The sequence below is a fragment of the Durio zibethinus genome, chromosome 12 (assembly GCF_047325235.1).
Source record: "Durio zibethinus cultivar Kanyao isolate XHJ-2024 chromosome 12, ASM4732523v1, whole genome shotgun sequence".
Taxonomy (NCBI): Eukaryota; Viridiplantae; Streptophyta; class Magnoliopsida; order Malvales; family Malvaceae; genus Durio; species Durio zibethinus.
This window is the reverse complement of record NC_143173.1, coordinates 12,864,768-13,153,125: the sequence shown is the minus strand read 5'-3', so window position 1 is coordinate 13,153,125 and position 288,358 is coordinate 12,864,768. Positions and strand designations below refer to the sequence as shown.

The 288,358-nt window shown below is 31.7% G+C and overlaps 9 protein-coding genes, 3 long non-coding RNA genes and 15 pseudogenes across 14 annotated transcripts; 18 read left to right on the top strand and 9 right to left on the bottom strand.

Moving 5' to 3' along the window:
• Nucleotides 1–4,859: 4,859 nt before the first annotated feature.
• LOC149515724 (S-adenosylmethionine decarboxylase proenzyme-like) lies at nucleotides 4,860–6,053 on the bottom strand (annotated as a pseudogene).
• A 4,039-nt stretch (nucleotides 6,054–10,092) lies between these two features.
• Nucleotides 10,093–13,575, top strand: LOC149515723 (putative disease resistance protein At1g50180). Its single transcript, XM_089741618.1, has 2 exons — nucleotides 10,093–13,140; nucleotides 13,267–13,575. Exon 1 carries the CDS (start codon nucleotides 10,336–10,338, stop codon nucleotides 13,117–13,119), a length of 2,784 nt encoding a protein of 927 aa, XP_089597744.1. The 5' UTR covers nucleotides 10,093–10,335; the 3' UTR covers nucleotides 13,120–13,140; nucleotides 13,267–13,575.
• Nucleotides 13,576–32,139: 18,564 nt separating this feature from the next.
• Nucleotides 32,140–34,322, top strand: LOC149515722 (putative disease resistance protein At1g50180 pseudogene; annotated as a pseudogene).
• A 669-nt stretch (nucleotides 34,323–34,991) lies between these two features.
• LOC111296938 (putative disease resistance protein At1g50180) lies at nucleotides 34,992–53,141 on the top strand (annotated as a pseudogene).
• Nucleotides 53,142–75,239: 22,098 nt separating this feature from the next.
• On the top strand, nucleotides 75,240–80,172 carry LOC149515721 (putative disease resistance RPP8-like protein 4; annotated as a pseudogene).
• Nucleotides 80,173–130,369: 50,197 nt separating this feature from the next.
• LOC149515720 (uncharacterized) lies at nucleotides 130,370–131,846 on the bottom strand. The gene is made up of 3 exons (XR_016325924.1): nucleotides 131,763–131,846; nucleotides 130,872–130,907; nucleotides 130,370–130,506 (listed from the first exon to the last, which is right to left on the bottom strand). It is a non-coding gene; the product is annotated as an uncharacterized LOC149515720 (long non-coding RNA).
• A 134-nt stretch (nucleotides 131,847–131,980) lies between these two features.
• LOC149515719 (uncharacterized) lies at nucleotides 131,981–132,965 on the top strand. Its single transcript, XR_016325923.1, has 2 exons — nucleotides 131,981–132,283; nucleotides 132,418–132,965. It is a non-coding gene; the product is annotated as an uncharacterized LOC149515719 (long non-coding RNA).
• A 4,114-nt stretch (nucleotides 132,966–137,079) lies between these two features.
• Nucleotides 137,080–140,447, top strand: LOC111297594 (putative disease resistance RPP8-like protein 2; annotated as a pseudogene). The gene is made up of 2 exons (XR_016325922.1): nucleotides 137,080–140,038; nucleotides 140,163–140,447. The product of XR_016325922.1 is annotated as a putative disease resistance RPP8-like protein 2 (transcript).
• Nucleotides 140,448–140,619: 172 nt separating this feature from the next.
• On the bottom strand, nucleotides 140,620–212,003 carry LOC111296758 (uncharacterized; annotated as a pseudogene).
• Nucleotides 151,056–155,953, top strand: LOC149515718 (putative disease resistance RPP8-like protein 2; annotated as a pseudogene). Its single transcript, XR_016325920.1, has 2 exons — nucleotides 151,056–153,932; nucleotides 154,058–155,953. The product of XR_016325920.1 is annotated as a putative disease resistance RPP8-like protein 2 (transcript).
• Nucleotides 157,345–160,571, top strand: LOC149515717 (disease resistance protein RPP8-like; annotated as a pseudogene).
• LOC111296779 (uncharacterized) lies at nucleotides 173,022–175,348 on the bottom strand. The gene is made up of 6 exons (XM_022891230.2): nucleotides 175,341–175,348; nucleotides 175,095–175,191; nucleotides 174,926–174,962; nucleotides 174,743–174,832; nucleotides 173,738–173,903; nucleotides 173,022–173,325 (listed from the first exon to the last, which is right to left on the bottom strand). The coding sequence occupies exons 1-6, from the start codon at nucleotides 175,346–175,348 to the stop codon at nucleotides 173,241–173,243; spliced, it is 483 nt and encodes a 160-aa protein (XP_022746965.2). The 3' UTR covers nucleotides 173,022–173,240.
• On the top strand, nucleotides 206,575–207,306 carry LOC149515716 (uncharacterized). The gene is made up of 2 exons (XR_016325921.1): nucleotides 206,575–206,904; nucleotides 207,037–207,306. It is a non-coding gene; the product is annotated as an uncharacterized LOC149515716 (long non-coding RNA).
• A 190-nt stretch (nucleotides 212,004–212,193) lies between the features above and the next one.
• Nucleotides 212,194–215,531, bottom strand: LOC111297588 (BEL1-like homeodomain protein 9; annotated as a pseudogene).
• Nucleotides 215,532–215,895: 364 nt separating this feature from the next.
• LOC111296577 (ras-related protein Rab2BV-like) lies at nucleotides 215,896–217,600 on the bottom strand. Its single transcript, XM_022890961.2, has 3 exons — nucleotides 217,487–217,600; nucleotides 216,920–217,113; nucleotides 215,896–216,573 (listed from the first exon to the last, which is right to left on the bottom strand). Exons 2-3 carry the CDS (start codon nucleotides 217,082–217,084, stop codon nucleotides 216,088–216,090), a joined length of 651 nt encoding a protein of 216 aa, XP_022746696.1. The 5' UTR covers nucleotides 217,085–217,113; nucleotides 217,487–217,600; the 3' UTR covers nucleotides 215,896–216,087.
• A 1,332-nt stretch (nucleotides 217,601–218,932) lies between these two features.
• Nucleotides 218,933–223,330, top strand: LOC111296832 (cucumisin-like). The gene is made up of 10 exons (XM_022891305.2): nucleotides 218,933–219,245; nucleotides 219,439–219,527; nucleotides 220,246–220,340; nucleotides 220,412–220,658; nucleotides 220,760–221,273; nucleotides 221,453–221,556; nucleotides 221,789–222,007; nucleotides 222,091–222,202; nucleotides 222,290–222,503; nucleotides 222,596–223,330. The coding sequence occupies exons 1-10, from the start codon at nucleotides 219,135–219,137 to the stop codon at nucleotides 223,123–223,125; spliced, it is 2,235 nt and encodes a 744-aa protein (XP_022747040.2). The 5' UTR covers nucleotides 218,933–219,134; the 3' UTR covers nucleotides 223,126–223,330.
• Nucleotides 223,331–224,004: 674 nt separating this feature from the next.
• LOC111297587 (NAC domain-containing protein 1-like) lies at nucleotides 224,005–225,510 on the bottom strand. Its single transcript, XM_089741783.1, has 5 exons — nucleotides 225,400–225,510; nucleotides 225,267–225,297; nucleotides 224,989–225,001; nucleotides 224,546–224,846; nucleotides 224,005–224,397 (listed from the first exon to the last, which is right to left on the bottom strand). The coding sequence occupies exons 1-5, from the start codon at nucleotides 225,508–225,510 to the stop codon at nucleotides 224,305–224,307; spliced, it is 549 nt and encodes a 182-aa protein (XP_089597909.1). The 3' UTR covers nucleotides 224,005–224,304.
• Nucleotides 225,511–226,649: 1,139 nt separating this feature from the next.
• Nucleotides 226,650–229,899, top strand: LOC111297579 (cucumisin-like; annotated as a pseudogene).
• A 2,164-nt stretch (nucleotides 229,900–232,063) lies between these two features.
• Nucleotides 232,064–233,930, top strand: LOC111297582 (cytochrome P450 81Q32-like; annotated as a pseudogene).
• Nucleotides 233,931–242,946: 9,016 nt separating this feature from the next.
• LOC111296834 (cucumisin-like) lies at nucleotides 242,947–247,173 on the top strand. The gene is made up of 10 exons (XM_022891306.2): nucleotides 242,947–243,111; nucleotides 243,299–243,387; nucleotides 244,098–244,192; nucleotides 244,264–244,510; nucleotides 244,603–245,116; nucleotides 245,296–245,399; nucleotides 245,632–245,850; nucleotides 245,934–246,045; nucleotides 246,133–246,346; nucleotides 246,439–247,173. The coding sequence occupies exons 1-10, from the start codon at nucleotides 243,001–243,003 to the stop codon at nucleotides 246,966–246,968; spliced, it is 2,235 nt and encodes a 744-aa protein (XP_022747041.2). The 5' UTR covers nucleotides 242,947–243,000; the 3' UTR covers nucleotides 246,969–247,173.
• A 375-nt stretch (nucleotides 247,174–247,548) lies between these two features.
• On the bottom strand, nucleotides 247,549–249,333 carry LOC111297583 (NAC transcription factor NAM-2-like). The gene is made up of 3 exons (XM_022892250.2): nucleotides 249,022–249,333; nucleotides 248,382–248,677; nucleotides 247,549–248,234 (listed from the first exon to the last, which is right to left on the bottom strand). The coding sequence occupies exons 1-3, from the start codon at nucleotides 249,260–249,262 to the stop codon at nucleotides 247,689–247,691; spliced, it is 1,083 nt and encodes a 360-aa protein (XP_022747985.2). The 5' UTR covers nucleotides 249,263–249,333; the 3' UTR covers nucleotides 247,549–247,688.
• A 1,943-nt stretch (nucleotides 249,334–251,276) lies between these two features.
• LOC111297591 (cucumisin-like) lies at nucleotides 251,277–254,593 on the top strand (annotated as a pseudogene).
• Nucleotides 254,594–256,747: 2,154 nt separating this feature from the next.
• Nucleotides 256,748–258,614, top strand: LOC111286966 (cytochrome P450 81Q32-like; annotated as a pseudogene).
• A 9,020-nt stretch (nucleotides 258,615–267,634) lies between these two features.
• Nucleotides 267,635–271,862, top strand: LOC111296824 (cucumisin-like). Its single transcript, XM_089740638.1, has 10 exons — nucleotides 267,635–267,799; nucleotides 267,987–268,075; nucleotides 268,786–268,880; nucleotides 268,952–269,198; nucleotides 269,291–269,804; nucleotides 269,984–270,087; nucleotides 270,319–270,537; nucleotides 270,621–270,732; nucleotides 270,820–271,033; nucleotides 271,128–271,862. The coding sequence occupies exons 1-10, from the start codon at nucleotides 267,689–267,691 to the stop codon at nucleotides 271,655–271,657; spliced, it is 2,235 nt and encodes a 744-aa protein (XP_089596764.1). The 5' UTR covers nucleotides 267,635–267,688; the 3' UTR covers nucleotides 271,658–271,862.
• Nucleotides 271,863–271,963: 101 nt separating this feature from the next.
• LOC111297580 (uncharacterized) lies at nucleotides 271,964–273,572 on the bottom strand. Its single transcript, XM_022892248.2, has 2 exons — nucleotides 273,077–273,572; nucleotides 271,964–272,929 (listed from the first exon to the last, which is right to left on the bottom strand). The coding sequence occupies exons 1-2, from the start codon at nucleotides 273,404–273,406 to the stop codon at nucleotides 272,378–272,380; spliced, it is 882 nt and encodes a 293-aa protein (XP_022747983.2). The 5' UTR covers nucleotides 273,407–273,572; the 3' UTR covers nucleotides 271,964–272,377.
• A 2,173-nt stretch (nucleotides 273,573–275,745) lies between these two features.
• On the top strand, nucleotides 275,746–279,291 carry LOC111286967 (cucumisin-like; annotated as a pseudogene).
• A 1,752-nt stretch (nucleotides 279,292–281,043) lies between these two features.
• On the top strand, nucleotides 281,044–282,857 carry LOC111297585 (cytochrome P450 81Q32-like; annotated as a pseudogene).
• The last annotated feature ends 5,501 nt before the right edge of the window (nucleotides 282,858–288,358 follow it).

The following is a 288,358-nucleotide window of genomic DNA, read 5'->3' as shown; positions in this document are numbered from 1 at the left end:
GTCTCCCTTTTGATAAAAGTCTTGGATTAAAAGAATATTTTCCTTTAGGCCATAATGAAGGCAAGTATTGGATAAAGAAATAGTTTTTTGATAAAAGGTATAAAATTTTGAAATTATAGATAGTCCATAAAAATTTAATTATTTCACTGTTATAATCGCTACTAAACATCAAGTTTTGTTAGTTGTTACCAATAATAATAACATGGTAATTAAATGTAATTGGGTGAAATCTTTTAATTATTTTTTTAATCTCATAATTTATCCCACTATTGAACTCTAAAATATGCTTCATTTAAGCTTCCTCTAAATTTTCACTAATTTCCTAATGATCGGTTTGGTAAGACAAATTCATGTCAACTTTAATGTCGGCCATGTATTATTGATTTTTCCATTTTTACGAAGTGGGAGTTTCCCACACTACTTGAAAAATATGTAGAGAAAGAAGTTAAGAGCTTTGAAAACCAAACGACAGTAAAGTCTGAGTCTATGACAAACAAGCACCTATACAAATATTAAATATATTTGTTTTTATTTTAAGAATTAAATTCATTTTCTTTAGTTTCAACAACAAAACATTCGAATTTCATTTTGAACGAGACAAGTTCACGTATTCTGTTTGTCATTATAGATACCCATTTATATTCGGGATCAGTTGAGATCATTTTTTTTAGTTTGTGTATTATTATTATATTATATGATATTATATTGTCTTACTATTATAGTATAGTATATTAATATATTATATTATTATTATTATCATTATTACTATTATTATTTTATTATATTATTATCATCATTATTATTATACTTTATTATTATTATTATATTGTTATTATTACTATTATTATTATTGTTGTTGTGTTTATTATTATTATTATTATTAATTGAAAAATGAAAGATTGAAACTAAAATCTGGAAATCAGTTTAGTCAAAGGCTTTAATTTGTAATCAAGAGATTTTCGGATCAATCTAGACAAACTAGCAAAAACTTGGCCAAGAATCATACTCGGATAGAACCAATCCAAGCTTAAATCCTGAGATTAGATTTTTTTCGATCCCTAAAATTGCTACTATGGACTACCTATAAATGGGTAGTGTTATGCATAATAGAACATGGAGGATTTTTGGGAAAACGATTGATTTTTAGGGAAAATTGGTGTTCTAGAATATTTCTAGCAGTGAAGAATTTATGGGATTTTGAATTTTTTGCCTAGGTTTAATTTGAAGTTTTTGGGTTTAGGTTTAAGTTTCTGGAGGTAGGATTAAGATTCTAGAGAATTTTGAGAGTAATTTAGGCAAATTTAAGGAAATTTGAAATTTTTTTTGAAAAAATCTAGGTTTGGATGAATTTTACAATGAGTTTTTGAATTTTTGGTTGAATTTTCCAGTGAGGTTGAATTTTTCGGTGAGATTCCAACTAGTTTTTCTAGAAACAGATGGATTTTTTAGTTTTCGATTGAATTTTTTAATGACTTTTCCAAAAATTGGTGGGATTTTAGTTTCCAATTAAAGTTTTTGGTGGGGCTTTTTGGAAATTCTAAAGAGAGGTCAAGGGATTCAGTTGTGTAGAGAGAGAGAGAGAGAGAATAAGGGTTTCTGAAGCCAAAACATTGAGGAGTGGCTTTTATAGCAACCTGAAATGATGTTGTTTTGGACAGCCCAAGATTCGCATGTTGACCCACTGACGCACGTCGACCTACACTCTGACTTAACCTAAATTGCAAGTTTCCTTTTTCCCATTTTCATTTTATTTTTTGATTTGATTTGATTTTGTTTTTATTTTCTTAAGTTTTTATTTTATTTTTAGTTTCTTATTTATTTTTACTGGTTTTCAAAAAATAAAAAAGATCTTTTCTAGAAAACAGAAAAAGCAAAAAAAAGAAAAAAATCTTTTCAAATAAAAAAAAGAAAAAATAAAAAAAACCTTTTCAAATAAGTTTGAAAAACCAAAAAAATATATATTTTCAAATAGGTTTTTGGAATTCACTAAACTATTGAGAAATTTCATAAATCAATTTTTTTAAAAAATATAATAAAAAATAATTTTTATCCTCTAAATTATTAGAGGATTGCTTCAAATTAAATCTTACCAAACTATTGGGAGACTTAATGAAATTCTCAAATTTGTTATAAACATTTTTGCAATAAAATCTCACCAAACTATTTGGATACTTTACTAATTTTTTTAAAATAAAATAAATTAATGAATCTAACAATTGAGCCTCTCTAGGGTGAGACACTAGTCTCTATGAATACTCCAGAGGTGAGAGAATTATCTTAAATTGCTACTAAACTATTGGGATAATTTTAAGACTAATTTTCAATATTAAAGATTTTGGTAAATCATAAATGTGTTTAAGGCTTGGGTAATTTGAAATCAAACAGGTACTATCTTTTGATAGGCATTGTTTCCTCACATGTAACCATACTCTTGAACTTAAAATTTGGTTTCGTAAATCAAAATCTACTATTTAAAAATATTTAAGTCAATTTTGAAACTTCTTTTTAAATAGGACAAATTTAGTCAGATGGCCAATCACACTTAAACAAAAAAGATTGGTGGTGACTCCCTTTAATCCATTTCTAATGATAAGTCTATGAATCTATTCATTATGCAACCATTTCATCCAATTATTATGTAGTAGGTGTGTTACAATGAAGTAATCCAAAAGACAATTCATCTAATTTTTTTATAGTGTTTGTTCATGTAAAAAAGTGAGTTGCTTAAACATTACATTAGATCAAAATTTTTTATTTTGCCCACATTTTTTTCTCTAGTGTGTGCTTCATCCCCTATGCAAACTATTCTTCGTCTTTTCACTAATTTTTGGGCTTTCATATCTCAACAATTAATGCTTACTTGGCAAAAGAAGTTTTGCTTGAAATTTTAACAAAAGTTGTAAAGACCAACTCAGAAGGGAAACGTTGGTTACAGAAGTAATACGGGGGATACATATAGCTAATTCTATTTTAAATCACTTTGTCTCTAATATTATATGTAAGTTCATGACTAATTAAATATTAAAAAATAATACTTTAATTTTACTTTGTAATTTTCAATCATATAAAATATTTTTATTTTTATTTTATTATAAAGTCACAAATTGTAAAAAAATAGATAGAGTAACGTAGGAATCCTCAAACAATTTTACTGAGTTTTTTCCCAAGATGGTGTCCTTCAAAACCTTTATTCTTTAATGAGAGTTATTTTAAACTTATTTCACTAAATAAGGTTGTCTAAGCCACATCATTTCCATGTCATTTTTTATAAAATAAAATAAAATAAATTTCCACGTCAATAAGAAAAATATGTCAAAAATAAACAAATTAAAACAAAACCTTAAATCCTAGACGCTTCATTCTTCTACCTCTCAAGAAGCTGATGCCAAAAATGAACCTTCTGTGTCTCCCTAATGGCCTTTTCCTTGGGGTTGAATCAGATAAAAATGTGCTATAGCCTTCTACTGCAAAAGAGTGTTTTCAATTTTTGAAAGGAGAAAAGTGCGACTTGTTCAAGTTTGGAGGTTCAAGTTGTAGTGGTGGCAATGGCGATAGTGGTCGAGTTCAAGAAAATTGAGTTATGAGAAGAAAGATGGGTGGCATTCAAGAGAGCATAGTCCTGGTGGACAAGGCAAATCTCGGCTACAAAATGGAGAATCATCCTCTATAACTGCTTTTACTTTAACTCTAACACATTACTATATCTTGTTTTTTCTAGTATATCTATTTTTGTTTCCATTGTGCCATTGAAAAAAATCAATTAATTTGCAAGAATTTCCATTGCATACTCAAGCATATGTTGTTTGAGGCTCGACTCTATTACTAGAACATAAGATTGAGGAGAAGCTACTTTAGGGGATGAGTTGATGGGGTAGCCTTTCTTTTTATCAAAAAAGGGTATTATAGTTCCTTTTATTTTAAATGTTGTTTGTGTGAACCGACCTTTCATTAATCGAAAGCAATGCACAACTTTGAATGTAGGTTCACATTCATGAAACTATGCACACATGCTAAAAGTTGAATGGGAATTTCAATTGATTTGCTTTATGACTATATGAAAATTTTGTGATTAAGTGGGTTATATTGGCATTATGTTAAGCAGTTTTAAGGTTTGGGGTTTTGAAGTTATTCTAAAAGAGTGACATTATTGTTGTAGATAGGTTGTTCAAGAGAACTTTAAAAACTTTATGATGAGATTGTTGAGTTAGCTGATGGCTGTTGGTTGGATGGCTATGCAGTTCTTGAGAAGACTGTTAGGTAGACGTTTTGCTTTATTACTCCTATGTTTGGAGCCTTGTTTTCAAATTTTGTTTATATATGGATAGATTACATTCATGTTGTTCATCTTAAATAAAACTTAGTTTCAACATTTTTTTATTGTATTATTTTATCAAATACTTTTTTAATATTCTGTACCCTTTTTTACTTTACAGTTTAACTCTAAAATATAACCCCATCAAAATTTGCAAAGCTTTTTTTAAGTTTATTTTCTAAATAAAAAATGAGTTTATTCTTAAAGAGTGAATTAACGTTGTTAAAAAAGATATGAGTTTTAAAGTTTTTTTTTAATTTCCATTTTTTATAAAAAGATTTTCATTTTTGTTATAGAGAGATATGAACAACAATGACAATGAAAAAGAAAAAATCAAAATGGTGATGTGTCATACAATACATTTATTAAAGAAATAAGATTAAAAGTGCTTTTATTAGGGAGTAAAGATTCTATTCTATCTTAGTGTAGGAAAAAACTCCATTGCCTTGTGCTTGGTGGGTAGGATAGTGTTGCTTCATGATTAACATTACTTTTGAAGTGATGATATCTGGTCAAAACCTCTCTGTTATATGTTGTTTTATATCTATCATTTACTATCTCTATTGAATCTATACAAAATACTATCTCTATTAACCAACTGCTTCAGATTCAAACTTTTTAGATCATAGCCCACAACTTCAAAGCTTGTAAGCAAACCCATATTCTAGTGTAACATGAATGGTAGAAATTAAAGCCCTTTCAATTGCATTCATTGAATAACCACAGGGATCAAACTCAAAATCACATATCTTAGAATCTGGAAGGATTTTCCTTATGCTAGATTTAATAGTCATCAGAACTGCTAAGCTTGATTGGTCTTTGTAGAAAATTGAAGCCATTTCCCTATCCAAACCAGTCAAGCACATCTTTATAATATAAATAGGGCTACTAATGATAATTGATTTTGCAGATTTAGAGTAAACATGCCATTTCTATTTATTGAGTCCACCAATTATATAAGCCTTGCTACCAACACCAAGCTTCCCAAAATAGTTATCAAGGATAGCAACTTCTTTAGAAAAGTTACGATGAGGATAGGGCTGAGCACCAGGGAAGATAAAACTCCCACAAGTATACTTTATGGAATTTATGGCACAATCAGTTCTAGAGATGCTACTACATCAAGATCAATTGCAAAGAATATTAGGCAGAGACTTGCAAATGTCATTGGGATTTCTTGTGAATTAGTCAATAGGGATCTATAAATGAGGACTTTGTGAAAGGCTATTCAAAATGTAATTTTTTTTCTTTTTTATATTCATTTGTTTGTTGATATTGCAAATGTTAACTTTGTATTAGAGCTTCCCTATTCTGTTTTGGGTAATACAAATGTTCAATTTTCTTTGAATTAAGCATATATTTACAGTTGAATAATAGGAAGTTGATAATTATTTAGGCTAAAAGATTTTAAATATTTTATGATCCTTGCTCTAAAAAAATTATGTTAAAACCAGTTAAATTACAAAGTAACCAACATTTTTGTAATATAATTAAAAGATAAAACTAGTAAATTGAATACAAAATCATAAAACCTTTATGAAACTATGAAATGAACAAGTTCATGTCTTAAAAATAAAAACAGTATGCTTGCTCAACAAAACTACTTTGATATGCCATTTTGCAATCACTCCCTTCATAATTCTTCTTAGAATTCTTGGTAACCCTGCATATACTTGAAAAAAATATGTATTAAATAATTTTTAACTTGAGAAGAAAAAGAATATTACTCATGAATATCCATTATTTCCCAGCATTAGGCAAATAACTTCCTTTTATCAATTTATGAAATTGGAGTCAAAAGTAAAAAGTCTAGTCTCAAAGATCTATTGCTGAAAATTTTAGCATTGAAAATGAAAAACAAATATAATATAGAGAAAATACAAGCATAGATAGAAGCAAAAATAGAAAAAATTGATAATTTATAAATGGGGTGTAAGAAATATAAGGTGCTGGTAGATTCCTTGGAGAAACAAGTTATCAAATTATGTCTTTGATAAACTAAAATGAAAACCAATAAGAAATACCTTATATTTCATATTATACTACAGCTGCATTTGAATCTTTATGTCTTTTCATTTGGCATGTCCTACGATTATGGCCCAATTGTTTACAAAGTTCGCAACAAATTGTTGTTCAACCTTCTTTAATATCCATCTCAATTCTAATTCGTGTAACTGTGAACAGTTCTAATTGCGGGATATTAGGCTCTGGCCAATAAGCTTCATAAGGAATGGATTAAATTGAGGTGCCCAAGTTTGAGAATATTGTTCAATGGAATAATACTTTTCTATATATTACCAATTATCAAGTGCCAACCTTCCACATACAGCAATCACATGTGAATAGGGAAACTTATAAATTTACCATCTTTCACATGTACATTTTTGTTATCAAGTTGAACAACTTGTTTGTTATGACCTCGTTGCATTCTTTCACCATAAGATGCAGTTATTACTTCAAACAATCTTTTTTGTATATCAAATGAACAAGATCATATGTGTTGGCTTTTGTCAAATAACCTTGAAGTTTAGCTATAACATGAGGAGTGTACAGGCATTTTTTTGCCAATACCTCCAATGCAAAGCCTTGCCTGATGCTAAAAAAAAATTAACCAATCGATAAAAGGTTAATTGTACACATGTTGTGATAGGTAAATTTCGAGCCCCTTTTAGCACACTATTAAACACCTTAGATAAATTAGTTGTCATTATTCCGTAACGTTGACCACCATCATGTGCCAGTGCCTATTGTTGCACTAGTATCTCATTTAACCATTTTTGGGCTTTGGGATTAATCTTTTCTATCTCTTTCATTATGGTATCAAACTTTCGTAACTGATGTGCATTTTTAGCTCTATACATAAGTCTTTCCAAGTTTTTATTATGAAACTTATCATTAAAATTACTGCATATATGTCGCAATCAAAATCAATGATAAGCCCATGGTTCTTGCCATCTAGAGCCAGGCTCATTCATTGTTGCAAGAATATCATAGTGATGATTAGATATCAAACAAATCCCTTTTCGTTAAATGACCTTCTCTCTAATGCAAGTAAGAAACCATCTCCAACTATCAAAAGATTCTTCTTCAACAATAGCAAATACAAGTGGCAAATGCTGGTTATTAGCATCAACTCCCATTGCAATAAGTATTTTATCTTTATATCTTTTATACAAATGAGTAGCATCAATACTTATAATTAGTCTGCAATACTTGAACCCTTCAATGGAAGGTGGAAAAGCCCAAAAAACATGGTGGAATAGTCAAAATACTCCGACAATAGAATTTCACAACTTTTCAAATTGCCATATAACAATTGTCCAGTTATACTTTTCAAGTGCAATAATAAATTTAGGTAATAACCTATAAGATGTATCCTAATCGCCAAAAACATTTGTAATGGCCTTTTGTTTTGCATGCCACATCTTATTGTATGAAACATCATAAGAAAATTTGTCTCTTACCTTGGCATTTGAAGTTGCACATGTAATCTAAGGTTCAGCTTTTGCTTGACTTTCAATTTCATGTGTTAACAAATTTGAGCCTAGTTGTGGGTGATCATGACTCAACCTTAGGTAGACACATGTATGAAGGTCATCATATTGAGTAATCTAAAAAAGTCCATGACTTTTACATTGATATGCACGAAGCTTCCATTTGCATCCACTTTCTCGCTATCTTTTACACCTTAACGACCATATCTTTTTTTTGTTTCCACCACTTCATACTTTTGGTGTCTCTTGTTGGAGTACAATTGTATGGCTCTTTTCAATTATGCCTTATCTTGGAAAATTAAACCTTTCCTTAACTTAAGATTAGGATTCTAAGCAAAACTTTGGCTTTGTGGTGTCAAATTACTAGTAATAACATCATCAACTTAATTAACATTTGTGAAGAATGGCATGTTTGGCTCATAAAGTGGCACCTCTATAATGGTGCTATCGGCTTTTAGGTTGACATCTTTAAAATCTTCTTGCTCTTCTTGTTCTTCATTTTCTTCTTCAAGTACTTCATTATTCACATTCATATCCCTAAATATATCATTAGATTTAGAATAAACCAATTGTTCCATTGTAGTTATATTTACACTTGTATCTTTGTCATATTGGCTAATACTTTCGTAATCCTAGAATCCAAAAATATTACCTATGGCTGATACTTACCTTTCCATGGTAGGTTCACTACTACTTGGCAAAAATGGATGATTAGCATGGTGGGCATTAGCATGATCCAATGAAATGTCATTATCTTGTGTTGGCAATTGAGCAAAAACTTATGGATTGACTCCTATATTCAATAGGTCTAATAAAAATTGATTCCACTTATAAATGCAATTCAACATTGCTAATAGAGGGATGAATAGATGAAATTTCCAACATAATATCTACGTTGGCATCATCCACAATAGTTAAGTGAATATATTTAATCATTGATGATTACACTATTGTTGGATAACAAAAAACCAAATTTAGTCATGCTCACTCTCTATCAAATCCTGTAATACAATACACTTGTCTATCAATGTGTCGAATTTCATTTTTCGCTTCAGTTTAATTGCTCTTAAAGGAGAACCATCATAACACAAGCCATTTGATCTTTCAATGAAGCTACCATTCCAATAACAAAAAATTGGAATTTCTCTTCCAAACATTACCAACTACATTGAAATAATAAAAAATAATTATTAGCGTAATATCATAAATAATAAGAATTCATAATATGTAAAATATGCCATACGCAAATGCTTTGGATACAAAAGTAAACAATTCAAGTAAAAAATCAAATCACAATTCAATGTCATAACTACGAGGCTTAGGATTCTTACAGAATTGAAAAATTTTTTAGGATCAAGAACAGTTTTGCCAAATATATTTCCCTTAGCAAACCTTTGTGCTCCAAAATTTTGTAAAGAGAATTGTATTTAATAAAAAAAAAAGTAAAATGTAGAGAGAAAATAATATTTATGGTTTATAAGAGATTATAATTTAGTAAAAAAAAAACCTTACACTTTTAATGTTTCAATTTTAAAAAATATATTTTTTATTTAAATTATTATTTAAAAAATATGAGTTGGAGCTGACATATTATTGACATGACATAAATACTTTTCTTAAGAAAATAAGTTTAAAGTACCCTTGTTAAAGAATAAAGATTTTAAAAAATCTTGTTGTTGGAAAAAACTCCAATTTTACTTGCTATCATCAGTTCATCGAAACTTTAATTACCTATATGAGATTGGATTTTTTTTATTGCATATATAACTCAAATTACGATAAAGACATTAACACCGTGAACTTATTAGAACCCGCAATTTCCGAATATCAATAACACATTAATTGATTTAAATATCAATTAGCATGATTGAACCTTCTTAAAACAGAGTAATACATTATAAAATATTCAATAATTGTCCTTTGTTACTATTATACAAAGGTTCACAACTTTTGACAGGAGAAACACATCCAGTGAATACATAGAAATAAAAAATATTGCGCAGATTTAGGCAGATCACGGTCTAGTCCTAGAGAAACAAAAGTAAGGTAGACTCAGTTTTGAAAACAATCGCATCTTCAAATTAGGTCTATGAATTATTTTATTATTTTTAAATATGTTAATTGAAATTGAATCTTTTTTAAAACAGAGTAATACAGAAAAAAATTCAATAATTGTCCCTTTCTACTAATAAATTTTCAGGGTTTGGTTGATCCACCCACAGCAGAAGACTAAGACAGTGATGATATAATTATACATGCTTCTTTTTCTTGTATTCAATTGATTTTGCAAGACAAAGTTCAGTGGAAATGAAAGTAAAGAATAAAGATTCTTTCTTCTCTCGGTTTCCCACCCAAAGCTAAATAGTCAGCAGGCCCACCACAAAGACAAAGGTTCACAACTTTTGATAAAACAGAAATACACCCAGCTTATACTTAGAAATTAAGAATATTGTGCCAGATAAAGCAATACAGTTTGAAGTCCTGGAGAAAGAAGAGTAATTTGGACTCTGTTTTCGATCAGCAGGAGAAATGAAAGAGGCTATCTTGTCCTTAGCCATTGAAAGGATCTCGGATTTACTCTTTCATGAAGCAGTTTATCTAGGTGGAGTAAGCGAGGAAGTGGAGCGCCTGAAGGCTGAACTACAGTGGATACATTGCTTCTTGAAAGACGCTGACCATAAGCAAGAAGAAAGCGCGCGGCTCCGCAATCTAGTGGCGGGAATTAGAGATCTTGCTTACGATGCTGAAGATGTTATTGACGCCTTCATTCTCAAAGTTGCACATCAAGGAGGCTTTCATGGAATCATTAAGAGATTCTCCTCCATTTTCACCAAGCCTTTTCATTTGCACAAAATAGGGGCGCAGCTCAAAGCAATCCAGACTAAGCTTGAAGATGTTTCCAAACGTCTTCCAGCATATCAGATAACTGGTGAACAAGAAGACGCTAGCCCTATTTCCAGAATGCAGCAGCAGCAGCGGTCAAGAAGAACTTATCCACATGTTGAGGAAGTGGATGTTGTTAGCTTGGAGGGCAGGACGAGGGATACTTTGGAACAGTTGATGAAAAAAGAAGCCGGTAGACCTCATGCGGTTGTTTCCATAGTCGGAGTGGGGGGTATAGGTAAAACCACTCTTGCAAAAGAAGTATACAATCACTTTGTTGTGAGACAACATTTTGATTGTTTTGCTTGGGCTTTTATTTCTCAAAGATGTAAGCCAAGAGAGGTTTTGCTTGGTGTCCTCATAGAAGTTCTTTCTCCTTCTGAAGAAGGAAGAGAGCTAATTGATAAAATGACCGAGCAAGAGTTGACGATTAGACTTTTTGAAGTCTTGAAAGAAAAACGGTATTTGGTAGTCCTTGATGATATTTGGAGCAGTGAAGATTGGAATCGTCTTAAACCTGCTTTTCCACCGGGGGATAACGGAAGCAAAATTTTATTCACAACGCGAGTAAAGAAAGTGGCGTTAGTTGCAGATCCTCACAACTCCCCAATAGAGCTTCAACGTCTTACAGATGATGAAAGTTGGAATCTTTTCAAGAGGAAAGCATTCCCAGAAAATACAACTGAGTCCGATGCTTGTTCAATAGAATTTGAGATGCTAGGAAGAAAGATGGTGAAAAAATGTTGTGGGCTACCTCTGGCAATTGTTACGTTGGGAGGCTTGCTAGCAACTAAACAATCATGGGCTCAATGGAAGATGGTTCAAAGAAACATGCAAGAACGCTTAAACAAGTTCCAAGAAGACCATCAGGATGGTGCAGTGAGTGGAATTTTGGTTTTAGGCTACAATGATTTGCCTTATTATTTAAAACCATGCTTCTTATATCTTGGTCATTATCGAGACGGTTGGGAGATCTCAAAGAAGGAGCTCATTCGATTATGGATTGCTGAAGGTTTCATTTCACCATCACTGGAAAGCGGAGGAATGTTGATGGAAGATGTTGCTGAACAATTCCTGGAAGAGCTGATAAATAGATGTTTGGTTCAAGTTGGCAAGAGGTATCATACAGGAATAGGTGTGAAAACATGTCAGATCCATGATCTCTTGAGGGATTTGTGCCTGTACAAAGCCAAGGAGGACAATTTCTTTGAAATTATTTTGCCGCCATCGATTGAAAACTATGATCATCCTCTTGATTTGATCTTGTCAGCATCTATGTCACGACGAATTTCTATTCATCCTAGCGAAAGGTATGTTTCTTTGACGGGAGAACATTCACAATTACGTTCTCTGTTGCTCTTTCAAAATGAGAATTTGATAGAATTGCACATTTCAAATTGCAAGAACTTAAAAAATTTAAGAGTCTTGAAAGTTGTGAAAAGGAATGAAGATAAGTGGCCTGTGTCAAGTGAAATTGGTAATCTACATCATTTGAGATATTTGGGGTTAAAATGTTTTGGAGAAATCATCTTGCCACGATCTATTGGGAAGTTGAAAAATTTACATACTTTGCACATCTGCAGTGGGCGACTAACAATATCTCCTAATGTTCTATTCGAGTTGAAACGTTTAAGGCATATTCTATTTCTTAATTATTTGGAACATTTTAGTTTGAGACGTGATTTGTGGATGCAGCTAAGGTTTATTTCAAAAAATATCGAAACTTTAAAGTACATTGGGGTTGAGAATTTAATTGAAAATCATGCAGTGTTCGGCTTGGCTAATATTCAGAGTTTAGGAATATATTTTAAGAGATCAAAAGATGTTGAGCCTATCCTAAGAGCACTGGTCGAATCACATCGCCTTCGGTCACTGGAAATGTGGTTTTTATGGGATTCAAGCCAATCATTTCCAGACTTGGAACCCCTTTCTCAGTGTCATCACCTCTCAAAACTATTCTTAGATGGGAAGATAGAAGAAGATCCGCAACCAAGGCATCATGTTTTGAAATTTGTTCCAGCAAACATTGCCAAGTTAACCTTGGTGGAATCTGGGGTGACGCGGGATCCAATGCCTGTATTGGAAAAGCTGCCTCATTTGAGGACTCTCCGCTTATTGGCGAGTTCATACAGGGGGACTAAAATGATTTGCTCTGCTAATGGGTTTCTTCAACTTGATTCTCTTGAAATTAACGGTTTACTAGAATTAGAGGAGTGGGAGATTAAAACAGGTGCAATGCCACGTCTCCGGAGTTTATCTTTGTTTGGTTTAAATAATTTGAGCAGGATTCCAGTAGGGTTAATGTATATTGCTGCTCTCCAAGAAATAAAATTAGTGGGGATGAACAGATCATTGGTAGAAAGGATAGAAGGGAGAGAAGGACAGGATTCCTTTATAGTCCGCCACGTATTCTCCATCCAAATATTTTGACTGAAAACTCTAATTTTGCAGGTGAGTTATTTGTTTTTTTCTAAAATAATAATCTCTTTTGTTTTTCATTTGGGGCTATAAATATTCATATATATCATTTCCTTTCCATAAGAGATGATGATTTATGCCACTTTCATCTTCGTGTAGGTATAATAAGATGGGCACTGATAGGAGGCGGAGTTGGATGCTTGGTTTGATCATGAAAAGAAATCGTGCCAATACGAGCAAGAAGAGGCTAGGCTCACTTCGATTTGCTTTTTGGTTGTTTGAAAGTGTGATTTGTTTCTTTTTTTCCTTGATGGTTGATTCTGATGATTAAGTGCTTCTAGGAAATGAATTGCTATGAGCTTTAGTGAACTGGTTGTTTATTGATTCTAAATTTGCAGTGCATGAAGATTATCCATGTGTTGATGGCGAGCTACTGATAATGTTATTTTTTGAATTTTATTTCTTTTTAAAAACCTTTTTTTTTGTTTTACATAACTTGTTTCACCGTTTATCTTCACTAATAAACATCATTGCTTGTAGATTGATAAGTTAGTACAAAAGGAGGGTTTAAGTAATTTTTGATTGGTTGAAAATTTTCTTCCTCGATAATAGAAAGATCTATGGAAAAAATGATTTTGAACTTCCTCGGCAAAGAAAATTGTCACGCCTGAAACATAACACAATTATATTACATTAAAGTAATACGAAGTTTTATTTTTTAATCATTTTAAAATTTTTCAATAAAAATAATTTGATCAAAAAAATCAATAATTTTAATTCAATTAATGAGAAATTTTCATATTTTCAAATGCAAACTAATAAAAATACTAAATCGTTTCATAAATCTCATTAGCCCACAATGTTTTCAATGTTCGAGTAATCTTTCGGATATGATCTTTTAACTTCTCACATAACTAAGCAAACTTATCACTTACTTATCTATAAAGAAAAAATAAATGAGGACTGAGCAAACTACAGCTTAGCAAATATAGGCTCACATACCTTACTGGATTAAGTATCGTTTTTATACATAATACATATCATATAGATCATTCAAAACATTCGTCAAATCAAAATGTCAAAATATTTTAAAACTCATCATTATTTCAAACATTTTGTAGATCATAAATCAATATCAAAACATATCAATTCATAAATCATTACAAAATATGCTACCATTCAAATATTGTAATCAAACTAAATTATGGATCAATCTTTAAAAATCATTACAAATCATCATTATCATTAGTTTATCATTAGCTATGGTCACTGCTATAACCCGTGATATTGGTTGTATCAACAATTTCATCATTATGATCATTACTAACTATTATAACTTGTTAGCTATGGCCTAATGCTAATTATTATAATCCACTAGTAGGACCATATGATCATGTCTATCCTAACTACTATAACCTATTAGCCAAGGTCATAAAACTAGTTCTGATGTCGATAATCCCACTTCTCAAGAATGTAAAAATGTAGCTATCATAAAATCATTCTTTAAACATAAATTATTTTTTCATTTTATTCATAAGCATGATCCATTATTTATATAGTAAAAATATAAAATAATCATATGCTTGGTCATATTTTCGTATATCGAAAATAATGAAATAAAATATTTACTCATTTAGAAACACACATATATACATAAGGTCAAAAACAAGTAAAGTGTGTGAGATTCTACTTACCTTTTTTTGATTTTATCATTTAGTTTTTTTTTTTCAAAATAATTAATGGCCTATTCAAGATCATTTCAATATAACAGAAACTAATCAATCTATTTTGAGACCATTAATACTAAAAATAACTAAATTATATAAGGGTTAACTCAACTAACTAATATTGATAGCCTGCACTACTTTCACTAGATTGATCATATCTCAAGATATCCAACTCAGAATTAAATCTTTATAGTGCATTAGAAACTAGACTTGATAAGCTTTCTAATCATCTATAGTCTATCTCTTAATTCCTTGTAGATTAATTGTAATAAATTTTGCAATCCAAGTCATATGATGCTGTTGCTAGACAACATACATACCTTCTAATAAAAATTATATATTTATTCATAGAAGACTCTAAATTCAATTTCGCTTATTTTGTTGAACAGTAGACTCAATAAATTTTTTAAAACATATAGCTCAATCCATAATTCTTTATATAAAATTTAAGACAATTTTCGTAATTCAATACTGATGCTGCTGCCATGTAGCCCACATATCCTTAAGTAAAAATAAGACAACTCTTCATAGAAAATTTAAAATGAACTTCCATTTATTTCGTTAAAAAGTAGACTCAATAAGCTTTCCAATGATATATAATACTTGCAGCAATAATCTATCCATTAATATAGAATGTCATTTTAATTTACTATTATAGATAATAGCAGCTCATCTAAAAACAAAATTTCTCCTTCAATCTTTAAAAATCAAATCTCTACTTTCAGCCTTTAAAATCCATTCAATAATCATCATTAAATCTTAATAATATGAAGTAAATAAAGCCCAATAATTTACCTAAATAGATCATGAAGATTAATGAAAGATTTCATAATTTTTCTTGATTTTTCTCTCATAACTTCAATTCCAAATAATAACAATCAATATGATATTTTTTCTTAAATAAAAAAAGGGTATATACTCACTTTTAGGAGATTAATCCAATTGTAGCCTTTGATTTTGAATCTCCAACTTATTTTTTCAGGCTCCTTAACCCTAAGCAAAGTGAGGAAGAAAAGCTTTACTTTTCTTTTCTATTTTATGATAATTAGGTTTTCTTTCATAAAATATATTTTTTTTAGTAATTAATCTTTTAATAAACTAATAGGCTTTGGTAATAATTTAGCCCATAGATAATTTAGGCTGAGGTATTGCATAATTTGTTGAGAAAGTGGCAATAACAGCAAAATCCAAGTTGTATTTAAGTTGCATACTTTGTTCGCAATTCTTCACGCAAAATAGTAAAAGATGTCGGAAGAATTTCAGGGTGTTTTGTTTGACTCCCAAATCCACCATAAATCACGATGTCTTTAGAAACAAAAGACTTGGACCATGCTTGCAATGAGATTTGTTAGAACATGGAAAAGAATATCATATTTACTGATGCAATTTTGATTTGTTAATACCATCAGCCCAAAGAGACTGAATGCTGCTTTTCTACAATTTGAGCATTAATAAGTAACTAAAAGAAATGAAAAGAAGAAAAAAGGAAGTCCCAGATGTCTTCCTAAGGAGGTTTATATATATATATAATTGTCAAGATTTAATTTATGATCATTGAAACTAAAAATTCAGCACTTTACCAAAATACCACTCAACCAAGTACCAACAGACCTCATAATTGTTGGCCTTCCTGATTAGTCTTCGAAATTAGGAAAGCCAGGTCAGACCAATCCCAAGTACAGAGAACCAAGCAGCAACTGCAATTTCAAAATCATTGATGATAAAATTGCAAAAGACAAGTACTCAATACTCATGAAAGTTCACTTCTGTATAAGATGGTAAAGTAATACAAAAATTTTAAGTTATAAAGTTATTGATACATGCCAGTGATTTACGTAATTACCTTAAGATAATCTTCTCATCTAAGAAGTATTCATAGAGACTAATGTCTCATTCTGAAGAAACTTTATTATCAAATTTATTAATTTATTTTATTTCAAAAAATTAGTAAAGTCTCTCAATAGTTTGGTAGGACTTAATTTGAATCAATCCTCCAATAAGTTAGAGGATAAAAATAATTTTTTTGTTTTTTATTTTCATTTTTATTATTATTATTTAAAAAAAATGATTTATTGAAATTTTTCAATAGTTTGGTGGATTCTATTTAAAATTAAATCCACAAAACTTCCCTAATAGTGTGGTAGACTTCATGAATTTATTTTGTAAAGTTTGTTTATTATTTTTTTTCAAACTTATTTGAAAAGATTTTTTTATTTTTATTTTTATATTTTTTGCTTCTTTTATTTTCTAGAAAGAAAAGATTTTTTTAAATAAAAAATAGTGAAATTAAATAAAAAGCTAAAAATAAAATAAAAAATTAAGATAATAGAATAAATAAATAAATCAAATCAAAAAATAAAATGAAAATGGAAAAGGAAAACCTTACGGTTGGGTCAGGTTAGAGCACGGGTCGACGAGTCAGACTGCAGATCCTAAGCTGTCGAAACGATGTTGTTTTGGAATTGTATAAAAGCCACTTCCCTTTGTTTTCATTCAGAATTACCCAGTTCCTCTCTCTAACCCCTAATTCTCTCTCTCTCTCTCTCTTTCTAAAAAAACCTAGAAATTTAATCGATAAATGAGTTTTTCATTGATTTTTGAAAATCTGGCTGGAAAATTCAAATTCTTGCTAGAAAATTCATCTGTAAATTTAAATATTCATCGAAAAATTCATATTTTCCAAAAAAAACCTAGATTTTCCTAAACTTTTCCAAATTTCTTTCAAATCTTTCTAGGCCTTCAATCCCAACTCCATAAACCTAAATCTAAATCCAGAATCTTTAGTATTCCCAAAAATTTTTTAGATCAAAATCCAAAACCCTACTGCCCAAAATTATCCCCAACTTTTCACCGTGTAATCGAAATCCACCCCTTTTTGTTCTATGATTTTCTATCCAATTTATAAGCCTCTTAGGATAAATTTTAGGAAATGGAAAAAATCAATCCTATGCTTAAATCCTGGAATTGGATTCTACCCTAACCTCAAATTGAGTCTAAGTTTTTGGCTGATTTCCTAGGTTGAATCTGTAACCCCGATTATGTAATAAAACCATTGACTATGTTGAATTCCTTCAATTGGATTTCAGTTTTCAAAATTCATGCCAAAATCAAAACAAGAAAGGAAAGAAAAAAATAAAATAATAATAATAATAATAATAATATAGTATAATAATAATTATTATAATAGCTATAATAACTATAATATAATAATATAATATAGTATAATATAACACCATAATAATAATATAATAATAGTGATATACTATGCTATAATACTAGTAATAATAATAGAAAAAATAAAATTGATCCAATTGACCCCGGACATAAATGGGTGTCTACAATTGTCTCTTTTTGCACATCTCTGTTAGATAGGGATGATACAAAGATCTAGACACTTATTCTATTACAATCTAAGAACAAGAATCATATTAGTTAAGAAGAAATGACTGAGATTGAGATTGAATAATTAGGACAAAATTGCAAGTTGACAAGATGAAATGACCAGGACCGAATTGTGGTTGAAAATGGCTAATCAGGACAAAATCACAAGTCAAAAAATGATCTGAATGGAAGTGAGATCGAATGACTGAGACGAAATCGTGAGTCAAAAATTAAAACAACTAGGATCGAGTCGAGGTCGAAAATGACGATCGGGATGGAATTACGAGTCAAAAAATGATATGGATGAAACCGAGATCGAATGATCAAGACGAAACAGTGAGTCTTAAAATAAAACAACTAGGATCGAGTCAAGGTTAAAAATGATTGACCGAGATGGAACCACAATCAAGAAATGATCTGGATGGAATTGAGATCAAATGACCCGGAAGAAACCGTAAGTCGAAAAATAAAACGACCAGGACTTAGTTGAGGTCAAAGATGATTGACCAGGATGGAACCATGAGTCAAAAAATGATCTGGACTGAACAAAGATTGGATGATTAGGATGGTGCCACGAGTCTGAAAGATGATCTAGACTGAGCCAAGATTAGTGACCAGGACAAAATCACGAGTCATAAAAAATGATCTAGATTGAGCCAAAATCAGGTGACTAGGATGAAATCACAAGTCAAAAAATGAAGCGACCAAGACAGAGTCAAAGTCGAAAATAAATGACCAAGATGAAACCACAAGTCATAGGAAATGATCAGGACTGAGCCAAGATCAGATGACTGGGATTAAACCACGAATCAAAAAATGAAGTCACCAAGACTGAGTCAAGGTCGAATATAAATGGTTGGGATGAAATCACATATCATAAGAAATGATCTAGACTAAGTTAAGATCGAGTGATCGAGACAAAACTATGAGCCAAAAAATGAAGCGACTAAGATCGAGTCAAGGTTGAAAATAAATAGTTGGGATGAAACCAAAGTCATAAGAAATGACCTAGACTAAGCTAAGATCTGATGATTGGGGTGAAACCATGAGTTAAAAAAAATAATTTCAACTGAGTCAAGATTAAGTGGTTAAGACGAAACCACAAGTTAAAAGAAATGATCTAAATTGAGCCAAGATTGAGTGACCAGGACAAAACTAAAAGTCAAGAAATGAAACGACTAGAATCGAGACGAGGTCAAAAATAAATTATCGAAACAAAACCATGAGTCATAAGAAATGACCTAGACTGAGCTAAGATCAAAATGAGTGGTAAGTGATAAAGCGACATTGCAAATGCATGTTTTATCTAGGATGCAAATGTAAACACAATGTATGTAGTGCAGATGTCATGAGATTTTAATTGTAGTGACAAGGTTCTCAAAACTCTACCAATCATTCTTAGTTTCTTGGTATTAATAGTCTCAGAGCAAATTTTGTCAACTGATTCATGTCATTCTTCTCATCTAATCATAATTCATAGGTTATGTCAACCAACCTATCATTGGATTCATCATAGGGTCACCTTGTTTGCCCCATTGTAAATCATTTTCTCATACTTCTTTCATTTATCTCATCTTAGATTTCTTTTAAAAGAATGGAAAACTCTTTATGAAACATGTCATTCATTTATTTTTTTCATTCAAATCAGTGACAGACATGATATATTTTTTTCGTTCATTCAAAGAATATTCATTTAGTAAAGGACAAGAAAAATCAGCCTTTATTATTGAAAGGACAAAAGGTAGGGTCAAGAACAACTCAAGAGTGAACAAAGGCAAAATGCTGAGATTTATTTAAATAGGACATTAAAATCCAAAATAATGATTGTTCAGACAATTTTGAACTTAAACTCAAGATCATTCTTAAAAAACACATTCCATTAATATTTTCAATCTTTGAGCTAATCATCATCCTCCTTCTAGAGACCTTCACATAAAGTTATTTTTTCAAGTTTTCATCTTCACTTAAACTTCTCTTTTTGGTTTTCAGTTTAAGTATTCCTTTTTTCTCCTTTGTTTTTTTTTTTTGCCTTTTTTTTTGCTTTTTTTGCACACTTTTTTCTCATTTCTCTTTCCCTTTTTCTTCATTAATGATACTTTGATCAAAGCTTCACATAATCCAATGGCAAACCTGCCTTAATTCAATTCATGATTCTCCAAATCAAGTATTCACATTTGTTCAAAATGGACTTTTAAGAGACATAGTGTAGGCTAGGGTAAAGGTAAAAAAAAAAGAGGATAAAACAGGCCCAAACTGTATTTGAAGGGTAATCAAACCAAGGATCATTTCTTCATGTGGAGCATTTTGACATTTTGCCATATCTATTTTTCCTTTTTCTTTTTTATTTTTTGGTTTTGCTATTTTTGTTTTTTTAGTTTTTTGTGGAGCACCTTGGCATTTTGCCCCATCAAAATTTTTTCTTTTTTTTTTTTTTTTATGGAAGTTGGCATTTTGCCCCTATTAATTTCTCCTTCATTTTTTTTCTTTTTGATTTGTCAAAAAACTTGAGCACAAAAGGGCTTTACCCTTAAAGTTATTAAAGATGAACAAGTTTCTCAAACTTTGCCCCCAAATGTGGGGGTGATCCTTGGTTAGGGTTTCTTGAAAGAAATTTTCAATAGGCTCAAATGGGGTAGCAAGGGATTATAATAAATTTTTTTGAAGGATAACAAAAAAAATAGCTATTTCTCAATTTGAACATGAATACTCTCAATGGAGAATCTTTATTGACTAAGAGTAGACCTGTGAATGAGCAAAGATCATCGTTGCATTACTTTTAAAATTCCCCTAGACTTGTCCTTTTATTTAGCAGTCCTTATGGATCGATAATTTTCATCTGTTAATTAGATCATTGAATGATGTTTTCAAAATCAAATCCCGAACTATCATCACAATTGTTTGAACATTCATTATTTAGAAATGAAGAATGAGTATAGGAAAAAGGTATAAGAAGGTAAAATAAATAATGGGTATTCACACAAAAGAAAAATATCATAAAAAGGCATCAAACATGTCACTTTATTAAAATGATGAAAAATAAGATGAAATCTAAGTACATAAAAAGGTCTACATTATAAAAAAAATCCTAAGATGGCGTGCAGTTCCAATCAATCTTCCCTAAAATTATGCCCCTGGATGATTGGGTGACAAGTTACCAATGACATTGGATGTCGTGTTTCCTTTGGTATCAAAATTTATCAACCTTCCTTTGATTAAACTTTGGACCATTCATTTTAAAGGGATGCAATTTTTGGTGGAATAACCCGCCACCCTAAAATGATAGTCACAGTGAGTACTGGAGTTATACCATTTGGGATAGAAAGGTTCAAATTGTTTTGTATGAATGGGGGCAATCAAGTGGTTTCTATAAAGTTTTTGGTACAAATCTGTGTAACTCATAGGGATAGGGTCAAATGTAGGCTTTTCCTAATTCCATGATTCCTGCATACCACTTGTTAGGATAGTTGGATGAACAGAAGGCCTAGGTGTAGACAAATAAAAAAGTCGTGGAGTTGATTGGTACACTACAGCAAAAGCATGACTTGCAGGTAAATGATACGTGGGATAGATTGGCTGAGGGTAATTTCTGAATTGCTGCATGTCGAAACTCACAGTTTAAGTTTCACTTTCTTTTTTCTTAGGTATCTTTTTAGCTGCAGATGATTCTCTTCCTTCCAATTTATCACTCTTGATTGCATTTTCAATAATTTCCCCTGAAATCACCATGCTGATAAAATTCTTAGTCACGTTCCCTATCATCTTCTCATAGTACGACTTGAAAGTACTTACAAATAATACTATCATCTTTTTTTTTGTTAAGGGGAGTTATACCTGAGCAACGACACCCTGTCACATTTGGGCATACTCATTGAAAGATTCAGGCGCTTTTTTCTCCATCCTTTGTAATAAGAAATGATCAAGAGCCATATTTATGATATGGCGATACTAATTAATAAAGGATCGAGTCAAATTCTTTCATGACTTTATGTAGGTTCTGTCTAGCTTAGTATACTACCTTGTAGCAGAACTAGTCAAACTATCTTGAAATACATGTACAAATAGCTTCTCGTTGCTAGCATGCGCTGCCATCTTGTAACAGTACATTGTGATATGTATAATGGGGCACTTAGTATCATCATACTTTTCAAATTTTAGTACTTTAAATTTGGGTGGCATCACCACGTCTGGTACTAAACAAAGCCTTGCTACATCCATGGATCCATAGAAATCAATTCTTTCTATAGCCCGTAATCTTTCTTCGATCATATTCATGGCTTAATCAATCTTAGAATTTTCTAAAAATGCAGCTGCCCGTAGCTTTTCTTTCTCTTTTATCTCATCCAAAGTAAGGAGTTGAATGGGTTCAACTACCTTTTCGGTGAAACAAGATTATTATAACTCTGGACATTCTTATGACCGGGTGCATAAGCCATTTCCCAAGTAGTTGTAATTTGGAATGGTTACCTATTATTGTTGAAAAATTAGGACAGTTTAAGTTTGATGTAGACCAAAACCTGAAAGATATATTGATTTAGTAGCTTCAAATGAGCTAACTTCTTTTATTGCCTTTCCTCTGTTTCCCTTTTCCAAGGTTTCTGAAATTTTGCTCAATTTTCCTTCAAGTATTTCTTATGCCTTTTTTATCCTTTCGAGATGACTTGCATTATCTTGCTCCATTTTTTTGGCTCTAGCCTGAGTGTAATACTGGTGTTAAGCTATCTTTGAATCTTGATTTCCCATAATTATGCTACAAATTTAGAATGATGTTTATGGAGCCATTAAATTATGCATCAGAATGAATGTAGGGATGCATGAATGCATGCATACATAATAAAAAAGGTTAGTAAGCATGATATGCAATCTTCATGTATGTTTATGAATATACACAAAAAGAAAAGAAATAAAAAAAGATAAAAAAATTAGTTAGTCACCTCAAATAAAAAAAATAAAGAATGAACAATAAAAAACAAGTAAAATAACAACATGACCCTAAATTTTAGGTTAACTAAAGGGTGGAAGGACATGGCTCTATCTATGGTTAGGCTCTTAAAGTTAACTCTATACAGTTTGGATTACTTCGAAAATGTTCCCAAATTGTTTCTTACATCATAGTCCATCACAAATTAGTAAGGCATCCCGATCCTCACCCATCATAGGCTAGAAGCAGAAAAAGTTCAATTTGAGTAGAAGTGTTTGCAGGCCCATACAGAGACATAAAATTTCGTAAGGGCATAAGTACTTCACTCTCTTTTAAAGGTAGAGCTCAGGTGGAGAGCTTATGTTATACACATGCAAATGAATGACAGATATATATACAATGAGTAATTAATTGAGTATGTATAAGCAAGGAAAAAAAAAACAAAAAAAGTAAATGAATAATTAAGTAGGTATAAACAATGAAAAGGAATAAAAAAATAATTAAGCAAGTATAAAAAATCTCAAATTTATTAAGCAAAGCCTAGATAATAGGAATTATTTACTGGCTTGACTTTCGAGGTCCCCAATGGAATTGCCAAACTGTCATAATATATAGATCCGTGGACCTATCACTAGACATGGATTAGAAGAGTCACCACCAATCTTTTTTTGTTTAGGTGTGATTAGCCATCCGATTGAATCTGTCCTATCTAAAGAGGGGTCCTAAGATTGACTTAGGTATCTTTAAATATTAGATTCAGATATACGAAACTAGAGTTTAAGTTCAAGAGTATGGTTATGCGTAAGGAAGGTTATAGTAGCCCCACAATGCCTATCCAAAGGATAGTACTAGTTTAATTTCAAATTATCCAAGCCTTGAAAATATTTATGATTTATCAAATTATTTAATACTCAAAATTAGTGTTAAAATTGTCCCAATAGTTTGACAGCAATTTAAGATAATCTTCTCACCTCATGAGTATTCATAGAGACTAGTGTCTCATTTTAAAAATGCTTCATTATCAAATTTATTAATTTATTTTATTTCAAAAAATTAGTAAAGTCTCCCAATAGTTTGGTAGGACTTAATTTGAATCAATCATCCAATAGTTTAGAGGATAAAATTAATATTTTTGTTTTTTGTTTTTTATTTTTATTATTATTATTATTTTAAGAAAAATGATTTATTAGAATTTTTCAATAGTTTGGTGGATTCCATTTAAAATTAATCCACAAAAATTTCTCAATAGTTTGATAGACTTCATGAATTTATTTTGTAAAATTTGTTTATTATTTTTTTTCAAACTTATTTGAGAAGATTTTTTTATATTTTGCTTCTTCTATTTTTTTTTTAAGTTTTTAAATAAAAAATAGGGAAATTAAATAAAAAGCTGAAAATTAAATAAAAAATTAAGACAATAAAATAAATCAAAAAATAAAATCAAAAAATAAAATGAAAATAGAAAAGGAAAACCTTACGATCGGGTCGAGTTAGAGCGCGAGTTGACGTGCAAGTTGATGGGTCAGAGCGTGGATCTTGAGCTATCGAAATGGTGTCATTTTGGCATTGTATAAAAGCCACTCCCCTATGTTTTCATTCAAAACTACCTAGCTTCTCTCTTTAATCCTTGATTCTCTTTCCCTTCTCTTTAAAAAAAATCCAAAAATTAATCGAAAACTAGGTTTTTCATCGATTTATAGAAATCTAGCTGGAATCTGACCAAAAAATTCAAATTCTTGCTAGAAAATTCATTGGCAAATTCAAATATTCATAAAAAAAATTCATAATTTCTAGAAGAAACCCAGATTTTCCTAAACTTTTCCATATTTCTTTCAAATCTTTCCAAACCTTCAATCCCAACTCCAAAAACTTAAAACTAAACCCTAAAAACCTAAATTTAAATCCAAAATCCTCAGTATTCCAAAAAATTTTTCAAATCAAAATCCAAAACCCTATTACCCACAATTTCCCCAACTTTTCATCGTGTAATCGAAATCCACCCCTTTTTGTTCTATGATTTCATGTCCAATTTATAAGCCTCTTAGGATAGATTTTAGGAAACGAACAGCATCAAACCCAGGTTTGAATCTTGGGATTGAATTCTGCTTGAATCTTAAATTGAGTCTAAGTTCTTAGCTGATTTCCTAGGTTGAATCTGTAATCCCAATTATGCAGTAAAACCATTGACTGTATTGAATTCCTTCGATTGGATTTCCGTTTTCAAAATTCACGCCAAAATCGAAACAAGCAAAAAAATAATAATAATAATAATTATTATTATTATAATAACTATAATAATATAATATAATATAGTATATAATAATAATTATTATAATAGCAATAACAACTATAATATAATAATAATATAATATAGTATAATATAGTACCATAATAATATTGATATACTATACTATAATACTAGTAATAATAATAGACAAAATAAAATTGATTCGATTGACCTCGGACATAAATGGGTGTCTACACTCATCATGAAGTGATAGGCAATATTGAGCTACCAATCCAAATTGGACTATGTACTTTTGATATAGTCTTCCAAGTCATGGATATCGTTTCTTCCTATAGCTATCTTTTAGGAAGATCATGGATTCACATGGCAAGAACTGTTCCTTCCACTCTACATTGAAGGTGAAATTCATAATTGATGAAAAAGTGGTCATTATTGTTGGTGAAAAAGATCTATTGGTAACTAAACCCTCTACTACATTATATGTTGAAGCAATTGAGGAAGCCCCAGAATGTTTTTTCAAATCTTTTGAATTCATTAATGCAACCTATATGGGTGAAAGATAAAAAATGCCTATTCTATATCTATCCAAAGCTTTCAAGATGGCTCTTAAAGAAGTGGTAAGAAAAGGACAACAAGTGTGGGCTAACTTGCAAGGGATGCAACGACCATGGATAATGCCTGAGAAAGATGATCAGTTTGGGCTAGGGTACAAGCCAACTCGAAAAGGAATAATGAAGTTCATAAAGGAAAAAAGAGAAAAAAAGTAAAAATCAAAGGCCTATCTTTTCCTCCCCTCTATGAGACTTTCATCTCAATTGGCTATATCTATATAGATATAGCAGGAAACATAAAGAAGGGGTTTACACCATCGTTGAAAGATATCTTCGCTAAATTTTCAATACAAATGGTGGGTGAAGAAAAAAAGAATGAAAATCCAAGGTGTTCATGGGTTTATCTTACTCTTCATGGTGCAAAACTGAAGAATTGGCATGTTGAAGAGCTACCTGTTGTTTTTAAATTTTCTCCAAAGTAATATGTTGAACCTAATCTGAATGCTTTTATTAAAAACATTAAATGTCTTATGTGTGTTTGTTTCCTCATTTTCAATTGAATAAATGACAAGCGTAACACATTTATCCATTTCTTTTGCCTCTTTCATTTCAATTCCTTACATTACTATACATCCTTCTACATTTCTTCTATTTCACTTATTTTTTGGTATTCGAATAATGAATGTAAAGATCATCATGATAATATTTTTGGATTTGATTTTGAAAATTCTATTTATATTGGTGAACTTGATAATGAAAAAAAATATGGAAGACCATGCAATATCCCCAAAATTATTGAGATTAATGGAACAAGAAAAGAAGTAAATTATGCCTCATCAAGAAGCCACTAAAGTTGTCAATTTGGGGGATGAAATCAATCCAATCGAGCCACTGGATTAGTTCTACCACCATTTTCTAATCAAGAAGAGGATGTTGAAAGCATTAGCACCAACCAACCCTTTACTACCCATTATCGAAATTCTTTCTTAGGATTTCAAAGTACAACCAGTACTCAATTATCAAATCATATTCTTATTTTTTCAGGAGATAATCAATCTCAACCCTCTTATTATTAGTTAGTAAATTCTGTTTTAAATTCATCAACTTCTTCTAGAAAACCTAGAATTGAATAAACTAAATCTTCTTTTCTTATAAACCAATATAGTCTGCAAGAAACAGATTATATACAGTTTTCAAATAAATCTTCATAAAGATTTTATACTTTTGTTGAAGGAAAATTTCATTTTCAAAAATACAAATCATATTCTCTACATATATTATTAGATACTGGAGCAACAATCTCTAATTGTAAAAGTAATGCTCTTCCATTAAACAAATGGGAACCTATGAAAACCCCTATTGCAATTATAGGTATTGATGAAAGAAACCATCATAGGTTTTAAAGCAAAAAATATTCCTATTTATTTTAATAATACAAAGTTTATAATTTCAAAAATCATGTGTTTTCCAAATATGCATGGAGATATGCTTTTAGAAAATAATTTTCTTTATAATTATTTACCATTTTCTATATATTCAGATGCTATTTGGTTAACAATAGACAACCAATCTATTAAAATTCCTCTTTTAAAAGATCACAAACACATTTGTGATAAAAACTTTCAACTCAAAGCTAATCAAGCTAAAGTCAAAATAATCAATGAAAAACATTGGTTATATACTATCCTTTAAGAAAATTTTAGTGAAGAACTACTAAAATTATGGTCTGAAGCCCTAGATTCTGTGAACTATAAGTAGTAATTCCTACAAAAATTGTTAGGGTTAAACCAATGATCTACACTAAACAAGATGTAGATGAATTTGAAATTCAAATCTCTGATCTTCTCTTTGAAAGATTAATAGAATCAACTACTAGTTCTCATTTCAGTCATCCATTTCTAGTAAGAAAGCATGCAAAACAAAAACGTGAAAAACCTTGAATGATAATCAACTATAAGAGGTTAAACTAAAATGTTGTCTTTGATGGATATTTTATTCCTAGAAAAGATGTTTTGATCAATTTAGCAAAAAATGCTAAATACTTTTCAAATTTTGATTGTAAATCAGGATTTTGGCAAACCATGCTTTCTAAAAAGTCAAAATCTATGACTGCTTTTAGTGCTGCTACAGGCCGTTATCAATGGACTGTAATGCCTTTTGGTTTATGTAATGCCTTTCAGATATTTCAAAGGTGGATGGATAAAATATTTTCTAAACATAAACAATATTGTTGTGTTTATATAAATGATATTTTATTCTTTTCTAAAAATTTTGAGGAACACAGGAAACACTTGATCACATCTCTCAAGAAATTATACAACATGATATTATACTCGGTCTAAAAAACATTAAGTTAGAAAAAACAAAAATAAAATTTTTAGGATTAAATGTTTCCAATAATGGTCTTACATTACAATATCATATTATTGTTAGAATAAAAAACTTTCTAGAACAATTGAAAAATAAAAAAAGTTTACAACAATTTTTTGGTCTACTTAAATATGGTAGATAGTATTTCAAAAACCTCTCAAAAAGAGAAAAATATTTACAAGAAAAACTCAAAAAAGATGTTGAATTTTCTTGGTCTTCTACAGATTCAGATATTATTAAACAATAAAATCTGATCTCATTAACATTCATAAAGTTTATCTATCTAAACAAGGTGAAACTTTAATTCTAGAAATAGATGCTCAGAAAAACACTATGGATATGTCTTAAAAGCCAAAAATCTTTATCAAAAAGATGAATTAATCTATGGATATAATTCTAGAAAATTCAAGCCAAATGAAATCAAATACATTATTTTTGAAAAAGAGTTACTGGCCATAAAAAATGCAATAACTAAATTTCATATTTTTTTTAACTTCTGAAAATCTATCAGAACAAATAACCAATCTATTAGAGATTTTCTTAAAAATAGAAAATTATTTGATAATATGAGAGAATAAGATGGTATAATTTATTATGCCAATATAATTTTATTATTGAATTCATTAATGGTGATAAAAATTTTTTTGCAGATTATTTCAGTCAATCCAATAGATAGAGGCAAAAAGCCTCTATAGTAGTAGGAAAGATGGAGAACTATTTAGAAGAAATAGACGAAAAAGGTCATTTCTTCTTTCTCTTCATCGCCGTCATCTTTTTCAAATACTAACCAAGGACTTACACCCCTTTTTATATCCTTCTTGTGGATATCTTCCACATTTACTTCCACAACGACCTATAAATATTTTCAAACCAAAAGCTTCTTTACAACCAGTATTGCAAGCTCTTTCCCAATTTGCACAAGATCCAAACCAATGGACTCTTGTTTTATTCTCAAATTTTAAAACAAACTAAAAAACTCAAACAAAGTTTTGAAGTTAAAGATTTCTATAATCCTGGTCTTAACCCAGAGAATTATGGATTGATTAATCACATATGGAAATCCCATCTTTAAGAAAATAAATCTACATTTAGAAAAAAAATGACGAAATTCACTGAATTTCTAGTTAATCAAACTAGAGAACATCAGTAATTTGATAAACTAGTTTTCAACAATCTCTGCTCTTTATATTTGCTAAAACAACAAGATGTTGACTTTTATGCAATAAAAGAAAATCAATATTTTGTTCAAGAAATAAACGATTTCTTAAAACTTTTTGAATATTTGAATCACAAAAACTCTTCTCAAATAATAAAACTAAAAAGAGTTTTATTATTTGAAAAGGCTGCAATTCTCTTACCTAAAGAAATATTTCAAAAAATCAATTGAAGTATTATTCTTGAAATAAAAAAATTGTTACAAGAAAAATTTTCAGAATATTACTTCTCTCTTTTCCTTGAAACCTCTATTTTAGAAGAAAAACTCCTTAAAATTAAGTTTAAACTAGATCATGATACATTTGATGTAAAAAGCATTGAAATGGGTCTTGTTGGAGAAATAATTGCTCAAAATTTTTCATTTAAGCATATCTCAAATTTCCCAACCTTTATAAAATTTTAGTTTCTTCGATACATAAAAAATGATCGATTTTTCTTTTATATATATATTTAAAACTTATAGTTTGATAAGATCTTTTATTAGAGAAAAATTCTATTAGCCATATCAAATCTGGGAAGTTAAAAAACTTGTTTCTGAGCCTCTTACTGAACAATCAGCAAAAGCCATTGAAAACCTAGACTTGCTTAATCAAGCGATCCATAAGTATTCCAATTCTTCACCATATAATTTCCAAACAGGGATAAATATGATGGAATACAACAAAAACATTCTTTAGAAAACACTTTGTTCTTCTTTCTCAAAATATTCCATTTAAATATATGGTCAAAAAATTTAGGCAATAAAGGTTTATTCTGAGATTGAATTACAAACAATTCCAATAGAACAAAATGCTGCAGATCTCCTCAGAAGACTTTCAGAAATGGAAGATATTGATCACCTATAGCACTTATTGTATCAATATCAAGAAGGGTGATAGATGTAGAATAAATCCAGGACAAATTCTCCATGGTCCTTTAATCCAAAAGATGAAGAAGGATTTAACTTGGATAACTTACAGGAAGGATAAGCGATTCCAAGCAAGAATAAGCTAACAATACATACCAACAAGTCAAAATGCTTGGTTTAGAGCCATAGATAGATAGTAGATAGATATCAATCAGCTACAATCAGCAACAGTAAAAAGATAAACAATCAGCTACTGTTCCAAACAGCTATCATTGTAGTTGGTTACTGTATAATATAATTTTATCTATAAATAGTCTTTAAGAAAGGAGAAATCAGAGTTCTTCCAGTAGCTTCACTCACTGTTTTCCTTTACTTTTCTAAACTACCTTATTCTCTTCCACAATATAAAGTTTTCTTATCTTATCTCTTTTGTTTGTTCCATAAATGGTATCAGAGCTTGTGTTTTAATAAAGTTTCATCAGTATAATTTTCAAATATATATCTCGAAGCTTACTATCTTTGTAAGTTCTCTTTACTCTACTTTGTTTTCTTTATTCTATTTCATGTTTGGAAGCTCATATCACCTTGTTTCTTGGTTTTTTAGTTGGTATTTATGGCTTTAGGTTGCCTTTGTTAACTGGCTTTTGTGAAACTATTAAAAAAAACTGACACTGGTTTTAAGCACCTAAAATATGAAACAAAAATGAAGAAGATAATTGTATCTGAAAAGAAAAAACTTATAATCATAGTTTGCATATAGATTTAGCATGCGAATCTCACAATATTGCTATAAGTATATCTGTAAATGATTTGATAGATCTTTCTTCTTTTTTTTTGTAAACTTTTTGTAAAAATTAATAATATAGAAGAAAAAATAGATAATATCTTTGCTAAAATAGGACAAAAATAAGACACTATTGATTTTGGACCGTTATATTATAGAAATATTATCTTAGCATTTGATGATAAACCATCATCTTCTAAAAAATCAAATCAAGACCTTATGGGCTTTAAATCTTATAAATATCTTATTGAGAATTTCAAACAAAAAATGAATCAGACTAATGACTCTAAACCAAGAGTCGAATATCTTTAAGAAATTGAAAAACTTTATGAAACTCATAAAGATATTTTCAAAAAATACAATTATTATTACATGCTCAACTACGATACAACCAGTGAAAGTAATGAAGATGAAGCAGTAGATGATAATTTTGACATTCTTGTAACCAATCCAGTTGTAAAAAATGAAGCACCATCTGAAAATGAAACAACATCTGAAGATGAAGAAAAGATTCCTCCTATGCAACTAGTAGATCAAGGTAAACAAAAAGTTGGCAAAGTCTGTAACCCAGAGGCTGATGATTTATTAAGATTCCCAGATTTTCAAAAAAACCTTGAATTTTATCAACCAACTAAAACACATCTAATTGCTCTTTCTTATAAATTAGATTCTTCTAAAAAAGAAAAAATCAAGAATATTACAAAAGTTAGTCAAACAAGTCAAACTTTTAATCAAAATAATATAGCCCTAATTATAGATTCTTTAAATAAAATATCTGTAGCATCTAGTGGTACGCATCTAGCTTTATCTAAAGTCCTTATTTCAAATTATGAAAAAACTATAGATGAATGGGCATAATTCATATCTATCGTAGTAACTCACTAGGACACTTGAAATAAAGCAAAATCTAGATACGTACAGAACAAACAAAAGAGATAAGAAAACTCTATATTGCGGAAAAGAGGAAGGTAGTTTAGAAAAGTGAGGGAGATAAGTGAGTGAAGCTGCTGGAAAAACGCTGATTTCTCCTTTCTTAAAGACTCTATAGACAAAATTATATTATACAGTAACTAACTACAGTAATAGCTATCTGGAACAGTAGCTGATTGTTTATCTTTTACTGTTGCTGATTGTAGCTTATTGATATCTGTCTGCTGTCTATCAATGGCTCTGAACCAATCTATTTTGACTTGTCGGCAGGTACTGTTAGCTTATTCCTGTTTGGAATAGCTTATCTTTCCTGTGTTATCCAGATTAAATCCTTCTTCATCTTTTGGATTGAAGGACTGAAGAATTTGTCCTGGATTTATTCCACATCTGTCACCCTTCTTGATACAATAAATGTAACTTGGACTTTGATACCACATCTGCCACCATTCACTTTGAAGTCCTAGAGAAAGAAGTGTAATTTGGACTCTGTTTTCGATCAGCAGGAGAAATGGCAGAGGCTATTGTTTCCTTAGCCATTGGAAGGATCTCGGATTTACTCATTCATGAAGCAGTTTACCTAGGTGGGTTTCGTGAGGAAGTGGAGTGCATCAAGGCAGAACTAAAGCGGATGCAGAGCCTTTTAAAAGACGCTGACCATAGGCAAGAACAAGACAAGCGTCTCCGCAACCGAGTGGGAGAAATTAAAGATCTTGCTTACGATGCTGAAGGTGTTATTGACTCCTACATTCTTGAAATTGCACATCAAGGAGGCTTTCATGGAATCATCAAGAGATTCACCTCCATTTTCACCAAGCCTTCTCATTTGCACAAAATAGGGGTTCAGGTCAAAGCAGTACAGACTAAGCTTGAAGCTATTTCCAAGAGTCTTCCAGCTTATGAGATATCTGGTGAAGGAGAGGAGTCTAGCTCTATTTCCGGAATGCAGCAGCAACAGCGGCTAAGAAGAACATATTCGCATGTTGATGAAGTAAATGTTGTTGGCTTGGAGGACATGACAAGGAATGTTTTGGATCGGTTGATGACAGAAGAAGAAGAAGAAGATAGACCTCATGTGGTTTTTTCCAGAGTCGGGATGGGGAGCATAGGTAAAAGCACTCTTGCAAAAACAGTATACAAGCACATTGATGTGAGACGACCTTTTGATTGTTTTGCTTGGGCTTTTATTTCTCAAAAATGTATGCCAAGAGAAGTTTTGCTTCATGTCCTCATAAAATTTCTTTCTCCTTCTAAAGAAGAAAGAGAGCAAATTGATAAACTGAGGGATAATGAATTGATAAAAAGACTTTTTGATGTCTTAGAAAAACGGTATTTGGTAGTCCTTGATGATATCTGGGGAAGTGAAGATTGGGATTATCTTAAACCTGCTTTTCCATGGGGAAAAAAGGGGAGCAAAATTTTATTCACAACTCGAAACAATGATGTGGCATTACGTGCAGATCCTCACAACTCCCCAATAGAGCTTCGACTTCTTACCGATGATGAAAGTTTGAAGCTTTTCAAGAGGAAAGTATTCTCTGGAAATACAACTGAGTCTGATGCTCGTTCAAAAGAATTTGAGATGCTAGGAAGAGGGATGGCGAAAAAATGTAGAGGGCTACCTCTGGCAATTGTTGTCTCGGGAGGCTTGCTAGCAACTAAAAAGTCGTGGGTTCAGTGGGAGACGGTTCAAAGAAACATCCATGCTCACTTAAACAAGGTCCAACAACATGACCATCATGGTGCAGTGAATGGAATTTTGGTTTTAAGCTACAATGATTTGCCTTATTGTTTAAAACCATGCTTCTTATATTTTGGCCATTATCCAGAAGATTGGGAGATCCCAAAGAACGAACTCATTCGATTATGGATTGCTGAAGGTTTCATTTCACCATTAGTGGAAAGCGGAGGAATGTTGATGGAAGATGTTGCTGAACAATTCCTGTAGAAGCTGATAAATAGATGTTTGGTTCAAGTTGGCAAGAGGGACTATACAGGAATTGGTGTGAAAACATGTCACATACATGATCTCTTGAGGGACTTGTGCGTGGAGAAAGCTCGAGAGGATAATTTCTTGGAAATTATTCAGCCAATTGCTGTGAACTTGTCATTTTCAAAACTTTTGAGTTTTTTTTTTTTTTTTCAATAAACCTAAGAAAAATTTTATAAACTCTGAGGCAGCTGCCCTCTCACTACTATGTACATCCATCCCTGCTAAGATTCTATATTCTTTATTGAATTTGTTGATGTGTGTTTCAGTTGGGTGATTGGAAGTATATTAAAAGGCTGCTTGGGTGATTGATTTGGTAATTAGAATGATATATCACAAAGAAATCGATTAAGAGAGTGTCAAAGGTAGAATTGGAAACATATTTTAACATTTAAATCAATAACATAAAAGAGAAAAAAAGCATGTAATGGTTAGAATGATTATCTATGACTAAATTTGGATAGATGTAATTAGTTGAGTTATATGATATTAATTAAGTGTTGAATCAATTAAAATAACTATCAACAAATTTTTAACTTAAAGGTCAAGATGTTGACTAATCGAGCAAAGTGTAATAGTAGAATCCTACGGGACCTTTTAAAAGCAAAGTAACACAGTTAAAATTCAATAACGATCTTTCTTTATTGGATCTTATCAGGTGTTCTTTGGTGGTTTAACATTTTAAATGACTTTTGGGTCTTCAATAATTGTTCTCTGGTGGTATAATATTTTAAGGGTTAGGTATTTAGCCACCGAAGAGTGGAAGACTGAAGTCTGTTATGATAATTTATTAAATTGATATAGTAACAAAAAGTAAGTGGAAATGAAAGAAAACAGATCGTCTTTGATTCTCCATTTGTTTCTTTCCTGTCCAAAGTTAAATGGTCGCCAGGCTCACCGCAGAGACAAATACTCACAACCTCTGATAAAGAGAAATACATACAAATTAAGAATATTTTGCAGATACAGATTGCAATCCTAGAAAAAGAAGAGCAATTTGGCCTCTCTTTTCAATCAGCGGGAGAAATGGAAGAGGCCATTGTGTCCTTAGCTATTAAAAGAATCTCGGATTTACTCATTCATGAAGCAGTTTACCTGAGTGGAGTTATCGAAGTAGAACGCCTAAGGGCTGAACTAGACCGGATGAATAGCGTCTTGAAGGATAGAGACTATGAGCAAGAGCAGACTGAGCTTGGCCGCACTTTGGTGAGACAAATCAGAGATCTTGCTTATGAAGCAGAAGATGTTATAGACTCCTTCATTCTCCAAGTTGCACGTCAAGGAGGCTTTCATGGACTCATCATGGGATTCGCCTCCATTTTTACCAAACCTTCTCGTCCGCACAAAACAGGGATACGGATCAAAGCAATCCAAACCAAGCTTGAAGACATTTCCAAAAGTCTTCCAGCTTATGATAAGATATCTAGAGGAGAGAGTTCTGGTTCTGCTACCACGATGCTGCAGCAGCGGTTAAGAAGAACTTACTCACATGTTGAGGAAGAGGATGTCGTCAGCTTGGAGGATATGAGAAGGGATGTTTTGGCCGAGTTGATGACAGAAGAAGACAGACCCCATGTTGTTGCTTCAATAGTCGGCATGGGGGGCATGGGTAAAACCACTCTTGCCAAAAAAGTATATAATCATATCAATGTGAAACGACATTTTGATTGTTTGGCTTGGGCGTTTATATCTCAACAATGTAAGCCAAGAGAGGTTTTGCATGATGTCCTGGTAAAAGTTGACCCTTCTAAAAACAGGGAGCTAATTGATAAACTGCAAGAGACTGAGTTGATGAAAAGTCTTTTTGATGTCTTGAAAGAAAAACGGTACGTAGTGGTTCTTGATGATATCTGGAGAAGCGAGGATTGGAATATTCTTAAACCTGCTTTTCCACATGGAAAAAGGGGAAGCAAAATTTTATTCACAACACGCAACAAAAATGTTGCATTACTTGCCGATCCTTGCAACTCCCCAATAGAGCTTCCACTTCTCACAGATGATGAAAGTTGGAAGCTTTTTAGCAGGAAAGCATTCCCAGGAAATGAGACAGAATCTCATGCCGGCTCCAAAGAATTTGAGACGCTGCGAAGAGAGATGGTAAGAAAATGTGGAGGTCTACCTCTAGCAATTGTTGTGTTGGGAGGCTTGCTAGCGACAAAAAAGTCACGGGCTCAGTGGGAGATGGTTCACAGAGACATCCATGTACACTTAGAGGGGTTCCAACAACAAGACTATCAGTATGGTGCGGTGAATGGAATTTTGGATTTAAGCTACAACGTTTTGCCTTATTGTCTAAAACCATGCTTGTTATATCTTGGCCATTATCCAGAAGATTGGGAGATCTCGAAGAAGGAATTCATTCGATTATGGATCGCTGAAGGTTTCATCTCACAGTCATTAGAAAGCGGGGCAATGTTGATGGAGGATGTGTGATAACCCAGCCCAAATAATAATTGGACTAGACTAATAACAAAGCCTATCAGTTTATTAAGAGACTAATTAGTAAAAGAAAAATGGCTGAGTTATTAAATGAAAAAAAACCTGGCTATCGAGAACCAAAAAGGAAATATGAGTTCTTCTTTCTCATCTTCCTTAGGGTCAGAAAATATGAAAAATCAAGTTGGTGATTCAAAATCAGAGGCTACAATCAAGTTAATCCCTTATAGGTGAGTATCTACCTTCTTTTATTAAAGAAAAACTATCAAGTTGATAGCTATTATTTGGAGTTGAAGTTTTGAGAGAAAAACTAAGAAAATTATGAAATCTTTCACTAATCTTCATGATCTATTTGGGTAAATTATTGGGCTTTGTTTATTTCATGTTCTTAAGATTTATTGATGATTATTGAATGGAGTTTAAGGGCTAAAAATGGAGATTTGAGTTTTAAAGATTGAAGAAGAAATTCTATTTTTGGATGAGATGCTACGATCTACAATAATGAATTAAAATAGAAATTTGTATTAATGACTAGATTATTGCTGCGATTATTATATATTGTTGGAAAGCATGTTGAATCTACTTTTCAATGAAACAAATGGAAGTTGAATATGAGTTTTCTATGAAGAGTTGTCTAATTTTTACTTAAGGATATGCAGACTGTAAGGTAGCAGCATCAGGATTGAATTACGAAAATTGTCTTAATTTTTATATAAGAAATTATGTATTGAGCTATACATGTTTGAAAAGATCATTGAGTCTACTTTCCAACAAAAGAAGTGGAATTAAATTTGGAGTTTCCTATGAATAAATACATAATTTTTATTAGAACGTATACAGGCTGTCTGGTAGTAGCATATGATTTGGATTGCAAAAATGGTTATAATTAATCCACGATGAATCACGAGATGGGCCATATATGGTTAGAAAGCTTATCAAGTCTAGTTTCTAACGTATTAAAAATATTTTAATTTCGAGTTCGATATCTTGAGATATAGTTGTTTTAGTGAAAGTAGCATAAGCTGTCAGAATTAGTTACTTGAGTTATTTCTTGTTTAACTTAGTTATTTTGGTATAAGTGACCTCAAATGGGTTGACTAATTGCTATCATGTTGAAATGATCTTGAATAGGCCATTAATTATTTTGGGGGAAAAACTAAGTGGTGGAATCGAAAGAAGGTAAGTAAAATCTCACATACTTTGCATGTTTTCAAATCTATGTATATATGTATGTTTCTACATGAATGAATATTTTATTTCATTATTTTCGATGTTTGAAAATAGGATCAAGCATATGATTATTTTGCATTTCTCTATAGAAATGATGGATCATGCTTATGAATGAAATGAGAAAATGATTTATGTTTAATGAATGATTTTATAATAGCTACCTTTTTACATCCTTGGAAAGTGGGATCATCGACACTAGAACTAGTTCTACGACCCTGGCTATCGAATAATAGTAGTTAGCAAAGACATGATCATACAACCCTGGCTAACGGGTAATAATAGTTAGCGTAAAGCCCTGGCTAGCAAGTTATAATAGTTAGCAATGATCATGAGAATGAAATTGTCGATACGACCAATGTCACGGGTTATAGTAGTGACCGTAGTTAATGATAAATGATTGATAATGATGATTTATGATGATGATGGTTTGCGATGATTTTTAATGATTGATTCATGATTGAACCACCTTGCGCTCCTAAGTTGGTCGAACAAGTTCGCAATGAGTGGGATAGGATACTTGTTCTTGATGGTCAACGCTTGTTCAAAGCCCTGTAGTGACCCATCATGCTTGTGCTGGAATAGAACTGGTGCACCAAGGAAGTTCTAGCCATTGGAGTAACGCGGGGAGTGGAGTTACAGCTTGGAGACTGGAAGGGTAAGGAAACCATTGAGGTAATACCCCTAGATGATTATGAGTTTGTGATTGGGTTGGATTTCCTTGTTCAGATTAACACCCTCTTTGTGCCTTTTGCCAATTGTATTTGCATCTTGGATGCACGGTGCCAATGCCTCGTACCATTGAGGTACGGGTCTGGAGTTTGGTTGAGGGTGGTGTCAACCATCCAATTTGCCAAGGCGGTGAGCAGAGATGAGGAGACCTTTTTGGTAGCCCTGAAGTATGATGAGCCAAGGGAAGAGGAGACTAAGACACCCTTGGAGGTGCTAAAGGTGTTGGAGTCCCTTAACAATGTGATGCTTGCAAAGCTACCTAGCCAGCTACCACCTAAGAGGGAGGTAGACCACAAGATCAAGCTGGTGCCCGAGGCCAAGCTACTAGCTAAAGCCCCTTACCGAATGTCCCCACCAGAGTTGAAAGAGTTAAGGAAATAGCTCAATGAGTTAATTGATACTAGCTTCATCAGGCCATCCAAGGCATCATATGGTGCACCAGTTCTATTCCAGCACAAGCATGATGGGTCGCTGCAGTTGTGTATAGATTACCAGGCTTTGAACAAGCTGACCATCAAGAATAAGTATCCTATCCCACTCATTGCAGACTTGTTTGACCAACTTGGGAGTGCAAGGTGGTTCATCTTGTCACATGCCAAGACTTAAGCTCCAGGCTCGTGTGGCTCTAAGACTCGAGCATCCATTCATCCATCATCCTAGATTAGTCTACCTACCACGATTCACACCCTTGTGAGGTATTATCTGCTCTGGCCCCTTTGGCCTCACGATTTTATCCCACAAAATATGCTTCACAAGAAAGAGATGGTGTGAACCCTTTTATACCCCAGTGACCCTTCTTTTATGTTCAATGTGGGATTTAAGACTCTTTCTTAGGTCTACGATATTTTTTCCCACCCAACCTTGTGATGCCCTCGTCATGGAAGCTGACCACCCTGCTTACTTTCATCGAAGCACTTAGCATGGGTTGAACGGTTTAGGGCTGGCTTGATACCACTTGTTATGGGCTGAGACTTAAACTCTGATCCATGAGACTCCAGGAGCCGAGCATACTCATCTGGCATCCTAGATCAGCCTAGTTGCCTCAGTTCATACTTTTGTGAGGTATTGTCCATTCAATCCCCTTAGCCTCACAATTTTATCTTATAAAAAATGCCTCATAAGAAAGAGATGGTATGAACCTTTTTATATCCCAGTGACCCTCTTTTTATGTTCGATGCGAGATTCAGGACTCTTATTTAGATCCATGACATTCTCTCCCACCTAACCTTGTGACGCCCTCATCACAAGGCTGGCCACTCTACCTACCTCCCTCAAGGTGCTTGGTATGGATAAAACGATTTAGGACTAGCTCTAACACCAACTGTCACGAGCTCTAACCTTAGACTCAGAATCCATATGGCCTTAGGCTTGGAATCACCTCATTCTAGCCTAAGTCAGCCTAAAACACAAGCGTGCGGGCACTAAAACAATGGGAATGGTAGAATGTGCAAGTTTGAAAAAAATAAAAAAACCAAGAGAATTGCTAAAAATATGCTCTGTATTACTGAAACAAAAATATGTATGATGATTTACAAATGAGGGTAGAACAACCCACTATTTATAGTTGAGGCTCCTAACTACACTTATGGCTAAATCCCTGACCTTCATTGAGAGTAGCTTATAACTCACTTTTCAACTTCTCATCTATGGAGTCTAGCACCTCAACGTGAGTCTCCACATCATTAAGCTTTTCTTTCATGTCACCCATGGTTACCTTAATCTTGGCTAGTCTCCTATCCATGATAGATCAAATATCTCTTGAATTGGCCTTTTTGCCTTTTTCATGCCCTTGCTCCTAGCCTCTGGCTATTGGTTAGCCACATCACTCTGGGATGCTATCTCTTCAATCGAGATGCAAACTACACACACACAAACAAGCAGAATCAAAACTGCTCTGATACCAATTTATCACGGGCTGAGACTTAAGCTCTAATTCGTGTAACTCCTAGAATCGGATAGACATCAACTGACATTTCATATTAGCCTACTTATCTCGGTTCACACTTTTATAAGGTATTGTCCACTTTGACCCCTTTGGCCTCACGATTTTATCTTACAAAAGGTGCTTCTACCACAATAAGGCTACATCAGTAAGATACATAGCAGTGGTGCTTACCTTGGTAGCATCATCTTATATGCCCGTGACCTGAAAATACTACTCCATGCCTCATAGGTAGTTGTTTACTTCTTTTGTTGCCCTAGTCCCCTTGAACTCTTTAGGCTTAGGGATGTCCATACGGGTCTTAGACACTCTAACAAATATGCCATTCCTAATGGTAATCTTGCACGCAGCGAGCTTGCTCCTGAGCTCCTCTATCTACTTACGTATGGCCTTCATCTAAGCTTTCAAGGTCTCATTTCTTTGGGTAATCATGTCCAGACCTTTATTGAGAGTAGCTTGCAACTTACCCTTCAGCTCCTTCTCTGTGAAGTCTAACGCCTTAACGTGAGTCTCCACATCATCAAGCTTCTTCTTTATGTCGCCTATGGTCATCTCCACCTTGGCTAGTTTCCCATCCATGGTAGATCAAATATCTCTCGAATTGGCCTTTTTGCCTCTTCCATACCTTTGCTCTTGGGCCTCTAGTTGTTGGCTAGCCACATCACTCTGAGATGCCATCTTTTCAACCAAGATTCAACCTGCACACACATAAATAAGCAAAACTGAAACTATTCTAATCCAACTTGTTAAGCGTCGAGACTTAATATTTAACTCGTGTGGCTCCAAAACTTGGGTATATACTCATCTGATGTCCCAGATCAGCTTACCTGTCTCGGTTCACACCCTTATGAGGTATTATTAGCTCAAGCCCCTTTGGCCTTACGATTTTATCCTACAAAAGGTGCCTCCACCACAATAAGGCTACATCAGTAAGATACATAGCAGTGGTGTTTACCTTGGTAGCATCATCTTAAATGCTCGTGGTCTAGAAATACTGCTCCATACCCCACAGGTAGTTGTCTACTTCCTTGGTTGCCCTAGTCCTATTAAACTTTTTGTGCTTAGGGATGTCCACATGGGTCTTAGACGCTCCAACAAACATGCCATTCCCAATGGCAATCTTGCACATAGTGAGCTCGCTTCTGAGCCACTTTATCTGCTTGTGCATGGCCTCTAAGCCATTGCATATGGCCTCTATCTGAGCCTCCAAGGTCTTATTTTTTTGGGTGATCACGTTCAAGCTTTCATTGAGAATAGCTTGCAACTCACCCTTTAGCCCCTTTTCCATGAAGTCTAGTACCTCGATGTGAGTCTCCACATCATTAACTTCTCTTTCATGTCACCTATGGTCACTTCTACCTTGGATAGTCTTCCATCCATGGTAGACCAAATATCTCTCAAACTAGTTTTCTTGCCTCTTCCACTCCCTTACTCTTAGGCCTCTGGTTGTTGGCTAGTCACATCATTTTAGGATGCCATCTCTTCAACAGAGATTCAACCTATACACACATAAATAAGCAAAACTAAAACTACTCTAATACCAACTTGTTATGGGTTGAGACTTAAGCTTTAACCCGCATGGCTCTAAGACTCGGGCATACACTCATTCGATGTCCCATATCAACCTACCTACCTCAATTCATACCCTTGTGAGATATTGTCTGCTCTGGCACCTTTGGCCTCACGATTTTATCCTACAAAGATGCCTCCACTGTAACAAGGCTATATCAATAAGATACATAGCAGCGGTGCTTATCTTAAAAGCATCATCTTACATGCCCATGGCCTAGAAGTACTACTCCATGCCCCATAGATAATTGTCTACTTTTTTTGTTGCTCTAGTCCCTTTGAACTCTTTGGGCTTAGGGATGTTCACATGGGTCTTAGACGCTCTAGCAAACATGCCATTCCCAATGGTAGTTTTTCATGTAACAAGCTCACTCCTAAACTTTTCCATCTGCTTATGCATGAACTCCACTTAAGCTTTCAAGGTCTTATTCCTTTGGGTGGTCACATCTATGCCTTTATTGAGAGTAGCTTACAACTCACCCTTCAGTTCCTCCTTCATAGAGTCGAGCACCTCAACGTGAATCTCCACATCATCAAGCTTCTCCTTCATGTCACCCATGGTCACCTTTACCTTAGCTAGTCTCTCATCCATGGTAGACTAAATATCTCTCAAACTGGCCTTTTTACCTCTTCTATGCTTTTGCTCCTAGCTCATTAGTTGTTGGCCAACCACATCACTCTGGGATGCCATCTCTTCAACCAACATTCAACCTACATATACAAAAACAAGCAAAATCAAAACTGCTCTGATAGTACTTGTCACAGGCTGAGCCTTAAGCTCTGACCTACGTGACTTCAAGACTCGGGCATATATTCATTTGGCATTCCAGATCAGCCTATCTGCCTCAGTTCACATCCTTGTGAGGTATTGTTCACTCTAGCCCTCTTGATCTTATGATTTTATCTTACAAAAAGTGCCTCTACCATAAAAAGGTTACATTAGTAAGATACATAGCAGTGGTGCTTACCTTGGTAGCATCATCCTATATGCCCGTGGCCTGGAAGTAGCAACTACCTATGGGGCATGATTTGTATATAAAGATGATTTATAATGATTTTTAATGATTGATGCATGATTTTGTTTGATTATAATATTTGAATGAAAGCATATTTTACAATGACTTATGAATTGACATGTTTTTATATTGATTAATGAATTATGAAATGTTCGATAGAAAGATGATCTTTGAAATGTTTTGACATTATGATTTAATGAATGTTTTGAATAATCTACATAACATTTATGAAAATGATGCTTGATTTGGTAAGGTGTGTGAGCCTATACTTGCTAAGCCGTGATTTGCTTATTCACCTTTTACTTTTTCTTTATAGATGAGTGAGTTAGTTTGCTTAGTTTTGTGAAAAGCTAAAAGGTCAAATGGGAAAGATTACTTAGTTGTCAGAGAAAATGTTGGCCAATGAGATCTTATGAGATAGTTTTATATTTTATATGATTTGTATTTGGATATATAAATATGAATCATTAGTTGGATTAAAGATATATATTTTACTTGGCAGACTATATCAATTTATTAAAGAATTTTAGAATGATTAAGAAAAAAGGCTTCGTATTACTTTAGGATTTACTTCAAGGTAATATAGCTGTGTTGCATCTTGGTTTCAAGGTATGACATAAAGTGGTATCAGAGCCAACCCTAAATCGTTTAACCCATGCCAAACACCTCGAGGAAGGTAGGCAGGGTGGCCAGCCTCCGTGACGAGGGCATCATAAGATTAGACGGAGGAGAATGTCACGAACCTAAGAAAGAGTCTTGAATCCTACATCGAACATAAAATGAGGGTCACTAGGGTATAAAAGAGTTCACACCATTTTTTCTTTGTGAGGTACCTTTTATAGGATAAAACCGTGAGGCCAAGAGGAGCCACTACAGACAATACCTTATAAATGTATGAACCATGACAAGAAAGTTTATCTAGGATGCCAGATGAGTGCAAGCCCGAGTTTTAGAGTTACACGAGCCTAGAGCTTAGGTCTTAGCCTATGATAAATGGTATCGAAGCCAACCCTAAACTGTTTAATCTATGCCAAGCACCTCGAGGGAAGTAGGCAGGGTGGCCAGCCTCCGTGACGAGGACGTCACGAGGTTGGATGGGAGAGAATATCACAAACCTAAAAAAGAGTCTTGAATCCCACATCAAACATAAAAGAAGGGTCATTGGGGAATAAAAGGGTTCACACCATTTTTTTCTTGTGAGGTACCTTTTGTGGGATAAAATTATAAGACCAAGGGGATCAAGTGGATAATACCTCACAAGGGTGTGCACTGTGGTAGGTAGGCTGATCTAGGATGCTAGATAAGTGAATACTCAGGTCCTAAAGCCACATGAGCTTGGAGCTCAAGTCTCAGCCTATAACAATTAGTATCAAAGCTAGCCCTAAACCATTTGACCCACTCCAAACGCCTTAAGGGAGGTAGGTAGGGTGGCCAACCTCCGTGACGAAGGCGTTATGAGGTTAGGTGGAGGAGAATGTCATGGACATAAGAAAGAGTCCTGAATCCCATATCAAACATAAAAGAAGGGTCATTAGGTATAAAAGTGTTCACACCATCTTTTTCTTATAAGGCACATTTTGTAAGACAAAACCGTGAGGCCAAGACAGGGCCAAAGCGGACAATACTTCACAAAGGTGTGAACCATGGTAAGACGATTGATCTGGGACATCAGATGAGTGCATGCTCGAGTCCTGGAGCTGCATGAGCTTAGAGCTTAAGTCTCAGCCCATGACAAGTGATCTATATGATACGTATGAAAATGATGTTTGATCCAATAATGTGTGTGAGCCTATACTTATTGAGCTGTGGTTTGCTTATTCCCTATTTTCTTTTCTTTTACAAATGATATGAATGATAAGTTTGCTTAGTTTTGTGAAAAGCTAAAAGATTAATTAAGAAAAATTACTTAGTCATCGGAGACAATGTTGGCCAATGAGATCTGTTGAAACAGTTTTTTATTTTAATATGGTTTGTATTTGGATATATAGAGATGTATCATTAGTTAGATTAAAGATATAGATTTTACTTGACAGACTATATTAGCTTATTGAAGAATTTTAGAATGATTAAGAAAGAAGGCTTCGTATTACTTTAAGGTTTACTTAAAGGTAATATGATCGTGTTGTGTCTTGGTCTCGAGGCATGACATAAAGTGGTATTAAAGTTTAAGTTGTGACCTTTGGAGAATTTTTAAAAGTTAGACTATGAGGAGATTTTCTTTAAAAGCCTAAGTTATGTTTCTTGAAGATTTTCTAAGAATTCAAGTTATGATCTTTAAACTTTGTGAGATGTTAAAGAGTTTATAGTATGATTTTGAAGATTTTCTAAGAACTACGATTATGCTCTTTGGAGATTTTCAAGAAGTTAAATTATGATAATTAGATTAATGGTGATTTTCAAAGAACGTAGCTTATGATCCTTAGATTGAAAGAGATACTATATGAGTATGGTTATGATCTATATATTATGTGAAGATTTTTAAGAATTTAGATGATGACCTTTGGATAATGTGATAATTTTTCAAGGACATAACTTTGATCCATAGACTAAAATGATGAGTATAAGTAAATGATTCGATGAATTTTGGAGTAGTTAAAGTTTCAATGAATTTTGAGGAATCAACGATTTAATAGATTCTTGGTGTAATTATTTTGGTTGATATTTACATATTGCTTTTGGATCTTATAGTTAAGAGAAAGTGTAATTACTTTGATATAGTGTGATTTTATAAGTTAAAGAGATTTTCGATGCGACTTATAATGAGACATATTTTATGAGTTAAAGGATTATTTAGGAGAACGATTTGATCATTGGAGATCTTATGGGTTAGAGAAAAATACCTTCGACTTAATGAGATTTTGAAATTATTTGATAAGTGTTAAGTGAATCCTTGATCATGGATTAAGATTGGAATAGGAGTGTATATTGTTGGAATTAAAAGTGTAGAATATTGGAGTTGGAATAAAATGATATGTTGAAATTTTGAAGTAATTATTTATGAATTATAGTGTTTGAGAATTTATTTTGATGGATTTAGTCCGAAATATTATAATTGTGGTAAATAGTTTTATATTCATAAAAAATGATATTCACTTGATTTGATTCTATATTTTTATTGAGAAAGTATTTAAGATTTGATCATGCAAGTTGGACATTTATATAATTAATTTGAAGTTTGATTATTAAATTCCTATTTGAGGTGTACTGAATTCCTTTTAATGGCTAAAGTGATTAATTTATGGTTATAGTTTCTAATTGAAGTATACTATTTGATTCCTTCAAATTTTATATTTATGGAGAACATTGCCTATTATAGTACAAAGCTATGTACTTAGCAAGGAATTAAATTTGTGGATAAAAATTAAAGTTGTTGTTATCTAGATGATTTAGTAAGGAAGTTGGTTTTGATGGAGTAACTGATTTACAAAAATATATATATGTTTTGGCTAAGAATGATTGTTTGAAATCGTACAAAGACAAAATATAGGTTGAAATCTTACAAGTGATGATTTTGTGTACTTGGTGATGTTGAGCATGTACTCGATTTTAGATAAATTTAAAAAAAAATTTATGAAATAATGTAATGCATTTGACTATTGTTCATAATTATATTTTTGGTGTGAATTCAAGTATTTGGAGTTTTTATTGTTTAAATTCTATAAGAGAATTTTTCTTATGGATTATGATGCATAGGTTTTGACTATGACTTGGAAATGATAGCAATAAATTTGGTAAAAAGAAAATTTTAGACACTATGATGTTTGTAGGGATTATGATGAATCATTTGTTATATGATAATTGGTCTATTAAATCAGAAAGAACAATATTCGAAACTGGAGACAACTTTGATATCTAGAGATTTATGTTTGAATTTACATTGTGTAAATTTATAGATATGATTTATTGAATCGATTTCATATGTTTTATAATGGTTAATTGATAGAAAATTTCATATTGTCGATGAAGAAAAAAAAAAGAAAATTAAAGTATTATGTGAAATCTTTTTGGTGACTAAAGGATTTGTTAATATTGTTATTCAAGGTTGTTATGGTTATGAATACCTGGCATAAAGCGAATTACATGGAAATTTGTGGACATATGTTTTTCTTATCATGAAACAATGTTATGAAAATTAATTTGTTTAAATTTTACTGGAAGAAAATATCAGAGTGTGCAGTGGAAGCCTGATTTGATTTAAGTTCTAAGTTTTTTATGCTATTATTAGTTGAGGAAGTGATGAATCTTTAATAAAAAAATACTAAGGGATTTTGGATAAGAATATTTTATGTTCTTTCTAATTTTTAAGGCTTCATCATTGATTGACATTCTTTTAAGAAGTGCTTATGTCATAACTTGAAAAGAAATATTTTATAACGATAGTCATATGACAAATATTCAATGATTCATTTTGACGTTTTGTATGAAAGTATATCTAAATCTCAAACTTATTGGGATAAAAATGAGTAAAAAGAAACTTTTGTTTCTTGAATTTATGAAACAAATGGCTAATAAATTTTGGTTGATTAAGTAATGGTTTAAAGTAGGCAAAAGAATTATATCAGAATTTGGAGATATGATTTATAGCTTTAAGTGGTTAATCATTTATACTCGTTATGAGGATTACAAAGTAAGAAAGGTTAAGTTTGCATTGTAAAGACATTTGAAGTTCTTGGAAAAGTGAAAGAAGATCAAAATAAAGAATACTATCACCTCTGATGTCTAGTGTACATGATGAATCTATGTTAAGAGAATATCTTAATAGAAGCTATGTGATTGGATATGAGTATTTAGAAATTCAAGATGATATGAATTTTAACATATTGAAAATATCTTTTTCAAATGGTTAATTGGAAAGAACAAGTTTTGAGGCAAAATGATTATTTTGTTAAAGTTTAATGAAACAATCATACAACAAGAGATGTGATTATAGAAATGGAGGAATAAGATGTAGATGTAAATCAAGTTTCGAGAATGAAACTTTTTATAAGGAGGGGAGAATGTGATGCCCCAGCCCAAATAATAATTGGGCTAGACTAATACCAAAGCCCATCAATTTTTTAAGAGACTAATTAGTAAAAGAAAAAGGGTTGGGTTATTAAATGAAAGAAAACTTGGCTGTCGAGAACTAGAAAAGAAATGAGAGTTCTTCTTTCTCATCTTCCTTAGGGTTAAAGAATATGAAAAATCAAGTTGGCGATTCAAAATCAGAGTCTACAATCCAGTTAATCCCTTAAAGGTGAGTATCTGCCCTCTTTTATTTAAGAAGAAATATCAAGTTGATTACTATTATTAGGAGTTGAAGTTTTGAGAGAAAAACTAAGAAAATTATGAAATCTTTCACTAATCTTTGTGATCTATTTGGGTAAATTATTGGGCTTTGTTTATTTCATGTTCTTAAGATTTATTGATGATTATTGAATGGAGTTTAAAGGCTGAAAGTAGGGATTTGAGTTTTTAAAGATTGAAGGAGAAATTCTGTTTTTGGATGAGATGCTATGATCTACAATAATGAATTAAAATATAATTTTGTATTAATGGATAGATTATTGCTGTGATTATTATATATTGTTGGAAAGCATGTTGAATCTACTTTCCAATGAAACAAATGGAAGTCAAATATGAGTTTTCTATAAAGAGTTGTCTAATTTTTACTTAAGGATATGCAGACTATAAGGTAGCAACATCAGAGTTGACTTACGAAAATTGTCTTAATTTTTATACAAGGAATTATGTATTGAGCCATACATGTTTGAAAAGATCATTGAGTCTACTTTCTAACAGAAAAGCGAAATTGAATTTGGAGTTTCCTATGAATAAACACATAATTTTTATTAGAAGATATACAGGCTGTCTGGCAGCAGCATATGACGTGGATTTCAAAAATGGTTGTAATAAATCCACAAGGAATCACGAGATGGGCCATATATGGTTAGAAAGCTTATCGAGTCTAGTTTCTAACGCATTAAAAAGATTTTAATTCCGAGTTGGATAACTTGAGATATGGTTGTTTTAGTAAAAGTAGTGCAGGCTGCCAGAATTAGTTACTTGAGTTATTTTTTATTTAACTTAGTTATTTTGGTATAAGTGGCCTCAAATGGATTGATTAATTGCTGTCATGTTGAATTGATCTTGAATAGGCCATTAATTATTTTGGAGGAAAAACTAAGTGGTGGAATCGAAAGGAGGTAAGTAGAATCTCACACACTTTACTTATTTTCGAATCTATGTATATACATATATTTCAAAATGAATGAATGTTTTATTTCATTATTTTCAATGTATGGAAATAGGATCAAGCATATGATTGTTTTGCTTTTCTCTATATAAATTATGGTCATGCTTATAAATGAAATGAGAAAGTGATTTATGTTTAAAAAATGATTTTATGATAGCTACGGTTTTATACTCGTAGGAAGTGGGATCATCGACATTAGAATTAGTTCTATGGCCATGGCTAATGGGTTATAGTAGTTAGCATAGACATGATCATACGACCCTGCGAATGGGTTATAATAGTTAACGTAAGGCCCTAGCTAGCAAATTATAATAGTTAGCAATGATCATGAGGATGAAATTGTCGATACGACCAATGTCATGGGTTATAGCAGTGACCGTAGCTAATGATAAACTAATAATAATGATGATTTATGATGATTTTAAAGATTGATCCATGATTTGTATATAAAGATGATTTACGGTGATTTTTAATGATTGATTCATGATTTGGTTTGATTATGATATTTGAATGGTAGCATATTTTGCAATGATTTATGAATTGACATGTTTTTATATTGATTTATGAATTTACGAAATGCTTGATAGAAAGAAGATCTTTGAAATGTTTTGACATTATGATTTGATGAATGTTTTGAATGATCTACATGACATGTATGAAAATGATGCTTGATCCGGGAGGGTGCATGAGCTTATACTTGCTGAGCTGTGGTTTGCTCATTCCTCTTTTACTTTTTCTTTACAGATGAGTGAGTGATAAGTTTGCTTAGTTTTGTTAAAAGCTAGAAGGTCAAATGGGAAAGATTACTTAGTTGTCAGAGAAAATGTTGGCCAATGAGATCTTATGAGATGGTTTTGTATTTTATATGGTTTGTATTTGGATTTATAAAGATGTATCATTAGTTGGATTAAAAATATGGATTTTACTTAGCAGACTATATCAATTTATTGAAGAATTTTAGAATGATTAAGAAAAAAAGCTTCGTATTACTTTGGAGTTTACTTCAAGGTAATATGGTCGTGTAGCGTCTTGGTCTCGGGACGTGACAGTATGTAGCTGAACAATTCCTAGAAGAACTAATAAATAGATGTTTGGTTCAAGTTGGCAGGATGGACTACATCAGAACAAGTGTAAAAACATGTCGTATACATGATCTCTTAAGGGACTTGTGCGTGGTCAAAGCTCAAGAGGAGAATTTCTTGGAAATTATGCATCCACCACCAATTGATGAAAACAATGATGATCCTCTTGATGTGAACTTGACAGCATTCATGTCACGAAGAATTGCTATTCATCCTAGCAAAAGGTATGTTTGTTTAAAGGGAAAACATCTAAATTTACGTTCCCTTTTACTCTTTCAAGACGAGAAACTGATAAAACTAAGCATCTCAAAATGCAATAACTTCAAAATTTTAAGGGTCTTGAATCTTGTTAAAAGGAGCGTCAAGTGGCATGTGTCAAGTGAAGTTGGTAACCTACATCATTTGAGGTATTTGGGGTTAAAATGTAATAAAGAAATCATCCTGCCACGATCTATTAGTAAGTTGAAGAGTCTACTCACTTTACACCTTCAAAGTGTTGGGTTGATGAGAATTCCTAATGTTCTATTCAAGTTGGAACGTTTAAGGCATATTTTATTGTATGATCGCAGACTTTTTTGGGATGGAGTAAAAATGTGTTTGCTGCCAAGGGACACTTTAAAAAATATTGAAACTTTGAAGTTTATACGGGTGAAGAATTTAACCGAAAATAATGCAGTGCTTAGCTTGACTAGTATTCAAAGCTTAGGAATAATTTTTGAGAGATCAAAAGATGTCGAGCTTATCCTGAAATCACTGAAAGAATTACACCGCCTTCGATCATTGCACATGAGGTTAACAAAGAGTACAATCCAATCATATCCAGACTTGGAACCCCTTTCTCAGTGCCATCACCTTTCCAAACTATTCTTAATCGGGAAGATGCAAGAAGATCCACTTTCGAGAAATCTTTTCCAGCAAACGTTGTCAAGTTAACTTTGCTTTTTTCTTATATGAACCTGGATCCAATGGCGGCACTGGAAAAGCTACCTCATTTGAGGATTCTCAAGCTAGGGCGTTCATCATATACTGGGAGTAAAATGATTTGCTCTGCCAATGGGTTTCTTCAACTTGATTCTCTTGAAATCATGGATTTATTAGAATTAGAAGATTGGCAGATTGAAGAAGGCGCAATGCCACGCCTCCGGAGTTTACAATTGTATGGTCTTTCAAAATTGAAGATGTTTCCAGAAGGGTTGAGGTACATTATGGCTCTCCAAGAAATGAAATTAGATTGGATGAAATTAGAGAGGATTCAAGTGATACAAGGAAGAGAAGGAGAGGATTTCTTTAAAGTACGCCACATACCCGCCATACAAGTAATTGGTCCACTGGAAGATTGAAGACTCCAATTTTGCAATGCCAAATCCTCACTCAAAGTAATTGCAGGTGAGTTAATTATTTCTTTGATAATCTCTTTTGTGTTCATTTGGAACTGTATCCTTTTCATAAAAGCTATAAAAGCCATTTTCATCTTGGTACAGGTAATCTAATCGGCACCGATTTGAAGCTGGGCTGGATGCTTTCTTTTAACCTTTACATGTTATTCTATAGGCTTTAATGCTTGCTTTAATTTGTATCTGTCATTTAATTGGTTTTATCATGACTTTCACGCTTGATGATAACATATGCCAGTCATGGTAATTGCTTGAGTTAGAAACATGTTTAGATATGTTTTCTTAGATTTATAAAATTTGATATCCATGTTTAGAAATCGCAAAATGAGCAGGAATGCAACGGCTATCACCTCCATTTGCCTTTTGATCTCTCTCTGATTCTCTTTTTTGTTTGTTTTCTTTATTAATTTCATACACTTTGTATCAAATTATGAGCGATGTCTTGAGATTAGTATGTGTTGGTGCTGCAATGAATTAGTAAATCCAAAACATGGTTCATTGAAGAATTTATTATTATTACTAATTCTTGTGTTGATATAGGAAAGACACTGTCACTTTCATTTTCATCTGTTTAATCAGCTATTTATAGTAAAACACAACATTAAAAATAAGAAAAATTATCAAATACATTAACACATGGAGCTTTTAAATTTTACAAGTTAGGTTAGAATAATGACACATTTTAATTTATTTTTGTTTTCTTTACCAAGTTTCTATATTTAAAAAAAAAATTAGGATGATAAATAGTTAAAAATCAAAATATTATAATTGATATGAATTTATTTGACAATTATTTAATTTATTAGTATTTTTAATTATACCTTAATATACATTCAACAACTACGTATTTGAATAATTTTCCTTTCTCAAATAGTAAAAAACCCCTAAAACTTTTCACGTTCAAGGCCTTTTCTTAACCATTTTACCATCAATGAAAAGAAAAATCACTTGAAAGTCTGATAAATACATTTTACGAAAAAATATATATATATTATAAATGCGTGTTGTGGAAAACAAACAAAATTATCTTACATTGCATGTGAAGCTTTTTAGCGGACTACATTTATTTATTGAAATTGAATTTTTTAAAAAATGACTGAATAATATATTCCATTCAAATAGTTGTTCTAAATTGTAAATTTTAAGTTATAAACTTATTTAATGAAAAAAAAAACAGATAGAAATAGAAAAAGATTTCTCCAACCAATCAAATGGAAAAGTTTGAACCACAAAACTACAAACCTACAAATTTTTGCCTTGCTTGGTAGCATCTTTGCTAAGTCATATTTTGATGTAAATAAAGGAAAGCTTCTATTGGACAAAAGACACCAGAAATCTAGCATTGGATCAAATCAAAAGAATGCAAAAACAAATATGTTTCTGACTCATTCAAAGGACGATCATCAACAAATTGAATCTATTCTGACCAAAACAAATCAATGATGCCGAAAACACTAGTTTAAAAAACATTAATGCATCTTTGCGCACTTGATTAATTTCTTAATTTATGTTTTCTCATTATTTGACAAGCCTAGGATAAACTTGGCTCAATTAGATTAATTTCTTAATCTATGTTTTCTCAGTATAGACTGTTGAGTTAGGTCTATTAGATTTTTCATCTTCATTTAATTTACTATAGCATTAAACTAAAAAAAAAAAGCTGCATATTTCCTTTAAAAAAAAAAGTATTAACATATGAGTAAAGAGAAACATATTTGGTTGAAATAGCTTTGTTAAGGATATCATTGGATCGGATCAAGTCGAGTCGATATAATAAGAAGTTGAAATTAAACTTAAAATTCGTTACTTGAAACTCGACTCGAACTTGATTGAATTTTAATTTTCAAGATTGAACTTAAATAAAGATAAAAATCAAATTATTCAAATTCATTCGATTATATTCATTTATTGAATAAAAAATTAGTTTGATTCTTATACTCGATTTTAAGCTCAATTATTTGTGTTTGAATTTAAGTTCGAACTCAAATTAATATATATATAAGAATAAATAGTAAATTTTAATTAAAATAATAAGAACATATGTTAAAATATAAAAATTCGATTAAACTTATAAATTATTTGAATTGGATATTAAAATGTTCAAATTCGATTCACTTAATAAATCGAATTATTTGAATTCAACTCGATAATAATTAAATTAAATTCAAATTTTATTCAAGTTGTACCAAGTAACTTGCAAAGCCTTGATATATCATTTAACCATTTTTTTCTTTAAATTTCTATAGTAACTTTATCATTTCTTAACGTTAAAATTTCAGATTTCTAATGGTCTTGAATCTCTTGAAAAAGGATGTTTTATCGATTATACCAATCGAAAAGCTACCTTATTTGAGGATGCTCTGTTTAAGGAATTCATCATTTACAAGGACTAAAATTGTCTTGCTCTGCCAATGGATTCTCCAACTTGATTCTCCTGAAATTAAAACATCAGAGTTAAAAGAGTGGCATATAGAAGAAGAGCAATGCCATGTCTGATGAATCGATGGCTGGAATCATATGAGCAATCAGCCCTGCAATGTATGTCCAAAGAAAAAATAATAATAAAAAGATTTATTATTATAAAACTCTATTTCAGCCCTCTTAAAATTAAACATCAATATTTGTCACTATTTTTTTCTTTTTTTTTTTTTTCAGTCTGAAGATGTTTCATAACCATTTCCTCCAAATTTCCTATAGTTTTCCGTTGATCGATTTTACAGTCAAAAGATGACAAATTCATGTTAGTTTCAATGCGGGCCATATATTATTGATTGATTTTTAAAGGAAAGGGAGTGGGAATTTCCCACACTATTTGAAAAATGTGGAAAAAGCAGGTACAAGGGAAGGAGCTTAGCTTTGAAAACTAAATTGCTGTGAAGTCCTGGTCTTTGTTAAACAAGTACCGCTATTTGATACTATTAAATATACTCGTTTTTTGTATTAAGAATTAAATTCAAATTTTGTTTCAATAACAAAAAATTGGAATTTTATTTTGAATAAGACAATTACATGTATTCTGTTTCCTATTTCACCAAATTATTATGTAGTTTAATGAAGTAATTCACAAAGATAGTTCATCTAATTTTTTATGGCGACTGTTCGGGTAAGAAATGGTCACCAGGCCCACCACAACGCCGAAGGTTCACAACTTTTAATAAAAGAGAAATACACCCAGCTAATGCATAGGAATTAAAAATATTGTGCAGATTCAGGCTGATCACTTTGTAGTCCTAGAGAAAGAAAAGTACTTTAGACTCTGTTTTGAAGAAAATCGCATCTGTTAAATTGGGGTAGGTCGAAACGAATTAAACATGAATTGCTTTATCTTTTTTAAACATTTCAATTGATTATTGTACTTTCTTGGAAAGCAGAGTAATACAGTAAAAAAATTCAATAATTGTCCTTTGCTATTAATAAATTTTCAGGGTTGAGTTAATGCACCTACAGAAGAAGACTAAAGACGATAATGATATAATTAAATATGCTTCTTTTTCTTGTATTCAATTGATTTTGCAGGACAAAGTTTAGCGGAAATGAAAGTAAATAATAAAGATTTTTTCTTTTTTTGCTTTCCCGCCCAAAGCTAAATAGTCAGCAGGCCCACCACAATGCCAAAAGTTCACAACTTTTGATCAAAGAGAAATGCACCCAGCTTATACATAGAAATTAAGAATATTGTGCCAGATAAAGCCATTCACTTTGCAGTCCTAGAGAAAGTGGAGTAATTTGGACTTTGTCTTCGAAGATGTTTCTTATCATCTTCCTCCAAATTTTTTGTAATTTTTTATCTATTCGTTTGACTAACGAAACTTAATTCCTTTGATCATCCATTTGTTGTCAGTAAATTACTTAGAAATTGCTTTATTAGTTTACTTGTTAACTATTCAACATTAAAATATTTTTTCTTTACTTTTCTATATATTGTCTGTAGTTAATGATGTCCAATGCAAATAAAACAAGAAAAAACGAGACAACTTCTCTATTGATTGAAATATCAATATTAGGTTGCCTGTTAACTACTATGCAACTTTAAAATGCTTTTTTTCTTAATTTTTCTATAGTCAGTGACCATGTAAATCGAATATGCAAAAGGGTTATAGCTAGGCTTCAAACATGTCAACTAAGATTTAATTACGTAAGTTCATGAGTAAATACTTAAAAAAATTAAAATTTTATCTGTAAAAACTAATCTAAATAATTATTTTTTTTACTTGTCAATTAAAGTTTGATATTCGTTGAAAATATTTTAAAATGAAATTTTAAATGCTTTTAATTGATGTAAAAAATACTTTTTAAATATTATTTAAGAAAAATGAAATTGGTGTAAATAAAAATTAAAATATCATTAATTGTATTATTTAAAAAAATTAATCATATCATATAATTATTAATTGAGGTTATATTTAATATATTATCATTATATAAGTTTTATATTCTGTTAGATATATTCTCTTTTTGCTTTTGCTTTTGTGTCCAAAGTTAAAATAGTCAGTAGGCCCACCAGAATGCCATAGGTTCACAACTTTTGATACAAGAGAAATACACCCAGCTAATACGTAGAAATTAAGAATATTGTGCCAGTTACAGCCATTCACATCGAAGTCCTGGAGAAAGAAGAGTAATTTATGTTGGCCTAGATCAATAAACATAATAATGTAAAAATAATATATCACAATAAATCCATAAAATAGATAATAATTAATAATCAACAAAGGAGAAAAAATAAAGCACACTAAGATTTATGTGAAAAATCTTTTAGTATAGAGAAAAAAATTACGGATCACCACCAAAAAAAAATTTTTACTATCAAATAATGGATATGCAAAGTTATTCTCTAGCTAAAACTAGAGTTAATTAACAATTAAAGAGACAATTGGAGAAATTTCACCAAATAGGTGACTCAACAAATACATTTTGAATTTATTCTTAGAGAGTTCAAACCCGATCTTCCCTGTTCAAAATGTAAAACTTTGAATCATAAACATACTGATAAAATTTCAGCTCAATCGGATTACAAATCAACTTCTGTTTAACCAACTCTCCTTTCTCCCTTTCTCTCTATTTTTCTAGCTTCTTTTTTCTCTTTTTTTTTCTTGGTTTGTGATACCACCTTATTTTCATCTTACAACAATCCCACTTCTTTTTATTAAGTAGCTAAGCTCTGTATAAAAAGAAAGATCAAGGTCTATGGCCTTTGATTAGTCCAAACCTAATTACATAGGGCTGACCCTATTTTCCTAACAATCTCCTCCTTCAGCCTTATTAGGAGGAGATTCATCACTATAGCAGTTTCATTTAGAATTTACCTTAGCCAAGGAATTTATTCCAGCTAAGTTAATGCAGAGTTCAAGCTTCTTTTTGGGAAGTGTCTTAATCAACATATCTGTTACATTATCATCAGTATGGACTTTTCTCAATAGTATCAGCTATTCCTCTATCACTAAACGTAACCAGTAATATCTAACATCAATGTGCTTCATTCTAACATGATACATAGCATTTTTACTCAAATTTAAAGCATTTTGGCTAACACAGAACATCTATACTCTTTCTAATTTAACTCCAATTCAAGAAGAAAACGTTTCATCCAAAGCATTTCTTTACTTACTTCAGTTACTGCAATATACTCAGCATTTTATAGTTAACAAAGCAACACACTTTTGCAACTTATACTGCCAAGACACAGCTTCTCTTATAAAAGTGAACAAATACCCTAAAGTAAAATTTTTACTATCAAGATCACCTGCCATATCAGCATTAGTAAACCTTTCTAGAACTGGTTGTGAAACATCATAACTCAAGTACATTTTTGAAGTGCCCCTCAAATATCTGAAAATTCATTTCACTACTTCTCAGCGAATTTTTTTCAAATTAGAAAGAAATCTACTCATTACACTAATTGCATGAGTAATGTCAAACCTTGTGCAAATCATAAGATACATCAAAAAACCGATTATAAAAGAATAAGGAATATTAGACATAGCTAGTTGCTCTTTTTTAATCACTGGATAAGATTTCTTACTTAGATGAAAATGATTAGCAAGTAGATTGCTAACCGATTTAGTATATTGCATGTTGAATCTACTAAGCACCCATTCAATATACTTTTCTTGTGACAACCACAGCTTTCCAGCTCTCCTATCCTAAATAATGTTCATACTTGTAGACATCAAATTTTGTCCAGGCCTTTTATATTAAAATTATTAATTATAATAGAAAATAAAAATAATAATAAATATATATTTTTAAAAAAATTAAACAAAAAAATACAAAAAAAAGAAAAAAAAAGTGGCAGAAAGCATGGCGGCTAATGCCTGGCACCAGCCACCCTGATGCCCCCTACAGCCTACCCTACAACTTATCTTACAGCCACCCCCTGTCCAACCCAACCAGCCACCTTCTACAACTTACCCGAGCCACTCCCTATAGCCACCCCTCTAAACACCACCTGTTTCCTCTTTGAAACTCTTTAAAAACCCCCAGCTTTTTGCCCTTTCAACCTCCTCTCGGACATATCCTAAAACACCCCAAAACCCCAGCTCATCTACTCCAAAAAAAAAATCCCTAAACTTCTACAACTAGAAGAACGTAAGCACCCCAAACATCCCATAAAACCCATACCCAAACACCCAAACAAAAAAACAGAAACAAAAATAAAAAACAAACAATCCTCCATGTAGGGAAGAACCTTAGCGCCAAGCTACCTACAAACACAAAAAAACACATTAGTCTCATTTCAAAAAAAAAAAAGAGAGAAGGCAGAAAACTTCAAGCCCTGATCTACGACGATTGGGGCTATTTCTAGAGAAAAAAAGTCAAATCTGGAAAGAGAACAAAAAAAAAAAGAACCTTTAGGGTATTTTTGAAGGTTTTTTGATCACCGGTGACCACCAACAGTGACCGTCGACGGTGACCCAGGAGGCGGTCGGTGTGGCAGTCCAACACAGGATTCTGGCTAAGCCAGAGAGTTTTCTAAAGAGCTGGGGAATTTTTTTTTGAAGAAGCTGAGAAATGAGCTAAAACAAAGAGCCTTTTATATAGGAAGCAAATAAGCAAAACAACGTCGTTTAAGTCAGGGAGGATCCGCGTGTCAACCAAGATCTGACTTAGGATCCGCGCGTCGACTTGTTGACCTGTTTCCCTCAACCAGCCTTGAATCGATTTAATTGAATTGTGTGCTGAACTGTCACTCAACTGATTCAACCAAACCGCTTACTGAACCGCCCATGTTTCCAGCCCAACCGAATCACCGTTGATCGAACTGTTGATCAGACCAATTCAGTTAAAAATTTTTTTAATTTTTTTATTGTTATTTTTATATATTAATTATTTATATCATTTTTAACATTATTATTATTGTTATTTATGCATGCTTTAAAAGTTTTAGAGTTTATTAAGATAAATACTTTTTGTTTTATAGTAATAATCAACAATAATAATGATTAAATGAGAATAACAATAATAATAATGTTTTAAAAACTTTTAATTCTTTTTCTAATAATCCAAATATTAAATGAATAATAATAAAATATGAATAAAATGGTAGAATAAAAAATAAAAACTTTCCCTACCTAGATGTTGGAGGGAATACAACCGTGCTTTAAATAATGATAATTTCGCCTAGATGTTTGAGAATTATTATTAAAAAATGTATTAAATAGATTAATATTAACTATTTATAATAAAAAATTTTATTTTCTTAAAATTCATAAAAATTGAACTTGCTCCGAAAGTCTGCCTAGATGTTGGGGATTTTTAAAGATATTTGCTTTTTTTGAAAAAAAAAATTTCAAAAAATCATAATTAAAAAATCTAAACCTTAAACCCTCCAAACCTAAAATTGAAAACCTTAAAAATCTAAAACCTTAAAATCCAAACTTTTAAATTCAAAACCTTAAAACTTTCGAAACCTAAACCCAAAATTTTAAAACCCTAAAAATCCAAAACCCCATAAAATCCAAACCCTAAAACTTTCAAAACCTAAACCCAAAATTTTAAAACCCTAAAAATCCAAAACCCCATAAAATTCAAACCCTTAAATCCAAATACTAAAATTCAAAACCTTAAAAATCCAAAACCCTAAAATCCAAACCTTTAAATTCAAAACCCTAAAATCCTAACCCCAAAACTTTTGAAACCTAAACCTAAAATTTTAAAACCCTAAAAATCCAAAACCCCATAAAATCCAAACCCTTAAATCCAAATCCTAAAATCGAAAACCTGAAAATCCAAAATACTAAAAACCCTAAATTTGGTACGTATTTTCGAATCGTTATTGAAAAATCATTCAAACTTTAAAACCTCGACCCGTACCCAGGTTCAAAACTATTCCAAAACTTTAAAAATATGTATGAAAATCTCAAGTGGAGTAATTTATTTTCGAATGCCGTCTAGATGATGGGGTATCCAAGAAATTTTATTCCATTAAGTTTTTTAGAGGGGCCTTTAATTCACTTTAACAACGGGATTAAATCAATAAATAAAAAGAAATATTAATAACATGGGATCTTAAATATAAATAGTCACACCTAAACTCTGCCTAGATGTTTGAAAGTCAAGGTGGTCTCATTATATTTAAGAATTCAACTTCAAATTTGCATTTCGTCATTATACATAACACATATTAGCTTAAAGGCATTTATTTGTTATTATTTGCACTCATTTCGCATACTTGTTTGCTACTTGATAGTATCATCATTTACTTTTTTTGTACAAAATGTTTTTTACTTACTTTTAAAATTTTGATATTAGAAAATAAAACAAAAATAATATTCCAAATGAAATAATTCTCGGTACTCTACCTAGATGTTGGAGAGTCACCGTTAATTATCTTTCACTAAGAATGTTATTTTCATTTTAAGGAATATTGTGTTAAGTCTTAAGTGAAAAGAGTTATTTTAAATTCTATCTAGATGTTGGAGAATTTTAAGATAATTCTTTAACTTAAAGATTTTCTCAATGTTTCTAAATAAAGAATTTTTGCAAAAAGAACTTTAAAAAAAACAAAGGAAATTAATGTTAAATTTCAAATTGAAACCATTTTTATCTAACACTGAAAATAGTGCATAATTAAATGATACCAATTTATTGGTATTGTGGGGGTGCTAATCATTTTCCACACATAACTAACTCCCGAACCCAACCTGATTTTCATAGATCAAATTTTATCTTTTTGATAAACTTTAAACCCACTTTTATAGTTTTATTAAAAATATAAACTTTTAGGTGGCCAATCACACCCTAACAAAGATTGGTGGTGACTCCTATTTTATTTTTTCTCGATTTTAAAATACTTTATGTTTGGCGATCCCAAAACCGTTATGACAACTTGGTGACTCCACTAGGGACTTTGAGAGTCAAGCCAAAACTTTAGTTATGTGCTATTGATAATTGTTGGATTTAATTAGTTTTATTTGATATTTAATGTAATTTCTTTTATTTTATAGAAGTTAATAAACAAAATAAATTGTATGTTATTTGATATTACTCTATTTTGATTCTATGTTTATGATTTATTTATTTTATTTTGACTAATACATTACTTTGCACATATTTCGCATATTCACTTACATGCATGAGCTCTAGACTTGGGCTCTATTCCTTTTAGGAGGAAGTGAAGTAGCTACGCTCTCATGAAGTGATAACCTTCGTATTTGATAGTAAAACACTTCCACTTAGATTGAACCATTTTCGTTAGTAGCCTATAATGGGTGAGGATCGGGGAGCCTTACTAGTCTATAATGGACAATGATGTGAGGAATAGTCTGGGAACCTTTAGACGTATATATCCTAACCCAACATATCGTGAGCCATAGAAAGCTTGCTCTATGGTAGAGCCTTGCTGACCTTTTTATAGAAATAACCCAAGTATGTATTAAAATTTGAAAAAATGGATAATAAAATAAAAGCATTTTCTTGAAAAAAATAAATTTTCTCTTAACATGTAGTTTATTCATTTGGTAATTGTCCAAATTCTACATTTTAATAAAATATTTTAGAATAAAATGATTTTTTTTAGCATTATCTAAAAAAAAAAAGGTTTTCAGAAAAAATTACAGATTTTTCTTAAATTTTTTGTTTATTGGCCAAATAAAAATTAATTTTCAAGTCTTATTTATTTCATTTTTCCTTCTTAAAACAAAAAATTTCATATTTTATTTCATCTTTCGCATTTTATACATCGTAATAAATAATACATGTATCCTATCCCATGCACATCACAATAAGATAATACATACATTGCATCTTATCTACATCAATATGATCCCATGTTTTGCATGTGTGGATAAATGATATATGCCTTCCATACGCATCTTAATAGGTAGTGTGTACACTCTATTTCATTACATATTTGAAAGTAGTGTTAGTTCATTAGGTTGACATAACACAAGTATTGCATTCCATGTAAAAATATAACATGCACTTGATAGGTTTACACATTCCATACAAGTATGCTGCATTAGTCATAGGAATACATCTCATCATTCATGTAAATATGTCATTGCATTTCATGCATATAGATTCATGAATAGTAGGGTCGTATGGAACATACGTTGCATTTCATATCCCACAATCCCTGCAACATAACATTACATTCCTTGCATATACATTCATGGTTGACAAATTTTCATTTGGGTCCTTGTACAAATAAAAATTCATTATCTTAAGCATATATGCATTTCATGACATTCTTTAGTCATCATATTCATGTATTCATAAACATGCTAGGGAATGCAATAGAACGTGAACAGACAATTGGCAAGATTAAAATAGATAATAGTAGAATTGACAAAAGGGAAAAGAATTGTAGAAATGCACAGGATAAGGGAGAAAACAGCTATTCAGACACCATTGTATCCATCAAGTTCACATATGTTCAAGATCCCTATGTGTCGCAAGCACCTCTAACAGCTCATCAACCTTATATTGACCCCTTCTACCAAGTTGCCATCAGATCAGATAAATGTCAATCTTAGGTGTACTCCTCATGACTTTACTGCTGTGGCTAATGTGGATGATCATAAAGAATTGAAAAAATTGAATAGGGTGCTAAATCCATCAAGAGATACGATGATGAAAGATAAATTTGATATGTTAGAAAGGAGATTGAAAGCCATGATGTGTACGGGAATGTTAACGCCAGTGAACTTAGTATAGTGTCTGATCTTATTATTCCATCAAAATTTAAAGCCCTAGATTTTGAGAAATATGATGGAACAAAATGGCCTTTAACACACATCGCCATGTACTATCGAAAAATGATAGGCCATACTCATGATGATAAATTGTTGATCCATTACTTTCAAGATAGTCTCACTGGGTCTATAGCAAGATAGTATGCTCAGCTGGATTGAAATAAGATTTGCTTTTGGAATGACTTAGCTAGGGCCTTTAAAAGCATGTTGAAGATATAACGCCAAATAAGATGTCCCTACAGAATGTGAAGAAAAAGTCAACTGGAATTTTTAAAGAATATGCACACGATGGAGAAACATAGTAGCCTAAGTACAACCACCCTTGTCAGAGAAAGAAATTGTTGTTTTGTTTGTCAATTCCTTGAATACTCCTTATTATGAAAGAATGATTAAGAATGTCTCCAAAAAATTTTTTAACATGGTGATTCCTGGTGAAATTATAAAAAATGCAATCAAGAGTGGCAGGATTAAGTTAAAAGATACAACAGATGTTAAAAAAAAATACATCAGAAAAGAATGAAAGAAAAGTGCAAGTAGTCATAATGGAAGGGCATCTACCCAATAGCTTTATCCCGTACAATCTTTATCCTTTTTATCAACCTTATCACCCTATCACAGGCAATATCTCTCATAACCCATATCTTTGCCAACCAAGCTAGCTCTTGGGCTTTCCAGTAAATTCACATCCTCAAATGGCCATTCATGATCTTGTCACTACTTTTGAACCTACCATTTGATCAATAAAAAATTGAAAGAGACCAAAGAATGATCAAGAGAAATTGCCCATCCCTATTTCTCACCTTTAACCTTTACTAATAAAAGGTCAGTATCTCACTCCTGTGCCTTTGAAAACAACATCAAACCCATCGACAATGAGTTTCGACCCTAGTGGCAAGTGTGATTATCATATAGGGGCAATTGGTCACTCAACTGAAAAATACAAGCAGCTCAAAAAAAGGTTGAAGATTTTATCAAAAGGGGTATTTTGACTCCAAAGGTGATAGAACAATGGAAGTTGACTCCATCCAATTGTCAAATGTGAGGTATTGAGATGAAGAGAGAGGTCTCGAGTTTTGAAAATCAAGATAAGATGATTTTTTTTGAATCTTTTTACTATGTATGTATGGCATGTGCATTGTGTCTTTAGGAGTTATCTAACTTATTTTGAAAGAATTGAATGCTTTGAATTTTTTTTATGAGATTTCTCTTTATGCATTTGTTTGAATAAAAAGTCCCACATGAGTAACTTTCAAGATTTAAAAAAAAAAGAAAAAAAAGAAAAAGAAGTTTTCTTCTACAATAAAGATGGAAGGATTCTTAAAGGAAATTGTGTTTACTATTAGAAAAAAGCTCATCAAATACCTTCACACCTTTTCAAATACTTTCATGCCCCTAACCACTCAATTGATTTAGCTTACCAACCATAATTTCTCAAGGAATGTGAGTTTGAATTCATACCTTAAATGGCCAATAATCTTTTCTTAGACAAAGAACAAAAAAGATTAATTTTAAAAATTCATTTTGAATTTTAAAAATCAGATACTCTTTCAAATTTTCAATTGGTAATTCAATGTGGTCAAAATTTTACCATGACCATAGACAAAAAAATGCTTGAATTTTTTTTCTCTTAAATAACCTTTGCTCCATGTCTTAAGGCACATTGAGAAAAAAAATCCATTTCTGCCTAAGACAATTTATTTCATACTTTTATACTTTTTCTCTTTCCTTTCAGCAAAGAATGCCAAAAAAAATTTTGGAGCCTAAAGAGTCTTTTTGAACTATGCGATTGATCCTATACGACTTGATTGTCATTAGAATCTTGAAAAAATAAAGATAGGGCATCACAAAAAAAAAACAAAAACAAAAAAAGCAAAAAAAAAGTAAAAAGATAAAAAAAAACAAAAAGGACATTTTCAATGATTTGCCATTCTAACCAAGTGATCACGTTTGAAATGATGAATGACTATCTTTCTCTATCCTTTTCATACATAAAAATTATCCATTTGCTACCCATTTGAGCTTATTAAATTTTTTATTCCAAAATAAACCCTAGCCAAGGATCATCATTTACATTGGGTGTAAAATACAAATATATTCAAGATCAACTTCAAGAAAAGTATCCAATATTGAAAACATCTAACATGCCCTTTAGAGATGAAAGTTTGGGGCAAAAAGTGAATAAAGATTCAATTGGAATCTCAAGAATTCAAGAGAGTGAACAGTTAGAGATAAAGTTAGGCATTTCCAAGGAAGAACAAAGAAACTTTAGAGATAAGAATCTGAAGTTTTAATTAGAATTCAAAAAAAATAGAAAAAAAAAAAAGAAAATGTGTACCTTGAAAATGAGAATTCAAGGCAAAAAAGAAGGAGGTGAATAAAGTTGCTGAAATTAAAGATAAATGTTTCAAAAAAAAAAAAAACAAAGGAAGAACGTCAGATAATGCTCCTTAAGATCATTGGCCTAATTACCCTGAATAATATATTTTGAGCTTATTTATCCATTCTTTCAAAACCTTTAATCTCGGCCTATATTACACACCTTGAAAAATCCATTTTGATCAAATGTGGACACTTGGATTAAAGAGCAATGTCCTTGAATTTGTATATACTTGTTAAATTCTTCATTGATAGAAAAATATAACTCTAAGGTGAAAACCCCAATAGAGTAGTTTAGAGCTAAAGTTATTTTTGAGGCCCCAAAATGAATTTCAGAGTTCTAAGGTTTTATTCAAAATAAAAAATCTTGATGCAAAGCCTTTTGAAAGACCAATACCTATTAAAAACCTTCCATTTAAAAAAAATACCAACCTTGTCCTCTTCCTAAATCTTGTTTGAAAAGTAATGGCTAGTTTTGACTCACATTGAAGTATCATGTTTTCAATAAAAGAAAAGTGTTTTAAAAAATTATCTCTTTTGTGAGCCCAAGAGAAATCCTTGCAACCCTCATCGAGCTTTCCATGAGATATGCCACCAGTGAAAAAAATTGAATTATCAATTACCTCACCTATAAGCCTTTCAAGTAGTAGTCATCAATTTCTAAGAGATTCAGAAGTCATGAGTTTTAACTTTTTCATTTGATTGCAAAGATACTTTATGTGGGGCAATTTTTTTAATCGCTTTTGAAATTTTAGAGATTATTTGAGTATTTTGTACATAATACTGAGATCATTTTTTTTTTCGTGAAAATGAAACATTGAAATTTGAATAGAGATTTTTCAAAAAAAAAAGGGCATCAAAAGTCTTTGTATTTACTTTGCTTGCATCGTGAGAAAGATGTCTGACTTGCAAATAAAAAATATAACAAGAGACATTCATAGTTACGTCATTTACTTATGCATCATAAAAGGGATATTTGCATTTGTATCACTCGCATCTGTATCATAAGAAAGATATTCGCATTTGCACTTGTATAAGATATTTGTATTCACACCAAAAGAAGAATTTGCATTTGCATCATGGCATCTGCATCCTAAGAAAAGATATTTGTAGGGGCATCTACATGGAAAGAACATTGTCATTTGCATTGTGAAAAAGTCAAATGTATTTGCATCAAGCATTTAGATTCTTACATTGGCATTGACATTTGCATCGATATTTCCATTAGCATCATTTGATGAGAATAGACATTTATATCATGATTGCATTTATCAACTTTGTAAGTACTAAAAACAAAAAAAAAAAGAAAAAAGAGCATGTTTTTAAAGTTTTAAAGTCCCTGTTTAAGAGGAACCGTTTTCAATCAAGACTTCAAAGCCTCTATTTAATAGGAACTAATTTCAATTAAGATTTCAAAGCCTTTGTTTAAGAGAAACCAATTTCAATCAAGATTTCAAAGCCTCTATTTAGAAGGAACCTCTTCAGATAAGACCTTTAGAGTCTCAAAAATCTCTAATCAAGCAAAAGCTATGTTTAAAAAGATTTTTAAATTTTCAAAGTTCCATTGCCTCTAATAAGGAGGAGCATTCAAAGATTTTGAGATTTGTAAGACCTCCAGGCACAACTTCCAAGACCTTCGGGCAAAAGATTTTCAAATTTTCAAAGTTTCATTGCCTCTTATTAGGAAGAGCATTCAAAGATTTCGAGATTTGTAAAACCTCCGGGCATAACTTTCAAGACCTTCGGGCAAAAGATTTTTAAATTTTCAAAGTTTCATTGCCTCTTATTAGAAAAAGCATTCAAAGATTTCGAGATTTGTAAGACCTCTGGGCATAATCTCTAAGACCTCCGGGCATAACTTCTAAGACTTTCGGGTAAAAAATTTTTAAATTTTCAAAGTTTTATTACCTCTGATTAGGAGGAGCATTCAAAGATTTTGAGATTTGTAAGAGCTCTAGGCAAAAGATTTTCAAATTTTCAAAGTTTCATTACCTCTAATTAGAGGAGCATTCAAAGATTTTGAGATTTGTAAGACCTCTAGACACGATTTCCAAGACCTCCAGGCAAAAGATTTTCAAATTTTTAAAGTTTTATTGCCTCTGATTAGAGGAGCATTCAAAAATTTTGAGATTTGTAAAACCTCCAGGCATAATCTTTAAGACTTTTGGGCATTACTTCCAAGACCTCCAGGCAAAAGATTTTCAAATTTTCAAAGTTTCATTGCCTCTGATTAGAGGACATTTAAAGATTTTGAGATTTGTAAGACCTCCGGGCATAATTTAATTGGCGGTGTCATCTCGATCAATTTTTTATTTTTTGACTTACGGTGTTATTCCAATTGATTCTGTAAAACCTCCGGGCATGATTTTTAAGACCTTTAGGCATAATCCTTAAGACCTCCAGACATAATTTTGATTCGTGGTGTTATCTCGATTTTTTATTTTTTGACTTATGGTGTTATCTCAGTCAATTCTGTAAGACCTCCAGCATTATTTTTAAGATCTCCGGGCATGATTTTTAAGACCTCCAGGCATAATTTCAATTTGCGGTGTTATCCCGATCGATTCTTTATTTTTTGACTTGCAGTGTTGTCCCAGTCGATTTTGTAAGATCTTTGACATTATTTTTAAGACCTTCAGACATAATTTCTAAGACCTTCGGGCATAATTTTGATTTACAGTGTTGTCTCGATTGATTTCTTATTTTTTGACTTACAGTGTTATCCTAGTCGATTCTATAAGACCTCCGGACATGATTTTTAAGACATTCAAGCATGATTTCTAAAATCTCCGAGCATAATCTTTAAGATTTCTGGGCGTTATTTCGATTCGCGGTATTATCCTAATCAATTTTTTTTACTTTTTGACTCGTAGTGTCATCCTAGTCATTTTCTTTATCACTTAACTGTGGTTAAAAAAAAGAAAAAAATTTAAAAAAATCTTTGATTTGCTTCCGGATAAAATTGGCATCTTTATCTTTGTCCTATTCCTGATTCTTAGTAATGGGCAAAGATGAACAGTTATAGACATCGAATTTTGTCTGAGCCTTTTATATTAAAATTACTAATTATAATATAAAATAATAATAATAATAAATATTTTTCTAAAAAAAAATTTAAACAAAAAAAATACAAAAAAAGAAAAAAAAAGTGGCAGAAAGCAAGGTGGTTGATGCCTGGCACTAGCCACCTACTGCCCCTTACAGCCTACCCTACAGCTTATCCTGTAGCCAACCCCTGTCCAGCCTGACCGGCCATCTATAACCGACCCCAGCCACTCTCTACAGCCACCCTTCCAAACACCACTTGTTCCCTCTTTGAAGCTCTTTAAAAACCCCCTAGCTTCTTCCCTTTTCAACCTCCTATCAGACACATCCTAAAACACCCCAAAACCTCAACTTATCTACTACAAAAAAAAAATCCCTAGGCCTCTACAACCATAAGAATGTAAGCACCCCAAACATCCCATAAAACCCATACCTAAACACCCAAACAGAAAAACAGAAACAAAAACAAAAAACAAACAATCCTCTCTGTAAAGAGGAACCTTAGGTCCGAGCTACCTGCAAACATAAAAAAACACATCAGTCTTGTTTCAAAAAAAAAAAGAGAGGGCAAAAAAATTCAAGCTTTGATCTATGATGATCGAGGCTATTTCGAGCAAAAAAAAGTCAAATCTAGAAAGAGGACAAAGAAGGGAAGCTTTAGGGTATTTTTGAAGGTTTTCTAGCCACCGATGACCACCGATGGTGACCTATGTGGTTACCGGCACAATGGTCCAGCACCAAATTCTCGCTAAGCCAAAGAGTTTTTTGGAGAGCTGGGGAATTTTTTTCTAAAAAATGAGAAAAATGAGCTAAAAAAAAAGAGCCTTTTATATAGGAAGCAAACAAGCAAAACGACGTCGTTTAAGCCAAAGAAGATCCATACGTTAACCCAGATCCGACCTGAGATCTGTATGTCTGACCTGCTAACCCGTTTCCCTCAACCAGCCATGAACCGGTTCAACTAAACCATGCATTGAACTACTACTCAATCAGTTTAACCAAACCACTTGTCGAACCGCCCCTGTTTCTGGTCCAGCCAAACTGCTGTTGATCGGATTGTTGACCAGTTAGGTTCAGTTAAAAAAATTTTTTTTTATTGTTATTTTTATATATTTTTATTTATATCATTTTTAACATTATTATTATTGTTATTTATGAATGCTTTAAAAGTTTTAGAGTTTATTAAGATAAATATTTTTTTATTTTATAGTAATAATCAACAATAACAATGATTAAATGACAATAACAATAATAATAATGTTTTAAAATTTTTAATTTTTTTTAATAATCCAAGTATTAAATAAATAATAATAAAATATGTATAAAATGGTAGAATAAAAAATAAAAACTTTTCCTTGCCTAGATGTTGGAGGGAATACAACCGTGCTTTAAATAATAATAATTCTACCTAAATGTTGAGAAATTATTATTAAAAAAATATGTATTAAATAGATTAATATTAACTATTTATAATAAAAAATTTTATTTTCTTGAAATTAACAAAAATTGAACTTGCTTCAAAAGTTTGCCTAAATGTTGGAGATTTTTAGAGATGTTTGCTTTTTAAAAAAAAAATTTCAAAAAATAAAAATTAAAAAATCTAAACCTTAAACCCTCCAAACCTAAAATTCAAAACCTTAAAAATCCAAAGCCCTAAAATCCAAACCTTTAAATTCAAAACCCTAAAATCCAAACCCCAAAACTTTCGAAACTTAAACCTAAAATTTTAAAACCCTAAAAATCCAAAACCCCATAAAATCTAAACCCTTAAATCCAAATCCTAAAATTCAAAGCCTTAAAAATCCAAAACCCTAAAATCCCAACCTTTAAATTCAAAACCCTAAAATCCAAACCCCAAAACTTTCAAAACCTAAACCCAAAATTTTAAAACCCTAAAAATCCAAAACCCCCTAAAATCCAAACCCTTAAATCCAAATCCTAAAATCTAAAACCTTAAAATCCAAAATACTAAAAACCCCAAATTTGGTACATATTTTTGAATCATTATCAAAAAATCATTCAAACTTTAAAACCTCGACCCATACCCAAATTCAAAACCATTCCAAAACTTTAAAGATATGTACAAAAATCTCAAGTGGAGTAATTTATTCTCGAATGTCGTCTAGACGATGAGGTATTTAAGAATCTCTATTCCATTAAGTTTTTCAGGGGGGCCTTTAATTCACTTTAACAATGGGATTAAAATCAATAAATAAAAAGAAATATTAATAAAATGGGATCTTAAATATAAACAGTCGCACATAAGCTCTGCCTAGATGTTTAAGAGTCAAGGTCGTCTCATTATATTAAGAATTCAACTTCAAATTTGCATTTCATCCTTATACATAACACAAATCAGCTTAAAGGCATTTATTTATTATTATTTGCACTCATTTCGCATATTTGTTTGCTACTTGATAGTATCATCATTTACTTTTTTTGCATAAAATGTTTTTTACTTACTTTTAAAATTTTGATATTATAAAATAAAATAAAAATAACATTCCGAATGAAATAAGTCTCAATACTCTACCTAGATGTTGGAGAGTCACCGTTAATTATCTTTCACTAAGAATGTTATTTTCATTTTAAGGAATATTGTGTTAAATCTTAAGCGAAAAGAGTTATCTTAAATTATACCTAGATGTTGGAGAATTTTAAGATAATTCTTTAACTTAAAGATTTCCTCAATGTTTCTAAATAAAGAATTTTTGCAAAAATTATTTTTAAAAAATAAAGGGAATTAATGTTAAATTTCAAGTTGAAATCATTTTTATCTAACATTGAAAATACCTCATAACTAAATGGTACCAATTTATGAGCGTTGTAGGGTGCTAATCCTTTCCCACACTTAACTGACTCCCGGACCCAACCTAGTTTTCCTAGATCAAAAATTTTTTTTTGATAAACTTTAAACCCGTTTTATAGTTTTATTAAAAAGATAAACTTTTGAGTGGCCAATCACACTCTAACAAAGATTGGTGGTGACTCCCCTTTTATTTTTTTCGATTTTAAAATACTTTACGTCTAGCCGTCCCAAAATCGTTGCGACAATACTGAGAATTTGCTTTGTTGGACCTAAATCCTTCATGTCAAGGGACTTAGATAATTATTCTTTCAACCTGTGAACTATACCAACATCTTGTCCTACAATCAACATATCATCAACATATAATAAGAGAATAATGAGTTACGATCAAAGAATTTTCTAACATATACACAAGGATCCGTTGCCATTCTTTTATAGTTGTAACTCACCATAAAAGAATCAAACTTTTTGTATCACTGTCGCAGAGCTTGTTTCAAGCCATACAAGTTTTTCTTCAGTTTGTAAACTAAGTGCTCTTTCCCTTTCATTTTAAAACCCTTAGGCTGATTCATATGGATGTCTTTTTGTAAGTCACCATGCAAGAATATAGTTTTAACATCAAGTTACTTAAGCTCACGATTTAAACTAGTTGCTAATCCTAGTACTACTCGAATGAAACTCATATTCACAACTGGAGAGAAGATCGCATCAAAATTGATGCCTGATTTTTGAGAAATACCTTTCACCACCAATCAAGCTTATACCTCACTGGCTTGTCACATCTTTTTTCAACTTGAACACTTATTTATTTTTTAATGGCCTCCCTCATTTCAAAAGTTTAACAAGTCATAAGTACATTTTTTTGCAATGACTCAATCTCTTTTTCATTATTTTTAACCAGTGCTCTCTATCTAGAGTAACCTACATATCTTAGAAGCTCTCTAGCTCCTCATCACTGATAACTAAAATAAAATATGAACTTGGAGATCTAGTAGATAGCTTGTGCTCTGTAGTAGATCTTTTAGGCTAAAACTCTTCACCACATAATACTAAAGGTAGCTTTCCTTACTCAACACTTTTAGATAGAAAAGATTGTTCTCCTTGCTCAAAATTGATTGCGTTTGGCTCATCACTAATTGTGGCTGTCTCATTTATATCCCTAAATTCTATTTTTTTCTCATTTTCACCATCTATGGCTCTTTTTTATGGAACTCCTATCGATGTTAAAACATTACACTCAATAGTAACCTGTGTAGTCTTCTTATTTTTTTTGAAGTTTGCTATGATTTTTTTCTTATGAAAGACCATATATATGTTTCTGACTGTCTTTTTCTTCACTGGATCCCATAACTTGTAGCTACATTCCTACAAACACATATTGTATGGCTTTACTATCAAGCTTTGACCTCTACTCTTTTGGTACATACATGAATGTTTTACATCCAAAAACTTTCAAGTGACAGTATGAAACATCTTTTTCTATCCACACTCTTTCTAGAATGTTAAAGCTCAATAGAACTGATGGTGATTTGTTAAGCAAATAACAAGCTATATTGACTGCTTCACCCTAAAATGGCTTTGGTAATTTTACCATCTTTAACATGCATCTGACTTTTTTCATAATGGTGCATTCATTCTTCCAGCTACACCATATGCTAAAGTGTTTCAGGTTCTATCATCTCATGCCTGATCCCATGTTTTAAACAATATTCTTCAAAGTTTTTAGATATGCAGTTCTCGCTATTATCAATTCGAATACACTTCAAAGGCAACTCTGTCATCTTTTTCATCATGGCATAAAACTTTTTAAAAATACTGTAATACTTGGCTTTTGTTTTTCAACATATACACCAAAGTCTTATGTAAAGCATCATCAATAAAAGTAACAAAATACTTGCTACTATCTAATGACTTAACCTTAATAGGTATACATACATCAAAACAAATCAATTTTAATCTATTTTCTTTTCTCTGAGAACTCTTACGAAAAGAAACTCTACGATGCTTACCAAATAAATAATCATCATATAAATCAAGAGACATACTTTTAGTCAAAGAAATAAGAGAATGCCTTACCAAAACCTGTAACCCTTTCTAGCTCATGTGTTCCAACCTCTTATGTCACAAGTTTGCTAAAGTATTATCTTCAATGGCATTTATCTGGTTGCCGTTTAATTGCATCCATGTCTTGTATATTATGCAACATAGTTTTCCTCTTGCAACTACCATAGATCCTTTCAAAAACTTTCACTACCTATTCTTTTGTCAATTCTTATATTTTTTCTTATCGAAAACATTAATAGCAAGTAAGTTCATTCTCATATCAGGAATGTGTCTGACAGCCTTCAAAGTTAACATGTAGCCTGTACTAGTTGTACTATAGTATCATTAATCTTAACAATCTGTAACACACTCTTATTTCTCATTTTGGTGCAACCAAAGTCTCCTACCTTGTAAATTGTAAACAACTCTTTTTTAGGAACATAATGATATGCTGCTCTTATGTCAACTATCCACTTAATGTCAAGATCACTAACATGATTACAATCACCATGTGTACAAATTAAAGTAACTGTTTCACTATCTGAATTCACTTCTACAACCTTACCATTATTTGAACTCTTGTCTTTCTCATCTTTTAGCTCTTACTTTTAGATTTTATAGTATCACTTTATATGACTTGCTTTACCATAATGGAAACACTTCATTTTATCTCTGGACTTGGATCTATGTTTGAACTTACTAAGGCCTTTTGAGTTCTAACCTCTGTCAATGTTTCTGCCCTTGTTTTTATGAGTAGAGCTTGATTTTCAATGTTTAAATCTTTTCACCTTGCTTTTTCATTAAGCATATTATCCTTTACCATCTTCAAAGTCACTTTGTAATCGAGAGCTGAATTAAAAATAGTCACAACTAGAGTATTTCAGTTGTCTAGCAATAAACTCAAAAGAAACAATGCCTTTACTTCATCATCCATCTTAAGCTCCATAGTAGTCATTTGATTAAATATATCTTGAAAATCACTCATGTGTTCTGTAATCGATCGTCCATCCTTGTATTGTAGAGTTGCAAGCTTTTAACAAGCATAACATAATTCATACCATTTTTCTCTCATACAATATTGCCAATCATTCCCAAAAAGTGTGGGCATTTATCTCCTATTCTACATGATGGAGCACATTGATATCAACTCATTTTCTTATTGTAATTAGTATCTTTTTGCCTAATTTCTTTCAGTTTTTATCTTTTATATCTATCAGTTTAGCTGAATCATCTAATATTGGTTTATGCAACTCTTTGCAGTATAAATGATCTTCCAACATAGGCTTCTAAATTGAGTAATTTGATACTATCAATTTTATCACGAAATCTATATCACCTTTTATGATCTCAAACAGAATTTACTTATGTCTTGGGCTACTTTTATATTGATATCTAAAAACCCTCATTCTAATACCACTTGTCAGGCTCAAAGCAATAAATACAACAACGTAGAAGCAATACATCGTAAAAAACTCATAGTAATAAACAATAATCAATAATCAACAACGTAAGAAAAATAAAGTACACCAAGATTTACATGAAAAACCTTTCAATGTAAAAGAAAAAACCATGAACCACCAGAAAAAAATCTTCACTATCAAATAATGGATAAACAAAGTTCTTCTCTAGTTAAAACTAAAGCTAATCAACAACAATTAGAGAAATTTCACTAAATAGGTGACTCAACAAATATACCCTGGGTTCGTTCCTAAAGAGTTTCAAACTCGATCTTTCCTGTTCAAAATGTAGAACTCTAAATTATAAACCTGCTAACAAAATTTCAGGTCAATTGGACTACGAATCGACTTCTATTCAACTAACTCTCCCTTATTCCTTTCTCTCTATTTTTTGGCTTTTTTTTTCCTTTTATTTCCTTGGCTTGCGGCACCACCTTCTTTTCACCTTAAAACAACCCTACCTCTTTTTATTAAGTAGTTAGGGCTCTGTGTAAAAAGAAAGATCAAAGCCTATGATCTTTGATTAGTCCAAACTCAGTTACATAGTGCGGGACCCATTTTTCTAATAATTTGAACTCTGTTTTCGATCAGCAAGAGAAATGGTAAGGTTATTATGTCCTTAACTATTGAAAAGATCTCAAATTTACTCATTCATGAAGCAATTTACCTATAGGGTGGAGCTCGTGAGGAAGTGGAGCACTTAAAGGCTGAACTAGAACGGATGAATAGTTTCTTAAAAGATGTAGACTATGAGCAAAAGCAAACCAAGCTTCATTACACTTTGGTGAGACAAATCAGAGATATTACTTATGAAGCAGAAGATGTTATAAACTTTTACATTCTTGAAGTTGCACATGAAAGAGGCTCTCAGGGAATCATGGAGAGATTCGCTGCCACTGTCACTAAGCCATTTCGTTTGCATAATAATGGGGTGTAGGTCAAAGGAATGCTGACTAAACTTGAAGACATTTCCAAGAGTCTTCCAGCTTACAATCATATCACTGAAGGAGAGAGATCTAGCTCTAATTTTAAAATGCTACAGTACTGCTCGAGAACAACTTATCCACATGTTAAGGAAGAGAATGTTGTTAGCTTGAAGGGCATGACAAGGGATGTTTTGGCTTAGTTGATGACAGAAGATGATAGGCCTCAAGTCATTGTTTCTTTTGTCGAAATGGGGGGCATACGTAAAAGCACTCTTGCAAAAAAAGTATACAAGCACATTGATGTGAGACGACATTTTGATTGTTTTGCTTAGGCTTTTATTTCTCAAAAATGTATGCCAAAAGAAGTTTTACATGGTGTCCTTATAAAAGTTCATTCTTCAAAAGAAGAAAGAAAGCTAATTGATAAACTAACAGAGGATGAGTTGAAAAAAAGACTTTATGATGTCTTGAGAGAAAAACGGTATTTAGTAGTCCTTGATGATATTTGGAGCAGTAAAGATTGGAATTGTCTTAAACCTACTTTTCCACGAGGGAAAAAAGGAAGCAAAATTTTATTCACAACACAAAAGAAGGAAGTGGCATTACTTGCAGATCCTTGCAACTCACCAATAGAGCTTTCACTTCTTACAAATGATGAAAGTTGGAAGCTTTTCAAGAGTAAAGCATTCCCTGGAAATACAACTGAGTCTGATGCTTGTTTAAGAGACTTTGAGATGCTAGGAAAAGAGATGGTGAAAAAATATAGAGGGTACCTCTGGCAATTATTGTCTTGGGAGGCTTGCTAGCAACTAAAAAGTCATGGGCTCAGTGGGAGATCATGGTTTAAAAAAACATCCATACCCACTTAAACAAGGTCTAACAATAAGACCATCAGTATGGTGCAGTGAATGGAATTTTGGTTTTAAGCTACAACGATTTGCCTTATTATTTAAAACCATGTTTCTTATATCTTAGCCATTATCCAGAAGATTAGGATATCCCAAAGAAGGAACTCATTTGATTATGGATTGCTGAAGGTTTCATTTCACTATATCCAAAAAACGAAAGAATGTTGATGAAGGATATTATTGAAGAATTCCTAGAAAAGCTAATAAATAGACGTTTGGTTCAAGTTGACGAGAGGGATTATACAGGAATAGGTGTGAAAACATGTCACATACATGATCTCTTGAGGGACTTGTGTGTGACCAAAGCTTGAGAGGAGAATTTCTTGGAAATTATTCAGCCTCCATCATTATCGGCAACTATGTTATGACAAATTGATTTTCATCCTAGCAAAAGGTATGTTTGTTTGGAGAGAGAAGAAGAACATCCAAAATTATGTTCTCTGTTGCTTTTTCAAGATGAAAAATCGATAGAATTTCACATTTCAAAATGCAAGAACTTCAAATTTTTAAGAGTCTTAAAAGTTGTGAAGAGAGATGTTAATAAATGGGAAGTAGCAAGCGAAATTGGTAATCTACATCATTTGAGATATTTGGGGTTAAAATGTGAGGGAAGAATCATCTTGCCATAATCTATTAGGAAGTTGAAGAGTTTGCACACTTTGCATGTCCAAAGTAATGCATTAACAATAAATCCTAAAGTTTTATTCAATATGGAACGTTTAAGGCATGTTTTATTACTTGGTTATGAGGGGAATCCTCGTTTGCAACTTGAATTATGGATGCCACCAAGGATTACTTCAAAAAATATTGAAACTTTAAAGTACATTGGGGTTGAGAATTTAATTGAAAATAATGGAGTGTTAGGTTTGGCTAATATTCAGCGTGTAGGAATATATTTGAGGAGATAAAAAAATGTTGAGCATATCCTAAAAGCACTGGTTGAATTAAACTGCCTTCGGTCATTGGGCATGAGCTTATTATGGGATCCAAGCAAATCATTTCCAAACTTGGAACCCCTTTCTCAGTTTCATCACCTCTCCAATCTGTTAGGCTAAAAGCCTCCAATCCAATCATACCAATGGAAGTAAAATCAAATAATAAATCAAACACACAAGAGATAACAATTTAACGTGGTTCGATCCAACTGACCTACATCCACGGGTGAGAAACAAGATCCACTAGTTGTAGAAAATTACAAACTTACATCAAATCATCAATCTCACTCAATAATCAATACTCATAAGACACTTTCAATCTCTTCTAGTCCTATGGAGTATTCTCAACCCAAACAAACATAAACCCAAACCCTTGTGCATCTTTTCAACATAACCAAATACATACCCATATACTCCCACACATCATACCTATGTGGACCCTCTCAATCTCCTCTAGTCCACTCACAAACAAACATACACACCCATAAGACGTAGAGCCCCAATACTCCTATGGGGTGTTTATCCCATAAAATCTTACAAATCTCTTACATCTTTTTCTCATACCAAACCTTGTAGAGACTTCACCTATTTATAACCATACAAACTTGCCCATTAAGAACCCCTTTCCGCTCAAAATTTTTCTCTTGTAAGTCAAACTTACCTATTAAGAATTCATTTCCCCTTAGAATTCTTCTCTTGCAAGTCAAACTTACCTATTAAGAATCTCTTTCTTTTAGAATTCTTCTTTTGCAAGTTTTCTTGTCCATTAAGCAATATCTAACAAATCTCAAACAAATCTTTTATGGGATTTGAGTCAATATTCCAAACAATCTCCACCTTGACTCAAATTCTATCAATCATTTATCTTCATGCTAGACATGTTTAGCTCCACGTATAATGGAAGTCTCACAATCATCTTCTCTTCTTTTGTGTCTTCACGCTTCATACAAACCAATCCTTAATCTTCAAAACTTAAACTCGAACTCTTCTCTTGAATCGAGCTCTTCTGGACTTGCTTTTTTCCATATCTCAAACCATACACTTTTCACATCTTAAACCTTTAGCTCTTCCCACATCTCGAACATTTGACTCTTTCCACATCTTGAATCTTTAACTTTTCTCACGTTTCGAACCTTCAACTCTGATACCACATATTGGAGAACACCACAGCTCTGATACCATTTGTTGGAAAACACCACAGCTCTGATACCATTTGTTGGGCTAAAAGCTTCTAATCCAATCACACCAGCGGAAACAAAATCAAATAATAAATCAAACACATGAGAGACAATAATTTAACAAAGTTTGATCCAATTGACCTACATCCACGGATGAGAAACAAGATCCACTAGTTGTATAGAATTACAAACTTACATCAAATCATCAATCTCACTCAACAATCAATACTCATAAGACAATCTCAATCTCTTCTAGTCCTATGAAGTATTATCAACCCAAACAAACACAAACCCAAACCCTTGTGCATCTTTTCAACATAACCAAATACATACCCAGATGCTCCCATACATTATACCTATGTAGACCCTCTCAGTCTTCTCTAGTCTACTCATAAACAAACATACACACATATAAGACGTAAAGCCCCAATACTCCTATAGGCTGTCTATCCCATAAAACCCTACAACTCTCTTACATCTTTTTCTCATATCAAACCTTGTAGAGACTTCACCTATTTATAACCATACAAACTTGCCTATTAAGAACCCCTTTCCTCTTAGAATTCTTCTCTTGTAAGTCAAACTTACCTATTAAGAATTCATTTCCCCTTAGAATTTTTCTCTTGCAAGTCAAACTTACCTATTAAAAATCTCTTTCTTTTAGTATTCCTTTTTTATAAGTCTTCTTGTCCATCAAGCAATATCTAACAAATCTCAAACAAATCTCTTATGGGATTTGAGTCAATATTCCTAACACAATCTACGCTTAGAAAGAAAAATAGAATAAGATCCCCAATCGAGGCATCATGTTTGAAATTGGTTCCAGTAAACATTATCAAGTTAACTTTGTGGGAATCTGAGGTGAAGCAAGATCCAATGGTTGTTTTGGAAAAGCTACCTCATTTGAGGACTTTCTGCTTACGGTGGGATGCATACATGGGGACCAAATTAATTTGCCCTGCCAATGGGTTTCTTCAACTTGATTTTCCTGAAATTCTAGGTTTATCAGAATTAGAAGAGTGTGAGATAGAAGAAGGCGCAATGCCATATCTCCGAAGTTTATCATTGTTTCATTTAGATAATTTGAGGATGATTCCAGAAGGGTTTAGGTATATTACTGCTCTCCAAGAAATGGTATTAATGGAGATGAATGGGTCTTTAGTAGAAAGGATTCAAGTGATAGACGGGAGAGAATGAGAGGATTTGTTTAAAGTCAGCCACATACCTTACATCAAGATATTTGACAAAGAGAAACAACTGAAAACTCCAATTTTGCAGGAGAGTTATCTGCTTTTTTATAAAATAAAACTTTTTCATTTTTTTATTTGGGAACATAAATATTCATATTTATCATTTCCTTTCCATAAGAGATGATGATATATGCCATTTTCATCTTAATGTAGGTATAATAAGATAGGCACTAACATGAGGCAAAGTTGGATGCTTTGTTTGATCATGAAAAGCAATCGTGCCAATAAAAGCAAGAAGAGGCTGGGGTCACTTCGATTTACATTTTTAATTGTTTCAAAGTGTGATATGTTTCTTTTTTCCTTGATAGTTGATTTTGATGGTCAAGTGCTTTTTGGAAATGAATTGCTATGAGCTTTAATGAACTGGCTGTTTATTGATTTTAAATGTGCAGTATATGAAGATTATCCATGTTAATGGCAAGCTACTGATGGTTTTATTTTTTGAATTTTATTTCTTTTTAAAGACCTTTTTCTTGTTTATTACTGACTTTGTTTGACTGTTTCTCTTCACTAATAAACATCACTGCTTGTAGACTGATAAGATGGAACAGCAGAAGGGTAAAAGTAATTCTTGATTGATGGAAATTTTCTTGCTCGATAACATAAAGATCAGTAGCAAAAATGCTTCTGAACTTTCTTGGAAAAGAAAATTGCAGAGTAACTGGTAATATTAGCAAAATCCACGCTGTATTTAAGTTGCATACTTATTTTCTTCAAAATTCTTCAAACAAAATAATAGAAGATGTCGGAAGAACTTTAGGGTGCTTTGTTTGACTCCCAAATCCACAATGAATCAAGATGTCTTCAGAAACAAAAAACTTGGACCATGCTTGCAATGAGATTTGTTAGAATATGGAAAGAAATAGGGATTTAAATAGCGGTCGCGATCACGTTTTCGGTCGCGATCACGTTTTCGGTCGCGTCACGTTTATCACGTTTTCAGATATAATGAAGATCATTGCGGTCACTACGATCATCGCGGTCGTGAATTTTTTTTTTTGCATAATTTATATAAAATGTAATAATTATAATTATAATTATAAAAACTCTTATTCAATGATTTTAAAAATAGTTTATGACACTATGTTTTTTATTTTTTAAAAAAATTATTCATAATTTTATTTAGATTATAAAAAGCATTCATATTTGGTTTATTCACAAAAAAATTTATTAAATTTCATATAAAAATTATAAATTAATATATAACACAATCAAAATATAATATTTAATTTTAATTAATTTTTGTCTAACTTATACAAAAAAATTTATCAAAAATTTTCATCTAAAATCTCTATATATATTATATTAAATTATTAATCCCTTAATATTTTTTAATTATAAACCTTCAATCTCTCTAATTAGATTTTATCTAAAAAAATTTCAAAAATTAAAAATTTTCAAACTTATATTTTAATAAAATTGACAACAATAAAATATCAAAACAACAAAAAAAAATTAAAATTCAAATACAAAATTATAAATTAATATATAACACAATCAAAATATAATATTTAATTTTAATTATTTTTCATCTAACTTATACAAAAAAATTTATCAAAATTTTTCACCTAAAATCTATATATATTATATTAAATTATTAATCTCTTATTTTTTTAATTATAAATTTTTAAAACCTCTAATTAAATTTTATCTAAAAAAATTCAAAAATTAATTACAAAATTAAATAAAAAATTAAACTCCCACACCCAATCCCTCCTCACGTTCTTGCCTTAATGCCCCTCAAATGTTTAATTGTAGCAGGACAGCAGAACCATTTAGAACCAGCTTCTGTTCATCTTTTTCGCGTGTCTAAAGCTTTATTTTTCAGAAATTTCTTCTTCTTTCTTTTTTTTTTTTTTTTATCTCTCATTTTCTCTCGCATCTTTTCATCATTATCACTTACCCAGTACACCTCGTTCGTCTCTCTCAAGTCTCAAACTCTCACAACAGATCATTTTACAAAAATTTTACAAAAAAAAAGGTAATTTAACTTTCTTTTCTTACCTTATTTGATCTTGAATGTTGATTGAAAATTTGATGCTGATTTGAATTTGGGTGTCGAAATGCTCATGGTTGAAACTTGAATTTTTTTTTTCTCGAACTATTAGATCCTTGTAGGAAAATGGAATAGCGGCAATAACGGCCCGTTATTGCCGCTATTCTCCGTTAAGCCGTTATTTGCGGCTATTACATTCCGTTTTTGTTGTGAATGAATTTCACAACCATGTTTTACCCAATAGCGGTGGCGGGTGATGACGCTACCGCTATTTTGCGGCCGCCATTCCGCTTTTAAACTGTTATTTGAATTCTTGAAAAAGAATATCACATTTACTGATGCAATTTTGATTTGTTAATACCATCAGCCCAAAAAGAATGAATGCTGCTTTACTACAATTTGTGCATCAACAAGTAACTAAAAGAAACGAAAATAAGAAAAAAGGAAGGCCTAGATGTCTTCCTAAAAAGGTTTATATATATATATATATATATATTATTTATTTATTTATTTATATATTTAAAATTGTCAAAATTTAATTTATAATAATTGAAACTAAAAATTTAACACTTTACCAAAAGACCACTCTACCAAGTACCGACAGACCTCACAATTGTTGGCCTTCCTGATCAGTCTTTCAAATCAGGAAAGCCAGCTCAAACCAATCCCAAGTACAGAGAACAAAGCAGCAACTGCAATTTCAAAAATCGGTGATGATAAAATTGCAAAAGACAAGTACTCAATACTCATGAAAAGTCACTTCTGTATAAGAAGGTAAAGTACTTAAAATTGATACATGCCAGTGATTAACGCAATTACCTAAAAGCTTGCACCTGGGAAAAGCATATTCAAAGATGATCACAGTTGGTATCAAATGTAAGTCACCCTCCATCTATTTACATGGAAATATATATTTCTCACTGCAGCATCACAAAATTTGCCACTGCAAGAAGAACTGTGAAAGTTAAATTTGTTGTGATGTGCTATCACATAACCAAAATTAGCTAACCCATCACTTCAGTTGCAGATCAAACATAACTATAATTTTGTGGTAATATCTGCTAAAAGCATCTTCAATGTTTAATAGGTCATGTGCCTAAATGTGCCGAAAAGCCCTCTATCCAAACCTCGAATGCCTTCAGTCTGGAAGATGTGCCGAAAAGCCCTGTTGTGTAAATGAGGGCTCCTCCGCCAGCTCGCTCCAACTGTTTGCATCGCCTAATCATATCCAAAGGAAATATTGCTGCATTTATACAAAACACAAATGGAAAGAGCCATGCATTGCTTTATCCAACACATTAGAGGGTAATTCATAGAAGAAAATATCACCAAGCCAAAACAAGAAAGAAATTAGTATCTGTACTAAGAAACACTCACCAACTAAACAACCTAATTGTCCAGAAATTGTCAAGTTTGACAAGAATCCAAATTTTCTTGATAAATTCTCAGAAAACTAGTTTCAACTGCTAAAGTAAACAATCCAAACTATCATTAAACAACATGTTATCACAAATTTGTTAATTAACTTTGAAGAAAGCCTTCAACAAGAACTTAACTCGAAGGCCATCAGCAATAATCAGTAATGATGCTGAATCTCTGTACTCTTTGAGAAAAGTTAGCACGGTGTGGCCAATCATGTCCAGGAGAAAGCAATTCTTAGTTGAGCTGCGACAGCACTCTAAGATTGAACTTTGCGACTCAACCAGCCATTGATTTAATGAGTCTTTTTAGTTTAAGAGAAACAAATTTTGGATGATTAAGGAACAGATAATATCACATTCAATCATAAAAATGAGATAGCAAAGAAATTGTGTTGTTGTCAATATGACTTATATTAGATTGGCAATTCAACCCCTCACGGACCTTCTATAGCAAGTGAAAGGTCCAAGGCTTGAAACAGGACCAACAAGATCACCCACACTATAAAGCTAGAAACCCAGTTAGTACCCCAAGGAACCTTAAGGGATGAGAGAAAAACTCTACAGCACAAAATGTGGCCTAAATGAAGTCCAGGTACATAATTTCATCTGCAATTACAAGATGTATAACTTATATGACATCTATTTCAGTGATGAGCACCAATTAGCTTCCGTGAATCACTACTTATTTTAGTAAAAACATTTGGCTTAAGCTATCTTCAGTGAATGGAAGGAAAGTAAAATTATTGAATTTACTCCACATCTCATACAAATTGATGGAGAGTTCCTGGTAAACTGCATCTGCAAGGTCTCACGGACTCTGATCCACTAAGAAATGGTAAGGAAGTCTAACTGAGAAGCATACCTCAAGGAGGATACGTCTCACAGTGATATCTTGAGGAACCAGTATTAGTTCACCAGAGAGTAGAGCCACCTTATTATGGAACAAACTGCAATCCATAAGGAGAAAAGTGGTTGAAGAAATGTTATAGAGCGAAGTTAATCCAAGAATTATTTTTACATTAGAATAAATAATGGTAGAAATGACAGATAAAATATAAATTTCTTGTTGACTTCCTTACTAAAGTTCTCAAATGCCAGACAAAAACAAATCCGGCTTGGGTCTCTGGTTCTAGGGTTCAATCTGGTTTAGATACTTAATGCAGAGCCTACACCACAGCCTGCTTCTCTGCACAGTTAGATATTGTAATTGTCAGATGAAGCAAATGTAAGTATATCAACCCAAAACATCTCTGCTAAAAAGAGCATTGTTAATTAATAATTGATAAAAATAGCTTAAGCTTTGGGCAGACTTACGCCAATTTTTAATCGATGGTTTACAGAAATATTAGGGGTGACATTTTAGGCAACATGATACAGCCATATCTCTGTTGCTACAATTGAAAATAGACAATATATTTACCAAAATGACAGCTATTCAGAAAAAATAGAACGATACAGTAAAGTGGATACCCAAAATTATACTATACTTTAATTGCAAGATCAAAATAAAGTTCTCCCGACATGATAAATAGCCAAATAAAAAACAGACAAAGAATGAAAATAAAACACATCAGATTTCTGAAATTTGCAATTAAGTTTTCCAAAACTGCTCATCTGAATATTTGTTGGTTGCATAGCAAAACATAAAATTTCATTCTAGCTTACTCTTCTAAATTATTTGTTTATTGAGAGGAAAAAGATGAGAAAAATGTGGCAATTTGTCTATGATATTCAAGGGCAGGACATATTCCATATTGTTTTTTGGTTATTGAAGCTTTGGGTTTATGCTTAATTTGTGCTACAAATAGAAAAAAAAGTCCAAAGACAACTGAAAAAGATGAAGAAACTGAGACTTAATTACATAAGTTCAAGACTAAATACTGAAAAAATTAAAGATTTATCTATAAGGGTTAATCTAAATGTTGATTTTTTTATTTGTCAATTAAAGCTTGATATTTGTAGAAAGTATTTCAAAAATAAAATTTTGAATACATTTAAATGATGTAAAAAAATATATTTTAAATATTATTTGAGAAATACAAAATTAGGTTTAGATAAAACTTAAAATACTATTAATCATATTATTTAAAAAAACTTAAATGTCATATCGTATAGTATAATTATTAATTGAGTTTACATTTAATACATTATCAATTTATAAATTTTATATACCATTAGTGAATTAAATGATATTACTATATTAAGGATCAAATATGAATTTTTATTGGCTCTTAAGACAAATACACAAAACTTAATTTTTTAAATAAAATTCTCAATAATAGATTAATATCATATAATTCATTGACAATATATAAAATTTATATAATGATAATATATCAAATATAAATTTTTTGTAATTTTATTACTTTATTTTTTTTAGCCTAGTCTTTATCACCAATGTTTGTCTAATGAACAAAAAAAAATTGTTATTATAAAATATTAATATGATCTTTTTGAAATTAAATGTCAATAATCGTCACTATAAGTAAGTTTTTTCTACATCTATGAAAAATGTATGAACCGATGATCAGACCTTTTTAAAATAGAGTAATACAGTAAAAAAATTCAATAATTGTCCCATTTTTTGTAAAAGGTCTAAGATTAAAAGAGTAACTTTCCTTTAGGCCATAACGAAGCATGTTTTGATAAACAAATAGATTTTAATTTGAAAAAAGGTATAAGATTTTGAAATTATCAGTTGGTTGATAAAATGTAATTAGACTAAAATAAATAAAAAATTCTTGAATTATTATACTTTTTTTTAAATAAGTCTATATTTTTATTGTATTCAAATAAGTTTTTATTCTTTAATTTGTATCAAAATAAGTTTTTATTTCAAACAAAAATTGATTTATATTAAAGGTTTATTTAAGTACAAATTAAAAAATTAAAAGTTTATTTTAATACAAATTAAAATTTAAGGGTTTATTTAGATGCAAAATAAATATTAAATTTTTATTTGGATAAAATAAAATGTAGAATAAAATTCATGGATTTTTTAATTAGTTTAACGTTAATTATTTGGCTGTTTATCTTCGCTACTAAACAACACAGCTTGGAACCAATAATAATAAGATGGTGACTAAAAAAATGATAATATGGGTGAAATCTTTAAATTTTTTTTATCTCATAATTTTGTATAGTTAGTGACCATGTTTAATGGAAAATGCAAGAGGATTATGGCTAGGCTTCAAATATTTCTTGTAGACACCTATTTTGTTCCAAAAAAATTAATAAAAAAAGAAAAAAAGTAAAAAAAATAAAAATTGATTTCAACTCTGATAGCTGAAATCAAGCTACTAGAGTGGTTGTGTTTTCTTTTCCCACAAACCTAATTTTGCAGCACGAATTAAGGGGGCATGAAAGTCTTCTTGAATCCTAGATTATTTGGGATTTGAAGGCTCAAAAAGCTTTATAAATGAAGCTAATTCCTGTAAGCAAAAGAGAAAAGGAACATAATTGTAGACATTAAATTTGTCCGACCTTGATCAAATTTACTATTTTTATTAAATAATAAATGAGATAATAATATTATTAAATATAATAATAAAAATTAAACAAAAATATAAAATATAAAAAAAAACCAAAATATAAAATACCAAAAAATACAAAATACCAAAAAAAATAGAACAGAAAAAAATAAAAAAAGAGAGAGGGGGATGGCAATGATGCCTTCCCCAGCACCACTACCACCATGCCTTCCACGGCACCACTGCCACCTTACCCTACCACCCATACTTTGATCACCCATCTCGTTGGCTCCTAGCCCTACCATTGTCGGATATCACCAAAAAAAAATAAAAGAGGCATAGGGCTCATGCTTGCACCCCCAAACCTAGCCCTTTGCCACTCCCTCAGGCACAGGGCACTGCTAGGGCTCTATAAATAGAGCTCCTGGCAGAACAAAGAATGAAAGACCCTACAAAAAAAAGAGCTTTCTGCCTAAAAAATAAAAAAATAAAAAAATTCAACACAGTCCTTCCCGCAAGAAGGAACCTAGCACTGAGAGTTTCCTGCACAAAGAAAAAAAATAAAGTCAGTTTAAAAAAAAGAGAATTAAAAAAAGAGTGTTTGACCAAAACTTCAAGAGTAGATATGGAGAATTTAAGACTTTTTTTGGTGAAAAGGAGGCTGGATTTGTGTTTAAGGGGTTGAGGAGAACATTTTAGGTGATTTTGGTTTTTTTCGATCACCAGCAACGGCGGCCAACGATCGGCAATGACAGTGATGGCAGCAGCAACGGCATCCAACTGACCACCCATGTTTGGTTGAACAAAAAGAAAATAGAGGTATTTTTTTCTGAAGAGAGGAGAGAAATGACTGAAACAAAAAAAAAATTAGGCTTTTATATAAGCTGTTAATAGCCAAAACAATGTCATTTTAAGCACTCAAGATCCGCGTATCAACCAGTAACCTAACCCGAGGTCTGTGCACCCAACCCGCGACCTGCTTCCTTCATCAGCCTCTAACATGTCTGACCAAACTGGAATCAAACTGTCGGACCGAACCACGCGTTGACTGGACCGTTAACCGGTCCAGTTCAGGTAAAAAAATTTTTTTTTTTGAATTTTTTTGAATTTTATACATATTATTTTTGTTATTTTAATTATTATTATTAATACTTATGCATGTAAAAATGTTTAAATTTACCAAAATAAATTTTTATTATTTTATAATATTAATTAATAAAAAATAAAAAATAAAATATATGATAAAAATTTTTATAATTATATTAACTTTAAAATAAATCTTTTAAAATAATAAAAAAAAGAAAAAAAATTTTTTATTCGACGATGAGATTCAAAGGTACTCGAGTAGTGATACCTACGAGATCTCTAGATGAGAAGATTTTCTTTTAAATACTACTAGTGTATTGGAGTATTTATAAAAAAAATGTTCAATATAATAAAACTTTTCTTCTTTTGTTATAAAATAATAAATAAAAATTAATTAATTAAAAATAAAGTAATAAAAATGAGAAAAAGGAAAATTTTATCCGATGATAGGATTCTAAAAGTATTCCGAGCATAGATGCTTTAAGAAATCCCTAGGTGAGAAGATTTTTTTTTAAATATTGCCAATGTATTGGAATATTTATAGAAAATCTTTAATATAATAAAAATTCAATTTTTCTTCAAAGTTTTAAATAAAATATTAATAAACCAATTAATAAAATTTTTAAAAAAAGAGAATAAAATGTGTGTATCAACATAGTAACATTTGACATTACATGCACGATATAGTTTTTTTTACGAAAAGTAAATTTGAGCCTTCGAGAATGAGATTCTAAGGTATTCTAAGAAGCGATGCCTAAGAAATCTCTAGGTGAGAAAAAAATTCTTTTAATGTTACCAACGTACTAGAACATTTTAAGAATTATTTCAATACAAATGCTTTAATTTATTTTTCTTGAGTTAAAAAAAATTCTAATAAATAAAAATTCAAGAAAATTATTTTTCAAACACCGAAAATGAGACTTTTTATCAAAATCAAAGGATAACACGTAATTAATTGGTATCATTATAAACAGACGTTGTGAGGGTGCTAATCCTTCCTCACGCGTAACAGACTCCCGAACCCAAACTGTTACACAAACCCTAGAATTATCTTTTTAATAAATTTTAATTAATTTTAAGATTTTGTTAAACGGATCTATTTTAATAGATGGCCAATCGCACCTAGCTAAAAAAAAGATTGGTGGTGACTCCATTATTTTTTATTTCATTTCCAAATTTGTCGAACAGATACAAAACTGTTACGATAGCTTGACGACTCCGCTGGGGACGTCTTTTATTTTCGAGAGTTAGGCCAAAATTAACTACGTGTTATCCTCAAATTTTGATTTAAATAGTCCTAATCGGTTCCTTATATTTTTATTTTTCCCTTTTAACGATAAAAGGTAAAAAAAAAAAAACAAATAAAACAAAGAGAAAAAAATTCACACACATTTATTTTACTATGTCTCTTATGCTTTATTTTTTATTTATTTATTTATTATTATTTTTACTCTCAATAAATTAAGATATATTTGCACATGATGACACGATGCATCCTATGCATAAGCTCTATACCCGAGCTCTGTCCCTTATAAGAGGAAGTAGAGTACCTATGCTCTCGTGAGGTGATAACCTCCGTAATGGCAAGCGAAATACTTCCACTCAAATTGAATCATTTTCGTTCGTAGCCTATAATGGATGAGGATCGGGGTGCCTCACTAGTCCAGTGTAGATGACAGTAAGGAACAATTTGGGAACCTTTAGACACATGTCAATCTAAACCCAGCATGTAATAAGCCTAAGAAACCAACCTTAGGTAGAACCTTGTCCACCTTCTTGTAAAAAATACTTGAGAAGAAAAATTGTGTGTAATACAAAACAAAACAAAATATCAAAACTAAAAAAAAACAAAAACGTTTTTTTCTCAAACCACACTAACTCAATTTTGTTTCGTTTTCTTTTTCTTTTTTACATTAATGATACCATACAATTCTGCATCGAGATATTTGCTCTATGACATATTTCTCCTAAGAAGTTTTCATGGATCCTATAGAATTACAGATTTGTTCATCCTCAATTAGTGTCTCATGTGAACCGTATAATGAAGTACATGTTTGGTCAAAAGAAGCCCAACAAAAGAGTAGAGATTGTTTGTCTACTAGTTATGTGCCTGAATTACCTAAAAAAGTGTATTTAGATCTCACACAAAATGATTTAAAAGAGTTAATTACTATCTGGAGTCAGTTAAGTGAAGAAAAAAAAGAAAGCTTTTGTAAGAAGTATGGGCATATTGCATCCCTCATTTCAGTAATGATTGATAAACAGCTAGTCAAGGTAGCTATACAGTTTTGGGATCCATCCTATAGATGCTTCACTTTTAATTAGGAAGATTTGGTGCTAACTATTGAAGAGTATTCAATTTTGCTTTGAATAAAACTACAATGTCCAGATAAAGTATTTACCCGAAAGTTGAAATCAGGTTATCGTAAAAAGTTAGCCAAGCTTATAAGGATTAAAGTAGAAACCATTTATTCCTTTGTGAAGCCTAAAGATGAACATCTCGGCGTCCATTGGGATTTTCTTCAAAACTTCATTTAAGGGTATTTAAATGATGATCAAGGTATAGCTGTGTTTGCTCTAGCATTATATGACATGTAATCTTTCCGAAAACTTTGGGTTACATTGAGATAACTATGGTAGATTTTTTTAAGCAAAATGAAACCCAAACAATTAATCTCGCTCCAGCAATCCTAGCTAAAACTATCAAATCATTGAATTTTTATCAACAAAATAAAAAGGGACGATTCATAGGATGTGCACTGCTATTGTATGTGTGAATCAGAAGTTATTTCAAGTGTGGGAAGAGTGCTTTTTCAAAGTCGTATCTTTGAAATAAGGCACCAATCGAAGAGTTCTATACAAGTCAATTGTCGACATTGAAGACCAAGGAAGAGTGGGTCTTTTTCTTGTGAAGGCTTGCTGGGGATGAAATCGAATGGATGGCACCTTGGATACCTCGTGTGCCTTTGTTATATCATGGAGGAAATGAGCCGTGGATGCCATTATTAGGACTATGGGGTGTTGTAAGTTACGCTCCATTAATGGTGCTAAGGCAATTTGGTGCAAAACAGTTTGTTCTTGCCACTCATGGCCTGGTCCAAGTAGAATTCATTTATGGGGAATCGAATCCATCAAAAATTGAAGAACATTTGATCTAAGCATAGAAGAGAACACGAAGAATGAGGTTAGGGCCTCTTATTGACAAAGTCACCCCTAATTATCAAAATTAGAAGGTAAAGCAGCTTAGAGTTGTAATACTCCCTTATAATGACAGCTCATATCAATTGGTTAATCTTTCGAAAGAAGTGCAATTATCAGAAGTTGAGCTTGTCAAGAAAAAATTAGAGGCTGAAAAAAAAATAAGAAGAGAAAATTTGAGACCTCGCGAGAAGGTAGGACAATTGAAATATGAAACAGAGATACAAATGAATAGATTAGAAAAAGTCATAAAAGACGGGATGTGACCAATAATGATTTGAAAGATCTGCACCAGGAAAACAAGAGGTTACAAGTCCAATTTAAGACTGAAAAGGTCATGAAGTCTTACCTTATTCAACAACGTGAAGTGGATAAGCTCTAAAAAGAAATAAACCAATGGAAAAGCAAAGCTCAAGAAAAATAAGAGGAAGCCACCAAAATTTCTCAAAAATGCCAGAATTGGAAGAGGTTATATACTAGAGCTTCAGTAAGATTGGTGGAATGCCAAAAAGAAAAGGAAAGATTGAAAGCTATGCTCGCAAAAGAGAGAAGAAAGCATTTTGAATTATTGAATGAAAAAAAATCACTTCACCAAGTGATCCAAGGGTTAGAAATGCAACTGCAAGACCATAAGAGCCATATTTCAACAATAATAGATGAGTGGCATAGAAAAAAAAAAGATTGGATCTTCACATATGATTCAGAAAAGGATGCTCACATGAGATGGAAAACAAAAAGCTTAGGGAGGCAAAAGTACATAAAGCACTTGACTAATCAAGTTTGAAAGACAGTGAAAAAAGTATGAGAGATGGTTGAAAAGGTAGAAACTTTAAGAAGAGAAGTCAATCCCATAGGAGAATATAGACAACGCCTAGTGAACTTTTTAGATGATGTGAAAGACCATTATGAACAAGTCAAACACTTTTATGGATATTATTCTAGGATGGTAAATCCTATGTAATAAAAGTTGTATGGAATCAATAAAAATTTCTAACGTTGAAATTCGTCTAAGAGCAAATATCTCCCACTTGCATTCGTGCATCATATACATCATTTTCATGAAATAAGTCAAAAAATAAAATTTTCAAAACATAGCATTCTGATTTTTTTTTCAAAAAAAAAATTTTGGTAATAAAGGTTTAAGAATAGCTCACCCATCGAAAATTTTGATCCAAACTACTAGTCGTTCATATAATACCAAGACTCAAACAAGAATCATGGAACAAGAACAGGCGAGTCGATTTGAGAAAATTGGAAAAGTTTAAGGGGAACTAAGAGGAGATCTCAGTACAATAATGGATATGCTCAGGAAACTTGACAAAGGAAAAATAGTGGAAGAAAATCCTAGCTTTCAAGAGTAATCGCCAGATATGGTAAATCTTGTTTACCTTCCAGGGTTTGAGCCACGACCAACCCAACCTTCTCAAGAAAGTAGAGTACAAATTCTTACTTTTGGTAGATATCCCAATCCTTATCCAAGAATGACATCCACACCTGCTCTAAGATAATTCTAAAATTTTGTTAATCCTGTTATGATGGAAAAACCACCCGAGTCAATCTTGGTTCCTGACTTGGATGATCCCAAAGAGAGAGAAAAGTTAGGGATAAAGATACTTGAAAAAGTGAAAGATACAAGTACCTAAGAAAAGATGAAGCTATTGGAAGAAAGGCTTAAAGCAATAAAGGGAATGAATTTTTATGGCTCCACGGATGTAGCTGACTTTTGTTTGGTCCCAGATGTGATTATTCCACCTAAATTCTAGGTTTCTGAATTTGAAAAATATAATGGCACGAAATACCCAATGACCCATATCAGGGTGTATTGTCGAAAGATGGCAATACATGCTCGTGATGAGAAGTTGTTAATGCATATATTTCAAGATAGCCTTACAGGTTCTACAGCTAGATGGTATGTTCAATTAGACAGGGTTCATATTCGTTCTTAGCAAGAGCTTACAAAGGTAGTTCTTACACAATATCAGCATGTCAATGATTTAGCTCTAGATCATTTATCTTTACAAGGTATGGAAAAGAAAACAACTGAGAGCTTCAAAGAGTATGCACAAAGATAGAGAGATGTGGTTGCACAAGTCCAACCTCCTTTCACTGAAAAAGAAACTACTGTCTTACTTGTGAATACTCTGAAGGCACAATATTATGAAAAGCTGATAAGCAATGCAACCAAAAACTTTATAGATATGGTGATATCGGGTGAAATTATTGAAAATACTATAAAAAATGGCAAGCTTGATACAGGAGAAACAAGTGGAGCAAGAAAAGGTAGAGTTCTCAAGAAGAAAAAAAATGAAGCTCAAGCGGTGAACTATATGGGGCAACAGTTTAGAGGTTTTATGTCGTACTCTATATTAGTCTACCAAACCCATTACCCTTCCGTAAATAACGTTACATCCATCCTTCATCCATATCAACCATACCAGCCACTACAACCACCAGCTTATTTACCCTATTTTCAACCGTTCTTTTAGATACCCACATACTAGGGCTGTAAACGAGTCGAGCCGAGCCGAGTAGTGAGAAGCTCGAGCTCGAGCTCGACTCATAACTCGGGGCTCGATACTCGGCTCGAGCTCGATCGAGTTTTATTTTTCAAGCTCGATTCGTGATCGAATTCGAGCTACTCGAGCTCGCTCGATTAAGCTCGATTAATATGTAAAAATAAGCTCGATTCGTATATTCGACAAGAGTTCGATTATTTATGCTCGAACTCGAACTCATACTCGAAATATTTTATTAATTAAAATAATAAAAATATATTTAAATATAAAAGCTTGATTAGGCTCGTGAGCTACTCAAGTCAGAGATAAGAATACTCGAATTCGACTCGATCGATAAGTCGAGCTACTCGAGCTCGAGCTCGACTCGATAATAATCGAACCGAATTCAAGTTTTCTTCGAATCGAACCTGAGTAGCTTATGAGTACTAATGTATCATTTACACCCCTACCACCTACAATCATCTTACTACATCCACCAGACTAGAATGGAGGCCTAATCCTAATAGTGGTCTGAGAACCCTGAGAACTACTAAAAAAAAACCACTTTCGATCCCATACCCAAGACATACACAGATCTGTACTCTCAACTTGTTGAGAAACATTTACTAGTCCTATTATTGTTGAGCCTTTGAAACCTCCATTTGCTAAATGGTATGTCTCTAATGCACATTGTGATTATCATTATGAAAACCCAGGCCATTCTACTGAGAACTGTACTACCTTAAAGCATAAAATGCAAGGATTAATCAATGAAGGGGTGTTAAATTTTGAAACTAGCCAACGAAGAACTCCAAATGTTAATGGGAACCCTTTATCAAACCATACTAGACCATTAATAAATGCTTTAATTGATGGGCAAGCAAGCTATATGAAGAAAAGGATAGAGAAAGTCAAGACTCCGATGGCTAAGGTGTTTGAAGCCTTAGTTATGGCTGATATGTTAAAGTCAATAGGACCTCAGCATTGCTTTAAATCGATTAACCCCACTGAGAGCTGTAATTTGTGCTTCGAGACATTCTATTGAGGGTTGTCACAAATTTCGTCAAAAGATGCAGAAGTTGATGGATATGGGTCGAATAGAGTTTTACGAAAAAAAGAAGAGTTGATGAAAGCTTAAGTGTCTATCATTGATTTAAAGAATAAGTTTATGCGTAGACCAATAACAATTTATTATGATAAGAAGTCAACACCAAGGCCAAAAAAACCCATCTCTCGACCAACAGTGACAATTAAAGTTTCTAGCCCTTTTTCATACTAGAATGATAAAGCAGTACCATGAAAGTATGATTGTGATGTTGTAATCAATCCAGATATTGCGAATATAATAGACGTAGGAGGTATAACTTGAAGTGGAATGTGTTATACTCCAGAAACTCTAGAGAAGCCAGGAAAGAGAAAGCAAAGGTCAAAGAAGAAGAGGAAAGTCAGAATCATCCTGTTATAGTCGCAAGAAAAGAATATCGATGTCAGTCTCTGAGAATGAAGCTTGTGAATTTTTAAAGTTGATAAAACAAAACGAGTATGGCATGGTAGAATAGTTAAATAATATGCCAACTAGAATTTTGCTATTGTCATTATTGCTCAACTCAGAGTCATACTGCAATGCTCTACTAAAAGTGCTCAATCAAGTATATGTATATCATAATGCTTTTATTGAATATGTGAAACAACTTGTTAGTAATCTGAAAATTTCAAATATTATATCTTTTAGTGATGAAGAGATTCCTCCTGAAGGTCAAGAAAGTACCGAAGCTTTTCACATTACTGTGAAATGTAAAAGTCATATAATGGCTAAGGTTTTGATTGATAATGGCTCATCTATCAATGTTATGCCTGTGACTACTCTGCAAAACTCCTTGTTGATGGATCTTATATGAAACCTAGTCATATGATAGTGAAAGCCTTTGATGGAACCCAAAGAGAGGTGCTGAAGGACATAAAATATCATTACAGATTGGCCAATGCACTTTTAACATGAAATTTCAAGTTATGGACATCTCTCCTTCATACAGTTGTTTATTAGATAGGTTATGGATCCATATGACAGGTGCTATTCCATCCTCATTACATTAGAAACTCAAATTCATTGTTGAAGAAAAGCTAACATCTGTGGCAGGAGAAAAAGATTTATTGGTAACTCAATCGATAAATACTCCTTATATGGAATCAGCAAATAAAGCTCTGAAATGCTCTTATAAATCCTTTGAGATTACCAATGCAACATATGTAGCTGAAGGATCTAAATTGTATTCGTCACACTTGTCTACGACAACTAAAATGGTAATCAAACAGCTTACCAAGATGAGATAGTAACCTAAAACCAGACTTGGAAAGAACCTACAAGGAATCACGAAGTCATCAACCATATATGGAAAGAGAGATAGATTTAGCTTGGGATATAAGCCAATAAGAGGGGACAGAATAAAAATGATGAATGAGAAAAAAGATAAGAGGATAGCTAATCTTAGGGGATATGAGTCGGAGTCAGAGCTTATGGTCATTCTATACCTCTATGATTTTTTTTACTTGAGAGGATATATTTACCCAAATTTGTCGAAAGCCCTAAATGCAGGATTCGTGGAAGAATTTTTAGAGCTAGCCATTCAAATGGTGGATGATAGAGAAAAAAAGAGTTGAAGTGAAGAGCTGTTCGTGTACCCTTGTCCTTCAAATTTTGAGTTGGATAATTGAAATGTTATAGAGCTGTATGTTGTCTTTAAAACTTTAAAAAAGTAATGTACTGTGAAACTTTAAATCCTTAATTACTTTTTACGAGCATTAGGAGATCTTTTGTGATGTGTTTATGTTTGTCATTTTAATAAAAGACTTAAAAGATGCATTTGTATTTCTTCTATTCTTTTCATCTTCATTTTGCTTTCCATTTTTCTTTTTCCATAATTTTCTTGCCATTTCATCTTTGTGTGCTAATATTCTCTTCTTCTTTCCCTTTACAGGGTCTCAAATAATGAACACGAAGATAATCATGGCAATAATCTTGAACTTGATTTTGAAAACTTAATTCATGTTGATGAACTTGATAATGAAAAAGATTCAGATAACTACACTCTATCTCTTGATTTGTTAAAATTAATAGAACATGAAGATAAGCTAATTGAACCCCACCAAAAAATTACTGAATTAGTGAATTTAGGAGATAATGAAAATAGAAAAAAGGTTAAAGTTGGTATATCTCTTTTACCAGCTAAAAGATAGAAGCTAAAAGAGCTACTTCGAGAATATATAGATGTGTTCGCATAGACTTACCAGGATATGCCAGGACTCAGCACTGATATTATAGAGCACAAGTTGCCTTTAAAACCAGAATGTAAGTCGGTGCAACAAAAACTAAGGCATATGAAGTCGAAGATGCTGCTAAAAATTAAAGAGAAAGTGAAGAAGCAATTTAATGCTGGATTTTTTGAGGCGGTAAAATATCTCGAATGGGTAGCCAATATAGTGCCAGCTCCCAAGAATGATGAAAAAGTAAGAATGTGTGTCGATTATCGAGATCTAAATAATGCAAGCCCTAAAGATAATTTTTCTCACCTCACATCAATACTCTAGTGGATAATACTGCTAGGCATTCCATATTTTCCTTTATGGATGGCTTCTCAGGCTACAATCAGATCAATATGACCCAAGATGATATGGAAAAAACTACATTTGTGACTATGTGAGAGACATTCTGTTACAAAGTCATGCCTTTTAGGTTAAAAAATGCTAGTGCCACTTATCAAAGAGCAATGCTGACTCTTTTTCATGACATGATGCATAAAGAGATAGAAATATATGTAAATGATATGATTACAAAACTCATGAAGAGAGGATTATGTAGTCAATCTTAAAAAGTTATTTGATAGGTTGAAAAGATTTCAACTGAAGTTGAATCCTACTAAATGTACATTTGGTGCCAAATCAAGAAAACTATTGGGCTTTGTGGTTAGCGAAAGAAGAATTAAGGTGGACCCGGATAAGATACAAGCCATCCAGAACTTATCTCCTCTTCGTATCCCAAAAAAAGTGTGAGGTTTCCTAGGGAGACTGAACTATGTTGCTCATTTCATCTCTCAACTCACCTACAAGTGCGATCTTATTTTTAAGCTTCTTAGAAAACATGATCTAGGAGAATGGAATGATGAGTGCCAAGAAGCTTTTGATAAAATTGAAGAATATTTTATCAAATCCACCTGTGTTGGTGCCTCCAATCCTAAGGAAACCTTTGATTTTGTACTTAATAGTGCATGAAAATTCAATGGGATGTATGCTGGGATAAAAAGATGAAACTGATAAGAAAGAACGAGTAATTTACTACTTGAGCAAGAAATTTACTGATTACAAATCCAAGTATTCACCATTAGAGAAGATGTGTTGTGCATTGGCCCGGATAGCTCGAATACTCTGATAATACATGCTTTATCATACCACTTGAATTATAGCGAAGTTGCATCCTATTAAGTATATCTTCGAGAAGCCTTCATTGACAAGAAGAATAGCACGGTGGCAAGTTATGCTTTCAGAATATGATATTATTTATGTAACTCAAAAAGCTATTAAAGGAAGTGCGATATCTGAGTTTCTTGTTGATCATGCAACCGAAGATTATGAGCCAATGAAACTAAATTTTTCTGATGAAGATGTGATGGCAATTGAAGAAAATAAACCTGTTGAGAAGTTTTGGAAGATGTATTTTGATGGAGCCATAAATGCTTTAGGCCATGGTATTGGGGCAATTTTAATATCTTTCGATGAACATTATTATCCAATCACAGCTATGTTGAATTTCAATTGCACAAACAATGTGGCTGAATATGAGGCCTGTGTTATAGGTCTACAAGCAACAATTGAAAAGAAAATCAAAGTGTTGGATGTGTTTGGAGATTCAGCTCTAGTCATCTATTAGTTACGAGGAGAATGGGAAACAAGAGATTCTAAGTTGATTTGATACCATAAATACATCTTTGAGTTGGTTGAACAATTTGAAGAAGTTCAGTTTGAGCATTTGCCTAGAGAGGATAACCAAATTGCTGATGTATTGGCTACTCTAGCTGCAATGATTAAAATAGATGCAAATGTTAAAATCCAACCCATCAAGCTAAATATGAAGGATGAACCAGCACATTATTCAGGTGTCAAAGAAAAAGCTTATGGGAAGCCATGGTATCATGATATTATGCAATACATTAAAAGCCAGCAATACCCAAAACATGTAACAAAAAATGATAAGAGGACTATCAGAAGGTTAGCTATGAGTTTCTTCTTGGATGAAGATATCCTCTATAAAAGGAGTCGAGATCAAGTTCTCTTAAGGTGTGCGAATGCAATTGAAGCAAAGAAGATTATCAAAGAAGTGCATGATGGGATTTGTGGGGCACGTGCGAATGGTCATATGATGGCTAGACAAATTATGAGGGTCGGTTACTATTGGTTGACAATGGAGAGTGACTGTATTAATTACATTAAAAGATGCCATAAGTGTCAGATCTATGCTGACAAAGTCCACGCTCCTCCAACAGCATTACATGTTTTGGTTCCTCCATGGCCATTCTTAATGTGGAGCATGGATGTCATTGGCCCCATCACCCCAAAAGCTTCAAATGGGCATAGATTCATATTTGTGATGATTGACTATTTCATGAAGTAGGTAAAAGCTGCATCGTATGCTAGTGTGACCTAATCTATGGTATGCAAGTTCATAAAAAAAGAAATAATCGTTTAATAAGAAATAATGGTATGCCAAAAAGTCGGGATAATATCAAAATATGTTTAATAAGTTTTGGGAACTCACCAAAGAATCGAGATATTCTTAAAATTATTTTTTAATAAATAAATAAAATATCTTAGATGAGATTTCAAGAATTTTATGAATGGTCAATTTTTTCATAATATTTTCTAAATAAAATTTTTTTATAAATTTCGTCAAAGCTTAAGAGAATTTATAGAATACGAAAATAATAATAATACTAATTGTAGACACCGGCTTTGTCTAGGTCTACTGTCTTCATTTCTAGTTTAATATTAATAATAATTTTAATAATAATATTAATAATAATATCAGTTTAATTAAAAATTAAAAAATCAAAATCAAAATTATTAAAATAATAATAATAAAAAAAAAGAGGGACAAAAAACAGAGGGCTGGCACGGCATCGTCGCGCCCTTATCCAGCCCTCTGCTTGACCCCATCTGATCCAGTCACCCTACCCAATCCCATCAGAGCATTGACCCTTGTGACCAGACCAAACAACCATAAGACCGAACAATCACTTTTATGGCCACTTGTACAGCCACTCCTACAACTACCCTCTACAGCCACCATTTGTTCTACTCTTCATCACCACCCAATCTCTTATAAAAAACCTAACTCCTTCCTCGAATACGTCTTTCTTGGACACCCAGATAGACATAGAGGCATCAAGCTCTCCCCTTACCCAAAGAAACACAAAACACCCCACGCCCAAATACTTCCCCATCCCGACCAATCAAAAAACACAAAATAGATCTACAAAAAAAAAAAAAACACTAGGGAGGAACCACACCGCCTATAGCTTTTTTGCAACAAAAAAGAAAGTAGTCAGTATGGGTTTTAAAGAAAAAAGGAAAATAGAAAACTCAAAAAACTTCAAACTCCGATCTACACCGATCGGGGTTTTTCTCCTGAAAAGGACAACGAATCTGAGCTCAGAATGTCAAGAGAAGTATTTCAGTGAATTTTGGCAACTTTTCGATCACCGATGATCACCGGTAATGACCACTACCGGTGACCAGACGACAATCGACGCGGCGGTCCAGTGACTAGACGATAAGAGCTTTGGAGCTCTCCCCAGAGCTTTAACCCTTTTTTTTTTAGAACAAAAGAAAAATGAACCAAAAAATTTTTTTTCGTTATATATAAAAGCCTAAAGCTCACAACTGACCCGAACCAGGAAGGATCCGAGCGTGGACCCGGACCAGACCTGAGGTCCGTGCAACTGATCTGCCAACTCAACTCCTCAGCAGCTCTGAATCGATTTAATCAGACTGGACCGAACCGCTCCCTAGATCGACCCAAACCACTCCTCAATCGGCTCAACTGAATCGCACGTCAAATCGAGTCTTTTTTAGGTCCAACCGAACCAGCATTGACCAGACCATTGACCAATCCGATTCAGGTAAAAAAATAGTTTTTTTGAATTTTCTAATTTTTTATATATTATTATTTTTGTTATTTTGAGTATTTTTTTATATTCATGCATGATAAATTTTTAAATTTGTTATGATAAATATTTAATTGTTTTAATAATAATAAAAAATGAAAACAAGTAAGATAATAATTAAAAATATATATTAAAAATGATTAAAAAATAATAATATCATTAAAAAAATAAAAAATAAGAATAAATAATTTTTATTATTTTCCCTGCCTAAATGTTGGAGGGAATAAAAACATAATCCTAAAAATAATTTTGCCTAGATGTTGGAGAATTATTATTAATAAATTTTCATAAAAAGAAATATATGAGAAATTTTTTATTAATTTTCAAAAATCACTAAAATCAAACTTGCTTCGAAAATTCGCCTGGATGTTGGGGATTTTTAGAGATATTTGTATTCTCCTAAAAACGAAACCTTAAACACTAAATCCTAAATTTCAAAACCCTATAATCCAAAATGCCAAACCCTAGGATTCTAAAACCCCTAAAATCCAAAATCCATTAAATCTAGACCCCCTAAAATCTGAAACCTTAAAACTTTTAAACCCTTAAATCCAAACCCCTAAAATCCAAAACCCTAAAATCTCAACCTTTAAATCTAAACCTCAAAATCCAAAACCCCTAAAGTCTAAACCTTAAAACCAAACTCTAAAACCCTCAAATTTTAAAACCAAAACCCCAAAATCCCCAAACTCTAAAATCAAAACCCTAAACCTTCAATACCCTAAAATTCAAGCCTTAAGACCCTCTAAACCTTAAAATCAAACCCTAAAACCCTCAAAAATCAAACCAAAACCCTAAAATCCAAATCTTAAAAATCTTGAAACCTTAACCTTTAAAACCTCTACTCAAGCCCTTACTCAAAACATTATGAAAATCTTAAAGACACGTGTGAAAATCTCATTTGAAGTAATTTGTTCTCGAATGCCTCCTAGATGATGGGGTATTTAAGAAACTTTACTTCGTTAAGTTTTTTCACATGAGTTCTTAATTTGCATTAATAATAAGATTAATAAATAAAAAGTATAATAGTAAATTAGGATTTTAAATATAAATAGTCGTACCTAAGCTCTGCCTAGATGTTGGAGAGTCATGATGGTCTCATTATACTTAAGAACTCAACTTTAAAATAACATCTCATCCTACATAACATTCATTGGCATACATACGTCAGCGTGTTATCATTGTAATTACTTGCATTATTCTTTAATTTTTATTTATTACTTGGTGATAAAAATTTTATAATAAAAAGAAATAATATAATAAAAAAGAATAATACATTTTTCAAAAAACTCTGTGATACTATAAAACAAAATAAAAATAACATTTCGAAAGAAGTGATTCTTGGTACTCTGCCTAGAAGTTAGAGAGTCACCAACGATTATCTTCTATAAAGAGTATTATTTTCATTTTAAAAGATATTGTATTAAATCTCAAGTAAAAAGAGTTATCCTACATTCTGCCTAGATATTGGAGAATTTTAAGATAATTCTTTAACTTAAGGATTTCCTCAAGATTTCTAAATAAAAAAAGTTTTAGCAAAAGCATTTTTAAACGAAGGGAATTAGCTTTAAACTTCAAGTCAAAACCATTTTATCTAACATCAAAAATAGCATATAATTAAATGGTACCAATTTATTGGCGTTGTGGGGGTGCTAATCCTTCCCCACACGTAACCGACTCTCGAACCCAACCTGATTTTCGTAGACCAACACTTATCTTTTTGATAAACTTTAAACCCGCTTTTATAGTTTTATTAAAAAGATAATCTTTTAGGTGGCCAATCACACCCTAACAAAGATTGGTGGCGACTCCCTTCATTTATTTTTATTTTAAAACTCATTTACGTCTGGCGATCCTAAAACCATTATGACAACTTGGCGACTCCGCTAGAGACTTTTGAGAGTCAGGCCAAAATTTTAATTATGCGCTGTTGACAATGGTTGGATTTAATTAGTTTATTTGATATTTAATTTAATTCCTTTTATTTTATTTTTCAAAAAATACAAGTTTATAAACAAAATAAATTGTATGCTATTTGATATTACTTTATTTTGATTCTATGTTTATGATTCATTTATGTTATTTTGATTAATACATTACTTTGCACATACTTCGTATAATCACTCGCATGCATGAGCTCTAGACCCGGGCTCTTTTCCTTTTAGGAGAAAGTGAAGTAGCTACATTCTCATGAGGTGATAACCTCTACATTTGCTAGCGAAACACTTTCACTTAGATTGAACCCTTTCCATTAGTAACCCATAATAAGTGAGGATCGGGGAACTTTACTAGTCTATAATAGACAATGATGTAAAGAATGGTCTGAAAACCTTAGATAAATAAATCCAAACTCAGCATATTGAGAGCCAAAAGAAGCCTGCCTAGGATAGAGCCATGCCACCTTTTTAGAAAATTACCAAAAATTAGGACATGATACGTTATATTATTTTGTTGTATGGTTGTTATATTATTTCTCTTACTTGTTTATTTTGAATTCTTAAGTCATTTTATTTTTTTATATATTCTTTGATTGTGTGCATTATATTTGAAGATGTATTTATTTTAGGTCAATCATTGGAAAAAAAAAAAGAAAAAAGAAAAAAAAGCAAAAAAAACATTTTCAAAGATTAAAGATTTTTCTTAAATTCTTTGTTTATTGGCCAAATAAAGATTACTTTTCAAGCTCTATTTATTTCGTTTTTCCTTCTCAAAACAAAAATTTTGTATTTTATTTCATCTTTCGCATTTCATTCATTGTAATAAATAATACATGTATCTCATCCTATGCACATCATAATAGGATAATACGTGCATTCCATCCCATCCATATCAATAGGTAGCACATGCATTTTACTTCATGCACATGCATGCACTTCTTGATAAGTAGTGCATGCATTCTATCTCATTACATATCTTAAGGCAGTGTTTACCTTAGTAAGTTAGCATAACACAAGTATTGCATTACATGTAAAAATATAACATGCACTTGATAGGTTCATGCATTCCATACAAGTATGTTGCGTTAGTCATAGGAATACATCTCATCATTCATGTAAATATGTCATTGCATTTCATGCATATAGATTTGTGAATAATAGGGTCATATGGAACATATCTTAAGGCAGTGTTTACCTTAGTAAGTTAGCATAACACAAGCATTGCATTACATGTAAAACTATAACATGCACTTGATAGGTTCATGCATTCCATACAAGTATGCTGCATTAGTCATAGGAATACATCTCATCATTCATGTAAATATGTCATTGCATTTCATGCATATAGATTTATTAATAATAGGGTCATATGGAACATATGTTGCATTTCACATCCCACCATCCCAGCAACATAACATTACATTCCTTGCATACACATTCATGGTTGATGAAAATTTTCATTTGGATCCTTGTACATAGAAAAATCCATTGTAATAGGCATATATGCATTTCATGACATTTTTTAGCCATCGTATTCATGTATTCATAAACATACTTTGTGTGTCATTGTTTTTGTGACATCCATTCAATAAGGGTAATAGTATAGAATTTTTTGTCTAAGTCTCAAAATAAAATGTTTATCTTGGTGGAAACTAGAGTGATGAAGATAGAAGATCAATTGGAAGCTAGGATTAGTCCTTTAGAGTCAAATCAAGAAGAATTATGGCTTGAGCTTCAAGAGATGAAACAATAGATGACTCAATTGATAGAAATGGTTAAAGGTAGTGGTGGAGTTGAGTTTGTTCCCCTTCAAAGATCATTGTCACTTTCGATTCCATCAAATCAAGATCAACTAGCTCCTATTAGTTCTAGTACTTTTCCAGAGCATGTTAAAGCATTGGGTGATTTGAACAGTGACCAAGATTTGGGCAAACTCAAGAGAGGAATGGGTAAACTAGCCAAGCAGATGACTAAGGTCAAAAGTTTGATTTCTAAACTAGAATCACCTGGCTTCAAACAACCATCACCAACTATCCTGAGTCCAAACTTGCACCCAAATCTTTCTTATGACTACTTCCAACCTCCTTTCCTAGCACCTAGGATTAGGCCCCCAAATGTCATGCAACCTTCAAAAATTTCACACTTGAATTCACATCCCCTATCTCACATTTCACAATTGCTTGTTTAGTATGCTATTCAATCACCACTTTATCAGCCCAATCTTTTACCTAGAGTTTCTCAATTCACCTCAAGACCAACTATACCACCATCTTTTCAGCAAAGCAAACCAACTATAGGATAGAAAAACTCTAGTAACACCAAAGAAAAAGCTTATATTGATCTAATACCTATGTCCTACATAAAGTTATACCCGTTGCTCCTAAAGAACTACCTTATTGCCCTTATCCCTGTTGAACCGCACAAACCACCTTTTTCTAAATGGTATAACCCTAATGCCTAATGTGAATATCATTTTGGTGTCGTGGGCCATTCTTTAAAAAACTGCACAGCTTTGAAACATAGGGTGCAAGGACTGATGAAAGTCAAATATCTGAGTTTTGATACCTAAATGAAGCCAGTTATTCATGAGAACCCTTCTTTGATCTATGCTAAAATAGCAGACAGTGCTACAGGCAAGAGTAAAGTTAGTCAAGATGATGAATAAAAAAACTTTTAAAGTAAAAAATTGTCTCCTTAGTAATCATAGTCAATTATTTTTTAGGTGAGACAAAAGAAAGTGGGAGTAGGTTTGGCACTTTTTGGCCCCAGTCCTAGAATGGTTTATGATGTGTAAACTTGATACTTTTGGGAATGAATGGAAACTTTTTTTGACCTGAATTTTTTATGAATTGATGCCTCTGTCCACTTTTGATAATTAGAGCCAATGAAAAAGAGTGATGGTTGTGAATATGTTTTCACCAAACTTTTAAGAAGGAATGAATGTCTTCAGATAACCCAACCAAAATATAGGATGGAACTCAAGTTTTTCTTTCTTAATAATAATAAAATTTGACTTGCATATCATGCATTATCTGTTTGAATTCATTGTTTTTCATGCTAGTTAAGGACGAAAGATGATGATTGTAAATATGCTTTTGTTAAACCTTCAAAGCCAAAAGATTTTTTATAGTAAAATTCATGTCATGCATTTCTGACTACTGATAATTAATAAAAGGTTCAAGGATAGCTATCCTAAGAAACAAGATCAGTTAAGTCTGGACACTTATAACATTTGAGTTAGTACCAAAATCATGGAAAATAAAGATGCAAGTCGAATGGATAGAATAGAAAAGGCTCAAGGAGAGATCAGTAAAACAGTCACAAGAATACAACAGAACATGAACAGACAACTGGCATAATTAAAATAGATGTTAGTAGAATTAACAAAAGGAAAAAGAGTTGTTAAGATGCACAGGACAAGGGAAGAAACAGCTATTGAAACACCATTATATCCATTTAGGTTCACATATGTTCAAGATCCTCATGTGTCGCAAGCACTTCCAACAACTCATCAACCTTATATTGGCCCTTCTGTCAAGTTACCATCAGTTCAAACAAATATCAACCCCAGGCATACTCCTCACGACTTCATTACTGTGCCTAATATGGATGATCATAAAGAATTAAAGAAATTGAAAAGGGTGCCAAATCCATCAAAAGATATAGTAATGAAATATAAGTATGATCTGTTGAAAGAGAGATTGAAAGTAATTGAAAGCCATGATGTGTACGAAAAATGTTAGCGCCAGTGAACTTAGTCTAGTGCCTAATCTTGTATTCCATTAAAATTCAAAGCCCCAGATTTCGAAAGTATGATGGAATGAAATGCCCTTTAACACACATCACCATGTACTATCGAAAGATGATAGGCTACACTCATGATGATAAATTATTGATCCATTACTTTTAAGATAGTCTCACTAGGTCTGTAAGAAGATAGTATGCTTAGTTAGATTGAAATAAAATTTGCTCTTGGAATAACTTGGCTAGGGCTTTTCTAGCATAATACAAGCATGTTAAACACATGGTGTCAGATAGGTTGTCCTTGCAGAACATGAAAAAAAAATCAACTAAAACTTTCAAAGAGTATGCACACAAATGGAGAAACATAGCAGCCCAAGTACAACACCTTTATTAAAGAAAAAAATTATTGTTCTATTTGTCAATTCTTTGAACACTCCCTATTATGAAAAAATGATTGGAAATGTTTCCAAAAACTTTTCGAACATGGTGATTTCTAGTGAAATTATAGAAAATGCAATCAAGAGTGGCAGGATTAAATTAAAAGATACAACAGATGTTGAAGAGGAAAGTACATTAGAAAATAATAAAAAAAAGGTGCAAGTAGTCATAATGGAGGGGCATCTACCTAATAGCTTGATCCCGTACAATCTTTATCCTGTTTATCAACCTCATCACCCTGTCATAGGCCATATCTCTCAAAACTCATATCTTTGCCAACCAAGCCAGCATTTGGGCTTTCTAATAAATTTTCATCTTCCAATGGTCATTCATGACCTTGTTCCTACATTTGAACCCACCATCAAATCAATAAAGAACCGAAAGAGGCTAAGAAATGATCAAGAAAAATTATCCATCCCTATTTTTTGCCTTTTGCCTTTACTAATAAAAGGTCAGTATCTCACTCATGTGCCTCTAAAAACAACACCAAATCCATAGGCAAGGAGCTATGACCCCAATGGCAAATGTGATTATCATATGGGGGCAATTGGTCACTCAATCGAAAAATACAGACAGCTGAAAGAAAAGGTTGAAGATCTTATCAATAGGGGTATTCTAACTTCAGAGATGATAGAACAATAGAAGTTGACTCTATTTAATTATCAAATGTAAGGAGTTGAGATGAAGAAGGAGGTCTCGAGTTTTGAAAATCATGATAGGATGATTTTTTTTTAATCATGTTATTGTGTACATATGACATGTGCATTGTGTCTTTAGGATTTATCTAACTTATTTTGACAGAATTGAATGCTGTGGATCTTTTTTTTATGAAATTTTCTCTTTGTGCATTTGTTTGAATAAAAAGTCCCACTTGATTAACTTTCAAAAAAAAATAAAAAAAAGAGCAAAAAGAGAAAAAGAAGTTTTCTTCTATAATAAAGATGAAGGATTCTTAAGGAAAATGGTGATTACTATTAGGAAAAAGCTCATCAAACACCTCCACACCTTTTCAAATACTTTCATGCCCTCAATCACTTAAATGATTGGACTCATAAACCATAACCCTTCAGGGAATGTGAGTTTGAATTCATACCTTAAAGGCCAATAATCTTTTCTTAGGTAAAGAACAAAATAGATTAATTTTGAAAGTTCATTTTGAGTTTCAAAAATCAGATACACTTTCAAATTTTCAATTGATAATTCAATGTTCAAAATTTTACTATGACCATAGACATAAAAATGTTTGAGCCCTTTTCTTAAACAACCTTTGTTCCATGTTTTAAGGCACATTTAGTGAAAAAAAAAGTCATTTTCTGCCTAAGACAATTTTATTTCATACCTTTATACCTTTTCTTTTCCTTTCACTAAGAAAATGCCAAAAAAAAATTTGGAGCCCAAAGAGCCTTTTTGAACTATGCGATCAATCCTATACGACTTGATCGTCATTAGAAGCTTGAGTAAAAAAAAAATGGGGCATCACAAAAAAAAAAAAACAAAAAGGGACATATTCAATGATTTGCTCTTCTAGCCAAGTAATCATGTTTGAAATGATGAATGGCCATCTTTCTTTATCCTTCTCATACATAAAAATTATCCATTTGCTACCCATTTGAGCCTATTAAATTTTTTATTCTAAAATAAACTTTAGCCAAGGATCATTTTCTACATTGGGGGGCAAAATTAGAATATATTCAAGATCAACTTCAAGAAAAATATCTGATATTGAAAGTGTCTAACATGCCCCTCGGAGGTGAAAGTCTAAGGTAAAAAGTGAACAAGGCTTCACTTGGAATCTCAAGATTCAGGAAAATGAACAGCCAAAGATGAAGTTAGGCATTTCTAAGGCAAAGCAAAGAAACCTTAGAGATAAGAATCTAAAGCTTCAGTTAGAATAAAAAAATAAAAATAAAAAGAAAAAAAGAAAATATGTACTTTGAAAATGAGAATTCAGAGCAAAAAAAAAAAGGAGAGGTGAATAAAGTTGCTAAAATTAAAGCCAAATATTTCAAAAAAAAAAAGAAAGTCAGAGGATGCTCCTTAGGATCCTTGGCCTAATTACCCTGAATAATATATTTTGAGCCTATTTATCCATTCTTTCAGAACCTTTAACCTCGGCCTACATTACATACCTTGAAAAGTCTATTTTGATCAAATGTGGATACTTGAATTGAATAGCAATGTCCTTGAATTTGTATATACTTGTCAAATTCTTCATTGATAAGCAATATAGCTCTAAGGTGAAAATCTTAAAAGGACAGTTTAGAGCTAAAGTCATTTTTGAGGCCCCAAAATGAATTCAGAGTTCCAAAGTTCTATCCGAAATAAAAGGTCTCGATACAAAGCCTTTTGAAAGACGAGTACCCATTAAAGACCTTTTTTTAAAAAAAAAAAAAAGAGAAAACCAGCTTTACCCTCTTTTTAAATCTTGTTTGAAAAGTAATGGCTAGTTTTGACTCATATTAAAGTATCATTTTTTCAATAAAAAAAAGTGTTTTAAAAAGAAATTATCTCTTTCGTGAGCCTAAGAGAAATCTTTGCAACCCTCGTCGAGCTTTCCATGAGATATGCCACCAGTAAAAAATTGAATTGTCAATTACCCCACCCATAAGCCTTCCAAATAGTAGTCATCAATTTTTAAGAGATTTAAAAGTCTTAAGTTTTAAATTTTTTCATTCGATTGCAAAAATACTTTATGTGGGGTAATTTTTTTGATCACTTTTAAAAATTTTAAAGATTATTTGAGTATTTTGTACATAATACTGAGATCATTTTTGTGAAAATGAAACATTAAAATTTGAATAGAGATTTTTCAAAAAAAGAGGGGGCATAAAGAGTCTTTGCATTTGCTTTGCTTGCACATGAAAAAGACATTTGATCTGTAAATAAAAAATATAAAAGAAACATCCATAGTTGCATCACTTGCTTATGCATCATAAAAGGGATATTTGCATTTGCATTATTTGTATCTACATCACAAGAAAGACATTCACATTTGCATCATTTGTATTTGTACTTGTATAAGACATTTGCATTCACACTATAAGAAGAATTTGCATTTGCATCATGGTATCTGCATCCTAAGACAAGGTATTTGTAGGGGCATCTACATGAAAAGAACATTATCATTTGCATTGTGAGAAAGTCAAATGTATTTGCATCAAGTATTCGCATTCTTATGTTGGCATTGACATTTGCATCGACATTTCCACTAGCATCATTTGATGAGAATAGACATTTGTACCATGATTGCATTTATCAACTTTGTAAGTACTAAAGACACGTTTTTAAAGTTTTGAAGCCTTTGTTTAAGAGGAACCGTTTTCAATCAAGATTTCAAAGCCTCTGTTTAAGAGAAACCAATTTCAATCAAGATATCAAAACCTCTGTTTAGAAGGAACCTTATTCAAATAAGACCTTTAGAGTCTCAAAAATCTCTGATCAGGAGAAAGCCATGTTTAAAAATATTTTCAAATTTTTAAAGTTTTATTACCTCTGATTAGGAGGAGCATTCAAAGATTTTGAGATTTATAAGACCTCCGGGCATAATCTCTAAGACCTCTGGGCACAACTTCCAAGACTTTCAAGCAAAAATTTTCAAATTTTCAAAGTTTTATTACCTTTGATTAGAGTAGCATTAAAAGCTTTTATGATTTCTAAGACCTCCGGGCATAATTTGATTCACGATGTTATCCCGATCGATTCCATATCTTTCAACTTGTAGTGTTATCTCAGTCGATTCTGTAAGACCTCCGGGCATTATTTTTAAGACCTCCAAGCATTATTTTGATTTGTGATTTAATCCTAATCCCTTTATTTTTTTAGTTGCGATTCAATCCAAGTTGACGTTATTCTGACTCAGTTTAATCCCAATTTTTTTAATTCAAAATCACAGTTTAATCTCGATTGTTTTTATTCTTTGACTTGCGGTTTAATCCGATCTCTTTATTCTCTGACTCACAGTTTAATCCCGATCTCTTTAATTCAAAATCCTAGTTTAATCTCGATTGTTGTTATTCTTTGACTTACGATTTGATCTTGGTCTCTTTATGTTCCGACTCGTTGTTTAATCTCAATCTCTTTAATTCAAAATTACAGTTTAATCTCGATTGTTATTATTCTTTGACTTGCAGTTTGATCTTGGTCTTTTTATATTCTGACTCGTGATTTAATCCTAATCTTTTTAATTCAAAATCACAGTTTAATCTCGATGTTGTTATTCTTTGACTTATTTGATCCCGGTCTTTTTATTTTTTGACTCACGGTTTAATCCAGATCTTTTTAATTCAAAATCGTAGTTTAATCTCAATTGTTGTTATTCTTTGACTTACGGTTTGATCCCAGTCTCTTTATATTTCAATTTATGATTTAATCCCAATCTCTTTAATTCAAAATCGTAGTTTAATCTCGATTGTTGCTATTCTTTGACTTACGATTTGATCCCGATCTCTTTATGTTCCAACTCGCGGTTTAATCCTGATCTCTTTAATTCAAAATCATAGTTTAGTCTCGATTGTTGTTATTCTTTAACTTGCGATTTAATCCCGATCTCTTTTTTCTCTGACTCGCGATTTAATCTCGATCTCTTTAATTTAAAATCATGATTTCATCTCGATTGTTGTTATTTTTTGACTTACAGTTTAATCCTGATCTCTTTATTCTCTGACTCATGGTTTAATCCCAATATCTTTAATTCAAAATCACAGTTTAATCTCGATTGTTGTTATTCTTTAACTTGCAATTTAATCCCGATCTCTTTATGTTCCGACTCGCTATTTAATCCCGTTCTCTTTAATTCAAAATTACGATTAAATCTTGTTTGTTGTTATCTTTTGACTTGTAGTTTAATCCTGATCTCTTTATTCTCTTATTTGAGATTTAATCCTGATCTCTAGTATTTCTCTGACTCACAATTTAATCTTGATCTCTTTAATCTAAAATCGTGGTTTAATCCCAATTATTGTTATCTTTTGACTCACGATTTAATCCTGGTCTCTTTATTTTTTAACTTGTAATTCAATCTGAGTTAACGTCATTTTTTGACTCGTGATTTAATCTCGATCTCTTTATTCTCTGATTCACGATTTAGTCCTGATCCTCAGTATCCTTTGACTCACGGTTTAATCCTGGTCTCCTTATTTTCTGACTTATGATTCAATCCGATTTAATGCCATTTTCTGTCGCCATCTCTGTCTAGCCCTCTACTTGACCCCATCTATTCAGCCACCCTACCCAGTCCCATCAGACCATTGATCTTTGTAACCAGACCAGACAGTCATAAGACAGGACAACCACCTCTATGGCCACCTCTACAATCGTTCCTATAGCCACCATCTGCTCTACCCTTCATCACCATTCGACCTCTTATAAAAAACCTAGCTCCCTCCTCGAATACCCACATCTCAGACACCCAGATAGACATAGAGGCATCAAGCTCTCCTTTTACCCAAAGAAACACAAAACACCCCACACCTAATTACTTCCCCATCCTGACCAATCAAAAAACACAAAATAGATCTATAAAAAAAAAAAACACAGTCCTCCCTGTAGGAAGGAACCCCAGCGCCTAGAGCTTTCCTGCAATAGAAAAGAGAGTGGTCAGTGCGAGTTTTCAAAAAAAAAAAAAAGGAAACAGAAAACTCAAAAAACTTCAAACCCTGATCTACGTTGATCGTGGCTTTTTCTCTTGAAAAGAACAACGAATTTGAGCTCATGAGGTCGAAAGGAGCATTTTGGTGAATTTCGATAATTTTTTTGTCACCGGCGATCACCAGCAACAACCACCACCGATGACTAGACAGAGGCCGACGCGATGATTCGACGATCAGATGACAAGAACTCTGGAGCTCTCCCTAAAGCTCTAACCCTTTTTTTTTTTTCTAGAATAGAAGAAAAATGAACCAAAATTTTTTTTTCATTATATATAGAAGCCTAAAGCTCAAAACGACACCGTTTAAGCCAGGAAAGATCCACGCATGGACCCGGACCTGACTCGGGGTCCGTGCAACCAACCCGCTAACCCGACTCCTTAGTAGTTCTGAATCGATTTGACTAGACCGGACCAAACCGCTCCCTAGACCGACCCTAACCGTTCCTCAGTCGGCTCAACCGAACTGTATGCCAAACCGAACCTTTTTTTGATTCAACCAAACTGCTGTTGACCGAACCGTTGATCGATCCGGTTCAGGTAAAAAAATTTTTTTAAAAAATTTTTGAATTTTTGAATTTTTTATATATTATTATTTTTATTATTTTAAGTATTTTTTTTATATTCATGCATGATAAATTTTTAAATTTGTTATGATAAATATTTAATTGTTTTAATAATAATAATAATAATAATAAATGAAAACAAGTAAGATAATAATTAAAAATATATATTAAAAATGATTAAAAAATAATAATATCTTTTAAAAAATAAGAATAAATAATTTTTATTATTTTTCCTGCCTAGATGTTGGAATGAATAAAAAAATATTCCTAAAAATAATTTCGCCTAGATATTGGAAAATTATTATTAATAAATTTTCATAAGAAAGAAATATATGAGAAATTTTTGATTAATTTTCAAAATTCACTAAAATCAAACTTACTCCGAAAATCTGCCTGGATGTTAAGGATTTTTAGAAATATTCACATTTTCTTAAAATCAAAACCTTAAACACTAAATCCTAAATATCAAAACCCTAAAATCCAAAATGCCAAACCCTTGGATTCTAAAACTCCTAAAATCCAAAATCCCTTAAATCCAAACCCCCTAAAATCCGAAACCCTAAAACCTTTAAACCTTTAAATCCAAACCCCTAAAATCCAAAACCCTAAATCTCAACCTTTAAATTCAAACCCCAAAATCCAAAACTCCTAAAATCTAAACCTTAAACGAAACCCTAAAACGCTTAAATTTTAAAACCAAAACCTTAAAATCTCCAAACTCTAAAATCAAAATCCTAAACCTTTAATACCCTAAAATTCAAGCCTTAAGACCCTCTAAACCTTAAAATCAAACCCTAAAACCCTCAAAACTCAAACCAAAACCCTAAAATTCAAATCTTAAAAATCTTAAAACCCTAACCTTTAAAACCTCTACTCAAGCCCTTACTCAAAACACTGAAAATCCTAAGGACACTTGTGAAAATCTCATTTGAAGTAATTTGTTCCCAAATGCTGCCTAGATGATGAGGTATTTAGGAAAGTTTACTTCATTAAGTTTTTTCACACGAGTTCTTAATTCGCATTAATAATAAGATTAATAAATAAAAAGTATAATAGTAAATATGGATCTTAAATATAAACAGTCGCACCTAAGCCTAGATGTTGGAGAGTCAGAGTGGTCTCATTATACTTAAGAACCCAACTTTAAAATAGCATCTCATCCTACATAACATTCATTGGCATACATACGTCAATGTGTTATCATTGGTAATTACTTGCATTATTTTGTCTTTAATTTTTATTTATTACTTGGTGATAAAATATTTTATAATAAAAAAGAATAATACATTTTTCAAAAAACTCTGTGATACTATAAAATAAAATAAAAATAACATTTCGAATGAAGTGATTCTTGGTACTCTACCTAGATATTGAGAGTCACCAACGATTATCTTCTATAAAGAGTATTATTTCATTTTAAGAGATATTGTATTAAATCTCAAGTAAAAAGAGTTATCATAAATTCTACCTAGATGTTGGAGAATTTTAAGATAGTTCTTTAACTTAAGGATTTCCTTAATATTTCTAAATAAAAAAAGTTTTAGTAAAAACATTTTTTAAATAAAGGGAATTAGCTTTAAACTTCAAGTCAAAACCATTTTATCCAAAATAAAAAATAGCGTATAATTAAATGGTACCAATTTATGGTCGTTGTGGGGGTGCTAATCCTTCCCCACATGTAACCGACTCCCGAACCCAACCTGATTTTTGTAGACCAACATTTGTCTTTTTGATAAACTTTAAACCCGCTTTTATAGTTTTATTAAAAAAATAATATTTTGGGTGGCCAATCATACCTTAACAAAGATTGGTGGTGACTCTCCTCATTTATTTCGATTTTAAAACTCCTTTACATTTGGTGGTCCCTAAACCGTTACGACACTAACTTCACAACAAAAAAATGTTTTTCATAAATAAATTTTAGGAAATTAAATTTAAATATAAACAAAAACCACATCATCAAAATTAAAAGGATTACACATGTTTAATTAGTACCGTTTTTTGAACAGGCGACATAAGGGTACTAATACCTTCATTACTTGTAACCGTACTCCCAAACCTAATCTTGATTTCACAGACCAAAACATCTTTTAGTAAATCTTAATTAATTTTAAGATTTTTATTAAAAGATAATATTTTTGGATAGCCAATTATACCCTACCAAAAATATTGGTAACGGCTTTAAAAATTTTTATCAAGTCTAGTTTTCCATGGATGAAAAATCATTATGACATTTCTTATTAATTTTGTAGTCTTTTAAATGATTATATATTTGTTGGTTGCATAGCAAAACATAAATATTTCATTCTAGCTTACCCTTTTAAATTATTTGCTTATTGAAAGAAAAAAAATAAAAAAGGCAATTTGTCTAGTATCAAGGGCCAGATTTATTCCACATTATTTTGGGTTATTGAAGCTTTAGATATATGCTTAATTTGTGCTGCAATTGAAAACAAATCCAAAGACAATTGAAAAAGATGGAAGAAATTGACACTTAAATTATATAAGTTTAGAAAAAAAAAAAGGATTTATATCTAAAAGAATTGAATTGGCAATTTTTTTATCTAAAGTTTGATATTTTAGGCCACTACTTCATAGAGTAAAATTTTAAATACACTTTATTGATGTAGAGAAATATGTTTTAAATATTATTTGAGATAAAATTTAGAGAAATTATTTGTTCTACTGTCAATGAAAATTTTTAATTTTATAAATGAAATTAATAAAATCACAATGGTCATTTTTTTTAAATTATTTTTTTATTTTTTTAAATATACACTAAAAGATATATGTTACTCAATCTCTTGTAATATTAAAAAAATTATGTATTAATTTATTTGATAACTAACTTGCGACTCGTGCAATGTATGGATTATTTTTATTTTATTTAAATTTAAATAAAAATATAAATTAATATTGTTAAATTATTAACATGTTTAAAATATATATAATATAAATATTATAATTAAAATATCAAATCATAATAAAAATAAAAATTTTAATTAACAAATTAATAAACTTTAAAATATATGATAAATAATATTGGAGGAAGAAAAAATATCCAAAAGATATTGTCAAGAAGATGGGAAAAGTATGCTTGTTTATGAGTTCATGCACAATGGAACTTTTAAAGAACATCTATATGGTAAGTTCAAATGTTTTTAGGTTAAAAGCAATATAAATTGAGTGCTCACCCTTGTGTAAATTACGGTAGGCCCTTTAATGCGAGAACATGGTAGTAGTTGGATAAAACGCCTTGAGATTGCTGAAGATGTGGCAAAAGGTATTTAAGCTAAGGAATAAATTTGTGATTTCTCTGTGTTGAGGTTTCTTGCTTCATTCAAGTACTGGAGGTTTGATTATTGTAGTTTTTAGGTCTTTTAGTGGTCATTTTTTCACAGCGAAGACATAGTCTCTATTTGTTACTCATTATAACGACAATGATTTTAAGATACTTAAAGTTACTTTGAATTTTAAGACTTAAGATTGATTTAAGGTTGATTATCAAATTTGATCTGATTTGTGTTTGGTTAAAATTTGATAAAAAATAAAATCAAGTAAAATCAGCCATGTTATCTATATTATATAGTTGAAATTTCAATTAAAATTTTGTTTCATAAGAAACATCTTTCAAAAGACATAATAGAATTTTAAACTCAGAGAAAAAGATGTACCGATGGTTTTTTTGTAACTTCTGTAGTTGTTGTCTCAAAATTGCAACCTCTCTTTGCTAGAACTGTCAAGCAAATAGTAAATATTAGTTTATTTAAAACATAAGAAATACAATAGTAATACGAAAGCTTGTGAGAAGAAAAACTAATTCACCTAGAATTGAAGAGCAATAAAAAAGTAATGCTAAAATCTGTGAGAAAATGGATTATTGTTTGAAAAATAAATTGAATGGAAAGGGGATAAAGAATCAAGCTATATAATAGATAGATTTTATTCAAATAATAAATATATCTATAAGTTATATTTAATCAGATAATAATATTTAAATTTTAATATTTTATATCTTTATCTGATAGTTTTCTTTTTTATGTTTTATATCTTGATACCTTTATGATATTGTGTTAGTCATTATCATATACAACCATTTAAAAATAATAAGTTAAAATACTCACACTTATCTTCTTTTCTTTAAGCATTTTTTTATGATAAACAAAAAATTCCTTACCTAATTTTGATAGCTTTTAAAAGTAATGCACTTACTTTACCATTGGCAAAGTGGTCCTGCCTTGACACAAGTTTCATACTTTGCCCACTATTTCCATTTTTTTTATCCAGCAAAGCATATATAATGCATACATACATATATATATGTATATATCTTTATACTTATCAAGCATATATACGTATCAAGGCTGGTCTATTTTTGAAATATTAATTTTTATTTTTATTTTTTTTGGCATAATGAAACATATAAAATATCTTTTGGTGGGTACATATATGAGAAAAACATATATAATACATATTTAGATTAATTGTCTCCAAATTTAGATACATTAATATTTCACAATTTAATTTAAGTTTGTTATGATAATTAAATATTTATGTTAATTGTAGATAAATTAGAAAAGATAAATTATTTTAAAATTAATTTTAAATTAAGATAAAGTGATATATAGGATAATAGAATTTCATTAGAATTTAAATTGATTTTTTATTAAAATTTAAAATTTTAGATAATTTAATAATATTTAAAATATATAAATATCTGATGTGTCATTAAAAAAAACATTTAAAGAATTTTCTTATGTGTCAAAGAACGGATATGTCCATGCAAACGTCCACATCAATAAATTTTATCTCGTAATTATGTATGTTGTAATATAATATATATATATATATATGATTCTAAAATTTTATATACAATTAATAATATTATTTTTAAAAAAATTAATTTCACATTGTATTGTTACTGATTTTATTTCCTTGTTTTTTTAATTTGTTGAGTGTTCGTCAGCAATGACTTTTGGGACTTAAGTAATTGTCCTTACTCCTTCGCAACCATTGCCTTTAAAAAATTTTCAGGGTTGGATTGATATTAATTCATACACAGCAGAAGACTACTTTTTTTCCGTATATGACAAAGTCAATGACTACATGTTATTATTTTGTGTTTTGAATAACTATAATTAACGAATCTTCCCACTCCAACATTTTTCCTTAAAGTTTTCTATACTCATTTTTTTTCTTAATGATTTTTTTTCACTTTTCTTATAAAATTGATTAAATTTTAATATTAAAGAATTTGTAAACATCAACAGCAAAGTAAAAAAAATGGGACAAATATAGTACCCAAGTAAAATTAAGGATTGAAATTAATGTTAAATATTATCTTTAATGTTAAGGGTTATTGTGCAGACTCTCAAATGAAGAAATAATTTTTTTAATTTTGGTCTACATACGGAGGAATTTAGAAAAATTTTTAAAAACTAAAGATATTTATTTTATTCTTAAAAGGAATTTTTAGAAATATCAAGAAATTAAAGAAATTATTCTTAAACATTAAATTAAGATCATTTTAATTAAGACAAAATGAATAACAAATAATTAATTGATACTCTTTTTTTAAAAAAATAAAATATTGTGAGGTTATTAATCTTTTCTTATGCATAATTATATTATATAATCTAATTTTGTTTTTGACAGATCTAAAAATTATCTTTTTAAATGATCGTAATTAATTTTAAATTTTTATTAAAAAGATAAATATTTTTAAATAATCAATTACACTTAACAAAAAATATTAATGATAATTTCTTTTATTTTTAAAATCGTCAAACAATATAGTTTGCGAATGTAATCATTATGTAGAAACAGTTAAAAAAGATGAAAGAAACTGAGACTTATCATGATTAAATACTAAAAAATAACTATTTATCTGTAAGGGTTAATTTAATTGATAATTTTTTGTACTGACACAAGACTAAAATCTTAAATGTATTTGACTGAGATAGAGAAATACATTTTAAATATTGTTCAAGAAAAAAAGTTAAAGTTAGATAAAACTGAGATACCGTTGGTCGTAATACTTAAGAAAAAAAAAAAACTTGGTTTCACATGGTACCTAATAATATATATATATTACAACATATAAGAGTATCTATTAAAAATTGCTTTTATGAACACTTAAGTAGATGGGTTTTTTTTTTTAACATGTAAGAAAACTTTTTAAATTTTTCTATAATGACATGTAAAATATTTCTTAATTTTAGATTATTTATAAACAAATTTATTTAAAATTTTATTTAATTATATCCAAAACTTTAAAATTTTAAATAAACGATCACTTCATATATATTATTTAGCTATCCAAATATATATTTATACGGATAATTTTTAAATTATTAATAACAAAATCTAATTTAGATATATTATTTTTTAAAAAATAGATTTTCTAATAATCTAAATATATATCTTTTTAAATTTAAAAATCTCATGGATATATTATCCTCTAAAATTGATTTATAAAATAATTATATTTAATAAATTATTTAAATTTAAAATGAAAATCTATCAAAGATTGAAATTTTTGTATAAATTTTGAATTCAAATATATCAAATTTAGAATTTATCTTTCTTTTTTAAATTTAGCCAAAATTTAAGAATATATATATGTACCATAAATTTTGAATGCATACCTCCACTAAAATTGATTAAATTTGTCTTTAATTATTCTGAATTTGAAAGACAAGTTTTACTTTTTAATTCCCTTGTCATTAGATTACTTTAAAAATTCAAAGCCAATCACACTTACCCATCATTTTATCGTTGACATTTTCCAACTTTGCATATGAAATAGCAATGAAAGGCGTTGATGAAAAAATTTTTGTTGTTTCACTCCCACTCACAGTCACCCATCATTTTTTTTGTTTGAGAAAATTTGTAATTTGTAACTATAACACTTATATATATGTTTGTGAAAAAATCAGCCAATTTTTATTTCGTTGGATGATTCGCAATAAGAGTTAGAGATTCAACCACCTAAAGTTAAGAAGTAAGGACTCATTTTAAAAAGGATAAAGCTCGGGCCTATAGCTCATCCATGTAAGTGTATATGCAAAAGTGTACAATGTAACATACTAATCAAAATATCATAAATAAATCATAAACATAAGATCAAAACCAACATAATAACTAACATACAATTCATTTTATTTATTAACTTTTATATATTTTTTTTGAAAAATTAAAATAAAGGAAATTAAATTAAATATCAAATAAAACCAATTAAATCCAACAATTATTAATAACATATAATTAAAATTTTGGCCTGACTTTCAGAGGTCCCCAACGGAGTCACCAAGCTATCATAACAGTTTTGAAACTACCAGATGTAAAGGATTTTAAAATAAAAAAAATTAAAATGAGTCGCCACCAATCTTTGTTAGGGTGTGATTGGCCACCTAAAAATTTATCCTTTTAATAAAACTACAAAAATGTATTTAAAGTTTATCAAAAGATAAATTTTGATCTACGAAAATCAAGTTGGGTCCGGGAGTCAGTTACGTGTGGGGAAGGATTAGCACCCCCACTATGCCCATAAATTGGTACCATTTAATCATGCACTATTTTTGGTGTTGGATGAAATGATTTCGATTTGAAATTTAATACTAATTTCCTTCATTTAAAAAATATTTTTCGCTAAAATTCTTTATTTAGAAATATTGAGAAAATCTTTAAGTTAATGAATTATCTTAAAATTCTCCAACATCTAGGCAGAACTTAAAATAACTTTTTTCGCTAAAGATTTAATGCAACATTCTTTAAAATAAAATTAACATTCTTAGTGAAAGATAATTATTGGTGACTCTCCAATATCTAGGTAGAGTACCAAAAATTATTTCTTTCGGAATGTTATTTTTGTTTTATTTTATAATATCAAAATTTTAAACGTAAGTAAAAAAAAAACCATTTTGTGTGAAAAAATAAATAATGGTATTTACCAGATAGCAAATAAAAATTAAAGACAGAGAAATGCTAGCGAGTGTAAACAATAACAAATAAATATATGTAAGTTAATAGGTGCTGTGTATGATGATGAAATGCAAATTTGAAAGTGGATTCTTAAATATAAGGAGATCACCTTGACTCTCCAATATTTAGGTAAAGCTCAGGTACAACTATTTATATTTAAGATCCTATATTATTATTATACTTTTTTTATCAAAACTTATCGATTTTAATCCCATCGTTAAAGCAAATTAAGGACTGGTATGAAAACTTAAAGAAATAAAGTTTCTTAAATACCCCATCGTCTAGGTGGCATTTGAGAACAAATTATTTCAAGTGAAATTTTCATACGTGTCCTTAAGATTTTGAGTTGGTTTTGGTTAAAGCTTAAGTCAAGGTTATTTCAAGTGAAATTTTCATACATGTCCTTAAGATTTTGAGATGGTTTTGGTTAAAGCTTAAGTTGAGGTTTTAGAGGTTAGGATCTCAAGACTTTGAAGATTTGAAAATGTGTATCAAATTTAGGTCTTTACCTTTGGATTCTTAGGTTTTGGATTTTAGGGTTTGGGATTTTGAATTTTAGGGTTTCATGTTTAGGGTTTAAAGTTTGGAGTTTTAGTTTTAGGGTTTAGAGGATTTAGGGTTTGATTTTAGGGTTTAGTGTTTAGAGACTGGAATTTAAGGTTTGAGATTTTGGATTTTTTGGTTTTGAATTTAGGGTTTGGATGTTTTAGGGATTTGATTTTAGGGTTTAAAAGGTTTAAGGTTTCATTTTTAAGGTTTTAAGGGTTTAGGGTTTCATTTTTAGGATTCAAAGAGTTTAGGGTTTAATTTAAGATTTAGAGTGTTAGGGTTTAATTTAGGGTTTAAATTGTTTATGGTTTGAAGGATTTAGGGTTTCGATTTTAGGGTTTGAGGTTTAGGGTTTTGATTTTGGGGTTCAAAGTTTTAGGATTTCAATTTTAGGGTTCAGAGGGTTTAGGGTTTAATTTTAAGGTTTGGAAGTTTGGGATTTTGATTTTAGGGTTTTAAGGTTTAGGGTTTTGGTTTTAGGGTTTAGAGGGTTTAAGGTTTAATTTTAAGGTTTAAAAAAACGCAAACATCTCTAAAAATTTCCAATATCTAGGCGGATTTTCGAAGCAAGTTCGGTTTCTATGACTTTTGAAAATTAATTTTTTATTATAAAAAGTTAATATTAATTTATTTAATTTTAATATATTATTTTTTTTAATTATAATTCCTTAACATCTAGACAAAATTATCATTATTTAAAGCACGGTTATATTCCCTCCAACATTTAGGTAGGAAAAAGTTTTTTTTTAATTATTACATATATTTTATATTTTATATTTAATTCTTGAATTATTAAAAAAAAAAGGAATTAAAAGTAAAAAAAAAACATTTGGATTTTTATTATTGTTATTGTCATTTAATTATTATTATTTTTAGTTATTACTATAAAACAAAAAGTATTTATTTTAATAAACTCTAAAAGTTTTAAAGCATGCATAATAACAATAATAATAATGTTAAAGATGATATAAATAAATAATATATAAAAATAAAAATAATAAAAAAATTGAAAAAAAAAATACCTTAACCGGACCGGTCAACGGTTCGGTCAACGACCGGTCTGGTCGATCCTATTTGCAGGGGTTCGGACCAGTTCAGACCGGTTCACTGCGGTTCATCCAAATCAACTGAAGGCTGGTTGAAGCAGGTTGATAGGTCGGTTTACACGGATCTTAGGTTGGGTTCGGTCCACGCACGGATCTTCCTTTACTAAAACGGCTTCATTTTGGTTTGTTAAATTTTCTATATAAGCTCCAAAAAAATATTTTTCCTCATTTCTTTTTCTGTTCCAAAAATAAAAATCTTCCCAGCCTAAAAATTCTCTCTGCTTTGCTAGAGTCCGATGCCGTGCTACTACATCAGCCGCCGTTTGGGTCACCGCTGGTGGTCGTCACCGGTGATCGTCGGTGACAAAAAAATTTCAAAATTCACCGAAATGTTCCTTCCAACCTCCTGTGCTTAGATTCACTGTCCTTTTCATGAGAAAAAGCCTCGATCGGCTAGATTGGGGCTAGAAGTTTTCTATGTTCTCCCATTTTATTTTTTATTTTATTTTATTTTTTTTGTTGAAGAAAAAACCTCCCATGCACAGCACCCACTGGCACCAACCCTTATGTTTTTGTTTTTTTCCGTTTTGGACTTTTCTGTTGGTCAATTTTTTCTTCTTTTTTTCTTCTCTTTTTTAATTAATTTTTAATTTTAATTAAATCAATATTATTACTATTATTAAAATTATTATTATTACTAAAGAAAAAATGTAGACCGGACAAAACCGGTGTCTACACTAATAACCATCACTGCCTGTAGATTGATAAGTTAGAGGAGAAGGAGGGTAAAAGTAATTCTTGATTGATTGAAAATTTTCATGCTCGATAACAGAAATATTAGTAGCAAAAATGCTTCTGAACTTCCCTGGAAAAGAAAATTGTTGAGAAACTGGCAATAACAGCAAAATCCAAACTGTATTTAAGTTGCATACTTATTTTGCTCATAATTCTTCAAGCAAAATAATGAAGGATGTCAGAAGAACTTCTTGGTGTTTTGTTTAAACTCCCAAATTCACCATAAATCAAGATGTCTTCAGAAACGAAACACTTGGACCAGGCTTGCAATGAGATTTGTTAGATCTTAGTCAGACATGCATATCCAAAAAAAAAAAAAAAGTAAGCATCAAATTCAAAGTCGAAGTTAAGAAAACATGTAAAGGAATATCACATTTACTGATGCAATTTTGATTTGTTAATGCCATCAGCCCAAAGAGATTGAATGCTGTTTTACTACAATTTGTGCATCCATAAGTAACTAAAAGAAACGAAAAGAAGAAAAAATATAAGGCCCAGATGTCTTCCTAAGGAGGTTTTTTCTTTTTTTTTTTTTAATACTTAAAGCTGTTAAGATTTGGTTTTTGATCATTGAAACTAAAAATTTAATACTCTATCAAAAGATCAAGCTACCAAGTACCAACAGACTATGCTACCAAGTACCTGTTGCGCCTGAAGCAATAATCACAACAATACAGAAGCAATAGACAACAATCAATAATCAAATGCGCAGGAAAAATAAAGCACACCAAGATTTACGTGGAAAACCCTCCAGTGTAGAGGGAAAAACCACGGGCCACCAGAAAAATCTTCACTATCAAATAATAGTTATACAAAGTTCTTCTCTAGCTAAAACTAGAGCTAATCAACAACTAGAGAAACAATTGGAGAAATCTCACCAAATAAGTGACTCAACAAATACACCCTGGATTTGTTCCTAGAGAGCTTCAAACCCGATCTTCACCGTTCAGAATGTATAACTCTGAATCATAAACCTCCTGACAAGGTTCCAACTCAATCGGACCACGGATCGACTTCCGTTTAACCAACTCTCCCTTCTCTTTTTTCTCTCTCTGCTTTTCCTGGCTTTTCTTCTTTCTCTGCTTGGTTGTCGACACACACCTTAAACAACCCCACCTCTTTTTTATTAAGTAGCTAGGGCTCTGTGTAAAATAAAAGATCAAGGCCTATGGCTTTTACTTGGTCCAAAACCACTTACATGGGACTGGACCCCATTTTCCTAACAATCTCCCCCTCCAGTCCCATTAGAAGGAGATTCATCACCATAGCAATTTCATTTGAAACTTACCTTGGCCAGGGAACTCATTCTGGCCAAGTTACTGCAAAGCTCAAGCTTTTCCCTGGGAAGTATCTTAGTCAACATATCTGCCACATTTTTATCAGTATGGACTTTCTTCAATAGCATCTGCTGTTCTTCAATCACTGAACGTAACCAATGATATCTAACATCAATGTGCTTTGTTCTAGCATGATACATGGTATTCTTACTCAAATCTAAAGCACTCTGGCTATCACAAAATACCACATACTCTTTCTGATTCAACCCCAATTCAAAAAGAAAATATTTCATCCAAAGCATTTCTTTACATGCTTTAGTTGCTGCAATATACTCAGCTTCTGTAGTTGACAAAGCAACACACTTCTGTAACTTAGACTGCCAAGATACAGCTCCTCCTGCAAAAGTGAACAAATACCCTGAAGTAGATTTCCTACCATCAAGATCGCCTACCATGTCAGCATCAATAAACCCTTCTAAAATTGGTTGTGAAACTCCATAAGTCAAACACATTTTTGAGGTACCCCTCAAATATCTAAAAATTCATTTTACTGCTTCCCAGTGAACCTTTCCTGGATTAGAAAGAAATCTGCTCACTACACCAACTGCATGAGCAATGTCAGGCCTTGTACAAACCATAAGATATATTAAAGAACCGACTGCAGAAGAATAAGGAATACTAGACATAGCTAGTTGCTCTTTCTTAGACACTGGACAAGATTTCTTACTTAGATGAAAATGGTTGGCAAGTGAACTGCTAACTGATTTAGCATGTTGCATGTTGAATCTACCAAGCACTCGTTCAACATACTTTTCCTGTGACAACCACAGCTTTCCAGCTCTCCTATCTCGGATAATGTCCATACCAAGAATCTGCTTTGCTGGACCTAAATCTTTCATATCAAAGGACTTAGACAATTGTTCTTTCAACCTGCAAACCATACTAGCATCTTGTCCTACAATCAACATATCATCAACATATAATAATAGGATAATGAAGTTACCATTAGGGAATTGTTTAATATACACACAAGAATCCGCTGCTATTCTTTTATAGCTATGACTCACCATAAAAGAATCAAACTTCTTGTACCACTATCGCGGAGCTTGTTTCAAGCCATACAAGCTTTTCTTCAATTTGCAAACTAAGTGCTCTTTCCCTTTCACTTTAAAACCCTCAGGCTGATTTATATAAATGTCCTCCTGCAAATCACCATGCAAAAATACAGTTTTAACATCAAGTTGCTCAAGCTCAAGATTCAAACTAGCTGCCAATCCCAGTACCACTCGAATAGAACTCATTTTTACAACTGGAGCAAAAATCTCATCAAAATCGATGCCTGGTTTCTGAGAAAAACCTTTTACTACCAATCGAGCTTTGTACCTCACTAGTTTGTCACCATCTTTTTTCAACTTGAACACCCATTTATTCTTTAATGGCCTCTTTCTTGTTGGAAGTTTAACAAGATCATAAGTACCATTTTTTCGTAATGACTCCATCTCTTCTTTCATTACTTTTAACCAGTGTTCTCTATCCGGAGTAGCCTGCACATCTTGAAAGCTTTCTGGCTCCCCTTCACTGGTAACTAAAATAAAATCTGAACTTGGATACCTGGTAGATGGCCTGCGCTCTCTAGTAGATCTCCTGGGCTGAGACTCTACATCACTTGATGCTGAAGGTAGCTCCCCCTGCTCAACACTCTCAGGTAGAGAGGATTGCTCCCTCTGCTCAAAACTAATAGCATCTGGCTCATCACCAACTATAGCTGGCTCATTCATATCCCCAAGTTCTGTTTCTGGCTCATTTTCACCATCTGTGGCTCTTTCTTGTGAAATCCCTGTCGGTGTTGAAACATCACACTCAACAGTAACTCGTGTAGTCTTCTCATTTTTCTCAAGGTCTGCTATGGTTTTTTTTCATGAAAGACCACATCTCTGCTTCTGACTGTCTTTCTCTTTACTGGATCCCATACCCTGTAGCCAAATTTCTCATCACCATATCCTACAAACACACACTGTGTAGCTTTACTATCAAGCTTTGACCTCTGCTCTTTTGGTACATGCATGAATGCTTTACACCCAAAAACTTTCAAGTGAGAGTATGAAGCATCTTTCCCTGTCCACACTCTTTCTGGAATGTCAAAGCCCAAAGGAACTGATGGTGACCTGTTAAGTAAATAACAAGCTGTGTTGACTGTTTCACTCCAGAATGGCTTTGGTAATTTTACCATCCTCAACATACATCTGACTTTTTTCACAATGATGCGATTCATTCTTTCAGCTATACCATTATGCTGCGGTGTTCCAGGTTATGTCCTCTCATGCCTGATCCCATGCTTTGAGCAATACTCTTCAAAGCTTTTAGATGTGTATTCTCCACCATTATCAGTTCGAATACACTTCAAGGGTAACCCTGTCATCCTTTCAACCATGGCATGAAATTTTTAAAAATACTGCAGTACCTGACTTTTGTATTTCAACATATACACCCAAGTCTTACGTGAAGCATCATTAATAAAAGTAACAAAATATCTGCTACCACCTAATGACTCAACCTCAATGGGACCACATACGTCAGAATAAATTAATTCCAATCTATTTTCTTTTCTCTGAGAACTTTTACGAAAAGAAACTCTATGATGCTCACCAAACAAACAATAATCACATGAATCGAGAGACATTCATTTGGTCAAGGGAATGAGAGAGTGCCTTGCCAAAACCTGTAACCCTTTTTCACTCATGTGTGCCAGCCTCCTGTGCCACAAGTTTGCTGAAGCATCATTTTCAACGGTATTTACCTGGTTACCGTTCAATTGCATCCATGTCTTATACATTGTGCAGCATAGTTTTCCCCTTGCAACTATCATAGATCCTTTGAGAAGCTTCCACTGTCCATTCTTTTGTCGGCTTTCATATCCCTTCTTATCAAAGACATTAATAGCAAGCAAGTTCATTCTCATATCTGAAATGTGTCTGACATCCCTCAAAGTCAACATGCAGCCTGTACTAGTTTGTACAACAATATCACCAATCCCAACAATCTGCGACACACTCTTGTTTCTCATCTTGGTACAACCAAAGTCTCCTGCTTTGTAAGTTGTAAACAACTCTCTCTTAGGAAAACAATGATATGTCGCTCCTATGTCAACTATCCACTCAATGCCGGGATCACTAACATGATTACAATCACCATGTGTACAAATCAAAGTAACTGAATCACTATCTGAATTCACTGCTGCAACATTGCCATCATCTGAACTCTTGCCTTTCTCATCTTTTCGCTCTTGCTTCAAGATTCTACAATTTCGTTTTATATGACCCGCCTTACCACAATGGAAACACTTCACTTTACCTCTAGACTTGGATCTATGTTTAGACTTACCACGGCCTTTTGAGTCTTGACCTCTGTCGATGTTTCTACCTCTGTTCTCTGTGACCAGAGCTTGATTCCCAGGGTCTACATCTTTTCGCCTCGCTTCTTCATTAAGCATACTGTCCTTTACCATCTCCAATGTCACCTTATAATCAGGAGCTGAATTAAGAACAGTCACAACTAGAGTATTCCAGCTGTCTGGCAATGAACCCAAAAGAAATAATGCCTTCATTTCATCATCCATCTTAAGTTCCATAGTAGTCATCCGATTAAATATATCTTGAAAATCACTCAAGTGCTCTGTAACAGATCGTTCATCCCTGTATTGTAAAGTTGTAATCTTTTTAACAAGCATAACTTAATTCATACCTGTTTTTCTCTCATACAATGCTGCCAATTTTTCCCAAACAATGTGAGCATCTGATTCCTGCGCTACATGATGGAACACGCTGATATCAACCCATTTTCTGATTGTAGCCAGCGTCTTTCTACCTAGCTTCTTCCAGCTTTCATCTTTCATATCTGCTGGTTTAGCCGAATCACCCAATACTGGCTCATACAAATCTTTGCAGTATAGATGATCCTCCATCATAGGCTTCCAAATTGAATAATTTGATGCTGTCAATTTTATCATGGAACCTGTATCACCCTCCATGATCTCAAACAGAATTTACTTCTATCCTGGGTTGCTTCTGTATCGATGTCTCAAAATAACTCTCGCTCTGATACCACTTGTTGTGCCTGAAGCAATAATCACAACAATACAGAAGCAATAGACAACAATCAATAATCAAATGCGCAGGAAAAATAAAGCACACCAAGATTTACGTGGAAAACCCTCCAGTGTAGAGGGAAAAACCACGGGCCACCAGAAAAATCTTCACTATCAAATAATAGTTATACAAAGTTCTTCTCTAGCTAAAACTAGAGCTAATCAACAACTAGAGAAACAATTGGAGAAATCTCACCAAATAAGTGACTCAACAAATACACCCTGGATTTGTTCCTAAAGAGCTTCAAACCTGATCTTCACCGTTCAGAATGTATAGCTCTGAATCATAAACCTCCTGACAAGGTTCCAACTCAATCGGACCACGGATCGACTTCCGTTTAACCAACTCTCCCTTCTCTTTTTTCTCTCTCTGCTTTTCCTGGCTTTTCTTCTTTCTCTGCTTGGTTGTCGACACACACCTTAAACAACCCCACCTATTTTTTATTAAGTAGCTAGGGCTCTGTGTAAAATAAAAGATCAAGGCCCATGACCTTTACTTGATCCAAAACCACTTACATGGGACTGGACCCTATTTTCCTAACAGTACCAACAGACTATGCTACCAAGTACCAGCAGACCTCACAATTGTTGGCTTTCCTGATTATTTTTTGAAATCAGGAAAGCCAGGTTTGCAAACCAATCGGGAATACAGAGAACAAAGCAGCAATAGAAATTTCAAAAATCATTGATGATAAAATTGCAATAAACAAGTACTCAAAATACTCATGAAACAAGTCACTTCTGTAAAAGAAGGTAAAGTATTATTAAAATTTTTAAGTTATAAATGTATTGACACCCGCCAGTTAAAAATTTTAAGTTATAAGTTATTTGATACATGCCAGCTTGCACCTTGGAAACGCATATTCAAAGATGATCACCGTTGGTATCAGAATGTAAGTCACCCTCCATCTATTTACATGGAAAAATATATTTCTCACTGCAGCATCACAAAATTGCCACTGCAAGAACTGTGGAAGCTAAATGTGTTGTGCTGTGCTATCACATAACCAAAATTAGCGAACCCATCATTTCAGTTGCAGATCATACATAACTATAACTTTGCGGTAATATCTACTAAAAGCATCTTCAATGTTTCATTGGTCGTGAAACATAGACCAACACGTGGCACCACTTTGTAATATTCGGGCAATATCCCCCTATACAAACCTCGAATGCCTTCAGTCTGGAATATGTCCTTAAATGTGCTGAAATACCCTGTTGCCTAAATGCGGACTCGTCCACCAGGGGAAAAACATAAATAAAATTTTTTAAGTAAAATTCATGAAATTCTCTACTAAAAATGAATACAAAAACTAAAATCAAAAGTCAAAATTGATAAATTGAAAGATTTCATTTTATAGATCAAGTGTGTAAAATTTAAAAAAATTTTAATAATTTTGATAAATATTTTTAGTAAAAATATTGATAAAAATTTTATCACTAAATAAGTATCGATCAAATTTAAATTATAAATAATATTTTTAAGAATTTTTTTTATATATTATTAATATTCACATCAAATTTTATCAATCTGCTAATTTGAATTTTTTTATTAAAATTTTTATTAAATCATTTTTAAAAAATTTCACAAATTTCATTTAAAAAACTTTACATAAGTTTTGTCCCGTCCACCAACCCCCTCCAACTGTTTGCGTCGCCTAATCAGATCCGAAGGAAATATTGCTGCATTTATACAAAACACAAATGAAAAGAGTCATGCATTGCCTTATCCATCGCATTAGAATGTAATTCATAGAAGAAAATATTACCCAGCCAAAAAATTTAAAGAAATTAGTAACTGCACTAAGAAACACAAACCAACTAAACAACCTAATTGTCCAGAAATAGTCAAGTTCGACAAGAATCCAAATTTTCATGATGAATTCGATGAAAAGTAGTTTCAATTGCTAAAGTAAACAATCCAAACTATTAATAAACAGCATGCTATCACAAATTTGCGATTTAACTTTGAAAAAAGCCTTCAACAAATTCACAATTACTATAAACAAACAAACATTTCGAAATACTGAAAATAAAAGGAATAATACCTCCATACGAGGCCTTCTTTTCTTCACGACAATAGTCTGAGATTCGAATGAAAGTTGAAATTAATTCACATGAAAAACATCGATCTCGATAAATTAATTCAATAAAAATAAAAATAAATGCTATAAATTAACAGAAAAAAATAAAAGGAAAAAAAAAATTAAGCAGCTTACGGGAACTTAGGTGAGTAAATGATTAGTTGTTATAACATATGGAGCAATATACTTATTGTTAGAGATAGCTTAAAGAGTTATCACTTTTTTTTTTTATTTAGGTATGATTGACCATCAATGAATTGTCCTATTTTAAAAATAAATTTTAAACTTAATTCAAGTATTTTTTAAAAAATAAATTCAATATCTACAAAACCATAATTAAGTTTAGGAATACGATTATATATGTTAATTAAATGATAGTATTAGCTTAATTTCATGTTATTTATTAAACCTTTAAAAAACTTATTAGATAATTAATTATTGAAAATTATTCTCAAATATTTAAGGAAAAATTTGATATTCTCAACTTTTTTTCAAAATATTTTTTAAAATATTTTTTATTTAAAAAAAATTGATAGTTTAATTTTTCCTTGAAATTTTTTTTGAATTATTTTATTTAAAAAAATTGATATTTCAACTTTTCTTCAAAAATATTTTTTGAAATATTATTTTAAGAAAATCGATCCTTCAACTTTTCTACAAAACTATTTTTTTTGAAAATTTTTATTTTCAAAAAAAATTGATATTTTAATTTTTTCAATTTTTTTGAAATTAATTTTTTGGTTTAAGAAAAATTGATAATTCAATTTTTTCTTCATTTTTTGAAATTATTTTTTAAAAAAACTCACTAAAAAAATATTAAATAAATAAACAGAGTAATAAAAAGAAACAAATTACCAAAAAGAAAATGTTTCGGCTCGGCTTGATTCAAGGTTCGGCTCAGCCGCTCACAAAAACGGCTCAACTTGGCTCACTATCGGCTGGTGGTATGGGTGCCACCGGGTCGGGTCTCCAAGCTGGGCGGCATGCGGGTCACAAACTGTTTTACCCCAATCAAAACGGCACCATTTCGATATTACTAGAAAACCTATTGTTAAGCATTTCCGCTCTATTTTCAAGTTGTGTTCTCTCTCTAAAAAAATTTCTTCTCTGCTTCTCTCACTAAAATCGGAAGAACACAGCCGGAGAGTTCAAAGGGTTTCCAGATTTCGGTTCGGCGCCGCCGGCCGCCGTCTGCCGCCGTCGGCAACCGCCATTGAGGCCCAAATTTCACCCAGAGGCTCGTTGAAATCTCCACTTTTGTGTGATCTGCTTGGTTCCTTCAGAAACTCACCAGAGCCGCACAGATCTGAGTTTGAATGTCGCGGGTTCAACCTCCAAGATCTCTTCCTCCGCCGCTCGTTCGCCGTCGCTTCAAGGTATATTCTTCCTCTTCTTCTTGGCTACTTCCTCACGGTAATTGAAGACCCGAAACCCAAGATGATTTTTACTTTGTTTTTCTCTCTTGGATTTTGTTGACGCGCTCTAATGGCAATGGGCGACTTTCTGGCAGGAGGTGAATGATGATGGCAGTACGGGAAAATTGTGCCTGTGTCTTGGTTGAAGCTGGGTTTCTCCGTTTGCTGGTTACTTGTGTTTATTGTGTAGTGTCTTCATTCTAGGACGATAGGTTTGCAAGTGTTGTTGAGTGGTTTTGGTCGAAGATCGGTTATTTGCAATGATGGTTGTGTCCACCACAGGTCGTGGCTTGTTTGTTTGTGAGAGGTTTAAGCTATTGATTCTGTGGTGACAATGGTGATGGGCAATTGCGTAGTTTGGTTATTGGCAGAGGTAACAGAGGAGGATTTATGGTGTCGAAATTGGTTGAGCTATGTTGGATTCAAGATGCGATGGTGCTCTGGTATAGATGATGAAATGGCAATGAGATAATTAGGTGGAGCTCCAGTTGAGATGGTAGTGGGATGAGGGGGTTTTCTGGTGATTTTTCTCTGTTTTCTTTTCTAATTTTCTATGTATTTTTCACTCTATTTTCTGGCCCTGAACAATAGTTTATAAAGGATTTTAATTTAAAAAATCAGGTATCCTGTTCTTCAATCTGAATTTTGATTTCATAAGGCAGATTTCAAAATTTTAATCCATCGTATTTTATCACTTGCTTTATTATTATTTTTTTAATTTTAAGAATAATAACAAAAACAAAATTAAATAAATAAAACAATAAATCAAATGGATTAAGTCTAACGTCCAAATAATCCGGGACGAATAGGTGTCTAAACTAGTAGCAAGATTTGAATACGATGATTCCTCTATTAAAGATAATAGATCGAACTGAGAATGCGTTTTCCCGTCATTTGGAAGCAACAGAGATGAGGAGGGAGGAAATACTTGAGTAACTTGACTGAACCGGTAACCTACTGTGAGGCTCGAAATTGGCGCGCGCCTTTTGGATAGCTGAGTTTCAAGCGGTTCAACCAATTCGATCGGTCCAGTTCAGTTTTTCAGCCACTTTCAATAATTTTAATTTTCTTATTTATAAGTGGGGAATATTTTGTTCCAAGTGCAATCCGAAAGAAATGATATCTTTGCAAGTAGTTTTATACAATATTTAATTTTGGGTTTAAGCAGTAAGAATTTTTTGGCAAAAAAATATTTATGAAATTTGTATTAAGATAATTAAAATCATACATTTTGCATGTATATTCCTAAAATTAAGATTTTCGGTTCGTTACTTTATTCAAATCGTTCATAAACTAGGATGAATTTATAATTACAATAGTATCTATAATTTTTGTTTAATTGATTGAATTCAAGAAAAACATTCGAACACTAATACAAAACAAATACAAGTCATAATAACAAAAATATAAATAATCATATATTTGTTCTAATGAAATAAAATGGAAAAGACGCAATAAATTTTAAGTTTACTTGAAATTTTGCACTTAAAATTTTAAGATTTTTATTGAAGAGAGCAAAATAATTAGAAAAAATAACGTAATATCCAAAGCATAAAACTTTATATAAATAAAATATTCTAAAATATAAGAAAATAAACAATGCAAAAAATTAAAGAATCTAAAATATCATATCAGAAGCCCATATATCTCCCAACGTTTAAGAGAAATGTTTAAAAAAATAAAGATATGCTTAAATGTTTAAATAATTAAAAATTTTAGCACAAGAAAATACAAAACAAAAATGAAATAAGAAAAAATCCAAATAAATTTCGATAAGAAAAAAGGACAATAATAAAAAAAAAAAAACAGCTTGCAAAAACCCCAATAAACAGAATAGACAAAAAAGTTCATAAACATTTTTAAAATCCCTCATAGCTCCTTGTACCTAGGATCCAATATACTTTATTGAATCCTAACCTGACAGGAACTTTTTAAAACAAAGTAGCACGATAAAAAGTTGTTTTTTTTTAAACCCTAATACTTGTCATTCTTTTTTGGACCTTATTATGTTATCAACAGTAACTTTTGGATCTACTTTGCTATTAGTTTTGATAATTCCTTTATTTGTATAGTATAAAATATTAAAATTTTTATATTTATATTATATTTTATATAAAAATTATATATCATAATTTATATTAATATAAAAATATGAAATATATTTTTTATTTTATTAACCTTAAATATATTTTTTTATTTTATTAAATCTAAATAAAATTATTACTAAAATTTAGAGGTGTAAATGAATAGAATTTTCGATAAACTATTTGTGAATATATTCGATTTCTATTCGTTTATATTTATTTATTTAGTTTAACGAATAATTTTAAATAATATTTTTATATTCATTTATTAAACAAATTGAATATGAATAGAGGTCTGTTTGGTTCGTTTATATTTGTGAATAAATTCATTTAAAATTTGTTTAAAATTTATTCATTTATTATTCGTTTATTATTTGTTTATTGTTTATTTATAATAATACTAACAAAATTATAATTTTATCCTTTACTCTAATCATATTTTAAGATTTATTTATATTTGTTTGGATTCGTTTATGTTTGTTTAGAATTTATTTATTTAAATTTATTTGGTTATGATTTATTTAATAATAATGAATATGTGCGTTGATATATGTTCGTTTAATAGTCACAAACGTGCTTGTTTAATTTAATTGAAAGAACACAAATTGAATGCAAATAATTTATTATTTAAACAAACGAACATGAACAAACAAAATTATTTTCTTGACAAAAACGAACTGTACACGAACATATCTAAAAATAAACGAATAAATCATATGCATACATTCATTCGTTCATATTTGATTCGTTTATTGTCCTATTAAAATTTTAAATTGTATTATATTTGTAACTTATATTCGTATCATACTTATATCATATTATTGTATCATATTTTAAATTACCATGAGTATTTGCTACTTACTAGTATTATATTTTCAGAGTTGCTATTAACCCACTGAAAGAAGAATATAGTGAGTGATAATAATTTATAATATTTCTTTTTCATTTATGAGATGTAATGTAAGACAAAGTATAGTGGAAAGGAAAGTAAAGAGATTCTGTATTCTCCCTTTGTTTTTCCTGTCTTGTCCAAAGTTAAATAGTCACCAGGCTCACCACAAAAGACAAATATTCAAAACTAAACACCCCAGAATACATACAAATTAAGAATAATTTGCAGATACAGGGTGATCGGATTGCAATCCTAGAAAAAGAATTACTTTCCATATTCTTAAGCAAAGAAGGTAGATAAAGAAGGAAGAATCATCTTTTTCTTTTTCATGTCCATTGTTAAAGCCACCAGAGCTAACCATAGAGACAATATCAATTTAGAACCTTTACATGTTATTCTATAGGCTTTAATGCTTGCTTTAATTTGTATCTATCATTTAATTGGTTTTATCGTGATTTTCACGCTTTATGAGAACATGTGCCAGTCATGGTAATTGCTTGAGTTAAAAGCATGTTTATATATGTTTTCTTAGACTTATAAAATTTAATATGCATGTGATGGAAAGCATCATAAATGCTTTTGAAATTGATGAAAAAATGGTGTAGTGAGGGATTGATTACAGTTCAAGTGCTTTAAACAAATTAATTATAGGAGGAATACATTGCTCTTTCAACGGCCTAATGACTTCAATGAAGGAATCACATTATTTGTGGACAGTCTACCATGAGTTGTTTCTTATGAATCGAGCCATGAAGCGACTATTGTTCCTTTGAAACATTATTTGTGGTTATGAAATTGAGTAAAGCATATCTAGCATGAGTTGTTTCTTATGGCAGTGAACCTTTTTTTTTTTAAGATTAATCAAGAAATGAGGTTGAATCTTCCTACGCGCTTATACTCCTACCTTCATTTATGTTTGTGCAATTGACAGCGGCATTGATTCATTGTCTTTTCCAAGTGAGGTAAAGTCTCACTGCCTTTCAATAGCCTGGTAATGGGCTTCCAAGCTTCTGGGGTTGTTGGTTTAGGTATACACTTTCCAGAACGCAGTTCGAAGTAGGCCTAACTTCAGATCCAAATGAAGTATTGTTTTTGTAACAAGCTGAGACAAATCCAACAAAAGCATTACATAAGATCAAAATTTTCAATTTTGCCCACATACTTCTTTCTCCAGTTTGTGCTTCATTCAATATGCAAACTACATTTTGGAACACTTTTACAGATTGGGCTACTAATTTCTTTGGCCTTTTTACATGAGTTGTGATCCTTATATGCTTGACTTCGCCTGGACACATATTGATTGTTGCAAGTATGTTGTCTTCATTAAATTCTACAAAAATGGAAAATGGAAATGGAGGGGTATTTTCTTTCACTCTAGCCCAGCATGCTTCTTTTTCAATTCTGTAACAAAACTAATCTGTTGGGAAGGGTATTGCTCTGATTCGAGGTAAACTGCTGTGCTGCAAACTTTTCAAGTAAAGATGCAAGCTTGCTTTTTGAGAATTTATTCGGGTATTGCAATGGTTAGCTAGAAATGCTTCTACCAGAGAAAGGAAGCATCGAATGCACAAAAAGCTATAAAAGGAATAAAAAAAAGTTAAGGCAAAGAAGGAAGAATCTCCATATTCTTGTGCAAACAAGGTAGATAAAGAAGGAAGAATCACCCCTGGCTTTTTCCTGTCCAAAGTTAAAAGCCACCAGGCCACTCCACAAAGAATATAAATTTAGAACTTTTGATAAAGAGGAATAAAAAAAAGAGATTATAGAACAATATTAATTTACGCAAAGTATAGTTTCTCAGCTAATACTTGGAAATTGAGATTGTGCAGACACAGGCGGATCATTTTGAAATCCTCGAAGAGGAAGAAAAGTAATTTGGACTCCGTTTTCGATTGGAAGGAGAAATGGAAGAAGCTATTGTGTCCTTCGCTATTGAAAGAATCTCGGATTTACTCATTCAGGAAGCAGTTTACCTGGGTGGAGTTCGTGACGAAGTGGAGCGCCTAGAGGCTGAACTAAAGCGGATGCAGAGCTTCTTGAAAGGGGCTGACCATAAGCAAGAACCAGACGAGCGTCTCCGCAATCGAGTGGCGGAAATTAGAGATCTTTCTTCTGATGCTGAAGATGTTATCGACGCCTTCATTCTCAAAGTCGCACATCAAGGAGGCTTTCATGGAATCATCAAGAGATTCACCTCCATTTTCACCAAGCCTTTTCACTTGTACAAAATAGGTGTGCAGGTCAAAGCAATCCAGACTAAGCTTGAAGATATTTCCAAGAGTCTTCCAGCTTATGAGATATCTAGTGAAGGAGAGGAGTCTAGTTCTATTTATAGAATGCAGCAGCAGCAGCGGTTAAGAAGAACATATTCGCACGTTGAGGAAGCGAATGGTGTTGGCTCTGAGGGCATGACAAGGAATGTTTTGGCTCAGTTGATGACAGAAGAAGAAGGAGATAGACCTCATGTCGTTGTTTCCCTAGTCGGAATGGGGGGCATAGGTAAAAGCACTCTTGCAAAAAAAGTATACAATCACATTGAATTGAGACGACATTTTGATTGTTTTGCTTGGGCTTTTATTTCTCAAAAATGTATGCCAAGAGAAGCTTTGCATGATGTCCTCATAAAAGTTCATTCTCCTTCTAAAGAAGAAAGAGAGCAAATTGATAAAATGCCCGAGCATGAGTTGATCAAAAGACTTTTTGAAGTCTTGAAAGAAAAAAAATATTTGGTAGTCCTCGATGATATCTGGAGAAGTGAAGATTGGAATAGTCTTGAACCTGCTTTTCCACGAGGTAAAAAAGGGAGCAAAATTTTATTCACAACACGAAATAAGGATGTGGCATTATGTGCAAATCCTTGCAGCTCCCCAATAGAGCTTCCACTTCTTACTGATGATGAAAGTTGGGAGCTTTTCAAGAGGAAAGCATTCCCCAGAAATACAACGGAGTCTGATGATGGCTCAGGAGAAATTTTCGAGACGCCAGGAAGACAGATGGTGAAAAAATGTGGAGGGCTACCTCTTGCAATTGTTGCGTTGGGAGGTTTGCTAGCAACTAAAATGTCACTGGATCAGTGGGAGAGGGTCCAAAGAAACATGCCTGCACACTTAAACAAGGTCCAACAACAAGATCATCAGTATGATGCAGTGAAGGGAATTTTGGATTTAAGCTACAACGAATTGCCTTATTATTTAAAACCATGCTTCTTATATCTTGGTCATTATCCAGAAGATTGGGAGATCTCAAAGAAGGAACTCATTCGATTATGGATTGCTGAAGGTTTCATTTCAGCATCACTTGGAAGAGGAGGAATGTTGATGGAAGATGTTGCTGAACAATGCCTGGAAGAGCTGATAAATAGATGTTTGGTTCAAGTTAGTAAGAGGGACCGTACAGGAGTAGGTGTGAAAACATGTCACATAAATGATCTCTTGAGGGAATTGTGCGTGAAGAAAGCTCAAGAGGAGAATTTCTTGGAAATTATTCAGCCAAATGATGTGACCTTGTCGGCATCTATGCCACGGAGAATTGCTATTCATCCTGCCCAAAGGTATGTTTCTTTGAAGGGAAAACATCCAAAATTACGTTCTCTGTTGCTCTTTCAAAATGAGAATTTAATAGAATTGCACATTTCAAATTGCCAAAACTTCAAAAATTTAAGAGTCTTGAAAGTTGTGGAAAGGAATGAAAAAGAGTGGCGTGTGTCAAGTGGAATTGGTAATCTACATCATTTGAGATATTTGGGGTTAAAATGTCTTGGAAAAATCATCTTGCCACGATCTTTTGGAAAGTTGAAAAGTTTATAAACTTTGCACATCCGCAGTTTCCTATTAACAATACCTCCTAATATTCTAATCGAGTTGGAAAGTTTAAGGCATTTTCAATTTCTTAATCATCCGATAGAATTTAATTTCAGATGTGATTGGATGATGCAGCTAAGATTTCTTTCAAAAAATATTCAAACTTTAAAGTACATTTGGGTTGAGAATTTAATTGAAAATAATGCAGTGTTAGGCTTGGCGAATATTCTGAGTTTAGGAATATTTTTTAGGAGAACAAAAGATGTTGAGCCTATCCTAAAAGCACTGGTCGAATCACATCGCCTTCGGTCATTGGACATGAGGTTTTTATGGGATTCAAGCCAATCATTTCCAGACTTGGAACCCCTTTCTCAGTGTCATCACCTCTCAAAACTATTCTTAGATGGGAAGATAGAAGAAGATCCGCAATCGAGTTGAAATTTGTTCCGGTAAACATTGCCAAGTTAACTTTGGTGGGATCTAGGGTGAAGCAGGATCCAATGCCTGTATTGGAAAAGCTGCCTCATCTGAGGACTCTCCGCTTATGGGGGATTTCATACAGGGGTACTAAAATGATTTGCTCTGCTAATGGGTTTCTTAAACTTGATTCTCTTGAAATTGGAGGTTTACTAGAATTAGAAGAGTGGAAGATTGAAATTGAAGGTTCACCAGAATTAGAAGAGTGGGAGATTGAAGAAGGCGCAATGCCCCGTCTCCGGACTTAAGTTTGGGTAAATTAAATAATTTGAGGATGATTCCAGAAGGGTTGAGGTATATTACTGCTCTCCAAGAAATGAAATTAGTGGGGATGAACAGGTCATTGGTAGAAAGGATTCAAGTGATAGACGGAAGAGAAGGAGAGGATTTCTCTAAAGTCAGCCACATACCCTCCATCCAAATATCTTACACGAAGGAATGACTGAAAACTCTAACTTTGCAGGTGAGTTATTTGATTTTTTATAAAATAATAATTTCTTTTGTTTTATTTGGGACTATAAATATTCATATATATCATTTCCTTTCCATAAGAGATGATGATATATGCCATTTTCATCTTGGTGTAGGTATAATAAGATGGGCACTGATACAAGGCGGAGTTGGATGCTTTGTTTGATCATGAAAAGCAATCGTGCCAATAGGAGCAAGAAGAGGCTGGGGACACCTTGATTTGCCTTTTGATTGTTTCAAAGTGTGATTTGTGTCTTTTTTCCTTGATAGTTGAATTTGATGATCAAGTGCTTTTAGGAAATGAATTGCTAAGAGCTTTAATGAACTGGCTGTTTATTGATTTTAAATGTGCAGTGTATGAAGATTATCCATGTGTTGTTAGCACGCTACTGATAGTTTTATTTTCTGAACCTTACTTCGTTTTAAAGACTTTTTTCTTGTTTATTACTGAATTTGTTTAACTGTTTATCTTCACTAATAAAAATCATTGCTTGCAGACTGATAAGTTAGAACAGAAGGAGGGCAAAAGTAATTCTTGATTGATTGAAATTTTCATGCTCGATGACAGAAAGATCAGTAGCAGAAATGCTTCTGAACTTTCCTGGAAAAGAAAATTGTTGAGAAACTGGCAATAACAGCAAAATCCAAGCTGTATTTAAGTTGCATACTTATTTTGTTCATAATTCTTCAAGCAAAATATTGAAGGATGTCAGAAACAAAAGACTTACCATGCTTGTAATGAGATTTGTAAAAAAGTAAGCATCAAATTCAATGCTGAAGTTAAGAAAATATGGTAAGGAATATCACATTTACTGATTCAATTTTAATTGGTTAATACAATCAGTCCAATGAGATTGAATGCTGCTATACTACAATTTTTTGTATCAATAAATAATTAAAATAAATAAATAAAAAAAAAAAGTAAGGCCAGCCCAGATGTATCCCTGAACAGTATGCAAACCAATCCTGACTGCAGAGAGCAAAGTAGCAACTGCAATTCAAAAATCAATGATAATAAAATCACAAAAGACAAGTACTCAAAATGAATCAAGTCTCTTTTGTAAGAGAAGGTAAACTTCTATTGAAATTTGAAGTTATAAATGTATTGATACATGCCAGTGATTTACGCAATTACGTAAAAACTTGCAACTGGGAAAAGGGTATTCAAAGATGGTCACAATTGGTATCAAAATGCAAGTCAACCTCCATCTATTTACATGGAAAAATATATTTCTCACAACAGCATCACAAAATTTGCAACCGCAAGAAGAACTGTGAAAGTTAAATGGGTTGTGCTGTGCTATCACATAACCAAATTAGTGAACCCATAATTTCAGTTGCAGATCAAACATCTGCGGAGATATGATCACGAACTATAATTTTGTGCTAATATCTACTAAAAGCATCTTCAATGTTTCATAGGTCATGAAACATATACCAACACCTGGCACCACTTTGTAATATTCAGGCAATATCCCTCTATATAAACCTCGAATGCTTTAAGTTCGGAATATGTGCTTAAATGTGCCGAAAAGCCCTGTTGTGTAAACGGGGGCTTGTCCACCAGCCCCCTTCAACTGTTTACATTGCCTAATCAGATTCGAAGGAAATATTGCTGCATTTATACAAAACACAAATGAAAAGAGCCATGCATTGCTTTATCCAACGCATTAGAAGGTAATTCATAGAAGAAAATATCACCAAGCCAAAAAAAAAAATAAAGAAATTAGTATCTGCACTAAGAAACGCAAACCAACTGAACAACCTAATTGTCCAGAAATAGTCAAGTTCGACATGAATCCAAATTTTTGTGATAAATGCTATGAAAAGTAGTTTCAACTGCTAAAGTAAACAATCTAAACTATCAACAAACAGCATGCTATCACAAATTTGTGATTTAACTTTGAAAAAAGCCTTGAACAAAAACTTTCCTGCCAACCAAGAAAACCTTAACTCGAAGGCCATCGGCAATAATCAGTAATGATGTTGAATCTCTGTACTCTTTGAGAAAAGTTAGTATGGTGTGGACGGTCATGTCCAGGAGAAAACAATTGATAGTTGAGCTGCTACAGCACTCTAGGATTGAAATTTGCAACTCAATAGGCCATTGATTTAATAAGCATATTAGTTTAAGAGAAACAAATTTTGGATGATTAAGGAACAGGTAATATCACATTCAATCATAAAAAAGAAAGGGACGAACTTGTGCTATTGTCAATATGACTTATTTTAGATTAGCAATCTAGGTAATATTAATGCAGGTTGACTGGCCCAAATAGGTATTGCATTCAACCCCTCACAGACCTTCTATAGCAAGTGAAAGGTCCAAGGCTAGAAACAGGACCAACAAGATCACCCTGCTATCAAGCTAGAGTGCTGTAGCATTTTACGCCTGCATAATTTCATCTGCAATTAACAATTGATAAAAGTAGCAGAAGCTTTGGACAAACTTACACCAATATTTAATCAATGGTTTACAGAAGTATTAAGGGTGACATTTACTCAACATGATACAGCCATATCTCTGTTGCTACAATTGAAAATAGACAATAAATTTACCAAAATGACAGCTATTCAGGAAAATAGAACAATACAGTAAAGTGGATACCCAAAATGATACTCTAATTGCAACATCAAAAATAAAGTTCTCCTTGACACGATAAGTAAATAACCAAATAAAAAGCAGATAAAGAATGAAAGTGTAACACAATAGATTTCTGAAAATTGCAGTTAAGTTTTCCAACACATCTCGTCTAAATATCACTCACCTATTGATGATGCAATCCCTGAAAGACTGCCGCAAGATAGACTGACTAGGGCACTGGAATCATAGGGCCTGATAGAAAGTTAATTATAAAAAAGAGAAAGGAGTTGTGTTTAGAAAAGGATGATCTATGAAACAATTATCACAACAAGGCACAGTTTATTGATCAGGAGGAGTAATCACCTTTGTGAGACTCCCAGAAAGACCTCATGCTCTCGTATACTGAAAAGCTACTTGCTATGCTAGGTCCAACACCAAAAAGTGTTGCTCCAAGGCCCTTATATAGTTCCAAAACTCCCTCCTCTTTGCATATAGCTTGTAAAGCATGCCAAATGCCATTTGTTTGTATTGGGGGTGTAAATGATCAAGTTTAAGCTAATACAATATTAAGCTCAAACTCGAATTTGACTCAAAATTTAATGCTCGAAACTTGGCTCGAATTCGATTTAGTTTTATTTTTTTAGCTCGAGTTCGATTTGAGATAGAAATCAAGCTATTCAAACTCGCTTGATTGGGCTCGATTAACATATAAAAATAAACTCAATTTTTATATTTAATAGAAGTTCAATTATTTATACTCGAGTTTGAGATATTTTATTAATTAAAATAATTAAAATATATTAAAATATAAAAGCTCAATTAGACTTGTGAGCTACTCGAGTTGGGCATAAAAATGCTCGAATTCAACTCGATCGATAAATCAAGCTACTTGAGTTTAAACTTGACTCGATAATAATCAAGTCAAATTCGAATTTTATTAAAGTCGAACCCAAATAATTTGTGAATACTAATATATCATTTACACCCTTAGTTTGTATATTTGTCGGATGCATAGCAAAACCTAAATATTTAACTCTAGCTTTACTCTTCTATATTATTTGTTTATTGAGAGGAAAAAGATTAAAAGAGGCAATTTGTCTATGATATTCAAAGATAGGAAATATTCCACATTGTTTTGTGTTATTGAAGCTGTGGCTTTATGCTTAATTTGTGCTACAAATTGAAAAAAAAAATCCAAAGACAGTTGAAAAGAATAAAGGGAATGGGAGTCATGACTAAATATTGAAAAAATAAAGATTTATATGTAAAGGCTAATCTAATTGATAATCTTTTTCATTTGAAGTTTGATATTTTTGGCAAGTACTTATTAGAGCAAAATTTTAAATACTTTTTATTGATATGGAAAAATATGTTTTAAATATTGTTGGAGATAAAGTTTGGAAAAATTATTTAATTTATTATCAGTGAAATTTTTTAATTTTACAAACAGAATTAACAAAATGATACTTATCTTATTTGTTAAATTTTTTTTTTATTTTTCAGTACACTAAAAAATATTTGTCACTCTACTCTTATGATCTCCCCTATTAATGTATTTAATAATTTCTTGAGATACAATTAATAATATTATTACTAAAAAAACTTAATTTCACATTGTATTGTTACTGATTTTATTGCCTTGTTTTTTTCTTTTTTTTTTTTTTAATTTTGTTGAGTTTTTGTCAGCGATGAATTTTGGGTCTTAAATAATTGTCCTTACTCCTTTGCAACTACTACCAGTAAAAAATTTCAGGGTTGGACTGCTATCAATTCATAAGACAGCAGAAGACTATTTCTTTTCACATCATTGCTTGTGGACTAGATAGTAAAAGGACCATATTGTTGATTTTTCATTTTGAGACTAATTCCAATTGAGAAAATTTATTGAAATGAGGTACAAAAGTGATTTTAGTTTCTATTAAATCTGAAAAGCACTAGAACCCTAATGTTAGAACATGCATTTGATTTAATAATAAATTCATATGCATTTTTATTGAAAGAATTAAGTTTGATTTTTTTTGTTTTAAATTAAAAAAGAAAAAATTATTTAATAAAAAAATTGCAATAGATTTTTATGATGCAATTTCATTTTTTGATGATATGACATCACGTAAATATCATTTAAAGATATGAAAAATAAACATAATGAAAGAAAACGTGTGTCTTTGCTCACCTGATTAATTTCTTAATTTATGCGTTGTTAATGTAATTATAATAATTACAATAATTGCGTTTAACTTTTGTTTTTTTCATTATTTGACAACTCTAGGGATAAGTAGGCTCAATTAGATTAATTTTTGAATCTATGTTTTCTAATTCTAGAGTTGGGTCTCTCAATTCTAGCATTCATGTGAACGGGAGTGTTTGGGATTTGGTTAAGTTTTAGGCTCTTTTAACAGTTTTTACTCATAAAAAAGAAATTTATTTGGTTTCATATTTTATTTGTTATTATAAGTAGGAAGGGTAACGGGTTAAGACAAGTTTTTGTTCGCCTCACTCAAACCCAATTTCATAAAATTTACATCTAATTCTAATTCGAATCAATAATAAAATATTTTTTTTTATATCCAACCTGATTTCTATATGTATAGAATTGTAATCTATCTGACTTGAACCTGAAATTAAGTAAATAATAAAAAATATTATATATAAATATATATCAGATCATATTGAAATCAGTTATCCAAAATCCAACTTTGATTAGATCATTTTTTAAAAAAACAATCCTGTTCAACCCGATTTTTAAAAACATTGACCTATAAAATAGGATAAGATCAAAACTCAACGATTCCGGATGTATTTACTATCCCCAGTTATAGGTATGAAAACCAATTGCTGCCTTATGTCAATTACTTGAGCAATGTAATCGAAATATCTATAATAAGCAGCCCCGTTAACTAATATTCAACTTTGAACTTTGAGTTTACTTTAAATGGTTTATCTGTCTTTTTTAGAAAGTGGTTTCAATAAGATTTGGATTTGGTTTTCAGTACTTATAAATTTCCTTTTCTCTAAACTTTTCTAAGCACTGACCTGACCTCTTATGATTAAAAAAAAAAAAAAAAAACTACGAAGTCAACTTTAAAATTATTTATCTTCTCTTTACTTTTATATAGTCAGTGACTATGTTTAATGCAAAATGCATAAGGGTAAATATTTCTTAATAATTTTGCATAGTATTGTTACTAATTTTATAGCCTTTTTTTTTTTTTTAGTTTTTTAAGAGTTTTTATCACCAATGATTTTTGGGTCTTCAATAATTGTGCTTTGCAATTACTACAATTAAATTTGGAGGGTTGGATATCAAGTCATCGACAGCAGCTGACTTCTTTTTTCCTGTATATGACAAAATCAAGGAAAAGTAGGGGTAAGAATTTTTTTTTCTTTCTCTTGTCCAAGGTTAAATAGCCACCACAAAAGAACATAGATATGTACTCAGCTAATATAATTCATAGAAATTCAGAATATTTTGCATACATTGATGCCGGAAATTGATACTTGTGATATGGAGATTAACTACAAACAGAAAAAAAACTCACAAAGAAAACAACTTACAAGAATTTGAATAATGGTAGAATATGATTATTGGATTAAAAAGGATAAAAGTTCATCACCAAGACTAGAAACTAAGGGATACAGAAATACCACTTAAGAATTTTAATCAATGATACAGAACAATAAAAGTTCACCACTCTAGAAAATTCACCTAAGAGATATAGAACTTGAAGAACAATCTAAAATATTGCTTGAGTATAAAAAAAACTCTAGTCTACCTTTTACCAAAGAATAACAGAAAATATATAGGCTAGGAATATCCCACTAAGCACGGAAACTTTCAAATTGCATTGCTAAAATTATGGCTAAAATCATGAGATTTGCATGTGAACATAAACTGCTCATTTACTCCTACAGATTACATGATAATGAATCTAACCACGATCCCATCCATATTCATGCTCTTCTTTTTCAGCTAGTGTGAACGCAATCTCCCTGCTCCAGCCCACCTTATTTCTTCATTTATTTAGTGGATTTGGCCTAAGGATAAGCCCATCTTATTTTTGAATAAGTCTGTCTTAGTTTCAGTCCAGGTTTTATGCTGTACAGACACTCCAGTGTCAATCTACTCTGGTTGAAAAAGACTTGTCCTCAAGTCTGAACTAGTATTCTCTCCGTGGGAGGGTAACAAATCAGCAACATTGAATGTGAAAGATACTTCATAAATGTCGGAAAGCTCTATTTGGTAGGCATTCTCCCCAATATGTTGGAGAACTTTAAAAGAACCATTTGCTTTAGGTTATAATTTGCCAAACTTTTCTGGAGGAAATCTCTCTTTCTGCAAGTTAATCCACACTAAATTACCTTTTTTTAACTTCACATGTCTTCAATGCATGATTATTGCCTTTTATATTTCTTATTTTTCTACAAAATTCCAATTCTGACTTATTCATGTGATCGTTTGATACCTTTAACCATTTCTTCATATACCACCTCAAAAGGATTGCAACCAGTGGTTTGGTTTGGCAAGCGGTTGTAGGCAAACTCTATTCGAGCTAAAATAAGATCCTACTACTTGATATTCTTTCTTATGGAAAAAGGAACCAAACACCTCTTGCTAACTTTGATTTCATTCTCTTTTTGCAGCCAAGATAGCTTATATAGTTTATGGTGATCCACTGCCTTGAAGCCTAATTTTTGCACCATAAAAATAGAAACAATGTTTTTAAAACTTTCACTATCAATCATAACATCACATACCTTATCATGCACAATGCTTTTAGCATGGAATTTATTCTTGTGCAACCAGTCTTCCTCTTTTACATGCACATCACTCATGTTGTATTGTATAACAAGTGAAGATTCAAGATCACCATAGGTATCCTTAACACCTTGTTCAAGATCCTAGGGTACTTCAATAGGTTTTACTTCAACATCTTCAAGATCTTCATCTTTAACCAGCGTATTTATCTTGAATTTAGATACTCAGAATATATATGCCTAACTTTTTAGCTCTTGAAGTCTCTTTGGGGTTTAAGTGTTGATAGTACTAGATTGTGGTTTAATGGAAATGGCTCCTTCCTTTTTTAAGGGTAGATTTGAAGAGGGTTTGGTAGAAACATTGGTCTTGAACATGCTTTACACCTTAATGTATTTTTTTCACCAAAAGATCTCTTTGCTTCAAGTTATGGAGCCTAAGAAAGATATCTTGTCGAAAGTTGTCTGAAAGATGCTTTCTTTTCAACTCTCTTTTCATCTTTTCGCAAGTTGTAATTTTTCTCCTGCCTTATCTTTCCCTTTGCTTCTTCAGATTTTTCCCACCAAAAGGATGCATGTTTTCTAAGTTTGATGCCACTAGCTTCACCTTGTAATGTTCAGGGACATCATGGTTTTCAAATATGCATTCCACTGTATGCAGCCAATCTAAAAATTCTTCAAGTTGCATCTTACCCTCAAACTTAGGAATTTCTATCTTCGGATTGAATATGCTAAGATGAAGTTAATTTCTGTGTAAATAGTCTCTAACTTGCCGTGAGTGAGATAAAGTGCTATCATCAGAATCACTATTGTTTCCATGGTATGGACTGGTTTATCTTTCACCTTATTCGTTCCTCTTTTGTTGCCTCCTTATCTCCTCTCTCTCTTCTTGTATATGCAGCCCATGTTGTAGTTGACGGATCTGTTGCCGCATCTCCTCTATGAGGGCATCCCTTGGATCAACATTGGTAGTTGCTGCAACATCAGTATTGGTTTCAACATCTTCTACTGGTGCTTGACAATGATGACTTGCTATAGCTCTGATACCAATTTGATGCTTGAATTGATACTTGTGATATGGAGATTAACTGCAAATAGAAAAAAAAAAACTCACAAAGAAGACAACTCACAATAATTTGAATAATGGCATAATATGATTATTAGATTAAAAAGGATAAAAGTTCACCACCAAGACTAAAAACTAAGAGATACAGAAATACAACCCTAAGAATTTTAATCAAGGATATAGAATAATAGAAGTTCACCACTTTAGGAAATCTACCTAAGATATACAGAACTTAAAGAACAATCTAAAATATTGCTTAAGTATAAAGAAAACTCTAGTCTGTCTTTTACCAAAGAATAACAGAAAATATATAGGCTAGGAACATCCCACTAAGCTCGGAAACTCTCAGATTGCATTGCTAGAATCATGCCTAAAATCATGTCTAAATCACGGAATTTGCATGTGAACATAATTTGTCCATTTACTCTTGCAGATTATATGATAATGAACTTAACCACAATCCAATCCATATTCATGCTCTTCTTTTCCAGCTAGTGTGAATGCAATCTTCCTGCTTCAGCCCACCTTATTTCTTCATTTTTTAGTAGATTTGGACTAAGGATAGGTCCATCTTATTTTTGAATAAGTCTACTCTAGTCTCAACTCAAGTTGTATGTAGTACAGATACTCCGGTGTCATACATACAGACGGATCTGTTTGCAATCCTAGAAAAAGAGAGTAATTTGGACCCCGTTTTCGACCAAAAGGAGAAGTGGCGGAGGCTGTTGTGTCCTTAATTAGCTATTGAAAGGATCTCGGATTTACTCATTCATGAAGCAATTTACTGGCAGGGTGGAGTCCGTGAGAAAGTGGAGCGCCAAAAGGCTGAACTAGAACGGATGAATAGCTTCTTCAAGGATGCAGACTACAAGCAAGAGCGTCTATCAAAAAATTATCTTGGTTGGATATGACAAAATCAATAAAAAAAAAAAAAGGAAAGAAAAGATATTATTTGGTTTTCATTGTTAAATATTTAAGATTTGATAGTTCAAATAAAAAATTTGTGGACAGATTTATTCGTTGTTGAACTCTGAAGATGTTTCGTGTAATTGCTTCCAAATTTCCTCTGATTCCCTATTGATTGGTCTGACAAACAAAAGATGACAAACTCATTTTATCTTCAATGTCGCCCAGATATTATCGTGTTTTTTTTGCACGAAAAATAGAAACATAATTGGTTTGGTCTTCTATTTGTTGTCAGTAAATTACTTGGAAGTTGCTCTATTAGTATGCATGGTTACTATTCAACATTAAAATGTTGTTTTTTTTTTTTAACTTTTATATAGTTTTTTTTTTTTTTTAACTTTTATATAGTCTGTCCATGACCGTGTCCAATGCAAATAAAACAAGAAAAGATAAGGCAAATTCTCCATGGAGCTAGAAGATCTATAGTAGTTAGCCTGTCAACTTCATTTCAACTTAAAATGTTTTTTCCCTTTACTTTTCTATAGTCAGTGATCATGTTTCATGGAAAATGCATAATAGTCATGGATTGGGGATTGGCCAGGCTGCAAATATCCATAAATATTAATTTCTTGGAGATTAAAAGAAAGCGAGATATTCTTACATTCACTTAGTTCTTCCTGATCGAATCTTCTTAAAACATAGTAACACAATAAAAAATATTTAATAATGGTTCGTCTCCTTTTTGATAAAAGGTCTATGATTAAAAGAGAATTTTTTTTCCTATTAGGCCATAATGAAGACAAGTTTTGGATAAAGAAATAGTATTTTGATAAAAAGGTTTAAAATTTTGAAATTATCAGATAGTCCATAAAAATTTAATTATTTGACCGATATAATCACTACTAAACATCAAGGCTTATTAGTTGTTACTAATGATAATAACATGGTAATTAAAAGGAATTGGCTGAAGGCTTTTATTTTTTTTTTAATTTTAATCTCATTTTTTACCTCTTTGTTGAACTCTGAAGAAGTTTCATATAACCTGCCTCCAAATTTCCACTAATTTCATAATGATCGGTTTGACAAACAAAAGATGACAAATTCATGTCAGCTTCGTCGGCCAAGTATTATTGATATTTTTAAAGAAGTGGGAGTTTCCCACACTACTTGAAAAATATGTGGAGAAAGAAGTTAACCAGGAAAAGAGCCTTTAAAACCAAATGACAGGAAAGTCTTAGTGTCACGGACCTAAAGGGGAGTCATGAATCCCACATCGAACATAATAGGAAGGTCACTAGAGTATATAAAGGTTCACACTATCTCTTCCTTGTGAGGCACCTTTTGTAGGACAAAACCGTTAGGCCAGGGGGCCAGAGCGGACAATACCTCACAAGGGTGTGAACCGTGGCAGGAAGGCTGATCTGGGACGCCGGAAGGGTGAATGCCCGGGTCCCGGAGCCGCGCGGATTCGGAGCTTAAGTCTCGACCCGTGACACTATCTTATGACAAACAAGCACCTATACAAATATTAAATATACTTGTTTTTATTTGAAGAATTAAATTAAAGTTTTTTTTTTTTTCAACACTAAAACATTGGAATTTCATTTTGAAAGAGACAATTAGATGTGTTTTGTTTCCCATTTCATCCGATTATTAAGTAGTTGGTGTGTTGTAATGAAATAATCCAAAAGACAGTTCATCTAATATTTTTATAGCGTCTGTTCGTGCAGGAAAATGAGTTGCTTAAACACTATATGAGACCAAAATTTTTTATTTTGCGCACACTATGGAACCGCCATTCACTTTGAAGTCCTAGAGAAAGAAGAATACTTTGGCCTCTGTTTTCGATCAGCAGGAGAAATGGAAGAGGCTGTTGTGTCCTTAGCCATTGGAAGGATCTCGGATTTACTCATTCAAGAAGCAGTTTACCTGGTTGGAATTCGTGAGGAAGTGGAGTGCCTGAAGGCGGAACTAAAGCGGATGCAGAGCTTTTTGAAAGTCGCTGACCATAGGCAAGAACAAGACGAGCGTCTCCGCAACCGAGTGGGGGAAATTAGAGATCTTGCTTACGATGCTGAAGATGTTATTGACTCCTACATTCTTGAAATTGCACATCAAGGAGGCTTTCATGGAATCATCAAGAGATTCACCTCCATTTTCACCAAGCCTTCTCATTTGCACAAAATAGGGGTGCAGGTCAAAGCAGTCCAGACAAAGCTTGAAGCTATTTCCAAGAGTCTTCCGGCTTATGAGATATCTGGTGAACGAGAGGAGGCTAGCTCTATTTCCAGAATGCAGCAGCAGCAGCGGTTAAGAAGAACGTATTCGCATGTTGAGGAAGTGATGGTTGTTGGCTTGGAGGGCATGACAAGGAATGTTTTGGCTCAGTTAATGACAGAAGAAGAAGAAGAAGATAGACTTCATGTCGTTGTTTCCATAGTCGGGATGGGGGGCATAGGTAAAAGCACTCTTGCAAAAAAAGTATACAATCACATCGATGTGAGACGACATTTTGATTGTTTTGCTTGGGCTTTTGTTTCTCCAAAATTTATGCCAAGAGAAGTTTTGCTTGATGTCCTCATAAAAGTTCTTTCTCCTTCTAAAGAAGAAAGAGAGCTAATTGATAAATTGAGGGAGAATGAATTGATAAAAAGACTTTTTGTTGTCTTGAGAGAAAAACGGTATTTGGTAGTCCTTGATGATATATGGAGAAGTGAAGATTGGGATTATCTTAAACATGCTTTTCCACGAGGAAAAAAGGGTAGTAAAATTTTATTCACATCACGGAAAAAGGATGTGGCATTACATACGGATCCTTGTAGCTGCCCGATGGAGCTTCCACTTCTTACTGATGATGAAAGTTGGGAGCTTTTCAAGAGGAAAGCATTTCCCGGAAATACAACTAAGTCCGATGCTCGTTCAAGAGAATTTGAGATGCTAGGAAGAGAAATGGTGAAAAAATGTGGAGGGCTACCTCTGGCAATTGTTGCGCTGGGAGGACTGCTAGCAACTAAAAAATCACGGGCTCAGTCGGAGATGGTTCAAAGAAACATGCGTGCACACTTAAACAAGGTCCAACATCAAGACCATCAGTATGGTGCTGTGAATGGAATTTTGGTTTTAAGCTACAATGATTTGCCTTATTGTTTAAAACCATGCTTCTTATATCTTGGTCATTATCCAGAAGATTTGGAGATTTCAAAAAAGGAACTCATTCGATTATGGATTGCTGAAGGTTTCATTTCACCATCAATGGAAAGCGGAGGAATGTTGATGGAAGATGTTGCTGAACAATTCCTGGAAGAGCTGATAAATAGATGTTTGGTTCAAGTTGGCAAGAGGGATCGTATAGGAGTAGGTGTGAAAACATGTCACATACATGATCTCTTGAGGGACTTGTGCGTGGAGAAAGCTCGAGAGGAGAATTTTCCTGAAAATTATTCAGCCAATTCAGCCAGTTGATGTGACCTTGTCGGCATCTATGCCACGAAGAATTGCTATTCATCCTTCCAAAAGGTATGTTTCTTTGAAGGGAGAACATCCAAAATTATGTTCATTGTTGCTCTTTAAAAATGAGAAATTGATAGAATTGAACATTTCAAATTGCAAAAACTTCAAAAATTTAAGAGTCTTGAAAGTTGTGGAAAGGAAGAAAATCCAGTGGTATGTATCAAGTGTAATTGGTAATCTACCTCATTTGAGATATTTGGGGTTAAAATGTGAGGGAAGAATCATCTTCCCACGATCTATTGAGAAGTTGAAAAGTTTGCACACTTTGTATGTCCAAAGTAATGGATTAACAATAAATCCTAAAGTTCTACTCAATATGGAACGTTTAAGGCATATTTTATTATCTAATTTGTGGATGCCGCTAAGGATTACTTCAGAAAATATTGAAACTTTAAAGTACATTTGGGTTGAGAATTTAATTGAAAATAATGCAGTGTTGGGCTTGGCTAATATTCAGAGTTTAGGAATATATTTTAGGAGATCAAAAGATGTTGAGCCTATCCTAAAAGCACTGGTCGAATCACACCGCCTTCGGTCATTGGACATGAGGTTTCCTAGGGCGGATTCAAGCCAATCACACCGCAATTGAGGTATCATGTTTTGAAATTTCTTCCAGCAAACATTGCCAAGTTAACTTTAGAGAGATCTGAGTTGAAGCAGGATCCAATGGCTGTATTGGAAAAGCTGCCTCATTTAAGGACTCTCCGCTTATGGTGGAATTCATACAGGGGGACTAAACTGATTTGCTCTGCCAATGGGTTTCTTCAGCTTGATTCTCTTGAAATTGAATTTTTATCAAAATTAGAAGAGTGGGAGATAGAAGAAGGCGTAATGCCGCGGCTCCGAAGTTTATCTTTGGTTGGTTTAAATAATTTGAGGATGTTTCCAGAAGGGTTGAGGTATATTACTGCTCTCCAGAAAATGAGATTAGATTTGATGAAAAGGTCATTGGTAGAAAGGATTCAAGTGATAGATGGGAGGGAAGGAGAGGATTTCTTTAAAGTCAACCACATACCCTCCATCCAAATATCTCACACAAAGGAATGACTTAAAATTCTAATTTTGCAGGTGAGTTATTTGCTTTTTATAAAATAATAATCTCTTTTGTTTTCTATTTGGGACTATAAATATTCAAATATATCATTTCCTTTCCATAAGATATGATGATATGCGCCATTTTCATCTTGGTGTAGGTATAATAAGATAGGCACTGATACAAGGCGGAGTTGGATGCTTTATTTGATCATGAAAAGCTATTGTGCCAATAAGAGCAAGAAGAGGCTGGGATCACTTCGGTTTGCTTTTTGATTGTTTCAAAGTGTGATTTGTTCCTTTTTTCCTTGATAGTTGATTCTGAGGATCAAGTGCTTTTAGGAAATGAATGGTTATGAGCTTTAATGAACTGGCTGTTTATTGATTTTAAATGTGGAGTGTACGAAGATTATCCATGTGTTGATGGCAAGCTACTGATAGTTTTATTTTCTAAATTTTATTTCTTTTTAAAGACTTTTTTCTTATTTTACTGAATTTGTTTGACGGTTTATCTTCACTAATAAACATCGCTGTTTGTAGACTGATAAGTTAGAACAGAAGGAGGGTAAAAGTAATTCTTGATTGATTGAAAATTTTCGTGCTCGATAACAGAAAGATCTGTAGCAGAAATTCTTCTGAACTTACCCGGAAAAGAAATTTGTTGAGAAACTAGCAATAATAGCAAAATCCAAGCTGTTTTTAAGTTGCATACTTATTTTGTTCACATTTCTTCAAGCAAAATAATGAAGGATGTCAGAAACAAAAAACTTACCAAGTTTGCAATGAGATTTGTCAGAAAGTAAGCATCAAATTCAATGCTGAAGTTAAGAAAACATGAAATATCGCATTTACCGATGCAATTTTAATTTGTTAATACAATCAGTCCAATGAGATTGAATGCTGCTATACTACAATTTTGTGCATCAATAAATAATTAAAAGAAACTAAAAAAAAAAAGTAAGGCCAGCCCAGATGTAATCCTGAACAGTTTGCAACCCAATCCTGAGTACAGAGAGCAAAGTAGCAACAGCATTTCAAAAATCACTGATAATAAAATTACAAAAGACAAGTACTCAAAATGAATCAAGTCTCTTCTGTAAGAGAAGGTAAACTTCTATTAAAATTTGAAGTTATAAATGCATCGATACATGCTAGTGATTTAAGCAGCAATTACGTAAAAACTTGTACCTGGGAAACGGGTATTCAAAGATGATCACAATTGGTATCAGAATGTAAGTCACCCTCCATCTATTTACATGGAAAAATATATTTCTCACAGCAGGATCACAAAATTTGCCACTGCAAGAACTATGAAAGTTCAATGTGTTGTGCTATCACATAACCAAATTAGCGAACCCATCATTTCACTTGCAGATCAAACATCTGCGGAGATAAGATCACGAACTATTATTTTGTGGTAATATCTAATAAAAGCATATTCAATATTTCATAGGTCACGAAACAAATACCAACACCTGGCACCACTTTGTAATATTCAGGCAATATCCCTCTATGCAAATCTCGAATGCCTTCAATCTGGAATATGTGCTTAAATGTGCTTAAACACAAATGAAAAAAGCCATGCATTGCTTTATCCAACGCATTAGAAGATAATTCATAGAAAAAAAATCATCAAGCCAAAAAATAGAAAGAAATTAGTATCTGTACTAAGAAACATAAACCAACTAAACAACCTAATTGTCCTGAAATAGTCAAGTTCGACAAGAATCCAAATTTTCGCGATAAATTCTATGAAAATTAGTTTCAATTGCTAAAGTAAAAAATCCAAACTATTAATAAACAGCATACTATCATAAATTTGTGATTTAACTTTGAAAAAAAGCCTTCAACAAATTCGCAATTACTGTAAACAAACAAACTTTTCGAAATGCTGAAAATAAAAGGAATAGTAGCTTCATACGAGGCCTTCTTTTCTTCATCAACAATAGCCTAAGATTGGAATCAAATTTGAAATTAATTCACATGAAAAACGTCGATCTTGATAATTTGATTCAATAAAAATGAAATAAAATGCTATAAATTAACTGAAAAAAAAATACAGGAAAAAGGATATTAAGCAGCTTACGGGAACTGAGCCGAGTAAATGACTGGTAGCAAGATTTGAATAAGATGATTCCTCCATTTTAAATAAGAGACCGAACTGAGAAATTAACAGAGTGATTTTTTAAAGAACAGGGAAGGAGCAAAACAATGCGTTTTTCCGTAATTTGGAAGCAACGGTGACGAGCGAAGGAAATGCATGACTGAACTGTACACTACCGGGAGCTTTCTCTCTATCCTGGCACGCGCCTTTTGAGAGGGCTGAGTTCCAGGAGTTGGTTGCCTTTTGTTTTTCCAGCGAGGTTCAGATGGTTTGGGCTAATAATGGGCCACTTGGTCCTTTTTTTTTGGTTTAATATAGAGTTTGACGGGCTGTTTATCAACAAAATGGGCCAGGAAAGTAGCTTTTAAGGAAAAATCAACCGATCCAATTAATCCATGCAGATCAGTTTTTTTAATCACCTTCAATAAAGTTTGTTTTTCTTATTTATAAAATATTTAAAAATATTTTGACAAACAATGTATAAGTCTATTAAAAATTTGAGATATTTACTGAAAAAAGCAACATAATTAAGAAAAAGATAATAAAATTCAAAGCATGAAACTTTAAATAAATGGAAATATTCTAAAATATTCTGGGGCAGCTGCCCCATCACTACTATGTACATCCATCCCTGCTAAGATTCTATATTCTTTATCGAATTTGTTGATGTGTGTTTCAGTTGGGTGTTGGAAGTATATTAAAAGGCTGCTTGGGTGATTGATTTGGTAATTAGAGTGATATATCACAAAGAAATCGATTAAGAGAGTGTCAAAGGTAGAATTGGAAACATATTTTAACATTTAAATCAATAACATAAAAGAGAAAAAAAGCATGTAATGGTTAGAATGATTATCTATGACTAAATTTGGATAGACGTAATTAGTTGAGTTGTATGATATTAATTAAGTGTTGAATCAATTAAAATAACTATCAACAAATTTTACTTAAAGATCAAGATGTTGACTAATCGAGCAAAGTGTAATGGTAGAATCCTACGGGACCTTTTAAAAGCAAAATAACACGGTTAAAATTCATTAACGGTCTTTCTTTTTTGGATCTTATCAGTTGTTCTTTGGTGGTTTAATATTTTAAATGACTTTTGGGTCTTCGATAATTGTTCTTTGGTGGTATAATATTTTAAGGGTTAGGTATTTAGCCACCGAAAAGTGGAAGACTAAAGTCTGTTATGATAATTTATTGAATTGATATAGTAACAAAAAGTATAGTGGAAATGAAAGAAAACAGATTTTCTTTGATTCTCCATCTGTTTTTTCCTGTCCAAAGTTAAATGGTCACCAGGCTCACTGGCTCACCGCAAAGACAAATACTCACAACATCTGACAAAGGGAAATACATACAAATTAAGAATATTTTGCAGATACAGATTGCAATCCTAGGAAAAGAAAAGCAATTTGGCCTCTGTTTTCAATCAGCGGGAGAAATGGAAGAGGCCACTGTGTCCTTAGCTATTAAAAGAATCTTGGATTTACTCATTCATGAAGCAGTTTACCTGGGTGGAGTTCGTGACGAAGTGGAGCGCCTAAGGGCTGAACTAGACCGGATGAATAGCGTCTTGAAGGATAGAGACTATAAGCAAGAGCAGACTGAGCTTGGCCGCACTTTGGTGAGACAAATCAGAGATCTTGCTTATGAAGCAGAAGATGTTATAGACTCCTTCATTCTTCAAGTTGCACATCAAGGAGGCTTTCACGGACTCATCATGGGATTCGCCTCCATTTTTACCAAACCTTCTCGTCGGCACAAAACAGGGATACAGATCAAAGCAATCCAAACCAAGCTTGAAGACATTTCCAAAAGTCTTCCAGCTTATGATAAGATATCTAGAGGAGAGAGTTCTGGTTCGGCTACCACGATGCTGCAGCAGCGGTTAAGAAGAACCTACTCACATGTTGAGGAAGAGGATATCGTCAGCTTGGAGGATATAAGAAGGGATGTTTTGGCCCAGTTGACGACAGAAGAAGACGGACCCCATGTTGTTGTTTCCATAATCGGCATGGGGGGCATAGGTAAAACCACTCTTGCCAAAAAAGTATACAATCATATCAATGTGAAACGACATTTTGATTGTTTGGCTTGGGCGTTTATATCTCAACAATGTAAGCCAAGAGAGGTTTTGCATGATGTCCTGGTAAAAGTTGACCCTTCTAAAAACAGGGAGCTAATTGATAAACTGCAAGAGAATGAGTTGATGAAAAGTCTTTTTGATGTATTGAAAGAAAAACGGTACTTTGTGGTTCTTGATGATATCTGGAGAAGCGAGGATTGGAATATTCTTAAACCTTCTTTTCCACGAGGAAAAAGGGGAAGCAAAATTTTATTCACAACACGCAACAAAAATGTTGCATTACTTGCCGATCCTTGCAACCTCCAATAGAGCTTCCACTTCTTACAGATGATGAAAGTTGGAAGCCTTTTAGCAGGAAAGCATTCCCAGGAAATGAGACAGAATCTCATGCTGGCTCCAAAGAATTTGAGATGCTGGGAAGAGAGATGGTGAGAAAATGTGGAAGTCTACCTCTGGCAATTGTTGTGTTGGGAGGCTTGCTAGCAACAAAAAGTCACGGGCTCAGTGGGAGATGGTTCACAAGACATCCATGCACACTTAAAAGGGTTCCAACAACAAGACTATCAGTATGGTGCAGTGAATGGAATTTTGGATTTAAGCTACAATGATTTGCCTTATTGTCTAAAACCATGCTTGTTATATCTTGGCCATTATCCAGAAGATTGGGAGATCTCGAAGAAGGAACTCATTCGATTATGGATAGCTGAAGGTTTCATTTCACAGTCATTAGAAAGCGGGGGAATGTTGATGGAGGATGTAGCTGAACAATTCCTAGAAGAACTGATAAATAGATGTTTGGTTCAAGTTGGCAGGATGGACTACACAGGAACAAGTGTAAAAACATGTCGTATACATGATCTCTTGAGGGACTTGTGCGTGGTCAAAGCTCAAGAGGAGAATTTCTTGGAAATTATGCATCCACCACCAATTGATGAAAACAATGATGATCCTCTTAATGTCAACTTGACAGCATTCATGTCACGAAGAATTGCTATTCATCCTAGCAAAAGGTATGTTTGTACAAAGGGAAAAAATCTAAACTTACGTTCCCTTTTACTCTTTCAAGACGAGAAACTGATAAAACTAAGCATCTCAAAATGCAATAATTTCAAATTTTTAAGGGTCTTGAATCTTGTTAAAAGGAGCGTCAAGTGGCATGTGTCAAGTGAAGTTGGTAACCTACATCATTTGAGTTATTTGGGGTTAAAATGTAATAAAGAAATCATCCTGCCACGATCTATTGGTAAGTTGAAGAGTTTACACACTTTACACCTTCAAAGTGTTGGGTTGATGAGAATTCCTAATATTCTATTCAAGTTGGAACGTTTAAGGCATATTTTATTGTATGATCGCAGACTTTTTTGGGATGGAGTAAAAATGTGTTTGCTGCCAAGGGACACTTTAAAAAATATTGAAACTTTGAAGTTCATACGTGTGAAGAATTTAACCGAAAATAATGCAGTGCTTAGCTTGACTAGTGTTCAAAGCTTAGGAATAACTTTTGAGAGATCAAAAGATGTCGAGCTTATCCTGAAATCACTGAAAGAATTACACCGCCTTCGATCATTGCACATGAGGTTAACAAAGAGTACAATACAATCGTATCCAGACTTGGAACCCCTTCTTCAGTGTCATCACCTTTCGAAACTATTCTTAATAGGGAAGATGCAAGAAGATTCACTTTCGAGGCATCATGTTTTGAAATCTCTTCCAGCAAACGTTGTCAAGTTAACTTTGCGTTTTTCTTATATGAACCTGGATCCGATGGCAGCACTGGAAAAGCTACCTCATTTGAGGATTCTCAAGCTAGGGCGTTCATCATATACTGGTAGTAAAATGATGTGCTCTGCCAATGGGTTTCTTCAACTTGATTCTCTTGAAATCATTGATTTATTAGAATTAGAAGATTGGCAAATTGAAGAAGGCGCAATGCCACGCCTCCGGAGTTTACAATTGGATGGTCTTCCAAAATTGCAGATGTTTCCAGAAGGGTTGAGGTACATTCGGGCTCTCCAAGAAATGAAATTAGATTGGATGAAAAGGTCATTGGTAGAGAGGATTCAAGTGATACAAGGAAGAGAAGGAGAGGATTTCTTTAAAGTACGCCACATACCCTCCATCCAAGTAATTGATCCACTGGAAGATTGAAGACGCCAATTTTGCAATGCCAAATCCTCACTCAAAGTAGTTGCAGGTGAATTAATTATTTCTTTGATAATCTCTTTTGTGTTCATTTGGAAATGTATCCTTTTCATAAAAGCTATAAAAGTCATTTTCATCTTGGTACGGGTAATCTAATCGGCACCGACTTGAAGCTGGGCTGGATGCTTTCTTTTAACCTTTACATGTTATTGTGTAGGCTTTAATGCTTGCTTTAATTTGTATCTGTCATTTAATTGGTTTTATCATGACTTTCACGCTTGATGAGAACATATGCCAGTCATGGTAATTGCTTGAGTTAGAAACATGTTTAGATATGTTTTCTTAGATGTATAAAATTTGATATCCATGTTTAGATATGGCAAAATGAGCAGGAATGCAACGGATATCACCTCCATTTGCCTTTTGATCTCTCTCTCTCTCTCTCTCTCTGATTCTCTTTTTTGTTTGTTTTCTTTATTAATTTCATACACTTTGTATCTAATAATGAGCGATGTCTTGAGATTAGTATGTGTTGGTGCTGTAATGAATTAGTAAATCCAAAGCATGGTTCATTGAAGAATTTATTGTTGTTATTAATTCTTGTGTTGATATAGGAAAGACTTGGTCTCTTTCATTTTCATCTGTTTAATCCGCTATTTACAGTAAAACACAACATTAAAAATAAAAAAAATTATCAAATACATTAACACATGGAGCTTTTAAATTTTACAAGTTAGGTTAGAATAATGACACATATTTTAATTTATTTTTGTTTTCCTTACCAAGTTTCTATATTTAAAAAAAAAAGATGATAAATAGTTAAAAATCAAAATATTATAATTGATACGAATTTATTTGATAATTATTTAATTTATTAGTATTTTTAATTATACCTTAATAAACATTCAGCAACCACGTATTTGAATAATTTTCCTTTCTTAAATAGTAAAAAACCACTCAAACTTACCACGTTCAAGGCCTTTCTTTAACCATTTTAAGGAAAATCACTTGAAAGTCTGATAAATACATTTCACGAAAAAAAATTAAGAAAATTAAATATTATAAATGCGTATTGTGGGAAAAAAACAAAATTATCTTACATTGCAGGTGAAGCTTTTTAGTGGACTACATTTATTTATTGATATTGAATTTTTTAAAAAATGACTGAATAATATATTCCATTCAAATAGTTGTTCTAAATTGTAAATTTTAAGTTATAAACTTATTTAATGAAAAAAAATAGAAAGATAATTCTCCAACCAATCAAATTGAAAAGTTTGAATTACAAAACCACGAAACTACAAATTTTTGTCTTGCTTGGTAACATCTTTGCTAAGTCATATTTTGATGTAAATAAAGGAAAGCTTCGATTGGACAAAAGACACCAGAATTCTAGCATTGGATTAAATCAAAAGAATGCAAAAACAATCTGTTTCTGACTCATTCAAAGGACGATCATCAACAAATTGAATCTGTTCCGACCAAAACAAATCAATGATGCCGAAAACACTAATTTAAAAAGCATTAATGCATCTTTGCTCACCTGATTAATTTATGTTTCTCATTATTTGACAAGCCTAGGGATAAACTTGGCACAATTAGATTAATTTCTTAATCTATGTTTTCTCAGTATAGACTATTGAGTTAGGTCTATTAGATTTTTCATCCTCATTTAATTTACTAGCATCAAACTCCAAAAAAAAAAAAAAAAAAACCACATATTTCCTAAAAAAAAGTATTAACATATGAGTAAAGAGAAACATATTTGGTTGAAATAACTTTTTTAAAAGTGTAATTGAATCGAACCGAATCAATACAATAAGAAGTTTGAACTTGACTCGAAATTTGTTGCTTGAAATTCGGCTCAAATTCAATTAAATTTTAATTTTCAAACTGAAACTTAATTAAAAATAAAAATTAAGTTATTAAAATTAGCTCAAATAGGCTTGTTTATTAAATAAAAAATTAGCTCGATTGCTGTGCTCAATTTTAAGCTTAATTATTTATGTTCGAAAACGAATTCGAACTCAAATTGATATATATAAGAATAAAATAGTTATTTTAAATAAAATAATAAAAATATATATTAAAATATAAAAATTTAATTAAATTTATGAATTATCTAAGGCATTAAATGTTTAAACTCAGCTCACTTGATAAATTAAATTACTCAAACTTAACTCGATAATAATCAAATCGAATTCAAATTTTATTCGAGTTATATCAAATAACTTACAAAGCTCTGGTGTATCACTTAACCATTCTTTTTTTACATTTCTATAGTGAGTTGATCATTTCTAATGTAAAAATTTCAGATTTCTAATGGTCTTGAATCTCTTGAAAAAGGATGTTTTATGGATTATACCAATCAAAAAGCTACCTCATTTGAGGATTCTCTGTTTAAGGAATTCATCATTTACAAGGATTAAAAATGTTTTATTCTGCCAATGGATTTCTCCAACTTGATTCTCTTGAAATTAAAACATCAGAATTAAAATAGTGGCATATAGAAGAAGAGGCAATGCCACTTCTGATGAATCGATGGCTGGAATCTTATGAGCAATTAGCACTGCAATGTCTGTCTAAGGAAAAAAATAATAATAAAAAGATTTATTATTTTAAAATACTATTTCAGCCCTCTTAAAATTAAACATCGATATTCGTCACTGTTTTTTTTTTTTTTTTTTTCAGTCTGAAGATGTTTCATATCCATTTCCTCCAAATTTCCTATAATTTTCTATTGATTGGTTTGACAAATAAAAAAAAAATGACAAATTCATTTCGGCTTCAATATCGGCTATATATTGTTGATTGATTTTTAAAGGAAAAGTGGGAATTTCCCACACTACTTGAAAAATGTGGAAAAAGAAGGTACAAGGAAAAGAGAATAGCTTTGAAAACTAAATAACCGTAAAGTCCTAGCCTTTGTTAAGCAAGTACCGATGTTTAATACTATTATATACCCAAAAGAAATTGAAATATTGTTACATCAAAAACAAAAGCTATGCAAAATGTTGTTGTCATAACGTCTAGATCCGGAGATCTATCGCTAGACATTGACTTAAGGGAGTCGCCACCAATCTTTTTTGTCTAGGTGCGATTGGCCACCCAAAGAATCTGCCCTTTTAGGGAACACCTAAGCTTAAGGGTCCCTAAAAGAATAGGTTCGGGTCTGCTTAACCAGAACAGAATTCGAGAGTTCGGTTACGTGTGAGGAAGGTTGTAGCACCCTCACAACGCCCATCAAAAGATGGTACCAGCTTAAATTTGTGTTATCCAAAAGCCTTAAAATTTTACCAAGTAATTAGTTGTTGGAAATGATTCTCAATTGACTCTAATACTTTTAGCAGAAAATTGAGAAAATTCCCTCACCTCAGGAGTATGCAAGAAAAACTACTGTTTCACTTGCAGGGGCTCCGTCGTCGGATTTATTAAAGAAAAAAACAAAATCATCCAATTAATTATTGGAAATTATTCTCAATTAACTCTAATACTTTTAGCAGAAAATTGAGAAAATTCCCTCACCTCAAGAGTATGCAAGAAAAACTACTGTTTCACTTGCAGAGGCTCCGTCGTCGGATTATTTAAAGAAAAATCAAGATCAACCAATTAATTAATTATCGAAAATTATTCTCAATTGACTCTAATACTTTTAGCAGAAAATTGAGAAAATTCCCTCACCTCAGGAGTATGCAAGAAAAACTACTGTTTCACTTGCAGAGGCTCCATCGTCGGATTTATTAAAGAAAAAACAAAATCATCCAATTAATTATTGGAAATTATTCTCAATTAACTCTAATACTTTTAGCAGAAAATTGAGAAAATTCCCTCACCTCAAGAGTATGCAAGAAAAACTACTGTTTCACTTGCAGAGGCTCCGTCGTCGGATTAATTAAAGAAAAAAAAAATCAAAATCAGCCAAGTAATTAATTATCGGAAATTATTCTCAATTGACTCTAATACTTTTAGCAGAAAATTGAGAAAATTCCCTCACCTCAGGAGTATGCAAGAAAAACTACTGTTTCACTTGCAGAGGCTCCGTCGTCGGATTAATTAAAGAAAAAAGAAAAAAAAATCAAGATCAAAATCAAAGTCAAATAAAAAAAATTCAAAAAAAAAAAAAAAAAAAAAAAACCTGGAGCGGCTCGGATCGCGGCTCGGCTTGGTTCGGCTCGGCTCGGCTCGGCTCGGCTCGGAGGGGCTGAAACGCGCGGGTCAGAAAGCGGGTCGACGCTTCGGGTCGGGTCGGGTTCGGCAAAACGCGCGGATCCTCTTATTAACTTAAAGCCAAAACGACGTCGTTTTGGGAGGGTATAAAAGGCACCTTCCTCCGTTTTTCAGCAGACCGTTCCTCCCCTCTCTCTCTCTTCTTCCCTTCTTCTCTGCCTTCTCTCTAGAATTTGAAGAACGCCGGTGCCGGATTCTGGAAATTTCGCCGGAATCTGGGAATTTCGCCGGAAATTGGCCGGAAGTTGGCCGGATGGTCGCCAGTTTCTGGGATTCTCCGCCGGAAACTGGGTCTGTCGCCGGAAACTTCAAAGTTCGCCGGAATTGTCGCCGGAAAATTCAAAAGTCGCCGGAATTTTCGTCGGAATCTGGAAATTTTCCAGAAATTTCCAAAAAATTTTTTCGCCAAATTTTTCTAAAAAATTTTTCTCACTGCCAGAACACTCCTAAACTTTTCCTTAGCTCTCTAAACACCCCTATTCTCTCAATCAGTAGCTTTTGCTTCTGTTTTCTGTGTGTTCTTCATCTGTTCCAAAGGGTCCTTTATATAGGGGTTGATCAGGAGTTTCTGATCAATCCCAACTCCTCCTTGGACGGGAATTCAGTCTTTGAATCCAATTGGACTCTCTTGATTGAATTCTCATTCCCAGTAGGATTCTCCAGCTTCAATCTTAGCCCTCCAAAATCAAAAATAAAAAAATACTAGATAATAATCAGATAAACGGGAAAAAGAAGAAGAAAAAAATATTAACAGATAATTTAAAATCCGAAAAAAAAAAATATTACCAAAAAAAAAAATAATAATAATAATAATACATAAATTATAATATAATAATAAATATATAACTATATAAATAAAATACATATAAATCTATTCTAAATAAAAAATAAATAAATACAGATATACATATATTAATAATAATAAATATAAAAATACAAAAGAAAAGAAAAAAAAAAGAAAAGGAAAAAAAAATAATAATAATAATACATGATTGAATTGGGCTTTACCCATTTGGGCCAGGCCCAATTGATCTGGGCCCGGACCCAATTGGGTGTCTACAGCTGCCCCTCTTTGCACATTTTCTGTGAAACAGAAATTGCGCAAAGACGTAGACACCCAATCAAGACTCAACTCAACATTTTTTGATTTTTTTTTATTTTTGATTTTTTTTTTTGTTTTTATTTTTTTGATTTTTTTGATTTTTTTTTTTGTTTTTTTTTGTTTTTTTGTTTTTTTTTTTTTTTTTTTTTTGTCGAAGCTCCTCTAAACAGAGACTCAACGACTTTTGAAAGTAAATTGCTCCTCTAAACAGAGGCAACGGACTTTGGAAAGTAAATTGCTCCTCTCAGCAGAAGCACCACGACTTTGAAAAGTAAATTGCTCCTCTCAACAGAGGCAACACCACTTTGAAAAGTAAATTGCTCCTCTAAACAGAGGCACCACGACTTTGGAAAGTAAATTGCTCCTCTCAACAGAGGCACCACGACTTTGGAAAAGTAAATTGCTCCTCTCAACAGAAGTACCACGACTTTGGAAAGATAAATTGCTCCTCTCAACAGAGGCACCACGACTTTGGAAAAATAAATTACTCCTCTAAACAGAGGCAACGGACTTTGGAAAGTAAATTGCTCCTCTCAACAGAGGCACCACGACTTTGGAAAAATAAATTACTCCTTGACAATCATGTCCAAAGGAGTTGAAAGTTGTGTTTGAAGGGATTTCAGGAGATTATGCCCAAAGGTCTTATAAATCAACCCTGATACCAAAAGACATCCTATTTCAAGGATTAGGAACTTACCTAACAAGCTTTTTCTTTTTTCAATTTTGCAAAATATCTTCATATCTGTCATGTGGAATGTTGAAACACTCCTGCTTCTTGAATTTATACACTATACTTTCCTGAAAGTAGTGTATGCTATGCAAATGCATATGAATTTCAATGCATGCTATGCAAATGTTGGTCAACTAATTCCTGTTCAATGTATGGTACTCAAGTTTCTCTAGCTCTTTTTTTCTTGGGTGTCAAGCCCTTTGATTCCTCAAGGATCCAATTGCACTGCTCTTCTAAGATCGAACCAGTGTAGCTCTCAATTTGTCTTTTCCACTCACATTCTCCCTTGTTCAGTTTCTCAATACTCTGGAATAAGCTTCATCAATCAATCATACTTGACCATCATTCAAATGAATTTTTCAGCACTAACAAATTTCAAAACCAGTTTCATCCACCATCACTAGGTCATTGTCTCAGCATTAACCATTCCGAAACAAACTTTCTCCACTGATTGTTCTCATCATTCAATCATAACTTGCAAGTCATATCGATCAATTCATCACTTTTCAAGATTTGCCCCATTATATCATCCATTTGATCACATCATATATCCTTTCAAATCATCTCTTTTAGATTTCTGTCATTTCTTCATCATCTTAGATTTCTTTTCAAATGAATGCAAGACTCTTTTAAGCACATATTCATTCATTTATTATCATTTCAAATCTTGACAAATACAATGTAACCAAACATTTTCTCAATTCATTCTAGGGGTGAAACAATAAGAGAACGCAAGGTGAATTATGGTAAAGATAATCAATGAAGATCTGTTTTGGTATAAAGCAAATGGGAAAGGAAATGAATTGGATACATGTCATTGGGATGGATGGTATGTCCAAATGATGAATATTTAGACAATTCTCAACATTAATCTAGGATTCTTTTTTCAAAAACTCATTCCATTTACAATTGAAGTCATATTGAGCTTGGCGAACTTTGCCCCAGTCTTTGAGGGATCTTCAGATGTTTTTGATCTTCCATTCATGTGAGCCATTTGACTTGATTTTCTACTAAAATCACCCTTTCAGGTTTTCAATTTGAATCTTTTTTTTTTTTCATTTTCTCATTTTTTCCTTTTTTTTTCTCATTTTTTTTCTTTTTTTTTTCTTTTTTTTTTTTCTCATTTTTCATCCATTGTTGATATCTTTCATACATCCAATTTTAGAGCACTGTAGCATGATTCCAGTGCTTCATCATGAGCATGTCTTTGCTCAACATATGACCATTCAAGTTGAGTATTCACACTTGATCCAAATGAACTTTTCAAGGTTGTAATGTAGGCCAAGGTGAAGGGTCATAAAAAAAATGGATATAATAGGCTCAAAACATGTATTACAAAGGTTCAAAACCAAAGGATCATTTGATACAACTTGGCATTTTGCCCCACATCATTTCACTGCTTTTTCTTTTCTCACACAAAGGATCTCATTACTTTGCCCCAAATCATGTGTGGCATTTATTTTTTTCTTTTGCTTTTCTCTTTTCATTTTTGAGACCTTTTGTGGTTTTTTTTTTTTTTTTTTTTTTTTTTCAAAAATTACCCTCCAGTGTAGAGGGTGATCCTTGGTTGGGGTTCTTCAAGGAAAAAAATCATGATTGGCTCAAAGGGGTAGCAATAAATGGTTTTTCCAATGGTAAAAGAAAGATGGCCATTTTTCATCTCAATTGTGAATACCTTTCTTGATCATCATCTGTTGAACAAAGCTCATGATCCTGTATAAAAGATTGCTCATCTTCAAGACATATCTCTTTCACTTCTGGTAATGGCTTACCCTCTTTTTTGCTCAAATCATCTCCTCATATTAATGTGGATGAGTTCTCAAAATTAAATCTCAGAATTATTGTTATCATTGTCTAAATATTCATCATCTGAAATTTAAGAATGGGAATGTGAAGTTATGAAGGGTAGCAGGGTATGGAATAATGGTCAAGTGAAAGAGAAAAATGTAATGAAATGCATTGACTTGCCTTTATTAAAATGATAACAAGTAAAGTCATATTGCAAAAAAAAAATCTAACATTATTTGAAAAGAGATCCTAAAATGACAGAAGAAACCTTCAACCCGCCTTATCTCCATTAAAAATTAGCCCCCTATATGATCAGGTGAAGAAATCCCCATTGACATCTTGCCCCTCAATTCATTGTGACTCTCCGGACCCTTTCTGTTCTTGACTTTCACTCAGGGCACTAACATTGGATGTTGTTGCTTTTCCCTGATCAAAACTTACCATTCCATCATTGATCAACCGTTGCACCTTATACTTTAAAGCAGTACAATTTTCAGTAGAATGGCCAGTAATTCCATAATGGTAGTCGCAGTGGGCTGTAGGATCATACCACTTTGGATAGGGTGGTTTAAGCGGCTCCACATGGCTGGGGGCAATCAAATGGCTATTATAAAGCTCTCGATATAACTCTGTATAAGTCATAGGGATTGGATCAAATACAGGTTTTTCTCGAGTAGTTCGTTGTTCTCGCGAGCCACTGGCTGGGTTAGTAGGGCGGATTTGGGTTCTTACAGGAGCTTGAATGTTAAGGCGGTAAGTGGATGAACAAGATGGTTGTGAAGCTAGCTGGTATGGGTAGGATGAGGCATTATTCACAGTAGGATAGTATGGAGAGTAGCCTTGGGATGGATAGGGTTGATAACCCCTGAATTGTTGTCTATCAAAGCTCACAGCTTGAGCTTCAGCTTCTTTCTTTTCTGATGCCTTCTTGGTTTCTCCTCCTTTCAACTTGCCATTTTTTATGGTACTTTCAATAATTTCTCCAGAGACCACCATGTCAGCAAAATTCTTTGTTGCATTCCCTATCATCTTTTCATAATAGGGATGTTTCAAAGTGCTAACAAATAGCACTGTGGTCTCTTTTTCTGTCAGAGGAGGTTGTACCTGTGAAGCTATATCTCTCCATCTCTGGGCGTACTCTTTAAAAGACTCGTTTGACTTTTTCTCCAGATTCTGCAAAGACAAACGATCAGGAGCCAAATCGATAATGTGTCGATATTGACTGATGAAGTCATGTGCCATATCACTCCAAGAGCGAATACGAGTCCTATCCAACTGAACATACCATCTGGCGGCAGAGCCAGTAAGACTGTCCTGGAAAACATGCATCAAGAGTTTTTCATCATGTGCATGAGCTGCCATCTTTCTGCAATACATGGTGATGTGGGTTTTGGGGCACTTGGTACCATCATATTTTTCAAATTTTGGTACTTTGAACTTATAGGGAATAACCACATCAGGGACTAGGCAGAGCCCAGCAGCATCTACTGACCCATAAAAGCTAAATCCTTCCACAGCCCGTAGCCTCTGCTCTAGCATGCTAATCTTGGAACTTTCCTCAGCTTCTACTCTCATCTTTTCCTTCTCTTTTTCTTTTAAATCATCTAGATCAGGAATTGGTTCTGCTGCCTTTTCGGTGAAGACAGGATTTATATAACTGTTATACTGCCCTGGGTTGAAGGATGATGGCATTCCAGGATATGCAAAGTGTTGTGGTGGGACCTCTTGAGCAGACTGGGCTTGAGGTGGGCCAAAACCTGGAGGGTACAGAGGGTCAGCCACTTCTTGCTGGCTTGTACTTCCTTCAACTCCTTTTCCTTTATTCATGTTGTTAAGAGCTTCCAGAATCTTGCTTAGCTCACTTTCAATCTTTTCTTGTGCTTTTTCTAGCTTTTCAAATCTATGGGAACTTTCTTCTTCCATTTGCCTTGCTCTGGATCTTGTGTTGTATGGATGAGCAGGGTTTTCGCTAGATGGAGCTATTCTGGGACCTTGAGTACCATACTTATGATTAGAAATGTCATGCTGTGCCTTATGTATGATGCTTTGATATACAAATGAAATGTACATTTTTTGAATGAAATCTAGTATGAAATGAATGCAAATGATTGTGTTAAAACATGATCATGAAAATAATACAGATGCATACAATCAGACAAACAACATAGTTAGTTCAATGGATGACATGAAAGTGATGCTGATGCATAGTGTTACATATGATAAAAATAATACACAAAGTTAATCAATCAAAATGATTAGATAAACACCCTTTTGTGTCCTAATTTCAGGGTATATCTATCATTGGGTAGAAAGGGCTCTATCCTAGGGTTAGGCACTCTTAAGGTTCACTACATGTGGTTTTAAAGTCAGAGTCTAAAGGTCCTCAAATTGTTCCTTACATCCTTGTCCATCACAGACTAGTAAGGCACCCTAATCCTCACCCATTACAGGCTACAAGCGGAAAAGGTTCAATTTGAGTGGGAGTATTTCGCTAGCCACTGCGGAGGCATTAGACCTCACGAAAGCAATAGGTACTTTACTCCCTCCTAGAGGGACGGAGCTCGGGTGTAGAGCTCATGTTATGCACATGCACATGAATGACATAATTAACAAAGCAAATAAACATGAATGAATAATAATACATATATACAAAAGGGTTCAATTTTATTAGGCTTTTGGATAACACAAATTATTTGATGGCCTGACTCTCAAAGTCCCCAGTGGAGTCGCCAAGCTGTCATAACGTCTAGATCCGGGGATCTATCGCTAGACATTGACTTAAGGGAGTCGCCACCAATCTTTTTTGTCTAGGTGCGATTGGCCACCTAAAGAATCTGCCCTTTTAGGGAACACCTAAGCTTAAGGGTCCCTAAAAGAATAGGTTCGGGTCTGCTTAACCAGAACAGAGTTCGGGAGTTCGGTTACGTGTGAGGAAGGTTGTAGCACCCTCACAACGCCCATCAAAAGATGGTACCAGCTTAAATTTGTGTTATCCAAAAGCCTTAAAATTTTACCAAGTAATTAGTTGTTGGAAATGATTCTCAATTGACTCTAATACTTTTAGCAGAAAATTGAGAAAATTCCCTCACCTCAGGAGTATGCAAGAAAAACTACTGTTTCACTTGCAGGGGCTCCGTCGTCGGATTTATTAAAGAAAAAAACAAAATCATCCAATTAATTATTGGAAATTATTCTCAATTAACTCTAATACTTTTAGCAGAAAATTGAGAAAATTTCCTCACCTCAAGAGTATGCAAGAAAAACTACTGTTTCACTTGCAGAGGCTCCGTCGTCGGATTATTTAAAGAAAAATCAAGATCAACCAATTAATTAATTATCGAAAATTATTCTCAATTGACTCTAATACTTTTAGCAGAAAATTGAGAAAATTCCCTCACCTCAGGAGTATGCAAGAAAAACTACTGTTTCACTTGCAGAGGCTCCATCGTCGAATTTATTAAAGAAAAAACAAAATCATCCAATTAATTATTGGAAATTATTCTCAATTAACTCTAATACTTTTAGCAGAAAATTGAGAAAATTCCCTCACCTCAAGAGTATGCAAGAAAAACTACTGTTTCACTTGCAGAGGCTCCGTCGTCGGATTAATTAAAGAAAAAAAAAATCAAAATCAGCCAAGTAATTAATTATCGGAAATTATTCTCAATTGACTCTAATACTTTTAGCAGAAAATTGAGAAAATTCCCTCACCTCAGGAGTATGCAAGAAAAACTACTGTTTCACTTGCAGAGGCTCCGTCGTCGGATTAATTAAAGAAAAAAGAAAAAAAAATCAAGATCAAAATCAAAGTCAAATAAAAAAAATTCAAAAAAAAAAAAAAAAAAAAAAAAAAAACCTGGAGCGGCTCGGATCGCGGCTCGGCTTGGTTCGGCTCGGCTCGGCTCAGCTCGGCTCGGAGGGGCTGAAACGCGCGGGTCAGAAAGCGGGTCGACGCTTCGGGTCGGGTCGGGTTCGGCAAAACGCGCGGATCCTCTTATTAACTTAAAGCCAAAACGACGTCGTTTTGGGAGGGTATAAAAGGCACCTTCCTCCGTTTTTCAGCAGACCGTTCCTCCCCTCTCTCTCTCTTCTTCCCTTCTTCTCTGCCTTCTCTCTAGAATTTGAAGAACGCCGGTGCCGGATTCTGAAAATTTCGCCGGAATCTGGGAATTTCGCCGGAAATTGGCCGGAAGTTGGCCGGATGGTCGCCAGTTTCTGGGATTCTCCGTCGGAAACTGGGTCTGTCGCCGGAAACTTCAAAGTTCGCCGGAATTGTCGCCGGAAAATTCAAAAGTCGCCGGAATTTTCGTCGGAATCTGGAAATTTCCCAGAAATTTCCAGAAAATTTTTTCGCCAAATTTTTCTAAAAAATTTTTCTCACTGCCAGAACACTCCTAAACTTTTCCTTAGCTCTCTAAACACCCCTATTCTCTCAATCAGTAGCTTTTGCTTCTGTTTTCTGTGTGTTCTTCATCTGTTCCAAAGGGTCCTTTATATAGGGGTTGATCAGGAGTTTCTGATCAATCCCAACTCCTCCTTGGACGAGAATTCAGTCTTTGAATCCAATTGGACTCTCTTGATTGAATTCCCATTCCCAGTAGGATTCTCCAGCTTCAATCTTAGCCCTCCAAAATCAAAAATAAAAAAATACTAGATAATAATCAGATAAACGGGAAAAAGAAGAAGAAAAAAATATTAACAGATAATTTAAAATCCGAAAAAAAAAATATTACCAAAAAAAAATAATAATAATAATAATAATACATAAATTATAATATAATAATAAATATATAACTATATAAATAAAATACATATAAATCTATTCTAAATAAAAAAATAAATAAATACAGATATACATATATTAATAATAATAAATATAAAAATACAAAAGAAAAGAAAAAAAAAAGAAAAGGAAAAAAAAATAATAATAATAATACATGATTGAATTTGGCTTTACCCATTTGGGCCAGGCCCAATTGATCTGAGCCCGGACCCAATTGGGTGTCTACAGTTGTTATTAACACAATTTGTGGTTAAATGAGGCAACCCTGTTGTTAACCTCAATCTGAGTACTTCTTTGAAATGACTAAGAACTTACACAAGAGAATCAGTAAATCAAATAAATCAGCACGCACCAGGTATGGGTTGAAATTATGACTTTCTGCTCAGGAAACAGACGCTCTATCTACTGTGCTACAGGTGCCTTGTTTCATGGTTAGTATGCTTCCTTTAATGCTTCTTGCCGTTTTCCTTCTTGTAACAATTCATGTCAAAATAAAGAACCAAATGACTAAACTTTCTAACTCAGTAAGTTTATGAATAAGACAAGTGAATTCAGGTCTTGACTTCCAAAAAGCTTGTTTCTTGCAAATGAAAGAATGCCTAGGTAAATGGCTGCTTTGAGTGCTTTCAATCCTACTTTTCATCTCAATTATATTGACTAGAGATAATATGCTTTTATTAGGTCTAAAACACAAGAAAATAAACTTTTCTCCTCTAAAGGGTAACTTCCATTCCAAAAATAGAATGATGAAGCTTTGACAAAAGCAGCTTTTTCATCCATATTATAGAATGTCTCGTTCTATGATACAATGGTGGCAGAAGAAGATTCTTTTTTTTTGGGTTTTGTTGGGGGGGGGGGGGGGGGGGGGGGCATACTCACAGATCAGGGTTAGCATCAATCTTGCTGAAAAAATCTCCACCAACAGGATAAAAGGAACTTATCAATCTGTTTATGACAACATCTATATCCACATTAAAATACTGTGTGTATGACGAGATACTAAACACTCCCTTCCAGTTGTTTGGTGGCTGTTGTTCGAATACTTCTGCATATGATAGACAAAGGGATCATTAAACATTAAGGTTACTTCAATAACACTAAATAAAAGCATCACAATATTACCATCATGAACTACATCTAACTGCGACACCAGTAACTCAGCCACAATATTCTTAGGCGTTTTAGAATGTGGATGCAAAATCATTAGTCTATAACTCTACATTCCTAAGAAGAGACACGCACAAACACACAATGAAATAAACAAGGAGAGAATGCTCAAGGAAAGATCAAAAATATATACAGAACCACCAAAAGGATATATGCATCAGGAGAGGGTTCATTTCATAACATCCTTTTAACAATATTCACCATGGACTTCATTCCACATAAAGAAATTAGTAACTATGAAAATAACAGGTAACTATTCCATAAAGGAAAACATAAGAGTAAATTGCAATCTACACTATTCATTCAAACTTAAAGTGCATAAAAAATAACAACCTTCCTCGCTAAATTTCCCTAGCATACCGGATGTCACTTCCAATAAGTAAAACCTTTCAGTTCAATGACCAAATCTCCATATCTTAACACTAGGTGTCATGATTTTGAAAGTTTCTCTCTCCTTCAGTTATTATCTATTTGCGAAGAACAAAGTTTCCTTACTAAACTATTCTTTAAGACCTTTTTTTATTAAGAATAACTCATTAAGCCATCAATCATTGCAAATATCGCAGAATTTTCAATTTTATCACATCAATAGCGAAAATAATTACTTTCTAATCATAAAAGTACAGAGTAAGAAAAAGAAAGACCGATAAATTTAACAAAGTTTTTCTTATATGGCAAGAAAATAAATTAAAAGAAATAAAAAAAAAAAGAACATACCAGTTGGAGCTCCAAGAGTTTGATAACCTCGGCCGCCACCTCCTCCACCACCATTATTTGGCGGGAAAATTTGCATATTCGCTCCAGGAACTGCACCATTTCAAAATGAATATATAAAAACAAATTCACAATTACTGTAAACAAACAAACTTTTCCAAACACTGAAAATAAAACGAATAGTACCTGCATACGAGGCCTTCTTTTCTTCATTGACATCAGCCTGAGATTCGAATGAAATTTGAAATTAATTCACATGAAAAACGTCGATCTTGATGATTTGATTCAATAAAAATGAAATAAAACGCTATAAATTAACTGAAAATATAAAGGAAAAAAATATTAAGCAGCTTACGGGAACTGAGCCGAGTAAATGAGTTGTAGCAAGATTTGAATACGTGATTCCTCCATTGAAAATAAGAGATCGAACTGAGAAATTAACAGGAAGAGTGCTTTTTTTAAGAAAGAACTAGGGAATTATTTTTCAATGGAGAAAACGGTGCGTTTTGACGTAATAATGGAGATGACAAGGGAAGGAAAGTACACTACTGGGAGCTCTCTCTCAATCTTGGCACGCGCGTTTGGGAGAGCTTAGTATCACGCGTCCATCTCTTTTTGTTTTTCCAGCAAGGTTGACATGGTTTGGGTTAATAATGGGCCTTCTTGGTTGATTTTTTTGGTTTAAAAAAATGTTTGATGGGCTTTTTATTGACAAATAGGGCTACAAAACTTTAATCAACAGATCCAATTGATCCACTATATCCGTTTTTTAATCACTATCAATAAAGTTTCTTTTTCTTATTTATGAAATTATTTTAAAATATTTTGACAAACAATGTTTAAGTTTAATGAAATTTTGAGATATTTACTGAAAAAATCAAAATAATTAAGAAAAATAAAATAAAATTAAAACCATAAAACTTTAAATAATAGAAATATTTTAAAATATAAGAAATAAAAAATGAACATAAAATATCATATTAGAAACCCACTTGTCTCCAAACCTTTAAAAAAATTTAAGAATTAAGATATTCGCATATGTCTAAATAATTAGAAAATTTAGCATAAAAAATAAAATAATTTTCATGATTATTTGTTAATTTAGTTTATTGGTCTTGATTTTTACCATATAATTTTTCAAAATTGAGGATGTTTCGAGAAGGTTTGAGGCATATTATGGCTTTCCAAGAAATGAAATTAGAATGGATGAAAAGAATTCAAGTGCTTTAAAACATGAATGCTTTCGGTTAACCTTTACATGTTATTCTATAGGCTTTAATGCTTGCTTTAATTTGTATCTATCATTTAATTGGCTTTATCATGACTTTGACGCTTGATGGAACATGTGCCAGTCATGGTAATTGCTTTGAGTTAGAAACATGCTTAGATATGTTTTCTTAGATTTATAAAATTTAATATCCATGTGATGGAAAACATCATAAATGCTTTTGAAGTTCATAAAAAAACAAGTGTGCTGGGGGATTGATTACAGTTCAAGTGCTTTAAACAACTTAATTATAGGAGGAACATATTGCTCTTTCAACGTCCTAATGACTTCAATGAAGGGATAATCTACCATGAGTTGTTTCTTATGAATCGAGCCATTAAGTGACTATTGTTCCTTTGAAACATTATTTGTGGTTATGAAATTGAGTCAGGCATACCTACCATGAGTTGTTTCTTATATGACAGTGAACATTTTTTTTTAGATTAATCAAGAAATGAGGTTGAATCTTCCTATGCGCTTATTCTTCTACCTACATTTATGTTTGTGCAATTGACAACAGCATCGGTTCACTGTCTTTTCCAAGTGAGGCAAACTCTCTATGCTTTTCGACAGCCTGCTAATGGGCTTCCAAGCTTCTGGGGACTTCAGATCCGAATGAAGTATTGTTTTTGTAACAAGCTGAGACAAATCCAACAAAAACATTACATCAGATCAGAATTTTGAATTTTGCCCACATTCTTTTTTCTCCAATGTGTGCTTCTTCCAATATGCCAAATACATTTTGGAACAATTTTGCAGATTGGATTAGTAATTTCTTTGGCTTTTTTTTTTTTTTTATGAGTTGTGATTCTATAATTGATTTTGCCTAAAGCTAACCTTTTGATGATGCAATCCCTGAAAGACTGCCACAAAATAGACTAACCAGGGCCGTGGAATCATGGGGCCTGATAAAAAGTTAATTATAAAAAGGATAAAGGAATTGTGCTTAGAAAAGGATGATCTATGAAACAATCATCACAAGATGAGTAATCACCTTTGTGACTGCCGGAAAGACATCACGCTCTCATATACTGAAAAGCTAATTGCTATGCTGGACCCAACACCTAAAAGTGTTGCTCCAAGTCCCTTGTATAGGCCCAAAACACCCTTCTCTTTGCATAATGTTTGTTAAGCGTGCCAAATACCTCTGTAGTACGTAACATTTGTTGGTTGCATAGCAAACATACAGTGTAAAATATTCAATAATTGTCCTCGCTACTATCAGGGTTGGGTTAATCCACCAACATCAGAAGACTAAAGACAGTGAAGAAATGATGGAATAAACACAGTAATAATAGTAAGCAGACCCACCACAAAAACAAAGGTACACAACTTTTGAATAAAGAGAAATGGCAGAGGCTTTTGTGTCCTTCGCCATTGAAAGGATCTAGGATTTACTCATTCATGAAGCAGGGGAAATGCAAATAAAACAAGAAAAGACGAGGCAACTTCTCTATGGAATTAAATTATTAATATTAGGTAGCCTGTTAACTACTATTCAATTTTAAAATGCCTTTTTTTTTCTTTAATTTTCTAGTGACCATGTTTAATGGAAAATGCAAGAGCATTATGGCTAGGCTGCAAATATTTCTTATTAATTTTGCAGTCTTTTAAATGATTATATATTTCATTATATATTTGTCGGTTGCATAGCAAAACAAAAATATTTCATTCTAGCTTTCTCTTCTAAGTTATTTGGTTATTGAGAGAAAAAAATTAAAAAAAAAAAATTTCTATGATATTCAAGAGCAAGACAAATTCCACATTGTTTTGTGTTATTGAAAGCTTTGGGTTTATGCTTAATTTGTGCTACAAATCGAAAAAAAAAAATCTAAAGACAATTGAAAAAGATGTAGAAATTGAGATTTAATAATGTAAAATCATGAGTAAATACTGAAAAAATTAAAGATTAATCTATATGATAATTTTTTTACTTGTTAATTAAAGTTTGATATTTATTGAAAGTATTTTAAAAATAAAATTTTGAATGTATTTAATTGAAGTCAAAAAATACATTTTATATATTATTTAAAAAAAAAGAAATTAGATTTAGATAAAACTTAAAATACCATTAATTGTGTTATTTAAAAAAAACTTAATTTCATCTCGTATTGTATAATTCTTAATTGAATTTATATTTAATATATTATTAATATATAAATTTTATATATTATCAACAAATTAAATAATATTATTTTATTAATAATTAAATATAACTTTTTATTAACCTTTAAAATAAATAAATTAAATTAAATTTTTAAAAAAATTATTAATAATTAATTGATATTATTTAATTTATTAATAATATATAAAATTTATATACTAATAATATATTCTATCAAATATAATCTCTACGTACGTTAACTGTTTTTAATCTTTATTACCGATGTTTTTTTTTTTAATGAAATCAATGACTTTTGGATCTTTAATAATTGTCCTTTCAATGATTCTTCTTTTAATGAAATCAATGACTTTGGGATTTTTAATTATTATCCTTTCTAACTAGTTCTACTAAAATTATCATGATTGGATATGATAAAATTAATAAAATATATATATATATATTATTTAGGATTTAGTAGCGATATATTTGTTCAAAAAAATTTGTGGATAGATTTACTGTGTTGAATTCTGAAGATGTTTCATGTCAGCTTTTCTCAAGTTTACGTCAAATTCTCTATTGATTGGTTTGACGAATAAAAAATGACAAATTCATGTCAACATCAATATCGGTCATGTATTATTGATTTTGTTTTTTGGTTGAGAGTTTCCCACACTACTTTAAAAATATGTCAGGAAACATAGGACAGAACAGTCCTAGTCTCTGACAGACAAGCACCTACACAAATATTAAATATATTTTTTTTTATTTTAAGAATTAAATATTTGTTTTTTGTGTCAACCACAAAACATTGGAATTTCATTATGAAAGAGATAATATTTACATGCATTCTATTTTCCATTTCACCAAATTATTATGTAATTAATGAAGTAATGCATAAGATAATTCATTTAATTTTTTATAGCATCTATTCATGTAAAAAAGTGAGTTATTTAAACAATATATCATATCAAAATTGTCGATTTTTCATTTAAATTTTTATAACATCTGGTTGTGTGAGAAAGTGAGTTGCTTAAACATTATATCATATCAAAATTTTCGATTTTGTCCACTTTTTTTCTCTTTAGCGTGTGCTTCATCCCATATGCAAATTTTTCTTCGACTATTCACTAAGCTTTGGACTTTCATATCTCAACAATTAATACTTGATATGAGAAGCCTTGCATGGAATTTTGACAAAAAATTGTAATGACCAATTCAAAGGGGATGAGTTGGTTGGAGAAGTAATGTGAGGGATAGCTAATTTTACTTCAAATCCCTTTATCTCAATATAAATATATATATATATATATGTAAGTTCATGATTAATTAAATATTCAAAAAAAATATTTTAATTTTATTTTGTAATTTTTATTACATAAAATATTTTTATTTAAATTCTTTTTAAAAAATCATAATTTGAGAATAAAAAATTTTGTAAATATTAAAATTTGCAAATTTATTTATTGAAATATCACTATAATTCTATAAACTAATTTAACTTCGAATTTAATATTTTAACAAAAATTTTATTATATTTTTTATGGGGAGTCACAAATTATAAAAGATATTTAGAAGTATAGTAGAAATGCTCAATCAATTTTGCTTGCCGTAGTCAGTTCATCAAAACTCCTATAATAACAGAAGATTACACCCACTAAAATAAAATAACACAGTAAATAATATTCAATAATTATTCCCTCTTTTTTTTTCTCTGTGGGTCTTCAATAATTGTCCTTCGTTACAATTAAAATTTCAGGGTTGGGTTAATCCACCGACATCAGAAGACTAAAGTCAGTGATGATATAATTACATATACTTCTCGTTCCTCTATTCAATTGGTTTTGCATGACAACGTTTAGTGAAAACGAAAGTATAGAATAGAGACTCCTTGTCCTTTTGCTTTCCTGTACAAAGTTAAATGGTCACCAGGCTCACCACAATGCCAAGTTTTACAATTTTTGATAAAAGAGAAACACTTCCGGCTAATACATAGGAATTAAAAATATTAAACAGATTCAGGCAGATCACTTGTAGTCCTATAGAAAGAAAAGTACTTTAGACTCTGTTTTGAAGAAAATCGCATCTGTTAAATTCGAAACGTATTAAATATGAATTGTTTTATCATTTTTAAACATGTCAATTGATCATTGTACTTTCTTAAAAAGCAGAGTAATACAGTAAAAAATTCAATAATTATCCTTTGCTATTAATAAATTTTCAGGGTTGGGTAAATCCACCAACAGCAGAAGATTAAAGAAAGTGATGATATAATTACATATGCTTCTTTTTCTTGTATTCAATTGATTTTTCAGGACAAAGTTAGTGGAAATGAAAGTAAATAATAAAGATTCTTTCTTGTTTTGCTTTCCCGTCCAATGTTTAATAGTCAGCAGGTCCACCAAAAAGACCAAGGTTGACAACTTTGATAATAGAGAAATGGCAGAGGCTTTTGTTTCCTTAGCCATTGAAAGGATCTAGGATTTACTCATTCGTGAAGCAGGAGAAATGCAAATAAAACAAGAAAAGACGAGGCAGCTTCTATATGGGATTGAAATATCAATTTTAGGTAGCCTGTTAACAATTATTGAACTTTAAAATGCTTTTTTTCTGTAATTTTCTATAGCCAATGGCCATGTTTAATGGGAAATACAAGAAGATTATGGTTAGGCTGCAAATATTTCTTATTAATTTTGTAGTCTTTTAAATGATTATATATTTGTTGGTTGCATAGCATAACATAAGTATTTCATTCTAGCTCACTCTTCTAAATTACTTGCTTATTGAGAGAAAAAAATTAAAAAAGAGCAATTTGTCTATGATATTCAAGGACAGGACATATTTCACATTGTTTAGTGTTATTGAAGCTTTAGGCTTATGCTTAATTTGTGCTGCAAATTAGAAAAAAAATCCAAAGATGAAAATATTGAAGAAATTGAAATTTGATTATGTAAGTTCATGATTAAATACTGAAAAAATTAAACATTTATCTGTACGGATTTATCTAAATGATAAATTTTTTTAATCTGTCACCAAAGTTTGATAATTGTTGAAAGTACTACAAAATGAAATTTGTGAATGTATTTAAATATTGTCTAAAAATACATTTTAAATATTATTTGAGAGAAACAAAATTAGGTTTAAATAAAACTTAAAATACTCATATCATATTATTTAAAAAATAATAATTTCATATTCTATTGTGTAATTATTAATTGAGTATATATTTAATATATTTTTAGTATATAATTTTATATATTATCAATAAATTAAATGATATTATTTTATTAATGATTAAATATGAATTTTTATTAATTTTTAAGATAAATAAATAAATTTTAATTTTTTAAAAAATTAAATAATAAATTAATATTATTTAATTATTAATAATATTAAAATTTTATATATTAATAATAAATCAAATATAATTTTTTACCTTACTTTTTTTTTAATCTTTATCACCAATAATTATTGGATCTTCAATAATTGTCCTTTCACGCTACGATTATTACAAAATTGTCTTGATTGGATATGACAGAATTAGCTTGTCAGCTTCAACATTTACATTGACAAGGAACGGACACTCATCGACCTAGTGAAACGTGTCATTAATTCTTCACGCCTCTTTTGCTAATAGTTGTGCTACCGTATTTGCTTCCCCTTTATTATGCATGCATTCCCATGACAGAAAAGATGCAAGCCCTAGCCTAACTTCAGTGATGAGATTGCCAGTTATGGACAGGTCCTCCTCGTGCTGTAGTATCTGTCGAACCACCCCCAGAGCATCTTCTTCTATTTCAATTCTACTAACCCCATTTCAGCTGCAAACTTCACAGCTTCAACCGCAGCCCGGGCCTCGATCGAGTCTGGATCCCTACAACCTGGAACTAACTTGTGCATGGCTCCCATTACTTGCCCCTAATGGTGTTCATTGTTAAATATTTAGGATTTGGAACTGACATAATGGTTCGAGTAAAAAATTTGTGAATAAATTTATCCATTGTTGAACTCTAACGATGTTTCACATTAATTTCTTCCCAATTTCATCGGATTCTCATTGATTGATTTGATAAACAAAAAATGACAAACTCATGTAAATTTCAATATCAGCCATGCATTATTGATTTTTTTTTTTAAGTGAGAGTTTCCAACACTACTTTAAAAACGTAGAAAGAAAAAAGTTACCTGAAAAAGAGCTTTGAAAACCAAAGGACAGTAAAGTCTTAATCTATGACAGACAAGCACCTGTACAAATATTAAATATATTTTTTTTTATTTTAAGAATTAAATTAAATTCTTTTTTGTTTCAAAAACAAAATATTAGAATTTCATTACGAATGAGACAATAATTACATGCATTCTATTTCTCATTTTATCAAATTATTATGTAGTTAATGAAGTCATTCATAAGACAGTTCATTTAATTTTTTATAGCTTTTTTTTTTCATGTAGGAAGGGGAGTTTCTTAAACATTACATCAGATCAAAATTTTCCACTTTGCCTACATTTTTTTCTCTAGAGGGTGTTTCATCCCATTTGCAAACTACATTATGAAACCACTGACGGAGCTCGATTGAGTCATTTCTTCGGCTTTTCACTAAGCTTTGGGCTTTCGTATCTCAACAATTAATGCATGGCAAGACAAATTTTGCTTGAAATTTTGACAAAAGTTGTAAAGGACCAAGTCAAAAGGGAGGAGTTGACAGCAGAAGTAATGCGTGTGATATATATATATATAGCTAATTCTACTTCAAATATCTTTATATCAAATATATATCTAAGTTCATGATTAATTAAAAATTTGGATAAATATTTTAATTTTACTTTATAATTTTCGTTTACATAAAATATTTTCACTTAATTTTTAAATCATAATTTAAAATTTAAAAAAATGTAAAAAATATCTATCAATTTTGCTTGTTATTATCATCTTATCAAAACCCAATTACAAGTGTGAACAGAAAATTACATCTTTTTAAAAACAAAATAATACAGTAAACGATTTTCAATAATTGTCCCTTTTTTTTTTTCTGTGGGTCTTGTCCTTTGCTACTGTAAAGGAGATTCTTTGTCCTTTTGCTTTCCTGCCCACCACAGAGCCAAAGGTTCACCACTTTTGATAAAAGAGAAATACCGTGCCGGATAGAGCCATTCTCTTTGAAGTCCTAGAGAAAGAAGAGTAATTTGAACTCTGTTTTCGATGAGCATGAGAAATGGCAGAGGCTATTGTGCCCTTAGCCATTGAAAGGATCTAGGATTTACTATTCATGAAGCAGGAGAAATGCAAATAAAACAAGAAAAGCGAGGCAACTTGTCTATGGAAATGATATATCAATATTAGGTTGCCTGTTAACTACTATTCAACTTTAAAATACATTTTTCTTTAATTTTGTATAGTCAGTGATCATGTTTAATGGAAAATGCAAGAGGGTTATGGCTAGGATGCAAATATTTCTTATTAATTTTGTACTCTTATTGTAACGATTTGGGAATCGTCAGACACAAAGAATTTTTTTAAAAATCAAAGTAAATTGGAAAGTTATCACCAATTTTATTTAGAGTGTGATTGATCACCCAAAAGTTTATCTTTTCAATAAAATTGTAAAAGTGAGTTTAAAGTTTATCGAAAAGATGAATTTTAGTTTACGAAAATTAGGTTAAGTTCAGGAGTCGGTTACATGTAGAAAAGGATTAGCACCCCCACAACGCCCATAAATTGGTACCATTTAATTACGTGCTATTTTCGATGTTGGATAAAACTGATTTTAATTTGAAATTTAACATTAATTCCCTTTATTTGCAAAAATAAAATTTTACTAAAGCTCTTTATTTAGGAATATCAAGAAAATCTTGAAGTTAAAGAATTATTTTAAAATTTTTCAACATCTAGGCAGAATTTAAAATAACTCTTTTAGCTTAAGATTTAACACGATAATCCTTAAAATGAAATAACAGTCTTTATAGAAGATAATTGTTAGTGACTCTCCAACATCTAGGCAGAGTATCAAGAATTATTTCCTTCGAAATGTTATTTTTATTTTATTTTATTTTATAATATCACAAAAAAATTTTTCTTTTTTAAAGTATTATTCTTTTTTATTATAAATATTTTATCATCGAATAATAAATTGAAGAGAGAATAATGCAAACAATTATCGATGATAACATGCTAATGTATATACACTAATGAATGTTATGTAGGATGAGATGCAATTTCAAAATTGGATTCTTAAGTATAATGAGACCACTTCGACTCTCCAACATCTAGGCAGAGCTTAGATGCGACTGTTTATATTTAAGATCTCAATTTACTATTATACTTTTAATTTATTAATCTTATTATTAATGTGAATTAATAACTCGTGTGAAAAACTTAATGAAATGGAGTTTCCTAAATACCCCATCATTTAGGCAGCATTCGGGAACAAACCATTTCATGTGAGATTTTCACACGTATCCTTAAAGTTTTGAAATAGATTTAGGGTAAAATTTTAGGGTTTAAGTTTAGGGTTTAGGGTTTAATTAAAACGCGAACATCTCTAAAAATCTTCATCATCTAGGCAGACTTTCGGAGCAAGTTCAATTTTTTATAATTTTTGAAAACTAATTAAAAATTTCTTATATATTTTTTTGTGAAAATTTATTAATAATAATTCTCCAACATCTAGGCGAAATTATTTGTTTGAAAAAATATTTTTTATTCTCTCCAACATCTAGGCAGGAAAAATAAAAAACTTATTCAATTATTATTACTATTTAAACATTTTTAATACATATATATTTTTTAGTTATTATCTAATATTATTTTCATTTTATTATTATTAATAACAATTAGATATTTATCCTAATAAATTTAAACATTTATCATGCATAAATATAAAATAACAAAAATAATAATATATAAAAAAGTTAAAAAAAAATTTTTTTACCTGAATCGGACCGGTCAACGGTCCAGTCAACGTTGGTCTGGGCCGGTCTGACCAATGGTACCCACTGGCACTAGCCATTTCTTGTTTGTTTCTTCTTTCATTTGGATTTTCTGTTTGTTTTCTTTCTTTTTTTTTTAATTTTTTGATTTAAAATTTTGATTATTTTTTTAATTAATTTTAATTTTTTTAGATTATAAAAATGTAGACCCGGACGAAATTCGGTGTCTATAGCTGCCCTTTTTTGTACATTACTGAAAATCAGTAATAGGGCAAAGATAAAGACAACAATTTTGTCCGAAGCTAACTAACTAAATAAAAGCGATTGAGATTAAAACCATGAGTTGAGAAACTATAGGAATAACTGGGATTAAACCGCAAGTCAGAAAAATGACGTTAACTTGGATTGAATCATAAGTCCGAAATAAGAAGACCGGGATTGAACCACGAGTTAGAGGATAACAACAATCAAGATTAAACTGTGATTTTAAATTTAAAAAATCGAGATTAAACCGTGAATCGGAGGATAAAAAGATCGAGATTAAATCGCAAGTCAAAAAATAACAACAATCGAGATTAAACTACGACTTTGAATTAAAGAGATCAGGATTGAACCGTGAATTGAAGGATAACAACAATCGAGATTAAACTGTGACTTTGGATTAAAAAGATCGAAATTGAACAGCGAATCGGAGAATAAAAAGATCGGGATTAAACCACAAGTCAAAGGATAACAACAATCGATATTAAACTGTGACTTTGAATTAAAGAGATTAGGATTGAACCGCGAATCAGAGAATAAAAGATCAAGATTAAACTGCGAGTCAAAGGATAACAACAATAGAGATTAAACTGTGATTTTAAATTAAAGAGATCGGGATTGAACATCGAATCGAAGGATAAAAAGATCGGGATTAAACTGTAAGTCAAAAAATGATAACAATCGAGATTAAACTGTAACTTTGAATTAAAGAGATCGGGATTGAACCACGAATCGAAGGATAACAACAATCGAGATTAAACTGTGACTTTGGATTAAAAAGATCAAGATTGAACTGCGAATCAAAGAATAAAAAGATCGAGATTAAACCGCGAGTCAAAGGATAACAACAATCGAAATTAAACTGTGACTTTGAATTAAAGAGATCAGGATTAAACCGTAAATCGAAAAGATAAAAGATCGAGATTAAACCTCGAGTCAAAAGATAACAATAATTGAGATTAAACTACGATTTTGAATTAAAGAGATCGAAATTGAACCGTAAATCGGAGGATAAAAAGATCGAGAATAAATCGTGAGTCAAAGATTAAAGATGATTGGGACTGAACCGTAAGTCAGGGAAATATATAAGAATGAGTTGTGAGTTAAGAAATAGGAGATTGGGTACTCCATAGACCAACAGTTTTGATTTTAAAATTATGCTGACATACCATCTTCAAGGTCATCATCTTTGTTTCGAGAAAGAAAAATGTTGATTCTTCTTGATGTCTCATAAAGAAACCTTCTACGTAATTTATTGAGAGGCATGTAATGCATGCAATGATTATGATGAATAAAAAGATAAAAATGCCATCAACGAATTATATCATGCGTTTTATCCAGTTAATTCAACTTTTGGTTCAATTCTTTCAAACTTTAAAAGTTGCTTCTAGTAATCTAGTCCTTTTAAATCTTTCAATTTTTGACCAGAAGTCTTTATCTCATGACGGACCCATTTGGGTTTTAGTCGCTAAAAAATCTCTCTTTTTTTTTTATATTCTTTATCCCATTTCTCTTATTTGTCTTCAGCAATCAATCAATTTCGTTTTATTCTTTCTGCCTTCATATTACTATTTTTGTCATCCTCATATTAAATTCTCTTTTCAAGTGATGCATTGGTCTATTATGAACTTATCAGTCAATATCTTAATTTCAAATGACAAATGCAATGATTTCAGGTTTAATGTTGGGTGTGCAATAGGATCAGTAATAAGGTATTTTGGGTTTAGAAAGATAAGCCTTTCGAGACATAAAGAACAGTTAACTCAAAAGTATTTCAAGAATCAAATATCAATTCTCTAAATAATGAACATTTGGATGACCTCGACCTACTCAGACCAGGTCTTTTTCAAAAACTCGTTACATTTACGATCTTGTCACCTGTGATTTCATATGATCAATCCTTGTCCCACATCTGTGACCAATGAAAACTTGCCCTCTAAAAATCATTTCTTTTCATTCTGGTGACAATTCATCCATTCTGTGCCACTCTTTCATTCTCTGAAGAACTTTCTCTGAGCTTCACTTTCATTCAAGCTACCTTTTCAAGTTTTCAGCTCAAATGACCCCCTTTTGATTCAAACCGTCTTTTTCGAATTTTCAATATGAATCTCTTTCTTTTTTTTATTTTTTTGTATATATTTTTTCTTTTTTTAAGCAAAATATTTCTTGACAATGTCTGAATTTACAGGATTTCGTAATTCATCTCCGTCCATTTCTGTTAGGGTCAGAGCTATACTAGAAAAAGCCTTTTTTACCACATATGGATCTTCCCAATTGGGGGTCCATTTTTCTCTATTGTCATGCTGATATGACAAAATTCTTTTTAAAACCAATTCGCCCTCACGAAAGCATCGAGGTCGTATCTTTTTGTTATGTGCTCGCATGACTCTTCTTTGATACATTTGTCCATAACTGAGTGCTGAGAGCCTTTTCTCTTCAATAAAATTTAGTTGTTCGAAATGATCCTGAACCCATTCTGTCTCATCCAATTTTGTTTTCATCAACACCCTCAGAGAAAGAATTTCTACCTCAATCGGTAATACAACTTTCATCCCATACACCAGTGAAAATGGGGTGGCCCCTGTGGAGGCTTGGATTGATGTTCTATAGGCAAGCAAAGCAAAAGGTAACTTTTCATGCCAATCCTTATATGTGTCAGTCATTTTCCCTAATATTCTCTTGATGTTCTTATTCACAACTTCCACTGCACCATTCATTTTTGGACGATACGGTGCTAAATGATGATGCTTAATCTTAAACTGTGCACACAACTCTTTCATCATTTTATTGTTCAAATTGCTAGCATTATCTGAGATGATCTTTTTTGAGAGCCCATACTGACATATTATCTCTTTTTTTATAAATTTACATACCACTGATCGTGTAATACTAGCGTACGAAGTGGCTTCTACCCATTTTATAAAGTAGTCAATTATCACAAAGATAAATCGATGCCTATTTGAAGCTTTTGGGGTTATGGGTCTGATCACATCCATTCCCCATATAAAGAAAGGCCATGGTGATGCCAAGACGTATAGCGAAACTGGAGAATTATGAATTTTATCTGTATAAATTTGGTATTTGTGGCACTTTCTAGTATAACTGATGCAATCATTTTTCATTATAGACTAGTAGTAATTAGCTCTCATGATCTGTTTGACCATCATATGCCCATTAGCATATGTTCAACAAATTTCTTAGTGTACTTCTTCAAGTATCCTTCTTGCATCCACAGCATCGATGCATCTTAGTAAAATTTGATCTCGACTCTTTTTATACAGGACTTCTCTATCAAGCATAAAATCTGCTGCTAATCTTTGAATGATCATCTTATCATTTTTTAAAGCTTGCTCTAGGTAGTTTTGACACTTGATATATTATACAATATCGTGGTACCACGATTGTCGATCTATCTCTTCTTCCATATTTGAATAGTGGACTAGTAAAATTTTTATTTGTACTTTAATGGGCTGAATTCTCGTACTATTATTGAATTTGAACATTGCTGCCAAAGTAGCCAAGGCATTAGCAATCTGATTTTCTTCTCGGGAAACATACTGAAATTGAATCTCTTTAAAATGTTTCCTCAAGCCAGCTATGTGCCTTTGATATAACACTAGTTTCAAGTCTCTGGTCTCTTATTCACCTTTTAGTTGATAAATTACCAAAGCTGAATTCTCATATACTTCTAGTGTTTTAATTTTCTTTTCAATAGCCATCTGTAACCTCATGACACATGCTTCATATTCAGCAACATTGTTTGTGCAGTTGTAATCTAACCTTGTGGTACAGAGGTAGTAATTTCCTTCTGGGGATATCAGCACTGCTCCAATGCCATGCCCCATTATATTGGATGCCCCATTATATTGGATGCCCCGTCAAAAAATATTTTTCATATTTCTCTTGCAGTCTCTTTATCTTCATCCTGTAAGATTGCCATCAAATTTTCATCTGAAAACTCAAACTTCATTAGTTCATAATCTTTCGTAGTTCGATCAACAAGAAAATCGATAATTACACTCCCTTTTATGGATTTTTGCATCACATACACAATATCATATTCTGAAAGCATGACCTGCCATCTCGCTATCCTATCTGACAAAGACGGTTTCTCAAAAATGTACTTGAGGGGATCCAATTTCGAGATTAGCCATGTTGTATGGTAAAGCATGTATTGTTTGAGTCTATGAGTAGTCCAAGCTATGACACAACATATTTTTTCTATTTGAGGGTACTTAGCCTTATACTCCGTAAACTTTTTACTCAAATAGTAGATAGCATGCTCTTTCTTGTCAGTTTTATCTCTCTGCCCCAATACATACCCCATCAATTTTTCTTGAACTATCAGATATAAAATCAATAGCCTTCCTGCAACTGGTGGAACCAACACCAGTGGGCTTATCAAATACTCTTTAATCTTTTCAAATGCATTTTGGCATTGTTCATCCCATTCATCAAGATTATTTTTATGAAGCAACCCGAAGATTGGATCATATCTCGAGGTAAGTTGAGATATGAAATGAGAAATATAATTCAATCACCTCAAAAAGCCTCTCACTTCCCTTTGCGTGCATGGTGTTGACAACTCTTGAATAGTTTAAATTTTATCAAAGTCTACTTTTATATCTCTTTCACTGACTATAAACCCTAACAATTTTCTAGATTTAACAGTAAATGTGCATTTGATTGGATTTAACTTGAGCTGATATCTTCATAATCTTTCAAAAAGCTTTCTGAGATTATTAACATGATCTTCACTTTCTTGAGACTTAGCTATCATATCATCAATATATGCATCTATCTCTTTATGCATCATATCATCAAAAAGAGTGACCATCGCCTTTTGATATGTGGCACCAGCATTCTTTAGCCCAAAAGGTATAACTTTATAGCAAAACGTGCCCCATATTGTCACAAATGTAGTTTTCTCCATATCTTCACAAGTCATTTTGATCGATTGTAGCCAAAGAACCCATCCATGAATAAAAAAGTGAAGTGTTTAGTAGTGTTATCCACAAGGGTATCAATATGTGGTAATGAAAAATTATATTTTGGGCTAGCCCTATTTAAATCTCGATAGTCCACACACATTCTAACTTTTTCATCTTTATTGGAAATTGGGACTATATTGGCTACCTATTCAGGGTACTTGGCTACTTCTAAAAAACCAGCGTCAAATTATTTTTTTACTTCTTCTTTTATCTTTAGCAATATTTCTGGCTTCATGCATCTCAACTTCTGTTGTATTGGTCGACATTCTGGTTTTAAGGGTAATCTATACTCAACCACCTCTGTGCTAAGTCCTGACATATCCTGGTAGGACCATGAAAATACATCCATGTACTCTTGCAGTAGATTCATCAACTTTTGCTTCTCAATCGATGATAGTGAAATATCGATCCTAACTTCTTTCTTATTGTCATAATTTCTTAAATTTAATGGGTCAGTCGATTCTTGGTAGGGTTTTATAATTTTCTTCTCTTGTTTCATCCATTTCAATAGATCATAAGGTAAATCATAGTCTTGTGAATCAACTTCATTATCAAGCTTGCTAATGTGAGTCAAATTTTTAAAATCAAACCCGGTGTTATTGCTTTGGTCATCCATAATATTCATTATTAAAAAACCTGAAAATGAGTATAATCACAAATAAATATATATTGATCTTGGCAAAGGCAAAGAGAATTGTAACGAAAGAAAAGAAAAATAAAAAATAGAGAACATGGTATAGGTGAAATGCATTGCATTTATCATTTTATTAAGACAATGAAAATAAGCCCATACACTAAACCTCCGTATGCTCTTGGGCAGAAGCAATTGGAATTTTCGAGTTAAAAGGTTCAAGGCAACAAAAATGGTACACCATTCTTTGAGGCTCCTAAAAAGGAAAAAAGATCTCTTCATCTTTCATGACTCTTTCATTTGCTTCAACTTGAAGTTGTGAGAAAGCTTCTTCTAATCCCATTATCTGTCCCCCTTGTTCAACTTCTGTTGACCCAGTATACACATGCTCGACTGAATGAAAGTTTTCATACAAATAAACGAACACCATTTTTCCATCAATCGAATTTTATCCTTTGAGGTATGCCATTCTCTTTTCTTTCTTTTCTAGCATTACATTTTTTTTATCAGCAGCTGTAGGCTTATAGCCTAACCCTCATCTTTTTTTATTTTCAATCAGGCATGGTGCTCTTACGATTTCTTGTAGAGCTTTTTCTAAGCCTTGCTCGACTCGTTAACTCTTACCAGCAGTCTACTTAATCACCATATTCGTAGCTTTTGACAATTGAAGGATCGACATCCTTGACTTTTCTCTTATATAAGCAGTGTTTGCTACTTCAAAAGCTCTGAAAGAACATTCAATTGCTTCTTCTGTTGTCTCAACGTAGAGAGTTGTTAAAGTCTTTGTTATGAATAAGTCATCTTCACCATTCATACAAACTTATTTTCCTTCCATGACAAATTTTACCTTTTGATGTAGAGATGAAGGTACAGCTCTGATCATGTGAATCTAAGGTCTTCCAAGTAGATAACTATATACAGAAGTTATGTTTATTACTTGAAATATGATGTTGAAGGTACAAGAATTGATCTGTAATGAGATCTCTATATCGCCAATTACCTCTCTTCGCGCCTCGTCGAATGCTCTTATAATTATATGGCTATTTCGCATGTGAGAGGGATCCATTGTAAGCTTTGACAATGTTGTTAGAGGTATAACATTAATAGATGATCCATTGTCAATCAGCACTTTAGCCATAGTGTGGGACTTACACTTGATAGTAACATGTAAAGCTTTAACATTATCACGTCCTTTCGGAGGAATTTCATCATCATTGACAGTGATGAAATTAGGGGCTGTAATATTCCCAACCATGTGATCAACCTTCTCAACAAAAATATTATACTCGACATAAGCTTGGTTGAACACTTTCAGCAAAGCATTCCTATGCGGCTCAGAATTCAATAATAATGACAGTAAAAAAATACAAGCTAATAGTTTATTCAACTGGTCAACTACACTGTACTCACTATGTTTGATGATCTTTAGAAACTCACAAGCTTCTTTTTTTGATACGGGTTTGTTAACTTGCACTTTCGAGCTTATCGTCGATTGAAAATCTTGGCTTTCCCTTGTGTCTTTTTCTCATATCTTGCCTTTTTCTTTCCTGGCCCTTTCTGACATTTCAAGAGTGTAAATTCGACCACTTCGGGTCATTCCTCCTATGCCCGTTATGTTGGCAGTATTTTCTGCACTTGAATTATTCGAGGTCATATCAGGCCTTCGCATCACTATATCATAATCGTATCTCTATGGACTGCTTTGTCGGTCTGATAAGGTAATGGACTAAAAACATAAATGGTCATTGATGTCCTAGAAGAAAAGATGGTTTTCTCAGTTAGGGGTTCTGGTTTCTCATCATAGTAAACAGTGAGAGGTTTAGGGATAAAAGACTTGCCAGGATGTTCGTCGCCCACTGTATTTACACTATTTTCATCACATTCATCATAGAACTCAATGATGGCCTCATCCATCAAGCTCTGCAATATTTGCTTAAAGACCTTATAACTTTGGATCGAATGTCTAATTGTTTTCCCATGATATTTACAAAAATGGTCAGGGTCTTCATGACTTTCGTTGTCATCCAAAAATAATGGTTGAATCATGCCCGTCTCATACAAACAATCGTACACCCATTCAAAAGGGGTTCTCACTTCATCCGTGCAAATTTTGATCTTCACATATTTTTTCTTACCCATCATATTGATTTTTTCTTCGGTGTGATCCGGTAAAGGGTTTCCACTGACACTTGCTTGAATTTAGTATCAAAAGACAAAAGTCCATTTATCAAACCTTACACCTTGTGTTTAAATACCGTGTAATTTTCAGTAGAGTGTCCTATAACTCCGTAATGATAATCGCACTTGACGTTAGGATCATACCAACTTGGGTAAGGTAGTTTTAATGGTTTCACATAAGTAGGAGCAACAATGTGACCTCTTATTAACTGGGGGTACAATTCGGTGTAAGACATGAGAATTGGGTCAAAATGAGGTCTTTCTCAATTGTTATTATTCTGTGAGTTTCTTTGATTGCTGTTTGGATAGGTTGATCAGGTAAATGGTTGAACTAGAGGTACAGAGGTGTAATTGGATGGTTGAGGGCTAAAACTTGATCTGAATAACGATTGTTGGGGTGCTCGGTAATGGTATGGTTGTTGAGAGATTTGATTTGTGGCAGGGTAGTAAGGGAGTATGGATTATACGGGATAAAAGAATGGTGTGAGGGATTTCTGTGAGTGACAGTATGTGTCTCCTGCTCTTTCTTTCTTAAAGTTATTGTCTTCTTTTCAGACCCTTCAATTTTACCACTTTTGATAGCATTTTCTATCATCTCTCCTGAGATTACCATGTCAAAAAATTTTTCGTGGCATTTCTCACCAATCTGTCATAATACGGGGCCTTAGTGTATTGACGAATATCACAGTTATCTCTTTTTCAGTCAGTGACGGTTAGACCTAGGCTACTGCATCTCTCCATCAATGTGCGTATTTTTTGAAAGTTTTCATTAATTTTTTCTTCATATTTTGTAATGACAGCCTATCAGGGGCTGCATCCAAGACGTGCTTATACTGGGTAAGAAAAACTTTGGCCAAGTCTTTTAATGAATGGATCTTACTTTAATCTAACTACATATACCATTTAGCTGCTAAACCAGTCAAACTATCTTAGAAATAGTGTATCAATAGTTTGTCGTTATGGGTATGACCCGTCATCTTTTTATAAAATACGGTGATATGAGCAGAAAAACACTTTGCCCCATCGTAGTTCTCCAAATCTGAGGTCTTGAATTTTGATAGGATAACCAAGTCAGGCACTAGACTGAGCTCATTAGCGTCAATAACCCCATAAATGTCATTACCTTCAACCGCTTTGAGCCTCTTTTTGAGTTGGTTATACTTGTCTCAAATTTTTAAATTTATAATAGGTTCTGACATTTTAAAAGACTTCTCTTGTTCAACAGGGTCATCAAGATTTGGTACTATGATGGGATCGACTGGGATGGGTCCCGAATTGGTATTCAAGTGGGTCGGTTGTTGACTTGCAAAATGATTGACATAAGGGTATGGTTGTGCACTTGGTGGTTGTATGTGTATACCCTGAGGAACTTGAACCTAAACCTGAGGTGGAGTGAATCCCGGAGGGTATAATGACTTTTTCATATTAACCTCATCTCCTATCCTTGATACGTCAATGACTTCTTTTCCTTTCATTGATCCAATTAATAGTTGCCTTAAGTCAACCATTTGTGCTTCAATGTTTTGTTATATTTTCATCACTCTTTCTTGTATCTCTTTCTGTACCCTTTCGATCCTTTCAAATCTAGCTGTATTTTTTTCTTTTATGGCTCGAGTCTGAGAACGAGTATTATATCTATGCGAAATTGATGGATTTTGGTTTCTTGGCTTTGCTATCCTTGAACCTTAGTTTATTAACCATGAATTAGATCGCATGATATAATGTCATTGATATTGTTGTTAATATGAAAATGCATGCATGAAATGAATGAAATGCAAATTAGGATACTGTCTTGGATCGATTGAAACAAAAAAAAACTTTTCTTAACCATGGGAGTCTTTATACATCATCCAATAATTCTTGCATTAAAGTATAAAAATATTTGATTTGAGCATATTACTATCTGGCTTCATGCAAAAAGCATAGTAATCTTTGACTGTGGCCTTAGGTTGGTACAATCTCTCGTTCTAGTGCTTCTGCCTTTTCAACCATGTTGCTTATTTTTTGAACAGCTTTGTAGATTTGAGCAGTCAGATGTTCGATGTATTGCTGCATTTCTAAACTTTTTGCTCTTCACATCTCTCGAGCATCTACCTCCATATTACAAGTGCGAGCCCAATAATCTTTTCTCTCTTACCACTCAGTCAAAATCTTGTCTATGTGAGTCTGATTGCTTGTCAATTAAAGCTTCAAGCTTATTAATTCATGCACTAAGGTTTTTTTCTCATTTTGCAAATCAGAGTTTTTGTTTTGTTCCCTCTTTAGTTCAGCTTTTAGCTTCTTACTTTCTCTTTAGTGCATTGCTACCTTTTCAGAAGCTCTTGAAAGTTTTTTTTTCTATTCATGCTTTTCTTTAATGAATGTAAAGATCATTTCTTTGTTCTCTCGAGCTCTGTTCTTCCAATATTCCATCATATCTCGTAGTTCTTCCACATTCTTTTTGGATCCCTTCAAAGGTTTACTATCCAACCTTAATTTCTTATTTTTTTGACGCAGATTTTACAAATCCTCTTTCAATACTTTTCATTCTTTAGTCAACTTTTGTACTGCATCATCTCTCATCATCAAATCATACCTTAGTTGATTAACCTGATCCATCATAGCCATTTTTTCTTTCTCTAACCTTTTTTTTTCAATCTCAAACTCTCGCTGAACGATTTTAAGAGCTGATAATATCGATACTAAAACAGAAGCTGGTAACTGCTCTGAAATATTGACTGGTAGAGGCCTAATTTCGTTAACCTTTTTCATCATCCATGTAAGGTAACCTTCAGCAACATTATCTACGAATCTAGCTGGGCTCATTCGGTTGACCTACTTTCATGCTTTGATGATTTCACGAACCTTTTTCACATAATCGGGTGTTCCATAATCAAACTCAAATGAATCGAGCCTATGAGTCATAGGGATGAACTGTCGTGAATCATATTGTTTTTGAACCATAAAGGGCACGTAACTCACTACCCCAATATTCCTAACAAAGGTACCTATGACTCATCTTCACAACTATATAAGATAGCCATCGAAAACATCCATAGTGCCCTTTATATTACATCATCGCTAGTGAGCTTAAGAAAGAATGCCAACCATTGACCTTTTGTTGATGGAATGGTCTCAACCCCATTCTTTTCTTTCTTGTACTTTTCTATCTCTTTAACCTCTACTTGTATGATCTTGGCTAACTTCTTTCTATATCCGATAGTCTTATGCTCCTTTCAATAGATCTTATCTTGATTGGTAGACTCTATTCGGAGTAAAGAAGATATTCTTCGATCGTGGAGGCCAAGTATTCTTGGTTGAATACAAAGCATCGATAAGATGGATCTTAGAACTGTATTACGACTCTCATTAGTTGTTCATCAACCTTCACTAGCATAAGCAGTGTCACATCCTTATATTTCTTGGAAAAAGATTCTTTTCTCTCTATTCTTCACTGTTTCCAAATGACTTCCAATTCTGATATATTATTCTGACTGAGATCCATATGCACTGACTGTGGTAGCACCGATATGTGACCATCTACTAAGTAATCTCTTTCTTTCTCCTGAGTACCTTCTGAATAACTCTTGACCTCTAAGTAGCTCTTACACATAGACGACATCCTTTAGATTTTCTGAAAGTTTTTCTTGCTAAAGATTGGTCCAAAACAACATCTTCTAGAAATATGGTACCTATATGATGCATGCAACAAAATCGAGGACAACAAAACAAATCAATAATGTAAATAAAATAAATAAATAAAATGAGTAAATGAATTAGCAAGTATAACATACGTCATAACAGAATATACATAGTGTCCTAATCCAGGTAATTTTTTTGTAAAAGAGACAGTATGGCTCTATCCTAAAGTTGGACCTTACGGCTCACTATATGTCGGGTTAAGATTTACGTGTCTAAAGGTTCCCAGACTATTCCTCACATCATCGTTCGTTATAGACTAGCAAGGCTCCCCGATCCTCACCCATTGTAAGCTACTAACGGAATGGGTTCAATCTGAGTGAAAGTGTTTCACTAGCAAATGCGGAGGTTATTACCTCACGAGAGCATAGCTACTTCACTTCCTCTTAAAAGGGATAGAGCCCGGGTTTAGAGCTCATGCATGAATATGCAACGTGTGTGCAAAATAATGTATTAATTAAAATACCATAAACACAAAGTTAAAATAAAATAACAACTAACATACAATTTAGCTTATTCCTTAACATATATATTTTTTGAAAAATCAAAATAAAGCAGATTAAATGAAATGTAAAATAAAACCAATTAAATCCAACGATTCTTAATGGCGTATAATTAAAAGTTTTGGCTTGACTCTATTATTTATTCCTCAGTGAAGTCGTCAAGCTGTCATAACGGTTTTGGGACCGTCAGATGCAAATGATTTTTTAAAAAATCAAAGTAAATGGGGGAGTCACCACCAATCTTTGTTAGGGTGTGATTGGCCACGCAAAAGTTTATCTTTTCAATAAAACTAAAAAAGCGGGTTTAAAGTTTATCAAAAAGATGAATTTTGGTCTACGAAAATCAGGTTGGGTTCAGGAGTCGGTTACGTGTAGGGAAGGATTAGCATCCTCACAACGCCCATAAATTGGTACCATTTAATTACGCGCTATTTTCAATGTTAGATAAAATGGTTTTAATTTGAAATTTAACATTAATTCCCTTTATTTGCAAAAATAAAATTTTTTTTATTTAGAAATATCGAGAAAATTTTGAAGTTAAAGAATTATTTTAAAATTCTTCAACATCTAGGCAGAATTTAAAATAACTCTTTTCACTTAAGATTTAACACGATAATCTTTAAAATGAAATAATAGTCTTTATAGAAGATAATTGTTAGTGACTCTCCAACATCTAGGTAGAATACCAAGAATTATTTTCTTCGAAATGTTATTTTTATTTTATTTTATAATATCACAAAAAAATTTTTTTTTAAAGTATTATTTTTTTATTATAAAATATTTTATCATCCAACAGTAAATTGAAGAGAGAATAATGCAGACAATTATCGATGATAACATGCTAACGTATGTACGCTAATGAATGTTATGTAGGATGAGATGCAATTTAAAAGTTGGACTCTTAAGTATAATGAGACCACCTCGACTTTCTAACATCTAGGTAGAGCTTAGGTGTGACTGTTTATATTTAAAATCCCAATTTACTATTATACTTTTTATTTATTAATCTTATTATTAATGTGAATTAAGAACTCATGTGAAAAACTTAATGAAATGGAGTTTCCTAAATACCCCATCATTTAGGTAGCATTCGGGAATAAACCATTTCATGTGAGATTTTCACACGTATCCTTAAAGTTTTGAAATAGATTTAGGGAAAAATTTTAGGGTTTAAGTTTAGGGTTTGGGGTTTAATTAAAACGCAAACATCTCTAAAAATCTCCATTATATAGGCGGACTTTCGGAGCAAGTTCAATTTTTTACAATTTTTGAAAACTAATTAAAAATTTCTTATATATTTTTTTATGAAAATTTATTAATAATAATTTCTTAACATCTAGGCGAAATTATTTGTTTGAAAAAATATTTTTTATTCCCTTCAATATCTAGGTAGGGAAAATAAAAAGCTTATTCTATTATTATTACTATTTAAACATTTTTAATACATATATATATTTTAGTTATTATCTTATATTATTTTCATTTTATTATTATTAATAACAATTTGATATTTATCCTAATAAATTTAAACATTTATCATGCATAAATATAAAATAACAAAAATAATAATATATAAAAAAAATTTTAAAAAAATATTTTTTACCTGAACCGAACCGGTCAACGATCCGATCAACACTGGTCTAGGTTGGTCTGACCGGTTCGACGGTTCGATCGATGGTTCGGGCGATCAGCGGTTCAGACCGGTTCATTGGTGGTTCGCTGGCGGCTCGTCTGAATCGATTCAAGGCTGGCTGAAGTGGGTCGTCGAATCGGGTCGCGCGAATCTCGGGTCGGGTTCGATCCATGCTCGGATCCTCTACGCTTGAAACGGCATCGTTTTGGTCTTATGCTCAAAACGACGTCGTTTTGCCCTTATGTTTTCTACAAAAGTCAGATTTTTTTTGCCTCAGCTTGTTTCATTCACAAAAAAAAAAAGGTTTTGGGGTTCTCTGGGTTCACCGAAATCCGACACCGGGTGCTACACTGGCCGTCGTACGGGTCATCGTCGGTGATGGTTGCTAGTGATCGAAAAATGATCAGAAAGTCACCAGAACTTCCTTTCGACGCCCTCTTTCCAGATTCGACCTTCGTTTGGCCTGAAAGTGCCTTAACTGTCACAAATCTGCCTTCGAAGTTTTTGATCTCTCTTCTTTTTCTCTTTTTTTTGGACAGCTTAAACTGGTGATTTCTCATTCTTGTTTCATGCGGCTGTGGTGCTGAGGTTCCTCCCTGCGGGGAAGACTGTGTTATTTTTTTTTGTTTCTGTTTTCTTTGGTTAGATCTGTTTGGGTATTTGGGGGGGTGAGTTTTTTTTTGTCTAAGAGATTTTTGGTAGGGGAGCATGTTTCTGCTGTTTTGGTGAGGGGATCTGAGAGTTTCAGCTAAATTCGAAATAAGGGAGAATCGAGTGTTTTATATGGTTGAAACGATGGTTGCGTGTGTTGATGGAGTGAAGAGACTAGACGATGGGGTGTTATGATAGCTGGGGTGGTGGCATGTGTGGGTGGCCAACGGTGTTGTACACGGCACCCGCTGGCACCAGCCATTTCCTGTTTGTTTCTTCTTCCGTTTGGATTTTCTGTTTGTCTTCTTTCTTTTTTTTTAATTTTTTGATTTAAAATTTTAATTAATTTTAATTTTTTTAGATTATAAAAATATAGACCTGGATAAAATTCGGTGTCTACAACTCTTTTAAATGATTATATATCTGTTGGTTGCATAGCAAAACATAAATATTTCGTTGTAGCTTTCTCTTATAAATTATTTATTTATTGAGAGAAAAAAAATTAGAAAAAAGGTAATTTATCTATGATAATCAAGGATAGGACATAATCCACATTGTTTTGTCTTATTGAAGTTTTGGGTTTATGCTTAATATGTGTACAAACGAAAAAAAAAATCTAAAGACAAATGAAAATGATGAAGAAACTGAGACTTAATTATATGAGTTCATGATTAAATATTGAAAAAATTAAAGATTTATTTATAAGGGAGCATTTAGTTTATCAAATCTTAGATTTTGAAAAAAAATGTGATATCTAAAAAAGTGCTATACCCAATTTTTTTTTATTTGCAAAGCATCTCGTATTTAGATTAACTCATTTGATTATGGAGAATCATATATATTAATTTTTGTATAATTATCATAATTTTCTTGACAAATTTATAGCAATCGCTCATTTTATTTTATTAATAATAAATATTCAAATGATAAATAATGCTTTCAGTAGCAAAATAAAACAAATATTTTAATTAATTGTTGTTTTAATTTATCAAATATCATCAATTAAGGCATTTGTAAACATGAATACCTTAATTAATGGGATAAATATTATTTAAAAAAAGATCAATTAAGGTGTTTGGTTCCTTGAATGTCTTAATTAATCTGTTTTAAAAATTATAAAATAGATTAATTAAGGTATTTGTATACAAAAACGTCTTAATTAATATGTTTTAAAAATTATAAATCAATAACAATTCTAAATGAAAGAGCTAAAACAAATAAACCACAAAACAAGTTTGATATATTAGAAACAGAAATTCAGATCTAAAAATATTTTTTATAAAAAAAGAAAAGTTTGGAATGCATCAAATAACGTAAATCAGATAAATAGGTATCAAAAAGTATATATATACCATTTTTTATTAAAAAACAAAGATAAACTTAATAGGACAAAGATTTAATGATGAATGTTGAAGCTAAAATTGGTTTAAAGAGAAAAGTATTTGCTTTGAGCTGAGATATGTTTAAATAAAAATAAAAAATATATTGGTCATTGAAACATAATAAAAACTCAAAAAAGGTGTTTCATATATAAAATCACCTTGTTTGATGTATAAATATAAGTTATTCTGCTTGACGATTAAATATTATAACGTTCATATTATCATAACACAATATTTGACTAGAAATACAAAACTTTAAAATGCAACAATTATGGCGTTTGTAAAAGGAAATGCCTTAACTGGTTTTTTCCATTAAAATGCCTTAATTAATGGCCACTTCAATTTTTATCAAACTGTGATTGAAAATCATTTATGTCATAACATGATTTTCATGGCAAAGAAAAAAAATTATCAATTAAGGTGTTTCTTGCAATGCCTTAATTGCAATACAAATAAAAAAATTATATTGTTTATAAAAAGCATATAACTAAATTTCAGTTACTTCTAGACTTTTTTTTTTTTTAAAAAAGGTAAGGTTATATGATCAATTTTTTATTTAGGTCAAATTTAGAAATAAGATAATTTTTTCTCTAAAATTTTAAAATACCACAAAAAAATGAATTTCTAATTCTGAGATTTTGAATATTGTTGGGACTCTAACATTTTTTTTGTAATCAAATTATTTTGAGCAAAACATAAAAAACAAATGCACACAATCAAAATTATGAGAGAAAATTTATGGATTCTCTCCAAATCAAATGTACTTTATGAATTAATCTAAATAATAAATTTTTTACTTGTCAACTAAAGTTTGATATTTGTTAAAAATATTTCAAAAGTAAAATTTTGAATGCATTTAAATGATGTAAGAAAAGATACATTTTAAATATTATTTGAGAAAAACAAATTTAGGTTTAGATAAAACTTAAAATACATATTATTTAAGAAAAAAAACTTAAATTTTGTATCATATAGTACAATTTTTAATTGAGTTTATATTTAATTCATTATTAATATATAAAATTGTATATTATCATGATATTATTTTATTAATAATAAAATAAAATTTTTTATTAACTTTAAAAATAAATACACAAAACTTAATTTTTTTTTAAAAAAAATAAAATAATATTATTTAATTAATTGATAATATAAAAAATTTATATATGGATAATATAATTAAATAATTTTATTACCTTACCTTTTTTTGTCCTTATCAATGACTTTTTCCTTTTTATGAAGCCAATAACTTTGGGGTCTTCTATAATTGTCCTTTTCAACCACGTGTATTAAACAATTATCATGGTGTTCATTGTTAAATATTTGGATAAAATTTAAATGAAAATTTTTAAGGTAAAATTGGTAAATTAAAAAAAAGATTTAACATAAATTTTAATAAAAAATTTAAATCAATAAATTGATAAAATTTAATGTAAAAATTTATAATATATAAAAATATTATTTATAATTTAAATTTAATAGATATTTATTTAATAATAAAAAATTTATCAATATTTTTATTAATAATATTTATTTAAAAATATATATCAAAATTTATTAAAATTTTTAAAATTTTATATATTTAATTTATATAACGAAATTTTTTAATTTTAATTAAAAATTCTATAAATTTTATTAAAAATTTCATCTAAAATTTTTTCTAAATATTTAAGATTTGATGCTCGATGTATTAGTTCAAATAAAATATTTGTGAATAGATTTATCCATTGTTGAACTCTGACGATATTTCATGTCAGCTCCTTTTAAAAATTAATTGAAGTCACAAACACAAGATGGCAAACTCATGTCAGCTTCAATGTCGGCAATGCATTATTGAATTTTTTTTTAAGTGAGAGTTTCCCACAATACTTTAATAAGGTGTTTGATTCGGAGAATTCATACTTTTTTTTTTAAATTTTATTATTAGATATTTAATTTTAATATTTAATTCAGAATAATTTGATTTAAAAAAACATTGATAAATTTTTAATAATATTTCAAGTCTTAAAATTAAAAATTTATCTTTTTTATGATATTTTAGAATTTCAAAATAAAAGTAGTGTTATTTTAAAATTTGACCTTATTAAAAAATTATGAAATAATTGTTACTAATTTGAAGAGCATGTATAAAAATCAATGCAAATCAATTATATGTTTCTATTTGTAAAAAAATTAGTTTATATATAACGTTTGGTATGAAAAATATCTTTAATAATCTTTATAAAAAATTGAATAAGGTTATTTAAAGTATTTCTGTCTAAAAATGTCTTGAATAATCTCTTTCAATTTTTATGAGAAGATTATTGAATGCGTTTTTTTGTCAGAAATATCTTGAATAATTTTAATTTAATTTTTTGTAAGAAATTATTCAAAATATTTTTGGTAAAAAATGTTTTAAATAATATCATTTTTTATTATTATTCAATACATTTTTAGTTAAAAACATCTTGAATAATCTCTTACAAAAAATTGAATGAGATTATTCAAGATGTTTCTTACTAAAAACACATTCAATAATCTTTTTTAATTTTTATGAAGTGATTATTCAACATATTTTTTATCTTTTAATTTTTTATTAAGGATTATTCAAAACATTTTTGTCTAAAAAAATCTTGAATAATTTCTTTAAAAAATTGAATAAGGTTATTCAAGATATTTTTGGCTAAAAACACATTCAATAATTCCCTTTAATTTTTATGAAATAATTATTTAAAACTCTTTTAACCAAAAACGTCTTGAATAATCATCTCTAATTTATGACAAGTGATTATTTAAGGCATTTTTACCAATAATCCTCAAAACAAGAAGAGATTATTCGTTTTTAGTAAAACAAGTCTTTAATAACCTTATTTAATTTTTTGTAAAAGATTATTTAAGATATTTTTCAAACAAAAATACTTTGAATAATTCTGTCATAAAAATTAAAAGAAATTATTAAAAACATTTTTTTTCTAAAAATGCTTTGAAATTGCACGTCAAAGAGGCTTTCATGAAATCATCAAGAGATTCACCTCCATTTTCACCAAGCCTTCTCATTTGCACAAAAGAAGAGTTCAGGTCACAGCATTCCAAACTAAGCTTGAAGCTATTTTCAAGAGTCTTCGAGCTTATGAGATATCTGGTGAAGGAGAGGAGTCTAGCTCTATTTCCAGAATGCAGTGGCAACAGCGGTTAAGAAGAACGTATTCGCATGTTGAGGAAGTGAATGTTGTTGGCTTGGAAGACATGACAAGGAATGTTTTGGATCAGTTGATGACAGAAGAAGAAGATAGACTTCATGTCGTTTCCATAGTCGGAATGGGAGTTCTTTGAACTTGTTGAATTGTGGATGCCGCCAAGGATTATTTTAAAAAATATTGAAACTTTAAAGTACATTGGGGTTGAGAATTTAATTGAAAATAATGAAGTGTTGGGCTTGGCTAATATTGAGAGTTTAGGAATATCTTTTAGGAGATCAAAAGATGTTGAGCCTATCCTAAAAGTACTGGTCGAAGCACACCGCCTGCGGTCATTGTACATGAGGTTATTCTCAAGCCAATCATTTCCAGACTTGGAACCCCTTTCTCAGTGTCATAACCTCTCCAAACTATTAGATGGGAAGATAGAAGAAGATCCGCAATCGAGGCATTATGTTTTGAAATTTGTTCCAGCAAACATTGTCAAGTTAACTTTGGTGGGATCTAGGCTGAAGCAGGATCCAATGACTGTATTGGAAAAGCTGCCTAATTTGAGGACTCTTCGCTTACGGTGGGGTGCATACTGTTAGGCTAAAAACTTTTAATCCAATCATATCAACGGAAATAAAATCAAACAATAAATTAAACACACAAAGAGACAACAATTTAACATGGTTCGGTCCAATTAATCTACATTCACGGATGAGAAACAAGATCCACTAGTTGTAGATAATTACAAACATACATCAAATCATCAACCTCACTCAACAATCAATACTCATAAGACACTCTTAATCTCCTCTAATCCTATGGAGTATTCTTAACCTAAACAAACACAAACCCAAACCCTTGTACACCATTTCAACATAACTAAACACATACCCATATGCTCCCATACACCATACCTATGTGGACCCTCTCAATCTCTTCTAATCCACTCATAAACAAACATACACACCTATAAGACGTAGAGCTCCAATACTCCTATTGGATGTCTATCTCATAAAATCCTACAACTCTCTTACATTTTTTTCTCATACCTAACCCTATAGAGACTTCACCTATTTATAACAATACAAACTTGCCTATTAAGAATCTCTCTCCTCTTAGAATTTTTCTCTTGTAAGTTAAACTTGCCTATTAAGAATCCCTTTCCTTTTAAAATTCTTTTCTTGTAAGTCAAACTTACCTATTAAGAATCCATTTTCTTTTAGAATTTTTCTTTTGCAAGTCTTCTCGTTCATCAAACAATATCTAACAAATCACAAATAAATCTCTAACAAATCTCAAACAAATCTCTTATGAGATTTGAGTCATTATTCTTAACAATCTCCACCTTGACTCAAATTTCATTAATCATCTGTCTTCATGCTAGACATGTTTGGCTCCACCTGCAATGGAAGTCTCATAATCATCTTCTCTTCTCTTGTGTCTTCATGCTTCATACAAACCAATCCTCAATCTTCAAAACTTAAACTCAAACTGTTCTCTTGAATCGAGCTCTTTTGGACTTGCTTCTTCCCATGTCTCAAACCATGCACTTCCTACATCTTAAACCTTTAGCTATTCCCACATCTCGAACTTTCAGCTCTTCCACGTCTCGAACCTTCGGCTCTTTCCACATCTTGAATCTTCAACTCTTTTCATGTTTCGAATCTTTAGCTTTGATACCACTTGTTAGGGAACACCACAGCTCTAATACTATTTATTGGAGAACACCATAGCTTTGATACCATTTGTTGGGCTAAAAGCCTCCAATCCAATCACACTAGCGGAAGCGAAATCAAACAATAAATCAAACACACAAAGAGACAACAATTTAACGTGGTTCGGTCCAACTAACCTACATCCACGTATGAGAAACAAGATCCACTAGTTGTAGAGAATTACAAACATACATCAAATCATCAACCTCACTCAACAATCAATACTCATAAGACACTCTCAATCTTCTCTAGTCCTATAGAGTATTCTTAACTCAAATAAACACAAACTCAAACTCTTGTGCACCCTTTCAACATAACCAAATATATGCCCATGTGCTCTCATACATCATACCTATGTGGACCCTCTCAGTCTCTTCTAGTCCACTCATAAACAAACATACACACCCATAAGACGTAGAACTCCAATACTCTTATGGGATGTCTATCCCACAAAACCCTACAACTCTCTTACATCTTTTTCTCATACCTAACCCTAGAGAGACTTCACCTATTTATAACCATACAAACTTGCCTATTAAAAATTCCTCTCCTCTTAGAATTATTCTCCTGTAAGTTAGAACTTGCCTATTAAGAATCTATTTCTTTTTAAAATTTTTTTCTTGGAAGTTAAACTTACTTATTATGAATATTTTTTTTTTAGAATTCTTTTTGTAAGTCTTCTCGTTCATCAAGCAATATCTAATAAATCACAAACAAATCTCTTATGAAATTTGAGTCATTAGAGGGACGAAACTGATTTGTTCTGCCAATGGGTTTCTTCAACTTAGATTCTCTTCAAATTATAAGTTTATCAGAATTAGAAGAGTGGGAGATCGAAGAAGGCGCAATGCCACATCTCCGGAGTTTGTCTTATTTAGATAATTTGAAGATGATTCCAGAAGGTTTGAGGTATATTACTACTCTCCAAGAAATGAAATTAGAGTATATGCAGAGGTCATTGGTAGAAAGGATACAAGTGATAGACGGGAGAGAAGGAGAGGATTTCTCTAAAGTCAGGCACATACCCTCCATCCAAATATTTGACACACTGGATAATTACTGAAACCTCTAAATTTGCAGGTGAGTTATTTGTTCTTTTATAAATTAATAATCTCTTTGTTTTATATTTGGGAATTGGGACTATAAATTTTCATATCTATCATTTTCTTTCCATAAGAGATGATAATATATGCCATTTTCATCTTGGCGTAGGTATAATAAGATGGGCACTGATACGAGGCGGAGTTGGATGCTTTGTTTGATCATGAAAAGCAGTCGTGCCAATAGAAGCAAGATGAGGCTGGGGATACTTCGATTTGCTTTTTGATTGTTTCAAAGTGTGATTTGTTTCTTTTTTCCCTTGATAGTTGATTCTGATGATCAAGTGCTTTTAGGAACTGAATTGCTATGAGCTTTAATGAACTGGCTGTTTATTGATTTTTAATTTGCAGTGCATGAAGATTATCCATGTGTTGATGGCAAGCTACTGATAGTTTTATTTTGTGAATTTTATTTCTTTTTAAAGACTTTTTTCCTGTTTATTACTGAATTTGTTTGATTGTTTATCTTCACTAATAATAGACCGATGAGATAGAACAGCAGGATGGGCAAAAGTAACTCTTGATTGATGGAATTTTTCTTGTTCGATAACAGAAACATCAGTAGCAAAAATGCTTCTGAACTTTCCTGGAAAAGAAAATTGTTGAGAAACTGGCAGTAACAGCAAAATCCAAGCTGTATTGAGGTTGCATACTTGTTTTGTTCATAATTCTTAAAGCAAAATAATGTAGGATGTCAGGAACTTGAGGGTGTTTTGTTTGACTCCCAAATCCACCATAAATCAAGATGTCTTCAGAACCAAAAGACTTGGACCATGCTTACAATGAGATTTGCTAAAGCTTATTAAGACATGCATATCCAAAAAAAAAGGAAGCATCAAATTCAAAGCTTAAGACACCATGGAAGGGAATATCACATTTACTGATGCAATTTTAATTTGTTAATACAATCAGTCCAATGAGATTGAATGCTGCTATACTAGAATTTTGTGCAGCAATAGATAATTAAAAGAAATTAAAAAAAGAAAAGTAAGGCCAGCCCAGATGTATTCCTGAACACTTTGCAAACAAATCTTGAGGACAGAGAGCAAAGTAGCAACTGTAATTCAAAAATCATTGATAATAAAATCACAAAAGACAAGTACTCAAAATGAATCAAGTCTCTTCTGTAAGAAAATGTAAAACTACTATTAAAATTTGAAGTTATAAATGTACTTATACATGCTAGTGATTTGCGCAATTATGTAAAAACTTGCACCCGGGAAAAGGGTATTCAAAGATGATCACAATTGGTATCAAAATGTAAGTCACCCTCCATCTATTTACATGAAAAATATATTTCTCACAGCAGCATCAAAAAATTTGCCACTGCAAGAATTGTGAAAGTTAAATGTGCTGTGCTATCACATAACCAAACAAATTAGCGTACCAATCATTTCAGTTGCAGATCAAACATCTGGGGAGATACGATCACAAACTATAATTTTGTGGTAATATTTGCTAAAAGCATCTTCAATGTTTCATAGATCATGAAACATATACCAATACCTGGCACCACTTTGTAATATTCAGACAATATTCCTTTATACAAACCTTGAATGCCTTCAGTCTGGAATATGTGCTTAAAAGTGCCGAAAAGCCCTGTTGTATAAATGGGGGCTTGTCCACCAGCCCACTCCAACTTTTTGCATTGACTAATCAGATCCAAAGGAAATATTGCTGCCTTTATACAAAACACAAATGAAAAGAGCCATGCATTGCTTTATTCAACACATTAGAAGGTAATTCATGGAAGAAAATATCACCAAGCCAATAAAGAAAGAAATTAGTCTATGTACTAAGAAACACAAACCAACCAAACAGCCTAATTGTTCAGAAATAGTCAAGTTCGACAAGAATCCAAATTTTCATGACAAATGCTATGAAAAGTAGTTTCAACTGCTAAAGTAAACAATCCAAACCATCAATGAACAGCGTGCTATCACAAATTTGTGATTCAACTTTGAAAAAAGCCTTCAACAAAAACTTTCCAGCTAACCAAGAACACCTTAACTCAAAGGCCATCAGTAAAAATCAGTAATGATGTTGAATCTCTGTACTTTTTGAGAAAAGTTAGTATGGTGTGGCCAATCATGTCCCGGAGAAAGCAATTCATAGTTGAGCTGCTACAGCACTCTAAGATCGAACTTTGCAACTCAACAAGCCATTGATTTAATAAGTCTTTTTAGTTTATGAGAAACAAATTTTGGATGATTAAGGAACAGGTAATATCACATTCAATCATAAAAAAGAGAAAGCAATGAAATTGTGCCATAGTCAATATGAATTATATTAGATTGGCAATCTAGGTAATATTAATGCAGGTTGACTGGCCCAAAAAGGTAGTGCATTCAACCACACAGACCTTCTATAGCAAGTGAAAGGTCCAAGGTTTGGAACAGGACCAACAAGATCACCCATGCTATAAAGCTAGAAACCCAGTTACTACCCCAAGGAACCCCAAGGGATGAGAGAAAAACTCGACAGCACTAAATGTGGCCTAAATGAAGGCCAGGTACATAATTTCATTTGCAATTACAAGATGTATAACTTATATGACATCTATTTCAGTGACGAGCACCCATTAGCTACTGTGAATCACTACTTTTTTTAGTAAAAACATCTGACTTAAGCTATCTTCAGTGAATGGAAGGAAAATAAAATTATTGAATTTACTCCACATCTCATACAAATTGATGGAGAGTTCCTGGTGAACTGTACCAGCAAGGTCTGAAGGACTCTGATCCACTAAGAAATGGCAAGGAAGCCTAACTGAGAAGCACACCTCAAGAAGTTGTGCTTAGAAAAGGATGATCTATGAAACAATCATCACAAGGCTCAGTTTATTGATGGAAAGGAGTAATCACCTTTGTGACTCCCAGAAAAACCTCAAGCTCTTATATAATGAAAAGCTAATTGCTATGCTGTGTCAAACACCTAAAAGTGTTGCTCCAAGTCCCTTGTATAGGCCCAAAACACCATCCTCTTTGCATATAGTTTGTAAAGTTTGCCAAATTCCTCTGTAGTACGTAACATTTGTCTGTATATAGAAGCAAAGCAGAGAGGTTTAAATATCACTCATTAGTTGTACCAGCAAACTAAGAACCAAAGTTATGTTTTCGAAAGTAAAAACACCAAAAACTATGTAAACAGCTCTGAGGATTAAGATTTAGATGTTGCAATTACTCAATGTCACAACTTCGACCAGTCAAAACCCAAATGGGAACACATACATGCATCTCTCTTCATGTAAACTAGCAGTTAAAGACAAAAGTTCAGTCAGATATAAGCAAACATAAACAAAGAAAAAGGAAAACACTATTTACCAACTTAAAGCAATGAAGCCTGCTCATAGTTGTGGCCAAGCAAGGAAAATATATTCTAATGCACAGAAAAATCCAATAATATTGCAGAAAGGCCATCCAAAACAATGCCATTGAGTACTTTTTGCAGCCTTACTTTGAACAATAATATAAAATTCTAATAACGAGAAAGCAAATAATTTGCTTGAGAATATTTTGTGAAGGGCATATGGATCTAACCTGCACTGCGAGACATGTTCTAACAAGATCTAGTGGATATGTAGCAGATGCAGCAGTAATTCCTGCCAAACCACCATACAAAATAAATGCAAAGGTCCGCAGTCATATTTTCACCATGTCTCTCCAGTCCTGGTATCATATATAGTACCAGACCAAAGCAAAATTCACCAAAATACAGATGGCATTTTATTGTAGAAGGTATTAATGTCAAGAATCTTAGAGCCAACCTTCTTATAGCGCTCATAAACATAGAAGTTTAAAGAAGAATATAGTAGACAATGTGCAATTGTAAACAGATTTCCCTTCCAGAAGGCTCTAAAACCTTATTCGCCAACAATACATGATGCTTCAAGCCATATACTAGCTTTCCTTAATGTTGCAGCATCAGAGTGCATACCTTGCACCTATGATATAAAATGACAAAAACAAGGTAGATGAAATATGGCAAAATATCAGAATGGTTGCCAACTCATGAAGGAATACTATTTCAAGACACAAAAAGAAAGATATATATATAGATAGATAAATAGATAGATAGATAGATAGAGAGAGAGAGAGAGACAAAAGATAAAAAAAAAATAAAAATTACTGGAACCATAATTAATGATGAAAAATTGAAAACTACACATGACAAGGTAATCATGATATCAAGCATATGCAACACAAATTGAACAAAATTAGTTCTGTAACCAAAACAAGGATTCAACAGATATTAAATGGAAAACAACAACATTTTACAGGGACACATGCATAAAGGCTCATTGCATAGACATCACCATATCACATCACATAGTTTACCCTGACTAATTTGAATTGAATAATTTTCCATATCAGATTATTGTTTCATACACAAAAGGTGAAGACAATGTTCTCAATCCGTGACAGCTTTCATTTCCAGAATTCATAGATATTCATACCAACCACGAGATATTTTGAACACAATATATTAAAAAACAGAACCAAGTCATTTCAGATTTTCTAATTGACCAATTTGGCTGTAAACAATTTGTGTCAATGACTTACAAATACATAACCAACATTTCACAAAGAAAAAGCACACTAAAGGGTGATCAGCTACTTCTCCCGTATAAACATTCATCAATTCACAAAAACATATATTAATTTATCAGAAAACTACCATCTTTAATGCAAAATTCCTCATGATATTAAAAAAAAGGAAGAACACCACCTACCTTTCCTAAAACCCACTTTTTTCAATATATAAAATCAACCCTTAATACCATGAAAGCAAAAAACCATCTAAAAAAACCCAAAAATATCCTTAAAAATCGAAAAAAAAAAAGCTTAAAAAAGGCAAAACCTGAAAGAGAATGATGAGACAAGCAAGAGGGGCAGTGCAAGTCTTACTTAAAGCACCAGCAAGCAACTGTGAGACAGTCTCAATCTGGTTTTTTTGTGCTTGCAATAACTTTTGCTGTTGCTGCTTAAATTTCAAGCTTGTTGTCTCCACCCCACTTTCTCCTTCTCCATGGCCTGGATTTACTACCCCAACTCTTCTGTTGGGATATCTAAATGTAACCCAAAATCAGAAAATTACAAAGTTTACCAAAGATTGAAACTTTACTACGGAAAATGAGAAGCTTTGGTTTTATAAAAAAAAAAAGGCTTGAATCTAAAGCTCAGGAATTTTTCTTGGTTTTTTATAAAGTTTCAATCTTTTTTTATTTTCTCTTGAAGGTTGAGTGAGACGATGTCGTTTCCCTTGGTTATCACGAGCATCTAACTCCACCGAACTGACTTTCTTTCTTGTCAGCAGCCGTTTATCTGTTTGACTGTTTAAAAGAAATCAAACTCTTTCCCATTTTTTGTACAAAAACTCCTTTAATAATATATTTAAAAAATGATAAAAAATTTTAAAAATATAGTTGTTTGAATTGATATATTTTTGCTCTTGAATTTTACATTATTTATTACATATTTTGTTATTAAATACTTATTTAATTAAGGGCTTTAGTTATAGTTTAATGGTTTTATATAAAATTAGATGAACCCACAATAAATTTATATAAAAATTTTTTATATTTGAAATAATTAGAGATTAAATCTTTCTTACTAAAATTAAAAATTTAATATTTCACAGATAAAATTTATATATAAACTTGTTTGTGAAAATTTTAACATTTCTTACCCTTAAATTATGCATCACATAAAAACACACTTTCCATCATATAATTCATTTTGTTCATCTTTTTAAATATTTGCAAATATGATATATAAAACAAATTGAGAAACAAAACTTTTACTCTTCAATTTGACATCATTTATACTTAATAACTATTCTTCTTACCCTTATTTTCTAATTGCATTTTTTTTTCAAATTACTTAACATTATCCAATGAAATCATTTAATTTTTTATTTAAAGAATAAAAAAATACAAATCTAATTCTTTAAATATAAAATACTCCAAAGCTGAAAATTCAAGTTTTACTTCATAATTAATTAGAATATTTAATTATTTTCAAGAGATTAATTAAAAATTTTAGAATTATGAATAAATTGTTATGCATAAATTAATTATGAATGGGCGGTAGCTTTTGGGAAAAGTTTTAGATCGAGTTTTTTTTGACTAAAATTAGTAGAATTTGTTATTAGAAATTATTAAATAAAAATTAAAATTAATATAATAAAAAATTTCGTTATAGAAATTAAATATGTAAAATTTGAACAAAATTTAATAAATTTTGATATATATTTTTATATAGACATTTTTAGTAAAAATATTAAAAAAATTTTTATTACAAAATAAGTATTGTTCAAATTTGAATTATAAACAATATTTTCAATAAATTTTTTATATATTATACATTAAACTTTATCAATATATCTGTTTATATTTTTTTATTAAAATTTTTATTAAATTATTTTTTAAAAAAAACTTCACAACTTTTATATAAAAAACTTCATGTATGTTTTGTCCAGGCTGTTGTGCCAAGTCAGTTCCATTGTTCTGGTTGAGAATCAACGCTAAACAGAAATTGCTGGTTCCACCAACTCCAAGATGTTGGTGATTGATAGGCAGCTGATTTCTTGGGGGTTTATAGTTTGGATGTCTGAACTTCTTGGCTTGCATTGAAATCTGGCGATTTGTCTAGAAGGAGCTCTGGCAGTTTAGCATCTTGATTTGTTGCTTCTGATGATGGTGTCTGAGCTTGCTTTAATTCAAACATGTGTATCTCTTCCATCATTGGCTTCCACTCTCTTACTCTTGCATTGACAAACCAATTGGAAACCTGTACAAAGGCTCATTTCATTGCTGCATTAGCCAATCCTGAAGTGCACAAAATTATGGCTCTCTGGAAAAGATGTTCACCTGGACAGACCTGTTTGTAGAGCTAACATTAGCTTTTCCGAATCAGTTGGATAACTGCCATGAATATAAAGTTTGTTCTCAACCATTAATGGACAGTACAATTAGGACAATATGATATTGAAAAGTTTCTAAAACAATCACTCACGGATGCAGGAAATGTTCGAACAGCCATGTCTTGAGCACAGCAACTGCATGATCCGGAAGTCCTCTTTGAGATCGCCAAAGAGGTTAGTAATCCCTTGATCAGATGTCCAAAGGCTTGGAACATTATCATGACACTGGCATTCTTCAAGCAGCTAAAATGCTTTGCAATGGCTTTGAAAGCAAAAACATACATAAGAAGCTGCATTCCCAAGTCCACAAACACATTTGAATAATGCAACAACTGATTGCATTTGCTGGCAGTACAACTTGTATTTCCTGTATACCTAATGGAGATGAAGGAAGAACAGGTTGGAATATTTTAATCTTCCTCACTACCAATAAGTTGCTGCCTGCATTAGCTTTCTAGCTATGAAAACATGTTAAACACTTTGCTGCCACATTTCATCTGATGCAAAGCAATATAGATTTCAGGCATGCATATAACTGAAAATACTCAAATTGGTGCAGCCCTACTAAAGTTTCCTACATAAGAACTGCATTTCCCCTTTTTGTGTGTTCCAATGTCACCCTTACAAGCTCAACAGGCCTCTCTAACAGGGAAAGCTTCAGGGTCATATGCAGGTTAAGAGAGCTTTTCCCCACTGTCAGTGCAGTGCACAGAACACACACAAACAGGGATGTTACCAAGAACACAGAAGGGGTGATGGAAAGGAAAGATTAAAAGGAAACAATATATAGAGAAAATGCAAAACCAAAACAAAACAAAAAAGGAACAGTAACATGATTTAATATGATAAGACAAGATATCTTTTTGCCATCTCTACTAGATAAATCAGATATCTTACCCTGAGGATACTGATACTGATTCTTTGACACAAACAATTAAATCATCAGCTACAATTTAATTGAAAGGAAGTGAATATATCACAATCAACATCTTTTCTTTTATCTTTTCAAACATGCATCCACCGGTCTCATTAGTCTCCACTTAAATGATCATATAGTATTTTCATTTCTACAGTATATTAACTGAAAATCGAACGCAGTTTTCCTACTGTCATTTGCACTGATGCCAACGATGCTAAATTCTGTCACTGCATGTAATTGCATCCTTACCAACCCCACCATCACATAAGCTCTCCAATGGAAAGTCTAAAACTCTATAATCCACACCACAAAAATTAATCATCTAGAATCTGCTATGCAGGCTTCAAAAACCTTGAACTTTTCAACACACATACATACCCAGTGAATGGACCAAGTGGAACAGAACTTCTCATTTGGCCATTCTGCTTCAAAAGACCTCCCAAGATTGAATTCCCAGAGCTTTTTTGAGCATCCGAGTTCAAAGGGAGATTCATGTTATCATGTTGTTGAAAAGATATAGACAAAGATAAACCCTGGCCATTAAAGAACTGGTAATTAATATCTCTTGGGTTTTGCATTGTGTTTGAGCACAAAGATTGTAGCAAAGTATGCATCAAAGTTGGTTGATGAGAAGAAGAAAGTAACGCTGGTTGGTTTGGTTGGAAAAGTGGAGCTTGCGAGGTTTGTTCTTCATCTTGGTTGGTTCCAATGGTGACTCTAAGCCTGTTTCTTCTGTTATGTTGTGGTATATTATATCCAGCCATGAAAAAAAATGTTTAGAAAATTCATGTTTGTTTTCAAGATTTGAATTGAAGATCACTCGTTTGAATTTAATTTTGCTAAATAAAAAAAATTACACAATTAACTCAGCTCCATCACTTTCAGGTCAAACAGTAATTTAACAACTTACAAGTTTATATCATGTACACTAATAACTGTCAAAAGTGAAAATTTTGTATTCATATCTTGGATCTAAATCTGGGAGTAACAGAGATTGGTTTACAACATGAATAATTATAAATTTATTGCAAGCTCAGGAAATCAACATAAGCAAGGCTTTCAAAAAAAATGAAAACAGAATCAAGTGCTACACCTCACAACACCTCATCTGCTTCTCCCATGCATTAAACCAACTGTGAATTCCAGATCGAAACATGAGACTGCTAAAATCCCCATTGTTTGGCTTAATCTATGGTTTTTATGAAGCAAAAACCTGTTTCCCATATTCAGAACAAAGTGTTTTCATGTCTGTCCCAAAGGAGGCACAAAATTGGCTGGCAATGCAACATTTTCTGTTACCTCTTGTACAAAAAATACCTTCTAGGTAGAACAGCAAGCTCTTTTATTTCCATTTTCTGACCGATTGGAAACATTAATGGTAGTGCCTTGAGGAAGGCCAGTGGTGGAAGCTGCTTCCTGTGTTGACAGTGCCTTTTTTCTTATTATGTGGTAAATATCCAATAAAATTGTTTGGAATGCTTTCTCAATATTGAAAGCTTCCAATGCTGAAGTTTCGAGGAAAGAGAGAGCTTCATTCTCGGCCAAGCTTTCTGCATCTCCCTGTGAGACTGCTCTAAGATGATTCAGATCAGACTTGTTCCCAGCCATCATAATGACAATGTTTGAATCTGCATGGTCTCTCAGTTCACGCAGCCATCTGAGGACATTGTCAAAGGTTTGCCTTTTAGTTATGTCATAAACCAAAAGAGCCCCAACTGCACCTCTATAGTAAGCACTGGTAATGGCGCGGTACCTCTCTTGACCAGCTGTGTCCCATATCTGTGCCTTAACTGTCTTCCCTTCTACCTGAAATGCGAGAAACAGCCCCTAAAGCTCAGGTAGAATATACTAATCCAAACACTGACTGCTCTTTTTTTTTTTTTTTCTCAGACCAAGATGGTTAATTTCTTGTGCTTTTGTCTGAAGCTGTAAGAAGTATCAATTAAATCATCAATGGCTAGTTGCCCTTTCCATGTAATTCAGATTTCATTAACATTGTTCAGCTGCTTGATTAACAAATTTAGTGTAAGAACATATAAATATCAGAATCACACAATGAATAAATGAAGCAGCAACGGTGAGTAGAAAAACATTGAGCAAATAAGCCATATATGGAAAAGATAATTAAATTTGATGTATATGAAAAGCCAACCTGAAGAGTCCTTGTTGCAAATTCAACACCAATGGTTGATTTGGACTCCAAGCAAAACTCATTTCTTGTAAATCTTGAAAGAATGTTAGATTTTCCCACGCCTGAATCTCCGATCAATACAATCTTGAATAAATAATCATATTCATGATCCACTTTATATGCCATTTACACTTATCTTTTAAGGTATTCAAAACCTGCTACGTTAAAAAAAAAACAATAAATTAACTTTCATTATATCAAATGATCCAAATTTGAAATTAAAAATTTAATTTAATTAATTCATATAATCAAGTGGCATCTAGTAAATTTAGGATTCGAGCATCAGCACTTACAATCTCATCCCCTATTCACTCAACCTCTTTTGTACAAAAAAAAAAATCCAAATTTGGCTTAACCACTATTACCAATACCCTGAATTTCTTCATATGTAAGAAAACGGAAAACCAAATCCTAAGAACCTATTTATTTCCAATGAAAATGAAGAGAAAAAGGAAATGCATCAGTTTTTTTTTCCTTTTTTCTTGTTCTTGAGAAACAAATAAGGTGTGAAGAAGAGAAGAAACTAACCATAAAATGATGAATGATTAATATTGATTATTGATAGCAAAGGGTGATTAGTGAAATTCTAGAACTTGCTGTTTGTTTTGCTGAAAGTTCTTGCTTGGAGAGAGAGAAAGGCTCCTCACGAGAAGGAGAGAAGACATTGCCTTCCATAGCCAAACAGAGCAACAGATTACCGGATTAAAAGGCACTTAAAACGGTCTTTCAATGGGATCTAACCAAGCTAAATTCGGCCACTTTAACAAAAAAGTGATCATGATAATTGCAAATAATTGAATTACGTCTTCATGGCCCTTTGGCCTGTCAAAATTTTCATTATTAATGTGTCTGGTTATTATTATCTACGTCAAGAAAAACTAGATTAAACCGGTTTCTTGCAAGCATGCATGAACCAACATTTAATACAAACCAAAAAATCATAGTCTATGACTATGCTTTGTCATTGTCATTTTTGGTTTTACGAAAGCTGGTATATTCATGCTATGACCAATAACATTGTTGATAGACCTTTTCAAGAATCGAATCATTCGTCTAAGTTTGAAAGTTTGTTCAAGTTTTGAAAATATTTGAATAAAAAATTATAATATATTGGATGAACTTGAATATAAATTTTAAGTTCGTTTAAATTTTGAGTTAAATTTTAAATAAAAATTTTGAAATTTAAATTTAATTCGATCTGATTCGAATTCACACATATATATATATTAAAATTTTTATTTACATATATATAAATTTTTTATTTTTATATATATGTAAATTATATATAAATAAATTTATATATAAATTAAAAATAAAAATTATATATAATTTATTTTTTATATAATTTTTAATATTAATTTATATATATATATTAATATAATTTCATTAAATTAAATTTAATTATTTTTTAAATTTTTTATTATATAAATTAAGTTTAATGAGTATGTTTGAAATTTATTTTTTTTAATTTGGATCTAATTTAAAAAATTTTAAAACTCAAAATTTTAGATTAAATTAAATTTAAATAAGTATCTAAATTATTAATATGAAAAATAATAATAAGATCAAAAAAACACCCAAGAAAATAGATCTTCGTCCAATGAAAATTTTGCAATAAATGAAAAGATAAATACATAATAAAACAATAGAATATGAATTTCTTAAAATATTGAAGTTCATCTCACGATACGATGAACAACTGTAACATCTGATAAATATTAATTATGACATGACAGGAGTCCAAAAAACAATCGATTTAAATTATATTTTATAATTTTATAATATTATTAATTATTTAAAAATATTAAATTCAATCTAATTCAATTCAATCTATTATCGCGATGAAAAAAGATTCCTTCCGCAAAAGTCTAAAGTCAAGTCAAGTGCTTACATCACCACTTGAACCAAAAGTTACGATTCCAAGTTCCTATTTCATATCTATAAAAAAAAATCCAAATCAATGGTGGTTAGGCTTTGGATATTTATAACCATAAAAAAAAAAAAGAAGAAAAAAAATTATCTACATATTGGAATAACATGTTCATGAATAATATACCAAAAAACGTGTTCATTAATTTGTTGAATCTATAAAGTATGCATAGCTCATACTGATACTTGGGCAAACACATTTTCCAACATAGAACTTGGAAAAGTTTTTTATCTGACCATTCTTTCAATGAAGGGCAGACGATATCTTCTTCAGAGCCTTCTCCTCCATGGCCTTCTCTTGGCTTTGCTTACTAACAGAGCAGCATCTGATCATTCTCCATCCAATACCAATAAAAAGGCAATATTTATTTATATGAATCGATTGGATTGTTCATATATATATATATATAGATATGCATATTTTTTAAGTAATTTTTTTATCATTCTTTCCTGGTTTGATGATCATGAAATATGTCTTAAGTTGTTTCACCTTATCTGGACAAACTTGTTCGTGGTTGATGCATTTCATTTTTGCGCTTTTGAACTTGCAGAGCTACATTGTCTACATGGGCGACCGGCCTAATGATGGAAGTTCCACATCCTTACTTCATAGCAGCATGCTACAAGATGCCTTTGGCAGGTATAAGGAAATACCAATTGCTTACATTTGCATTGAAAATAATTTGCACCATTTGTGGGAATAAAAATGAATAGAAATGCAGATCAATGTATAAGGCTGGTTTGATTGCTATCAGTGATCAAGTAGTAAGAATTTACTTGGAGTTCATAGGCAATTTCGTACAAACAATTGAAAAGAAAACTAGTAAATTTGGAGGCAGTTTGCTTTGGTGCATATAATTGTCTACTACTATTAATATAAAATTGAATAAGAAATCTAATAAGAAATAATACTAAGGCAAAGCTCTGTTATATTAGTCTTGGTTCAAGTCATGATACTCTCCTCTTGTATTTCATTTTCTAAATGAGAAAAAGTTGAAGATAAAGGCTACTTTCTAAATTCTAATTAGGATGTTCATGAGTTGGGCCGGATCGGGTTCAAATCGAACTCATGTTTAGTATTAATAACTTATATGTTTGTCTAAACCCAATTCGACCTAATCTGACCTAATATTTCAAGCTTCAAAATTTTTTTTGTTAAAGCTCTCTTAAAATTTGAGTGAGCCTTTGGGTTTAGACGAGTAGTCCAGCCATTGAATAGGTCTGATTCTAATGTAGCAATTTCAAATTTATTAGAAAGAAAGCATGAACAATAATATGTTGCAAGTAAGACCAGAAAGTATGAAATAAAGAATTGTTCAAGTATATTGCGGTTGACTATCCAAATGGAAATGATGCAGTCAATTTGTTACAAAGTCAGTGATCTATAGCTACAAAAAGAGTTTTAATGGGTTCGTGGTGGAGCTAACCGAGGAAGAAGCACAAAAAATTGCTGGTAAGTGAGCATGATTTCGCCATGATCATTTCTTTTCTTGAAACTGATTAATCCATCTTTGGACATTTTAGGAATGGAAGGCATAGTATCTGTGTTTCCAAATGAAAAAAGAAATCTTCATACAACAAAGTCATGGGACTTTATTGGCTTCTCCCAACAAGTTGAAAGAGCAGCTTTGGAAAGTGATATTATCATCGGAGTCTTTGACACCGGAATTTGGCCTGAATCTGAAAGTTTTAATGACAAAGGACTTGGTCCACCTCCCAGCAAATGGAAAGGCAGGTGCCAAGTAGCAGCAGGCAATTTCACTTGCAACAAGTACTATGCCTTACAGCATAAAAATTTGTTTGTAGCCTTGGATAATCAGTCACATTAGTGCTTGAATTGTCTAACTAACATTGCTGCATATTCAAATGCAGTAAGATCATAGGTGGACAATATTACCGCAGCTCTGGGTTTTTTGTCCTAAATGACATTAATTCTCCAAGAGACTCTGATGGTCATGGTACTCATACTGCATCAACCGCAGCCGGGAAGTTAGTTAATGGGGCAAACCTGTATGGCTTTGGTTCAGGAACAGCCCGAGGAGGGGTTCCATCTGCGCGTATTGCTGCGTACAAAATTTGTTGGTCAGATGGTTGTTTTGATGCTGACATTCTTGCAGCATTTGATGATGCAATTTCAGATGGGGTTGACATTATAACTATTTCAGTTGGAATATCATCAGGACAACCCTATTTCAAAGATTCTATTGCAATCGGAGCCTTTCATGCCATGAAAAATGGCGTATTGACTGTAACCTCTGCAGGTAATGATGGCCCCGACCGTTCAACCATCTCAAATTATTCACCATGGTCCCTTTCTGTGGCTGCTAGCACCATAGACCGCAAATTTTTCACCAAGGTGCAGCTTGGAAACAATAATATTTATGAGGTAATACCATTAATATCAGTTCAAGATGATAGGAAGTGAAACAAGAAGTATTACTATTGAGTAACCGATTAAGGTATAACCAACCACAATTGAATTTCCATTTAATGAAAAGTAGTTAGATATTGCAACTATAATTCCTTTGGTTTCAATACTTATTTGCTTATCTGGCATGTGTCCAGGGAATATCAATAAATACATTTGATCTCAAGAACGAAATGTACCCTATCATTTATGGCGGTGATGCACCCAACACTACTGCAAATTATACGGGGCGTTTGTCCAGGTTCGATCCAAACTGAGCCATTTTCTTAAGAAAAATTAATAATAAATTAGGCTTTAGAAGCTTCAAATTAATATGGGCATCATCACTAAATAAAAATACTACTAACATCCAAACTCAAATGAAAGGTGAGAAAAACAGATTTGGTTAGAAATTTCCTTTCCTAACTGGAAATAAAAGTATGAGAAACATCTAACTCATGATGTCTGATTACGGGTTGGTTCTTGAAGTACAGGTATTGCTATACGAATTCACTAGACCAGAATTTGGTGAAGGGCAAAATTGTTCTTTGTGATGCAGCACTCACTGGGAGAGGACCTCTTTTTGCTGGTGCAGTTGGTGCAGTGATGCGAGACCAGGGTCCATATGATTATGCTGACTTCTATCTTTTGCCTGCATCTTTCGTTGATCTAGTCGATGGTGAAAAGATTTTTCAATATGTAAACTTGACAAGGTAGCAACAAAGTTTTAACACCCCTTTCTATTGTAACTGAAGACATCTAACATTTGAGTATGTATTTTTAAAACAAATTACAGTACCCCAACTGCAACTATATATAAGAGTAACGAGGCTAATGACTCACTTGCTCCTTATATAGTCTCTTTCTCATCAAGAGGTCCGAATCCAATCACACCTGACATACTCAAGGTAACTTGATGAAAAATTAATCTTTCTGTACGTATACCATTCTATATACGACTGATTATTACATTATATTGTTGTTAATAATTGCAGCCAGATTTGTCTGCACCAGGGGTTCACATTCTAGCTGCATGGTCTTTAGTTTCCCCTGTTTCTCAACTTACAGGCGATAATAGATTCGTGCCATTCAACATAATCTCAGGAACATCAATGTCCTGCCCACATGTTGCTGCAGCAGCTGCCTATGTTAAATCATTTCATCCCACATGGTCCCCTGGTGCTATTAAATCTGCCCTCATGACCACAGGTAATGGCCATGACTTGTTACATTAATTCCCTGAACTACAATTTTTTTTTTGTGACTGTAGTTAATTTTTCTGATTGCAATGTTCTTTGCAGCGTACCCTATGAGTTCCAGCATTAACTTGGACGCTGAATTTGCATATGGCTCAGGCAATTTGAATCCTACCAAGGCTGTCAATCCTGGTCTACTATATGATTCTGAGGAAGTTGACTACATAAAATTTTTATGTGGACAAGGATATGGCACTCGGTTTCTACGATTAGTGACCGGCGATAATTCTACTTGTTCTGAAGCTACCAATGGTACAGTTTGGGATCTAAACTACCCTTCCTTTGCTCTTTTTAGGTCACCCTTGAAACCTATTCGCCATGCCTTCAACAGGACAGTCACAAATGTGGGATCACCAATGTCTATATATAGAGCAAAAGTGACTGTCCCAACAGGAGCACTTAAGATACAAGTTAATCCAAATGTTTTGTCATTCACATCTCTGGGGCAGAAGCTATCATTTGTATTAACAATTGAAGGAAAAACTGATAAATCTATAGTTTCTGCTTCTTTGGAATGGGATGATGGTGTGCACATAGTGAGGAGTCCCGTCGTTGTATTTATTTCAATATCATAATATCTTACAAATAGCTCTACTCTAATGACTCTGGGGACTCAAGTAAATAAGGAACTATGTAATTCTTGGGGTTTGAGTAAATCCCTGCTTATATAGTGGACAATCGTTTCCTTGTTGGCTTGTTGCTGCTTTCTGCAGCCTTGTTTGTTTTGTATCAGCTTTACTGCTTTCTATGGATACTAAAACTCTATAATTACTTCTCTTCTCTATAAAATCCATATACATAAAAAATTATTGTAGAAGAGACTGTTAAAATACTTCTGTTTATTGAACATTAAAACACTATTTTCAACCAACAATTTGCAAGAGTTGCTTTGGAAAAGAAATGTTATGATTGGAATTTTAGACTCCAAAATTTGGCCCAAATCTGAAAGTTTTAATAGCAAAGGCATTTGCCAAGCAGCACCCCACACGTTCACTTGCAACAAAGAATGCATCTTAAAAACATAAAAATTTGTTTAGTCTTGGACTTGGACTTGGAGAATTCAGTCAAATTACTGCTGGAATTGCCTAATATACATACCAAGTAGCTAAAATTAACAAGCTCTAAACCTAAAGTCTTAATAAGCCAGCCAAACCATACAATTTCATACCTAATAACCTAAATTGCTTAAAATGAAATGCCAATAGGGCAAAACTTCCATTGCCCAAAGTTCAAACCATATATATCAAGAAAATTAAAAAAAAAAAAATTCAAACCCTACCGTTTTGGCTACAGTGCTACAAATCTCTATATATATGTGGTAAGCCAAAGTCCTCATCCAAAAGGAATTTATCATCAGCTGTGAACTCAAAATTATTGGGGAAATCTGAAAATTGCTGCTGCTGCTGCTGCTGCTGTACGTTAAAATCATCTTGGCCCATGGAATGGAACTGATCAGAAGGAATTGGTGACATATCTACGGCTGTTGGTATAAAATTACCATATTCAGACACAGCAGCCTGCTGAGAAAATATGGTTGAGTCAGGTTCCAGCATAGTATCAAAAGATTCAGGCAACTTTGGGAGTCCTCCAGATGAAGAATTATGATATATATTGTGGTAAAAAGGCATTGGATAAGTTTGTTGTGGCAGCATATTGAAGTCTTCAACTTGAAAGTGTTGATCAGATGGAGGTAAAATACCATATTCTTGCTTCTTGGTTTCAGTGTAAGCTGGAATTGCAACTTCAGCTCCCTCCTATTTTTTATCAGTACCCTGCTGAGGGGTTTGAGGTTTTGGCTTTGCATCCTTCTGCTTCTTATACACTCTGCACAGTACCCAATCATCAAGCTGGAACAAAAAAAAAAACATTAATTAAGTGATAAGCAATAATAAATAAAGTTACAATCAACAAAGCTAGACTATGTCTATCACATATATGCTAGATACAAGTATAATTCAGAACTAAAGCAACATAAAAAGAAGAAAAAAAGGTTACCCTCATGTCATCATTGCTAGCTCTTTCTCTTGGTGGAGGATTACTTAATACATATTCATGCATAATCCAATTCGTCTTAACACCGTGAGGTTGCTTCCCCCTGCAGAAGACTAAAGTCTTCTTGAATCCAACTAAATTTCCTTTACACTTGACAAGCTTATCAGCTCCAGTTGCCTTCCAGAATCCATCGCCAGCTCCTCTCTCTGGTCTTGTGCCATTGCGGTATTTGCGGTCTCTTGGAGTGAAGAAATACCACTCATTCACAACTCCATTTGATGACTTATTATTACTGATCTCTATTCTCAAAGACAAAGACATAAATTATTAAATTTATAAAAGAAATTATTGAAAATGTTTTGTTATTTTAGTTAATTTTTTGGGCAATGTATAACTATAATTAGTTTATACAATTCTTGTTAACTTCAATCAGTTAGTTAACTTACCCAAATATATCATCTTTCAAAAAAAAAAAATCAAATATATCCAATTTGTACAACGACGTAACAATTCTAAGAGATTTTAAATTCTTATAAATATTATTACAGTTAATATTATTTTATTATTATATAATATTAAAAAATATTACAATATTTCTTATTTCATATTTGGATAAATAAAATGTTATTGATTATAATTTTCAGTTATAATTAATAATGAAATTTGATTATATTGCTTATGGTATTTGCAATTAGAGCTCTCGTTTTACATGGTTCATCCTAACCTGCAGTTTTACTTTGTCTCATGCTTCTTAGCTGCCATGGGACATCGAATGATTGAAAGGCTTAACTAATTTCTTCTGATTTTACTTCTTTTTTTTTTCCTTGTTTCTCCCGATGGAAAGAAAAAACACATACTACAAACTCGTACACCCAAAGTAGAGATCTATGTCTAGAAATTTCAATAAAAAAGCCTTTGCATTTCAATTCTGATCCGCTCCTTACCATGAATTTTGATCCTGATCCCATATTAAATCAGTTTAAGGTCGTGGAGTTTGAAACTATAACAAACTTTTGAATGTTCAAATTATCTCTAGAAAAAGTGGTTCATGTAGCCGGTAGACCGGTTCAGGATTAAACTATCCACTTAAATTCGAAGGTTCAATCAAATTTTGAAAAAATTTAAACAAAAAATTAAAATTTATTAAATTAGTTTGGATATAATTTTTAGATTTGTTTAAATTTTAAGTTGAATATTAAACAATTAAGCCTTAAACAAAAGAATTAAAATCTTAACCCGGCCCAACCCAGCTCAAATAAACATATATAATTAAAATATTATAATTGTATAAATATATATTTTTTTATTTTTATATTTTATTTTTAAAAAAATTTAAAAATTTTTTATTATATAAATTAAATTTAATGAGTAAATTTGATATTTATTTTTTTAATTTAAGTAAAATTAAAAAAAAAATTGAAGCTCGAAATATCAGGCCTAATCGGAACAAGCATATGAACTCTTAATATTAAGTATGAACTTAGCCTGACCCAACTATGAACACCTTTGACAATCGTTGATTTGAACAATTAATTTAAACTTTGGTCAATAGATTTATGTAATCCCTTATCTATTTCAAAACTATGACTCCATCCCTTATTCGAAAACTGTAGGCTCTCCCTACCCAAAAAATTCTCTAAGAAACAGTGGCGTATGGTAGTTTATATTTGATATGTAGTAATCAAATATTGAAATGGTTAATTGGTCAAAAATGCAAATAAAAAAATATAAAACTCCACCGTATTTACTATTTTTCACACATGAAGAGAGAAAATTAATCCCCAAGAGTTAAGAAACAGTGGAAATATGCACTTGAGAGAAAGTTTGATGCAAGAGCAAGAGTACATATCCAAATCCACCCATTCTCAATAATGCACTTACAGTACTTTGTTATAAGTTTCTTAATCCAAACAATATGTACTACATGTTTTGAACGGTTCGATTCAAATGCCAATTATATGCGACAAAAATGAACATTTGAATAATTTCTGTTGTAATCAGCACTTTTGGCAGAAATAACACTGTTTCATTAGTAAAAGCCAGCCATGGCCACCTTTCTTCCATTTGCGAGCTTAACAATGATTAGTTTGTTTCAGAAATTAAAGCCATGGAGCTCATTCCTAGTACAATTAATCAATGCTTATGTATAGCCCCTTCCAATGGAGCTTATTCATACTACGAAACTTGCCAATGGTGGTCCAGAGTCCAGACTTCTCCTTTGACATGGCTTATGCTCATCTGTTTCACTGTCAGCACGCTTGTTGGTTGCCATGGAGCCTCTGATGAGAGACAGGCAAACAGATTTTTCCATGAAACCTGAGTTTATTTGGTTGATTTAGGAATTAGAATTAGTTCTGATACGTCTAATTGTTTTGTTGAACAAGGTCTACATTGTTTACATGGATGACCTTCCAAAGGGTGAGGTCTCTGCTGCAAGCCTTCACATCAGCTTGCTTCAGGATATTGTTCCCAGGTTTGTCAATTGTCATTTATTTTCCTTGCATGTGAATGCAAGTTTTACTCAACTTTGATTCACCATTTCATATATAATTACTTCTATTTGTGAATTGAATTCAGAAGTGCTGCATCAGACATTTTGCTCTACAGCTACCATAGGAGCTTCAATGGATTTGCAGCCAAGTTGACCGAGGAGGAGGCAGAGAAACTGAGAGTTCTCTGACATTGAGATGCTTCTTTAATAGATTTAAATATTATTTTTTGGTGAAATTATGGAAAGAACTCCCTTTTTTTGTTATTTTTTTTAATAATTGAGGCTTTTGGAATTTCAACTGGGATGCAGTGGGAGTAAATATTCAACATTTTATCAATAGATCACGCGGCTATCCAAAAAGGTGACTGGAAATATTTTTCTTCAGGAAAGGAAGGGATTGCCTCTGTGTTCCAAAAGAAGCAGCTCTACATATCAAGGTCATGGGAATTCATAGGCTTCTCCAAAAAAGTGAAAAGATCAGTTATTGAGAATGATATTGTTGTTGGAATGCTTGACACAGGGATATGGCCAGAATCTGAAAGTTCTAACGACACAGGATTTGGTCCACTTCCTGAAAAATGGAAGGACTCTTGCCAAAAGTCATCCAATTTCACTTGCAACAAGTAAAAATAATTGTACAAAGCTTTATCATAACACACATAAGCAGATAAAAATAATTTATCAAATGTTGATTGGTCTTTTCATAATCCCTTTCAGGAAAATAATTGGAGCTAGATCCTAGATACTACCGGGCTGATGGAGAATTCGGTTCAGATGATTTCGAATCTCCAAGAGACTCAGATGGTAATGGGAGTCACACTGCATCAACAGCTGCAGGTGGCTTAGTTAGCCAGGCAAGTTTATATGCCCTTGCCGAAGGGATGGCTCGTGGAGGGGTTCCATCTGCCCGCATTGCAGAGTACAAGATATGTTGGTCTGATGGTTGCCATCATGCAGACATTCTTGCAGCATTTAATGATGCAATAGCCGATAGTGTTGACATTATCTCTCTTTCAGTTGGGGGTTCCTTTGCATCCGATTATTTTGAAAACTCCATTGCTATTGGAGCTTTCCATTCAATGAAGAATGGGATCCTGACGTCCAACTCTGCTGGTAACAATGGTCCTGATCCTGCATCAATTGTGAATCTTTCACCTTGGTCTCTATCTGTAGCTGCTAGTACCATAGATAGAAAGTTCGTGAGGAAGGTGAAACTCGGTAACGGTGAAATTTATGAAGTAATTAAGGGGAATCATTTATGCTACTCCTATGCCAACTCTTGAATTAACCAGTTTTATATATGATTAATGTAGGGAACATCTATAAATACATTTGATCTCGATGGAAAAATGTACCCTTTCATCTATGGTGGAGATGCCCCGGACATTTCACAAGGTTTTGTTTACCAGGATTCCATGTAGCATTGAGCATTGAGATTGCAAAATGCAGACCTTATGCTACATTAATGAATGTTATCTTGATGTCGAAAAATTCGTTATGGATTGCAGGTATTGCTTGCCAGGGTCATTGAACGAAACATTAGTGAAAGGAAATATTGTTTTTTGCGAAGATTACAGCAATGCTGAAGGTGCAATGGAGGGAGGAGCTGTTGGTGCTGTATTTCAATATGAAGGAAACAAAGATAATGAATTCAGTTACCCTCTACCTCTTTCCAACTTGAACATGGATGATGGAAGAACTGTTTTCAACTCTGTTAACTCAACAGAGTATATGCCAAGTTCTCTATATAATATTTATCCGTAAAAGTTTAATCAGAGGCTGAATATTATTAATTTAGTTGCATTACTTTGATTAGAAACCCAACTGCAACAATATACAAGAGCATCCAAGAATATAATCAGTTTGCCCCGTACTTTGCTTCATTTTCATCTCGAGGGCCTAACCCTATTACAGCAGATATCCTCAAGGTAAATGAAATAGTTTTCTCCATTTTCTGTTAAATTTCCTTCCTTTTAAGTTCTAATTTCTTGATTTGAGGCAGCCTGATCTTACAGCACCTGGGGTTGATATTTTGGCTGCATGGTCTGGAAATACCACTGTGACAGCAACCGAAGGTGATGCAAGAGTAGTTCCATACAATATTGTTTCTGGCACATCCATGTCTTGTCCACATGCAACTGGGGCAGGTGCTTATGTTAAGTCATTTCATCCGACATGGTCTCCTGCTGCCATTAAGTCTGCTCTAATGACAACAGGTATTAGTTTTATGCAAGATCAAAATTGCATTTTGAAAACGGCCATATGTAGACATGAAATGTTTATCAAAGAGCTTTTGAATTCTCACATCTAAGTAGAATCCATCTAATTTTTTGCAGCTTTTCCAGTGAGTGCTGAGAACAACATTGAAGGTGAGTTTGCGTTCGGGGCAGGTCACATAAATCCTGCACTAGCAGCCCAACCCGGATTGATATATGATGCCGGGAAGATTGATTATGTTAAATTTTTGTGTGGACGAGGATATAGCCCTGCATATCTACAGCTCATAACTGGAAATAATAGCAGTTGTTCTGAAGAAACAAATGGAACATTGTGGGATCTAAACTACCCTTCCTTTGCATTATCTGCTACTCCTGGAAAATCTATCACTAGACACTTTCATGGGACGGTAAAAAATGTTGGATCAGCTGTGTCAACTTACAAGGCAGTTGTTAAGGCTGCACCAGGACTTAAAATCCAAGTTCAACCAAGTGCACTTTCTTTCAATTCTCTTGGCCAAAAGGAATCCTTTGTTGTGACTATTAGAGCTGAAGTTGGCAACTCTATTATCTCTTGTTCTTTGACCTGGAATGATGGCCTGCATCAAGTGAGGTGCCCTATTGTTGCTTATGCTTCGATAATCGAATGAATATTGAAGAAGATCGAAGTTATTTTTATTATCAATCTGTTTGTTGTATGTATTTTACTCTTTTAGTTTCATCTACATAATGATTGAATCTTGCATGCAACTAATTCAATATTGTAAATACAATTGTTTTCATGCAGTTGAAAACTATGAAAGTGTCAATGTATGATGGAAAAATAAAATGAAAGTGTGCAGAATCTCATCCTAAATTTATGTCTTTGTTGTTGAAAAAAAAAATTAGAAAACTAGTATTATTATATTGATATTCATAATTAATTACGATGATTATATAAATGGATTATATAATATATATTATTCTAAAAAGAAAAAAATAAATTCAATTGATTTTACTTTAATTAAAAAACTTGATGCAATGAATATAAAATAAATTAATATGTACAATAATTTTATGCATATTTTCCCATCAATTTTGACTTATTTTCATTTTCCCTCTGTATTTTGAAATTTCTTGCTGTTACTTGGTTTTTATTTCTCTTCAGTATATAAATATATATAATCTAACACTAAAATAGATAAAGATATTAATCTTACCCAAATCTAAAAGAAAACATGATTTTTACTCTAATGGGGATAGGATGGGTATTAAATTTTAGGGATGAGAATGGGAGTTAATAAAGTTTTAAATTTTTTATAGAAAACAAGTATAGAAATAGGTAATATAGTATTTTCCTTGAACTTGCACCCAATATATTTACATATTTAATAAATTAATTTTTTTATTTAATAATATAAATTTTATTTTAGATTTATTAAAACTAATATATTTGTGTTTAAAAATATATATATATATATATATATATTTATAAAAAAATTACTTATATGTGAAAAATAAAATTTAAAAAAACTAAAAAATATTTTTTATTTTTTTAAAATACATGGAAACAAAGATTATTCATACCCATTAAATACAAAAAAAAAATGAAAATGTAGGTAAATTTGAAATACTCATTGAAAATAGGTAGAAGGATGAGTATAATATAAAAAAAAAAAATGAGAATAAAAATTGCTCCACCTATCCCACATCCTAACTATTGAAATTTCTAAAAACAAAAGGAATGTTGATTTAAGTTTACGATTGGAGACATTTCTGAAGTTGGAATATTGACATTTAAAATAAAATAAAATAAAATAAAAACTACACGTATAGGCTTTTAAAATTTTAAAAAAAATGGTAAAAGTGAATTTTAAAATATGAATTCTCACTTTATTTTTAAAGAAAAATATATTTCATTGTAAACTTATAAATACCTATATATATTTTTATAATTTATTTTTTTATCAATTTTTTAGTTAAAATTATGAAAATAAAATTTATAAGAATTAAAAATCGAACTTCAATCTTATATTAAAATGAATGAACCATCTAGAATAAACTTAAAGCTCGCCTTGATGCTTTGAGTTAAAAAGTGTTTTGTATGAAGACAATTGGCACAATAGATTGGGAAAGATCTTATATGAACATACCCAAAGGTAAACCTTTACTAAAGGCACCCAACTTGGCAGCTATACTATTACCAGTTGCCACAAAATAAGAGTAATTAAGAATTCATAACAAATCTCGAGAATTCCAAAGCAATCGTGCCAATCCATGAACAAAATCAATCAAATTTTCACCTTGGAGACAAGCTATATTATTGATTGCCATAAGCTTCATTTACGTGAAAACTAGCTCGAAATGGTAAGTTAATAAAACAAAAAAAAAAAAAATTTGTTAGAGATTTGAAAATGTGAGGTCAACTATATATATTCCAATCTTTTACATGAATTTTTTAAACAATAAAATCAAATTGAATCTCATAAAAAAAAATTTGTTAGAGATTTGAAAATGTGAGGTCAACTATATATATTCCAATCTTTTACTTGAATTTTTTAAACAATAAAATCAAATTGAATCTCATCAAACTCTCATTATATGCTCTATTTCTGCAAGTGTACTATTAATTAAAAGAAAAGGATAGGGTAGCTTCTTTTTTTTTGTTTTCATAAATTTTATATAAAAAAGATTACAATCTTGATATAGAATAAGAAATTACAAGTGTTGATATTTGAATTCTAAATATATTATATATCATTTTTTAATGATAGTTGCATAAACCAATTAAACTAAACTATAAATTTTTCATTTTATATTTAATTTTTGCATGAACCTTCTTTGTATAAAAGGATTGCAAGTGCTGCATATAGCAATTGCCAGAACCATTGCATTTTTAGCATGGAAGACAAAATTGCACTATATTCATGCCTTTTTCTTCTTTCCATCCTTATTATCAAGCTCTTGCTTGGAACAAGAACCAAACACAAGAACCTACCCCCAAGTCCTTTTGCACTTCCAATCCTAGGCCACCTCCATCTCCTCAAGGAACCCCTCCACCGATGCCTCTTCACCCTTTCACAAAAATACCGTCCAATCTTCTCCCTCCAGCTCGGCTCCCGCCTTTCCATTGTTGTGTCATCACCCTCCGCCGTGGAAGAATGCTTCACCAAAAACGATATCATTTTTGCAAGCCGCCCTCTCTTTTGGGCAGGCAAGTATGTTGGCTACAACTACACCAATGTAGGCTTAGCTCCATATGGTGACCATTGGCGCAACCTTCGTCGTATATTCAGACATGAAATACTCTCTCCAAATTGCTTGAAACTGTCTTCGGCAATTCGGATGGACGAAGCGAGGATTTTACTGAAAAATTTGTACAATTTTGTTTCTAGCCAGGATGATAGTTTCGTCAAGGTAAAGTTGAAACCAATGTTGTCAGAATTCACATTCAATATGATATCAGAATGGTTGCAGGAAAACAATACAATATTGGAGAAGAAGTGACAGGAAAACTAGAAGGAAAAAGACTACAGAAGCTTGTAGAAGATCTTTTTCAGATGGGAGTCTCAGGAAATATAGGAGATTTTTTCCCTTCATTGCAGTGGATTGATTTTCAAGGATTCAAGAAGAAAACAGTGAGACTTTTCAAAGAAACAGATGCATTCTTGCAAGATTTGATTGATGAGCATAGAATGAATAAAGGTGATTCTGGGAGGGAAAACACCATGATCAGCCATTTGCTTTCTTTGCAAGAATCACAGCCTGAGTATTACACTGATCAAAACATCAAAGCCCAGATGATGGTAATTAGTCACATTCCGTTTTTTTTATATTTATTATTTTTGTTCAAGTGACTACCACAATCTAGAGTAATATGCATCAATCATTCATGATTTTTGGTATAATTAAAATAACTCATTATCTTTAAATGCATCAATCATTCAAGACATGTAGGTTTTTTATTAAGCAACCATTAAAAATACTTTTAATGTGTTTGCTTTGATCATGCCCAGGACATGCCAAATGCATCCATGGATACAATAGTGTCAACGGTAGAATGGAGCATGTCAAATTTACTCAACAATCCAAATGCATTGGAAAAGACTATAGCTGAGATAGACTGCCTTGTTGGCCAAGACAAATTGCTAGATGAAGTTCATGATCTACGCAAACTAAATTATTTACAGAACGTAATCTCTGAGACCCTTCGACTAAACTCGATAGCACCACTCTTAATCCCCCATAGATCCTCGGATCATTGTACCCTAGGAGGGTATCACATTCCTAAGGACACTATGTTGTTAGTCAATGCATGGGCAATTCACAGGGACCCCAAGCTGTGGGATGAACCAACAAGTTTTAAGCCTGACAGGTTTGACAAATGGAGAAATTGATCATGAAACTAATTATAAGCTAATGCCATTTGGCCTGGGAAGGAGGTCTTGCCCTGGAATGGATCTAGCTCGCCGTGCTGTTGGCTTGGTTTTGGGGTCACTGATTCAGTGCTTCGAGTGGAAAAGAGTTGGTCAACAGGAAATTGACATGACTGAAGGCAAAGGTGTGACTATGCCTAAAGCTGAACCTTTAGAGGCTTTGTGCAAAGCACGCAACATGGCAAATAAACTGATGTCTTGACTGAAGTACCAGTGAACCAGTCTGAACTTATGAATAATAAAATTAATTCTATGTTTTATGCATTCTTTTTTGTTATACTTCTAAAGTCATATGCTTCCATTTACTAGATATCAAGGGATCGAGCTCGATTATCCAGTTCATATGAAAATTTTGATAATAATACTTTGTAGTTTTTTAGTATAAAAGAAATTATAGTCCGAAAATACAAGAGATTATAAAAATTGGGAATTGAAGCCTATACTTACAGGATATTATCTCTTAAAAATAGTTATATGATTCAACTGAATTAAGTTCAATATTCAAATTTTTAATTTTTTTTCTAGAAAGTGTTAAAAAAAATGAAAAAAAGATTGGCAATCATATATAAGATCCAGACTACCAGAGAAATGGATTTTGCTTTAATTTATTCATATATCAACTTTAATTGATAACATGAAACCAATCTCTTCTGTCAGATAAAACCAGAATGTGATGAACCTATTCATGGAAGTTTTCTGTCACCTTTTGTTTCTTTCTTCTTTTGCTTTTGTCAATTAATTATGTTTTTTTTTTTTTTTGGTTTCATTCCATGAATCCAAGATTAGTTCCCTAAATTTGATACCATTAAATTATTATTATTTCTTAAGTTTATATTTAATTTTTTATTTAAACGCTAATATTAAGTATTAACAATGTTAAAAAAAATCAAAAATAAAAATATTAAGTGGCAATGCACTGTTAAAATCCTTAATTTACTAGAAATTTCTAAATTCCTAGATTATGGTTATAATTAAAAAATATCTTTTTGTTAGAATGTAAAAATAAAACTTCACTGTGTTTTTTTTTTTTTTTTACAAACAATTTAGTGTATTTTAAGTCTGGAGAAATATTATATAGTAAGTAAATTACATGTTTTTTAATAAATTTCGTAAATTATTTTGAAAAATTCGAACTTAAGTCTTTGAATATGCAAAAATATACACACATATTATATTAAGACAAATACTCATGTACAACTTTCTCATTGAATCTTAAATTTGCATTTTTTTTCAGCTATGCATGATCCTTATTTTTAACCTTTTATGTGAGAATGGATATAGAATTTCATCTTTTATTGTATGTAACCTAAATAGTAAATTAAAAAAAAATTCGATAGATAGTATGATCAAATATGTCCATCCATCAGATCAAATCAGGTCTCATAGATCTTTAAAATTTTTTGTCCAAGACCTAATTTGATTTGTGAAATAAGCTTGATTATTGCTCAAAAAAATTAAAATATTAAAAAATTTTATATTAATATTTTATATATTTTAAAATTAAATTTAAATAAAAAATGATTTTTTATCCATTAAACTAGATTCCAGCTTCAAAACTCATGTCCCATCAGACGGGTTTAGACATAAGCCAGTTGGTTAAGAAACATGCAATCAAAGACACAAAAAGTCAATTTAATTCACCAGCTTGCAAGAATCAACTCTACAAATGTTGAAACATGAAAATTGCTTACAAATGTATGGCAAATTGTCTTCATATTCGGACAACCTAGGAATGTTCTTCACTTTGTTGCAATTTGACTAGTGGATCAAATTCCTTGGTGGGTGTTGAATTTCTAAACAGAATTTATATTAATTGGAATGTCAGATCACTACTTTTGAATCAAGTTGGAATTAATTACAGCCATGCATAGCTAATTATCTTCTTACATCAAAGTAATAATTACTAAAAATAATGAAACATTAGTGGAGAATATATAATTATAACTTAGTTGTTTAAACATTTTTGGTTAAAAAACCTATGCGTTCAAAAATTGTATCAAGTTTGCAATAAATAAGGGGAAAGTGCCATCAATGTCATCATATTTTGCTTGAATATCAAGGGAATCATTTCACTTTTTTTTTGTCTGCAAAAAGAAATTAATGTTTTTTTAGCCAATAGTTTTTCTATGTTTTCTAGCTAAGATGATAATAACAAATTAATTAGAGATGTAGCTAATTTTCAAATGTAAAAAAATCAAATTAAATTGATTTAAGGCAATTCACTCATGTAACAACCCTTAAAATAGGATATCTAATAGATTTCAAATCAGTAACTCTTTTCCTATTTCTAAATTGTAATCTCTTTTGTAAAATATATATAAACTTTTATTATTAATTGAAGATTAGCCGCTAAGAAAAATTATGAAGATAGGCAAAGCTACAACATGGTATAAGAAGTAAAAGACATGTCATTGATTAATGGGCAGATGTTGATGTAATTAATCAAGAGTTTATAGTTTTTTTATGAGATTTAAGTTGTAATGTTATGCTAACAAATTGATTCCTCGAATAAATTGCAGCCATAAATTATCCATTATCACTTTTTAATTACTTTCATTTTCAGTTATGATATATATTAATACTTTTATACTTGTTCCAATAAACTCAATTAAAATTTGAGTTTTTTAAATTAGAGGTGTCAATTCAAATCTTATAATGAAAAATACTAGATCAATAAAATGATTATCTCTTGTTATGTTACTTTAGTTATGCTATTTTTTCTATAACAATCAAATATTAACAGTTGACTATGAACAAATAAATATAATAAAATATACCTAAATATTTAGTTCAGTTGATACATAATTTCATCTTAAGCGATATCAAATGTTCACTTTTCTAGATTAAAAAGAAAAAAAAAGTAATGCATAATAATGTGACTCCTAACAAGCTTTTTTTTAATATGTAATTCAATAATTGATTTTTTTTGTGAATCATTTGAACCAAACCCTCTTCTATGATCCAAAATTCATGACAAAATTCCATTTTACTCTTTACATATTAAAGGAGTCTCTCCCTATCCATAAATTAAGAATATGAATCTTATGACTTCAACAAGTACAATTATTAGCTTTGATGTGGTTTGTGCAAAACCAATTGGGGGTTGAAATTAATAATTGAATTTCTAAGTATCATGTTCATGCATGCATGAAAAAGTAGAGAGTAGGCATATGCTTTCAAACAAAAATCCAATGTTGTAGCATGTGACAAAAGCTTAACTTCTTTTCACTTGAACTTGCACATTCATGGGAAAAAAAAAGTTTCATTCTTCAGCACTTATCCTTAGTTATCCAAAAGGAACCTAAAGGAAATGATATCAAAGAAAATTCCATAACTCATCACGGAATATATAAATTAGTTATGCCCTGCATATCTACTTTTTGTTTTTTAAATCATCAAAGGATTATGAAAATTAGATTATTAGTTTCCAATAAACCAAAAAGATTAATTACATATGTGATACCCCAATTATATTATATTAAACTTTGGATTTAGTACTTAAAATTAAAAAAAAACAAACAAACAAACAAACAAACAAATTACTGTGTAATCAATATGAAGGTATATATAAATTATTTATGTCTTGCATATCTTCTTTCTTATTTTTTAATTTTTTAATTTTTATTTAAAAAGGAACTACAATCTAAGATTAATATAAAACCCTTTCAAGCTATAGGCTTACACGTGTAAAACAGTTGTTTGGTAATTCAAAGTAATAAATTATTAGATCCCTCTAACTAAAACAATAAAAAAACAAATCCCAAATTTTATCATTTTACTAAGATAATTTTTTTATATTTTTATTATATTTAAATAAACCTTTAATCTTTAATTTGAACTTAAATAAATCATTGATTTTTAATTTATATCTAAATAAATTTTTAATTTTAATTTGTACCTAAACAAACTCTTTACATAAATTAATCTTTTGTTTGAAATAAGAGTTTATTTAATATAAATTCAAAGATAAGAGCTTATTTGGATGTAATAAAAATATAAGAATTTATTTAAGAAAAATAAAATAGTTTAAATGCTTTTTTAGTATGCTAGTGTTCCTTTTTCTTTCTTAATTTACCACCTTTTTTTGTCTTTAACTATGATTTGATTCCATTGCCGATTGATCATTGGATCAATTGATATGATATTAGAGTTAATGTTGGGAGAATGTGAGTTCAAAAAACTTATATACATAATGTCCTCATTAGCCAAATAAATATAAAAGTAAAAGGTTTAAAAGTAGATTAAAAAAAAAGTTATGATAATGTTTTGATTGTTTAAGAACCGTATCTTGAATTCTAATGTTTATCTAAATTCAATTATAAGTGTTGTTTTTATCAACTTTGAAATTAATGTCAAAGATATCTGTGCAACCCAACAATTTTTTAGCCTAAATTATTGGGCAAGATTAGGATATTTATTGATAAAGATATCTTCATTCCTCCAATTAGAAATTGTATGAATCCACCATTTCTTAGTTAGTTAGGTTGATGAGATTAACTAAAGGAGAAAATATTGTGGCAACTAATCATTGCTATTCCCTTCTTAATTAATGTCATTATCTAATCACAATCTCTCTATAATATAATTGTCTTAATGTTTTCTCCTTTTGGTATTATTAAAGTAAATTACAATTCTATGGCATTTTTTCTTTTTTTAGTTAAGAATTGTCCGACTTGAAAATAGTTATGCTAATTATTAAAGCATTTGAAAACTAACTATACAATAATTTAATTAATAAATCTAATTTGCTATTTGATATCACAAACTTTCACATTCTTAATTTTAAGCTAACGTAAAGAACAAATGTCAATCTTTTAAATGTGTTTATAAAATTTTTTTAAAAAAATTCAACAGATGTACCATATAATAATATTTGAGTCAATATGCTAATTTTAATATGAATAAATTAACTTTTTTATTTTAAAATCATTTAATATTATACATAAATCTCATAATTTAAAATACGATATAATAACTCGATACAAACACAACATGAATATAGGATATGAAAGTAATACGACTTAAAATTTTAACAATAATTATACATAAATTTAATAAAACTAAAAATATATATTATATATTTTTATATCGATACGAATTATAACACGTAATTTTCGTGTAAAATAATATATAACTATATGAATTTCAATATTATACATGACATGAATACAGGAACGATCAGATCTAATTATACATGTCCAAGTTGAAACAAATCAAAATCTAACACGTTCTCAATGGTTCTACATATATTCGGTCCTTAATTCTTCAAAGATTTGTGGAGAAGATGGATAGATTGCTGTGATATCTTCATCGCATGGCGTAAAGTATCTTCAATGATTCTGCTGGACATGTATTCTGTCTTTATTTCTGCAAAAGATTTGTTGAGAAGATTATAGTTAGATTGCTGTAATATCTTCACTGCATGGCATAAGGTATCTTAAATGATTCTGATGAGCTGAAAAAAAAAAAGTTCAAAAGAGTAACAAAGGCATATTTTATAGGATAATTTTTTTAAAATAATTTAATAAATAATTTAAATAATTAATTAATAAAGTTCAATATTAAGATTAATAATATATATAAATTATTAAAAATGTTATTTATAATTAAATTTTGATTGATATTTATTTGATCTATTGATTTTAATTTTCAATTTAAATTTTTGTTTGATTGTTTTTAATAAAAAAATTTCATAAATTTCACTTAAAAAACATCTTATAAATCTAATTTTTAATCAGTTTAATTATTTTTAAAAGTAGTATTCAGTAAATTTTGAATTCGAATTTTAATATTTAAAACTCATTTTTTTATTTCTAAGTTACAACTTTTCATATAAAAAATAAAAATAAAAATATATATTCTTTCAATATATATTTTTTAAATTAAATTTAAGTATTTTTTTATAAAATTGTATAACAAAATAATATTATAAATGAGATCCATGTTAAATTAATAGATTTAAATAGGCGACTTGATTTTACTAAAGAACAAAAGCAAATACACCCTTTTCTCTTTTTTTTTGTACTTTATTAATTTTAAATAAAAAATTAAATTAAATGAAAAAGTAAATTGTCAAACAATTGTGATTTATAGATAAAAATGTTAGGGTTTTAATAAGATTCAATTTTTTATAACTTTAAATATTATAAAAAAGGGAAAATATTGAATCGAGTAATGGAGATGTTCTGATATTCAAAAACTCAACTAGAGCAATATTTTCAATATATATATATATATATATATATATAACATAGAAAAACCTTTAAATTTTTTTTTCTTTGTCTCTTTCTCTTTATTCTCTGTCAAAATCCCAAAACAATCCAAAACACCAAAAGTCAAAGAAATACGCCAGGAAACACATGGCAAGCAAAGGTTGGATTTGAGGCAAAAGAAATATCCACTTGGGTGTTGACTGGTGCATCCTTGTGCCAAAAAACAGACACGAAAGGAATAGCTTCACATGGGTTTTTAGCCTTGGTTTTTCCTTGACTCCTGAAGACTTTCAACTCTTTCTTGGGCCTATAAATAGCTTAGACAGATTGCCAACAAACGATATCTCCTCAAATCAACATTCTTCACGTGCTCTCCTTCCCTGTAGCTTTCTCGTTCTGTTTTGCTTTGCTTTCCATTGCTGCTCTATCTGCCTTCTTTAGTCTATCTGTTTGTTTTTTTATCCACTGCAAGCATCCTTTTTGTTTGGTTTTTTTTTAGGGTCGTTTCTGTTAAGATCTATCAAAGTAGTTTTGTTCGTTGGTTGACAAAGAAAGCTTTTAAGAAAAACAAAACAGAAAAAAAGTTTTACTTTTTCTGGTATGGAAAACAAAAGGCAAGTGAGTAGTTCTTCTTCTTCATCATCATCATCATCATCTGTTTCTTTGGATCATCTCTTTGGTCCCAAGGACTCTTCTTCTTCTTCTTCATCCACAAGTGGGATTTTTGACACCATTTTCCCTCCTTCATCAACGGTAAAAAAAAAAAACACCTGGTTTTTAGACATTTTTCTCGTCAATTTGTATTCATAAATGATACAACCTTGTCAATTTGTCAATTTGTAAGAACATATAAATATCAGAATCACACAATGAATAAATGATGCAGCTATGGTGAGTAGAACAACATTGAGCAAATAAGCCGTATATGGAAAAGATAATTAAATTTAATGTATATGAAAAGCCAACCTGAAGAGTCCTTGTTGCAAATTCAACACCAATGGTTGACTTGGACTCCAAGCAAAACTCATTTCTTGTAAATCTTGAAAGAATGTTAGATTTTCCCACACCTGAATCTCCTATCAATACAATCTTGAATAGATAATCATATTCATGATCCACTCTATATGCCATTTACACTTGTCTTTTATGGTTTTCAAAACCTGCTACATCCAAAAAATAATAATAATAATTAATTTTTATTATATCAAACAATCCAAATTTAAAATTAAGAACTTAATTTAATCGATTGATATAGTCAGATGATATCTAATAAGTTTAAGATTCGAACATCAATACTTACAATCCTATTCCCTCGACCTCTTTTGTACAAAAAAAAAAATCCAAATTTGGCTTAACCACCATTACCCGGTATCCTGAATTTCTTCATGTAAGAAATCGGAAAACCAAATCCTAAGAACCTATTTATTTCCAATGAAATGAAGAGAAAAAGAAATGCTTCTGTTTCTTTCCTTTTTTCCTGTTCTTGAGAAACAAATAAGGTGTGAAAGAAGAGAAGAAACTAACCATAAAATGATGAATGATTAATATTAATTATTGATAGCAAAGGGTGATTAGTGAAATTCTAGAACTTGGTGTTTGTTTTGCTGAAAGTTCTTGCTCAGAGAGAGAGAAAGGCTCCTCAGGAGAAGGAGAGGAGACATTGCTTTCCATAGCCAAAGAAAGCAAACAGATTAGCGGATTAAAAGGCACTTAAAACGGTCTTTCAATGGGATCTAACCGGCTAAATTCGGCCACTCTAATAAAAAAGTGATCATGATAATTGCAAATGATTGAATTACACCTTCATGGCCCTTTGGCCTGTCAAAAATTTCATTATTAATTTGTCTCTGGATATTATTGTCTATGTCAAACAGTTGTTAGAACAAAGTAAAACTAGATCAAACCGGTTTCTTGCAAGCATGCATGAACCAACATTTAATACAAACCAAAAAATCAGAGTCTATGACTGCTTTGTCAATGTCATTTTTTGTTTTACGAAAGCTGCTATATTCATGCTACGACCAATAACATTGTAGATAGATTTGTTTAAGCATCAAATTATTCGTCTAAATCTAAAAATTTATTTAAATTTTTAAAAAATTTAAATAAAAAATTAAAATTTATTGAACAAATTTAAAGATAATTTTTAATCTGTTTAAATTTTAAATTAAATTTTGAATAAAAATTTTAAAATCTGAATTTGATTCGAATTCACGTATATATAAATTATTTATTTATATATATAAATTATATATAAATAAATTTATATATATAAATTAAAAATAAAAATTATATATATTATATTTATGTTTTTATATAATTTTTTTAATTTTTATATATATGTGAATTAAATATAATTTTATTAAATTAAATTTAATTATTTTTTTAATTTTTTATTAATTAAATTAAATTTAATATATAAATTTAAAATTTATTTTTTAATTTAAATAAAATTTTAAAATTTAAAATTTTATTTTAAATCAAATTTAAATAAATATATAAATTATTAATACCAATTATATAAATAAAGCGAGAAAAACACTCCCGCAAATAAACCTTCCTCCAATGAAAATTTTGCAATAAATGAAAAGATAGATACATCATAAAACAATAGAATAAAAATTTCTTAAAACATTAAAATTGATTTGACAAGACGATGAATTACTATCACACCTTATAATAGCAATTATGACATGATGGGAGTCCAAAATGATCGATTTAAATTAAATTTTAAAATTTTTTAATATTATTAATTATTAAAAAATATCAAATTAAATTTAATTCAATTCGAATTCACGATTAAAAAAATTCTTTGCTAAAAAGTCTTAAGTGAAGGTCAAGTGCTTACATCACCCACGTGAACCCAAAGTGACGATTCCAAGTTCCTATTTAATGTCTAAAAAAACAAAATCTAAATCAATGGTGGTGAGGCTTTGGATATTCATAACCACAAAAAAAAAAAAAAAAAAATTATAAGTGGAATAACGCGTTCATGAGCAATGTACCAAAAAACATGCTCATTAATTTGTTGAATGTATAAATGTGCATAGCTCATACTGATACTTGGACAAACACATTTTCCAACATAGAACTTGGAAATGTTTTTTATTTTATCATTATTTCAATGAAGGGCAGACGATATCTTCTTCAGTGCCTTCTCCTCCATGGCCTTCTCTTGGCTTTGCTTACTAGCAGAGCAGCATCCGATCATTCTCCATCCAATACCAATAAAAAGGCAATATTTATGTAAATGAATCAATTGGATTGTTCCTATATTTATATATATGCATATTTTTTAAGTCATTTTTTTATCATTCTTTCCTGGTTTGATGATCACGGAATATGTTTTAAGTTGTTTAACCTTATGTGGACAAATTTGTTCATGGCTGATGCATTTCATTTTTGTACTTTTGAACTTGCAGAGCTATATTGTCTACATGGGCGACCGCCCTAACGATGGAAGTTCCATATCCTTGCTTCATAGCAGAATGCTACAAGATGCCTTTGGCAGGTATAAGCAAATACCAATTGCTCACATTTGCATTGAAAATAATTTGCACCATTTGTGGGACTAAAAATGAATAGAAATGCAGATCAATGTATTAGGCTGGTTTGATTGCTATCAGTGATCAAGTAGTAAGAATTTTCTTGGAGTTCATAGGCAATTTCGTACAAACAATTGAAAAGAAAACTAGTAAATTTGGAGGCAGTTTGCTTTGATACATATAATTGTCTACTCCTATTAATATAAAGTTGAACAAGAAATCTAGTAAGAAATAATACCAAGGCAAAGCTCTGTTATATTATTCTTGGTTCAAGTCATGATACTCTCTTGTATTTCATTTTCTAAAGGAGAAAAAGTTGAAGATAAAGGCTACTTTCCAAATTCTAATTAGAGATGTTCATGAGTTAAGCCGAATCGGGTTTGAATCAGGCTCATGTTTAGTATTAATAACTTATATGTTTATTTAAACTCAACTTGATCTGGTTTGACTCGATATTTCAAGTTTCAAAATTTTTCTTATTAAAACCCTCTTAAAATTTGAGCGAGCTTTTGAGTTTGGACGAGTAGTCCAGCTATTGAATCAGTCTAATGTAGCAATTTCAAATTTATTAGAAAGAAAGCATGAACAATAATATATTGCAAGTAAGACCAGACAGTATGAAACAAAGAATTGTTCAAGTATATTGAGGTTGACTATGCAAATGGAAATGATGCAGTCAATTTTTTACAAAGTCAGTGATCTATAGCTACAAAAAGAGTTTTAATGGGTTCGTGGTGGAGCTAACCGAGGAAGAAGCACAAAAAATGGCTGGTAAGTGAGCATGATTTCGCCATGATCATTTCTTTTCTTGAAACTGATTAATCCATCTTTGGACATTTTAGGAATGGAAGGCATAGTATCTGTGTTTCCAAATGAAAAAAGAAATCTTCATACAACAAAGTCATGGGACTTTATTGGCTTCTCCCAACAAGTTGAAAGAGCAGCTTTGGAAAGTGATATTATCATTGGAGTTTTTGACACCGGAATTTGGCCTGAATCTGAAAGTTTTAATGACAAAGGACTTGGTCCACCTCCCAGCAAATGGAAAGGCAGGTGCCAAGTAGCAGCAGGCAATTTCACTTGCAACAAGTACTATGCATTACAAAAATTTGTTTGCTGTCTTGGAGAATCAATCAAATTAGTGCTTGAATTGTCTAACATTGCTGTATATTCAAATGCAGTAAGATCATAGGTGGACAATATTACCGCAGCTCTGGGTTTTTTGTCCCAAATGACATTAATTCTCCAAGAGATTCTGATGGTCATGGTACTCATACTGCATCAACGGCAGCTGGGAAGTTAGTTAATGGGGCAAACCTGTATGGCTTTGGTTCAGGAACAGCCCGAGGAGGGGTTCCATCTGCGCGTATTGCTGTGTACAAAATTTGTTGGTCAGATGGTTGTTTTGATGCTGACATTCTTGCAGCATTTGATGATGCAATTTCCGATGGGGTTGACATTATATCTATTTCAGTTGGAATATCATCAGGACAACCCTATTTCAAAGATTCTATTGCAATCGGAGCCTTTCATGCCATGAAAAATGGTGTATTGACTGTAACCTCTGCAGGTAATGATGGCCCCGACCGTTCAACCATCTCAAATTATTCACCATGGTCCCTTTCTGTGGCTGCTAGCACCATAGACCGCAAATTTTTCACCAAGGTGCAGCTTGGAAACAATAATATTTATGAGGTAATACCATTAATATCAGTTCAAGATGATAGGAAGTGAAACAAGAAGTATTACTATTGAGTAACCGATTAAGGTATAACCAACCACAATTGAATTTCCATTTAATGAAAAGTAGTTAGATATTGCAACTATAATTCCTTTGGTTTCAATACTTATTTGCTTATCTGGCATGTGTCCAGGGAATATCAATAAATACATTTGATCTCAAGAACGAAATGTACCCTATCATTTATGGCGGTGATGCACCCAACACTACTGCAAATTATACGGGGCGTTTGTCCAGGTTCGATCCAAACTGAGCCATTTTCTTAAGAAAAATTAATAATAAATTAGGCTTTAGAAGCTTCAAATTAATATGGGCATCATCACTAAATAAAAATACTACTAACATCCAAACTCAAATGAAAGGTGAGAAAAACAGATTTGGTTAGAAATTTCCTTTCCTAACTGGAAATAAAAGTATGAGAAACATCTAACTCATGATGTCTGATTACGGGTTGGTTCTTGAAGTACAGGTATTGCTATACGAATTCACTAGACCAGAATTTGGTGAAGGGCAAAATTGTTCTTTGTGATGCAGCACTCACTGGGAGAGGACCTCTTTTTGCTGGTGCAGTTGGTGCAGTGATGCGAGACCAGGGTCCATATGATTATGCTGACTTCTATCTTTTGCCTGCATCTTTCGTTGATCTAGTCGATGGTGAAAAGATTTTTCAATATGTAAACTTGACAAGGTAGCAACAAAGTTTTAACACCCCTTTCTATTGTAACTGAAGACATCTAACATTTGAGTTTGTATTTTTAAAACAAATTACAGTACCCCAACTGCAACTATATATAAGAGTAACGAGGCTAATGACTCACTTGCTCCTTATATAGTCTCTTTCTCATCAAGAGGTCCGAATCCAATCACACCTGACATACTCAAGGTAACTTGATGAAAAATTAATCTTTCTGTACGTATACCATTCTATATACGACTGATTATTACATTATATTGTTGTTAATAATTGCAGCCAGATTTGTCTGCACCAGGGGTTCACATTCTAGCTGCATGGTCTTTAGTTTCCCCTGTTTCTCAACTTACAGGCGATAATAGATTCGTGCCATTCAACATAATCTCAGGAACATCAATGTCCTGCCCACATGTTGCTGCAGCAGCTGCCTATGTTAAATCATTTCATCCCACATGGTCCCCTGGTGCTATTAAATCTGCCCTCATGACCACAGGTAATGGCCATGACTTGTTACATTAATTCCCTGAACTACAATTTTTTTTTTGTGACTGTAGTTAATTTTTCTGAATGCAATGTTCTTTGCAGCGTACCCTATGAGTTCCAGCATTAACTTGGACGCTGAATTTGCATATGGCTCAGGCAATTTGAATCCTACCAAGGCTGTCAATCCTGGTCTACTATATGATTCTGAGGAAGTTGACTACATAAAATTTTTATGTGGACAAGGATATGGCACTCGGTTTCTACGATTAGTGACCGGCGATAATTCTACTTGTTCTGAAGCTACCAATGGTACAGTTTGGGATCTAAACTACCCTTCCTTTGCTCTTTTTAGGTCACCCTTGAAACCTATTCGCCATGCCTTCAACAGGACAGTCACAAATGTGGGATCACCAATGTCTATATATAGAGCAAAAGTGACTGTCCCAACAGGAGCACTTAAGATACAAGTTAATCCAAATGTTTTGTCATTCACATCTCTGGGGCAGAAGCTATCATTTGTATTAACAATTGAAGGAAAAACTGATAAATCTATAGTTTCTGCTTCTTTGGAATGGGATGATGGTGTGCACATAGTGAGGAGTCCCGTCGTTGTATTTATTTCAATATCATAATATCTTACAAATAGCTCTACTCTAATGACTCTGGGGACTCAAGTAAATAAGGAACTATGTAATTCTTGGGGTTTGAGTAAATCCCTGCTTATATAGTGGACAATCGTTTCCTTGTTGGCTTGTTGCTGCTTTCTGCAGCCTTGTTTGTTTTGTATCAGCTTTACTGCTTTCTATGGATACTAAAACTCTATAATTACTTCTCTTCTCTATAAAATCCATATACATAAAAAATTATTGTAGAAGAGACTGTTAAAATACTTCTGTTTATTGAACATTAAAACACTATTTTCAACCAACAATTTGCAAGAGTTGCTTTGGAAAAGAAATGTTATGATTGGAATTTTAGACTCCAAAATTTGGCCCAAATCTGAAAGTTTTAATAGCAAAGGCATTTGCCAAGCAGCACCCCACACGTTCACTTGCAACAAAGAATGCATCTTAAAAACATAAAAATTTGTTTAGTCTTGGACTTGGACTTGGAGAATTCAGTCAAATTACTGCTGGAATTGCCTAATATACATACCAAGTAGCTAAAATTAACAAGCTCTAAACCTAAAGTCTTAATAAGCCAGCCAAACCATACAATTTCATACCTAATAACCTAAATTGCTTAAAATGAAATGCCAATAGGGCAAAACTTCCATTGCCCAAAGTTCAAACCATATCTATCAAGAAAATTAAAAAAAAAAAAATTCAAACCCTACTGTTTTGGCTACAGTGCTACAAATCTCTATATATATCTGGTAAGCCAAAGTCCTCATCCAAAAGGAATTTATCATCAGCTGTGAACTCAAAATTATTGGCGAAATCTGAAAATTGCTGCTGCTGCTGCTGTATGTTAAAATTATCTTGGCCCATGGAATGGAACTGATCAGAAGGAATTGGTGACATATCTACGGCTGTTGGTATAAAATTACCATATTCAGACACAGCAGCCTGCTGAGAAAATATGGTTGAGTCAGGTTCCAGCATAGTATCAAAAGATTCAGGCAACTTTGGGAGTCCTCCAGATGAAGAATTATGATATATATTGTGGTAAAAAGGCATTGGATAAGTTTGTTGTGGCAGCATATTGAAGTCTTCAACTTGAAACTGTTGATCAGATAGAGGTAAAATCCCATATTCTTGCTTCTTGGTTTCAGTGTAAGCTGGAATTGCAACTTCAGCTCCCTCCTGTTTTTTATCAGTACCCTGCTGAGGGGTTTGAGGTTTTGGCTTTGCATCCTTCTGCTTCTTATACACTCTGCACAGTACCCAATCATCAAGCTGGAACAAAAAAAAAACATTAATTAAGTGATAAGCAATAATAAATAAAGATACAATTAACAAAGCTAGACTATGTCTATCACATATATGCTAGATACAAGTATAATTCAGAACTAAAGCAACATAAAAAGAAGAAAAAAAGGTTACCCTCATGTCATCATTACTAGCTCTTTCTCTTGGTGGAGGATTACTTAATACATATTCATGCATAATCCAATTCGTCTTAACACCGTGAGGTTGCTTCCCCCTGCAGAAGACTAAAGTCTTCTTGAATCCAAGTAAATTTCCTTTACACTTGACAAGCTTATCAGCTCCAGTTGCCTTCCAGAATCCATCGCCAGCTCCTCTCTCTGGTCTTGTGCCATTGCGGTATTTGCGGTCTCTTGGAGTGAAGAAATACCACTCATTCACAACTCCATTTGATGACTTATTATTACTGATCTCTATTCTCAAAGACAAAGAAAAAAGACCCTTCATTATAAAAACTGCTATAGAATTGGAAACTATACATATATATACTATATCCTGCTTAGATTTTCTTCAATTTCCGTCAGGATTGTATCGAATATTTCATGTGATAAAACGAGTGAGACATGAAATATTAACATATCAATAGTTGAATGAAATTATCTCAACTTATCAGAATAAACAGCTCTCTACTAAAAAAAATCATGCAACAATCATCTAGAAAAGATAGTTTCTCTCTCGATTTTTTTTTTTTCTTCAACACCTGCAATCTTCTGATTTCAAGAAAACCCTAAAGAAAACGAGGGTATGAAATAGAAACCTGTAAGGGTATCAGGATCATAGTTATAGAGTTGAACCTCCCTGATTCTATTCTGTGGCAACGGTTGATTGTAAACTTTCCTCCTCAAATAAAAATCAACAAGCTCAAAATCAAGCGGCTTGAATCGATAACCCGACGGAAGCGACTTCAGGAATGCTTCTTCTTCTTCCTTGGACTTGGAGATCATCCGATGCACCCTAGGCATTGCTAATACAGAGCCACCATTAATACCTTCTTTCATCACACTAATCTCTCGGATAAAAGGTAAAAAGAAAATTCAGAAGAACATAAATTAATAGATTTTATTTACCAGTATAATAACAAATAATATTATACTTTTTTACGAAAAAGTAGAATAAGCATGACATGAGAGAGGAATTCAACACATAAAAATGAAAAAAACACGACTCAAAATTTTATAAAAAGTTATTAAAAAATATTTATTGTTTTACGTGTAAATATTATAATTTTTATATTTTACATATATTATATATTAAATAAACAAACATGAATACATAAGTTCAAAAAAATTTAAAATACATAAATTATCAAATTTATAAAAACAAATAACTGAAAACTTTTTGCTATTTTAATTAATTTTTTGGGCAATGTATAACTATAATTAGTTTATACAATTCTTGTTAACTTCAACCAGTTAGTTAACTTATCTAAATATATCATCTTTCAAAAAAAAAAAAAATCAAATACATCCAATTTGTACAACAACATAAGAATTCTAATAGATTTTAAATTCTTATAAATATTACTACAGCTAATATTATTTTATTATTATATAATATTAGAAAATATTACAATATTTCTTATTTCATAGTTAGATAAATAAAATGTTATTGATTATAATTTTCAGTTATAATTAATAATGAAATTTGATTATATTGCTTATGGTATTTGCAATTAGAGCTCTCGTTTTACATGGTTCATCCTAACCTGCAGTTTTACTTTGTCTCATGCTTGTTAGCTGCCATGGGACATCGAATGATTGAAAGGCTTAACTAATTTCTTCTGATTTTACTTCTTTTTTTTTCCTTGTTTCTCCCGATGGAAAGAAAAAACACATACTACAAACTCGTACACCCAAAGTAGAGATGTATGTCTAGAAATTTCAATCAAAAAGCCTTTGCATTTCAATTCTGATCTGCTCCTTACCATGAATTTTGATCCTGATCCCATATTAAATCAGCTTAAGGCCGTGGAGTTTGAAACTATAACAAACTTTTGAATGTTCAAATTATCTCCAAGAAAAGTGGTTCATGTAGCCGGTAGACCGTTAAACTATCCGCTTAAATTCGAAGGTTCAATGAAATTTTGAAAAAATTTAAACAAAAAATTAAAATTTATTAAATTAGTTTGGATATAATTTTTAGATTTTTTAAATTTTAAGTTGGATCTTGAACAATTAAGCCTTAAACAAAAGAATTAAAATCTTAACCCAGCCCAACCCAGCTCAAATAAATATATATAATTAAAATATTATAATTGTATAAATATATATATAAATTTTTATTTTTATATTTTATTTTTAAAAGAAATTTAAAAATTTTTATTATATAAATTAAATTTAATAAGTAAATTTGAGATTTAATTTTTTAATTTAAGCAAAATTAAAAAAAATTTGAAGCTCTTAATATTATGTCTAATCGGAACAAGCATATAAACTCTTAATATTAAATACGAACTCAGCCTGACCCAACTATGAACACCTTTGACAATCGTTGATTTGAACAATTAATCTAAACTTTGGTCAATAGATTTATGTAATCCCTTATCTATCTCAAAACTATGACTCCTTCCCTTATTCGAAAACTGTCGGCTCTCCCTACCCAAAAAATTCTCTAAGAAACAGTGGCGTATGGTAGTTTATATTTGATATGTAGTAATCAAATATTGAAATGGTTAATTGGTCAAAAATGCAAACAAAATAAAATAAAACTCCACCATATTTACTATTTTTCACACATGAAAGAGAGAAAATTAATCCCTAAGAGTTAAGAAACAGTGGAAATATGCACTTGAGAGAAAGTTTGATGCAAGAGCAAGAGTACATATCCAAATCCACCCATTCTCAATAATGCACTTACAGTACTTTGTTATAAGTTTCTTAATCCAAACAATATGTACTACATGTTTTAAACGGTTCAATTCAAATGCCAATTATATGCGACAAAAATGAACATTTGAATAATTTCTGTTGTAATCAGCACTTTTGGCAGGAATAACACTGTTTCATAAGTAGTAAAAGCCGGCCATGGCCACCTTTCTTCCATTTGCGAGCTTAACAATGATTAGTTTGTTTCAGAAATTAAAGCCATGGAGCTCATTCCTAGTACAATTAATCAATGCTTATGTATAGCCCCTTCCAATGGAGCTTATTCATACTACAAAACTTGCCAATGGTGGTCCAGACTTCTCCTTTGACATGGCTTATGCTCATCTGTTTCACTGTCAGCACGCTTGTTGGTTGCCATGGAGCCGCTGATGAGAGACAGGCAAACAGATTTTTCCATGAAACCTGAGTTTATTTGGTTGATTTAGGAATTAGAATTAGTTCTGATACGTCTAATTGTTTTGTTGAACAAGGTCTACATTGTTTACATGGATGACCTTCCAAAGGGTGAGGTCTCTGCTGCAAGCCTTCACACCAGCTTGCTTCAGGATATTGTTCCCAGGTTTGTCAATTGTCATTTATTTTCCTTGCATTTGAATGCAAGTTTTACTCAACTTTGATTCACCATTTCATATATAATTACTTCTATTTGTGAATTGCATTCAGAAGTGCTGCATCAGACATTTTGCTCTACAGTTACCATAGGAGCTTCAATGGATTTGGAGCCAAGTTGACCGAGGAGGAGGCAGAGAAACTGAGAGTTCTCTGACATTGAGATGCTTCTTTAATAGATTTAAATATTATTTTTTGGTGAAATTATGGAAAGAACTCCCTTTTTTTGTTTTTTTTTTTTTAATAATTGAGGCTTTTGGAATTTCAACTGGGATGCAGTGGGAGTAAATATTCAACATTTTATCAATAGATCACGCGGCTATCCAAAAAGGTGACTGGAAATATTTTTCTTCAGGAAAGGAAGGGATTGCCTCTGTGTTCCAAAAGAAGCAGCTCCACACATCAAGGTCATGGGAATTCATGGGCTTCTCCAAAAAAGTGAAAAGATCAGTTATTGAGAATGATATTGTTGTTGGAATGCTTGACACAGGGATATGGCCAGAATCTGAAAGTTCTAACGACACAGGATTTGGTCCACTTCCTGAAAAATGGAAGGACTCTTGCCAATAGTCATCCAATTTCACTTGCAACAAGTAAAAATAATTGTACAAAGCTTTATCATAACACACATAAGCAGATAAAAATCATTTATCAAATGTTGATTGGCCTTTCATAATCCCTTTCAGGAAAATAATTGGAGCTAGATCCTAGATACTACCGGGCTGATGGAGAATTCGGTTCAGATGATTTCGAATCTCCAAGAGACTCAGATGGTAATGGGAGTCACACTGCATCAACAGCTGCAGGTGGCTTAGTTAGCCAGGCAAGTTTATATGGCGTTGCCGAAGGGATGGCTCGTGGAGGGGTTCCATCTGCCCGCATTGCAGTGTACAAGATATGTTGGTCTGATGGTTGCCATCATGCAGACATTCTTGCAGCATTTAATGATGCAATAGCCGATAGTGTTGACATTATCTCTCTTTCAGTTGGGGGTTCCTTTGCATCCGAATATTTTGAAATCTCCATTGCTATTGGAGCTTTCCATTCAATGAAGAATGGGATCCTGACGTCCAACTCTGCTGGTAACAATGGTCCTGATCCTGCATCAATTGTGAATCTTTCACCTTGGTCTCTATCTGTAGCTGCTAGTACCATAGATAGAAAGTTCGTGAGGAAGGTGAAACTCGGTAATGGTGAAATTTATGAAGTAATTAAGGGGATTCATTTCTGCTACTCCTATGCCAACTCTTGAATTAACCAGTTTTATATATGATTAATGTAGGGAACATCTATAAATACATTTGATCTCGATGGAAAAATGTACCCTTTCATCTATGGTGGAGATGCCCCGGACATTTCACAAGGTTTTGTTTCCCAGGATTCCATGTAGCATTGAGCATTGAGATTGCAAAATGCAGACCTTATGCTACATTAATGAATGTTATCTTGATGTCGAAAAATTCGTTATGGATTGCAGGTATTGCTTGCCAGGGTCATTGAACGAAACATTAGTGAAAGGAAATATTGTTTTTTGCGAAGATTACAGCAATGCTGAAGGTGCAATGGAGGGAGGAGCTGTTGGTGCTGTATTTCAATATGAAGGAAACAAAGATAATGAATTCAGTTACCCTCCACCTCTTTCCAACTTGAACATGGATGATTGAAGAACTGTTTTCAACTATGTTTACTCAACAGAGTATATGCCAAGTTCTCTATATAATATTTATCCGTAAAAGTTTAATCAGAGGCTGAATATTATTAATTTAGTTGCGTTACTTTGATTAGAAACCCAACTGCAACAATATACAAGAGCATCCAAGAATATAATCAGTTTGCCCCGTACTTTGCTTCATTTTCATCTCGAGGGCCTAACCCTATTACAGCAGATATCCTCAAGGTAAATGAAATAGTTTTCTCCATTTTCTGTTAAATTTCCTTTCTTTTAAGTTCTAATTTCTTGATTTGAGGCAGCCTGATCTTACAGCACCTGGGGTTGATATTTTGGCTGCATGGTCTGGAAATACCACTGTGACAGCAACCGAAGGTAATGCAAGAGTAGTTCCATACAATATTGTTTCTGGCACATCCATGTCTTGTCCACATGCAACTGGGGCAGGTGCTTATGTTAAGTCATTTCATCCGACATGGTCTCCTGCTGCCATTAAGTCTGCTCTAATGACAACAGGTATTAGTTTTATGCAAGATCAAAATTGCATTTTGAAAACGGCCATATGTAGACATGAAATGTTTATCAAAGAGCTTTTGAATTCTCACATCTAAGTAGAATCCATCTAATTTTTTGCAGCTTTTCCAGTGAGTGCTGAGAACAACATTGAAGGTGAGTTTGCGTTCGGGGCAGGTCACATAAATCCTGCACTAGCAGCCCAACCCGGATTGATATATGATGCCGGGAAGATTGATTATGTTAAAATTTTGTGTGGACGAGGATATAGCCCTGCATATCTACAGCTCATAACTGGAAATAATAGCAGTTGTTCTGAAGAAACAAATGGAACAGTGTGGGATCTAAACTACCCTTCCTTTGCATTATCTGCTACTCCTGGAAAATCTATCACTAGACACTTTCATGGGACGGTAAAAAATGTTGGATCAGCTGTGTCAACTTACAAGGCAGTTGTTAAGGCTGCACCAGGACTTAAAATCCAAGTTCAACCAAGTGCACTTTCTTTCAATTCTCTTGGCCAAAAGGAATCCTTTGTTGTGACTATTAGAGCTGAAGCTGGCAACTCTATTATCTCTTGTTCTTTGACATGGAATGATGGCCTGCATCAAGTGAGGTGCCCTATTGTTGCTTATGCTTCGATAATCGAATGAATATTGAAGAAGATTGAAGTTATTTTTATTATCAATCTGTTTGTTGTATGTATTTTACTCTTTTAGTTTCATCTACATAATGATTGAATCTTGCATGCAACTAATTCAATATTGCAAATACAATTGTTTTCATGCAGTTGAAAACTATGAAAGTGTCAATGTATGACGGAAAAATAAAATGAAAGTGTGCAGAATCTCATCCTAAATTTATGTCTTTGTTGTTGAAAAAAAAAATTGGAAAACTAGTATTATTATATTGATATTCATAATTAATTACGATGATTATATAAATGGATTATATAATATATATTATTCTAAAAAGAAAAAAATAAATTCAATTGATTTTACTTTAATTAAAAAACTTGATGCAATGAATATAAAATAAATTAATATGTACAACAATTTTACGCATATTTTCCCATCAATTTTGACTTATTTTCATCTTCCCTCTGTATTTTGAAATTTCTTGCTGTTACTTGGTTTTTATTTCTCTTCAGTATATAAATATATATAATCTAACACTAAAATAGATAAAGATATTAATGTTACCCAAATCTAAAAGAAAACATGATTTTTACTCTAATGGGGACAGGATGGGTATTAAATTTTAGGGATGAAATGGGAGTTAATACAGTTTTAAATTTTTTATAGAAAACAAGTATAGAAATAGGTAATATAGTATTTTCCTTGAACTTGTACCCAATATATTTACATATTTAATAAATTAATTTTTTATTTAATAATATAAATTTTATTTTAGATTTATTAAAACTAATATATTTGTGTTTAAAAATATATATATTTATAAAAAAAATTATTTATATGTGAAAAATAAAATTTAAAAAAACTAAAAAATATTTTTTATTTTTTTAAAATACATGGAAACAAAGATTATCATACCCATTAAATACAAAAAAAAAATGAGAATGTAAGTAAATTTTAAATACTCATTGAAAATAGGCAGAAGGATGAGTATAATATAAAAAAAAAATGAGAATAAAAAATGCTCCACCTATCCCACATCCTAACTATTGAAATTTTTAAAAACGAAAGGAATGTTGATTTAAGTTTACGATTGGAGACATTTCTGAAGTTGGAATATTGACATTTAAAATAAAATAAAATAAAAACTACACGTATAGGCTTTTAAAATTAAAAAAAAAATGGAAAAAGTGAATTCTAAAATATGAATTCTCACTTTATTTTTAAAGAAAAATATATTTCATTGTAAACTTATTAATACCTATATATATATATATATATATATTTATCATTTATTTTTTTATCAATTTTTCAGTTAAAATTATGAAAATGAAATTTACAAGAATTAAAAATTGAACTTCAATCTTTTATTAAAATGAATGAACCATCTAGAATAAACTTAAAGTTCACCTTGATGCTTTGAGTTAAAAAGTGTTTTGTATGAAGACAATTGGCACAATAGATTGGGAAAGATCTTATATGAACATACCCAAAGGTAAACCTTTACTAAAGGCACCCAACTTGGCAGCTATACTATTACCAGTTGCCACAAAATAAGAGTAATTAAGAATTCATAACAAATCTCGAGAATTCCAAAGCAATCGTGCCAATCCATGAACAAAATCAATCAAATTTTCACCTTGGAGACAAGCTATATTATTGATTGCCATAAGCTTCATTTACGTGAAAACTAGCTCGAAATGGTAAGTTAATAAAACAAAAAAAAAAAAAAATTTGTTAGAGATTTGAAAATGTGAGGTCAACTATATATATTCCAATCTTTTACATGAATTTTTTAAACAATAAAATCAAATTGAATCTCATAAAAAAAAATTTGTTAGAGATTTGAAAATGTGAGGTCAACTATATATATTCCAATCTTTTACTTGAATTTTTTAAACAATAAAATCAAATTGAATCTCATCAAACTCTCATTATATGCTCTATTTCTGCAAGTGTACTATTAATTAAAAGAAAAGGATAGGGTAGCTTCTTTTTTTTTGTTTTCATAAATTTTATATAAAAAAGATTACAATCTTGATATAGAATAAGAAATTACAAGTGTTGATATTTGAATTCTAAATATATTATATATCATTTTTTAATGATAGTTGCATAAACCAATTAAACTAAACTATAAATTTTTCATTTTATATTTAATTTTTGCATGAACCTTCTTTGTATAAAAGGATTGCAAGTGCTGCATATAGCAATTGCCAGAACCATTGCATTTTTAGCATGGAAGACAAAATTGCACTATATTCATGCCTTTTTCTTCTTTCCATCCTTATTATCAAGCTCTTGCTTGGAACAAGAACCAAACACAAGAACCTACCCCCAAGTCCTTTTGCACTTCCAATCCTAGGCCACCTCCATCTCCTCAAGGAACCCCTCCACCGATGCCTCTTCACCCTTTCACAAAAATACCGTCCAATCTTCTCCCTCCAGCTCGGCTCCCGCCTTTCCATTGTTGTGTCATCACCCTCCGCCGTGGAAGAATGCTTCACCAAAAACGATATCATTTTTGCAAGCCGCCCTCTCTTTTGGGCAGGCAAGTATGTTGGCTACAACTACACCAATGTAGGCTTAGCTCCATATGGTGACCATTGGCGCAACCTTCGTCGTATATTCAGACATGAAATACTCTCTCCAAATTGCTTGAAACTGTCTTCGGCAATTCGGATGGACGAAGCGAGGATTTTACTGAAAAATTTGTACAATTTTGTTTCTAGCCAGGATGATAGTTTCGTCAAGGTAAAGTTGAAACCAATGTTGTCAGAATTCACATTCAATATGATATCAGAATGGTTGCAGGAAAACAATACAATATTGGAGAAGAAGTGACAGGAAAACTAGAAGGAAAAAGACTACAGAAGCTTGTAGAAGATCTTTTTCAGATGGGAGTCTCAGGAAATATAGGAGATTTTTTCCCTTCATTGCAGTGGATTGATTTTCAAGGATTCAAGAAGAAAACAGTGAGACTTTTCAAAGAAACAGATGCATTCTTGCAAGATTTGATTGATGAGCATAGAATGAATAAAGGTGATTCTGGGAGGGAAAACACCATGATCAGCCATTTGCTTTCTTTGCAAGAATCACAGCCTGAGTATTACACTGATCAAAACATCAAAGCCCAGATGATGGTAATTAGTCACATTCCGTTTTTTTTATATTTATTATTTTTGTTCAAGTGACTACCACAATCTAGAGTAATATGCATCAATCATTCATGATTTTTGGTATAATTAAAATAACTCATTATCTTTAAATGCATCAATCATTCAAGACATGTAGGTTTTTTATTAAGCAACCATTAAAAATACTTTTAATGTGTTTGCTTTGATCATGCCCAGGACATGCCAAATGCATCCATGGATACAATAGTGTCAACGGTAGAATGGAGCATGTCAAATTTACTCAACAATCCAAATGCATTGGAAAAGACTATAGCTGAGATAGACTGCCTTGTTGGCCAAGACAAATTGCTAGATGAAGTTCATGATCTACGCAAACTAAATTATTTACAGAACGTAATCTCTGAGACCCTTCGACTAAACTCGATAGCACCACTCTTAATCCCCCATAGATCCTCGGATCATTGTACCCTAGGAGGGTATCACATTCCTAAGGACACTATGTTGTTAGTCAATGCATGGGCAATTCACAGGGACCCCAAGCTGTGGGATGAACCAACAAGTTTTAAGCCTGACAGGTTTGACAAATGGAGAAATTGATCATGAAACTAATTATAAGCTAATGCCATTTGGCCTGGGAAGGAGGTCTTGCCCTGGAATGGATCTAGCTCGCCGTGCTGTTGGCTTGGTTTTGGGGTCACTGATTCAGTGCTTCGAGTGGAAAAGAGTTGGTCAACAGGAAATTGACATGACTGAAGGCAAAGGTGTGACTATGCCTAAAGCTGAACCTTTAGAGGCTTTGTGCAAAGCACGCAACATGGCAAATAAACTGATGTCTTGACTGAAGTACCAGTGAACCAGTCTGAACTTATGAATAATAAAATTAATTCTATGTTTTATGCATTCTTTTTTGTTATACTTCTAAAGTCATATGCTTCCATTTACTAGATATCAAGGGATCGAGCTCGATTATCCAGTTCATATGAAAATTTTGATAATAATACTTTGTAGTTTTTTAGTATAAAAGAAATTATAGTCCGAAAATACAAGAGATTATAAAAATTGGGAATTGAAGCCTATACTTACAGGATATTATCTCTTAAAAATAGTTATATGATTCAACTGAATTAAGTTCAATATTCAAATTTTTAATTTTTTTTCTAGAAAGTGTTAAAAAAAATGAAAAAAAGATTGGCAATCATATATAAGATCCAGACTACCAGAGAAATGGATTTTGCTTTAATTTATTCATATATCAACTTTAATTGATAACATGAAACCAATCTCTTCTGTCAGATAAAACCAGAATGTGATGAACCTATTCATGGAAGTTTTCTGTCACCTTTTGTTTCTTTCTTCTTTTGCTTTTGTCAATTAATTATGTTTTTTTTTTTTTTTGGTTTCATTCCATGAATCCAAGATTAGTTCCCTAAATTTGATACCATTAAATTATTATTATTTCTTAAGTTTATATTTAATTTTTTATTTAAACGCTAATATTAAGTATTAACAATGTTAAAAAAAATCAAAAATAAAAATATTAAGTGGCAATGCACTGTTAAAATCCTTAATTTACTAGAAATTTCTAAATTCCTAGATTATGGTTATAATTAAAAAATATCTTTTTGTTAGAATGTAAAAATAAAACTTCACTGTGTTTTTTTTTTTTTTTTACAAACAATTTAGTGTATTTTAAGTCTGGAGAAATATTATATAGTAAGTAAATTACATGTTTTTTAATAAATTTCGTAAATTATTTTGAAAAATTCGAACTTAAGTCTTTGAATATGCAAAAATATACACACATATTATATTAAGACAAATACTCATGTACAACTTTCTCATTGAATCTTAAATTTGCATTTTTTTTCAGCTATGCATGATCCTTATTTTTAACCTTTTATGTGAGAATGGATATAGAATTTCATCTTTTATTGTATGTAACCTAAATAGTAAATTAAAAAAAAATTCGATAGATAGTATGATCAAATATGTCCATCCATCAGATCAAATCAGGTCTCATAGATCTTTAAAATTTTTTGTCCAAGACCTAATTTGATTTGTGAAATAAGCTTGATTATTGCTCAAAAAAATTAAAATATTAAAAAATTTTATATTAATATTTTATATATTTTAAAATTAAATTTAAATAAAAAATGATTTTTTATCCATTAAACTAGATTCCAGCTTCAAAACTCATGTCCCATCAGACGGGTTTAGACATAAGCCAGTTGGTTAAGAAACATGCAATCAAAGACACAAAAAGTCAATTTAATTCACCAGCTTGCAAGAATCAACTCTACAAATGTTGAAACATGAAAATTGCTTACAAATGTATGGCAAATTGTCTTCATATTCGGACAACCTAGGAATGTTCTTCACTTTGTTGCAATTTGACTAGTGGATCAAATTCCTTGGTGGGTGTTGAATTTCTAAACAGAATTTATATTAATTGGAATGTCAGATCACTACTTTTGAATCAAGTTGGAATTAATTACAGCCATGCATAGCTAATTATCTTCTTACATCAAAGTAATAATTACTAAAAATAATGAAACATTAGTGGAGAATATATAATTATAACTTAGTTGTTTAAACATTTTTGGTTAAAAAACCTATGCGTTCAAAAATTGTATCAAGTTTGCAATAAATAAGGGGAAAGTGCCATCAATGTCATCATATTTTGCTTGAATATCAAGGGAATCATTTCACTTTTTTTTTGTCTGCAAAAAGAAATTAATGTTTTTTTAGCCAATAGTTTTTCTATGTTTTCTAGCTAAGATGATAATAACAAATTAATTAGAGATGTAGCTAATTTTCAAATGTAAAAAAATCAAATTAAATTGATTTAAGGCAATTCACTCATGTAACAACCCTTAAAATAGGATATCTAATAGATTTCAAATCAGTAACTCTTTTCCTATTTCTAAATTGTAATCTCTTTTGTAAAATATATATAAACTTTTATTATTAATTGAAGATTAGCCGCTAAGAAAAATTATGAAGATAGGCAAAGCTACAACATGGTATAAGAAGTAAAAGACATGTCATTGATTAATGGGCAGATGTTGATGTAATTAATCAAGAGTTTATAGTTTTTTTATGAGATTTAAGTTGTAATGTTATGCTAACAAATTGATTCCTCGAATAAATTGCAGCCATAAATTATCCATTATCACTTTTTAATTACTTTCATTTTCAGTTATGATATATATTAATACTTTTATACTTGTTCCAATAAACTCAATTAAAATTTGAGTTTTTTAAATTAGAGGTGTCAATTCAAATCTTATAATGAAAAATACTAGATCAATAAAATGATTATCTCTTGTTATGTTACTTTAGTTATGCTATTTTTTCTATAACAATCAAATATTAACAGTTGACTATGAACAAATAAATATAATAAAATATACCTAAATATTTAGTTCAGTTGATACATAATTTCATCTTAAGCGATATCAAATGTTCACTTTTCTAGATTAAAAAGAAAAAAAAAGTAATGCATAATAATGTGACTCCTAACAAGCTTTTTTTTAATATGTAATTCAATAATTGATTTTTTTTGTGAATCATTTGAACCAAACCCTCTTCTATGATCCAAAATTCATGACAAAATTCCATTTTACTCTTTACATATTAAAGGAGTCTCTCCCTATCCATAAATTAAGAATATGAATCTTATGACTTCAACAAGTACAATTATTAGCTTTGATGTGGTTTGTGCAAAACCAATTGGGGGTTGAAATTAATAATTGAATTTCTAAGTATCATGTTCATGCATGCATGAAAAAGTAGAGAGTAGGCATATGCTTTCAAACAAAAATCCAATGTTGTAGCATGTGACAAAAGCTTAACTTCTTTTCACTTGAACTTGCACATTCATGGGAAAAAAAAAGTTTCATTCTTCAGCACTTATCCTTAGTTATCCAAAAGGAACCTAAAGGAAATGATATCAAAGAAAATTCCATAACTCATCACGGAATATATAAATTAGTTATGCCCTGCATATCTACTTTTTGTTTTTTAAATCATCAAAGGATTATGAAAATTAGATTATTAGTTTCCAATAAACCAAAAAGATTAATTACATATGTGATACCCCAATTATATTATATTAAACTTTGGATTTAGTACTTAAAATTAAAAAAAAACAAACAAACAAACAAACAAACAAATTACTGTGTAATCAATATGAAGGTATATATAAATTATTTATGTCTTGCATATCTTCTTTCTTATTTTTTAATTTTTTAATTTTTATTTAAAAAGGAACTACAATCTAAGATTAATATAAAACCCTTTCAAGCTATAGGCTTACACGTGTAAAACAGTTGTTTGGTAATTCAAAGTAATAAATTATTAGATCCCTCTAACTAAAACAATAAAAAAACAAATCCCAAATTTTATCATTTTACTAAGATAATTTTTTTATATTTTTATTATATTTAAATAAACCTTTAATCTTTAATTTGAACTTAAATAAATCATTGATTTTTAATTTATATCTAAATAAATTTTTAATTTTAATTTGTACCTAAACAAACTCTTTACATAAATTAATCTTTTGTTTGAAATAAGAGTTTATTTAATATAAATTCAAAGATAAGAGCTTATTTGGATGTAATAAAAATATAAGAATTTATTTAAGAAAAATAAAATAGTTTAAATGCTTTTTTAGTATGCTAGTGTTCCTTTTTCTTTCTTAATTTACCACCTTTTTTTGTCTTTAACTATGATTTGATTCCATTGCCGATTGATCATTGGATCAATTGATATGATATTAGAGTTAATGTTGGGAGAATGTGAGTTCAAAAAACTTATATACATAATGTCCTCATTAGCCAAATAAATATAAAAGTAAAAGGTTTAAAAGTAGATTAAAAAAAAAGTTATGATAATGTTTTGATTGTTTAAGAACCGTATCTTGAATTCTAATGTTTATCTAAATTCAATTATAAGTGTTGTTTTTATCAACTTTGAAATTAATGTCAAAGATATCTGTGCAACCCAACAATTTTTTAGCCTAAATTATTGGGCAAGATTAGGATATTTATTGATAAAGATATCTTCATTCCTCCAATTAGAAATTGTATGAATCCACCATTTCTTAGTTAGTTAGGTTGATGAGATTAACTAAAGGAGAAAATATTGTGGCAACTAATCATTGCTATTCCCTTCTTAATTAATGTCATTATCTAATCACAATCTCTCTATAATATAATTGTCTTAATGTTTTCTCCTTTTGGTATTATTAAAGTAAATTACAATTCTATGGCATTTTTTCTTTTTTTAGTTAAGAATTGTCCGACTTGAAAATAGTTATGCTAATTATTAAAGCATTTGAAAACTAACTATACAATAATTTAATTAATAAATCTAATTTGCTATTTGATATCACAAACTTTCACATTCTTAATTTTAAGCTAACGTAAAGAACAAATGTCAATCTTTTAAATGTGTTTATAAAATTTTTTTAAAAAAATTCAACAGATGTACCATATAATAATATTTGAGTCAATATGCTAATTTTAATATGAATAAATTAACTTTTTTATTTTAAAATCATTTAATATTATACATAAATCTCATAATTTAAAATACGATATAATAACTCGATACAAACACAACATGAATATAGGATATGAAAGTAATACGACTTAAAATTTTAACAATAATTATACATAAATTTAATAAAACTAAAAATATATATTATATATTTTTATATCGATACGAATTATAACACGTAATTTTCGTGTAAAATAATATATAACTATATGAATTTCAATATTATACATGACATGAATACAGGAACGATCAGATCTAATTATACATGTCCAAGTTGAAACAAATCAAAATCTAACACGTTCTCAATGGTTCTACATATATTCGGTCCTTAATTCTTCAAAGATTTGTGGAGAAGATGGATAGATTGCTGTGATATCTTCATCGCATGGCGTAAAGTATCTTCAATGATTCTGCTGGACATGTATTCTGTCTTTATTTCTGCAAAAGATTTGTTGAGAAGATTATAGTTAGATTGCTGTAATATCTTCACTGCATGGCATAAGGTATCTTAAATGATTCTGATGAGCTGAAAAAAAAAAAGTTCAAAAGAGTAACAAAGGCATATTTTATAGGATAATTTTTTTAAAATAATTTAATAAATAATTTAAATAATTAATTAATAAAGTTCAATATTAAGATTAATAATATATATAAATTATTAAAAATGTTATTTATAATTAAATTTTGATTGATATTTATTTGATCTATTGATTTTAATTTTCAATTTAAATTTTTGTTTGATTGTTTTTAATAAAAAAATTTCATAAATTTCACTTAAAAAACATCTTATAAATCTAATTTTTAATCAGTTTAATTATTTTTAAAAGTAGTATTCAGTAAATTTTGAATTCGAATTTTAATATTTAAAACTCATTTTTTTATTTCTAAGTTACAACTTTTCATATAAAAAATAAAAATAAAAATATATATTCTTTCAATATATATTTTTTAAATTAAATTTAAGTATTTTTTTATAAAATTGTATAACAAAATAATATTATAAATGAGATCCATGTTAAATTAATAGATTTAAATAGGCGACTTGATTTTACTAAAGAACAAAAGCAAATACACCCTTTTCTCTTTTTTTTTGTACTTTATTAATTTTAAATAAAAAATTAAATTAAATGAAAAAGTAAATTGTCAAACAATTGTGATTTATAGATAAAAATGTTAGGGTTTTAATAAGATTCAATTTTTTATAACTTTAAATATTATAAAAAAGGGAAAATATTGAATCGAGTAATGGAGATGTTCTGATATTCAAAAACTCAACTAGAGCAATATTTTCAATATATATATATATATATATATATATATATAACATAGAAAAACCTTTAAATTTTTTTTTCTTTGTCTCTTTCTCTTTATTCTCTGTCAAAATCCCAAAACAATCCAAAACACCAAAAGTCAAAGAAATACGCCAGGAAACACATGGCAAGCAAAGGTTGGATTTGAGGCAAAAGAAATATCCACTTGGGTGTTGACTGGTGCATCCTTGTGCCAAAAAACAGACACGAAAGGAATAGCTTCACATGGGTTTTTAGCCTTGGTTTTTCCTTGACTCCTGAAGACTTTCAACTCTTTCTTGGGCCTATAAATAGCTTAGACAGATTGCCAACAAACGATATCTCCTCAAATCAACATTCTTCACGTGCTCTCCTTCCCTGTAGCTTTCTCGTTCTGTTTTGCTTTGCTTTCCATTGCTGCTCTATCTGCCTTCTTTAGTCTATCTGTTTGTTTTTTTATCCACTGCAAGCATCCTTTTTGTTTGGTTTTTTTTTAGGGTCGTTTCTGTTAAGATCTATCAAAGTAGTTTTGTTCGTTGGTTGACAAAGAAAGCTTTTAAGAAAAACAAAACAGAAAAAAAGTTTTACTTTTTCTGGTATGGAAAACAAAAGGCAAGTGAGTAGTTCTTCTTCTTCATCATCATCATCATCATCTGTTTCTTTGGATCATCTCTTTGGTCCCAAGGACTCTTCTTCTTCTTCTTCATCCACAAGTGGGATTTTTGACACCATTTTCCCTCCTTCATCAACGGTAAAAAAAAAAAACACCTGGTTTTTAGACATTTTTCTCGTCAATTTGTATTCATAAATGATACAACCTTGTCAATTTGTCAATTTGTAAGAACATATAAATATCAGAATCACACAATGAATAAATGATGCAGCAATGGTGAGTAGAACAACATTGAGCAAATAAGCCGTATATGGAAAAGATAATTAAATTTAATGTATATGAAAAGCCAACCTGAAGAGTCCTTGTTGCAAATTCAACACCAATGGTTGACTTGGACTCCAAGCAAAACTCATTTCTTGTAAATCTTGAAAGAATGTTAGATTTTCCCACACCTGAATCTCCTATCAATACAATCTTGAATAGATAATCATATTCATGATCCACTCTATATGCCATTTACACTTGTCTTTTATGGTTTTCAAAACCTGCTACATCCAAAAAATAATAATAATAATTAATTTTTATTATATCAAACAATCCAAATTTAAAATTAAGAACTTAATTTAATCGATTGATATAGTCAGATGATATCTAATAAGTTTAAGATTCGAACATCAATACTTACAATCCTATTCCCTCGACCTCTTTTGTACAAAAAAAAAAATCCAAATTTGGCTTAACCACCATTACCCGGTATCCTGAATTTCTTCATGTAAGAAATCGGAAAACCAAATCCTAAGAACCTATTTATTTCCAATGAAATGAAGAGAAAAAGAAATGCTTCTGTTTCTTTCCTTTTTTCCTGTTCTTGAGAAACAAATAAGGTGTGAAAGAAGAGAAGAAACTAACCATAAAATGATGAATGATTAATATTAATTATTGATAGCAAAGGGTGATTAGTGAAATTCTAGAACTTGGTGTTTGTTTTGCTGAAAGTTCTTGCTCAGAGAGAGAGAAAGGCTCCTCAGGAGAAGGAGAGGAGACATTGCTTTCCATAGCCAAAGAAAGCAAACAGATTAGCGGATTAAAAGGCACTTAAAACGGTCTTTCAATGGGATCTAACCGGCTAAATTCGGCCACTCTAATAAAAAAGTGATCATGATAATTGCAAATGATTGAATTACACCTTCATGGCCCTTTGGCCTGTCAAAAATTTCATTATTAATTTGTCTCTGGATATTATTGTCTATGTCAAACAGTTGTTAGAACAAAGTAAAACTAGATCAAACCGGTTTCTTGCAAGCATGCATGAACCAACATTTAATACAAACCAAAAAATCAGAGTCTATGACTGCTTTGTCAATGTCATTTTTTGTTTTACGAAAGCTGCTATATTCATGCTACGACCAATAACATTGTAGATAGATTTGTTTAAGCATCAAATTATTCGTCTAAATCTAAAAATTTATTTAAATTTTTAAAAAATTTAAATAAAAAATTAAAATTTATTGAACAAATTTAAAGATAATTTTTAATCTGTTTAAATTTTAAATTAAATTTTGAATAAAAATTTTAAAATCTGAATTTGATTCGAATTCACGTATATATAAATTATTTATTTATATATATAAATTATATATAAATAAATTTATATATATAAATTAAAAATAAAAATTATATATATTATATTTATGTTTTTATATAATTTTTTTAATTTTTATATATATGTGAATTAAATATAATTTTATTAAATTAAATTTAATTATTTTTTTAATTTTTTATTAATTAAATTAAATTTAATATATAAATTTAAAATTTATTTTTTAATTTAAATAAAATTTTAAAATTTAAAATTTTATTTTAAATCAAATTTAAATAAATATATAAATTATTAATACCAATTATATAAATAAAGCGAGAAAAACACTCCCGCAAATAAACCTTCCTCCAATGAAAATTTTGCAATAAATGAAAAGATAGATACATCATAAAACAATAGAATAAAAATTTCTTAAAACATTAAAATTGATTTGACAAGACGATGAATTACTATCACACCTTATAATAGCAATTATGACATGATGGGAGTCCAAAATGATCGATTTAAATTAAATTTTAAAATTTTTTAATATTATTAATTATTAAAAAATATCAAATTAAATTTAATTCAATTCGAATTCACGATTAAAAAAATTCTTTGCTAAAAAGTCTTAAGTGAAGGTCAAGTGCTTACATCACCCACGTGAACCCAAAGTGACGATTCCAAGTTCCTATTTAATGTCTAAAAAAACAAAATCTAAATCAATGGTGGTGAGGCTTTGGATATTCATAACCACAAAAAAAAAAAAAAAAAAATTATAAGTGGAATAACGCGTTCATGAGCAATGTACCAAAAAACATGCTCATTAATTTGTTGAATGTATAAATGTGCATAGCTCATACTGATACTTGGACAAACACATTTTCCAACATAGAACTTGGAAATGTTTTTTATTTTATCATTATTTCAATGAAGGGCAGACGATATCTTCTTCAGTGCCTTCTCCTCCATGGCCTTCTCTTGGCTTTGCTTACTAGCAGAGCAGCATCCGATCATTCTCCATCCAATACCAATAAAAAGGCAATATTTATGTAAATGAATCAATTGGATTGTTCCTATATTTATATATATGCATATTTTTTAAGTCATTTTTTTATCATTCTTTCCTGGTTTGATGATCACGGAATATGTTTTAAGTTGTTTAACCTTATCTGGACAAATTTGTTCATGGCTGATGCATTTCATTTTTGTACTTTTGAACTTGCAGAGCTATATTGTCTACATGGGCGACCGCCCTAACGATGGAAGTTCCATATCCTTGCTTCATAGCAGAATGCTACAAGATGCCTTTGGCAGGTATAAGCAAATACCAATTGCTCACATTTGCATTGAAAATAATTTGCACCATTTGTGGGACTAAAAATGAATAGAAATGCAGATCAATGTATTAGGCTGGTTTGATTGCTATCAGTGATCAAGTAGTAAGAATTTACTTGGAGTTCATAGGCAATTTCGCACAAACAATTGAAAAGAAAACTAGTAAATTTGGAGGCAGTTTGCTTTGATACAAATAATTGTCTACTCCCATTAATATAAAGTTGAACAAGAAATCTAATAAGAAATAATACCAAGGCAAAGCTCTGTTATATTATTCTTGGTTCAAGTCATGATACTCTCTTGTATTTCATTTTCTGAAGGAGAAAAAGTTAAAGATAACGGCTACTTTCCAAATTCTAATTAGAGATGTTCATGAGTTGAGTCGAATCGGGTTTGAGTCAGACTCATGTTTAGTATTAATAACTTATATGTTTATCTAAACTCAACTCGACCTGGTCTGACTCAATATTTCAAGTTTCAAAATTTTTCTTATTAAAGCCCTCTTAAAATTTGAGCGAGCTTTTGAGTTTGGACGAGTACTCCAGCTATTGAATCAGTCTAATGTAGCAATTTCAAATTTATTAGAAAGAAAGCATGAACAATAATATATTGCAAGTAAGACCAGACAGTATGAAACAAAGAATTGTTCAAGTATATTGAGGTTGACTATGCAAATGGAAATGATGCAGTCAATTTTTTACAAAGTCAGTGATCTATAGCTACAAAAAGAGTTTTAATGGGTTCGTGGTGGAGCTAACCGAGGAAGAAGCACAAAAAATGGCTGGTAAGTGAGCATGATTTCGCCATGATCATCTCTTTTCTTGAAACGGATTAATCCATCTTTGGACATTTTAGGAATGGAAGGCATAGTATCTGTGTTTCCAAATGAAAAAAGAAATCTTCATACAACAAAGTCATGGGACTTTATTGGCTTCTCCCAACAAGTTGAAAGAGCAGCTTTGGAAAGTGATATTATCATTGGAGTTTTTGACACCGGAATTTGGCCTGAATCTGAAAGTTTTAATGACAAAGGACTTGGTCCACCTCCCAGCAAATGGAAAGGCAGGTGCCAAGTAGCAGCAGGCAATTTCACTTGCAACAAGTACTATGCATTACAAAAATTTGTTTGCTGTCTTGGAGAATCAATCAAATTAGTGCTTGAATTGTCTAACATTGCTGTATATTCAAATGCAGTAAGATCATAGGTGGACAATATTACCGCAGCTCTGGGTTTTTTGTCCCAAATGACATTAATTCTCCAAGAGATTCTGATGGTCATGGTACTCATACTGCATCAACGGCAGCTGGGAAGTTAGTTAATGGGGCAAACCTGTATGGCTTTGGTTCAGGAACAGCCCGAGGAGGGGTTCCATCTGCGCGTATTGCTGTGTACAAAATTTGTTGGTCAGATGGTTGTTTTGATGCTGACATTCTTGCAGCATTTGATGATGCAATTTCCGATGGGGTTGACATTATATCTATTTCAGTTGGAATATCATCAGGACAACCCTATTTCAAAGATTCTATTGCAATCGGAGCCTTTCATGCCATGAAAAATGGTGTATTGACTGTAACCTCTGCAGGTAATGATGGCCCCGACCGTTCAACCATCTCAAATTATTCACCATGGTCCCTTTCTGTGGCTGCTAGCACCATAGACCGCAAATTTTTCACCAAGGTGCAGCTTGGAAACAATAATATTTATGAGGTAATACCATTAATATCAGTTCAAGATGATAGGAAGTGAAACAAGAAGTATAACTATTAAGTAACCGATTAAGCTATAAACAACCACAATTGAATTTCCATTTAATGAAAAGTAGTTAGATATTGCAACTATAATTCCTTTGGTTTCAATACTTATTTGCTTATCTGGCATGTGTCCAGGGAATATCAATAAATACATTTGATCTCAAGAACGAAATGTACCCTATCATTTATGGCGGTGATGCACCCAACACTACTGCAAATTATACGGGGCGTTCGTCCAGGTTCGATCCAAACTGAGCCATTTTCTTAAAAAAAATCAATAATAAATTAGGCTTTAGAAGCTTCAAATTAATATGGGCATCATCACTAAATAAAAATACTACTAATATCCAAACTCAAATGAAAGGTGAGAAAAACAGATTTGGTTAGAAATTTCCTTTCCTAACTGGAAATAAAAGTATGAGAAACATCTAACTTATGAGTCTGATTACGGGTTGGTTCTTGAAGTACAGGTATTGCTTTACGAATTCACTAGACCAGAATTTGGTGAAGGGCAAAATTGTTCTTTGTGATGCAGCACTCAATGGGAGAGGACCTCTTTTTGCTGGTGCAGTTGGTGCAGTGATGCGAGACCAGGGTCCATATGATTCTGCTGACTTCTATCTTTTGCCTGCATCTATCGTTGATCTAGTCGATGGTGAAAAGATTTTTCAATATGTAAACTTGACAAGGTAGCAACAAAGTTTTAACACCCCTTTCTATTGTAACTGAAGACATCTAACACTTGAGTATGTATTTTTAAAACAAATTACAGTACCCCAACTGCAACTATATATAAGAGTAATGAGGCTAATGACTCACTTGCTCCTTATATAGTCTCTTTCTCATCAAGAGGTCCGAATCCAATCACACCTGACATACTCAAGGTAACTTGATGAAAAATTAATCTTTCTGTACGTATACCATTCTATATACGACTGATTATTACATTATATTGTTGTTAATAATTGCAGCCAGATTTGTCTGCACCAGGGGTTCACATTCTAGCTGCATGGTCTTTAGTTTCCCCTGTTTCTCAATTTACAGGCGATAATAGATTCGTGCCATTCAACATAATCTCAGGAACATCAATGTCTTGCCCACATGTTGCTGCAGCAGCTGCCTATGTTAAATCATTTCATCCCACATGGTCCCCTGGTGCTATTAAATCTGCCCTCATGACCACAGGTAATGGCCATGACTTGTTACATTAATTCCCTGAACTACAATTTTTTTTTTTTGTGACTGTAGTTAATTTTTCTGATCGCAATGTTCTTTGCAGCCTACCCTATGAGTTCCAGCATTAACTTGGACGCTGAATTTGCGTATGGCTCAGGCAATTTGAATCCTACCAAGGCTGTCAATCCTGGTCTACTATATGATTCTGAGGAAGTTGACTACATAAAATTTTTATGTGGACAAGGATATGGCACTCGATTTCTACGATTAGTAACCGGCGATAATTCTACTTGTTCTGAAGCTACCAATGGAACAGTTTGGGATCTAAACTACCCTTCTTTTGCTCTTTTTAGCTCACCCTTGAAACCTATTCACCATGCCTTCAACAGGACAGTCACAAATGTGGGATCACCAATGTCTATATATAGAGCAAAAGTGACTGTCCCAACAGGAGCACTTAAGATACAAGTTAATCCAAATGTTTTGTCATTCACATCTCTGGGGCAGAAGCTATCATTTGTATTAACAATTGAAGGAAAAACTGATAAATCTATAGTTTCTGCTTCTTTGGAATGGGATGATGGTGTGCACATGGTGAGGAGTCCCGTCGTTGTATTTATTTCAATATCATAATATCTTACAAATAGCTGTACTCTAATGACTCTGGGGACTCAAGTAAATAAGGAACTATGTAATTCTTGGGGGTTGAGTAAATCCCTGCTTATATAGTGGACAATCGTTTCCTTGTTGGCTTGTTGCTGCTTTCTGCAGCCTTGTTTGTTTTGTATCAGCTTTACTGCTTTCTATGGATACTAAAACTCTATAATTACTTCTCTTCTCTATAAAATCCATATACATAAAAAATTATTGTAGAAGAGACTGTTAAAATACTTGTGTTTATTGAACATTAAAACACTATTTTCAACCAACAATTTGCCAGAGCGGCTTTGGAAAAGAAATGTTATGATTGGAATTTTAGACTCCAAAATTTGGCCCAAATCTGAAAGTTTTAATAGCAAAGGAATTTGCCAAGCAGCACCCCACACGTTCACTTGCAACAAAGAATGCATCCTAAAAATATAAAAATTTGTTTAGTCTTGGACTTGGACTTGGAGAATTCAGTCAAATTACTGCTGGAATTGCCTAATATACATACCAAGTAGCTAAAATTAACAAGCTCTAAACCTAAAGTCTTAATAAGCCAGCCAAACCATACAATTTCATACCTAATAACCTAAATTGCTTAAAATGAAATGCCAATAGGGCAAAACTTCCATTGCCCAAAGTTCAAACCATATCTATCAAGAAAATTAAAAAAAAAAAAATTCAAACCCTACTGTTTTGGCTACAGTGCTACAAATCTCTATATATATCTGGTAAGCCAAAGTCCTCATCCAAAAGGAATTTATCATCAGCTGTGAACTCAAAATTATTGGCGAAATCTGAAAATTGCTGCTGCTGCTGCTGCTGCTGTATGTTAAAATTATCTTGGCCCATGGAATGGAACTGATCAGAAGGAATTGGTGACATATCTACGGCTGTTGGTATAAAATTACCATATTCAGACACAGCAGCCTGCTGAGAAAATATGGTTGAGTCAGGTTCCAGCATAGTATCAAAAGATTCGGGCAACTTTGGGAGTCCTCCAGATGAAGAATTATGATATATATTGTGGTAAAAAGGCATTGGATAAGTTTGTTGTGGCAGCATATTGAAGTCTTCAACTTGAAACTGTTGATCAGATAGAGGTAAAATCCCATATTCTTGCTTCTTGGTTTCAGTGTAAGCTGGAATTGCAACTTCAGCTCCCTCCTGTTTTTTATCAGTACCCTGCTGAGGGGTTTGAGGTTTTGGCTTTGCATCCTTCTGCTTCTTATACACTCTGCACAGTACCCAATCATCAAGCTGGAACAAAAAAAAAACATTAATTAAGTGATAAGCAATAATAAATAAAGATACAATTAACAAAGCTAGACTATGTCTATCACATATATGCTAGATACAAGTATAATTCAGAACTAAAGCAACATAAAAAGAAGAAGAAAAGGTTACCCTCATGTCATCATTACTAGCTCTTTCTCTTGGTGGAGGATTACTTAATACATATTCATGCATAATCCAATTCGTCTTAACACCGTGAGGTTGCTTCCCCCTGCAGAAGACTAAAGTCTTCTTGAATCCAACTAAATTTCCTTTACACTTGACAAGCTTATCAGCTCCAGTTGCCTTCCAGAATCCATCGCCAGCTCCTCTCTCTGGTCTTGTGCCATTGCGGTATTTGCGGTCTCTTGGAGTGAAGAAATACCACTCATTCACAACTCCATTTGATGACTTATTATTACTGATCTCTATTCTCAAAGACAAAGAAAAAAGACCCTTCATTATAAAAACTGCTATAGAATTGGAAACTATACATATATATACTATATCCTGCTTAGATTTTCTTCAATTTCCATCAGGATTGTATCGAATATTTCATGTGATAAAACGAGTGAGACATGAAATATTAACATATCAATAGTTGCATGAAATTATCTCAACTTATCAGAATAAACAGCTCTCTACTAAAAAAAATCATGCAACAATCATCTAGAAAAGATAGTTTCTCTCTCGATTTTTTTTTTCTTCAACACCTGCAATCTTCTGATTTCAAGAAAACCCTAAAGAAAACGAGGGTATGAAATAGAAACCTGTAAGGGTATCAGGATCATAGTTATAGAGTTGAACCTCCCTGATTCTATTCTGTGGCAACGGTTGATTGTAAACTTTCCTCCTCAAATAAAAATCAACAAGCTCAAAATCAAGCGGCTTGAATCGATAACCCTACGGAAGCGACTTCAGGAATGCTTCTTCTTCTTCCTTGGACTTGGAGATCATCCGATGCACCCTAGGCTTTGCTAATACAGAGCCACCATTAATACCTTCTTTCATCACACTAATCTCTCGGATAAAAGGTAAAAAGAAAATTCAGAAGAACATAAATTAATAGATTTTGTTTACCAGTATAATAACAAATAATATTATACTTTTTTACGAAAAAGTAGAATAAGCATGACATGAGAGAGGAATTCAACACATAAAAACGAAAAATACACGACTTAAAATTTTATAAAAAGTTATTAAAAAATATTTATTGTTTTACGTGTAAATATTATAATTTTTATATTTTACATATATTAAATATTAAATAAACAAACATGAATACATAAGTTCAAAAAAAATTAAAATACATAAATTATCAAATTTATAAAAACAAATAGCTGAAAATTTTTTGTTATTTTAATTAATTTTTTGGTCAATGTATAACTATAATTAGTTTATACAATTCTTGTTAACTTCAATCAGTTAGTTAACTTACCCAAATATATCATCTTTCAAAAAAAAAAAAATCAAATATATCCAATTTGTACAACGACGTAAGAATTCTAATAGATTTTAAATTCTTATAAATATTACTACAGTTAATATTATTTTATTATTATATAATACTAAAAAATATTACAATATTTCTTATTTCATATTTGGATAAATAAAATGTTATTGATTATATTTTTCACTTATAATTAATAATGAAATTTGATTATATTGCTTATGATATTTGCAATTAGAGCTCTCGTTTTACATGGTTCATCCTAACCTGCAGTTTTACTTTGTCTCATGCTTGTTAGCTGCCATGGGACATCGAATGATTGAAAGGCTTAACTAATTTCTTCTGATTTTACTTCTTTTTTTTTCCTTGTTTCTCCCGATGGAAAGAAAAAACACATACTACAAACTCGTACACCCAAAGTAGAGATGTATGTCTAGAAATTTCAATCAAAAAGCCTTTGCATTTCAATTCTCATCTGCTCCTTACCATGAATTTTGATCCTGATCCCATATTAAATCAGCTTAAGGTCGTGGAGTTTGAAACTATAACAAACTTTTGAATGTTCAAATTATCTCCAGAAAAAGTGGTTCATGTAGCCGATAGACCAGTTCAGGGTTAAATTATCCGCTTAAATTCAAAGGTTCAATCAAATTTTGAAAAAATTTAAACAAAAAATTAAAATTTATTAAATTAGTTTGGATATAATTTTTAAATTTGTTTAAATTTTAAGTTGACTCTTGAACAATTAAGCCTTAAACAAAAGAATTAAAATCTTAACCCAGCCCAACCCAGCTCAAATAAATATAAATAATTAAAATATTATAATTGTATAAATATATATAAATTTTTATTTTTATATTTTATTTTTTTTAAAAAATTTAAAATTTTTTATTATATAAATTAAATTTAATGGGTAAATTTGATATTTATTTTTTTAATTTAAGCAAAATTAAAAAAAAAATTGAAGCTCAAAATATCAGGCCTAATTGGAACAAGCATATGAGCTCTTAATATTAAATATGAACTCAGCTTGACCCAATTATGAACACCTTTGACAATCGTTGATTTAAACAATTAATCTAAACTTTGGTCAATAGATTTATGTAATCCCTTATCTATCTCAAAACTATGAATCCATCCCTTATTCGAAAACTGTAGGCTCTCCCTACCCAAAAAATTCTCTAAGAAACAGTGGCGTATGGTAGTTTATATTGATATGTAGTAATCAAATATTGAAATGGTTAATTGGTCAAAAATGCAAATAAAATAAAATAAAACTCCACCATATTTACTATTTTTCACACATGAAAGAGAGAAAATTAATCCCCAAGAGTTAAGAAACAGTGGAAATATGCACTTGAGAGAAAGTTTGATGCAAGAGCAAGAGTACATATCCAAATCCACCCATTCTCAATAATGCACTTACAGTACTTTGTTATAAGTTTCTTAATCCAAACAATATGTACTACATGTTTTGAACGGTTCGATTCAAATGCCAATTATATGCGACAAAAATGAACATTTGAATAATTTCTGTTGTAATCAGCACTTTTGGCAGAAATAACACTGTTTCATAAGTAGTAAAAGCCGGCCATGGCCACCTTTCTTCCATTTGCGAGCTTAACAATGATTAGTTTGTTTCAGAAATTAAAGCCATGGAGCTCATTCCTAGTACAATTAATCAATGCTTATGTATAGCCCCTTCCAATGGAGCTTATTCATACTACAAAACTTGCCAATGGTGGTCCAGACTTCTCCTTTGACATGGCTTATGCTCATCTGATTCACTGTCAGCACGCTTGTTGGTTGCCATGGAGCCTCTGATGAGAGACAGGCAAACAGAGTTTTCCATGAAACCCGAGTTTATTTGGTTGATTTAGGAATTAGAATTAGTTCTGATACGTCTAATTGTTTTGTTGAACAAGGTCTACATTGTTTACATGGATGACCTTCCAAAGGGTGAGGTCTCTGCTGCAAGCCTTCACACCAGCTTGCTTCAGAATATTGTTCCCAGGTTTGTCAATTGTCATTTATTTTCCTTGCATTTGAATGCAAGTTTTACTCAACTTTGATTCACCATTTCATATATAATTACTTCTATTTGTGAATTGCATTCAGAAGTGCTGCATCAGACATTTTGCTCTATAGCTACCATAGGAGCTTCAATGGATTTGCAGCCAAGTTGACCGAGGAGGAGGCAGAGAAACTGAGAGTTCTCTGACATTGAGATGCTTCTTTAATAGATTTAAATATTATTTTTTGGTGAAATTATGGAAAGAACTCCCTTTTTTTGTTATTTTTTTTAATAATTGAGGCTTTTGGAATTTCAACTGGGATGCAGTGGGAGTAAATATTCAACGTTTTATCAATAGATCACGCGGCTATCCAAAAAGGTGACTGGAAATATTTTTCTTCAGGAAAGGAAGGGATTGCCTCTGTGTTCCAAAAGAAGCAGCTCCACACATCAAGGTCATGGGAATTCATGGTCTTCTCCAAAAAAGTGAAAAGATCAGTTATTGAGAATGATATTGTTGTTGGAATGCTTGACACAGGGATATGGCCAGAATCTGAAAGTTCTAACGACACAGGATTTGGTCAACTTCCTGAAAAATGGAAGGACACTTGCCAAAAGTCATCTAATTTCACTTGCAACAAGTAAAAATAATTGTACAAAGCTTTATCATAACACACATAAGCAGATAAAAATCATTTATCAAATGTTGATTGGTCTTTCATAATCCCTTTCAGGAAAATAATTGGAGCTAGATCCTAGATACTACCGGGCTGATGGAGAATTCGGTTCAGATGATTTCGAATCTCCAAGAGACTCAGATGGTAATGGGAGTCACACTGCATCAACAGCTGCAGGTGGCTTAGTTAGCCAGGCAAGTTTATATGGCCTTGCCGAAGGGATGGCTCGTGGAGGGGTTCCATCTGCCCGCATTGCAGTGTACAAGATATGTTGGTCTGATGGTTGCCATCATGCAGACATGCTTGCAGCATTTAATGATGCAATAGCCGATAGTGTTGACATTATCTCTCTTTCAGTTGGGGGTTCCTTTGCATCCGATTATTTTGAAAACTCCATTGCTATTGGAGCTTTCCATTCAATGAAGAATGGGATCCTGACGTCCAACTCTGCTGGTAACAATGGTCCTGATCCTGCATCAATTGTGAATCTTTCACCTTGGTCTCTATCTGTAGCTGCTAGTACCATAGATAGAAAGTTCGTGAGGAAGGTGAAACTCGGTAATGGTGAAATTTATGAAGTAATTAAGGGGATTCATTTCTGCTACTCCTATGCCAACTCTTGAATTAACCAGTTTTATATATGATTAATGTAGGGAACATCTATAAATACATTTGATCTCGATGGAAAAATGTACCCTTTCATCTATGGTGGAGATGCCCTGGACATTTCACAAGGTTTTGTTTCCCAGGATTCCATGTAGCATTGAGCATTGAGATTGCAAAATGCAGACCTTATGCTACATTAATGAATGTTATCTTGATGTCGAAAAATTCGTTATGGATTGCAGGTATTGCTTGCCAGGGTCATTGAACGAAACATTAGTGAAAGGAAATATTGTTTTTTGCGAAGATTACAGCAATGCTGAAGGTGCAATGGAGGGAGGAGCTGTTGGTGCTGTATTTCAATATGAAGGAAACAAAGATAATGAATTCAGTTACCCTCTACCTCTTTCCAACTTGAACATGGATGATGGAAGAACTGTTTTCAACTACGTTAACTCAACAGAGTATATGCCAAGTTCTCTATATAATATTTATCCGTAAAAGTTTAATCAGAGGCCGAATATTATTAATTTAGTTGCATTACTTTGATTAGAAACCCAACTGCAACAATATACAAGAGCATCCAAGAATATAATCAGTTTGCCCCGTACTTTGCTTCATTTTCATCTCGAGGGCCTAACCCTATCACAGCAGATATCCTCAAGGTAAATGAAATAGTTTTCTCCATTTTCTGTTAAATTTCCTTCCTTTTAAGTTCTAATTTCTTGATTTGAGGCAGCCTGATCTTACAGCACCTGGGGTTGATATTTTGGCTGCATGGTCTGGAAATACCACTGTGACAGCAACCGAAGGTGATGCAAGAGTAGTTCCATACAATATTGTTTCTGGCACATCCATGTCTTGTCCACATGCAACTGGGGCAGGTGCTTATGTTAAGTCATTTCATCCGACATGGTCTCCTGCTGCCATTAAGTCTGCTCTAATGACAACAGGTATTAGTTTTATGCAAGATCAAAATTGCATTTTGAAAACGGCCATATGTAGACATGAAATGTTTATCAAAGAGCTTTTGAATTCTCACATCTAAGTAGAATCCATCTAATTTTTTGCAGCTTTTCCAGTGAGTGCTGAGAACAACATTGAAGGTGAGTTTGCGTTCGGGGCAGGTCACATAAATCCTGCACTACCGGCCCAACCCGGATTGATATATGATACCGGGAAGATTGATTATGTTAAATTTTTGTGTGGACGAGGATATAGCCCTGCATATCTACAGCTCAGAACTGGAAATAATAGCAGTTGTTCTGAAGAAACAGATGGAACAGTGTGGGATCTAAACTACCCTTCCTTTGCATTATCTGCTACTCCTGGAAAATCTATCACTAGACACTTTCATGGGACGGTAAAAAATGTTGGTTCAGCTGTGTCAACTTACAAGGCAGTTGTTAGGGCTGCACCAGGACTTAAAATCCAAGTTCAACCAAGTGCACTTTCTTTCAATTCTCTTGGCCAAAAGGAATCCTTTGTTGTGACTATTAGAGCTGAAGTTGGCAACTCTATTATCTCTTGTTCTTTGACCTGGAATGATGGCCTGCATCAAGTGAGGTGCCCTATTGTTGCTTATGCTTCGATAATCGAATGAATATTGAAGAAGATCCAAGTTATTTTTATTATCAATCTGTTTGTTGTATGTATTTTACTCTTTTAGTTTCATCTACATAATGATTGAATCTTGCATGCAACTAATTCAATATTGTAAATACAATTGTTTTCATGCAGTTGAAAACTATGAAAGTGTCAATGTATGATGGAAAAATAAAATGAAAGTGTGCAGAATCTCATACTAAATTTATGTCTTTGTTGTTGAAAAAAAAAATTAGAAAACTAGCATTATTATATTGATATTCATAATTAATTACGATGATTATATAAATGGATTATATAATATATATTGTTCTAAAAAGAAAAAAAATAAATTCAATTGATTTTACTTTAATTAAAAAACTTGATGCAATGAATATAAAATAAATTAATATGTACAATAATTTTATGCATATTTTCCCATCAATTTTGACTTTTTTTCATTTTCCCTTTGTATATATATTTATAAAAAAAATTACTTATATGTGAAAAATAAAATTTAAAAAAAGTAAAAAATATTTTTTATTTTTTTAAAATACATGGAAACAAAGATTATTCATACCCATTAAATACAAAAACAAAAAAATTAGAATGTAGGTAAATTTGAAATACTCATTGAAAATAGGTAGAAGGATGAGTATAATATAAAAAAAATTGAGAATGAAAAATGCTCCACCTATCCCGCATCCTAACTATTGAAATTTCTAAAAACAAAAGGATTGTTGATTTAAGTTTACGATTGGAGACATTTCTGAAGTTGGAATATTGACATTTAAAATAAAATTAAATAAAACTACACGTATAGGCTTTTAAAATTAAAAAAAAAATGGTAAAAGTGAATTTTAAAATATGAATTCTCACTTTATTTTTAAAGAAAAATATATTTCATTGTAAGCTTATTAATGCCTATATTTTTTTTATAATTTATTTTTTTATCAATTTTTCAATTAAAATTATGAAAATGAAATTTACAAGAATTAAAAATCGAACTTCAATCTTATATTAAAATGAATGAACCATCTAGAATAAACTTAAAAGTTCGCCTTGATGCTTTGAGTTAAAAAGTGTTTTGTATGAAGACAATTGGCACAATAGATTGGGAAAGATCTTATATGAACATACCCAAAGGTAAACCTTTACTAAGGGCACCCAACTTGGCAGCTATACTATTACCAGTTGCCACAAAATAAGAGTAATTAAGAATTCATAACAAATCTCGAGAATTCCAAAGCAATCCTGCCAATCCATGAACAAAATCAATCAAATTTTCACCTTGGAGACATAAGCTATATTTTTTATTGCCATAAGCTTCATTTACGTGAAAACTAGCTCGAAATGGTAAGTTTATAAAACAAAAAAACAATTTGTGAGGTCAACTATATATATTCCAATCTTTTACTTGAATTTTTTAAACAATAAAATCAAATTCAATCTCATCAAACTCTCATTATATGCGTTATTTCTGCAAATGTACTATTAATTAAAAGAAAAGGAAAGGGTAGCTTCTTTTTTTTTTGTTTTCATAATTTTTTATATAAAAAAGATTACAATCTTGACATAAAATAAGAAATTACAAGTATTGATATTTGAATTCTAAATATATTATATATCATTTTTTAATTATAGTCGCATAAACCAATTAAACTAAACTATAAATTTTTCATTTTATGTTTAATTTTTGCATGAACCTTCTTTGAATAAAAGGATTGCAAGTGCTGCATATAGCAATTGCCAGAACCATCGCATTTTTAGGATGGAGGACAAAATTGCACTATATTCATGGCTTATTCTTCTTTCCATCCTTATTATCAAGCTCTTGCTTGGAACAAGAACCAAACACAAGAACCTACCCCCAAGTCCTTTTGCACTTCCAAGCCTAGGCCACCTCCATCTCCTCAAGGAACCTCTCCACCGATGCATCTTCACCCTCTCACAAAACCATGGTCCAATCTTCTCCCTCCAGCTCGGCTCCCGCCTCGCCGTCGTCGTGTCATCACCCTCCGCCGTGGAAGAATGCTTCACCAAAAACGAAATCATTTCTGCTAACCGCCCTCTCTTTTGGGCAGGCAAGTATGTTGGCTACAACTACATCAATGTAGGCTTAGCTCCATATGGTGACCATTGGCGCAACCTTCGTCGTATATTCAGACATGAAATACTCTCTCCAACTTGCTTGAAATTGTCTTCGGCAATTCGGATGGACGAAGCCAGGATTTTACTGAAAAAATTGTACAATGTTGTTTCTAGCCAGGATGATAGTTTCGTCAAGGTAAAGTTGAAACCAATGTTGTCAGAATTCATATTCAATATCAGAATTTTTGCAGGAAAACAATACAATAATGGAGAACAAGTGACAGGAAAACTAGAAGGAAAAAGACTACAGAAGCTTGTAGAAGATCTTTTTCAGATGGGAGTCTCAGGAAATGTAGGAGATTTTTTCCCTTCATTGCAGTGGATTGATTTTCAAGGATTCAAGAAGAATACAGTGAGACTTTTCAAAGAAACAGATGCATTCTTGCAAGATTTGATTGATGAGCATAGAATGAATAAAGGTGATTTTGAGAGGGAAAGCACCATGATCAGCCACTTGCTTTCTTTGCAAGAATCACAGCCTCAGTATTACACTGATCAAAACATCAAAGCCCAGATGATGGTACTTAGTCACATTCTGCTTTTTTTATATTTATTATTTTTGTTCAAGTGACTGGCACAATCTAGAGTAACATGCATCAATCATTCATGATTTTTGTATAAGTAAAATAACTCATTATCTTTAAATGCATCAATCATTCAAGATATGTGTGTTTTTTATTAAGCAACCATTAAAAATATTTTTAATGTGTTTGTTTTGATAATGCCCAGGACATGCTAAATGCATCCATCGATACAATAATGTCAACGGTAGAATGAAGCATGTCCAATTTACTCAACAATCCAAATGCATTGGAAAAGACTATAGCTGAGATAGACTGCCTTGTTGGCCGAGACAAATTGCTAGCTGAAGTTCATGATCTACGCAAACTAAATTATTTACAAAACGTAATCTCTGAGACCCTTCGACTAAACTCGATAGCACCACTCTTATTCCCCCATGGATGCTCGGATCATAGCACCCTAGGAGGGTATCACATTCCTAAGGACACTATGTTGTTAGTCAATGCATGGGCAATTCACAGGGACCCCAAGCTGTGGGATGAGCCAACAAGTTTTAAGCCTGACAGGTTTGGACATGGAGAAATTGATCATGAAACTAATTATTAGCTAATGCCATTTGGGATGGGAAGGAGGTCTTGCCCGGGAATGGATCTAGCTCGCCGTGCTGTTGGCTTGGTTTTGGGGTCAGTGATTCAGTGCTTTGAGTGGAAAAGAGTTGGTGAAAAGGAAATTGACATGACTGAAGGCAAAGGTGTGACTATGCCTAAAGCTGAACCTTTAGAGGCCTTGTGCAAAGCACGCAACATGGCAAATAAGCTGATGTCTTGACTGAAGTACCAGTGAACCAGTCTGAACTTATGAATAATAAAATTAATTCTATGTTTTATACATTCTTTTTTGTTATAATTCTAAAGTCATATGCTTCCATTTACTAGATATCAAGGGATCGAGCTCGATTATCAAGTTAATATGACAAATTTGATAATAATACTTCATAGTTTTTTAGTATAAAAGAAATTATAGTTTGAGAATATGAGAAGAGGTTATAGGAATCGGGAATTGAATCTTATACTTATCAAATATCATCTCTTAAAAATGATTATATAATTCAACTGAATTAAGTTCAATATTCAAATTTTCAATTTTCTTTTCTAAAAAGTGGTATAAAAAAAAAGATTGGCAATCATATATAAGATCCAGATTACCAGAGAAATGGATTTTGCTTTAATTTATTCATATTTCAACTTTGATTGATAACATGAAACCAATCTCTTCTGTCAGATAAAACCAGAATGTGATTAACCTATTCATGGAAGTTTTCTGTCACTTTTTGTTTCTTTTCTCCTTTTGTTTTTGTCAATTAAGTTTTTTTTTTTTTTTTAGATTCATTCCATGAATCCAAGATAATTAGTTCCCTAGTTTTGATATCATTAAATTATTTTTATTTCTTAAGTTTATATTTAATTTTTTATTTAAACGTTAACATTAAGTATTAACAATGTAAAAAAAATCAAAAATAAAAATATTAAGTGGCAATTGACTGTAAAAATCCTTAACTTACTAGAAATTTCTGAATTCCTAGATTATGGTTATAATTAAAAAATATCTTTTTGTTAGAATGTAAAAATAAAACTTCACTGTTTCCTTTTTAACAAAAACTTTACTGTATTTTAAGTCTGGAGAAATATTATATAGTAAGTAAATTACATGTTTTTTAATAAATTTCGTAAATTATTTTGAAAAATTCCAACTTAATTGTTTGAATATGTGAATATGTAAATATATATATGCACCTATTATATTAAGACAAATACTCATGTACAACTTTCTCATTGAATCTTAAATTCGCATTTTTTTTTTCACTTATGCATGCTCTTTATTTTTAAGCTTTTATGTGAGAATGGATATAGAATTTCATCTTTTATTGTGTGTAACCTAAACAATAAATTAAAAAAAAAAAATTAATAGATAGCATGAGCATATATGTCCATGGGTCAGATCAAATTAGGTCCAATTGATCTTTAAAATTTTTTGTCCAAAACCTAATTCGATTCATGAAGTCTAACAGACCTGATTATTGTTCCAAAAATACTAAAATATTAAAAAAAAATTATATTAATATTTTATATATTTTTTAAATTAAATTTAAATAAAAAATGATTTTTAATCCATTAAACTAGATTTCAGCTTCAAAACTCATGTCCCATCAGACAGGTTTAGACATGAGCCACTTGGTTAAGAAACATACAATCAAAGACACAAAAAGTCAATTTAATTCACCAGCTTGAAAGAATCAACTCTATATATGTTGAAACATGAAAATTGCTCACAAATGTATGGCATATTGTCTTCATATTCTGACAACCTAGGAATGTTCTTCACTTTGTTGCAATTTGACTAGTGGATCAAATTCCTTGGTGGGTGTTGAATTTCTAAACTGAATTTATATTAATTGGAATGTCAGATCACTACTTTTGAATCAAGTTGGAATTAATTACAGCCATGCATAATTAATTATCTTCTTACATCAAAGTAATAATTACTAAAAATAATGAAACATTAGTGGAGAATAAATAATCATAACTTAATTGTTTAAACATTTTTGGTTAAAAAAAACTATGCGTTCAAAAATTGTATCAACTATGGTTACTTTCATTTTGAGTTATGATATATATTAATACTTTTATACTTATTCCAATAAATTCAATTAAAATTTGAGTTTTTTAAATTAGAGGTGTCAATTCAAATCTTATAATGAAAAATACGAGATCAATAAAAGGATTATCTCTTGTTATGTTACTTTGGTTATGCTATTTTTTCTGTAACAATCAAATATTAACAGTTGACTATGAACAAAAATAAATATAATAAAATATACCTAAATATTCAGTTCAGTTGATACATAATTTCATCTTAAACGATATCAAATGTTCACTTTTTTAGATTAAGAGAAAAAAAAAAAGTAATGCATGATAATGTGACACCTAACAAGCTTTTTTTAAATATGTAATTCAATAATTGCTTATTTTTTGTGAATCATTTGAACCAAACCCTCTTCTATGATCCAAAATTCATGACAAAAATCCATTATACTCTTTACATATTAAAGGAGTCTCTTCCTATCCATAAATTAAGAATATGAATCTTATGACTTCAACAAGTACAATTATTAGCTTTGATGTGGTTTGTGCAAAAACAATTGGGGGTTGAAATTAATAATTGAATTTCTAAGTATCATGTTCATGCATGCATGAAAAAATAGAGAGTAGGCATATGCTTTCAAACAAAAATCCAATGTTGTAGCATGTGACAAAAGCTTAACTTCTTTTGCACTTGAAATTGCACGTTCATGGGAAAAAAAAAGTTTCATTCCTCAGCACTTATCCTTAGTTATCCAAAAGGAACCAAAAGGAAATGATATCAAAGAAAATTCCATAACTCATCAACGAATATATAAATTACTTATGCCTTGCATATCTACTTTTTGTTTTTTAAATCATCAAAGGATTATGAAAATTAGATTATTAGTTTCCAATAAAGCAAAAAAATTAATTACATAAGTGATACCCCAATTATTTTATATTAAACTTTCGATTTAGTACTTAAAATTAAAAAAAAAACAAACAAACAAACAAACAAATTACTGTGTAATCAATATGACGGTATATATAAATTATTTATGTCTTGCATATCTTCTTTCTTATTTTCTAATTTTTTAAATTTTTATTTAAAAAAGAACTGCAATCTAAGATTAATATAAAACCCTTTCAAGTTATAGGCTTACACGTGTAAAACAGTTGTTTGGTAATTCAAAGTAATAAATTATTAGATCCCTCTAACTAAAACAATAAATAAAAAAAAAAAACTCCCAAATTTTATCATTTTACTAAGATAATTTTTTTATATTTTTATTATATTTAAATAAACCTTTAATCTTTAATTTGCACTTAAATAAATCATTGATTTTTAATTTATATCTAAATAAATTTTTAATTTTAATTTGTACCTAAACAAACTCTTTACATAAATTAATCTTTTTTTTGAAATAAGAGTTTATTTAAATATAAATTCAAAGATAAGAGCTTATTTGGATGTAATAAAAATATAAGAATTTATTTAAGAAAAATAAAATAGTTTAAATGCTTTTTTAGTATGCTAGTGTTCCTTTTTCTTTCTTAATTTACCACCTTTTTTTGCATTTAACTATGATTTGATTCCATTGCCGATTGATCATTGGATCAATTGATATGATATTAGAGTTAATGTTGGGAGAATGTGAGTTCAAAAAACTTATATACATAATGTCCTCATTAGCCAAATAAATATAAAAGTAAAAGGTTTAAAAGTAGATTAAAAAAAAATTATGTTAATGTTTTGATTGTTTAAGAACCTTATCTTGAATTCTAATGTTTATCTAAATTCAATTATAAGTGTTGTTTTTATCAACTTTGAAATTAATGTCAAAGATATCTATGCAACCCAACAATTATTTAGCCTAAATTATTGGGCAAGATTAGGATATTTATTGATAAAGATATCTTCATTCCTCCGATTAGAAATTGTATGAATCCACCATTTCTTAGTTAGTTAGGTTGATGAGATTAACTAAAGGAGAAAATATTGTGGCAACTAATCATTGCTATTCCCTTCTTAATTAATGTCATTATCTAATCACAATCTCTCTATAATATAATTGTCTTAATGTTTTCTCTTTTTGGTATTATTAAAATAAATTACAATTCTATGGCATTTTTTCTTTTTTTAGTTAATAATTGTCCGACTTGAAAATAGTTATGCTAATTATTAAAGCATTTGAAAACTAACTATACAATAATTCAATTAATAAATCTAATTTACTATTTGATATCACAAACTTTCACGTTTATCTTAATTTTAACCTAACTTAAAGAACAAATGTCAATCGTTTAAATGTGTTTATAAAATTTTAAAAAAAAATTCAACAGATGTATCATATAATAATATTTGAGTCAATATGCTAATTTTAATATGAATAAATTAACTTTTTTTATTTTAAAATCATTTAATATTATACATAAATCTCACAATTTAAAATACAATATAATGACACGATACAAACACAACATGAATATAGGATACGAAAGTAATACGACTTAAAATTTTAACAATAATTATACATAAATTTAATAAAACTAAAAAAATATATTATATATTTTTATATCGAAACGAATTATAACACGTAATTTTCGTGTAAAACAAATATAACTATATGAATTTCAATATTATACATGAACGATCAGATCTAATTATACATGTCCAAGTTGAAAGAAATCAAAATCTAACACGTTCTCAATGGTTCTACATATATTCGGTCCTTAATTCTTCAAAGATTTGTGGAGAAGATGGATAGATTGCTGTGATATCTTCATCGCGTGGCATAAAGTATCTTCAATGATTCTGCTGGACATATATTCTGTCTTTATTTCTTCAAAAGATTTGTTGAGAAGATTATAGTTAGATTGCTGTAATATCTTCACTGCATGGCATAAGGTATCTTCAATGATTCTGATGAGCTGAAAAAAAAAAAGTTCAAAAGAGTAACAAAGGCATATTTTATAGGATAATTTTTTTAAAATAATTTAATAAATAATTTAAATAAATAATTAATAAAGTTCAATATGAATATTACTAATATATATATAAATTATTAAAAATCTTATTTATAATTAAATTTTTATTGATATTTATTTGATCGATTGATTTTAATTTTCAATTTAAATTTTTGTTTGATCGTTTTAAGTAAAAAAATTTCATAAATTTCACTTAAAAAACATCTTATAAATCTTTTCTTACTTTATAACATCAACTTGAGCCCAACCAACCTTATCCATTTTATCACATTGAAACAACAACTAAGATTTCACGAAATTTGAAACTTAATTTAATCAGTTTAATTATTTTTAAAAGTAGCATTCAGTAAATTTTAAGTTCGAATTTTAATATTTAAAACTCATTTTTTTATTTTTAAGTTACAACTTTTCATATAAAAAAATAAAAATATATATTACTTTCAATATATTTTTTTAAAAAAATTAAATTTAAGTATTTTTTTATAAAATTGTATAACAAAATAATATTATAAATGAGATCCATGTTAAATTAATAGATTTAAATAGGTGACTTGATTTTACTAAAGAACAAAAGCAAATACACCCTTTTCTCTTATTTTTTTTGTACTTTATTAATTTTAAATAAAAAATTAAATTAAATTAAATGAAAAAGTAAATTGTCAAACAATTGTGATTTATAGATAAAAATGTTAGGGTTTTAATAAGATTCAATTTTTGATAACTTTAAATATTATAAAAAAGAGAAAATATTAAATCGAGTAATGGAGATGTTTTGATATTCAAAAACTCAACTAGAGCAATATT

Coding starts and splice junctions, on each gene's coding strand:
- LOC149515723 (XM_089741618.1), top strand. CDS start 10,336: ATGAAAGAGGCTATCTTGTCCTTAGCCATTGAAAGGATCTCGGATTTA.
- LOC111296779 (XM_022891230.2), bottom strand. Junction 174,833..174,925: donor AAAGAAGGCCTCGTATGCAG/GTACTATTCGTT, acceptor GAAATGGTGCAG/TTCCTGGAGCGAATATGCAA. Junction 173,326..173,737: donor ATTGATGCTAACCCTGATCT/GTGAGTATGCCC, acceptor TGTTACAAGAAG/GAAAACGGCAAGAAGCATTA.
- LOC111296577 (XM_022890961.2), bottom strand. CDS start 217,084: ATGGCATATAAAGTGGATCATGAATATGATTATTTATTCAAGATTGTA. Junction 216,574..216,919: donor TTGCAACAAGGACTCTTCAG/GTTGGCTTTTCA, acceptor CTCGCATTTCAG/GTAGAAGGGAAGACAGTTAA.
- LOC111296832 (XM_022891305.2), top strand. CDS start 219,135: ATGAAGGGCAGACGATATCTTCTTCAGAGCCTTCTCCTCCATGGCCTT. Junction 220,341..220,411: donor AGAAGCACAAAAAATTGCTG/GTAAGTGAGCAT, acceptor TGGACATTTTAG/GAATGGAAGGCATAGTATCT. Junction 222,504..222,595: donor ATCTGCCCTCATGACCACAG/GTAATGGCCATG, acceptor TGTTCTTTGCAG/CGTACCCTATGAGTTCCAGC.
- LOC111297587 (XM_089741783.1), bottom strand. CDS start 225,510: ATGGGATCAGGATCAAAATTCATGGTAAGGAGCGGATCAGAATTGAAA. Junction 225,298..225,399: donor TTTGGGTGTACGAGTTTGTA/GTATGTGTTTTT, acceptor GTCCCATGGCAG/CTAAGAAGCATGAGACAAAG. Junction 224,398..224,545: donor CTAGCAATGATGACATGAGG/GTAACCTTTTTT, acceptor TTTTTGTTCCAG/CTTGATGATTGGGTACTGTG.
- LOC111296834 (XM_022891306.2), top strand. CDS start 243,001: ATGAAGGGCAGACGATATCTTCTTCAGTGCCTTCTCCTCCATGGCCTT. Junction 243,112..243,298: donor CATCCAATACCAATAAAAAG/GCAATATTTATG, acceptor TTGAACTTGCAG/AGCTATATTGTCTACATGGG. Junction 246,347..246,438: donor ATCTGCCCTCATGACCACAG/GTAATGGCCATG, acceptor TGTTCTTTGCAG/CGTACCCTATGAGTTCCAGC.
- LOC111297583 (XM_022892250.2), bottom strand. CDS start 249,262: ATGAAAGAAGGTATTAATGGTGGCTCTGTATTAGCAATGCCTAGGGTG. Junction 248,678..249,021: donor TGATCCTGATACCCTTACAG/GTTTCTATTTCA, acceptor CTTTGAGAATAG/AGATCAGTAATAATAAGTCA. Junction 248,235..248,381: donor CTAGTAATGATGACATGAGG/GTAACCTTTTTT, acceptor TTTTTGTTCCAG/CTTGATGATTGGGTACTGTG.
- LOC111296824 (XM_089740638.1), top strand. CDS start 267,689: ATGAAGGGCAGACGATATCTTCTTCAGTGCCTTCTCCTCCATGGCCTT. Junction 270,733..270,819: donor TCACACCTGACATACTCAAG/GTAACTTGATGA, acceptor TAATAATTGCAG/CCAGATTTGTCTGCACCAGG. Junction 271,034..271,127: donor ATCTGCCCTCATGACCACAG/GTAATGGCCATG, acceptor TGTTCTTTGCAG/CCTACCCTATGAGTTCCAGC.
- LOC111297580 (XM_022892248.2), bottom strand. CDS start 273,406: ATGAAGGGTCTTTTTTCTTTGTCTTTGAGAATAGAGATCAGTAATAAT. Junction 272,930..273,076: donor CTAGTAATGATGACATGAGG/GTAACCTTTTCT, acceptor TTTTTGTTCCAG/CTTGATGATTGGGTACTGTG.